This window comes from Bos taurus, chromosome 14 (assembly GCF_002263795.3).
Source record: "Bos taurus isolate L1 Dominette 01449 registration number 42190680 breed Hereford chromosome 14, ARS-UCD2.0, whole genome shotgun sequence".
Lineage (NCBI taxonomy): Eukaryota > Metazoa > Chordata > Mammalia > Artiodactyla > Bovidae > Bos > Bos taurus.
This window is the reverse complement of record NC_037341.1, coordinates 16,741,377-17,029,734: the sequence shown is the minus strand read 5'-3', so window position 1 is coordinate 17,029,734 and position 288,358 is coordinate 16,741,377. Positions and strand designations below refer to the sequence as shown.

The 288,358-nt window shown below is 47.3% G+C and overlaps 1 protein-coding gene and 1 non-coding gene across 5 annotated transcripts; one reads left to right on the top strand and one right to left on the bottom strand.

Annotated features, from left to right (window-relative positions):
- Nucleotides 1-54,430: 54,430 nt before the first annotated feature.
- Nucleotides 54,431-54,502, bottom strand: TRNAQ-UUG (transfer RNA glutamine (anticodon UUG)). The gene has a single exon. It is a non-coding gene; the product is annotated as a tRNA-Gln (tRNA).
- A 23,451-nt stretch (nt 54,503-77,953) lies between these two features.
- On the top strand, nt 77,954-257,584 carry ZHX2 (zinc fingers and homeoboxes 2). Of its 4 annotated transcripts, XM_010811955.4 has the most exons (5): nt 77,954-78,259; nt 160,898-160,966; nt 229,443-229,627; nt 237,157-239,901; nt 256,332-257,584. In XM_010811955.4, the coding sequence occupies exon 4, from the start codon at nt 237,381-237,383 to the stop codon at nt 239,895-239,897; it is 2,517 nt and encodes an 838-aa protein (XP_010810257.2). In that variant the 5' UTR covers nt 77,954-78,259; nt 160,898-160,966; nt 229,443-229,627; nt 237,157-237,380; the 3' UTR covers nt 239,898-239,901; nt 256,332-257,584. The 4 variants fall into 4 exon arrangements, with proteins under 4 accessions (XP_010810257.2, XP_005215419.2, XP_059749190.1 ...); XM_005215362.5 differs by lacking the exon at nt 229,443-229,627; XM_059893207.1 differs by lacking the exon at nt 229,443-229,627 and having other exon boundaries at nt 77,954-153,672.
- The last annotated feature ends 30,774 nt before the right edge of the window (nt 257,585-288,358 follow it).

Here is a 288,358-nt window from a genome sequence, read left to right as displayed (position 1 = left end):
GACACTGTCTGGCAGACACTGTTTCCTGTAGCTCCTAGTGGGAAAATTATGGAAAAATAAATATTTCACTGACCATCACATGTGGATGGACCTAGAGATTATCAAACTAAGCAAAGTGAGTCAGAGAAAGACAAATACCATATGATATCACTCATGTGCAGAATCTAAAATATGACACAGATGAACATATCAATGAAACAGAAACAGCCTCACAGACATAGAGAACAGACTTGTGGTTGCCAAAGCAAAGGGGGAGCTGACAGAGGGAAGCATAGGGAGTTTGGGATTACCAGATGCAAACCATTATATATAGGATGGACAACAAGTCCTACTGTATGTGCAGGGAATTATATTCAATATCCTGCAATAAGTCATGATGAAAAAGCATATATATATATATATATATATATATATATGTATATGTATATACATATATATATGTATAACTGAGTCTCTTTGTTGTACAGCAGAAGTTAACACAGCATCGTAAATCAACTTATATGTCAATAATTTTTTTTTAATTTACTGAGTTCCTACTCTGTTAGACATCAGTGATAAAAATAAGAATATGAGGTCATTCTTCCCCACAAATAACTTACAGAATAATAGAAGAGAAAAACACCATAGAAATGTGAACATAATATGTTGAATCATTTAGAATGCACTCACCTGCAAATCACAGAATAACCCCTAAAATGTGACTTGGGCAACAGATGGTTATTATTATCTCTCTCATATCAAAAAGTCTGAAAGATAAGTTCTCAGTTTGGTTCAGCAACTCAGGGATTTCAAGGATGTGCTTTACCCTCCCTGTGATTCTCTTTGACTTTCTCCTCGTAGTTGCAAGATGGCTACTGCTGCTCCCAACATCACTCCGCATAGAACTATTTACATTCAGTGGAAGAAATGAAAAAGAAAGGTGTTCTCCGAATCACTTCATTGTTGTCAGGGAGGTAAGTTTTCCCCAAGAATCCCTTAGTGGATTTCCCATCCACTCCTTTGAGTAGGATTGGATCACATCCCAGACCTTAGCTTCAAGGCAGGCTGGGAGAGTGTATCACATTTTTTCAGCCTTTGTAAGACGCAAATTCTACCAGCAAGTAAACAGGAGAAGCAATGACTCTGGGTAAGAAATCAACAAAATCTGGCGCACATATAGGATCCAGTGACAGAGAAGAATATGGTGAGCTGTGGAGGAAGTACAACTGTCTTGTCAAGAGGAGGATCCCTGGACCTGATGACACCTAAGATGAATACTGAAGAACAAGTCGGATTTAGCAGGATGAAGATGATGATAGAAGGGCGGGGTGGAATGAGGTTCTAGGTAAAGGAACAGCATAAGCAAAATGGGTTTTCATGGGTTCATGAAAAAAATGTCAGCACCAATTTAGTATTACAAGAGCATCTAATGGCAGGAAATGTGTCTTGGGAATTATCAGGGGCGTCAGTTTTCATTCCAATCCCAAAGAAAGGCAGTGCCAAAGAATGCTCAAACTACCACACAATTGCACTCATCTCACACGCTAGTAAAGTAATGCTCAAAATTCTCCAAGCCAGGCTTCAGCAATATGTGAACCGTGAACTTCCTGATGTTCAAGCTGGTTTTAGAAAAGGCAGAGGAACCAGAGATCAAATTGCCAACATCCACTGGATCATGCAAAAAGCAAGAGAGTTCCAGAAAAACATCTCTTTCTGCTTTATTGATTATGCCAAAGCCTTTGACTGTGTGGATCACAATAAACTGGAAAATTCTGCAAGAGATGGGAATACCAGACCACCTGATCTGCCTCTTGAGAAATCTGTATACAGGTCAGGAAGCAACAGTTAGAACTGGACATGGAACAACAGACTGGTTCCAAATAGGAAAAGGAGTATATCAAGGCTGTATATTGTCACCCGGTTTATTTAACTTCTATGCAGAGTACATCATGAGAAACACTGGACTGGAAGAAGCACAAGCTGGAATCAAGATTGCTGGGAGAAATATCAGTAACCTCAGATATGCAGATGACACCACCCTTATGGCAGAAAGTGAAGAGGAACTAAAAAGCCTCTTGATGAAAGTGAAAGTGGAGAGTGAAAATGTTGGCTTAAAGCTCAACATTCAGAAAACGAAGATCATGGCATCTGGTCCCATCACTTCATGGGAAATAGATGGGGAAACAGTGGAAACAGTGTCAGACTTTATTTTTCTGGGTTCCCAAATCACTGCAGATGGTGACTGCAGCCATGAAATTAAAAGACGCTTACTCCTTGGAAGGAAAGTTATGACCAACCTAGATAGCATATTCAAAAGCAGAGACATTACTTTGCCAACAAAGGTTCGTCTAGTCAAGGCTATGGTTTTTCCTGTAGTCATGTATGGATGTGAGAGTTGGACTGTGGAGAAGGCTGAGCGCCGAAGAATTGATGCTTTTGAACTGTGATGTTGGAGAAGACTCTTGAGAGTCCCTTGGACTGCAAGGAGATCCAACCAGTCCATTCTGAAGGAGATCAGCCCTGGGATTTCTTTGGAAGGAATGATGCTAAAGCTGAAACTCCAGTACTTTGGCCACCTCATAAGAAGAGCTGACTCATTGGAAAAGACTCTGATGCTAGGAGGGATTGGGGGCAAGAGGAGAAGGGGATGACAGAGGATGAGATGGCTGGATGGCATCACTGACTCGATAGACGTGGGTCTCAGTGAACTCCAGGAGTTGGTGATGGACAGGGAGGCCTGGCGTGCTGCAATTCATGGGGTCGCAAAGAGTTGGACAGGACTGAGCGACTGATCTGATCTGATCACAAATTCCTCCTGGAATATGTGCAGGAGCTTGAACTTTTAAACAAAGGCCAGACATTGCAAACTTGGAGCCTAGAGGCCAAACCCAAACTTCAGACTTGTGCTTGGCAGGCATAGGGTGTTTGCATTCTGAATACAATGGCTGGAGCAGGGCATCCCTTTCTATCATCTTCCACCTGGCCTGCTTCCCTTAGTTACATCTTCTGCCTGTTCCCTTAAGGCTTTTGAGTTTGCCTCCCCTGAGTAGGCTCCAGGGAACCATCAGAGGATCTTAAACAGGAGAATGGCCCCATCAGTAGTACATCTTATATTAATCTCTCTGGTGGCAGGGTGGGGAAGTTGTAGTATGAAGATCACACTGGAAATAGGAAGATGGTCAAAGGTATATTTTCCAAAAATCTTGGTTGCAAGGGTCAGAAACACCACTCAAACCTGCTTTTAAAAAAGGATATATATTCATCCATACAACTTTAGAATCCAGTATTAATTTAAGCTTCAAATATGGATAGATCCAGGAGCAATGTAATAACAACATGTTTCTCCACATCGCTGTCCCATGTTTTGACTATTCTCAGACTGGCTTTCTGCTCCTAGAGAAAACAGTTGTTAGAAGCTTGAAGCTGATATGAGTTTTAAAGCCAGTTGTCTCCAAGAAGGGACACACTGCAGTTCTTTATAATAAAATGTAATACTTTATAATAAAATATGAGTTCCCTGGTAAGTCAACTGGTAAAGAATCCACCTGCACTGCAGGAGACCCTGGCTCAATCCCTGGGTGGGGAAGATCCCCTGGAGGAGAGAATGGCAACCCACTTCAGTATTCTTGCTTGGAGAATCCCCAGGGACAGAGGAGCCTAGAGGGCTACAGTCCACGGGGTCACAAAGAGTAGGACACGACTGAGCAACTAAGCACAGCACATAATGAAACATAATACTTCAGCTGCATTTGAAAGCGCTGCTCATTCAGTGTTAAAAAGATGGCTGTGATTCTGTGTGATCCTGCTTCTCCGGCTAATTCTCCGGGGTGGGATCCCCGGGGGTGGGATCCTGTGCGGTTCCAAGAAGGGAGAATTTGCCTTCCCTGATAGTTCTAACAAAATTCCTAGAAAAGACTTTGATCATCCTGGTTGGATCATGTGATCATTTGAGAGCTAAAACACAGGGCCCAGGTATGGAAGAAACAGTGGCCAGAAGATGGAATCGCATAGGATCCCACCCCCGGGTGAACAAAGGAAGAGAAACCTTGCAAAGAAAGAGTAGCCGGAGAATTAGCCGGAGAAGCAGGATCACACAGAATCACAGCCATCTTTTTAACACTGAATGAGCAGCGCTTTCAAATGCAGCTGAAGTATTATATTTCATTATGTGCTGTGCTTAGCTGCTCAGTCGTATCCTACTCTTTGTGACCCTGTGGACTGTAGCCCTCTAGGCTCCTCTGTCCCTGGGGATTCTCCAAGCAAGAATACTGAAGTGGGTTGCCATTCCCTCCTCCAGGGGATCTTCCCCACCCAGGGATTGAGCCAGGGTCTCCTGCAGTGCAGGTGGATTCTTTACCAGTTGACTTACCAGGGAACTCATATTTTATTATAAAGTATTACATTTTATTATAAAGAACTGCAGTGTCTCCACTAGGTTGCTGAAAACATTGGACATGATAACAATACTTTGATGAGGTTGTGGGGCCTAGGTGGGGAGGATGGGAGAGTTAGCAATGGGTTTGAGGAGTACATAGACAAAGAGAAAACAAAACGACAGATGACTGAAGAAATTTGGCTGAAAAGAGAAATAGAAATAGAGAAGTTATAAACAAAGATACAGGATCAGAGTAAGACATTTTAGGCTATAAAGAACTTGAGTTAGCAGGTGGGATGGGGATCTGAAGATAAAGAAAAGGGAGTTACTTTTTAAAAAGAAAGATTGAATTAAATAACAATAATTAGAAGTGTCAATCAGGAGGTATGGCAGGTGAAAATTTCTGTTGTTCAGTTGCTCAGTCTTGTCTAACTCTTTGCAACCCCATGGACTGCAGCATGCCAGGCCTGTCCTTTACTTCTCCCAGAGTTTGCTCAAACACATGTGCATTGAGTTGATGATGCCATCTAACCATCTCATCCTCTTTACCCCCTTCTCCTCATGCCCTCCATCTTTCCCAGCATCAGAATCTTTTCCAATACATTGGCTCTTCACATCAGGTGGCCAAAGTATTAGAGCTTCAGCTTCCGCATCAGTCCTTCCAATGAATATTCAGGGCTGATTTCCTTTAGGATTGACTGGTTTGATCTCCTTGCAGTCCCAGGGACTCTCAACAATCTTCTCCAACAGCATCAAAATTTCTAAGGAGTGTCTAAATCCTTCATTTTTGATGTCTTTCGCTTTCATGATGACTGAAGAAATAGAAGTCCTGCCAGCATCAGCTATATTCATTCATGACTTGGCCAGGAAGCAGTGAAGCTGCTAGTGAGCCAGCAGTGATTAAACCTCTACCCTTGGGGGTATTAAATGCCTTTGATTCAGGAGTCCAGACTCTTCCACCTTCCTGGAGATTTGCACTACGCATTCCACTCCCAGCTCTTTCTGGGCCCACAGGCAGATGTACCTAGACACTGGGTACCATCTCTGACAGCTGGAAGTGTGGGTCCCTGAATTACTGTCAACTTCACAGTTTACACCCAGGCTTCCCAGGTGGCTCAGAGGTTAAAGCATCTGCCTGCAATGCGGGAGGCCTGGGTTCGATCCCTGGGTCAGGAAGATCCCCTGGAGAAGGAAATGGCAACCCACTCCAGTATTCTTGCCTGGTGAATCCCATGGACAGAGGAGCCTGGTGGGCTACAGTCCACGGGGTCGCAAAGAGTTGGACACGACTGAGCAACTTCACTTCACTTCACTTCACAGTTTACAGGCTGCTTACCCATTACCTGAGCAAAGAGAGAATACAATCATTTCTATCTCATCCCCTCATCATCCTTTTCTCTTCCTCATTAAAGAACCTAGAGGGTGGTTGGGCTTCCCTGGTGGCTCAGAGGGTAAAGCATCCACCTGCAATGCAGGAGACCTGGGTTCAATTCCTGGGTCAGGAAAATCCCCTGGAGAAGGAAATGGCAACCCACTCCAGTACTCATGACTGGAAAATCCCATGGACAGAGGAGCCTCGTAGGCTACAGTCCACTGGGTTGCAAAGAGTCGGACACAACCGAGTGACTTCACTTTCTGGGTGGTGGGGAAAAACAAAATTTCCCATACCCTCAGCTGCCAGTAGAATTCCCAAAATAAGATGAACTTCTCTAGATGATTCGCTTAAAAAACACTTCACACTTCTGCTGCACCCCTGAAAAACACACACACACACACAACTGAGAGGAGTTATTATTCTGGGCTACAGGTGGAGATCAGAGAGGCACATTCTCTCAGCAGAAGAATAGAGCAGGAAGACTTGAGTCTGTGGATTCTGGAATAAGACCACCTGGGTTCCAATTCTGGAGTTCCCACTTATCAGCTTTGACACTTTGAGCAAGTTACCCTGCCTGAGAAGCAGTTCAATAATAATAATGATGAGGGCTTCACTAGTGGTTCAGGGGTAAAGAATCCACCTGGCAATGCAGGAGACGTAGTTTTGATCCCCGGTCCAGGAGGATCCCACATGACCCGTAACAACTAAGCCCATGTGCCACAACTACTGAGCCTGTGCTCTGGAGCCCCAGAGCCGCAGCTACGAAAGCTCATGCACCCTAGAGCCTATGCTCCACAGCAAGAGGAGCCACCGCATGCTGCAACTGGAGAAAAGCCAGAGCATCAGTGAGGACCCAACACAGCCAAGAATAAACAAACAAACAATGATAACAGCAATGACGATGATAGCAGGTACATCAAAGAGCTGCATAACTGAGATATGCCCATTCATTAGTGACCACGTGGGCTGAGAACTGATACGAGGTGCATTCCACATGAAAGTTGGGTGTTGCAGCCAAAATGAAAAGAGAATAAACGCTGTAGGAGAAAACATTCAGCGTTCACTTGATGACCCTGTGAAATAGTGTTTACCTAATAGCTCACCCTTCTTCAGACCCCCTCGGCCTGGACATGGTGAGGCAGGCAGGATAAAATGTCTCTGTCCACTTCAGAAATTGAGGTTAGTACAATTCATTCTTAATTCTTCACATCTGGGGCCAATAGGCTTATGTCATTTGTTTAAAGAAAAACTATCTCCCTCTTAAGAACATAAGCTCAGTGCAGCCATTAGGTCAAAGTGTCAGCTAAAGATTGGGTTCCTGCAAAATGTCAAGTGAAGTGTCTTACCATTTATGACAGGACAGCTGTTGCCTCTTTTTCCAAGAAGGAATGAAAGGATCTTATTACCTTAAATGAGAATGACTAAAGCATGATTATTTTCCTTTCAATCTTTTTCTCCCCAGTGGAAATTTACATAAGATGGAGCTGTCTGTAATCCATTCTGTTCATGCCGGTTGCATGTCAGAAAAGCCTCCCCTCTTGCGGTCTCCGTGGCACCGGCCCTCAAGCTGATCCCGGGCAGCCTTTGCCTCATGGTGAGGATTTGACTTTTATCTGGCAAAAGCAATCAGTGTAGACAAGGGCTCTGTATGCCTCCAACGTGAGATTCTTTCTGGTTTGGAATTCCATGTGTGTTTTGGCTCTGAGCATTGGTTAAATTCATGTGATGAATTTACATCTGTTTGTTGCTTTATTTTGTGATGAAATGGCCCGAGAAGCCTCCTGGCATTTTGAATGCTGTCTTTCCCTCTGTACTGATGATGGTGCGTTTTCCAGGTTTCTAAGAAGGGGATGAGGGCTACAGATCACCTTCCCGGATCAGTGGAGACTTGACTTCAAGTTGTTCTCTCAGCAGTGGACCACTCTTTCTCGGCTCATCCTTTTGTGATATCCTGAAAAACACTGACCTGTGGTCACTGAATAGAGTTAAGCCCATGGTGGGGGTGAGCTGTTGTACAGCTGAGTGAGCAGAGCCAAAACAGGCATTAGACCCGTAATCTGCCCTCATGAGCGACAACCAATGGAGTGGCCCTGTTCAGCACTCTCAAGTAGAAGTCAGGCTTTTCTAAATGGGAATTTAAAACCTCCACTTGTTTTGTTCCGTGCAAGATCCTGTTTAGAGAATGAAAAGACAAGCTGCACACTAGGAGAAAATATTTGCAAGTCTCATATCTGACAAACGCCTTGTATCGAAACTACATAAAGGCTTCTCAAAACCCAGCAGGAGAAAAACAAACAAACAATCCTGTTAGAAATTGGCCAAAAGATACAAGCAGACATTTCACCAAAGTGGAGATACAAATGGCAAATGAGCAAAAGAAAAGTTGTTGAACAGCAGTCGCCATTAGGAAAATACAAATTAAAAGCACAATGATATATCCCTACGTCTAAAGGTCATGAATTCCATTTGTTTGCCACCGTTGTTTGAAATCACTCACACTTAATATTTGTAATTCTTTTGGCCTTTTGACATTTCATGGGTGCCCCTCTTATTTGCTGCTGCTGCTAAGTCGCTTCAGTCGTGTCCAACTCGGAGCAGCCCCATAGACAGCAGCCCACCAGGCTCTGCCATCCCTGGGATTCTCCAGGCAAGAACACTGGAGTGGGTTGCCATTTCCTTCTCCACCTCTTATTTGGGTCTATTGGAATTTGATAAACAAGTTTATGTATAGGCATCTTTTTCTATGCCCCTCAGGAATTCACAGGATTTGATCATTTCTCCAAAGCTTTGGTCTTTCATAACTGAGTCCATCTCTGTGTTCTTGCTCAAATGTAGGTCCCTCTTAATAATTTAGTTTGCCTCTTGCAATGTGTCCTCTGCATGTGGTTCCCTGAGTACACACAATCCTGCTGACCACCTAGGTTTTGTACAAGATAGACAAAAACAAACTTTTAGAATTTAGGACCAATAAAAGGCTCTTTTACTCAACAAGTTTTGGAGGTTTGCATTTTTCTTCTAGACTTCTTTATTGCCTTGTACCTTTTTACCAATTGAAATCTGCATAACATGAACATGAAGGGCAGCCGCTCTCGGAGGAACTAAGAAGCTGTGCCCAAGAATGTGAGACAATGGGGAGCAAGGTTTCCTGGCTGCCATAGCAGACTGAGATGCTGAACGTGGAAAGGTGAAGGTGGCAGACATTTACATAATGAAATCAACATATTTTATCTGCCAGCTGTTAGCTCTCTCTGCTTCTCCTTTCACAAACTCCTCAAAGTGTGGCGTCCGGGGTGACCCCTGGGTATGTCGACCCCAGGGACAACTCCGGAAGCGACTGAACAACTTCAGCTGTGTTTCTAATGGTCCTCTGAATAATAAGCAGGATTTTCTTGTTCTGCTAAGAAACCCACTGTTAGGTAGGAAGTTAGGCCTGAGCAATGAGGGGTGGCCTAGCCAAAAAGGATGCAAGTTGATCTCTAAACCCTATCTTGACACTCCCAAGAGAGCTCACAGATGTGCTACAAAAGTAACTGCGCTTTTCCAACACCTGCACAGGGGCCCTAGGCATACAGTGGATACAAACTAACACATGGGCTTCTCCAAGTAACCTTAGGCAGCTAAAAGCCCATTACGGGCTCATAAATATTCTACGTATATTTATGTAGATATTCTACATCTGATTATAACAGAGTGAATTAGGGGAATATACACATAACAGAGCCTGTTGTTCTATAACTTGCGGCTGTCAATCGGCCTTGAGCGTATGCCCATTTACATTCCCTTTCTTGATTGGTGGTTCATACAAGCCCTGTTACTGCTGCTGCTGCTGCTGCTAAGTCACTTCAGTCGTGTCCGAATCTGCGCGACCCCATAGACGGCAGCCCACCAGGCTCCCCCATCCCTGGGAGTCTCCAGGCAGGAACACTGGAGTGGGTTGCCATTTCCTTCTCCAGTGCATGAAAGTGAAAAGTGAAAGTGAAGTCGCTCAGTCGTGTCCAACTCTTCGCGACCCCATGGACTGCAGCCTACCAGGCTCCTCCGTCCATGGGATTTTCCAGGCAAGAGTACTGGAGTGGGGTGCCATCGCCTTCTCCTATACAAGCCCTAGGAGGGCACAACCATAGCAGGAGATGGAAGTATAAGAAGAGGGAAGCCAAGTGGGACGGCTATGATGACTCCTTTGGAGTTGTTCTTCTCCCATATCTTGGGCATGTCTGTCTAGGAAAGATCTGTCTGCTTGAGCTGAACAGAGCTGTAACTTGTTTGTTGTTTTAAACCTTCTAGTCTTTCATTCCAAATTTTTGAAGCAATGAGACAAGAACTGAGGAAGAGAAATAAACTGACCTGACAACGCTATGCAAGTATTTTCTTTTTTAGCAAGCCTTCTAGAGTGAATATTATATCCCTTTTCTTTGTTAAATTTATTTTTAATTGGAGGGTAATTGCTTTACAATATCATGTAGGTTTCTGCCATGTATCAAGATGAATCAGTCGTAGGTATACATATATCCTCTCCCTCCCACCTCCCCTTCCATCCCACCCCCTCACGCTGTCACAGAGAATGGGATGTGAGCTCCCTGCTGTCATACAGCAAATTTCCACTCTCTTATATCTCTTAAGGGGCTGCTTGCCATGATGATATCCTCCTGACAGGAAGGAACAGGAAGCTTGGATAGTGGGATCTCCATTAGCCCCAGCTTCTCCCCTCTGATGAGCTGTGATGAGGTCTGGTGGGCTAGTAGAAAGGACCCTTGATGTAAGGTCAAAGGATAGGATCCTGGACTTAGCTTTTCCGTTTAACAGTTCTGTGGCCTGGAATAAGCCTATTAGCCTCTCTGGACTTTAGTTGCAACCCATTTGAAATTAGTAACTTGGTCTCAGTGATCCAGTTCTAAAATGTGACTGTCTGCCTGTGTCTCTATTGACCTGGAACTCCCAGCTGCTGCGGCTGCTGCTATGATAGTCGCCCATCCTGATGACACTGGGGGAGGGGTGATGGCAGCAGGCACAGGAGGAGCAGTGCAGATGGGGATAATGCTTATGATAACGACAGAGGATCAGTGGTTGGTGACGATGCTAATGGTTGATAGCAATGGCAGGGTTTCGGGTAGCTGCGGTGGTGGTCATCGCATACTACAATTGTCTCTCTGCCTGTCTGCTGCAACCCTCATCACCACCATAAATTGAGACCTTACAACTACTTCTAGAATAAGAAATCTTAGAACTGGAACAAGCCTCAAGCTTGAAGGCAGGCAGAGTGTTGTCTTTACTCACAGATGAAGTTCAACATATCGGAATAATTTTCCCAAATCCATCCACCAGTAAGAGCAGGGAAGGGCCAGCTGCAAGGCTTTCCCCAGCTGACAGCTCTGTTCACAGCATCCTTATGTTTCATTCCCAGTTGCCCACACTGTAGACCCCACCACAGTGGTTCTCAGTCTTGGGCATTCATTACCAAAGCCTCAGCCCCATGCCTTATCACTTGAATCAGTCTCTGGGGATGGAGTCTCTTAGGGACTTCACTGTGCCTTCCCTGCCATTTTCATCTGTTGAAGTCCGAAGCCCCAGTATCTCAGAATGTGACTGTATTGGAGATAGGATGTTTAAAGAGGTGTGTGCGCTCAGTTCGGTGTGATTCTTGGCAACCCCATTGACTGTAGCCCTCCAGGCTCCTCTGTCCCTGGGACTTTCCAGGCAGGGATACTGAAGTGGGTTGGCATGTCCTTCTCCAGGAGATCTTCCCGACCCAGGGATCAAATCCACGTCTCTTGCATCTCCTGTATTGGCAGGCAGATTCTTTACCACCAGCACCTTCTGCGAAGCCACCCCCTCTGCCACCATCAATTTTTTTTTTTTTTTTTTAGAAAATGGGAAAAATCCCAAAGGGGAGGTGTAGTGAGGATAGTCACAGGAAGGGCCTGCTTCAGCCTCAGCAACACGCCCTTCTCTCAGGGGAGACAGGCCGACAACCCTGGGAGGAGGAAGCCTGACACGTGGCACGGAGCCTACACGGTGGGGTCGTCCCAGCCGCCACCAGGCACCTGCGTCTGGGAGCGCACAGGGCAGAAGACCCACACCTCCTCAACCCACCACCCTCGGGTTAGCCAGAGACTGGAGGCAGCGCAGCGGGTCGGGTCGGGTCAATCAGACCCACAGGCAAGAACCGGCACACAGGCCCAGGCAGGCAGCTCAAGCAGGGGCTGAGTTGGGCCTGAGGTGTCTGTCCAAACACCCAGAGCTTTATGTGGATCCTGAGGCCCAAAGTCCATGGCCACAGACACCGAAGGAGACGGTGTCAGGTTTCAAGAGGTAGTTTAATTAAATGAGTTCTTTCAGATGCACCTTAATCTGATCTGACTGGTGTTCTATTAAGAAGAAATTTAGTTTCAGTGGGGAGAACACGTGAAGGCACAAAGAGAAGATGGGCATCACAAACCAAGGAGAAAGGCATCATTAGGAATCAACCCTACTGACTCCTCGATCTTGAACATCTAGCCTTCAGAATCATGGGAAAATAAATTTCTATGGTTTAAGTCCCCCCCATTCAATGGTACTCTGTTCTGACAGCCCTAGCAAACCAATACAAGGTCTGTGCACTAGTTGTTCTTAACTCTCCCCAGCTTATTTTCATGCTCAGTTTCAAGAATGATCACCCTTTATTGTAAACCTACATTCCCCCAGTCCTCAACACTCTAGCCACACTCTGCCTGTCCAATCACAGATCCCACTTTCCTATAAAAGTCCCCAACTATAATCAGGACCTTCACTGCACCGTCTCTTAAGACTGTCTCACTACTTCTTTATTTTTTTAAATTAATTAATATATTTATTTTTGGCTGCTTTGGGTCTTCCTTGCTGCATGCAGGCTATCTCTCATCGCAGTGGCTTCTCTTGCCGCAGAGCATGGGCTCTAGGCGCTCAGGCTTCAGTAGTTCTGGCACATGGGCTTAGTTGCCCCATAGCATGAGAAACCCTCCCGGACCAGGGATCAAACCTACGTCCTCTGCACTGGCAGGCGGATTCCTACCCCTGGATCACAGGGGAAATCCTGCCATGCTAGCTCTTGCCATCATTCATTTGCTCCTGCAGGCTGTTTTCCAGCCCCAAAGTCTTCACCTCTCCCTTCCACTAAACCACAAGCAATTCAACCCTTTATCAAGCATTTACTACATAGGGTATTACGATGCCAAATCAAGTAGTATGTATTTAAAAAAGGGACTTTCAGGGCCCTTTGCTTCTGAGTAAGGTGGGGAGGGATGGGAGGGTATTTCAGTTTCCCATCCAAGTTCTCAAGTTACACCAACTAGGAACCTATCCAAACAACCTATTAAAAACTTGACTCAGGTTTTTGAAGAGCTGGAGCAGGAATTTCCATTGCTGGCTTTAAGAAGGGGCGTGGTTTTTTTCCTTCAGTCCCCTGTTTAGGGAATCATCCTGGCAATTTTTGAGCTGTATTCTCAGTTCCTATGAGAACTTTGTCTTCTTTATACTGGTTTGCCTTGTTAGTTTACCAACAATGCTAGTGAGAAGGGATATCCCTTAAGAGTTAAGCGCAGAAGTTCTGCACTTGGAAGAGTCAATTCAAATCCCAGCTCGTCCACTTCCTTGCTGTCTAAACTTGCGAATATGCAGAAGAGATTACTGGGCATTCTTTCAGTGAAGTGCTGGACCTCACTTTATATGACTGTGCAATTTGCATCTCTGTAGGACCACATGGACAGAGGACCCTGGAAGGCTGCAGCCCATGGGGTCACAGAGTCAGACAAGACTGAGCGACTTCACTTTCACTTTTCACTTTCATGCATTGGAGAAGGAAATGGCAACCCACTCCAGTGTTCTTGCCTGGAGAATCCCAGGCACGGGGGAGCCTGGTGGGCTGCCGTCTGTGGGGTCGCACAGAGTTGGACACGACTGAAGTGACTTAGCAGCAACAGCAGCAGGACCAGAGGTTAACTTGTAAATTTCAGTCCAGTGAAGATGCAAATAATTTAACTCTGGTAGAAGAGTTAGTTCCAAGGGTTAGGGTTTATGGCCCTGTTGGACATTAACCAGCTTTCTATCTAATTCAGTAATTTTCCATGTTAATTCCCTACTATTGCTGGAGCAATGATCACATCTTAGAGAGTAAGACAATGTAAGCTTAGCTTATAGTTCTAGAAGTCAGAAGTCCAAAATCAGTTTCACTGGGCTAAAGTTGGGTGTCAGCAGGTCTGGTTCCTTTGGGAGGTTCTAGAAGATCTGCTTCCTTTATTTTTACAGCTTCTAGGGTCACCTATATTCTGTAGCCTGTAGCCATTTCATCCATCTTCAAAGCACTCCAACATCTGCTTCCCTCTGCACCTCTCTCACTCTAAACGTTTCTGCCTCCCTCTCATAAAAATGCTTGTAATTACATTGGGCCTATCCAGATAATCCAGAATAATCTCTCCATCTCAAAATCCTTAACTTAATCACACCCTTAAAGTCCTACTCACTCATAAGGTCACATATTGACAAGTCCCAGGGATCCAGACATGGATGTATTTGGGGAGACTATTTATTACTCAGGCTACCACACTTTCCTTATATTTATTTGTTAAGTCACAAGTTCAGTTCAGTTCAGTTGCTCAGTCGTGTCCAACTGCTTGCGATCCCATGGACTGCAGCACGCCAGGCCTCCCTGTCTGTCACTAACTCCTGGAGTTTACTCAAACTCATGTCCATTGAGTCAGTGATGCCACCCAACTATCTCATCCTCTATCGTCCCCTTCTCCTCCTGCCTTCAATCTTTCCCAGCATCAGGATCTTTTCCAATAGGATCTTTCCCAAATGAGTCAGTTCTTTGCATCAGGTGGCCAAAATATTGGAGTTTCAGCTTCAGCATTAGTCCTTCCAATGAATATTCAGCACTGATTTACCTAAATACTCTAATGTTCTTTGAATACATATTAACATCTTACTCCTTCCCTCACTAATTAGTGAGTTAAATAAAATCTGTGATGGGGGATCATTTAATATTTGCCAGAAGAGTCATGATTTACAGTTTTGAAAAGTACACTCAACATAGCTTTGTGACCCTAAGCAAGTTGCTTAACCTCTCCAGGTCTCAGTTTATATGTCTGTAAACAAGGATGAAAATAATAATACTTAGCTTTGGGGGTTGCTGTTGTAGGGAACAAATGAGACAATGTGTGTAAAGCGATTGGTCCAGTGCCTTATGCATCTAACTTCCTTGTGCTCACTCAGTCCTGTCCAACTCTTCGTGACCCCATTGACTGTAGCCTGCCAGGCTCCTCTGTTCTTGGGATTTCCCAGGCAAGCATACTGGAGTGGGTTGTCACTTCCTTCTCCAGGGAATCTTCCCTACCCAGGGATCGAACCCACATCTCCTGCATTGGCAGGCGTATTCTTTACCACTGAGCCACCAGGTAAGCCCTGGTGCATCTTAAGTCCTCAGTAAATGTTAGCTGAGGATGAGGATGCTGATGATGTTGATGAGAAGTGGGACAAGCACTCTATCTTCAGTATCAACATCCCTAAAGTCACAGCGCTGTGCTCAGCACTAACTTCCTTTGCAGCCCTCCCTAGTTTTGTGACCAGAGCCATCAAACATCAGATGCCTTATTCAATTTGCAAAACAGCCCTCTCCTAGGTGAAAAAGGCAATGCAACCCAACCAGAGTACCTGGCTTGGCAACGAGGTGCTAGCTGGTTTCCAGTCTCTTCCTGACCCCCGGCCCCAAGCTGGGCCTCTTCATATCATGTATAAACCATACAGCAAGCCCCTGACTATGATTTTAAAAGTAATGGATAATGGCAATTATCATAGGAAGCACTCCACATTGTTTTCTAGACAGAAGCAGAGTGATGTAACAACAATAACCTAAGCAGAAAAGCAGGACTTGTCTTTGTATTGATTTCATGCCAAAACATGGCAAATTGCTTTAGACAATTAATAGCAAGCTTATTACAATAAAAAATAATATTCTTATGTGCTCAGTTGCTTCAGTCGTGTCCAACTCTTTGCAACTCTTGGACTGTAGCCCACCAGGCTCTTCTGTCCATGGGATTCTCCAGGCAAAAATACTGGAGTCGGTTGCCATGCCCTCCTCCAGGGGGTCTTCCTGACCCAGGGATCAAATCAGTGTCTCCTGACTCTCCTGCATTGTAGGCAGATCCTTTACTACTGAGCCACTGGGGAAGCCCCAATATTCTTAAACACACACACACAAATAAATTCTCCCCAGAACAATGGACAGTCATCAAGTAACAGCTTAACCAGCCAACATTTCCTCCCCCAGCATGTGCAGTGAGGGATGAAGCTCTCCGTCCAAATCTTGTAACCTGCAGCCACAGAGATGCTGACCACAGAGCTGCTTGAACTCAGGGTCATGTTTACACTGTAAATATGTAAATATGTCATGTAAATATTCATGCTCACTCTAATTTATTAAAAACAAAAAAAGAACAAGGCTTATGATGATTCAAGCAGCCTTCTACTCAAACTGTGGTCTGGATCAGCAGCAATCATCTATATGACCTACGGACTTGACAGAAATGCAGACTCTCAGGCCCCACCTCAGACCTGCTGAATCAGAAGCCCTATCTTAAGAAGATCCATAGGTAATTCAAATACACATTAAAGCCTGAGAAGCCCAGCCCTAAGAACTTCCAACTGAGAATGGTGGCTGGTAAGCATTCTGAATAGCTGTCCCTCTTTTAAGGAAAACATAACACCATCACTACAAACCGGTAGGAATGTCAAAGACAGCAAGTCACTGTACAGCTCTTTCTACAAACAGTCACCAGGACCCAGTTTACACAGGATGCTATTCTAGGTGCTGACATATAGCAATGAAAAAAGAGAGATGAAAAATCTCTGCCCTTGAGGATCCAATGAATAGTCTATAGCATGCTGGTCGTAGCGAGTACCGTGAAGAAAAATAAAAATGAATTAGGGAGGGGAAATCTTTTGCAACTTTAAATAGTATACTCAGCTGGTGGTAGTTGTGCAAAGACCCAAAGGAAATGAAGAGACAAGTTTTGTGAGTATTGACTGGAACAGAATGGTAGGTAAAGAGAAGAGCAGATACTGAGGAAGAGAAATTCACAATGTATGTGGTATGTGTATACACTGGTGAGAATGAGTCATTGATGGCTGCTTGAGGGAGAGGGGGAAATCGTGAGGTTGTCCTTGATAAGCAGAAGGGGATAAAAATCTAGCATACAAGAGAAGCCAGCCCAAAAGAGGGGCATGAACAGTTCAACCAATAATATTAAGGAAGACTGACTACAGGTGACCAGATATGGGCACACTGGTAGAAAAAGTGGTGGGAATTTTGGAAGTTTACTCTGTTGCTTAAGATTTCTCCTTGAAATAGGAATCAAGTTTATCCATTGAGAGGGAGGGGACGGAGAGTCTTAGAGGCATGAGGAGAGAGGATAAGCTCTTAAATAGCTGTCTAGAAAAGGGATGTTTGTTAAGCAACATTGATTCCATCCGTGTGACACATCACCATCCTTTCTTCTTCTCCAGCCATGTTCAGGGTCACATTCAGATTCAAGGAGAGAGCACAGTTGGATTAAACAAGGGTTGAGGTTTAGCCAGATGCCTACAATGAAGGAGAAAGCAGCAGATTTGTTGCAGCTGTATGCAAGAGTAATGATTATGAAAGATCAGGGAATTTAAGCTCAGTTAAAAGGACATGAGGATGCAACAAAATAAGAGACTTATTTTGAAAACATAATAGGATCTCTGGACAGCAAGTCCCAGTGAAATCAAACAAGCATTCAGGTCAGTTGCTCAGTCATATCCGACTCTTTGCAACCCCATGGACCAGAGCATGCCAGGCCTCCCTGTCCATCACCAACTCCCAGAGTTTACTCAAACTCATGTCCATTGAGGCAGTGATGCCATCCAACCATCTCATCTTCTGACATCCCCTTCTCCTCCTGCCTTCAATATTTCCCAGCATCAGGGTCTTTTCCAATGAGTCAGTTCTTAGCATCATGTGGCCAGAGTATTGGAGTTTCAGCTTCAGCATCAGTCCTTCCAAGGAATATTCAGGACTGATTTCTTTTAGGATTGACTGGTTTGATCTCCTTGCAGTCCAAGGGACTCTCAAGAGTCTTCTCCAACACCACAGTTTAAACAAGCATTAGGGTCAACAAATGGAAGAATTAAACTGGAAAGTTAGATGGCCACAGAGAATGGGATTCTTAAAATTTGAATTGTGAAGGGGGTGCAATTAGTGCTGATTCCATGGTCCAGGTTGTGTTATCCAGTATGTTACAGACTAACTATAGGTGACTATTTAAATTTTAAAGCTTAAAATCCAGTTCTTTAATCACACTAGCTACATTTCAAGTACCCAATGGCCACGTGTAGCTAGTGGCTTATTGTATAGGACACATAAAGAATATTTCCATCAACACAGACAGTTCTGTTGGTCAGTTCTAGGGTGTGTCATGGGCATTCATGGCTCAGGTAAGATGATAGGAAGATGACTGGAGGGCCCTGGACCATCTACACAGACAGTGAAATCATCAAGAACCAGGACAGGAGTATCTTTGGAGAGCACGACAATGAGCCAGAAGCTAAAATCTTTAAGGTTTTAGAGTGCGACCAGCACTCCAACTGCTCCAACTGCTATGAACGGTTGCTTTTATAGTGAGGAAACAGTCAAATTGTCTAGAAGGACCACAAGGGAACAATTAGGATAAACATGATACCTACTCTGAATATTCATTGGAAGGACTGATGCTGAAGCTCCAGTATTTTGGCCACCTGATATGAAGAGCCGACTTATTGGAAAAGACCCTGATGCTGGAAAAGATTGAGGGCAGGAGGAGAAGGAGGTAACAGAGGATGAGATGGTTGGATGGCATCACTGACTCAATGGACATGAGTTTTGAGCAAACTCTGGGAGACAGTGAAGAACAGGGAAGCCTGGCACACTATAGTTCATGGAGTCACAAAGAGACACGACTTATCAACTAAACAACAACAACCCCACATCTAGGCCAATGTGCCTGGAAGATTACAGGAAAGGGCTACAGGGAAAACCATGCCCTTGGGTGAGACCCAGTCTGTAGGAGGAAGAAAGTGAAGGGGTTATTCAAAGATTGTTGAGGATACAGGAGATTTTGTTGATCACTGATCATGGGCCCCAGAGCAATAGCAAAATAGTTTCAGGAGACAGGGAGCAGTACTCGATAAGTTCATGGAAGGGGAGATGCAGAGCTGGATGGGGATGAAGATCAGCAAGATGAGGGGTATCCTGGGAACCTCGGTTCTTTGTGGCAACTTGAGTAAACAGCAATAACACAGCAAGATTGATCGTGTTGGCCCCAAAGCAGTAGGTAGGAGAAACCGTGAGTGTTGAAGGAGAAACAGGGCTCTTGCCAGTGGCATAGAGAATTTTGAAATATCCCTTTCATTTCCTCCTGACGTCATATAAAGGCCATGAAAGGACCCAGATCTTAGTACCTCTTGACTGCGGGCAGTTAGGGAGGAGGCCTGGGAAGGGTGGCCTTCCCTGAAAACATGGAACACCCTTTTTGGCCATGCCCCAAGGCTTGTGGGATCTTAGTTCCCTAACCGGGGATCAAATCCAGGCCCCTGCAGTGAAAGCTTGGAGTCCTAACCATAGGGCCACCAGGAAATTTCTAACCCTCTTGACTCCTTAAACCTGCAACTAGAAATACCTGAGTGTTGGAACAGCCCTGGAAAAGGAGGTTGCCAGAAGCAGAAGCAAGCTTCAGGGATTCCGCAGTAGAAATCTATCTGAGTTCAAATACAAACTCTGTCACTTACTACCCAGCACCCTGGAGCAAGTCTTTTCACTTCTCTGAGTCTCCGCTCCCTGATATTCAGATTTTCCTGCTCATCTTCCATACTATGGCTTCAGTCTAGAAGTTTCCTCCCCCTTTTCCAAGCCAAGGGAATGGCTATGGTCTGCTACTTGAAGAAACACACCTTGACTAATGACCCTTGGACATTCACAATACTCTAAATATTGTAAAGGTCCTGAGAAGCCCTGTGGTTTTAAATAATTTGTCTAGTGACACAAAGCAAATCCATGGCTGCCTAGGCTAGAGGTGGGGATTGGATTGACTGCAAAGGGGCAAAAGGAAACAGACACATTCATGGGGTCATGGACATACTCTGCACCTTGATTGGGATTGTATGCAACACATACATATGGACGCACGGTTGTGGTTGCTCAGTCACCAAGTCGTGTCCTACTCTTTGCAACCCCATGGACTGCAGCACCCCAGGCTTCCCTATCCTTCACTATCTCCTGGAGTTTGCTCAGATTCATGTCCATTGAGTCAGTGATGCTATCTAACCATTTCATCCTCTGGTTGAAGGCATATGGATGTATACATATGTCAAAATGCATTGAGCAGTACACATAATGTATATTTTGTTATGTGTAAATTATACCTCATTAAATGTAATTATAATTGTTTTTTTATTTGACTTTGGAGAATTTTTTTCATTACTATGACTGCTATAAAAAAAAATTACCACAAATGTAGTGGCTGAAAAAAAACATAAATTTATTCTCTTACAGTTTTTGGAGGTCACAAGTCTGAAACAGGTCTCACTTGGCCAAAATCAAGCTGTATGTTTTTTGGAGGCTCCAGGGGAGAGTCTGCTTCCTTGACTTTTCCGGGGACCACCTGCATCTCTTGGCTCATGGCCCCTTCCTTCCTCTTCAGTGTGAACCATCACATCACTCCAACCTGCACTTCCATCCTCAAATCTCCTAACCTGACTCTGACACATTCATTTTCCTCTTTCACTCCTAGGACTCTTGGGATTGAGTGCATTGCATCCACTCAAATAACCCAGGATCAGGAATTCCCTGGTGGTCCAGTGATCAAGACTTTACACTCTCACTGCCAAGGGCCAGGGTTCAATCTCTGATCAGGGAACTGAGATTCCACAAGCCAAGTGACATGACCAAAAAAAAAAAAAAAAATCCAGGATCACCACCCCATCTCATGATTCTAGTTGAATCACATCTACAAAGTCCCTTTTGCCATATTAGGTAACAGGCACAGATTTCAGGGAGTAGGACATGGACATCTTGGGGGTGGGGCTGGGGTATCATTTTGTTTATCACACCAGTTTTAAAATATAGTAAGAAGAGTAAATAATAAGCCTGAAAACAAAGGCTGCACCAAATCAGGCTCAAGGATTTGGAGTTTCCCAGGTAAGCAACAGGCAGCACTTGCCTACCATTGAATTGGAGCACTCACATATTTTAAAATGTGACAGCTATCATAGAGTATTAAGTGAAAATTTTCCTCTGTACCCCAGCCATCTAGTTTCCCTCTGCAGAGCCAATAGTTGCTTACCACTTTCTTATGTATTATTCCAGAAATAATCCATACCCATACATATTACACAAATAGGAACAGAGTATAAAAAATTGTACTGGTAACTTGACATTTTTCCCCAAAGACTATAACTTGGACATCATAACCACAGCAGAAAAAAAAGAAGATTGGAATAACCCCCTTCCCTTGAGAATGGGCAGAGGCTGTGACTTACTTCTTAATCAACAGAACAGAGCAAGGTGGAGGGATGTCACCTCCATGGTTACATTAGGTTACTTAAGACTCCATCTCAGCAGACTGGAGTGAGAGGCCTTCCTTGCTGACTTGATGAGGTTTAACTGGCCATGAGGAAACTTATGAGACAAGGAAATGCAGATGGCCTCTAGGTGTCATGGGCAGTCTCTAGGACCCACAGGCAGAATCCAGCTGATAGCCAGGCAAAACACAGTCTTATCATGGTAAGAAAGTGAACTCTTCCAAAAAACTAAATCAGCTTGGAAGCAGTTTTTCCCCAGTCAAGCTTCCAGATGAGAACACAGCTTGGTGTACATCTTGACTGCAAACTTCTAGAACCCTGAGCAGGGGTACCAGCTAAGCCGTGCCTAGACTTCCAACACACAGAAAGTGCAGTGTCACCATGTATGCTGTCTCAAGTCTCTAAATTTGCAGTGACTTGTTACACGGCAATAAAAAGCTAATAAATCCCCAGGGTAGACTGTAAGGTCTGTGTGGGCAGGAACCACATCCGTAGTGTATCCCCCAGCATATCCCCAGCACCTCACACTGTGCTCAGCAGGTTAAATGAATGAATGTGCATCATCGCTGTGATGGTTACAACCACTCCATAAGGAGAATTAGTTTTATACAAGTTTTATTCAGACAAAGAGAACATAGGTGATACATCCAAGATTCACACAGAAAAGGATAGGACTTGAAATAGCATCCCTTAGGACCAAACTCCAAGCTCATTCATTAACATCACAGCTGTAAGAGCTGTACAGGCTTTTGAGCATGGCAAAGTCAGTGAGAGGCTTTGTAAAAATTGTCCCTAGCCTATACCTACTGCAGACATCACTAATCAATCCCAGTGTTCTTTCAGGCTGAGTCCATTGCAAACATTCTTCACTCAGCATTTTAGTAGGCACAAGCAATTGATCAAAACTATCTCAGGAGAGGATGACTATTCATCAATAGAGCTCTAAGCTTCTAGTTGGTATCTATACCTCAGTGCAACTAGATTTGGACTCCATTCCAAGAAATGTATGGTGAAAGAATATGAAAGAGACAAAAATCTAAGCATAGGGAGAAGTGATGCCCAGATTTTTTTTGGAAGAAAGCCAAGGAAAGAGATTGGAGATGGGGGTGGGGGAGACAATGTTTCTAGAACCTTCCCTTCAGAGGAATGCCTACAACATTTCAGGACACGCTAATGAAACACGCTACAGCTGGATTCTCTGCTAAATTCCCCAAGTTAGTTGTAGAGTCTTCCTTGTACAGAACTTGGATTCTGCAATTAGAATCTTATTTATTATTATTGCCATAGCATCCCATCTGATGACTGCACCAGGGGCACAATGGAATGAGCATTCACCGTAGCTGATATTTTTATTGTTTTGACAACTAAGGTATATGCTTGCCTACAGGGGCTGCAGTTTTGATATTTAAAAAATTAATCTCCAGAAAGGAAAGATAGCTTTTCAAACAAGGAGTACCTATGCTGCCAAAAATATGATGCAGCCTTAAAGTTACACAACAGATTGAAAAGTGAGGGAAACAGTCAATGAATTAGTAGTTTGGTTTTGACTTCTTTGTTTGTTAATAAATTGATAAAATTCACTTTGCTGTAGGCATTAAACAAACCAGGGTTACTGAAAATATTGTGCTGACAATACCACCTCTCACGCCCATGGCAGGCATTACTAATTAATCACATCATTCTTTTTCTCCTAGTCCCAGCTTTGTCTTGGAAGCCTTCCCAACATGGAGCTCCACATAGCCAATAGCAATCTATCATTTTGTGTCTCAAGGCAAAACTACTTGCTATCCAAGATTATAGGCACAGCCCCGGCTCACAAAGTTTCAATCAAAAAAGCAGTATAGTGACAATCCAAAGCAAGGACCTTGGACTCAGAGTGCCTAGACTTGAAGTCCACCTTAGCTATGCCCAGCCATGCCATGCCTCAGTTTCTCCACCTGTCAAATGGGTAAGTGTTCATTGCTTGCTCGGTCATGTTCAACTCTTTTTGACCCCATGGGTTGTAGCCTGCCAGGCTCCTCTGTCCATGAAATTCTCCAGGCAAGAATACTGGAGTGGGCTGCCATTTCCATCTGCAGGAGATCTTCCCAACCCAGGGATCGAACCCAAGTCCCCTACATTGTAGGCAGATTCTTTACTCTCTGAACCACCAGTGAAGTCCAAAATGGCTAAGACCAGCAGCAATTACCTCAAGGAGCTACAGTGATGATTAAATGAGTTAAGATATATACCGATCATGGAAGAGTGCCTGGCAAACATAAGTATTCTCTACTCTTTCTGATATTTTGATTATTTTTGTTCTCTGTGCAAAAGCTCTCTCCCCCTAGACTGCCAGGTAGATATCTTGTTTTATTCTTCTCTGTATTCGCAGCACTTAAAACACAAAAGGAAGTTGAGTCAGTATTTATTAAACTGTTGAATCAGACTCTTCCAACCAGACTGACAGACTCACTATTCTTCCTCCCAACGCCTCACCCATTTCTGCCTCCTGTCTCTTGTCCTTTTTCTCTTCATCTTCATCCTTCTTCTCCTATCCCCACCCAATCCCCCTCCACCAGTGTTCACCTGACTCCTACCCATCATCCGGAGCCTGCCCAGCTGCAATCTGTCCATTAATCTGTTCACCAAGCATTTCCAGCTTGCAGCCTGCTGGGTATCTATAATCTTGTTTTCCTGCCCTGCCCTCTGTGGTTGGATGGACGCAAGTGTCCATGCATGCTCAGTCATGTCTGACTCTTTGTGACCCCATGGACGGTAGCCCACCAAGCTCCTCTGTCCACGGGATTTCCCAGGCAAGAATACTGGAGTGAGTTATCATTTTCTGCTCCAGGGATCTTCCTGACCCAAGGATCAAACCCAGGATTCCTGCATCTCCTGCACTGCCAGGTGTGTGGCTGGGTGGGACCATATGAAAAGTCTGGCTCATGAGTGGAGAATTTGATTGCTGGCATGAGACCCTCCTGATCTCAGATCTCCTTTCTCCTGTCACTACAATCAGTGATGTTCCAACCTGTGACTCCTCCATCTGTCTGGTTTGGAGTGAAAACTGGGTGGAGCAGAGCCACAGGCTGACCCATGATGAACCAACAGCATGAATGAGAGTGAATCTTTCTGCTTTGAAACCCCTGAAACTTGTTGTTTCTGCACCATCACTTGCATCTTCCTGCAACCTTGCTCCAGGTAACCTGACCCAGAGTAAGTTTCTTCAAAAGGACTGGGGAAAAAACTGTCGCTCATTTTTATCCTAATAGAGTGTCTTGCACATAGTAAGTGCTCATTAAATGACTATTGAGGGCTTCCCTGGTGGTCCAGTGTTTAAGAATCCACCTGGCAATGCAAGAGACACCTGTTCAATCCCCGATCCGGCAAAGTCCCACATGCCATGGAGTAGCTGAGCCCGGGCACCACAACTACTGAGCTAGTGCTCTAGAGCCCACGTGCTGCAACTACAGAAGCCTAGAGCCTGTTCTCGGCAACAAGAGAAGCCACCACAATGAGAAGACCACGCTGCAACAAAGAGTGTTCCCCGCTCACCACAACTAGAGAAAGCCCGAGTGCAGCAATGAAGACCACTACAGCCAAAAATAAAATAAAGAAATCTTTTCAAAAAATGACTATTGAATAAATGAGCAGTCTTTAATCTCTAAGTCTCTATTTGCCCAGAATGTAAAGCAGGATAATAGATTTCTTGCTCTTCTTACTTTTCCACACCTTATGGGGCTAAAGTGGTTGTGAACCACAACACAGTGAACACATCTCAAGCATCATTATTAGATGATAAGCTTTTCATTTATTCAGAATCCATTCATTAACAAATACACAAACACACTTAAGTTCTGTTGCTGTTCTTAAGCTCAGGAATGAGAATAGTGGTCAACAGCTGTTGAATGGTCAACACAAGTCAGGCACTGTGCTGGGTGCTTGTCACACCATTGTCACTTATAACCCTCAAAGAGTCACAGGAGATGGGTACCATATGCCTATTTTACAGACAGCAAAACTGAGGTTCAAAAAGGTTAAGTAACTGGCCCAAGGTCAAATGGCTAGAAAGTGACAGAGTTGGAAGCTTAGTCAATCACCCCAAGTATCTGAACTTCTTGAGGAATAGAAACCCAAGTATTTGGAATCAAAATCATTAGCCACAGCTCTATTCCACTCCCAAGGAAGATGTGAATCAAACACTCCTTGAACTGGACAGGGAGAAGTACAGCAAGCTCAGGAGTCCTTAGTAGGACCACTGAAGGCTCAACAGAGAAGCTACATAAAGCAGGCTTCCCAGACACTCATCTTTCCTCAGTCACATGGGCTGAGCTGGTGCTGAGTGTTTTAAAATACACATCCATGGAAATGCATCCACTCCTAAGAGCAAGAGCTAAGAAAAATGGAAGCATTTATTTCTCACTGTAGAAAAACTCATGCCTTTAAAAGCACTTCAAACAATGTCAGTCTCATGAATGTCTGACCAGTGCAGTCACGCTGGGCCCAGTGCTCAGATGGTTTCCAACTTGGGATTTCAGGCTCTGTGGTCACCATGTTGAAATTATCAAACTTTCCCTTAGCCTTTGTGTTGTATAAGTGAAGCCGGAAGGGGCAATAGATCTTGCTTCAGAGAGCCTAGAGGCTTAACTCATACAGAGCCCCAGCTCCTGCCAGCTCCTTATATCCGGGGGAGGACCTTCAGCTGCCTGAATGCTCCAGACTACCTGCCCTGTCCCCTCCTGAGCGCGGGCATGGAGGTCTGGGTGGGAACTGCATGTAGGGCAGAGGCATGAGCCTGCGTGCTAAGTTGCTCAGTCGTGTCCGACTCTTTGCGACCCTATGAACAGTAGCCCACCAGGCTCCTCGTCCATGGGATTCTCCAGGCGAGAATACTGGAGTGGGTTTCCATGCTCTCCTCCAGGGAATCTTCATGACCCAGGGAAGCCACCTTCACCGCTGAACTACCAGCCCCATTGGAGCAGCTGGCTCAAATTGAAATCCTTCTCCTACATTTGTCCACTGTGGGATATTGGGCATATTATTTAACCTCTCTAAGCCTCCATTTCCTCATCTATAAACTGAAGGTAAAAGCAATACCTGCTTCATGGAATTGTCTAAGAATTAAATGAGAAAGCCCCTGTAGAGGGACTTCCCTGGTGGTCCAGTATTTGGGAGTCTGCCTGTCAATGCAGGGGACGTGGGTTCAATCCCTGGTCCGGGAAGATCCCACATGTCACAAAGCAACTAAGCCCATGTGCCACAACTACTGAAGCCCAAACACCTAGAGTCCATGCTCTGCAACAATAGAAGCCACCACAGTGAGAAGCCCTTGAACCGCAACTGGAGAGCAGCCCCCTTCTCCGCAACTAGAGAAAACCCTTGTGCAGCAGCAAAGACCCAGCACAACAAAAAAAAAAAAGAAAAAAACTGTAGGGTAGTTAGCACCATGCCTGGCACAGAGCAGCAGCTCAGAAAACAGCAGGTGTTACACTCTTACAAGCAGCTGGGAGACTGGTTTTGTGATCCCAGGTCACAGATGAGAAACTGAGGCTCAGGAAGACTAGGTCCTGCACCCTGGAGGTTCCTGAGCAGAACAGCCTAGACGCAAACCTACAGCTGCTGGATTCCAAAACCCAGGTGGCTGACCACTGCTGCCACTCTCAGAATAGGGCCTCTTTTGGTGGCTCGGGGTCCCACCCCAGTCCTGCTTCTGAGGTTTTTCAACCACGGCCCTGTGAACCAGGGATCTGAGAGGACCTCACAGCTCTCAAAGTCTTGGCAGTGATCAAGGTAGCCCTACCAGGTAGCGACCGTGACCAGCATTTTGTGCGAGCCCCAAGAGACCACTCATGTCTGTTTAACTTCCCTCCATGGAGCCCCACGCTGGGCCATGCCCAGACAGGAGCTTAACAAGCTCGTTTGATGAAAATCTATGAAGCTGATCAAGCTACTCTGTATCTACCTAATATTTGATGGTGACATGGAGCGATAGGAGGCGAGCAACACGAATAACACAGTAAACGTTCAAGGGAAACTAAAGGTAAAGGGGAGACAGCGGGAAAGGCAGACTGTGCGTCGACTAAATGTTTGAAACCAAGGCTTTGATGCTTTTGAAACAGAATCTGGGAAATTGCTGCACCCCCTGTAGCCTGTTGGAGGACATTTTTCCCCCTGCATTGTTGCAATGTTTGGGAGTCTCTAGTCTCTAATCTCCCAGGTTGGGAGCACAGCCCTGAGGTCTCGGGGAGGCAGGGTGTGTGTGAGTCAGCCCCGGTGCTGGCACGACCCTGGGCCTCGCGTGGAGTCCAGGCCGGCCTCTGACACATGGGGGAATGCAGAGACAGGAGTGGGTGTTTGCTGACAAGCAGCTTCATGAGAAAGCTTGCCTCGGCATTTCTCAGTGCTGAATCAGGGAGAAAAGTTGGGCAGAGTGCCTGTGGGATTCAACTGAGAGACAGAGAGAGAAAATAAAAAAACAGACCCTGAGGTGGGACAGCAAACAGCACGCGAGGCAGTGGTAGCAACAGCAGAATTCTCATCACCTGAAGGCCTACTGGGTGTTTCCCATGGCTCCCTGGCTGTCCTCCTCACAGCCCCAGGAGGCAAGGAAACCCCAGGGGTGAATGATGATTCTCTCTGGCTCGTGAAGAAACTGGGGTTAAGAAAGAACGAGAGCTACACAGCTAACTACTGGCTACAATGGAATTCAAGCTCATGACTGACGAAAGCCAAATCTCATCCACATCTAATCCATAGCCCTACCCCTTTTCTGGGAAATTATGCCTCACCCAGCCCTCCTTCTCCTCCAGAGATTAGGAAGAGCTAGACAGACAGGAAGTGGAGCAGATGTGGAGAATGCAGCCACCTCTCAGCCAGACTGGCTCCCAGATGCAGGAGCATGGGCAGGTCCTGCTCCACCCTGCTCAAGGCAACCCTCCACCTGCTCATCCAGGTGAAGGGAGAACAACCCAGACCCCCCTCCGATTCCTCCCCAGTCATGTCATTCGGAGCAGCAGTGTTCAATTAAAACACAACCCCAGGTACATCTTGTAATTATAACTCTCTAGTAACCACATTTCTAAAAGTAAAAAGAAAGAGCTGAAATTAATGATATGTTTTATTCAACCCATCTATCTAAAACAGTATTTTTTCTATGTTTTGGAGTTGGACCAAGAGTTTGTTCAGGTTTTTCTGTAAGATCCTGAATGAACTTTTGGGGCCATCTCCAGTATAACCAACATAAAACATTAGTGAGATAGCATATGTTCTTTTTCTTGTTCTAAGTCTTTGAAATCAGATGCACTTTATGCTCGCGCTACACCTCCATCTGGACAGCCTAGGCACATGTGGCAGGTGGTTACTGTACTGGATGGGGCAGGTCTGTGGGATACCAAATTATCCAAATGAATGTCAACTCACTCTACATGATGAAAAGGCTTTTTTTTTTCTTTATCATTGATTTTTTTTTTTTGGATGTACAGTCTATGAATCTTAACATAAGTATAGATTCATGCGATGACCACCATAATTAGAATACAGAGCTATTCTTCCATCACCCTCAAAGAACACCTTGGTGCTATCTCTCTCTGTCTCTTTTACTTTTTCTACTTTTTGGCCTTTCCACTTGGCATGTGGGATCTTAGTTCCTCAACCAGAGACAAAACCCACGCCCCCTGCAGTAGAAGTGTGGCGTCTTGGCCACTGGACCGCCAGGGAAATCCCTTGGTGCTGTCTCTTTACTGTTACCTCCACCCTCCCTTAATCTTTGCACAAATGCAATCATACTATATGTAACCTTTTGATACCGGCTTCTTCTACTCAGCATAATGCCTTTGAGGCTCATCCAAGTTTGTTGTGTGCATCAATATTTATTTCTGCCTCATGGCATCATTCCTATTTATTACTGAGTTTTATTGCATTGTACGAATGTACCACAGATTGTATATCCATTCAACTGCTGAAGGACCTTTGAGTTGTTTCTGGTTTGGGATGATAAGGATGAGAGCTGTTACATGTGTTCAGGTTTAGTGTGAACTCAAGTTTTCACTTCACTTCTCAGGACTGAGATTGTTGAGACATATGTCAAACTTCATAATAAACTATCAACACTTCTTCCAGAGAAGTTGAACCATTTTTTATTCCCACTAACAATGTGGAAGGGTTCCAGTTACTCTGTATCCTTATCAGTACTTAGTATTGCCAGTATTTTTATTTAGCCATTCTGATACATATGTAACCCACTCCAGTATTCTTGCCTGGAGAATCCCATGGACAGAAGAGCCTGGTGGGCTATAGTCTTTAAGGTCGCAAAGAGTCTTTGTAAGATATGTGATCTGCAACACAGTTTCTCCCAGTCTCTAGACTGTTATTCTATTTTCTTAATACTGTCTTTCACACAGTAAAAGTTTTTAATATTGATGATGTCCCATTTATTGATTTTTTTCTTTTATGAATGATGATTTTGTTATCATTAATAAGAACTCTTTTGCCTAACTCCAGGTCATGGAGATTTTCTCATATTAAGTCTTTGAACAATAAATCACATGTTTAATACCAAAGGGATTATAACTGTCTAGAGAAATTAATCTGTGCATTTTAGTTATGAAAATCCACATTGTCCTATGGATTCACTTATTCATTCACTACATAGACATTTAATGAGTGGAAAGTCATCACCAGTAAAACAAAGATGACTACAATTTGGTCCACAGTAGTAGTTGCCACTAATTGAGGGTCTAGATCAGTGGCCACATTAATATTAATATTTGATATTAATTAATGATCAACTATAATCAGTTATCGATAATCAATGGCCATATTAATTATCGATAACCTCCAATATAGGAGAGGAACTTGAAACTTAGAAAAGTTAAGCCATTTTCCAGCCACACAGGCAGGAAATAGTAGAGTTAGGGTTCAATAACTCCAGTGCCCTCAGGTATGGGAAGTTTCTTTCATTTCTAGCAATAGGAAACAGCTCAATCTACCTAAGTGGTTAAAAAAAAAAAATAGAGAAGTGGTCTACAGATATTTCACAGAACCAACCCAATGGCTGAACAGCCATATCTTGGAAGGAAAAAAGTCAAGGAACTTCAAAGATCTAGCTAGCAGGAAAAATAAGAAATATCCCCTTTGAATGAAGCATCTTCAATTATTTTCAGCCCTTGCTTATGCCCTTTCTAGGTTCAATTTCCTGGAGCAATCATCTGATTGACCATCTGTGGGTCATGTGACCATCTGTTGCCCGAAGAATGATGGAACCTTCATTGACAGCCCCACCAAGACTATATCCGATTAGGGGCAAGTATCTTTTCCTTGTTGAATGGAATATCAAGGTGCTATTACTAAAGGAAAATGGGAAGAATTGATCCTGGGACAGTAAAATATAAATAAATAAATAAATGCCAACTAATGCAATGACTTCCAAAATTTTTGACCGTGATCCATGTTAAAAAATGTATTAATAGTTCACCAACATGTAAATATATTCACGTATGACCAAAATGAAATTTTCATATAACAGTGTGTGCCCTTACAATGTGTAGTACAGTCTGATATGATACACTTATTTCCTTCCATTTTTGAAAAATGAATATCAGAATCTTTTTGGGGTCAGAACCTGCACACTGCACTTAGCATGGCTTCCTTCCTCTCCTTATCCATGAAGACTTCAGAAGGAAAGCATAAAGTGGTGAGCTCCATAATGTCCCTCCAGAGAACATCAACCCAACCATCTCACCAAACGGGTGTGTGAACAGAGATGTAAAACTCCTGTGAATAAGAAAAGGCTGATAAAAGATGCTAGTTTTCCCACAGAAGTAGACCTTGAAACAAAGATGGGAGCCCAAGTAGCTTATTTAAGGACAGGGAGGGAGAGAGAAAGTGAGACAGGGAAGGGAGGAAGGCCAGCAAAGGGTTCTTGATGAGTCATCTGGGGCTCGGTCAGACAGGACACCTGCTGATAAACAGCTGCAGAACATGCTTCAGGAACATCACACCAAAGGCCAGGGACACTGGGATGTTCATCCACCAACTGCATCCTTCCTTGGAGGCAGGTCCCCAAAGCCATTAATTTCCCAATACATCCACCTGCCACCAAGTGAGGACCAAGTGCCCATGGCTGGAGAACACCCTCAGGGAGAGAAATGCAGAAAGATTTGGACTATATGGGAATTTTCTGCAGATGACCTCCAGGTAGGTCAGGAGGATACAGTTTGAAGGTCTCCTGTTGTGTGTGACTGGGAGGGAGAAGGAGCAGCTCAGGAAACCATTTTCAGTCATGAACACCTGCCTTCCTTCCCAGGATCAGACACACGCTCATCTTCCATAGCACCTTGGAATCCCTATGACTATCAGTCCCCTGATTTCTAAATGTACCAAGTTCATTTCAGCCTGGATGCCTAGTTTCCCCCTTCAGCAGTGCTGAACGAAGACAGGAAATCCACCCAACCATCTCACCAGCCCTACCTGGCCCCTCTGATTCTCAGTCAACATCTCAGAGACAGTCTCATTTTTCAGCCAATGATCTCTGCCACAACATCTCAGGGAGCCTTTATCTACTGTCTCCCTCCTCTTAGTGCCCGAAGAGAATATATTTCCACTCCTGTTTGGGTGCCACTGAAAACAAATGTCCAGGACTCAGAGGAGCACTCCAGCACACAAACCCCGATTAATTCCCAGCTATTCATCAGACTAAAACACAGAAGAATGACCGACTGACTTTGGGAGTTGGGTCCCATGAGATGCGAATAGAATCGGCATTGAGTACAGAGTAGCAAACCCTTAATCAACAGTGATGGAGGGCAGTGGGTCTCACCCCAGGTTGCACACCATCATCTGAAGAGCTGTTAAAGTGTGCTGATTTCCCACGGGGAATGGGGTGGATCCTAGGCACCAGTATACATATTTTTAATTCTATAGATTCTAATGTGCAGGATGTAGAAGATGGAACAGGAGGGAAGAAAGACATTTCCTGGGGTTTTGTTTTGTTTAGGTAACCTTCGTGTCTCATTTAATTCTTTCCACCCTGCTATATGTTTCATATCACTGTACCCATCTCAAAGATAAGAAAACTGAGGCTGAGGGAAACAAAGTAACTCCCCCAAGCTCCCATTGTTATGAGCAAAAGCCCCAAGCTTACTATTCAAGACTGAATCCATTATTTTTTCTACTCCACCATATTTATCTCCCAAGGAAATTTTTAAGAAAATTGATGGTGAGAGGAAAGGGGCAGGAAAAAAAGTTGAAATCAAGGGTGTCACTGGAAAAATTAAGACTGGCCTAAGGAAGGCATGGTGGAAGGGGCTCTGGAGGCAGTGAGAAGCCCTGGATAGCCAAGGCTGTTCACAGTCCCAAGAAGAATGAGGCAACACCACCAAAGGGGGATGGGGTACCAGCTAACCTGCCTTGTCCCAATGTTCCCCAGGGCTAGCCCTGCTCTCAAGGTCTTGCATCCAAAGTTAGCTCAATGGACCATTTTCCCATCAGACCCTGAACTGTGACTGGGGACGTCATGGCCCGCCAGCTCCCGTTTGAGAGCCTCTCAGCATGATTGATCTTCTTCCTCTTCTCTGTGGCCTCCAGGCTGGCTATATTCAGCGGAGAGAATAAACTGACAACCCAGCAACCAGCCTTTCCTCATTTCTGCAACTGATTTCTCTATTCTCTGCGTCTGCTTGGCTCTCCAAGCCCAGCAGCCCATCTGGTGGAAGAGATGTCCTGCTGCTTGCAGCCTCCTCTGGGACTGCTCGAAGATAGGAGAGGCCTCAGCCGTTTCAACTCTGTGTGTTTGTGCCATGAAACTGAATTTTATTTAAGCATCACATTTGAGGAAGGAAAAGACGCTTCAGTCTTCGCTTTCTCAATAGTTTCTTTCAGCAACAATAAGATGCCTAATCCATTAAGGCAATCCTCAAAAGGAAAAATTCAAAACTAAAATCTTCCGAGCAGGTTGTGCTTCTAAAATCCAAGAGAACCTTTCAGTGAATATTGGAAAACTGTAGAGCTGAGAGGGACCCTATAGATCATCTCTTAGAAGGGGAAGCCAAGACCCAAGCTGGGGAGTGACTTGCGTGCTACCATGGCAACGGAGGTGCTTTGACCTCTTGTCCCCATGGGATGTTCTAGTGGGCAGGAGCTGTGAACTGGGGACAAGCAGAAAGGCAGCATGCTGAAGGTGATGATTCATGTTGAGAAAGGTGCAAATTTCACCATTCTGTGCATATATACACACATGACTGAAAAATGTGTACAGAAAGTAGGGTTGGCACCAAGGAAAATAGTGGATCTAAAGCCTGCTGGCTTAGCCCCAACTGTGAAGAAAACAAAGTGATCTTCGCTATTTACCAAGCCATCCTTCCCAAGTTGGCTAATCCCAGGGCCACCATACTGCCTAACTCCAGGGGCCCCACCTCACACAGTACCGTTCATCTGTATTTTAGAAAGGTGGAAGAGTAAGAGTACAAATATTAGCTATTATTTTTCTTTTTCTGCATTAATAGCAGGAACTGAGGCATTCATTGATAACTACAGGATTCATTAAAAACAAATAGTAACTGAAGAACCATCCCATCTTGAAATGTGACTTTCAAGATTCAAAAGAATGAATCTATAAAAGCAGGTTAATCACAAAGATCACTAAAAGAGAGGGAGGCCCTTCAGGAAGAGCTCCCTTAGGCACTCATGTAGGCATTATACTCAGTGCTTTATGTACGAAAAGTCTCACAACAGCTCCATGACATAGGCATTATTATTTATTATTTCACAGATGAGGAAACTGAGGCGTAGAGTCATCAAGTAACTGGCAAGTCACGTAGCTGGGAAGTGCAAAGGGATTCAAAGGCAGCAACTTTGCTTCCAGCACCATGTGCTTGACTGTTTACATCAGGGGTCCCCAGCTCCTGGGTCTTGGAGCTGTACCAGGAACCAGACTGTGTCGCGAGCAGCAGGAGGTGAGCAGCGTGCAGGCAAGCGATGCTTCATCTGTATTTACAGCCACTCCCATCACTCGCATTAGCAGCTGAGCTCCGCCTGCTCTCTGATCAGCAGCAGCATAATAAATGTAAAGGGCTTGAATCATCCGTCCCCTGGTCTGTGGATAAATTGTCTTCTATGAAACTGATCCCTGGTGCCAAAAATGTTGGGGACCGCTGATTTATACCACTCCTTTTGCAAGAGTCAATTAATCAAAGTTATCTGCTTGTTAGAGCAGTGGGAGCAGCTGGATCCTGTTCCATTTCCCTCAGATCACTGCAGTTGGCCAGCATGAAGTCTGCATTGGGGAGACCATGACCAGGTGATATTGCTCCCATGTTGTAGGGAGGTGATGGAGACCGCCACAGGAAATCTACAATGAATCATGTCATCAGGGAAGCATGGGTCTGGACAAGAGTCCCAGCAACTCCAAACATCACATGGGAGCTCATGGGGGAGGTTCTGGGCCTCTGGGAGCTCCTTCCCAACCCCCAGTCCCAACCCTCCTTTGGGGAGGTGGAGTAAAATGGGAAGGGAGAAAAAAATGCTTTAGCCCCTCCTCCATAGGCCAACAACAAACATTCAGAATAACTTTGAGACCCCCTCCAGACCTTCCAAACAACAGAGAGAGGAGAGATTTTTTTAATTCATCCCACTCTGCAATTTTGAGCAATTCACAACATGTCTCTGAGCCTTAGTTTTTTCATCTCTATAGACCCATCATATATGCATGTGTAAGAATTAAATTGAAGACATTCTCTGGCAGTTTCATGGTTAGGACTCCGAAATTTCACTGCCAAGGGTCCAGGTTCAATCCCTGGTCAGGGAACTAAGACCCCACAAGCCATGTTGCATGGTCAAAAAAAATGAAATTGAGATGAGTGGTGAAAAGGGCTTCATACGATGTTTGCCACCTGGGAGAAGACCAGTAAGTGAACCAATAATATGACAGTTTCCTTCTGCTCTTTTGGGGTTAAAAGAATGTGGTTAGGTTCCTAACTAATATCCATTCTTCTTCTTTACCAACAGAGTCCTGATTTCACTCAGGGCTTCAAAACACCCAGATTTAAAAAATCACCTTCCCAGATTCCTTTGCAGGTTTAGGTGGCCATACTTCAGTTCTAGCAAATATGATAGGATAAGACTATTTGGGGAGGCTTCTAAGACATCTGTCTCGTCCCTAAAAACAGGGGTAACAAACTCAGCTAACATTTCCCTTTGACCCTTGCCCTTTGTCTCTTCTTCCTTCTGAAGGTGTGGCAACCATCTTGCCACAATAGGGACAAAAGCCATGGGCTGATGACAGGAATAGAGACAGGGACAGGGTCCTAATAACATCCTCTGGTCAACACACCAACTCTGGACTTCCTGACTCTTGACTTATTGGGTTAGAAAATAAACCCCTATCAGGTTTTCCATTATTTGTAGCTGAACACTTTCCTAACTGATATTTACCAATCCCAGTTTGACATATTGAAATAAATATAGTATAGAGATGCTAGGCTGTTTGTCCAAGGTCAAATAGGGAATGATTGGGGGCAAAGTCAAGTCTTTTGAGTATCTGAGTCTTAAATTCCCAACCCAAATACCTTCCAAATCAATTCTATTCCCACAACAATTTTATTTATGTCAAGAATCAGAATGATCACTATTATGAAACATTTCTACGGTAGCCAATTGTGCCATGGATAAGAAGCTCCCTTCTGGAAATGTAAATAGCCAGTTTTTTAAGAAACTTGGACTTTGTTTAATCTGTGCAAGTTGGCTTTTCAGTCTTGGAACAAATCATACACGATGCTCAGACAAAATGCTAACCATCTCTAACACTCATGTTCACCCCTAAGGAAACGCTTGGAACACCACATTGTGAAATCAACCAAGTAGAACTGCCTGCCCTGGCATCTATGCTAGAGAAGATATTGAATTCACAAAAGTAATGCCTTCGAACTACTAATAAGTATTTTATAACCTGATCACTTAGGAAGTCAGGATTGAAAAGCACTATTATAGAAATATAATCTTTGCATGGCAAAATTGTTTGAGCTTAAAGTTATCATCTGCCTTGGATTGTTACAATTTAATGAAAGCAATTTGCTGGACTCAAAAAATGCAGTTAATAAGTAAAAGCAATTAGTAAATAAATTAATAAAGCCACATTCCAATGCTCTCGCCGAGAATTTATATCTGCAGGATGTGAGATTAATCAGAATCTCTGGAACTTTGGGATCCTTAGGAGAGAAAGGCCTACTGCTTTCCTTGGGAAGGGATGTGTCCTTGGAACTGTGAGGTTAGAGGTAGGTAATGTTGCTTAGAATTAATCCTGTCACCAAGCTGTAGACTCTGAGTGGAATGACTTCGCAGTGACGCCCCCAGCGGCCACGGCTACACTCACATCACTATTCCACTAGCCAGACCCAATGCGTCCAGTGTAAAAACACATGACCCAAATTGTGCCAGATTCTCTCTCATGGGAAGTCAGGATGTAAACAGAAAGACATAGTGTGGGTGGTCTTTAGAACTGAGTCATGTGGCTGGCAGCAAACTGGAAAGTGAGCCCACGAACTCCTGCCACTGAGGTCCCAGGGGCCTGTCTGTTCTTGCTCTTTCTAAGGTCACCTCATTCTGTGAATTATCCCAGGACTTTCCTAAGAAATACTTCAATTTAAACTTAAGCTAGGTAGGATCAGTTTCTGTTGCTTTAAAACAAAAGCCTCTTAGAGAATACGTTTGACACTACTGTACACCCATGGGTAGGGTCATAAAGTCAGAAAGACTCATTCCTTCCCACCTCTATGGAGAAATAAACAGTCCTAATCTTGGGCAAATAGAAGGTGACAAGGAATCTCTGACTCATTGGAAAAGACCCTAATGCTGGGAAAGATTGAAGGCAGGAGGAGAAGGGGACAACAGAGGATGAGATGGTTGGATGGCATCACCAACTTGATGGACATGACTTTGAGCAAGCTCTGGGTGTTGGTGATGGACAGGGAAGCCTGGTGTGCTGCAGTTTATGGGGTCCCAAAGAGTCGGACACAACTGAACAACTGGACTGAACTGAATTCTCCCTAGGCCTCTAAGGAAAATGGTTTCAGCATTTGGCCCTCACACCCTATACTAGGCCCATCTTTTCCAAGCTCTTTCTTCCACCTTTGTGGTGGCAGCCATGCAGCTAGTGGTTCAGGGTGTGGGCTTCCTAGCTGGACTAGAGTTGGAATCCTGAGCCTGCTGCTTCTGATTGTGTGACTCAGGGTATTGTTCATGGCTCAGTTTCCCCATCTAGAAAGAGGGGAGGTAAACAGAGTGCTAACCTGTGGAATTATTGTGAGGACTGAGTTAACCTAGATGTGCTCAGAATAGCATATCAGCCCTAACTGTTCCAACCACCTCCTCCTATATTGCAAACACATCAGCCTACTTTTCAAAAACTTTTTAGCTGTCTTAAGGGGGCTTTGCTCATTCTGTTCTTTCTGCCTGGGAAACCCACTTCACCTGGACACATTCCCCATATTCTCCCAGTGATATATGGATAAAATGACCCCTGTTCCCCACCCCCTCCCTATACCTACATTCACTCTTTGCTCTGGAATTTCACATGACTCCTCCCGTCAGGAGTCTATGCTCCTCATCCCTTGATTCTGGGCTACTCATGGATATGCTTTAGTCAATAAAATTCAGAAGTGATGTGGTACCAGTTCCAAGCTGGAGCTTCAAGAGACCTTGCGTGTTTTCTCTCTCTCTCTCTCTCTCTCTCTCTCAAACTCCTGCCCAGCCACAAGTTCAATCTAGCCTGCTGGCTGATGAAACACACATGGACCAGTCTGCACCATTATCCCAGCCCACAGCCAATCATGATCTCAAAGCAGAGCCCCCTAGCTGACCAGTATCTGACCACGGATGCACAGTGTTCTCCCTGGACTAGCTGCGACCAGAAGAACCACCCAGCAGATCCCAGCCCAAATTGCCAAGTCACTGCATTAAAAACTAAATAAGTGATTGTTGACTCAAGCCTCTGAATTTGGGGGTGATTTGCTACATTGGAAAAGCTAACTGGCACCTACCCACTCTAAGCCTCATATTCCTCAGTGGTACAATGAAAATAAGAATAATAAAATTTACCTCTTAAGTGTGAAGACTACGTGAGATAATGTGCATAAAATGCCTGTGTTACATGAAGAATTACATGACTGTTAACCACCAAAGACATGGTGATGATGATACTGGAGTTTTCCACTTTGCCTCTCATCTGGAAATGTGGGAGTAATGATATCCAATGAACAGGATTGTCATGAAGAATTGAGAAAATACGTCTAATGTGCTTAGCACCATCACAGACACAGAACATCAAAACTGGTTTATTATTGATGTGTTCCTATTAAATATTATCTCAGAGAATTGGCTCACAACCTACCACCACCATCTCCTGCCCTGCCCCTAGCCTTCAGTTTCCTCCCCCTGATGATTAGGCTTTGATTCCCAGCCCACAGCTTCACACTAGGGCATCCCCCAGTCTGCCAGGAGGCATCAAGGTCCAGCTTAGAAAGGAGGTCTTGTTTAATTCCTGGACCCCTCAAAGGTCAGTCCCCTGTGAACTTTAGCTATGATGGGACAGTATCTCCCTCCAGCCCTGCAGAAAGTGGGGGCTGTCCTGTGGGTCCTCTTCTGTTTTCTGATCGCACCACCCACCTTGTCTTAGGGCCCAGGATTTGGGAAGCCCGTAGTGGTACCATTGTGTGCAGGCCACACCCTCACTGTGATCACCCATCTGTCCTCCCCGGATCTTCCCTCCGGACCAGGGAGCAACCCCTCCCCCAACCCACTTGCAGAGACACTGGTAGCAACACTTCCCCAGCTCCGGGCAACCTCTCAACCTACGTGAGTGGTTTCATAATTCATGCCTGCCCATCAGCAGACAGATTTAGCCTCCTGCCTGCTGAGTCTGGAAATACTGAATATTAAAATATCTCAGATGCTCGCCCTTCTGACGCCCTCGCCTCTCAGATTCACAAGCAGTTGGTTGCACAAACCATCTCTGGGACACACATCAGTTTCTTAGTTAAGTGGACTTTGAGCACTTTCATGGAAATGGGAAGGTGTATTTGAGGTGACGGATTAGGTGCATGACTTTGGAGAAGCCCTAGTTCTCTGGCTTTGGAAGCCAGTGTATTTTTTGCTGCTCCGCGTCGCTGCAGAACCTCTGCCAGCCCTTTTTGTAGCACCATTTGCAATCGAGGGAAGCAGGAATTCTCTTTGAAGGGGATTACTAAGCTAAGTAAAGCAAAAGATCTGAAGAAACTTTCTCCACCCACCTAGGATAGCCAGTCTCCCAGGAATTAAACTGACCAATATTTGAAGATGGAGGAAGCAGAGAGAATCTTTCCTACTTGGTTAAAAAAAAAAAAGTGTGTGTGTGTGGCTCGTGCCCCCATCTCAAAGGTCTAGCTGACTTCCCTCATGCACATCAAAGACTACCAAGCATTTCCCGCCTTTGATGTTGAAATTTTAAAACCTCTACTGAAAGACTTTCTAGGTTAGTGCACACACCTTTTGCTAATACCCAGCAGTGACCAATTGTAAAAGTGGGTTCAGGATTTCAGGGAAGGAGGATGAGAATTCCCCACAGATTCAAAATAGAGGAAGGGGTCTCTCCTCTGTCCTGGTAGATTTCATTCTTTCCTCCACTAGGAATCCTGTGAGCCCCTGACGCTGGCTTCCAGCACTGAGCAGAATTTGGAAGGAGTTAGAGCTGCTTCTCGGGGTGTGTGATCTAATTAAGGAGGCAAGGCCTCCCTGGGGGAAATGAAAGCTCATGTCCAGGCAACACAGAAAGCCTGTGTGGTAACTTAGCATCAGAACCAGAGTGATGGAGTGAGTCTCTACAGAGAGAATATGAAGTTCCTCTACAACACATTCAGGAAAAAGGGAGCTCAGGCCAGAGTGTGTTGTATAAGAAAGAGACAGGCAAGGCAGACCTGGATTCAAGCCCTGGCTGTGTCATTCACTGTCAATGTCCCACATTGACAGTGTGGGACCTTTCCCTCTTAGGCCTCAGTTTCTGCATCTGTGAAATGGGAATACAATGCCCACAGAAGAGGCTTGTCCTGAGGCTTCATCAGACTTCTCTTTAGGATCCTTCCAAGCAATGCTTCATTAGGAACTATACCTGGGAACTTTACCTAAAAACAAGAGATTTAGGCTTAAAGGTGATGGAATTACAGTTGAAGGGTAAGTTGTTCGTTGGATTTTTAGTAAATAGCTAAACTAAGCATGATGACTGGGCTTCCCAGGTGGCTCAGTAGTAAAGAATCTGCTTGCCAATGCAGGAGACAAAGGAGATGTGGGTTTGATCCCTGGGTCAGGAAAATCCCCTGGAGGAGGAAATGGCAACCCAGTCCAATATTCTTGCCTGGGAAATCCCATAGACAGAACAGCCTGGTGGGCCACAGTACATGGGGTCTCAAAGACACACAACTGAGCGCGCACACACACACACACACAAACATGATGACTAATGACAAACAGGGAGCTTTGCTCACACATCTCCTTCACTGAGGGGGTTCATAATATTCTCTTTTCAGAGTTTCCCAGCCAGGAACCCAGAAGTATTCACCATATTAGCTTCCCATTGCTGCTATAACAGATCACCACAAACTTAGTTGCTTAAGACAAAACTTTATTGTCTTCCAGTCCTAGAAGTCGGAAGTCCAAACTGAGTCTCCCTGTGCTAACAGTCAAAGTGTTAGCAGGGCTGAATTCTCTCTAGAGGCTTTGAGGAGAAGCGCTGTTTGGCCTTTTCAAGTTTCTAGAGGCCACCAGTATTCCTTGGCTGGCAGTCCCTCCTCCATCTTCAAAACCAGCCACTTTGGGAGAAGTCTTTCTCATGCTGCATCGCTAGTCTGCTCTTACCTGCTTCCCTCTTCCACTTATAAGGACTTGTGATTACACTTGGCCCATTGGGATAATGCAGCAAAATCACCCAATCTCAAGGTCAACTGATTACCAAGCTTAGTTCCGTGCTCCTTAATTTCCCTTTCCTACAGGAGCTAATGTATTTGCAGATTCTGGGACTGGGATATTTGGGGGCCATTTACCCCAGCTATGTCTCCAGAGATGGGGAGGAAACTGGGTGAATGGAGAGGAATCGGTCTCCTTCCTGTCTGCAGTAGTGGCGGAGCAGCCCTATGGGGACTGGAAAGGCACTGACGTGGGGGTGGAAGGTATGAGGTCTGCCCTGACCTGACTGTTCACTGCCGAAAACTTTGGGCAATTCACCCTTTCCAGGGCATCAGCTTCCTCATCTGTAAAATGGGAATGATTACCCTGCCTTTCATCCCTGTATCACCGTTAAGAAGGTTAGATATGATTCCCAGCTGAGGGCCTCCTATGAACTGGGCCCCACGGAGGACCGTGAGGTATAGAGGTCATTTTTAATGACCACAATCTCACTATACAAGAAAATCATTCCATGCTTCCTCGCAGTTTTTTTAAGGATGCTTGGATAATATTTACAGAGTTAAAGACACAAAATAGATATAACTTTAGTTTCAATATTTTCCCTTATCATCGTTAGCATTTCCAAAGTTGGTACATTTCCAAGGTTGGTATATTTTCTCTGAGATAGTCTTCCAAATAGAGGCACCCTTTTATTATTCGTTTAAGTCACTTCCAGTTTTTTTGTTTTTTAAGTAACATTAAAATGAGTGATGTCACACACTCTTTTTCCCCTTCATTTTGAATTACTTCTAAGAATGAATTCCCAGAAATGGGTTTGACGGAGTAAAGGATGTAAGGGCCTCTTTCAGTGCTTGAGACATATTCCCAAAATGCTTTCCAAAAGTGCTGTACCAGCGTCACCTCCACTAGCCATTCATGAGTGTGAAAAAAAGTAGAAGTATTGGTCTCTCAGCAGTGTCCGACTCTTTGGGACACCCTGGACTGTAGCCCGCCAAGCTCCTGTGTCCACAGAATTCTCCAGGCAAGAATACTGGAGTGAGTAGCCATTCCCTTCTCCAGGGGATCTTCCCAACCCAGGAATCAAACCCAGTTCTCCAACACTGCAGGCAAATTCCTTACCATCTGAGCCACCAGGGAAGGTTGGTTCATGAGTGTATCAACTTCCTTAGTTTCATTTTTACTAATTTAATTGTATCAGATAAAACTCTGACATTGGTTTAATTCATTTCATTGATAGTACAGAAAGCTACACATGCTCCCATATGTACCTGCTAAGTATTAAGATATATCTTATATGCCCCAACTTTTTATGTCTTTGCCAATTTCCCTCCCCTAAAGCAGAACTAATCACCTCTTTGTTGGTCTCCTCTTAGTACCTAGTTCCTGTCTCTGTTCTTGGATACGGACACACCACGGAGCTGCAGTTATTGGCTCACATATGACTCCCAGAGGGAAAGGACTAATATCTTCCTTCTCAAATTACCCTGTCAGTAGCCACTAGTTACATGCGGCCGCTGAGCACTTTAAATGTGGCTATGGCACAGATGCAGACTATTATATGTAGAAGGTTTACAACAAGTCCTATTGCATAACACAGGGAACTATATTCAATATCCTGCGATCAACCATATTGGAACAGATTATGGGAAGGGTATATATATGTATAACTGAATCACTTTGCTGTACAACAGAAACCTACACGACACTGTAAATCAGTTATACTTCAAAAAACAAAAAGAACATGGCTAGTACAAATCAAAATGTGCTGAAAGCATAAAATACAGACTGACTTTCAAAGATTTGAGAAAAGAAAAAAAGAATGTAAACTATCTCATCAATTACTTTTATATTTATTATATTCGGAAATGATAATATTTTGCTATGTTGGACTGAACAAAATAATTATTAAAATTAATTTCACCTGTTTATTTTTACTTTTAGGGGAGCTACTAGAAAATTTTAAACATATACTTAAAATTTTTAAAACAAAAATGTTTTAATGTATTTTTAAATATATTTTAAAATTTTATGTTTCTATCAGACAAAGCTGCCTAGGGACCAATGTTTTTAGAGAAGTAATTCATTAAATGTTTGAGAATGGATTTACAGGTTTTAAAGTTCTTCTTTACCAATTGAATTGTGACTCAGTTAAAGATTATTATCATCATTATTATCCCTCTGCCATATTTATACCTGTCTTTAACATCAGTGAGACCAGTTGAAAATTGCCATTAAAGGCAACCATGACTCGAGAAAGACAGAGAGTATGGTTAGTCCAGCTGATACTCACTGAGCATCTGCTGTTGCCAAGCACTTTCTAGAAACTTAGGATCACCAGCAAACAAAGTAGACGTGGGTCCTACCTTGAGAAGCTAATGGGGTAGAAACAGACAGTTAATGACCTTGTATATTAGGAGGTGAGAAGTACAGTGGCAAAACGCAGAAGAAAGTGCAGGTGAGGGAAGAGCAGGTGCCACAGTGAATAAGTGGTCGTGGTAGGTTTCACTGAGAAGATGACAGGTAAGCAGACTTGAAGAGTAGGGCACAGTATTCCAGGGCTTCCCAGGTGGCGATAGTGGTAAAGAACCCGCCTGCCCATGCAGGAGACTTAGGAGATGAGGGTCGATCCCTGGGTCGGGAAGATCCTTTGGAGGAGGGCATGGCAACAGACTCTAGTATTCTTGCCTGAAGAGTCCCATGAACAGAGGAGCCTGGTGGACTACATACAGTCCATGAGGTCTCAAAGAGTCAGACACAGCTGAAGAGACTTAACATGCACACATGCACAGTATTCCAATTGTCTCCCTGGGGGAAGAACATTAGACAACAGAAGCAGCTACTGCACAGGACCGAAGGTGGGGCCATATGATTGCAAGGGGCTCATCTCTTAGCCTCAGTTTCCCCTCTTGGAGGTCTCCTCTCTCTAGTCTTGACAGCTCAAATATGCACAGCTCCACCACCTATATCCCTAAGCACTGCCCCTCTCTCCACCCCCTCCTTCCCCAAGCAGAGGCTTTGGCGGTTTCTCTGATTGTCTGAATTCTAGAAAAGGCTTTTACCTAGAGCACTTGGGGGAGGACCGAAAGGAGCCAGAGAAGATATTTATAGATCAGGACAGTCCGTAGGCTGCTCTGCAAACCCGGCTCATCTATAAGAAGAACTGCCAGTTGCTGAAATGATGATCCCAGGGGAGGTGCCCAGTTGATTTGCCAGTCAGCCCAGGTCCATCTCCACTGAGCGAGTGAGAGAAACGGCAGGATGGAGGCAAATCAAGTTGCACTCATTTCCTAATTGGCTTCCCTGCCACCTCTCCCATTACTGTCTCTTTTCCACTCTGCCACATGAGTCTGGGTGCGTCATTTCTGTTCTTAAAAGTGTTCCATCTGGGAATTCCCTGGCAGTCTAGTGATTAAGACTCCAAGCTTCCAATGCAGGCAATACGGGTTTGCTCTCCGGTTGCAGAACTAAGATCCCACATGTTGTTCAGCATGGCCAAAAAATTAATTACAAAAAGAGTGCTCCATCCAACAGCTCCAAGCCCAGAGTTCTTCGCAGGAAATGGAGTCCATCACAGCCTGGTCCCAGCTGAATGCTTCAGTCTCCATCCTTTTTCCTATTTAGACTCTACTCAACACATCACCAGAGAAGGCAATGGCACCCCACTCCAGTACTCTTGCCTGGAAAATCCCATGGACGGAGGAGCCTGGTAGGCTGCAGTCCAAGGGGGCTCGAAGAGTCGGACATGACTGAGCGACTTCCCTTTCACTTTTCACTTTCATGCCTTGGAGAAGGAAATGGCACCCCACTCCAGTGTTCTTGCCTGGAGAATCCCAGGGATAGGGGAGCCTCGTGGGCTGCCATCTATGGGTTCACACAGAGTCGGACAAAACTGAAGTGATGCAGCAGCAGCTATGGCATTCTGTCCCAGCAGATTAGGACACTGCGGAAGAACGGCTCCTGCCTCTGATGCATTTCCATGTGACTTAGTTTGGGTTTCCTAAACTTGGTTAGTGGTGTGGTTCAGTCGCTAAGTCATGAGCAGCTCTTTTTTTCAACCCAGTGGACTGTAGCCTGTCAGGTTCCTCTGTCCATGGGATTTCCCAGGCAAGGATACTGGACTGGATTGCCATTTCCTTCGCCAGGAGATCTTCCTGATCTTTCTGAACCAGGGGATTGAACTGGCATCTCTTGCATTGGCAGGCGGGTTCCTTACCACTGAGCCACCAGGGAAGCCCAAACTTGGTGTTGGTTTCCTCAGAATCACACTCTGAGATAAGGACTTGGATGCAAGGAGTTTCTTTGGGACCTGGTCCCAGGAAGACAAGTGAGGGAAGCGAGACCAACAAAGGGTATGTTCACACGAAGGGTATCTTTGTGGTGTGAAGCTCGCTGCCCACTGGGGAGCCCCCCAGTAAAGGGCTTCATCTCCCAACTAGACAAGGACATGCTGAAGACCCAGTACTGCCCAGTCATGGAGTTTCAGAGAAAATGACCGCTGCCAAAGGGAACTACCACAACTCAATGGCAAATAGCTGTCCCCCAAACCTCAAAATCCTACAAGCTCTGAATTAGCAATTTCGCTTCCAAGAATGTATCCTAGGTGAATAATCACAGATGTGAACAAAAGCACGGCTAAAAGAATTCTCATTCCCAAATTGTTTATAAGAGTGAAAAATTGGACACCATCTAAATGTCCAATAACAGGAAAGTGAATAATTGAATGATGGCTCATTCCTACACTGGAATACCCAGCAGCCACTGAAAGTGATTTTCTATGAGAGTTTTTAATGCCACAGAAAAGTGACCATGATATTGTTTGGTCATTTTTTAAAAGTAGATACATAGATACAGAAACTAATATATATGGTATGACCTAACAAGGGCTTGTCACATTAAGGAAGCACATGTGCACACACACACACATACACACACACACACACAGAGACCTGGAGAGAGATGATTAAAAATGATGACAGTTTAGTACTGATGAACCTGTTTTCAGAGTACCTATTGGTCTATGTCTATTAGATTAAGAGAAGAGACTTAGGACATGGCTGAGGGTGAGGGGAGGAAGGAGAGGGTGGGATGTATGAAGAGGGTAACATGGAAACATACATTACCATATGTAAAATAGATAGCCAATGGGAATTTGCTGTATGACTCGGGGAGCTTAAACCAGGGTTCAGAAACAACCTAGAGACATGGGATGGGGAGGGAGGTGGGAGGGATGTTCAAGTGGGAGGGGACATGGGTAAACCTATGGCTGATTCATGTTGATATTTGATGGAAACCAATAGAATACTCTAAAGCAATTATCCTTCAATTAAAAATAAGTAAATTTTTTTAAAAAAGAAAAGAATGCTGATAGTGGTAATAGCTGAGCGGTTGAATTATATTTTAATTTTCTTTTTTATCGGTATTTTAAAAATATTCTACAGTGTTCATGTTTTCAAGGGTGGCTCTGACAGCACCAGGCTGCCAAAGCAGAGAGTCTGCAAGAAGTGGGGGCATCACTTAACTGCCTGTCCAAATGGGCGTGTGTTTTTCTCTGATCTGAGAGTTCCCGCTGTCAGTCCCCTCTGGGAGATCGGCTTACCTCTAACCTCTAAGTAGCCCATCTGGGCCATGTGCATCTCTAAAATCACATGGGTTTTCCCAGTGAGAAGATACAGCCCCCAACCAGAGAAGGAAATTAAATGCTTTTCTCAGTAAATTTCTCCATCTCCAAATTCGAATCATTCTAATAGGGCTACCTGCTGATTTATGTTGCTTGAAAAAAGATTAAAAGGAGTTGATTCTATGAAGTTATCAGTAGATTTTAATGGGGGGAGGGGAATGCAATGTTTATACTGCTTTTTAATCTCTGATCTTTACGTCCTTTTTGATACTGTTTCTTGCTCTCTGACCATCCTTTGAGGTAGTATTCAGGCAGGATTTAGGTAAGGAAAGGAGAAGACTATAGAAAATCTTTACATTAACTCAAGAAATATTTTCTGATTTTTAGGAGGGGCGGGGTAAGGGGCGGCCCCCCCGCCCTTCTCTGGTTTTTCTTGCTCACAATAGGGTTAGAGGGACTTTCATCTTTTTTATCACTTCTGGTGTCTTTGGCTACTCCCTCCTTTAATAGTTTCAGCCCAAGAAAGGGAGACAACTCCTGTCACTGATCAGAGCCTGCAGTGATCCTCAGATCACGTTTATTGTCGGGTGGACCTACGACGCCCCTTCACATCCTAGACTTGAGAACACAAGACTCTTCCCAATTACTCCATCACAGAGCAGAGCCTGCTGGACCTGGCTCCCTTCCTGTGATTCTGTGCCCACTGCTGGGTGTGTGATGCAAGCCGGCCAGCCTGGCCCAAAGGGCTAGTTGGGGAAGTGGACTTAGAGAAGGCTCTGTGGTTTCCAGCCAGTCTAGATTTGAGGAAACAAGGAGAAGGAAACTCCATATTTTCTCCTGGCCTGAGGCCCCGGGCCCCTTTCCAGCTTCTATGAAAGAAGGTCTTCTTGTTGGGGGAGGGTGGTTTATGATGCTTTGGTGGTGGTGTTCAGTCTCTAGGTCATATCTGACTCTTGGCGACCCCATGGACTGTAGCCCACCAGGTCCACGTCTTCTGCATTGCAGGCTGATTCTTTACTATCTGAGCCACCAGGGAAGCCCCCAATGTAGTAGAAAAAGTTAAAAAAAAAAAAAGTGGAAGTCAACCAGAAGGTTAATATACTGCATCCTGATACAATGTTCTCTGTCCTGCCTCAGTGAGTGTGCAGCCTGGAAGGGTCTCAGGTAATGAAAGTACTGGAGTTTTCAAGTGGAGAAATACAAAAAGGTTGAGAAAGGTTTCAAAGTCTTCTTTATAGCTTCCACTAAGTCCTGCTTCTCTGATGGAATTTCATGTACTCACATTTCAGTCGAAGTGCGTGCTGTTTAGTCGTTTCAGTCGTGTCCCCGTGGACTGTAGCCTGGCAGGCTCCTCCGTCCGTGGGATTTCCCAGGCAAGAATACTGGAGCGGGTTGCCATTTCCTTCTCCAGAAAATCTTCCCAACCCAGGGATTGAACCTGGGTCTCCTGCATTGCAGGTGGCTTCTTTACTGTCTGAGCAACCAGGGAAGCCCTTCAGTTCAGGTAGCCCTTGATAACCAGGTAATCAATCAGTTTTTTAAAATGTGCTAGATGATTAAGGTGGAGAAAATGGGACTTAATCTAGTCTTGAAGAATGAGTAGCATTTGGGTGGGTAGGTGCTATCATCTGAAATGTTTGTGTCTTCCTAAAATTCATATGTTGTCCTCTTAACCCCTAAAGGGGATAGTATTAATAGGTGGGGCCTTTCTGAGATGTTTAAACCAGGAGGGGAGCCCTTGTGAATGGGATTAATGCCCTTATAAAACAGGCTTTGGAGGGATCTCTAGCCCAGCACGTGAGGACACAAGAGGTCTACAACCCAGAAGAGGGCCCTCACCTAGTCATGCTGGCACCCTTCCGTTGGACTTTCAGGCTCCAGAACTCTGAGAAATGAATTTCTATTGCTTATAAGCTACCCAGTCTGTGATATTCTGATATAGCAGCCTGAAGAAATAAGACAGTGAGGAAGAGATGAGCATGGCAATCCCAGGAGAGGATTCCTGCATGCTTCTACTAAATACGGTCTAGGATTACCACCCTTTCTCAGGTGAGCCCCCTTGCTTTCAAGCAACAAAAATAAACTCAGCCTAGCTCAGTGAAAAGGGGAAGATTTGCAGAAGAAACAATGAATGGGCTATCTCATGAGTCATCCCCTCAGTTTCAACCTCTTGCAAAGACTAACTGGCTTTCTCTGACTCTCAGTTCTCAGAAACAGATCCAATTGGACCAATTCAACTCACATGGTCACTCCAGCCAATCAACTCTTGCTGAGAGTCTGGATCCCATGGGATAAACATGGCTGCTTTGAGCAACTACCAAAAACGAAGGCCAGTACAAGCTGGACCTCACTAATTCCACAGTTCTTTCATATGCTTGAGGTTCCAGCTGTCCTGGAGTTAAAGATTCAGCTGAAATCTGTGACTGAGTAGAAATCTTAATTCAATGTGGAAAATACAGCTGCCAGACTTAGCAAATGAAAGTACAAGATGCCCAATCAAATTTGAATACTTAACAAAAAAATTTATCCCATGTGATATTTGGGACCTACTTATACTAAAAAAAAAAAAAAAAAAAAAGCTTCATTGTCTGAAGTTCAAGTGTAACTGAACTATAACTGCCAAACCGAGTGGAAAGCTGGTCCTTTTGTGGGACTCTGAATTCTTGACATTTCCAAAATAATAATCACATCTCTGGGAATTTAAGCACCCACGGCAGATGTAAGGGTTTTGAATATGCCACATCGAGGACACTGTGAGTAAAGCCAGCATCCTGAGAGCAAGAGGTAGACCTGCATAATTATCAGTGAGTTAAATTGCTTTGTTGCAGAGAGGCAGCTTATTAAACATGCATTTCAATTTTGGAGTGATTGGCTGAAGGACTTGATTATCAACAGATGGGAAATCCCTCGCTGCAGCCGTGACCTTTACCTGTCATGTTGGCACATAGGACCACATCAAAATGACACTGGGACAACTTGATCCCAGTCTCCAGAGCCTCTGGACAGGGCACCCTGGGCTTCCCCAGGGCTGGGGTGGGAAGGTGGAGGGCCACGACGTTTACCTAGATGGGTACATGGCCTCCTTGGCTTAAATGGGTCTTTTTATGACTTCACTCTTCCCTCTCTATGAAAACAGTACTGTTCTTAGTTGTTAAACAAACTTGGGTCCCTGTCCTGCTGCTACCTCTTACAAGCTTTATGAGCCAGAGCAAATCATACAACTACGCTGAGCCTCAGTTTCTTCATCTATTAATTGGGAATAATAAATTACCCACTTGCAAGGTTACTGGGAGGAATCAATGACCTCCTGCCTGTTTAAGTGTCAGATTCCATGGACCCCAGCCCCTCAAACTTGTCCTAGTCTCCCTCTTTCCTATTATCCAGGTCCCCAAGGTCAGTCATTTTAGTGATATCCTCCCAGCTGCCTCAAAGTGTGGGCCTTGTTACTGTTCTGCTCTGTTTATTGGCAAGCTTATAGATTTATTGTCCCACTGTCTCTGTCTCTGGACCAACCAGCTTGCTGGCATCAAATGAGAAATCATGTTATTAAGTCAAATCACATTACCCAACCCCAGACGGCCTCTCCTTGTACTCAATAATCCTTCTACTCTTCTCCAGTAGATGCACAGCTCAGAGGCTTCATGACTACAACAGCATCCAAAGTATTGCTTATATTTTGCTTTTTAAATAATGTAATATAGTATATTGGGCTTCCCCAGAAGCCCACTGGTAAAGAACCTGCCTGCAATGAAGGAGATGTAGGCTTGATCCCTGGGGGAAGGGATGGCAACCCACTCCAGTATTCTTGCCTGGAGTATCCCACAGACAGAGGAGCCTGGCAGTCTATAGTCCATGGGGTCTCAAAGAGTTAGACATGACTGAGCAGCTAAGCACAGCATAGTTTGTCATTATCATTATCATTATTGGTGAGGGAGCAGAGCATAAGTACGGATAGGAAATTTATGTCTTCTGAACTTCCTTCCTTACTCAGAATCCTACCTTAAAGTCAGCTACTTCATAGGACTTCCTTGGTGGTCTGGTGACTAAGACTCCACATTTCCAACACAGGAGGCCTGAGTTCAACCCCTCGTCAGGGAACTAGATTCCATGTGCCTCAACTAAGCGTTCACACACCACAACTAAAGATCCTACATATCGAAACTAAGACCTGGCACAGCCAAATAAATATATTTTTAATATAGGTATTTTACCTCTTTTTTCAAAACAACTTTTATTTTTGGCTGGGTCTTCATTTCTTTGCATGGGCTTTCCCTTGTTGCAGAGAGTGGGAATCACTCTTCGCTGCAGTGCTGCTGCTGCTAAATCACTTCAGTCGTGTCCGACTCTGTGCGACCCCATAAACGGCAGCCCACCAGGCTCCCCCATCCCTGGGATTCTCCAGGCAAGAACACTGGAGTGGGTTGCCATTTCCTTCTCCAATGCATGAAAGTAAAAAGTGAAAGTGAAGTTGCTCAGTCGTGTCTGACCCTCAGCGACCCCATGGACTATAGCCTTCCAGGCTCCTCCGTTTATGGGATTTTCCAGGCAACAGTACTGGAGTGGGGTGCCATTGCCTTCTCCATCGCTGCAATGCAGGGGCTTGTCATTGTGGTGGCTTCTCCTGCTGCAGAGCACAGACTCTAGGTGCTCGGGCTTCAATAGCTGCAGCACATTCTCTCTAGAGCACAGGCACAGTAGTTGTAATGCAAGGGTTCAGTTACTCTTAGCATGTGGGATCGTCCCAGACCACAGATCGAACCTGTGACCCCTGCATTGGCAGGCAGACTCTCCATCCACTGCACCATCAGGGAAGTCTAATAATTTATTTTAGTTAAATAAATAAAGTCAGCTACTTCTTAAGGTCACCAGTTGTGCCCAGGGAACTCTGCCTGCCTATTGGCTGCATGCGTGTGCATGCTCAGTCGCTTCAGTCCTGTCTGACTCTCTGCGACCCTATGGACTGTAGCCTGCCAGGCTCCTCTGCCCATGGGATTTCCCAGGCAAGAATACTGGAGTGGGTTGCTGTGCCCTCCTTCATGGTATCTTCAGGACCCAGGGATCAAACCTGTATCTCCTGCACTGGCAGGTGGATTCTTTACCCTGCCATATTGTCTAAAAATCCCCATTTGTCTATGTCATATTTGGAGTTGAACCCCATGTCTCTCCCCTATTGCAATATCCCATACCAGTAGTCATAAACGTCTCCCTTATCATTTCAACAAGTGTTGGAATAATTATTTAACAGTTAATAACACCTGGAGCATTTCTTTTAATTCTGAGGAAGCCTAGGCTCCACCTAAGACCAAGAAGTCAGAACCATAGGCGTGGTTCTGATGTGTACCAGGATTGAGAACCACTGGCCCAGAAGGTCTACACAAATCTCCTGTGAGGTGGACTGACTCTTAGACTGGAGGGTCCCTTGAATTCTGGCTGGGTTGACCTTCAGCTCTGTCTCAGAGCAGCCCTGTCCCCTTTGTCCAGTCCCACCAGACACTGTGTCACTCCTCTGTACATCTGCTAACGCTACCTTCCCTTCCTGAAATGTCCACTCTATGCCCCCTGCCCACCAGGGAAAGATTACTCACACTGAAGAGCCCACATCAAGCATCACCTCCCCTAGGGAGCCGCTCCCAATTCTTCTTTCCAGGGATATAATGATCCCTTCCTCCTTCTGTCCCCACAGACTTGTCAACGAGGTATCACCACGTGGCCTTCAATAGCACACCTGGTGTTACTGCATTCAAGATCATACCGCTCGCTACTCAACAGGCTAGAAATCATAAAACAAGTTGTTGGGGCAAGGAATGATGATTTGGAAAGCCAACTAACAGAGAAGATGGTGGGTTCGTGCCCCAGAGAACCATCTTGCCTGAGGTAGAATTCAGGCTCCTTTAATATTGCAAGGGGTGGCTGCTGCTTCTGCTGCCGCTGCTGTTGCTGCTAAGTTGCTTCAGTCATGTCCGACTCTGTGCGACCCCATAGACGGCAGCCCACCAGGCTCCTGTGTCCCTGGGATTCTCCAGGCAAGAACACTGGAGTGGGTTGCCATTTCCTTCTCCAATGCATGAAAGTGAAAAGTGAAAGTGAAGTCGCTCAGTTGTGTCCGACTCTTAGCGACCCCATGGACTGCAGCCCACCAGGCTCCTCCGTCCATGGGATTTTCCAGGCAAGAGTGCTGGAGTGGGGTGCCATTGCCTTCTCCACAAGGGGAGGCAGTAAAGTCAAACCTGGTTGTCATCAGCCCCCAGAGGGCATGTGTTCATTTCTTCCTCCCTGCAGTCATGCACAGGTGGGCCTGGTCAGGATGCATTGAGCCAAGCAAAGGTATTTTAGCTCAGTGTTTATTCCCTGGGAAGCAAGTTTCCCAGAGATGGGCCATCATGTACAATTTAAGCTTATAGGCAACATCCCTTTAGCGATTAGCTTAGAATACAAAGGGTCTTCCCTGTCACATCGGGACTTCTTTTGCCCTATCCACAGGCCTGACAATGCACAAAGCAAGCCACAGCATGGCTGATGTCACTAAAACATCAGTGTGAAATGCGGCTCCTCACCAGCCACCCTGGCTAAGGGTGTACAGAGTAGGACTTGATATTCATGTTAACAGACACTAGGTTTTCAGAAATTACCCATCTGAAGTTAATACTGACACCTGAAAAGATAAAAACAAAAACTTTCCATCTGGCAAAATGAAACTTATTATATCTGCCAGAAAACTGTAAACTTGGATAAACCTCAGTATTGAACACATAAATTTGTTGATTTCAAATATTAGGAATCCTACAACACAGAGCATTGAACCTAGTATCAGGAAATCTGGACTATAAATGAATTCAGCCACCTTCTAAGTGTGTAACTTTATGTAAGATACTTAATTCTCATAAGCCTCACATTTCTTATCTATAAAGTAGGGATTGTAATATTACTTCATCTACTTTCTCCAACAGGTTGCTTTAATCATTAAATAAAATAAAACCTGGAAAAGCATGTTTCTGTTCATTGCGAAGCTCCATACAAACATGAGGGAGAATTTGCAATTCTTACTAATTGCTTGTGCTTTGCTTTTTTCCTTAATCAGTATCAACACTTTCACATTCATATGAAACAGATCGAGATGTCCATTCAGGAATAAATAAGAAGGAAGGTTTATTTTAGAAAGACTGTGGGATGTTGTTAGAGAGATTGTGTCTTTTCTCTTAGGAAATAATATGCAAATAACTTTATCTTGCTGACATTTTTCTGCACAAACTGGAATAGAAACTATCTTGGACCTGAACAATACACTTATGTCTAAATTGTAAATAATAACTAAGGGGAAAGAATAGCTAAGGAGAGTAAAGAAAAGGACAACACGTGATGAAAACCGCAATCTCAAAGGTGTTGCAGATCCAAAGCAGGCCATGTGTATGTAAACAGATGTATATTGATATTTATCAATGTGCTTGATTCTCCTCTTTCTTCCTTATCCATCTTCTCTCCCTGTATGAGCCAAATCTTTCCTTTCCTTCTGGATCAACAAGGTTTGGAGATGTGAACACACTTGCAGTGTGTGTGTGTTTTGTCTTTTGGTCATGCTACGCAGCTTATAGGATCCTCGTTCCCCAACCAGGGATTGAACCCAGGCCCTTGCAGTCAAAGAGCAGAGTCCTAACCACTGGACCACCAGGGAATTTCCTGTGTGTATGGATATGAGTGTTTGTGTGCATATGTGTGTTAAGTCGCTTCAGTACTGTCTGACTCTTTGAGATCCTATGGACTGTAGCCCGCCAGCCTCCTCTGTCCATGGGATTCTCCAGGCAAGAATACTGGAGTGGATTGCCATGTCCTTCTCCAGGGGATCTTCCCAACCCAGGGACTGAACCTGCATCTCTTACATCTCCTACATAGGCAAGCAGGTTCTTTACTGTTAGTGCCACCTGTGTGAGTGTTTTTTCCCTCTAGTCTTTTTTTTTTTAAGTTTGGTTAATTTACACTGTTTTAGGTGTACGGCAAAGTGATTCAGTTATACCTATATATGTACATATGAGGCAGACAAGGTATTGTTCAAAATGGCGTCTAGCATGCCACCAGTAAAATGCTGGTCATCTGGACCTCGGGTATTTCAGTTAAACATAGACTGCTTCATGTCCAATTCTCTTACCACTTGGGTCAACTCGGCATAGGTATACCAATTACTCACAGCATCGGGGAGCTCTCCCACATTCACCCATGTGGTGTGGATGGGAGTGTTAATCCATTCCATCAGGCTGTATGTTTGGTGAGGTGCGCCCCTTGCATGAGTCGCCTAGCCTTCTGCAACGTTTGTCTCAACGAGGGGTGAGTGGTTATAAAGGCTAACCATTCTATCTCGTTTCCAGAACAAATGATACTGTCCATCCCTGCGTCCCAGAGTCACGAAAGCCATGTTGCCAAGGGCTCCCCTTGCTTTTGCCGCAACTTCTTACCCAAGGCAACCCACTCTGCCTGAGTATTTGATCAATACGTTGTGAACTCAGTCACTTTGGAGGTCCTTTAAGGATGCTCCTCCTCCCAGAGGCCATGGGCTGCTCACGCTTCACTTTCTGCTGCACAGCTGGGGCCTCACTGACAAGCGGAGACCTGCGGCCTCACAATGTCCACTGTCATCATCCCTCATTACCTCAGTCCAAGGTGCTGGGCTCCTCGAGGCCACGCATCTCTTGCTCCAGCACGCATGCGCACTACTCCAGCCCTTCCTCTGGTCTCTGCAATTCAGGCACTTGCACAGCATCATGGAAGGCACTGTCCATATTCACCTTCAAGGCGGTTAAGAAAATCCACCCCAAAGTGCCAGAGGCAGTCCACACCTCTTTGTCCGCAAACAGGAACTCACCGCCTATCACGCCTCTTCAGTAATATCCAGTGACCTGCCCACTGCCTCCCAGCCTTCCTTCCGCTGGGTACCACATACAAAGTGGTGGCCACCGGCTTGCTCCTTCCATCAGAGCCTCAGGCTCCCCTACCTGCTGGGCATCCTGCCGGGTATCCTGCCAACTACACCAATTGTCTCACTGTTTGCAAATTCGCTGAACCCAGGGTAGGCAAGACACAAGTGGGGAAGCTGGAAGAAAACTCGAAGGGGTGTAGGAACTGCAGATATGTGTTTTCTCTCTGGGATGGCACAGCAGCAAAAGGGGTTTCTCAGGTGGGGCTCATATAGGTCTACAGAACAAAAGTGGCTGGTGGCCAAGCAAGTACATCATGACCTGCATGTGCCGTGCTGTTTGTGCTCTCAGCTGTTACATAACCATGCAAAATCATTGTTTACAGGATACGGGGCGAGAGGGCGCGGGGGTTGGGGGGGGAGAGGGGGAGAGGGCAAGAGAGTGAGAGGGCGTGGGGCAAGAGAGCCTGACTGATGCCATCTTGGCTATGTGCTATTTCCCCGCACACATATAAGTGATATATGGTATTTGTCTTCCCCCCTTTTGTTTTTTGTGGTTGGTTGCTAGCCTGGGGTGGTGGTATTTAATCTTATCTTTGACAAGGCATGTGGTATTAAAGTCTGAGATACTTGGGTATCACAAGCTGCTACACAGCTCTCTGGTTAGGCTACAAGGGACATAGACTAGTTCTGGATGACAAGTTCTAGAAGCAGCAGAGCTAGCCAGGGAGATAAATATTTTCTTCAAAGTATTCTTGACGTAGAAGAAATTTTACAGATCATCTAGTCCAACCCTGTGCACTTTCTCATTCTACAGATAAGGAAATCAAGAATGATCAGAGAGGGGAAAGTGACTTTCTTAAAATCACAGAGCTTTTACACGTCTTTCCTAAGCATCTTCCCTGTGCAAGGCATTATCCTGAGACAGGATAATGGGGCCCTTTGCTGCAGTGCGGCAATCCTTGCATCTGGACACACCTCTCCTCGAGTTACAAAATACAAAGAAAATTTATGGAACTAAAAATAACTGCGTGGATGTGCAGTTGGAGCAAATTCTGGACCAAAAGTCATGTCTGACTCGGAAACCCATGGACTGTAACCTGCCGGCTTCCTCTGTCCATGGAATTTTCCAGGCCAGAATACTGGAGTAGGTAGCCCTTCCCATCTCCAGGGGATCTTCCCAACCCAAGGATTGAACCCAAGTCTCCTGCAGCTCCTGCATCGGCAGGCAGATTCTTTACTACTGTGCGACCTGGAAAGCCTGAAAGTTACAAAGACAAAACAAAAACAAAAACCCAGCCGCCATTCTGGAGAGCTACAAGCAAAAAAACTCAAGTGTTGGAAGCAAAACCAGAATACTAGGAGATAAAAAAATAACAATAATAAGGCAAGAAGGGAAATTGAGAAGGAACAGGCTGGGAAAGGACAGCAGAAAGCAGTAGGTTGAAGGTAATAGAGGGAACATTGTCTTTAGGAAAAAACAAACAAACACGAAGCACCTGCTGGGGGCTCGCATCAATTTAAAATGCAAAAAGCAAATCAAAGAGTAAGTCTTTTCTGATCATGCTAAGAAGTTAAAGCAACTTGGTAGGATTTTTCAACATAGTTATGGTTCACTAACCTTCTCAGATATATAAACTATCCATTAGATCCATACTTGAGTTAAGGCAGAAAAGACCAGATAACGGGGAAAAATACAAAGAAAAACAACTTTGAACTACATTTCAAAATGTGCAGGGGCTGGAAGAAGAGCCACTCTGTATGGAGATCCTAAGCCCTGCCGCAGGGGGCCAGGTCAGCCTGGAGAGTAAGAACCTGAGAGATCAACACACATGATGTCATCAGCATGAGTGATTGATTATTAAAGGCCCGGGGTGGGGGTAAGATGACCCAGCGAGAGTGCACGGGGTGAGAGGAGAACCTGGGCCAGGATCTGGGAACCTCTGACCTCTCCAGGGCAGGCAGTAGACAGGAAGAGTCATGGTGACTTAGGTGATTTCTAGGGGAGCGGATGGCAGAGTGCGGTGGCTTGAGGTAGATGCAAAACAACAAGAAAGCAAACCAAAAAATATCTTTAAAGCCACCCTCCTGGCAGCTCTACAGGGGGCAGAAGCTAGTCCGTCCGGCAGTGGGCATGACTGCAGAATACTTAGATGCTGCCACACACACTGGAGAGCCAGACACTCCCACGGGCCAAAAGCTCACAGGCGGTTCTTGGAGGGTGATTTACCATCATACAGCTTAAAAGCTTCAGGAAGCGCTTCACTCCCTGTGTGTGTGCATACTAAGTCGCTTCAGTTGTGTCCAACTCTTAGCGACACTATGGACGCACCAGGCTCCTCTGGACCTATGGACTGACCAGGACCCATGGGATTCTCCAGGCAAGAATACTGGAGTGGGTTGCCATGACATCCTCCAAGGGATCTTCCTGACCCAGGGATGGAACCTGCAACTCCTGCATTGCAGGCAGATTCTTTACTGTGGAGCCACCAGGGAAACCCGTTTCACTCCCTACACACCCCCAACCATGCACACACACACAGGAATAATACATTTTAAATTTTATTTATTGGCTGCACTGGGTCTTCATTGCTACATGTGGGCTTTCTCTAGTTGTGGCAAGTGAGGGCTACTTTTCGTTGTGATGTGTGGGCTTCTCACTGCAGTGGCTTCTCTTGTGGCAGAGCACGGGCTCTAGGCAAGCAGGTTTCAGTAGTTGCAGCACATGGGCTCAGTAGTGGTGTCCCATGAGCTTAGCTGCTCCTCAGCGTGTGAGATCTTCCCCAACCAGGAATCGAACCTGTGTCCCCTGCACTGGCAGGTGGATGCTTAACCACTGGACCACCAGGAAAGCCCAGAAATAATTCATTTAATTAGGGGACTAAACATCCCGGCATACATCTGCTGACCTGGCATAATAATTGATGGCATCCCCTTTCATTCTCCAAGGTATATCAGTTTGGAAAATGGATTCCATGTGATTGCAGAGGTCAGGGATGGTTGGGACAGGGGTGGGGGTTATTACAAAGGGGAAGCGAGGGAGAGACCACTGTGTTGATGGAACAGTCTTACATCTTGATTGTGGTGGTGCATACACAAATCTACTTGTGATAAACAATGAATAGCAATACACACACACTGTACGCTGACACACGTCAATTTCCTGGTCGCTGTAGGTAAGTAAGATGTAATCACTGAAATTGAGTGAAGGGGACAAGGTCCTCTCAGTATTATCACTACAACTTCCTGTGAGTCTATAATTATTTCAAGATTAAAGGGCTGGGGTTGTTTATGTGCTCTGGAAGCATCCCCTGAGCACTGGAGCAGGGACTTTGGAGAATGGACGTTCATGCATCCAGCATTTGATTGGATCTGTGCAGTTGCTGATAGGAACATAAGCAGCTGCTGCAGATAGGAGTTGGAGAAGGCTCTGTTCTTTAAAGTTTGGAATTATGAGACAGGGAGATCAAGAATTCTCGATCATTCTTTCATTAGCTCTGGTACAAGAAAATAACCGTTTCAGCATGAATCAGCAGAGATCAATGTATCTTGTGGAAGTGGATCAGTGGATGGCCCAGAATAGCTTGGAGACAGCAAAGAGGGTAAAGAAGCAGAAAAAGGACAATGGATTTTACTTTGGCATCCCCTGGATATGAGCTTTGTCAGGGTTCAGGAACTTCACAGGTGGCTCAGTGGTAAAGAACTCACCTGCCAGTACAGGAGAGAGAAGAGAAATGGGTTCAATCCCTGGTTGGGAAGGTCCCCTGGAGGAGGGCATGGCTCCTGTTCTTGCCTGGAGAATTCCCATGGACAGAGGAGCCTGGTGGGCCACAGTCCATGGGGTTGCAAAGAGTCAGACACGACTGAAGCAACTTAGCACATGCACAATGTTCAGGAAAGCAGAGAATTAATAGTTAACCTCAGATACATAACACAGTTTGGTCAACGGCTTTCAGTTTATTCCTATCACAATTTTTGTCCTTCTCAACCACTCAGCTGATTTTCTTGCTTGTGTCACAACTTTAAAGGATCCCATGAGATATTTTTAAAAAACCATTTCCATTTCTTGAATTATTTGCATTTACACCATTCGCATGTCATTTCACTCTGATCTTCACACAGACCTACAAAGTGGATATTATTATCCCCACTTTGCAGAGGAGAAAACTGAGACTCAGAGAGGTTAAGTACCTTGCCCAGTGTCGCACAGTTTTATCTGTGTGACAGATAGGGATAGGGCCAGGATTCAAGCCCAAGTCATTCAGACTCTGAACCTGCCTCAGCTCCCCCAGTGCTACAATGCCTCTCCCGGGGTGAATTAGGCAGGGCTAGTGAGAGTTACAGGGTCACCTAGGTAAAGCCAACTACCACCAGTCACAATGTCATTGCTTTGGTGGATGGACCGGAAGTTCTGCCTTGGAGTAAAGCATCAGAGTTGGCCCTGTGCCCCATCCACCCCTAGTACCAGGTGGAGCGAAGGATGCCTCAGGTTTGCCCATCCCTCCCTTTTTCCTCAGAGGTCTGGGTGAGAAAGAGGAGAACCCTCCCTCCTCGCCGGAGCACCCTCAGGCTCTGTGCAGACATCCACGGACTACAGACACTCAGGGCCACACATTAAACTGAGACCCTGGCAGAATGGCCAGATGTCCCCAGCCACTCTGCATACAGAGTAGATCCCAGAAACCCGACCACAGTGTCTCTCTCATCACATCATCCTTTAGGTAAGTGGCATCTGCCTCGCATTAGAGAAGAAAGAATTTTCCTGGCCTGCAAACATCTCCAGCAAGAGCTCCACTGGGAAAAGCCTGCAAATTTCACTCTCACAGCGAAATCTGAGGATTCCAGGCCAAGTCGTTAGATCGGATATTCTGAAGCCAAGAAGGGGAGAGCAGCAGCTGAGACGTGGCTGACATCTTGACGGTTAAACTCCACAAACAGCGCCAAGGAGTTTGTCTTCTGCTCACGTGACTCAGATGGGCGAATTGAAACATCTCGGGGTCAGCCCAGGAGACTGGCGTGGTGACCGTACACAGCTCGGAAGTTTCTCTGCCTTTATCCTCAGACGTGGTTACTGAGGAAAGGGACTGAGAACAATTAGTGGTCAATAAAATATGCTTAGAAACTAGTGGCTACAATTTCTTCAAGTGTATTTGCAGGCCCTGGGGTAAGGACTTGAGTTGCATTTATCTCACTGCAGCCTCAAGAGAGCCACACAGATCCGTGTGATTATCATCCCCATTTTACAGGTGGGGAAACTGAGGCCCAGGGGCATCCAACAGTTTGTCTCAGGTTCTACTGATGGGTCAGCACAGAGAGGATTTGAACCCAGAGCTTGTGCTTTTCATTGTCCTTATTTTATCTCCCACATGGATGGTAGTTGGGTTGGAGGGAGGAGAGAAGCAGAACTAGACCCCAGGGCTGCCCAACTCTAAAGCTTGTGCCTACTCAAAATGTTCCATATATGTAGTCGTTTGGGTGTGGCCCACACACTTGTCCACGCACAAGAGCCAGGCAATGAGCAAATATAACCACCTTAGAAGCCTTCACTTGGAGAGGATTTTTTTTTATTGAAGTATAATTGATTTAAAATGCTGTGTTAATTTCTGCTGTACAGCTAAGTAATTTAATTATACATATATATATATTTTTTATATTATTTTCCATTATGGGTTTATCATAGATACTGAATATAGTCCTGATTTAGCACATACACATGCATGTCAGATGTTGGACTTTATTGCTTATCCAACCTGTATATAATAGTTTGCATCTGCTAATCGCCAACTCCCAATCCTTCCCTCCCCCAGCCTTGGCAGCCACAAGGCTGTTCTTAGAGGGTGTTCCCATTGGCTATACCTAGTCCCAAGTACGCAGGAAGGCCCTCCATGCTCACCACATTGCAAATGCCACTCACCTAACCATTAACCAAACTGGCTCTGGCTAAGCTGGGAAACAGACAAAGGTTATCCTGTGGAGTGGTTGCATCAGCTTCTCAACCCCAGCCCTGGCACCAGGTGGCCTTAAGCTGACCCATAGTCTGCTAGGACCACAATTGCTGTGCCCCTTTCCAAACCCATTGCTTTACCCTTCCGTTTCCAGTCCCTTAGGGTTTTGTGACCCCAAAGTTAACAGTAATAATAGCTTCCATGTATCATGTACTTAGGGCATCCCAGGTGGTAAAATGGTAAAGAATCCGCTGCTAACACAGGAGATACGAGTTCTCCTGGGTCAAGAGGATCCCCTGGAGAAGGAAATGGCAAGCCACTCCAGTATTCTTGCCTGGAGGATTCCGCGGACAGAGGAGCCTGGTGGGCTACAATCCATGGGGTCGCAAAGAATAGGACACAACTGAGTGACCGAGCACACACAGGTGCATGTGCACACACACACACACACACACACACACAAGCACACACATGGTATACTTACTGTGATCCATAGATTGGTTTGTTTAATCCCCTCAAACACTCTGAGAGTTGGGCACAATTATTAGCCAAATTTTCCAGGTGACGATCCCGAGACTCAGAAAGGTCAGAGTACCTTTTCCTGGGTCACATGTGTGAGTGGGAGGATTAAGCAGCCAGAATGGAGGGTAAATGTTGGAGGAAGAATACACTGGGCTGATTCTCATGTCCTCCTGCAAAGGGAGTTCTTCACCATTAGGTCGCCTCGGGACACTGACCCAGCAGCACCATGGGCCAATCATGGTCATAGTCATGGTCAATGTGAACCTTAGAAATGACGTATCATGCTTTCTAAACAGACAGACTTTAAAATTTTATTTATTCATTTTTATATGAAGGATTTATTTAAATGATAATTCCCTGATTATGTGCGAAAGTTATCCATATTCACCCCAATCGCTGACCAGACAATGATTTCTGACATTCAGAAAGATCAATATCAGACCCTGGAAATTCACAGTGGTCAAAGAGATTAACAGGGCTTTTATCCTTTCCATGACAGTAAAGATTATGAATGTATTTTTTTTTAAGTTTGATCAAGAATTGAAAATGAAATATCTAATCTTAAAAATTAAAAAGTAATCAAAAAATAGCATATTACCCAAATATTTCCATCATCTGAGGCATTTCTGTACATTTCGACTAAAGCACTGAAAAGACAGACTTTTTAAAAACTGCAGCATACCTTTTATCCCAGGAGTTCCACTTCTAGAATTTCATCCTTCAGATATACTTGTACATGTGGGAATGGACATATTTACAAAGTTACTCAGTATTTGTAACGGCAAAAACTTGGAAGTAACCCAAATGTCTATCACTGTGGAATGGTTAAATAAATTGTAGACTATAAAAAAATAGTTGCTCAGTCATGTCCAACTCTTTGCCACTCCATGGACTGTAGCCCACCAGGCTCCTCTATCCATGGAATTCTCCAGGCAATAATAGTGACGTGGGTAACCATTCCCTTTTCCAGGGGATCTTCCCAACCCAGGGATTGAACCCAGGTCTCCTGCATTGCAGGTGGATTCTTCACAATCTGGGCCACCAGGGAAGCCCACTTGGAAGCAACCCAAATGTCTATCATTGAGGAATGGTTAAATAAATTGTGGAATACGCAGATGGTAAAATACTCACCAAGCATAAAAAAGTATTTAAAGTGAGCTGTGTCTGCAGGGATACGGAAGAGATATGTAGGCATGTATAGGATATAAATCTCCGCAGCATACTGCTAAGTGAAAAAAAGTAAGACCAGCTTGTATGTTATGCCTCCACTTATGTCAGAGGGAGGAGAGGAGAATAAATACAGGTGTTTTCTCAGATATGCATGGATGACCTCTAGCAGGAGCTAGAGGAAATGGAGAGGAAATTCGTTGATTTCAATCAACCTAGATGCTAGGGAGACAGAAGTGCAACATGGAATTTTTGCTCTATCTCATTATATTTATCATCTGAATGTGGGCAGCTATACCGAAATAAATCTATCTATATAAATATTCACACATATATGAATAATCATAAGGGAACGTTCACAGTTCATTAAAAAAAAAGTCCCTGGACACAGCAGCAGAGACCTTGAATTTGATCATTGTTTCTGCCACCTTGGAAAAGCTACTGGATGTTTCTGAATCCAGGTTTCCTCCATTATAAGGGGGATGGTGAAGAGAGAGTACTAACTCTCTTCCCAGGGGTGTTGACAAGACTAAGAGCAAAATGTATTTGATTCTTACTTCTCCAGATATTTGCAGAACACTTTCTCTGGGCTAGGCCCTGGAGTCTGGGCTCAGAACTACGTATAAGGGACTTTGCTGGCTGTCCAGTGGTTAAGACTTCACGCTTTCACTACAGGCAGTGGAGGTTCAATCCCCAGTCAGGGAACTAAGATCCCACAAGCTGTGCAGTCAAAAAATAAAATAAACAAATAAAAACCAGCACCTCAAAACTAACGCTTTCTTTAAAATGTAAATCATTTAAAAAAATAACGGTAATGACCATGGGAATTCATGTGACATTGTTAAAAATTGGAAGCTATATAGCAAAGTGTTCTAAAAGAAAAGTGAAAGCCAATCAGTTGTGTATAACTCTTTGTGACTCCATGGAGTGTAGCCCATCAGAACTGTAGCCTGCCAGGCTCCTCTGTCCATGGGATTCTCCAGGCAAGAAAACTAGAGTGGGTTGCCATGCCCTCCTCCAGGAGATCTTTCCAATCCAGAGTTCAAACCTATACTTCATAGGATATGCCAGTATCCTATACTGGCAGGCAGATTCTTTGCCACCTGAGCCACCTTAGGTGGTACTTCTTGCCTGGCAAACTCAATGGACGGAGGAGCCTAGTGGGCTGCAGTCCATGGGGTCGCTAAGAGTTGGACACAACTGAGCGACTTCACTTTCACTTTTCACTTTCATGCATTGGAGAAGGAAATGGCAACCCGCTCCAGTGTTCTTGCCTGGAGAATCCCAGGCACGGGGGAGTCTGGTGGGCTGCTGTCTATGGGGTCGCACAGAGTTGGACACACCTGAAGCAACTTAGCAGCAGTAGTAGCAGTGGTAAAGAATCTGCCTGCCAATGCAGAAGACATAAGAGATGAGGGTTCAAGCCCTGGGTTGGGAAGATTCCCTGGGGGAGGGCATGGCAACCCACTCCAGTATTCTTACTTGGATAATTCCATGGACAGAGGAGCCTGGCGGGCTACAGTCCATAGCATCACAAAAAGTTGGACATTACTGAAGCAACTGAGCACGGACACATGAGCCACTTAAAAAGAAAAAAAAACATGTAAGCAAGGTGTGTCCAGGAGCTGTGCTTTCCCATCATGCACTGTGGGATTACTGGCTGGTGGGAAGATGGGCATGAAATCAATAGAGAGCTATGCAGCCAGCTGCCTGTTGTCAGAAATACTGCAGCAAGACGGAGTGGCTCTGGGAGAGAGACTATCACAGGGCTCATATGAGGCCTTTCCAAGACAGTCACACAAGCTCAGACCCACAGGCACTTGCCTGGCCAGGCGAGGAGGGAGGAGCATTGCAGGTGAGAATCCTGAACCAGAAATAAACTTGGAGAGTTCAAGGAAGCGGAAGACAAGCAAAATGGCTAGGGAGCAGAGACCTTGTGGGGAGGGGAGAGCTGGAAGCATCAGGGGATCGAAAGATCTGGTGCCTCCAGGGATGGTGGGAAGGACCCCGTGGGGTAGCTTCCAGGGGCAGTGAGAAGACACGGGTGGTTCATCTCAAGGCAAAGGCGGTGGGTGCAGCGTTGCAGATGAGAGAGCAGGCTCAGACCACCCACTTCAAATCCGGGCGCTCCCACTTCCTGGTGGGGTGCCCTGAGGCAGCCCTCTGCTTCTCAGTAAGGAGGCAAACAGTGCCTCTGGGTCAGCGTGTGAGGTTTAGGTGCATCCCAGGAGGAAGTCTTAGCTCAGTGCCTGCTGCCTCTCACCTCTCAGCAGATGGCTTCGCAGCAGCAGCAGCCATCATAAGAGTTGTGGTGCATTTCTGGAAAACCATTCTAGAGCCTGGCTGGGCCAGTGATGGTCCCTGGACCCAACCTCAGCCTGACTCCTACTTTGTGCTGTCCACAAGCAATGAGTAGTTTTAACATTTTTAAGTTAGTTTGAAAACAAAAACAAAAGAATAGTAGTAATAATTCATGACACATGAAAATCTTATGAAATTTACATTTTAGCACCAATAAATAAAGTTTTATTGAGACATGGTCAACCCCATTCATTTACAGATCTCCTATAGATGTTGCCATGCTCCAACAGCATCATTCAACAGCTGAAACGGAAACCGAAGTGCTGCAAAGATATTTACTCTGGCCTTTGAGAGAAAACTTTTGCCAATCCTTGCTCTAGAGATTGGATTACAGAGGCTCAAAAATACAAGGAGGAAGACTGATTAGAAGGCTTTTACTGAGAGTGAGCAAAGGAGAACAGTGAAAGGAAGAGAAGGAAAGAGCTGGGAAGGGGGTTCTGGAGTGGTGCTTTGAAAACTAGGAAGGGCTTACAAACATTGGGCTTTGCCAATCTTTCCTACATTGGTCATGGTCATGACTACTTCTGTCTGTAAGACTTAAGAGGTTTTTGTGGGTTTGACATCAGTTCCAACATTCTATCATTCTGAGATGTTTTATGGTAACAGCAGAGGATGATTTCAGAGTCCAGGTGACTGACAAGCTGGTAGCATCACAGATGTATAATGCTAGCATACTCTGAGCAAGCCCAGTGCTGGGGTGTATAAATAGAAGTCAGAGATCATCAGGAAATATTCCTGGGGCTGAGGTCATCCTCCTGCTACAACATCATGGCAGGACTAGGTGAGATCTAGGTCCACATCTATTGTTCAATCACTCAGTCGTGTCTGACTCTGCAATTCCATGGACTACAGCATGCCAGGGTTCCCTGTCCTTCACTATCTCCCAGTTTGCTCAAACTCATGTCCATTGAGTCAGTGATGTCATCCAACCATCTCATCTTCTGTCGTCCCCTTCTCCTCCTGCCCCCAATCTTTCTGAGCATCAGCGTCTTTTCCAATAAGTCGGTACTTTACACCAGGTGGCCAAATTATTAGAGCTTCAGCATCAGTCCTTCCAATGAATATTCAGGGTTACCCAACAGCAAACTAGAGTCAGGAGAACATGATGGATTGGAGAGGGGACCAAAAAGTCAGCTGGAGAATAACACCTGTGAAAAAGTTAAAGCAATTGGATAATTATGGATTATCCAATAATGGTGGGTGACAGGTATGAGGCATCTACTATGTCCCAGATGTTGTTGTCAGCTGTTTACAAGAATCATTTCATTTCATCCTCACAATCAACATTACATGGTAGCTACCACAATTAGCTCCATTGTTCAGATGGAGGCAAAGAGAGAAAACCCAAGACAGTACAACTTGTCCATGAAGGAGTCAGAATTCCATTCCAGGAGATCTGGTTTGGAGCTCCCGGACTTAACCACTATGCTTCACTATCCTCTGTTCCAGCCCTGGTGGTGGGGGGGTGGGGAGGGATGGGGAGGTGAAGACTGAGGGTTATTTAGGAACTACATTTAGAGTCCTTTTGTTATTTCCCCTCACAACTCCCACAGAGTATAATATCTACAAGACAGCATTTATTATCTTATGATCGATTTATTGCTTTCTTGAAGTCATATGTGACCATTTAATCCTTGCTCATCAGCCTGCAATGCCATCCTCAAAATGCACACACGCACACGTCTCATCAAGGATGGATTAGGATTTCCAATGGGCTTTTTTCAAACTGCAGGTAACTCTCAAATCACCCAGAGCACCCCTGGGGGCATAGACAGAAGGCCACCGCTAGATACACAGCTCAGGCCCTCTCCAGCTCTCCCTGACATATCACCAGGTCAACTCTTCCACTTAAAACCCAACCAAGTGGTAGGGGCATGCCTATCTGCATAAGAAACAGAAGCTAGACCAACGACAACCTTAATTATCACTGCCGATTATTAAGTGCAATGTGCCTTCAATTTAATCCTCTCAACCATCTGTGGGTTGGAGAAGCTGGGTGGGGATCATTATCCCTGTTATTCACAAAGGAAACAGAGGGTCAAAGAGTTCAAGTACTTGCCACAAACCCTCAGGGAGAGGATGTCTGAGTCTGTATCCATGCTCAAAACCTCCTGATTTTGAATCCTGCCTCCAACTGCAAGGCCATGACGACTCAACAAAGGAATGAATGAGCAAGGTATAAGGAGCAGCTCTGTTCAGTGGATGGTTATTGACCACACACGACATGCCCAGTATTGTATTAAGCCTTGGAGATGCAATAAGACAGAAATAGTCCCTGCCTAATAGAATATAGAGTCCAATGAAGACAGAATTTATTCATTCAACCAATATTCACGGAGTGTCATCATGTCAGAGCCAGACACAATTCTAAGTGTTTAAAGATGTGGCAATGAACAGAAAAGGCAGGGATACTGACCTCATATTCGGGCATTTCAAAACACTGTGATGGAGCATTTTAGACAGGCAGTGGAAAAACTGGAAGGGGAAACAAGTCTGGGGCGTGCCTTCCCAGCCCTGCAGGGAGCCATCCAGTGTTGGTGAGAAGTCTGGGCTCCCGAAAGGGTGGTCACCCACCTAGGCACTTCCCAGAGTCATATGCCAGGGGAAGGTCTGGGAGAGACTGGCTGGTTTCCAGCCCTGGGTAGCTAAAAAATCCCAGTTGTGCTGAATGCCCTGGAGTTCTCCAATTATTAATATTTTTAAGAGGTGTCATGAAGTTCTCCTCCCAAGTGCTCCAGAAGAGATGAATTTTAATCCACTTTTATGTAAAGAGTGACTATGTTGGCAAACAATATTCTGTCATGGGCTGGGGGTGAGTAGCATGAAAGGCAGTGCCATGATGTTTAATGCCTGGTCCAAAATGTTTGAGAATAAAAGAGATATTTTTAATTAAGCATCTTAGAAGTGGATGCAGTGAGAGGGGACATGGTTGGAAATTTTCAAGTGAAACAAAGCAGGTTTCCCCTCTACCACCATACTCCACAGAGTTCATGACAACTGTGCTTGGAGGTTTTGCATAACTGGACCCCTGCAAGGAGGACATGTTTTATCAGAATCTGGATTAGGGTAGAGGTGGCAGGTTGAAATGACAAGCTCCAGCCACCATCTCCTTCAAGTTGGGATTGGGACCTCAGAGGACTCTGAGACTAAATGCTGGTCCTGGCTGTGCCAAGCTAGCTTGACCTTTCTCCTGCCACGTTGCCCAAAGGGGCACACGTTCCACGGCAATGTGAAATTTCCTCTTTAAAGTGAGTCAATTTGGAGGAAAGTATTCCATATACAAGGAAGCAGGTGGTCCTACACGACAAACTCAAGCTGGTGCTGGATAAATGGTTGAAGTTTGAAAACTTTGATTGGACCCATCGCCACCTTTCCTGAATCTGAGATGGAGAAACTGAGGCTCCGAAAGTTTAAATGAATTGCCCAAGGACACACAGCAGGATGCTTCTATTCACCCCTTCTCCAGTGTGCTGTTCACATCTGTCACACAGGAAGCTTCAAACTTTCAAGAAAGAAATGGGATTCAAATGTGGAAGATAAGCTCAGAAACCCTGTGTCAGTGGAGGTGGGGCAGGGGGGGCACAGATGGAAATGTTTCCTTTATTTCTCTAAAAGGGAAATGGATCAAGATCCTTTAAAGATACAGGGTACATCTAAGGCAAATCTTCCAGTCAAGATGTCCCCACAACACCTAATTCCCTTCATAAGAGGAGCTGAGCAACCTCTATAAAGCAGTAACAGTAGATTCACCTAGAGACCCCAAGTACACATGGTAATCCTACAAAAATGGCTTTAAAATTCCATCACTTAGGAATTCTGCTTCTGGAAAGATGGAATAGACACAATTTTCCCTATTCCTCCTGCAAAGGACAACTAAAATCCCTGGACATTACAGGCAAAACCATTTCCAAACCTACAGACTCTGAAAGGTCAAGAGAAGAAAGCAGACCAATTAGGAATCTCAGGATCTGAGGAATGACATGGTCATGAGTTCCCTGGGTTTTCTATTGCTTCGTACACCCCACAGTTGAAGCTGACAAAACCAGCAACCTGCAGGGACAAAGAAGTGCTGGGAAAAAAAATCCCAGTGAAATTCAACCAAAGCCTGCTTTGTCTAGTCAAAGGACCAGGAAAGAAGCAGAGTAGCAAGACAAATTTTTAAGACAAAAGTATCTCTACCCTAGTCAAACAACACAGAAAAAACTGTGGCCCAGCCTTAATGGTGCCTGCAAAGGCCAAGTGAGCAGCCCAGACTTCCATTGGATGAAGGATGGAAGACTATCAAATAAATAATGCTCCAAACATCCCAAATTTCATAAAACAACGTAGAACCACAGATTTAAGAAGCTGTGGGTCCTCAGTTGCTCAGTCATGTCCAACTCTTTGTGACTCCATGTACTATAGCCTGCCAGGCTCCTCTGTCCATGGAAATTTCTAGACAAAACTACTGGAGTGGGTTGCCAAACCCCAAACAGGGTAATTGTGTATGTACCAAACAAAGGAATGGGAAAAACTAATAGAATGGAAAGGGGAACTAGACAAGTTCACAGTCACCCTTGGAAATTTAAACAGCCTTTTCTCAACTTATAAAACAACTAGACAAAAATTAGCAAGGGTATAAAACTCAACAACATCATCAACCAACAAGATCTAATAAACATTTATAGAACACTCCACACAATAACAGAGGAATACAATTCTTTTCAAGTGTCCATGGAACACATACCAGGATAGACTATATCCTGGGTCTTCCAAGCTCAGCGGTTATTGGCAGAATTCAGTTCCTTAATGGTTTCAGGACTGAGGTCCTTGTTGTCTTGACTGTCAGCCCGGGACTGCTCTCAACTCTAGAGGTAGCTTTCAGGTCCCCGCCATGTGACTTCTCCACCTCAGCAGCAGAGAATCATCCTTTCTCACGTTGTGAATATCTCTGAATTCTTCTTCAACCAACTCTGCTTTTACAGAGCTCATAGGATTATACAAAGCCTATCCAGAAATCATCATAATTTCCAGATTATAAGGCCAACTGATTTGATATTTTAATTAGGTTTCTAAATTCTTTCACAGCAGTTATCTTAGTTAGTGCTCAGTTGAATAAGCAGGGCTGGGAATCTTGAGTATCTTAGAATACTACTTAGAGTATCTTAGAATACCACTACCCCACTTGCTATGTTAGGCAAGAAATGAGGACACAGAGATGGCTGGTAAAATACCCATCCTCAAGGGGTTACAGTCAAGTGAATGTAGGAAAGAAGTGACTGGAACACAGGCCAATAATTGCTAATTCAAAGAAAATGCAGTAAATATCCTGTTTACTTCAGAGGAGGCAAGACTAACTCTCTTGGGAAGAATGCAGGCAAGCTTCCCAAAGGGAATGACATTTGATCTGAGTCTTGAAACACAGAGGAGAAGGGAAGGCATTCCAAGAAGAGGGTGCATGACTTAGAAAGACGGGAAAGACCACAGCAAATTTAGGGAGTGACAAGCAATCCAGTGCTGAATCTCAGAGGACAGCATTAGAAGACATGGTTTTAAATGATGCATGGATGTAGCATTAAATGGTCCTGATTCAGAAAGAAAGTTATTTTGTTGCAGTTCTCTTTCCATCCTTTTAATTAGCTCAAGAAAAAGTTACTGGTTTGTTGTTAACACCTTTCTACACCTTTATCCTCTGGCTCTAACTTCTGCAAATGAAAGTGTCTAGCTAGCTTAAGAGCACTCTTTCTTTCTGTGGATTATTTTTGTTGCTACCTTTCATTTGTTACAATCAGTGTTGGATTTCCTTTTCCGGTTGTAAGAAAAAGCTTATTATTATCATCATTATTAAATAAATACATACCTTTAAGTTTTGAATATAAAATGTCAAATAATTTTACAGGTAGTACATACGCCTCTGGGGCAAAAATTGTGAAGATGGTTTGTAAGTGAGCTAATTTAGGACACAAAGGTGTAATGAGAAGCAATCAAGATTAGCAGTCAGGATTTATAGTCAAACTTGAGTTCAAGTCCAACTCTTCTATGATTCTTAGTCTCCTACTCAGACAGTTGTGAAGACTAAGTGAAACCAAGTGAAGGGGCATCTTCAAGGTGGCTTCATGCAGCAGCCTCTCGAGTCCCGACCACAGTGCATGGCTCTGAAGAACGGAGATACAGGCAACGCCAAACAGGAACTAAACTCCAGCACCTACTGAGTATCTGTGCTAAGAGTATTCAACTGCTTAGGATCTGGGATGTGTGTGTGTTTTGTGTGTGTGTGTATGTGTGTGTGCATGTGCTGGGGAAGGGGGGGTTATTCTTAGGCTGAATTCAGCTGTTTTGTGAAAAACAACTAATATCACAACCCTTTTGTGAAAAGGTTGTCACTCAGAGGAGTGGCCAGCGCAGGCGTCATGGACCAGTCCCTCCAATCCCTTGTCTGGCTTTCTCTGTGATCTCAGAATGCTACATCCTGCAGAGATCAGTGGGAAGTGCAGCTGGAATATTCAGACACACATGCAAACGAAAACACACATGCAAACGAAAACAAGCGGAAAACACCTCCCATTTCAATTATCTATTGCTATGTAATAGACTAACATTGGCGGTATTAAACAACTATTATTTTATTATCATCTCCCTTGATTCTGTGGGTTGATTGAGTTACGCTGGGTGGATCTTCTGCCCCATGTGATGTCAACTGGGGCTACAGTCAAGTGGGAGGTCAATTAGTCTGGAATGCCCAAGATGGTTCACTCATATGGCTAACGTCTGACTGGGAATCAGCCAGAAATCAGCTGGGGCCGTTGTCCCTGGCATCTTGGTTTTCTGCAACGTGGCCTCCCCTTGAAGCTTGGGCTTCTCACAACATGGCAGCAGGATTCTAAGAGGAAGGAAGCAGAAAATGCCAGACGCATAAGGCCTGGGCTCATATGTCTCAGAATATCACTTTCATAGCATCAAAGCAATCACAGGACTAGTCCAGATTCAAGGGGAGGGGAGATAAACTCTATCTGTTAATGGCGAAGTGTCTTTCATAAAAGGAGGGAAAGGATTGACTGCAGCCATCTTGGAAGAGCATGGACCATACCCCCTGAAATTTTCATTTACTGCAAGGGGTTTTTACTCTAGAATTATGTGTATATTTCAACCCAGTAATGAGTTATCAAGGAATTTATCGTAAGTCATCTTGAATGATTCAAAAGATTTGATGCAAGGTTTTCTATTGCTAATGTTTCTCACGTTGAGGATTCAAATGAGGACTGACCACCCATGCTGTGTCTCACCAGACACAAAGCCTATGGGCCACAGAAACACAAGCTTTGATCCTGGTAACCCATGTGCTTAGCTAAGGTCATTCTAGGTAAACAGAAGATGCGGATACTCTTGAAAAGCACTGGCTCCCTATAAATGGATAAGCCTTGACAAGAAGTGCATTTATTCTTCCTTCATTCATTCAGCATTCATTTGTGGGGCACCTGTGATATGCCATGTTGGTTTAAACATAAGGATACAGCAGCAATGAACTAAACAAAGTACCTGGACGTAGGAAGCTTACATTCTAGTGGGGATACAACCAAATAAATGCATAAGTAGATATAATAATTCTCCAGGGTTCTATAAGAAAAGAGAGACAATATCTGATAGGAGCCACGTTTAGACCCCTTTTGGTATGATAAAAAGTGACGAAGATGGGGCATAGAAATAGCATTACTTTTGCAGTTACAAGCCCTGGATTTAAATTGTGGTTCAGAATTTAGTTTGTGAACTTGAACTAATGATGTGGTCTTTATGACCCTCAGTAACCCCCTCCATAAAATGGGAACAATAATGCCAGTTCTGCTTTCCTTATAGAGATGATGCTAGGATCAAACCAGACTGTAAAAATCAAAGAAAAAATAAGCTCTGAGTTTTCCCCATTTGGTAAACTTTTAGCTCTCCACTCCAAGCAGGATCAAGTCACTGCCAAGCCAAGCTCCTGCTGTAAACTTGAAAACATCAAATCCCAGCTCCAATGCTACCAATGCCATGGGGTGATCTCAGGGCACGAGACATTTTATATCAAGCCATGGGGTGGGGAGATACAGACATGCAAGGAGACAGCCTCTGTCTAGCATGCCTCCTTTCTTCCTTTCACTCGCAGGTATTCAGTAAAGCAATCTGAATGTTCTAAAAGGTCACACTCTGTCTCGCTTTGTTGTAAGTGGTGTCAGTAGTGGCCATTCCATGCTACAGTTGCTAAATTGATATTTAACTGTTTTCATTTCTCTTAAGAGTTTCATAATGGAAAGAGTAAATAAATGTAACATATGGAAAGATACATATCAAAATTATAACCAGTGCCCAGTTGGACTGCTGATGTTTTTTTTTCTTGTTTCTCTGTTTTCTTTTTTCATTCATTTAGAAAAATGCTCATCTAGCAGTGAATGCAGGGATTAGATAGCTGGAAGGGGTAACCCCACAACCCCCATCTCAATTCCAAATCTTTGCCCACCCCCCACCACATCTCTTTTGAGTTTGCAAGCCAGTGTGGATTTGCTGTCATTAGATTTAGGGTCCCATAAGGGTAATGCTGCTTTTTATTTCTTCTCCTCCTGCCATTTCTAAATTTTTAAGACTTCTTAACCTGGCCTAGTTCTTATCAAATCATGAACAGAAGCTGTTTCCTCCCTACTTGGCCTCTATAAATCACAGTGACAGACTCCTGTCTCTCCTTGGTTTTGAAGCCACCAGACAAAGATTTGAATCCAGATTCTTCTGCTTACTGGCTGAGTGACTTTGAAGAAGCTTCTTAAGTTCTCTGAACTGCAGTTTTGTCATCTGTAAAATGGGAGAGAGAATACCCACAGGGAAGGTTGGTTGTAAGGATTTAACAAGATGATGTGTAAGAAGGGCTGATACATAATAGAGGCTTGAAAGATAATTGCTAATAAAAGCAGTCCTGGGAAGCACTGGAGGCTGTTCTAGGCTGAGGGTGGAGCTTAGGTCGTTAATAAAAGGCAGAATTATACAATCATTAAGAACTCTGGCTCTAGCCTCTGAAAAATCTAGTGTAAATCCTTGCTCCCTCCATTTGCCTTGGACACGTTACTACATTTCTAAGAGCCTTGGCTTCCTCACCTGTAAAATGCACATAATAATAACTTACCTTAACAGTGGTTCTCAAAATCTTATCCAGGCATCCTGGAGGCCCCCAAGACCCTTCCAGGGGGTCCTCAAGGTCAAATCTGTTTTGGTTATAGGGGTACAATATTACTTACTATTTTCACTCTGATTGTTTCTAAAGTATACAGTTGTTTCCCAGAGGCTACATGACATACAGTGTCATTGCTCTGATGGCCCTGTGTTTGTAAATTCCTGTGCTTTAATTTTTTCAATTTCTAATATGGTAAATGTCAAGATGTATAAAACTCAGGTTAACAAAAGCTATTTGGGGTCCTCAATAATACTAAAAGTCTAAAGGAACCCAAGATAAAATCACTGCCTAAGGGTTGTTGTAACAATTAATTACCGTACCCCTGAAACTAATACAATATTGTAAGTCAACTATACTTCAGTTAAAAAAAAGATTCAGAAGCAACTGGTATATGTATACAAAGCACTCAGTAAACATTATCCCTATAATTATTGGTTCCAAAGCTCCTGAATCATAGCAGATAAGGGTCTGCCTATTCCACCTACACATAAAGCAAACTGAAATCAAATTCCAGCACTGAAGGCAAAAGTCACCCTTGTTTCATCCCCTCCTGTTTATTTATATAGTAAAGGTTGAGTCCATGCTAAACTTTGAACAATTTAAAGACACTGAGGCACATAAGAGGCCCACACAGTGCCCAGGAGATCCAAGTGCCCTGAAGATATGGAAACTCAGTGGACAGTCCAGAGGGCTTACCCTGCTTGGCTCAGCCATGACCCTGGCATCCTATTACTTACTGGCCCAGTCAGAAGAAGGAGGTAATGGTGGGGAGGTGGGGTGGGCGGGGGCAGAGGGAACCTGGCTTATAGAAACCCCTCCTAAGCGGTTGACCAGCAAAAGGGAGGTGCAGCCTCAAACAGGAATAGCTTCCTTAAGGTTTCAGTAATTTCCATGGAAACAAGTTGAGAGCTGTCATTTTCAAGGGAAGGTGGGGAAATGGTGAGATGACCTGGAAGAGTCAAGAGTAAGCAATATAAAAATATTAAGAGTTGGGGACATCTTTTTCTTTCACTCTTCAGACACACCCTTGAGGGAAGAAAAAAAAAAAAAAAAACAGCATCCCTAAATTCTGGTTTTGATGGCAACTAACAGATTAGGATTTTAGAGAGTAGGTATCAAATGAGTTTGAGAAAGATGCGACATGACCTGGATCATAGTCATTCAGCAAATTCTTCACAATATTTTAAAAGTCTGCCTCCCCGGCAGCTCAAGCCTCAGGTGCCAGAGGGTCTCGCGAAGAGACCCCCCACTCCCAGGCCAGAATCTAATTTTATGCTGTTAACAAGCAAATCCTACATCAGCAATAACGGAACAAACAGGTGCAAGCCAGTAAGAAAGTTTTGCATACGAGCTATTTTTATTGCAAAAATTCCTGGGGACCCAAAGAAGGAGATTCTGTTGAAGAAACGAGTCTCTGGGGAGATCCTAGGAAAACCTTTTGGCTTCTTTCTTCTCCTCAGCCTCGGAAACGAAAATGCCGAAAGGTCACTCAGTGCCTTGGCCACGCGGTCAGCCCCAGTCCCGGTCCTCGCCTGCAGCCACTCCGTCGCACCCGGCCACCTGTTGCTGCCCTCGCGCCCGGAGCCGAGTCGCAAGCCGCCGCTAGAGTTCGTTCTAATTCCCTGGAGCAAAGGCTGGCCGGGAAACCCCGACGCTCCGAGCCTGCTAATCTTCAGGGCAGGCGGGGACTCCGCAGGGCCTCCCAGCCTCAGGCTCCCTTTGTCTCCTCGCGGCGCTCAGAGCATCAAAAGTCAACCCCAGACAGCATCCTCTGGACCCCTCTTGGCTCGTGCGCGCTCGCGCTCAGCTCACACCTGGGAGATGCTGACGCGTCGAGACGCCCACGGAGAGGAAAAGGGTCCATCCAGGCAGGACCCGGAGGCGCAGACAGGTTGCTCTCCGTGAGATTCCAGAGCGTCTCCTGAATCCCAAATCCCTTAGAGCTCCCTAGCTGAGCACTGTTGCAGCAGCGCCGCGCCCCAAACGCAAGTTCGCGGTTGCGGAGGCCGTAGGTGGACAGCAGCTACGTCCAGACTCGCCTTTGCTCTAAGGAGCCCAAGGGGAGATCCAGGGGGAGGCAACACTTAGGGATGCCCTCCCGCCAGGAACGCCGGAGTCGCAATTTCGAAAGTGACCCGCCTCGCTTCCGAGGGACTTGCCTGTGAGCGCCGCAGGGGTGTGCATTTCTGGAAGTCTGAGAATCCCAGCGAACGCTGGCCCGGCAAGAGTTTTTAAGTCAGGTCCCGGGGCGTCTGTTTGTTTATTGACGCTTAGGGGAAAAGTCTGAGGATGTTTAACCAACCTCAGACCTGGCGCAAGCGAAAATCTCAGACTCTCTTGGGCAAAAGTCCTCTAATTTCTAGTCGTTATATAAGTAGGGGCTCTTTCTTACCCTGCCTACCCTAAGCGCTCTCGTTCCTATTCCAGGAGTTAAATGTGTCTCGCTTAAAAAAAAAAAAATTTTTTTTTTTTTAAGTTGTCATTATTTCCTTGAGTCCAAAGGCGGGAGAACGCGCAGGCCGCGCCCCGGGGCGCGCGGCGGCCCCACCCTTGCGCTGCGGGAGGGACGCGGGGTCCCGGGTGCCGCTGGCTTGCGCTGGAGCAGCCGCGCCCCGCAGTCCCTCCGTCCGCCACTCCACGTGGTCGGGATCAACAGTTTGCTGAGCTCATCAATGACACCTTGAACTTTTAATAAAGAAAATGGGTATTGCGCCGGGAGGGTTCGGCCGCAGCCGCCTCGCCGGGTCCTGCTTAATATTCAATGATCTCGCTCGCGCCTCCCCCTCCTCCCCTAGCAGAAATTCCACCGAGTCCGTTACTGGGCTCACACTTTTAACTTAATTTACGGGGCCCCCACCCCAACCTTGGCTAGTAACCAGCGCCTTGAGGGCTAGCTTCCCCCCCTCCCACCCCTCTAGCTCCCGCCTGAAAATTGACATTTCGCCGGCGTCTCCGGAGGGAGCTGAATTTCACTTTGTAACTTTCTGCGGAACCCGAGCCCGGGTGGCAGCTCGGGTGGTGGTATCGTATGCAAATACGCATGCTGACGTTACAGATCATGTGGGTTTTGGCGTAGATTCCCCACTGATCGAGACATTTTCCCCCCCTTTTTTTTCCCTTTTTTTTCCCCCCCTTTTAAAAAATTTTGGCCACTGTTCTCCGTACGGGGGCTTCTGGCTGGCTGGCTGGCTGGCAGGCTGGCTTGGCCCCCTCTTTCCCACGGAGCCCGAGCCGGGCGCCCGGTGGGGAGTGGGGAGTGGGTGGGGGGGGAGCCAGCAGAGTTCCATTTTGGAACGCCCCTGTGCCGCGTCTCCGCGTTCCCAGCCCGGGTCCCCGCGCTCCCAGCCCCCGGCGCAGGTAAGAAACTTCGCCCCGGCGCGGAGCACCCCCCCCCACCGCCCCGGCGCAGCCGGCCCCGAGCCCCGCACGCCGGGCACCGGCCACTCCAGCCCAACTTTCCCACCGCCGCCGCCGCCGCCGCCGCTCCCGAAAAATGTGTTGTTAATGGGACTTGGCCGGGTTTGTGATTGCAAAGGGGGGCGCGGGAGGGGGGTGGTAGGTAGTGTGCAGGCTTTCTTTTTTTTTTTTTTTTTTTGCGGGTGGGAGGAGATCAGAAGAGTCAGAGGTGGGGGAGATTTTTTTTTAAGAGTTCTGATTACAAGTTTGGATAAATGGGAGGCCGAGCGAGGAGGAGGAGGAAAAAAACATGTCTACGTTTCCCTATGTCGACATAAGCCACAAAAAAATATGGCGTCCGCTTTCGACAGGGCGTTACGTAGACCCGACTGTGTTTTTATTTATTTATTTCGGGGCCGGCTCCCTCCCTCCTTGGCCCGAGCGCGGCGCTTTGTGCGAGCGGGGCCGGTCCCGCGGGGACTCGGCCGGGACGTGGCCCCGGCTCCGCGGGGTTCGGCGGGCGGGGGGCTGCGTGTGTGTGCTCCCCGCCGTCCCCCACCCCCCCGCCCCGCGCTCCCCGCGTCTCCCCGCTCCCGGTGACGATTCGCCGTAACGTGGTGGCAGGAAGCATGACGCCGTGGGCTGAGGCTCGCCTCTCCGCTCCGCGCTCCTGGCGGCTGCCGGCGGCGCGGGCGGGCGGGCGGGCGACCGGCCGAGCTACCTGCCGCGCGGGCCGGGCCGGAGCGCGGCGCTGTCCCCACGCCCCGCTCAGGTGCCGGGGAAGCCGCGTGGGGAGGGGCGGCGGGGGACACCCCCCGGGGACCCCCTCTCCGCAGGGCCCGGCGGCCCGCCCCAGCCCACCGTCGCCACCCCCTCCGCGCACCGCCACCCTCCACCCCCCACCCCCCAGCCCGGAACCGCAGGGGGCGCGTTTCGTCTCTGCCCCCACGAGAGAGGTTCAGCTTTGTTGGTGTTACGGCTCCTTGGTGGGGTCCCCGGGACTTGGTCGACTCTTCGCCTTTACAAACTTGCCCCTTTCCCAGCCGCTGTGCAGGAGGCTGCGGAGGCGCAGATGAGCGGAAAGTTGGAAACCAGTGAGCATCACAGGACGGTCCCCTTGGGCTCGTCGCCGTGCGGAGCTCGGGAGGCGGCGGCGGAAGGGGAGAGGGGTGTGGGAGGCTGGGGAGAAAACTTGACGGGGAAGCTAAGTTGTGATTTGCTCAGGCTTCCACCTGATGGATTGGTTTCCAAGCCAGTGGGGTCTCTGCCTTCACAGTAATTTCCGCGATGGCCTTTTGTTTGTCTGGAAGGTGGGGGAGGAGGAAGGTGGGGAAACCAAGACTTTCCCTGGACCCCTCCCCTTGAAAGTGGCGCTGCTCAGACCCTGGAGTTCTGTCCAGCGCAATCCCCGACGGTCTCCCTCTGTTATCAGTGTTAATGTTGAATGTTAGCCGCTCAGTCGTGTCCGACTCTTTGCGACCCCGTGAACTATGGCCACCCCCACCCTCACCCCAAGTCTCTCTGTCCATGGGGATTCTCCAGGCAAGAATACTGGAGTGGGTTGCCTTTCCTTCCTCCAGGGGATCTTCCTGACCCAGGGATCGAACCTGGGTCTCCCGCATTGCGGGCAGATTCGTTACCGTTTTAGCCATCAGGGAAGCCACCTGGTGGTGTTAATGTTACTAATAGCAGCTCCCCAAGTCCGAGTCAGGCCGGTGAAGGGGAGCGGGGTGCAGGATTTGGGGGACAGGCATTGCCCCACTTCGTTCCTCTGATTGCTCAAACCTCGCACAATTATCCTCTTAAAACACACACATACATAGACTCATTCACTCACTCACATGCACATTCTCTCTCCTGTAATGTTGAGCAGAAGTGAATGCCTTGAAGTGTAGGGAGTGAAGTTCTGAGAGCTCTTCAAGATTTCCGTCAAAAGGTGATTTTCTGTTTATGAGGGCAGTGAGTTAAAGTAGTGGAGTCCCAGGACAGTAATGTCAAAAAGCATTTGGATGACAACCAAGTGGAATAAATATCTTGTAAAATGGCATGTTTAACAGTAAAAATAGATTAATGGAGCCCTCAAGTGCTTGAACGGGACTCACATGAAGGTTTAAGTTTAAAGGGAAAGTTAATATAAAGCTATAGACACATCTTCTTTTAAGGCCAAAGGGGGGAAATGTACAAGTAAGATTGAAATGTGTCCCTGACAGTGACTGGACACATGATCTGGGAATATCGTTGCTATTTAAACACTCTGCTCCATTGACTGTTCTCATGTGCATATTTGCCTTCTGGCCAGGTTTGGTGTCAGCGAAGGATCCACTTGGAAGTTAACAGCTCTTAAGGGGAAAATTCAGAGGCCAAGGTTTTGGGGTAAATGGAATATACTAATTCCCATTTAAAGGCAAAAATCAAGATGCCACAAATGTTTGTTGGCACACAAGTATTCTCCCAATGTAAATGCAGCGTGTCTTGACATGCCCAAAGGCAACCCCACCTCAAGTGTCCTGTCCCCATCAGGACCATGAGACTCAGTGGGGTGCTGTGCATTTGACAAAAAAGGATAATGACAGTGTTTGATAACAGTTGCTAACACTGTTTCAGTGTGCCAGGCATAATGCTGTATATTTTACATGCTTTACCATTTAATTCTCACTATAACCCTATGAGATAAATACGATTATTATCCCAAGTTTACAGTGGAAAAAACTGAAACTCCGAGAGGTGACAAAAACTTGCCCAGAAGCCACACAACAAGAGTTAGACTCCGCATTTGAAGCCAAGTCTTAACAGCACTCCAGTATAGCAGCTCCTCAGATATGGGAAGTTGTAGTTAGAATGAAAAGTAAAGGCAGAAAAGAGGGAACAGGGACCACTGCCCAGTCGTCCAAACTTGTAGGAATTTTCCTGGGTTTCATCTCCTACATGAAAGAAAGTAAAGTCGCTCAGTCATGAGCAACCCCATGGACTGTAGCCTACCAGGTTCTTCCATCCATGGGATTTTCCAGGCAAGAATACTGGAGTGGGTTGCCATTTCTGTCTCCAGGAGATCTTCCCGACCCAGGGATTGAACCTGGGTCTCCCACATTGTAGGCAGACGCTTTACCATCTGAGCCCCCAGGGAAGTCCTAATTCATCTCTTAATTAATTTATATTTAGCAACTCTGTGTTGATTTGTTTATTCCATAACTATAATATTCATCACACTAATAAAGGGCGATAGTCATTAAGCACTTTTATATGTCAGGGACCAAGTGCTTAAAATTAAACTATTTTGTCTTTGTGAAACCCAGTGGGGCAAGTACTGTCATTCTCTCCTTTATATAGATGAGGACCTAGGAGCACAGAGAGGTTCTCTAACTTGCTCAAGGCCAAACAGTAAGCAGAGTTCCAGACTCCAGAACATGTTCCGTCCACATGCCAGTGCGCTATTCTAGACATGTTGGAGATGCTGATGAAATGGAGCATCTCTCTAACCTTGATGCAAAGCCCTGCTCCAGGCACTAGGGAGATGTTAGAGGACTGAGACCCCTTACCACCTAGGAGTTTGAGCAGCCAGCAGGCCACATCAAGCAGAATTAAATAGGTGCTAGAATTGAGAAGAGTAACTACTGTGGAAGTAGCATGAAGGGCAATGGCACCCCATTCCAGTACTCTTGCCTGGAAAATCCCATGGACAGAGGAGCCTGGTAGGCTGCAGTCCATGGGGTCGCAAAGAGTCAGGCACGACTGAGCGACTTCACTTTCACTTTTCACTTTCATGCATTGGAGAAGGAAATGGCAACCTGCGCCAGTGTTCTTGCCTGGAGAATCCCAGGGACGGGGGAGCCTGGTGGGCTGCCGTCTATGGGGTCGCACAGAGTTGGACATGACTGAATCGACTTAGCAGCAGCAGCATGAAGGGCTCAGTTCTTGCACTGTGAGGGATCCCATAGAGGATTTCCTAGAGTGGGTAGCTGGGAAACTGCCCATGACTGAGGAGGAACCATGTCTGGAGGTGTGTCTGGTATCATTGCACACAGCTGTTAGCACCAGAAATTCTGCCCACCCATGACTTAACCAGATGGGGGCCTATTTGTGTTGGACAAGAAGAAAGTGGGTGGAATGGTGCCTCAGCTGTACCACTGGGGACCGAGGCTCTGTCTTTCTATTCTGCCACCCATAGAGTTTTACGCATTTGACCCTAGGTCTATCACCTCATGGTGGGAAGGGGGCTGCTGCATCTCCAGGCCTCACATCTGCCTTCCAGGAAAGGGGAAGTAGGATGACTGAGGCACACAGAACATTTACCTAGTGTGGCTTTACTGTTACGTTTGGAAAGGGACACCCCTCTCAGGGACTTCTGTCCTTAGCTTGACCAGAACTGTGCCACATGGTCACCAGAACCTACTGGAGAGGGTCAATCACATGTTTTTAGTTAGGCGCATCAATGCCATAAATACACTGGAATTCAGCTTGTAAGGCAGAAGGGGTGAATGGTGGAAGTGTTGTTGAGCTGGAAGATAAAGTGTGTGTGGCCTCCGATGAGAAAAGGGGTGTATTCTGGATGAAATTAAAACTGCGTCCTAGGGGCCATGTGTGTTCTGCTGAGGTGGAGAGGGAGACGCAGGGAAGATTGTGCAGAGAGATGATGCCAGACTTGGAGGCAGACGTGGAGGAGGTTGATTTAATTTGTAGGTACTAGGGAGCCATTGCAGGCTTCTGAGGAGGGACTGTCAGGTGTCTTAAGAAGGTAAGACTGACAGCAGTGTGCCTTATGGAAATAAATCAGCTTGGCTCTTATTTGAACTAGAATGAGTTCTGGAAAGTTTCAGACCAGGGGACCAGTTCTGCCTTAGGGCAAAAAGAAGACTACACACTAAGAAAGTGAGGGAGATTTTCTTTTAGGTTCTGCCAATAGGAATCCAAAATTAACCTGATGTTAGTCAGCTATTGTGTGCATATTCAGTCACTTCAGTCGTGTCCAACTCTTTGTGACCCCATAGAGTGTAGCCCACCAGGCTCCTCTATCCTTGGAATTTTCCAGGCAAGAACCATTTACTTCTCCAGGGGATCTTCCTGACCCAGGGGTCAAATCCCCATCTCCTGTGTCTCCTGCATCAGGCAGATTCTTTACCGCTGAGCCACCAGGGAAGCCTTTAGTCAGCTGTTACCAGGAAGCAGCTAGCTTTCCTTTTGCAGAAACTAATGAGTAGAACTGGACACAATGGAAAGGAGCACCAGTTGATTTCCCAAACACGACGCTTGCCTTTCTCCTGACCCTCAGATTCCCCGGGTCCTACCTGCAGCTCCAGCACTCATCAGCAGAATAATTTTGGTTGTGACCCTTCAGCTTTGCTTTTTTTTTCTTTCACATTTGTTTTAAATTGGAGGATAATTGCTTTACAGTGTCGTGTTGGTTTCTGCCATACAACGTGAATTAGTCATAACCAAAGGTTCGTCTAGTCAAGGCTATGGTTTTTCCTATGGTCATGTATGGATGTGAGAGTTGGACTGTGAAGAAGGCTGAGCACCGAAGAATTGATGCTTTTGAACTGTGGTGTTGGAGAAGACTCTTGAGAGTCCTTTGGACTGCAAGGAGATCCAACCAGTCCATTCTGAAGGAGATCAGCCCTGGGATTTCTTTGGAAGGAATGATGCTAAAGCTGAAACTCCAGTACTTTGGCCACCTCATGAGAAGAGCTGACTCATTGGAAAAGACTCTGATGCCGGGAGGGATTGGGGGCAAGAGGAGAAGGGGACGACAGAGGATGAGATGGCTGGATGGCATAACTGACTCGATGGACGTGAGTCTCAGTGAACTCCGGGAGTTGGTGACAGACAGGGAGGCCTGGCGTGCTGTGATTCATGGGGTCGCAAAGAGTCAGACACGACTGAGCGACTGATCTGATCTGATCTGATCTGATCTGATGTATATAAACAGAGGGGATGCTCCCAGAGGCCCTTCTGTCAGTTTCCCCACACTGGCTTCCCCCAGAAAGGCCACCATCCCTGATTCTCTTCTCAGTTAATCACTTTATGATTTGGGGCTGTTACATATAAACCTCAGTTTCCTCAGCTCTAAAATGGAGATTATTCCAGTAGCTGCTTTCTGGATTGTTGTGAAGCTGAAGAAATTTACAGAAGGGTTTAGCATAGTGCCTGACACGTGGATTCTGCTCAGTAAATGTTACCTGTTGTCACCATCCTCACCTGCCATCATCATCTTGCCACCACCTCTAGGATGTGACTTTCTTGTATCCTTGAGAGGGGCCAAGTAATTAACATGCATGAATTTGTGCCATAGATTTCAAGACCCCAACTGTCCCCAGTTCATTGCAATTCTCCTCCATCCCACCCTCTCCCCCCACCACGCACACACACACACACACACTCACATATGTGCTCATTTGTGGCAAATCTGAGCAACTTCAGACACGGTGAGCTCTCCTGAAATATCACAGTGGGACCCTGGTGCACCGTTCAGGTAATGTGCTGTGTCATGGTTAAATTCAGGCAGTGCCGTTCTGAAAAGATGCTCAGCTGCTCACATACCCCGGTGGTAGACAACAGAGTGGGCATTGTTCTGGGTATGACAGGGTAGTTTCTTTTGTAGTTGAAAAAGAGAAAGTCCTCTCGATTCCCCGCCCCCACCCTCCATCAAATAGGTTGTGATTTTAACAACATCCACCCCAATCTGTTTCCTGTTTCTGTGCTTGAAGTCATGCATTTAAGATGGGTTGATTGGCAGTGGGATGTGTATGTGTGTGTGTGTGTGTGTGTGTGTGTCTCCTACACACACACGTGTAGCAGACCCCCAAGAAGAAAAACTGTCTTGGCAACAGTCCATCATGTTCCACCCAAACTTTAAAAGGGAATCAAAAAAGACCAGAGTCAGAATCAAGTTTTCTTGCTGACACCTCTCTTTACCCGCCACCCCACCCCTGGTGAACAGTTTACCTGTTAAAAGCCACAGTTCACACACTTTCTTCCTCTTCCTGCCCTCCTCTTGTCCCCTAGCACTGAAACGCTTAGTGGGGATTAAATCTTATTACAGTGTTTCAGTGCAACAGTATTTACCATGTGAAACCTGTAGCGAATGAAATGCGTGTGCTGTTCATTCATGGGGGATCGATATGAAGGAATGTGGCCCAGGCATTCACTCGCTTTGGTATAAGAGGCTCAGAGTAGACTTTAGAGGTGCACAGGCTTGGTTTGGGATGGAGAAGTTCAAAGCACCTGCTGGGTTTACTTTCCTGGATTTAAAGCCACGCCTGGTTCACCTTTCAGGGGGAAATTAGCAAAACCCTGGGAACTGTTTGCTGTCAGGCTCCGGGCAGGGAGTGGATTCCTGTGTTCCTGGGGCCTCGAAGGGTGGCCAGGCTGATTTAGCTCTTTCTCTGGGAGGGAATGCTCCCTGTCGGGGGCCCAGAACAGACTCTGTGGGAGAGAAAAGTAGCCTGCTGTTGAGAAGGGTAGAGAGAAAAAATGAATGAGATTTCCTGGGATGGTTGGATGCCTGCACCTGCGGCTTCTGGACTCCAAACCAGCTGCAGAAAACCGAGGAAGGACCAGATTCTACACAGAGCAGGCTGCAGGCACACATGCAGGGGTAGTGCTAGCATGACGGTTTAAATCACTGTTGCAGAAAGGCAGGAGAACCAGTCCTCCGCGGGGCCGCCATTTGTATCCCTCAGAAGCATCTCCCCCCACCCCAGGCCCCTGACCCCAGCTGTGTCCACTCTGGCTGGTGAGATTGAATAGAATACAAAGTCCCCTGCCCTCCCCAGACACACCACAAACACAGTGCCCCCATCTTCAGAGCAGCAAGAGCATCCAAAAATTGGGTACCTACTGTGTGCCAGGCACCCTGCTGAACGTGCTCTCTTCACTGTGTCCTTCAGAGTGACTCTGAGGAGGGCATCCAGGGCCACGGTGGAGCCTCATCTTAAAGACCAAAGGAGACCAAAGCGCAGAGCAGTCAGGTGCTTGGTCTCAGAGAGGAGGTAGCCGAGATTCGCATTCACATCCGCCTGATGCTAAAGCCGATACTCTTATGCATCACCAGGTCTTTATATGTATATGTAACTATGTTTATGTATCTATTTTTGGCAGTGCTGGGTCTTCCTCGCTGCGGGTCTTTAGATTGGGTGAGCAGGGGCTACTCTCTAGTGCGGTACTCGGGCTTCTCGTTGCAGTGGCTTCTTTTGTTGTGGAGCAAGGGTTCTAGAGCACACGGACTTCAGTGGTTGCGGCTCCTGGACTCTAGAGCACAGGCTCAGTAGTTGTGACACTTGGACTTAGTTGCTCCGCAGCATGTAGGATCTTCCCGGATCAGGGATCGAACTTGTGTCTCCTGCATCAGTAGGCTGATTCTGTACCACTGAACCACCAGGAGAGTCCCTCACCAGGTCTTTCTGATGTCTTCTGGAGGCCTGGAACTATATGGAGGGAGAAGGGACAGTTTTAGAATGAGTTTCTGGACAGTCTGACAGCTTTTCTGCTAAAGGAATGTAGGGGTCAGTGTACGCAGGCGCGCACGCGCACGAGAGTGTGTGTGTGTGTGTGTGTGTGTGTGTGGTGTAAGATTAGTTAAAACAGAAGAGAATTCCAGATCTGTGCCTGTTATCCTTAGCCACCCAAACCCCACTCCCAAGACAATTCTAAGCGTCTGTCAGTGTCTACACCAGAACATTCTCCAGGGGGCATGCCACCCTCTCCTCCCTGGCTCTGGCAAGAGAAGGAATCCCAGTGGGCTGACAGCTGAGAGATGGAGACGGAGGAGAAGCTGGGTGCTACTTTCAGGATGCTAAACAGCCTTGCCAGCCAGTGGGGGCAGGAGGTAGGGGGAGCAGGCGTTGGGAGGGTGGAGAATGGCTGGGTTGCTGTTTTTATACAATAAAAGAGGATCATTGTAATTGGGAGCCCTTGAATCATAACACGTCTGCCCATGGTTCTTTCCAGCTGCAGAGCCATTTAGTTAAATAGCACACAGAAAACTCCTTTCAGCTGACATTACTTTCCTGCTGTTCTTAAACTACAAGACCGGGCTGAATCACTCAAACGAAAAAGCCATCTCAGGCTCCCTTAGCCCCTGTGGGTATGCAGAGCTCCCATGGAATCTTCCTGGCCTGTGCAGGAGGACATTGAGAAATTATTTTCCTGTGCAATGCACCCTTGTCTTTTGAGGAGCAGCATCTTTAAGGTATTTGCAACCCAGTCTGGTCAGAGCTGGATATTGCACATGGCCAAGTTGTTTAGGATGGGTGGTGGCCCAGAGAGGGTAGGGAAAGGCCTCACAATGACAGGGGCTAGAGGAGGCAGGGCGTGTGGACTGACAGCCAGAAGATGGAAAAAGAGACCGCCCCCACCTCCCAGCCCAGAAGCGAGGGGAAGGGATGCTGGTGGCTCCAGACAGGAGCAGAGAGGAGCACAGGCCCTCACCAAACCTCCCCTGATGGAGAGCACCGAGGCGGCATTATCCTATAGAACGGCCTGGAATTTAATTGATTCTAAGCATGCAGTGAATTTCTGCCAGAGCCACACAGTTCAGGAGAACTGGAAGACTTCAGGTCATTTCCAAGAGCAGAGAATCCTGGGTGCAGGGAGCCACAGAACAGAAAGGGTTTGGATCACTGGTGGGTTAATGGGAGACCCTCCAAAGATGGGGGGCTGCAGTCAACACTGTGAGATTGAACGTGGCCTGACTTCAGCACTTTTAGAAACGGGATTTATTGTAAAAAGTCTAATGTCCTCTGTTGTCCCCAGAGGGGGATATTGGGAGGATGAGAATAATAGCAGCATGGTGCGTGAGTAGGATCAAGGAGTGTTCTAGCAGGAAGGAAGTTTCGGGGTTGCCTGCTCCAACTTAGGGAAACTGAGGCCCAGAGAAATGAGGGAATTGACCCAAGGATGCCCAATCATATGGCAGCGCGTGACTTTTCCTCTTCTGCGCTGGCTAGTTTACTTCCTCTGTCCAATCAGCAGACACTCACTGAGCACCTGCCAGGGGAAGAAAACAGCATCCCTGCTCTCAGGAAGGTCATGGTCACTTGGCACTTAGCAGCAACTGCTTCCTGACATCAGAGGCACAGGGCCTGAGTGCTTTCTGTGGGCTAGCGCATGGCACTTCTGGGAGATGGGAGGACTCTGTTATCCCCATTTAATCGATAAAAAAGCACAGAGGGGGGAAGTCCTTTGTCCAAGGTTTCTGGAAGCCAGGCAGTCCTACACCACACCTAGTGCTCTTAAGGCTCGGGCTCGTGCACGTGTGTCCCCTCCTACCCTCTGTCCACCTGCGGCTCCAGCAAGAGGGCTGGGGCCCCACCCCACTGATTAGCGCCCTGGGGGCGGAGCCACCAGCCCTCGCTAAGGATAACACAGGGATGGGTGTGTGTTCAGAGCTCGATGAAGGGCCTTCTCCTGCATGGGGGTTGTTCCCGATGTATTGAATGTCAACTGTGCATAGGCTCTGTGCCCCTCACACCTCACGTCATAGCCCAGGTCATCTGTACGGCAGCCCTGCTGAGCAGATAGTGGGGAGGGCAGAGCCGGAACTCCAGCACACATCCGTACAACCCAAGACAAGAACAGTTGCAGCTACATCGGGCAGGCATGCTGCAGCCGGAAGATGCTGATTGGGAGTCCTGGGTGGGCAGGCCACTTAGGGACACAGCATCGCTGGTGATGGGCCAGTTTCTTTTTCTGTAAAACTAAAGGTCTCTAAAAATAAACGAACTTGGAGGCACTTTGGGCAACTTTCAGTTGAGAAACAGATACTTATTTAATTTAAGTATAATAAAAAGTCCCAAGTGCTGTGTGTTGGGCCCTGGGCATCTCTGTAGCATAGATGTTAGTACTAGTCACATTTTAAAAAGTAATTTGAGAATAGCATTGAAACATGTATATTATCATATGTGAAACATTTCCGGTCCAGGTTTTATGCATGAGACAAGGTGCTCAGGACTGGTGCACTGGGATGACCCTGAGGGGTGGGAGGAGGGGGGTTCAGAATGGGGGACAGATGTACACCCATGGCTGATTCATGTCAATGTATGGCAAAACCCACTACAATATTGTAAAGTAATTAGCCTCCAATTAAAATAAATAAATTTTAAAACATAAATAGCTTCACATCCACCCATTTAAAATATACATTCTACTGACTTTTAGTGTATCTACAGAGCTATGCATCCATCACTAGGGTCTAATCTTCGAACATTCCCATCATCCCAAACAGAGATCCTGTGCCCCTTGCCAGTCATTCTCCATCCTTGTCTCCCTCGCCAACTCTAGACAACCACTAATCTTTCTGCCTGTATAGCTTCGCCTTTACTGACGTTTCATATAGAAGGATTCATAAAGTACGTGGTCTTTCATATGCTTCTTTGACTTAGCATGTTTTTGCGGTTCCTCCATGTCACAGCATGCAACAGGACTGCATATTACTTCATGGCTAAATGATATTCCATTGCATCCGTATACCACCTGGGGCTGCCATAGCCAAATACCCCAGACTGGGTGGCTTAAAGGACAGACATTTATCTTGTCACAGATCTAGAGGCTGAAAGTCCAAGCTCAAGGTGTCAGCAGGTTTGGTGGCTCACAAGGCCTCTCTCATTGGCTTGCAGCCGCTGCCTTCTCTCCACATCCTTGCATAGCCTTTTCTCTGCGCATGTGCCTCCATAGTGTCTCTTTTGAGTGTTCAGTTTCCTCTTTTTGTGAGGATTGGACTAGAGTCCACCCTTACAGCTTCATGTTAACTTAATCACCTCTTTGAAGGCCTTGACTCACATTCTGGGAATAGGGCTTTAGCTAATGAATTTGGGCAGGACACAGTTCATATCATACCACAGTGGTGTCGTGGGCCGTTTTGTTTATTCGGTGACCTGCTGCTGGGCAGTTGGGTTGTGTCTCCGTCTGCCCATTATAATAACGTTGCTGTATCTGTGTGCAGTCTCTGTGTGGACATGCGTTTTCATTTCTCTTAGGTGGCTATCTGTGTGTGGAAGTGCTGGGTTTTGTGTTTAACGTTTTGAGACACTGCCACACCATTCTGGCTGTTTCCGTTTTACATTCCCACCAGCAGTGTATGGGGATTCTGATTTCTCCATATCTTCCCCCACCTCCTGGTATTACCAGAAGCTCCGTTTTACAGGTGAGGAAACTGAGGCACCGGGTGGGGAAGGTCAATCACAGGGCTAGAGAGGAAAGGAAACAGGCTTTGCACACACACACACCACACACACCAGTCTGACCAGTTCCCTACCCAGGCCTGGGACTGATTAGCAAATGAGTCCCTAGTGTGTGGCATCTTTGATGGCGCTTGCTCTCAGGGTCAGCAAGTGCAGGCTCAGCACCCAAGAGGGAGGGGGTGCCTCCTTAAACGTTGCATCCTGGTTTGCTACTTGCCTCACCTTTGTCCTGACCCAGCCGCCACCCTGCTCTTGTGTGTGGGGTTCTGTGCTCCATGTCAGGGTTGGGGAGGGATGAGGGTGGGGACACTAAAGACAAAGACACCATCCCTTCCTGGGAGGGGTCCTCAGTCTGGCTGGAGAATTTGTGCATTTGCATCTCCACACAGTGAGCCGACCTGGACCTGCGGAGGCAGAGTCCCTGCACACAGGGTTGCTGTGCAAGATCACAGGGGCTCGTACCTGTGAGAGACTTCCCTGGTGGCTCAGTGGTAAAGAACCCACCTGCCAATGCAGGAGATGCAAGTTCAGTCCCTGGGTCGGGAAGATCCCCCTAGAGGAGGGCACTGCAACCCACTGCAGTGTTCTTGCCTAGGAAAGCCCATGGACAGAGAAGTCAGACAGGCTACAGTCCATACGGTCACAAAGAGCTGGACCCAGCTGAGCGACTACATAACAACCACAAACGCCTGTGAGGGACTGAGCACAGCACCCAGCACCCAGGCAGCGCCTGGAAATGCTGACCAGCACCGTGGCGTTGGCACAGACGCACCTCACACCTGCGTCTGTGAGGCTGCCCGTGAGTCACTGTGGTTGAGGGAGGGCCTGATGCTTTGGGTCTGTGACTGGCAGCCTCATCCCCACCCCTCGGGAGAGCCGTCACCCAGCGACCAGAGAGTGACCTGAAATGAAGGAACCTGACCATCCACGCCCTCTGCGGACCTGCTCCGCCTATCCTGGGAGTGGTGGGTCCATCCACAGAGCCCAGCACTGGCTCTCTTTCACCTCTCGCGTTTCCTGGCTGGGCCGCAGGCACTCCCAAGTCTGGCTCTGTTACCACCAAAGCCAGAGTGCAATTCCTGTGCTCGCAGGTTGAGAAAGTACTTGATGGATAGTACCTGTGGGGATCAGGGTGAGGCAGGGAAGGGATGTTCTTTCAGGGTTGGGGAGGCATATGATTGATCCTAGTAGGATATTTGGGGACTCAATTTCAAGATATCTGGATATAGAAGATGTTTCAGTGATAGAAATGACGAGAGACTTCTTGCTCTGTTTGGTCAAAGGCCACATTGATTCTGCACATGGCTTAAATAGACTCACCTCTCTTAATAGTTTTTCTTGGAACATAATTGCTTTATAATGTTGTGTTAGTTTCTGGCGTACAACAACATGAATCAGCTGTACATATACATATATCCCATCCCTCTTGAGCCTCCCTCCCACCACACCCCCATCCCACCCCTCTTGGTCATCACAGCACCAAGCTGAGCTCCCTGCGCTCTACAGCAGCTTCCCGCTAGTTATCTGTTTTACACATGGTCGTGTAAATGTCAGTGCTGCGCTCCCAATCCGTCTGTCCCATGCTCCCTCTCCCCTCCTCTGTCCACATATCTGTTCTCTACATCCTGTATCTGTATTCCTGACCTGCAAATAGCTTCATGTGTACCTTTTTCCTAGATTCCATATATATGCATTAATATATGTATTTGTTTTTAATCTTTCTGAATTACTTCATTCTGTATGACAGACTCCACATCTCTACAAATGACCCAACTTCGTTCCTTTTTATGGCTGGGTAATATTCCATTGAAAATATGTACCGTATCTTCTTTATCCATTCATTTGTTGATGGACATCTAGGACTGATGTTGAAGCTGAAACTCCAATATTTTGGCCACCTGATGCAAAGAACTGACTCATTTGAAAAGACCCTGATGCTGGGAAAGATTGAAGGCGGGAGGAGAAGGGGACGACAGAGGATGAGATAGTTGGATGGCATCACTGACTCAATGGACATGAGTTTGAGTAAACTCTGGGCATTGGTGATGGACAGGGAGGCCTGGCGTGCTGTAGTTCATGGGGTCACAAAGAGTCAGACAGGACTGAGCGACTGAACTGACTGAACTGAGCTTGCTTCCTTGTCCTAACTATTGTAAATAGTGCTACAGTGAACACTGAGGTATGTGTGTCTTCCTGAATTATGGTTCTCTCAGGGTATATGCTCAGTAGTGGCATTTCTGACTCAGTGGTCCTGCCTTGGGGGACGGCGGCTTGCTGGCAGTTCAGACCTCCTGGCTAGCGCCCTCATAGCTCTGCACGTGCACCATGCCAGCCACACAGCTGCATGGAGCCTGGGTGGCCTGTGCTGTGGTGTCTCTGTGTGTCTCGCCAGTGGTCTCAGGTACGTTCTGGCACTGTGACAAGACCTCTGTCTTGCTGGACACAGGCATTTACACTTTGATCCCCACACCCCCACGCCCATCCCCTGCTACCTGAACACCTAGCTCTGGTTGAGTGGTGGCTCAGTAACCACTGCTCAGTTGATAAACAGAATCGAATAAAATATAATCTGTATGTGTGTTGAGATAGGAGTGGGGAGTCATACTGGGTCTGACTACCCAAAAATGAACAGAAATTTTTCTGGAGTTGGTTTTTCAGTAAGAGAGAAGGAGGAAGTCTTAAGGGAAGGAATACGTGTCATGGCCGATGTCACCATTCCCTCCCCGCCTCCACTCCAATGACATGTGGCTCTAAAACACCAAATCTGATCGTGTCCCACTGACCTCCGAAAACCTCCCAGGAGTCATAAACCCAAATGCTCTTAGGGGGTTTTCAGGCAACAGAAACAAGTAAAGGAGTCAGTTGTAGGACAGTAGGAAGTGATTGTGCATGCTAAGTCGCTTCAGTCCTGTCTGACTCTTTGTGACCCCATGGGCTATGGCCCGCCAGACTCCTCTGTCTATAGGATTCTCCAGGCAAGAATACTGGAGTGGGTTGCCATTTCCTTCTCCAAGGGATCGTCCCAATGCAGGGATTGAACCCATTTCTCTTGTGTCTCCTGTTAGCAGGGAGGTTCTGTACCAATAGCATCACCTGGGAAGTGGTAGGTAGTAGATCAAAGTAGAAAGCACATGTCCAGCTGAAAGGCACTCAAACACCCCAAATCAAAACCATTTGAGTGGACTTTCCTGTCCATGCCAAGGACTGCTGTTTAATAACTTCTGACCCATAGAACCAAGTCCAGATTCTTTGAGAGCTGACCTCTACCCACCAGACATATTTTGCCATAACCGCTTCCCACTCCACCATGTGCCCCACACTTCAGCCATTCAAGGCTGAGCCCTGAACCCCGCATGCTCCACCTTCTTTCCCTTTTCTTTCCTTTTCTACATGTAGGTCCTTCTCCCCAGCAAGACTAATCCCCCAGACTTACCCGTTCCCTGGTGGCTCAGACAGTAAAGAATCTGCCTGCAGTCAAACCTGCAGGAGACCTGGGTTTGATCCCTGGGTCAGAAAGATTGCTTGGAGAAGGGAATGGCAACTCACTCCACTATGCTTGCCTGGAGAACCCCATGGAAAGAAGAACCTGGCGGGCTACAGCTCATGGTGTCAGACACAACTGAGCGACTAACACTTTCACTCATTCCTGCCCTGGAAATAACTGCTTAGAAATCCTAGCATGTGGATTTTGACCTTTTTGCACCTCTGTCTCCCTGAAAAACCGTGGACCAACCTCCGCCCCAAAGGAGAGTTTCCTCTTTGTCTTCATGTTCCCAGCACCAACCCAGAGCTGGCCCCGTGAGCAGGTTCCAAATGACTGTCCCTCGAGTGACTGGTTGGTTCTACAAATGAGTGAATGATCATCGGGCCTGTTTGGGAGCCTGTGCTCTGGGTCAGAAGGAGGTAAAGTAGCAGTTGCTACCCGCTGCTGCCCCTAGTGGCTGGCGTTGCCAGTGCCTGGAAGGACAGTCACTGGACCATTTCGTCACAGGAAGCTGGCCAGACGGCTTCCGTCCCAGGCTGCCTTTGTCCCAGGTTTGGGGGCCTCTTGGCCAAATTCTGACGATCTGCGGGCCTCCCTGGCTCCGCCCAGCTGCCTCATCTGAACATCTGGCCTCTGTGCGCATCCTGGGTGCGCTTCTTTCCTCTGACGTGGTGGCAACCTTTGTTTCCTTCCAGGAAGACCGTGTCCACTGTCCTGTGTGGCACCCAGAGCAATACCGCAGGATCTTTCTACCACTTCCAATAGTAAACAAACTCTTTTTTTTTTTTTTTTTTGGCCAAGTCTGAACTTGAAACCAAACTCTAAAGGTGGTAGAAAGAAGGACACGCATTGATTGAATGCCTGCTGTATGCCAGCTATTGAGCCAAGCATGTTGTCTAACCTACCTTATTTAATTTCTTTCATTCCCCCAGCGACGCCACTTGGTAGAAATTTTTATACATTCGACATCTGAGGAAAGTGAGCCTTTATGAAATTAACTTGATTTAAAGCCAGACCTGAGTGATCTCAGAGCCCAGGTACTTGCCACCCTACAGAGCTGGTGTGTTAGTTAGAGGTTATGAAGACTCTGTGTTGAGTGCCTCAGTGAGTGGGATACGCAGACGTGGACCCTGCATTTCCTTCCAGAGTTTACTATTTTGATTATAAAAGGCTGCATGGCTAGAGTGAGTAACAGAGGCATCTTTTCTCTTTCCTTTAGAAGGCGCTTCCTGGCACTAACACAGATCCTCATTCTCAAGAAATGTCCTCATGCAGTATTTTAAAAAAAGAATTGTATTTATTTACTTATTTTTGGGTTGAGCTGGGCTTTTGTTGCTGCCCAGACTTTAGCTGCAGCAAGCAGGAGCCACTCTCCAGTTGCGGTGTACGGGCTTCTCATGTCGGTGGCTTCTCTTGGGGCTGAGCATGGGCTCTAGGGTGTGCAGGCTTCAGTAGTTGTGGTTCTTGGGCTCTGGACCACAGGCTCAGTAACTGGTGCACACGCTTAGTCGCTTCATGGCACGTGGGATCTTCCCAGACCAGGGATCAAACCCACGTCTCCTGCTTTGGCAGGCGGATTCTTTCTCACTGAGCCACCAGGGAAGCTCCCTTACACAGTTTTGTCACCAATTTATTTTCCTCTACGGAGGGAAGAAAAAAATATATTTGTCTCAAGAGAGATGGCCAGTTTACTAAATCTTACAGGATCATCTAACGGGTTAGGAAAAATAATTGTTGAGATTTAAATTATGTGTGTGTGTGTGTGTGTATAATAGAGAATAACTGGCCTGTGACAGACAGGCATGAATGCTCGAGAACAAGCACTGAGTAAGATGTGTTAGTAGTCAGGTTAGGCTAAGCTATGATGCAGTGACAAATAAACCCTGATATCCTACTGGTTTAACCAAACAAGGATTATTTCTTACTTTCATGAAATGCATCAAAGGGCAAGAGCTCTTCAAGGTAGCTGTGACTTAGGGATCCAGGCAAGCTGAATTTTTTTTGGCCCCATCATTTCAAATTGGCTTTCAGGCTCCTAGAGAGGAAAAGAAGACTAAAGAGTCGCATATACCCTCTTTAAACGTGTCAGTTCTGCTCACACGACCCTGCCTAACTGTAGGGAGTCTGGAAGAGCACAGGGGAACACATGGATGTTTGTCAAGTAGGATGAGTCTCTATCCAGCAAAGTCCTGGGCTCACTGGCGGTGTTGAGTCTCATGGAGTAAAGATTACCAGTAGCAAAGCCCCAAGCTGAACAGAACTTCCTGCCACTTAGTCGAATGCCACTTCTAGCTCTAAGAACAGTGTCCAATTGTCCTGCCCAATGGTATGTGAGGAAGTGGTCCTGATGATCCAAAAGACCACGAAACATAAATTTTTTTTTTGCAGCATATTTATTTTTCTTACATTTTGTGGAGTACTAATCCAACTTGGTTCTGCCTTAAGCATCCAGTCTGGCACAAAGGAAATTAAAATTTAATGAGGCCCTAATTACTGCCAAGCATGAATGCTACTGAGTACAGGAGTAACTCTAATGGCTGGTGTTTACCATGAGTGAGCATGCATTGTGCCAGGTGGATTCTCAGCACTGGTGGACGAATTTATATACTCCCCCACCTCCCCTCGGAGGACCTGACCATTCCTTTCCTCCCGAGAAAGGCCTGGTTATCTGCATGTAATAGATGAGGAAATTGAGCCTTGGAAGATGAAGGAACACAGCCAGGAAGGGATAGAGCTTGCTGAGCAGGATTGTTGTTGTTGTTGTTCAGTCCCTAAGTCGTGTCCGGCTCTTTGTGACCCCACGGACTGGATCACACCAGACTCCTCTGTCTTCCGCTATCTCCCAAAGTTTGCTCACGTTCACGTCCACTGAGTCAGTGATGCTGTCCAACCGGCTCATCTTCTGTTGCCCTCTTCTTTTTCGAGCAGGATAGCTGATAGCCAGCACTTGACTCGTGAGATTGGGAGTGTGTGGGGGATGCAGGAAAGGCCAGGGATTAAATATTAGTGTCATTTGGGAAAGTAGTTGAAAGCTTTTTGTGGATTCAGCTATGCATATACATTCCAGCATCACCGACTCAATGGACATGAGTTTGAGCAAGCTCCGGAAGTTGGTGATGGGCAGGGAAGCCTGGCGTGTTGCAGTCCATGGGATTGCAAAGAGTCGGACACGACTCAGTGACTGAACTGAACTGATACATTCCGGGGGAGGTGAAGGCAGTGTCAGAAGTGTTCTGGGTGTTGGACACTTTGGTTATTCATACAACATGTATTCCAGCTCCTACTATGTGACAGGCACCATGCAAAACACTAGGAATGCTACGGTGGTGAAAAAGATTCTACTTCAATCTAGATTTATTTTTCTATGAAACTTTCTAGATTTATTAAATGTATTTTTAAATTAATTTTTAAAATATTTTTATTTATTTGGCTACACCAGGCATTCTTTGTGGCATTAAGAATCTTTAGTTATGGCATATGGGATCTAGTCCCCCAACCAAGGATCGAACTCAGGACTCCTGCTTTGGGAACACGGAGTCTTACCCACTGAACCACCAAGGAAGTCCATAAAAGTCCTTGAAAAGTAACTTAAGAACCTTGATCCTAACATCCTGCCCAGGAATGGCCATGTGTTTGAATCTTAGCTCTGAAAACACTGAATGTAGCCCCTGGGGCTCTGCTCAGAAAATAAATACCCTCTTCAACAAGTGGATCCCATAGTCAACCAGCCAAGCATTTGTTGGTTATCACCTTTGCATAGTTCCTGTCTTGAACAGTCAGCCAACCAATATGAACCCGTAGCCTCCAAGATCATCTAGTCCAACCCTCTGAGGTCTTACAGGAGAGGAAACCCAGGGTTGTAAAAAGCTGAAGGCCCTTCAGCTACTTTAAAAGGTTTCAATGTCAAATCTGGCTCCAGAATGATGCAATGAAACCAAAAGCGCTCCTCTCTCCTCTACACTTACATTCGGGAATGTTAAGATAGAGTGTTTCACCTCTCTGAGCTCTTAACACCTTTGCCCATAAGCCTTTCCACCAGCCCAGAGCGCCCAGGGCAGGAGAGCTAACAAGCCCGTCTCCCCACCCAACTCCTAGGTTTAAGCGGGAGGAAGTGAAGACATTCTTCCCTCCGTTACAGAAGGTAAATAACACATGCAACATCAAGTTCCCAGCAATGGGAACTGGACTAGAACCCTGTGCATTTTGCTTGTGCTTCATTTTTTTCTTTCTTTTTTTCTTTTTCAGTACTAGAATTTCATGCCAAGTTCTCTGACCAAGTTACTCACTTCAGATTGGAGCAGGGGTGGGGCAGGTAGAAGAGATATAAATCCAGAGAAATCTATTAAATATCGTTTTGGTGAACTTCACATTTTGTAGCTGGTCTGATGTCCAATAAATCCTAGTGTGTCCTGGTTACCTCTGTGGGGTAGAGGGCTTGGTTGGAGTGAGGCTGGTTGTCCAAGGAGGGAGCCGGACGGTGCCCAGTCTTTCTACTGGGAGAAGCTCTCGTTCTCAGCGACCCTGCTGGATGCTGATGTGTGGTCAACTTTTTGTTTCTCACCTTCTGGTTGAGTCCCAACCACCTGCCTCCCACCAGCCCTCTGCCTTTGCTTTGCCTGAATAACGGCATTGGAATTTACTTTTGAGAAAAAGAAAATGCTTTTGGTTTTTGGTAGCTAGTCCAGTATAGCTGGAGTCTGTCTGTCTTGCAGTTCAGGTGACCTTGACGACAGAAGAGGCTGGTCACCACTGGGTGTCTTTCACCGTGCCCCTTTGCATCCTGCTCTCTTCCTCTGTCCTGGGTTCATATAGAACTAGTTGCCGGCGTCATGGTGGCCCCCTAACTTTTCTGCTCTGCTCGGTGCCCACAGAGGAAGCTAGCGTGGGGCCTGTAACCCTTGGCTTCTGCAAAAACAGTGGGAGGGTGGAGGGGGAGGTGGTGTCTGGATCCTGGATGGCACAGTGGAGCCCCCAAGCTGTCATGGCCACCCCTGTGCTCAGTAAATATTTGTGGAATTCCTGAGGCAGGCAGCACCAGTGGGCCCACCCTGACCCTTATCTGGGAGGTGAGCTGTTGGAGATTTGACATTCCGTCGTTTGTTCTGGCAGCTGATGAAACGTCTTTGCACCACATGCTCTCCGGCACCCAAAGTGCAGGTTAACGGTGAAAGGCTTACATTAATCGTGAGAATAGCTAGTGGTCACTTAGCTATTAGTTGTTTTTTTTTTTCCTGAAGGGGGCCAGGAGATGAAAATCCTATTAAACTCCAAGAGCTAAAGAACAAATAACTTGTTTTGTTTTGTTTTTCCCCCTTTCAAAACCGTGTGGGAGGCTTGCCTGAAAGACTTAGAAAAACAAAACAAAAACCTACGACTGGAAGTTGTATCGTGTGTAGATAGGTGCGCACACACACAAACAGAACTAAAACAGCACAGCTGGGGAGATGAATATTTTTGAGTCTTTTCTTTGCTGGTGCCTAGGTATTTGTAACCAACTTTAACAGCAGAAAATAGACATTACGGCTGATAGTCTGTTTTAGAAGTTCCACGTTGTAGACCTCCAACTCTGTAAATCAAGGCTTTCAAGGAATGAAAAGACTAGACATTGGTGGTTGAAAATAACAATGCGTAGAAAAATTCCTGCCCCTGGGTTTGCAGGGAGGGTTTACTTATTGCAAATTGCCTACTTCATTCTGGCTGTCTGTAATAAAACTCTCAGAGCAGCATGGGCAGGTTGTCATTTTTAGCAAAACAATTAATTAAACATATTCCAGCACATTTCCCCCATAATGCCCCCTTCTTGTGAAATGGAGTGTCGGAAGTTGGGTCTGACAGCTGTCCTCACGAGCAGGTTTTTTGACCCGGGGCTGCTGTCTGGGGACTCTGGGAACCGAGGGCGGTGTTTTCAGCTCAGAGGAGAACTCTACAGACTAAGGGAGCAGAGCTGTTCAGCTGCGTCCTCCGAACCCCAGAGGCACACTTGGAGGAAGGTGGCTGCCACTTCCCAGCCTTCTCTGCCTTCCCGTTTGGAAGAGTCGATGTGGAACTTTCCCACTCTTCTGGCACGAGTATGTGTCCTTAAAGAAATTCCATACACAGGTGAGGGTCGGGAGGCCTGGGGTCTCGAGCTGCCTGCTGACTCTGAAGGGGCCATCCGCTCCCTCTCTGGCCACAGGGTCCCTGCTCGTCAAGAGGACGTGGGCTCACAGCCTGGGGGTCACTGTTCCTCGCAGGGGTCTGGCGCTTGGGTTCCCTCTGCCCGCCCTGGGCTGGCAGGGCTTCTACAGGTCAGGCTGCCTGTCAGAGGCCCGCTGCCACCCTGGCTGCCTCAGCGGAGCCTGTTGACTCAGATCTTTCTGGAAGCCTTGAACGTTAAGAAACTGCCCAGGGAACTGGTGTGACGTTTCCTCGGGAAGCCCCCTCGTGTGTGGAGCGGGAAGGCTGCTGTGTGCAGCTCTGGAGGCGGTGGGCCTGGGACAGATTTACAGGGAAGAAGGAAGAAAAGGGGAAGAGAAGGGGCAGCTGGTGGGAGGGGGTGGGGGGGGAGCGGGGCTGGCATGCTCTCAGGGCCCAGTGCCTGCTCGAAAAGTTAATGGGCCGGCTCAGTGAGGGTGAAGGGGGAAAGTTGGCCTGCCGGCCGCCCTCCCAGCCCTCGGCCTCTGGAATGCTCTGTTTATTTACGGCTCCGTGGAAGCCTGATGCCTGTTTCTCTTGGGAAATCACTTCTTCCAGGGCTATGGGAGACTAGCAGGATGTCTCCAGAGAAATCTCTCCCCCAGCCCACCAGCTGGAGCATTTGGGGGACTGGGGGAAGGCCGAGGGAGATGCTTTCGGAGAGAGGAGGAAGGGAGCCCGCAGGTGGAGGTGGGGGGCTTCCAAGCGGTCCGGCTGAACGAAGACCCTCTGCTTCCCTCTTTCCGATTCTGAGCCTGGGAAGGGGGTGGGGACTCCGGGCTCTGGGGACTTAAAAGTGAAAGCAGCCAAGCAAAAGCCCCCACCGGATTTCCCTCACCCTTCCCCCGCCCAGCCCAGCAAACAACCCCCAAATGACACCCCGGAGCAGAGGTGTGAGAGCTCGCAGGGGGCGTGAGCTAGACTTGGCGGTTTAACCATCTGGCGTCTTTCTGCGCTAGGCTGTGACGGTGGCTCTGGGCGCAGCTCACACTCCGTGCTCCTCCTGGCCCACTCCGGGAACGGGCTGGACCTCAGTCCGCTGTCATCTGCACAGGGAGGTGCTCTCTGCTCCCCGTCATCCCCCCACAGCAGGATTTCTTCACCTCACTGCTGGTGACCCTTGGGGACAGGCCTCCTGTGCGTTACAGGGTGTTGGTACTAGGAGCGCCTTCCCTCCAGTTCCCTTCAAAAGCCTCTCCAGGTGTTGCCAGATGTCTCAAGGGAGCAAAACTGTCCCATCCTTTCTTCCCCTTCTATTGAGGACCACAGGCTAAATCACATCCTCTGTTTTATCTTCATCTCGGCCCTCTTCACTCTCTGAAAAAATGATCTTACTTTTAAAAAAAAAACAAAAAACTTTTTATTTTATATTGGAGTGTAGCTGATTAACAGTGTTGTGATGGTTTCAGTGAACAGCAAAGGGACTCAAGCCATACATACGCATGTATCCACAACCCACTTGGGTACTCTTGCTGAGAATTCCATGGACGAAGAGCCGGGTAGGAAATCCATGGAGCCGCAAAGAATCAACACGACTGAGCAACTAACTTTCACTTTCATTCTCCCCAACCCCCCCCTCCCATCCAGGCTGCCACATAACACTGAGCAGAGTTCCCTGTGCTATAGAGTAGGTCCTTGTTGGTTATCTATTTTATTAATAAATATAGCAGTGTGCACATGTCCATCCCAAACTCCCTATCTCTTCCCCCTTTCTTTCCCCACTGGCGGCCATAAGTTTGTCCTCTAAGTCTGTGAGCCTGTTTCTATTTACTTATTTCTGTTTATATTTATTTTCAGTTCAGTTCTATGTAAATAAGTTCATTTGTATCATGAAATGATCTTACTTTTCTTTTTTCCACTGGATCCCTCTGGTGCACAGCCCAGAAGCACATTATATTCACCTGAGAAACATATATTACCATATGTAAAATAGATAGCCAATAGGAATTTGCTGTACAACTCAGGGAACCCAAACTGGGGTTCAGTAACAACCTAGAGGGGTAGGATGGGAGGAGGCAGGTGGGAGGGATGTTCAAGTGGGAGGGGACATGGGTGGACCTATGGCTGATTCATGTTGATGTTTGGTAGAAACCAACACAATACTGTAAAGCAATTATCCTTCAAATAAAAGTAAATGTTCGACAAACGTTCATGAAGTGCTTGCTCTGTGCCAGGTGTGGTGCTAAATATACAGGAAATGCAAAGTTGAGCAAAACATGACCCCCATCTTTTAGGCACCTCCAGTCCCCTGGGAGGCACAAAAATGCAAAAACATAAGGTTGCCCTTATCATTGCTAGACTGGAGGTATGTGAACAGCAGTTAAAACTTAGAGTAAGCAGTTCCTTAAAAGACTCTAGAGAGGAACCTAGTTTCTCTCCATGAGGTGTCTTACTTACATTTCACACTTGCACATCATCACAACCTTGCATAGTAAGTGTGGCCCCCATTTCCCAGATGAACAAACCGAGGTACTGCATAACTGCTGATAGGGGCCACCTGCCTGCATGTGGCCCAGCCTGGACTCTAACCCAGGTGTGCCTCTCTCGAAAGCCCACATTCTTTCCAGCACATGACGCTGCATCCAGAGCTGAGGCTCGAACAAAGGATCCTGAATTCTCTTGCGCACACAGCCTGCAAGTAGGATCGATCCTGTCTGCCATTAACCACCGACTGACTCTGTTTCCTGCCCATGAAAGGCTACCCCTGAAGTCCCTTAATTCTGTACTCTTTCATTCTGTGAAACCAAGAATTGGACTGTCTTCGTCTGGGTTTCCCAGAAGCACCCCCGCCAAGACAAAAATCTAGATGTATGCTGTTTATCTGAGAAGTGAAGGAACCTGGAGCATTTTCAAGAAAGTTACCACTGAGGGCAACTGGGACTTCATCCCATGGGGACCTCTGGCCACCTGATGGCTGAGACCTGTGTGGTATTTACTCACCAGCTTCCATCAGCCACGGCTGTGGGGTACTCCCCAGGGAGCCAATTCTTCTGTGCTTCAGGCCGCCCATCAGGAAGCAAAGGGGACCTGGAACCAGAGACCCCAAGCAAGGAAACCCAGGTGTCAGCAGTTGGAAGGAAGGCTGCGGTGCAGTCGAGCGGGAAGGACAAGGGAACATGGGCGGGGTGTGGGCAACATCTGCTCAAAGGAACAGCTGTCCACTCTCATTCTCTTTTTTTAGTTCTCAGTCTCATTTATGGAGCACCTATGGAATGCAGGGGCTTCCCTGGTGGCTCAGACAGTAAACAATGCCTGCAATGCAAGAGACCCGGGTTTGATCCATGGGTTGGTAAGATCCCCTGGAGAAGGGCATGGCAACCCACTTCAGTATTCTTGCTGGAGAATCCCATGGACAGAGGAGTCTGGCGGGCCACAGTCTGTGGGGTTGCAAAGAGTCAGACACGACGGAGTGACTAAGCACACAAATGTTTACAAGAGTGCTATAAAAGAATAATAATATTGCATACAGAGCTTCAGGCTAAGTTTGACATAGAAAGACGTTCTGTTCTGATGGAGCTGGCCATCATGGGAGGATGACCAGAGCACTTCCTGTCCAAACATCAGCACCAAAATGTCTCAGGTCTCAGCTTCAGCTCGGGGGTCACACCTCCTCCTCGTCAGGACAAATACCCCTCTCTTTTCTTCACCTCCCCCTCGAGTTCTCTGCTTCAGGACTTTGGAACTGCTTGCAGCTCCTGATAAAGCTCCTCCTCTCTGACTGTCCTCCCTCTGAACCCTTATGCCTTCCAGTTCCTCTCCCTCTGGAATAACCCCCACCCCCGCCTCTTTATGAGTCAGGTTAATATCACCTCCTCTGGGAAGCCCTCTCTGACTAAGTCCAGTCCCAGGTGCCCTTGGCCCTTTGCCAGGGTCACTGTTCTTACTCCTGTCAAAGTAGTCATCGCTGCAAGACTCTCATTACCTTTCCTCTGTAAACCCTGGGGAAGTCAGGGATGCATGTGCCATTAACACTGGGCATTAAAGCCACGCCTGGGCATGAAAACTCATCCTGAAGTTGAAACTCAGCTTAACTGCTTCCTAACTGTAGGGCTTCGGAGAAGGCGATGGCACCCCACTCCAGTACTCTTGCCTGGAAAATCCCATGGACGGAGGAGCCTGGTGGGCTGCAGTCCAGGGGGTCGCTAAGAGTTGGACATGACTGAGCGACTTCCCTTTCACTTTTCACTTTCATGCATTGGAGAAGGAAATGGCAACCCACTCGAGTGTTCCTGCCTGGAGAATCCCAGGGGGAGCCTGGTAGGCTGCCGTCTATGGGGTCGCACAGAGTCAGACATGGCTGAAGTGACTTAGCAGCAGCAGCAACTGTGGGGCTTGGGTTGAACTTTAAGCTTCAGTTTTCCTATCCTTAAAAATGGGCACAATAATGCTTCTTTCATCAGTGGGTAGTGGGAGGCAGGGAGATGTTTATAAGCATTAGAGAAAATTCTTGAAAAACTGAAAAAACAAAAACACAGTATGTACAAGTGTCTGAGTTAGGGTCCCAGCAGGTAATGGGGAGGTAAGGGGAGCTAATGAATGTTTATTGACAGGCGGGTGGGCAGGCTTACGCAGGGCCAACAAGACACGGGGAAGCCCTGGGCTAGCAACAGCTGTGGGCCCTGCCTCCTCTACACCTGATGGGGCAGGAGGCCTCTGGAACTCAAGAGCAGGGTAGCTGGAGCAGAATGGCCATGTTAGTTCTTCCTCCAGATAATAAGGATTAGTAAGAACTAACATTTACTATGGCCAGCACTGTTCTAAACATGTTAATTCATTTAAGCCACATTCATGGGGTAAATGTTACTGTTTGACCCAGTTGGCAGATGGGAAAATTGAGGCATGAGTTCTTTTTTTATTTTCTGGATCCCACAGTGGGACGCCACTCACCTGGACACAGTGGTTAAGGACCGCACTGAGACAGTCCATGGGGTCACGGAGCAGGGTGAAGGGGGGAAAGCGGGCCTGCAGGGGAAAGGGAGGAGATCCAGCACCACGGGTGACTGGTGAGTGCAGGGCTAACTGCTAGTGCTGCCACTATAATTGTCGTCGTCGTCGCATCATCAAAGCGTGGGGCTGTGCCTGGCCCCTGGGCGGCTCAGATAGTTTCCACTGGAACAAATGAACCACCTTCCTGCTAACTACAAATAATGGCAATGTGGCCCTCAATAGCATATGTGTTGAGTAGTATAATTGAAAATATTATCCCTTCATGGGGCTTCCCAGGTGGCGCTAGCGGTAAAGAACCCGCCTGCCAATGCAGGAGATACGGGTTCGATCCCTGGGTTGGGAGATCCCCTGGAGGAGGGCATGGCCACCCACTCCAGTATTCTTGCCTGGAGAATCCCCATGGACAGAGGAACCTGGCGGGTCACAGTCCATAGAGTCGCAGAGAGTCAGACATGAACGAAGTGACCTAACACAACATCCCTTTACACTTCTGGTAATGTAGGAAATGGTTCATGCCTAAGAGTTTTAATACTGTTGACTCAGCGAATTCTTTTTGCCATTTATTCAGGATTTTCAGACTTTATGGGAAGGAAAGCAAAACACCACCATCAGTGTTATAGGCAGAAACAGAAAAGTAGGTTTTTCCATTCGAGGTGAAACGTTAGGCACTTGGAGGTGGCTTTTGGATTTAGGTTGAGAATTTAACACTCCTGCCTGCGGCCACCTGGAAACCACAGGTGATGCCCTGCCCAGCGGGCACCTCACCGTAAGGAGCAAGTTCATGGTGCTAATACACACGACGCAGGGTTTATAGGGTGTAGGAGGCCAGGCTGGCCACCCGAGGCTTAGGAACAACAGCTGACACTCGCCGTGTGCTCCCACAGGCCAGGTCTTCTCCTGAGATGTTAGCAGGGTTTTCTCATCCAATTCCCATGACTACCTTCTACAGTGGGTTCTGTTATTAGCCCCATTTTTCAAATGAGGAAACCGAAGACCAAGGAGACTAGACAGTTTGCCCAAAGTCATCCAGGTAGTAAGTGGAAGACGCCTAATTCAAGTCCAGAGTCTGATGTTGGGAACTTGGGAGACCTTTCAACTGCAGTGCTGATCACTTCTCTGTTAGAGAGTGGTGGAGAGGCCTTGGCTTCAGCCCTTATTTTACAAAGGAGGCTTAGAGAGGTACAGTGATTTACCCAAAGATACCCAGCCTTAGCAGGAAAGTTTAAATGCGTCTTCATGACTGCTTCTGACTCTGTGCCATCCTGCCCCCTTGGGCAGGTCACTTTTTTTTCTACTTACTCATCTGTAAAATGGGACTAATAATTACACTATTTTTAGTTTACTTATTTTTAATTGAAGGATATTTACAATATTGTGTTGGTTTCTGCCATATATCAACATGGATCAACCTTAGGTACACATATGTCCCTTCCTTCTTGAGCCTTCCTCCCACCTCCCACCCCATCTCACACTTCTAGGTCATCACAGAGGCCCAGTCTGAGTTCCCTGAGTAATAATTATACTTTGAAGAGATACGATCATTTCGGTCCTTACTCCTCTTAGATACAAGGACACCATACGATGTGTATTGACACCTTGAGTAAACTGCAAGACGCTCAGCAACAACAACAGTACTGATAAATAACAATAGTATGCCTGGAGCCCTGGTTCTGGTCAGTAGAGTTCAGAGCTCTCATCTGTTAACCCTCGTCATTCATAATCCATAATTCTCACTACACTCCTTCCCGGTTTACAGTTGAAGAATCAGCTACAGAGAAAGGAATAACTTGCCAGGTTACCAAAGCTAGTGAGCAAGTGCCACTACTAAGATTGGAACCTGACTAGTCTGGGTTGGTGCTTTTAACCAGTAGCTGTATTATCAACAGATATTGTCCATATTGTAACGCTTTCCACTGCAAATGCATGAAACCAGAGAAAGCCATTTCTTCATGAACCTCATGAGGGTTCTTTCTTGCAATGTCCCAGTGGAGATGGTGATAAATGCTGCACAGGCTATCTTTTAGGATAAGAGACAGGAAGATATGAGGTTCCTGGAGAGGAATATAAGGGTCCCAGAGACTCGCCCTGTGATGTCACGTTGGCCGTTGTATCATAACAGAAAGGGCAGAGATGTCTGAAGTGGCTGGAGGAGATCAGGCCCAGAGAGACTAGAAAGAAGAGCTGAAAACAGACCTCCCAGGAAGAAAGACAGCTCATGTGTGTAATCCCATGATGTCATTTAGTTGTGTCTTCCACATGTGATTTTGGACAACAGGTGACCTTAGGAGCCATCCTGGGCCCATATGACCTGAGCCACATCCTTTACTCGGCTCCAGATGTGTCAGCCACAGAGCCTCAAATTTTAAGAGCAGACCCTGGAGGGAGGCAGATGTGAGTCTGAGTCCTGGCTCCACCCCTTTCCAGCTGTGTGACCCGAGGCTACCCCACCCTGTCATCATCTGTGCAGAGAGGTAATAATTCTGTCTGCATCATCAGTCTTTTGGAAGGTTAAGAGAAACCCTGCACTCAGAGAAGTCACCACCAAAAGAACTGGAAAACAGATTTGCTTTTGCGGGGTGGCTAATTTGTATTATAAGCTGGTGGTTTTTATGATCAACCTCTGTAGTTATTTGATTTCTTGACCATAAGCAAGTATTTCTTTGCAAAAAAAAAAAAATATATATATATATATATATATTTTAAAGCACTTTAAGAGATCATGAAAGTCAGCACCACACGAAATGCTTGACAAATAGTAGGAGCTTAATAAGTGCAGGCTGTTGATGTCTGTGTGCTCTGACGGCTCTCTGTCAGTATTGCCCGGATGCTTCAGGAAGGCTTGCTGGGGGTTGCTGTTTCTGCACAGTGCCGCCAGTGCCCCAGAATTACAGTGGGAAAGGCGAACCTGCCAGCTTGAGACCTCTTCTTGCCAAATGGATCGTCTCGCTCCCTTAGCCTGTGCCATTGTCGCCTCCCTGCCACTGACCTGCTGGTGGGCAATGTCTTACTCCAGGTCTAACCTTCTACCTGGACTCAGCTAGTGTGATCTTAGCTGCTTTAAACCTCTTGGTTCCTGGGCTGTTTCCAAGGCTGTTTTGCCAGAGCTTAGAGAGGGCAGAGGGGCTTCCCAGGCGGCTTAGTGGTAAAGAAATCCGCCCGTTAAGCAGGAGATGTGTGTTCGATCCCTAGGCCGGGAAAATGCCCTGCAGAAGGAAATGATAACCCACTCCAGTATTCTTGCCTGGGAAATCTCATGGACAGAGGAGCCTGGCGGGCTACAGTCCATGAGTCGCAAAGAGTCAGACATGACTTAGCAACTAAACAGCAGCAGCAGAGAGGGCACAACGGTGCTCGCTGGGATCCAGCTTCCTGGACTCCCTGGATCAGGTGGAGGCTGATTAACTTCAGGTTTTTTCATGGCTTTTTAGCCAGTAGGTGTGTGTTGAGGGGAGCCACAATTAGGCATCTTTGGTTGTCATTAAGGTGTTTGAGAATGCCACTCGTGAGCTACTTGATAACATGCTGGAGAAATGTTGGACGGTTCCTTTGGAGAAGTTTACAGGTTAAATGACCACCCCAAAGGGTGCCAGTGGACCTGAATGAAATTGCCTGGACCAAGATTCCTGGTAGTGAGCCTGGGGTCTCTGACTCAACCCCATTCTATCCACATGTTTATCTATGGCTTAAATGAAGACCTAAATGCTTGCCTTAGAAGCCATTCAGTCTAGACTTTTGAATTCATGCTGCTGCTTACAAGCTTACAATAACACGTAAAGACCCTTCACTTCTGAAAACCTCAATTTCCCTGTCTGTAAAATGGGAGATAGTAACACCTGCCTTGTTGGCTTCTTTTGAGGACTAAACGGGTTCACATAGGTCCGAAGAGGGCTGGGCCCCAAGCCTGAGACCTTGCAAAGCATCTAGGCGGCTGTCACTATCATTTCTCTGTGGTCAGAGATAACACGAAGCTGGGAGTGAGAGCGATAGTTGAACACATTGGGTGACGGTACCCTAGAAGATCTCAAGGGACAGGGAGAAGGAGTCAAATCTAGCAACTTACAGAACAGCAGGGGAACAGGGGATGGAGCCCGGAGGCATCACAGAGTCTGGGTGGAAAACGGGTCCATGGACTGCAGATCCAGGAGTGACCAGCTGTGGAAGCAAGGCTGTAGAAGCATCTTTTCACAGCACTGATAGAGTGGTGTCCAGTCTATGAGCAGATAACAGCCCTTCTCCCCAGGTCACAAACCTCACTGTAGAATCGCGCTCAGCCCACAGTGTTGTATGTAAAGTGGGACGTCCACAAACTAATACATCGGAGACAGTCCAAAAGGGGAACCAGGAGGCTTAAGACTGACCTCTTTCTTGCCAAATGGATCCTCTTGCTTCCTTATCCTTTGCCATTTTCATGTTCCTGCCACTGGCTTGCTGGTGGGTAAGCAGTACCTTGGGGCTTCCCTGGTGGCTCAGTGATAAAGAATCTGCCTGCCAATGCAGGAGACACAGATTCGATCCCTGGGTCAGGAAGATCCCCTGGAGGAGGAAATGGCAAGTCACTCAGTATTTTTTCCAGAAAAAGCCCATGGACAGAGGAGCCTGGCAGGCTACAGTCCACAGAGTCACAAAAGAGTCAGACATGACTTAGTGACTAAACAACAACAGCCACAAGCAATGCCTTACTCCAGGTCTAACCTTGCGCCTGGACTCAGCTAGGGATGGTCTTTGCTCCCTTAAATCTCTTGATTCCTGGGCTGTTTCCATGGCTGCTTTGCCAGGGCTTAGAGAGGGCAGAACGGTGCTCACACTGACTTCACGTCAACACAGGGACTTTCAGAGCTTAATTTCAAGATGATTTTCAAATCCCTCCTAAAGAAAGAAGTCCCAAGCAGATCCCGTCTCCCATCCCTGCTTTGACTTGAAGCATGACTGTTTCTACTTAGAGTCATTTGAGAAGAGAAAGAAACCATCGCGATGGATTGAAAACAGGGCTCAGTGTATCTGGTGTGTTCATCATGCTGATGATGACTAACATGTATGCCTCACTCACAGTTTCCAACAGACTGTCACACATGGTCATTATGTCATTCTGCCTTGTGAAGTTTATAGGCTGTCACCGTTTTATAGATGAGAAGGCTGAGATGAACTGGGGAAGGTGAAATGATTTGCTTAGTCACAGTACTGATAAGGTTGGTGGAGAGAGACTTGGACCAAAATATGGAGACAGCGTTTGAGCTATGACTCAGTGCTGGCTAAACAACCACACTCAAAAACCATCGCCCTTAAGGCTATGGGAGTCCTTCATACAAGAGAGACTTGCATCCTGTCTTTCTTCCTGAAAACAAGCACAAAGAGCTGTAGCAAATTCCTAGGGGCATCACCTTAGACTCAAAAAAATATTAGAGAAACCAGTTTCTAGGCTTGCTGCTGCTGCTAAGTCACTTCAGTCATGTCCGACTCCGTGCAACCCCATAGACAGCAGCCCACTAGGCTTCCCCGTCCCTGGGATTCTCCAGGCAAGAACACTGAAGTGGGTTGCCATTTCCTTCTCCAATGCATGAAAGTAAAAAGTGAAAGTGAAGTCGCTCAGTCTTGAGTCCCTACTAAAAAGATCGTTTTCCTTCCCTGGGATCTGGGTGGCTGTTTTGGTTTTACTAACTTAGGTTTGTGAGAGATTGACACCATTGCCACATTTAGGAGTTTGTGTTGATGTAGCTGTTGTAGAAAAGCACGTATTGGTCCCCACCATCTATATGCCTGCGACTAATTTTTTTTCTCTCTCTCTTCAATTTCGTGCAACTTTTGCTTACAGCCTACTTGGCATAATTGACACATTGGCTCAGACCTCTAAGGCTGCCAACTTGGAGCCTTGGATCAGTGAAATCAGTTATGACAGACGTGATTATTTACAAGAAAATAGAAGTCACTATAATTAGACCTTTGAAAGAGTCCATTTGGGTAGAGAATGAGGAAGCCCAAGTGTAACCTGGCATGATGTGTCTGGATGTCAGCCCTGAGCAGGCCCTTCTCCATGCCGTGGAAGGAGGTGCTGGGGTGGCTGACACCCTCCACAGGCAAGGCCACTTATCAGTGCTCAGGGTACAGCTCTCAAGAGATGGAAAGGTGGCTGGTAGAATGACCATTAGACATGGCACCAGAAGGCTTCAATTCTCAGCTCACTCATTTGTCCTCAACATTGATTTCTTTTTCCGGTTGTAATATGGGGATGACAGAAGCCCCATCTCATCACAAGGTTGTGAAAATTAAAAGTGATAAAGTAAAACAAGTGTCCAGCATTGTGCCTGGCATGAGCCAGCAGGCAGAAAGCGCTGAGTGGTGGATGTTCTTACCCTTCTTGAGCAAAGCACTTAATCTCCTTGAGCCTTGCTTCTTTTCATTGGAGAATATAGATGAAACCATCTCATACAAAGGATGTGAGCACTGGAGGAAATGAGGTGTGTGAAAAGGGTTTCATAACCATTTGTGGCTATTTCATGTCTCCATCTTCCTATTATTATTTTTTAAATACCCATAATAGTTATCATTTATTGCATGCATCGGGAGCCAGGCTTTGTAGTAAGAAGGATCAGTTTCTTCATTAGGCACAAAAGGCATGGTGCCCAGGGCCCACAATACTTTTAGGGCCCCAGAAAATGTTTCATTTTAACTTCACTTAAAATTAGAAGAAAAAATGAACATAATGTATATAAAATTGAATACTAAAATAATAAATAATAATAAACATAACGGTTAATCCAGCCTGGGGTGTATTTGTCTTTATATCAATGTAACATTAAAACCTAATTTTTTATGGGTTTTGAGTTTTTTTAACATAGGAAGGGTCGACAGGCAGAGGCAAAAGTGCCTAGGGCTCGCAAAAGTCATAATGCACCCTGGGTTGTGGGAACTTTACAAATGTAGATCCAGTCATTCTTAGGAAGGTTTTTTTAATTCTCATTTTGCAGATGAGGAAATCTAAGCTTAAAGAGGTTAAGAAACTCATCCAAAGGTTACATGGTAAATGCAAGTCTGTATTAGTCAGATTCAACTAACAGCTGTAACAACCCCAAAATTTTAATGGTGTAACAACTTAGGAGTCCATTTCTGCTCATACCACAAGTCAGCATGTATGTCCAGCAGGCCGTGTTCCACACTGTGATTCAGGGACCCAAGCTCCTTCCCTCTTGTGGCTCTGTCTCCCTCTAGTCCTGGGAGCTCTCTCCATTCAGTGGGTGGGTGGAGAAAGGAGAGAGCCCCAAGTGGGAGGTTTTTAGGAGCCAGGTCTGCATCACTTCTACTCAAATTCCACTGGCCAGAAAACTGTCATATGACCACCTGTCACTGCAAGGAAGTCTGGGAAATGTAGTCTAGCTGCTGCCTAGTAAGAAAAGGAGAACGTGAACACCGGGGAGTGCTCTCAACCCCTGATGCAGGGACAGTCAGTCTTGAATGCCAGCCCAGGTCTTTTGTACACGGAGTCCATGCTCTTTCCACTCAGATGGTTCTTGTCACTTTTAACTTCCACAAAGCCCCTTTATGGGCCCTCTTCTTTTGCCAGACTTGCCTACGCACTGTTCCCTGCACCAGACCTTTGCCTGCTTGGTCCCAGTTGCTGTGGTAGCACTGGGAGGGAGTTCCTCCCTGCCCTGGATTCCCTTTTAGGTTACCTTAAGAAGGCTGCTCTCTGTATCTCCCAATCCCAGCTGCCTGGCTGCTTCTGGAAGCCAGTGATCACCTCCTCAGTGTAAGAAAGGGGGGCTCACAGAGGGTTTCAGAGGCAAGAGGAAAGAAGTTTGAGCTGTAGTCTTGGCTGCACCATGAGCTGTGGGCACAGCATCAGCAGGAAGGGGGTGGTGCCTGATGGTTGGGCAGCACCAAAGAACTGCAATCCTGGTGGTATGATCATTTACCAAAAGTGACGCGTGAAGTCTGCCCCGAACCCATCGATGTGTGTTGCCTTTGAACTTCCAAAGGACAAAGCTGCTGGGGCCAGCTGGAGGCTAGATGCCCTGTGGGCGCTGTAACCCTTGGGCAAGCCCAGCGACCCTGGCAGTGTTCTGGTAGAGCTGGTGTTGGTGGGCACCCAGCTCCTGTAAGACCAGGTCACAGTGATCTGTTAGGAGACCTCTGAGTTGGAATAAATCCCTTCTCCAGGAAGCCCTCAGTGATTCCCCACCTCTTCAGAACTCAAGGGCACTTACTGTCATTCATCTAAAGGCCCTGATTTGCTTTGTGACATCTCTCACAGTCACCCTTTATCTACTGTTAGCCTCGGAGACAAGGAACTGAAACCGTGTGTGGCCAGAACCAAGTGGTCAGGATGCTCTGAGCACTCTGTAGGCATCACAGACTCAACAGTATTTAGTCAGTTCTAACATTTCATCCAGATTCACATCCACAACTGGTTTGTTGTAAGAAGAAAAATGGTATCCAGGCACCATCCTTTCTTTTTATTTGATGGGAAAAGCACACTTTTTATTTATGTGATGGGAAAAGCACACTAAGGGAAAAAAAAAAAGATTTTGCCCGTCGTCATCTGAGATGTTCATGGTCATCCCCCTTGTCTCTGTAAGGTGAACACAGTCGCAGTGGATAACCTGTGTCCCTGTCCAAAACAATACAGCTTCAGGCAGACCTGGTCACGTGCCCTGGCTGCCATTCGCCGGCTGATTGACCCTGGATACATTCCCTCATTTCTCTCTGTTTCCTTATCTGTCAAATTCGGATCTGACTGTGGCTAGCTCATGGAGTGGCTGCAAGTTTAAAAGGAAAGCATATCAAGACAGTGCTTGGCACGCAGCTCTCCTCCCAGCCCCCCCTTAGACTCTCACGCAGGCGCAGAACCTTGCTTCAAAATGTTTCTTGCAAGAAGACTTGGCATCCAGGACGCGCCCTAGGAAGAATTTGTTTTTGTTTTAATGCCGAGGACGTTTGCATGAAAACAGGATCTTCGTTGCTTAGGAATTGATCAACTCCTGCTGCTGCTTTTCCCCTGCTGAAGTGCCAGTCCCATATTTGTCGCAGGCAAAAGAGGAACGGTAGGGATGGCTGGGACCTCCGCAGAGGCAGGATCGTGTGGCCCCTCGGGGTGGGTGACAGAGGCCACGGAGTCAAGAGATTCAGGAATCCATCCCAGGGTGAAAAGAGCTCAAAGGTAAAGGGTGTCTTGGCCAAAGGACTGCCACATGAGCAAAGATTTTCTGTGGGTCTCATTTGACTCTGGGAGGAGAGAAGAGGAGACAGGGTTTAGACAGTGGTCTCCACCTGCAAGGATAAAGTGCAACAGAGCAGATGGCAGGCAGGAGTGATAGGAACCACTGTGTACAGCGGAGAGGCTGGGAGTGAGGAGCTGGACAACCTCAGGGTGGACATGTGCTTAACCTCTCTGCTCCCCCGTTTCCTCACTGATGAAGCAACATGGAAGTTAAATGAGGTGTGTGTGTGTGCTAAGTCGCTTCAGTCGTATCTGACTCTTTGTGACCCTATGGACTGTAGCCCGCCAGGCTCCTCTGTCCGTGGCATTCTCCAGACAAGAATATTGAAGTGGGTTGCTGTCCCCTTCTCCAGGGGATCTTCCCGACGCAGGGATGGAACCCACGTCTCCTTTGTCTCCAGCATTGGCAAGCAGGTTCTTTACCACCAGCACCAGCTGGGAATGAGACTTAAATGAGATGCTGTGTGTTAAATGGCTGGTGGTGAGTAGCCCTCAGTAAAGCCAAACCGTTCATATTAACAATAACCATTCATCACAATACCAGATGCTCTCCATCCTAAGGAAGAGACAGCCAGATGACCACAGAAAGCTGCTCAGAGGAAGGACTTGAACTTGATTTGGTACAGCTGTGTCCCCTGAAGACCATTCTGGAGGAGGTTTGGAGATGCTTTCTAAGACATTGAAGTAAAATTGCCCACATGAACTTAGAGGAGGGTTCCCAGGACTCCTGCTCTGTGGGGCCATGCCCCACCCACTTGTGGCCCCAGCCTGGTCCCAGGAGCATCAGCACAGAAAGAAGCAAGATGAGAAGAGCCCGGAGTGACAGCTCAACCAGTCAGGCCCTTCTTGCTGCTGCCATGCTTGGCTTCCCGAAGGCAGTTGGGTGTTTGTGTCCAAATGCCCAGGAGAGGCCAGACGCCTTTCTCTTTCTGTATCCTTAATATATGCTAATCAAAGCTGAGAGCCTGCAGAAAATATCAGCTTGGCCAAGCCCTGCTCCCTTGCCTTGGCCTGCCCACCCTCCCTGGGCTTCCCCTCCCATCTGCCCATCCAAGGGTATCCATAAATCCAGCTTTCGGAGCCCTTGGGGGCTGGCAAGGCCGCCACGGACCTCAGTCACATCGCAGTGGAAACAATTGAAAACCACTTGGCAAAACTATGGGGTGATCTAATGTTTTATAGGGAGAATACATTTTTCCCTCCCCATTCTTATTCAAGCCTTGGGGGGAAAGCCGGCCGCCCTGCAAGCTCCATCAGGCTGGTACCCCAGGCTTCCTGACTCTTTCCTTGCCTGTCTCAGGTCACCCCGCCGTGGGGAGGCCAGGCTGCCCAGCTGGCTTTGGCCTCCTCGCAGGCCCTGGAGAAGCAGATCCGGCCTTACCTTCCTGGCTAGCCTGGCTGCCTGAGTCCCCTCAGAGGTGCGGCTGTGGCCACAGGGGCCTGTGGGGAGGCCCATATATGGAGCCTGGGGAATGTGGGCTCTGGCAGGTGGCCTGGAAAAAAATGGCCGTGTTCTGAGGGTGAACTCCGGCGGATTATAAATAGCACCGCCTCCCTTCCCCTTCCAACTTGCTGTCTGTCACCGCAGGGCTAAAGGTTTAAATTCAAGAGGACGGAGCAGGACCAGGTCGGGGGCGGGGAGTGGGGAGGAGAGGGAGATGCCGGATCGTGCAGGAGGTTCCGCTGCTGTCTTGGGGTTGATGAAGAGAAGCATCGCCAGCCAATCAGTGGGGCTGAGAGAGTGGGACGTTTTTTGTAGGAAGGGGAGCAGAATGACTCCTGATTTAATGCATTTTCATAAACCAGTAAGCACTGAGGGAAGACCAAGGGAAGGTCTAACTTCAGGAGGTGGTTTTAGAGAAGCTTTAGTGCCTCTAAAAGATTAATAATGAATATCAGCTGCCTCAAAAGTTCTGAAAGGTCAGCCATTCTGGCCCCCAAATCAACACCCACGGCCAGGTGCCCACAAAGGCCCAGCCTTTGAGCCTTCTCCCAGAGGGTTTCTCAGTGGGTTGTCGTGTGTCTCGGACGCCAAAGAAGCAGGGTCGCTCACTCTGCGGACCTCAGCACTTTTTGCTCACCACGAGGAGGGGGATGAATTTAGAAGGTGCTGGAAAATAAAGAAGTAAAGGAGTGTGGGGCCCTGGCTATAGCAAGCCACCCTGTCCTTCACACCTGGGAAGAGTGATGGGGGAGATGTTTCAGCGAATTCTGAAGGAGGAGGGGCGGCCTGGGTCTGCAGAGCCCTTGTCTCTGTCTTTGGCTCTGTGCTCCTAGCGGCCGGGTCTCCTGATTGACTGCCCCTCCTTCTGTGGTAGGCACTCCGTGGTTGGGACTACAGGAGCCCTGCTGGGCGCCGTGAGGGGACACATGTGCCTGGAATCATGTTAGGGGTGAGCACGCCTCCATTGGCGTTGGTGATTCCTCTGTGAGCCGGCAGGCTGGCCATGCTCACTCATATCCTTCCTTCCAGCACTTGTGGCTTTTGTATCGCTAGCAATGATTTGGAAATGGGTTAATTGATAGAGTCCTTCTCTCCTACCTTTGTTGTTATTGTTCAGTTGCTCAGTTGTGTCCGACTCTTTGTGACCCCATGGACTGCAGCACACCAGGCCTTCCCTGTCCTTCACTATCTCCCAGAGTTTGCTCAAACTCCTGTCCATTGAGTTGATGATGCCATCCAATCATCTCATCCTCTATCGCCCCCTTCTCCTTCTGCCCTCAGTCTTTCCCAGCATCAAGGTCTTTTCCAGTGAGTCAGCTCTTCGCATCAGGTGGCCAGAGTATTGGAGTATTGGAGCTTCAGCTTTACCATCAATCCTTCCAATGAAGAGTCAGGGTTGATTTCCTTTTGGATTGACTGGTTTGATCTCCTTGCTTTTATAATCCTCATTTCTTGTGCTCTATGGAGTGATGTTTGAAATTAAGCATGTGAAAACCACAAAATTAAGGAGGAGCAGGTGAACTTTTGTTATCTTTTGGATGCTTCTCAAAGGATCTCCGACCTCACAGAATACAAGCCCTGAGTAAGACGTCCTCTGGGTGTGGGTGGACATCGGAACTTGACTGGGCTGGATTTGGAGTGACCATCTAAGGGAGTGGTTTTGAAGCTGTGCTTCAGCAGCTCTGTTGGGGGAGCTGCCCCAGAGGCCAAAACAGAAAGAGCCTCCCAGACCCTCACTCCTATTTTAAGCCGAGCAGCTCCACTTTTACCTGTTTTAGGTTATCAGATTACATTTTTTTAAAAATGGACTTCATGCCTTAAAAAGTTTGGAAACCAGCATTGCAGCTCGCTCGATCATTTTAGTGCTGAGTAAGTGGAAGAGAGGGAAAGGGATTTTTTCAAGATCATGCCCCAAAGCCAAGACCTCTGCCTGGGTACATCCTGTGCTCATGGCTCTTGTTTTGAGAAGGGAAATCCCAGGGTCCTCGGACTGGGAAGGACCACAGAGAGCAACTTATCAACACCCTTTCTTCAGTAACTGAGGCCCCGGGAGGTGACGGGATTTGTTCAAGGCACAGTCATTGCCAGACCTGGGATTTGAAGCCATCACAGGTACTCATCAAAGAGGCAGGACGTGCTGTAAGAACCCCAAAGGGCGGCATCATCCAATCTAGACAGCTTCCCAGAGGAAGTTTACACTGAGCTGAGATGAAAAAGATGATGGGCGACTGGGTGACGAGGAGCGAGGAGGGCATCCACACAGAGGAACTAGACTCAGGCCTGGTCCTTTGCCCGTCTTACAGCTTCAGGGAAGCAGAGGCTGGGAAAAGACAGCAGCTCTCGTGGGTGGGCTGCTCCCATCTGTCTCTGTGTTGACCTGTCGCCGAGGGAACTCCACGGTGAGTGGCGTCTCCACCTGCCAGGTCAGGCCATGTGCTGCGGCCTCTCAGAGCAGCCCTCTGGCAGACCCGGAGCCCAGCTTATCAGGAACAGAGCCGGGGCAGGATGGCGGCTGCTGGGAGCTTCCTGCCTGCAGGACTTGAATGCATAATGCACCGCGTCTGATGTGAGCTCTGAGAAAGTCCAGATGCCTGCCTGCTCCAGACAGGAAAGGACATCACGGGGACGCTGCATTCGCTCTCAGGGCAACTCCCTGCAGCTCTTTTGCAGACAGACAGTGTTAATCTCTCCCTCTGGACAGGAACTTTCCATGAGGCTAGGATGTGCCCTGCTTGGACCTCGGATCTTATTTCTGGTCCTGGGGTGTAGAATGTATTCCTTTATCAGGACTGAAGGAGGACTTGGGTAAAGATCCCTGGAAATGGGCACATTGCTCGTCATCACCCAGACACACTGTAAAAACAAATACATGTTCTTTAGGACGCAACATCCTAGGAAAAGGATCACCATTCTCTGCTTTCTGGGACGTGTGAAAAACAGCACCTGCTCATGCCTTCAGAGGCCGTGTTGTCTAATCTTGGGCTCTCAATTAGTCTCTAGTCCAGCGGCACTAAAGGGGACCTAGGGCCACCCAGGAGAGAGTGCAAGAATTGCCAAACCCAGAAGTGCAGCGGAGACCCCCGAGTCACTCCCATTTTCTGATGCGCCTTCAGAGGGGGGACTTCTAGGTGACGTGTCCTCCTTTGTTTCCATGACGTGCCCACCTCAGTCCTGGGAGCCTGTGCGGGAGCCAGCGTCGCCCTCCAGCTTTCTCTGTGCCAGCATTTCTCAAAGCCCATCTGAGGAGCAGGAGTCGTGCAAGACGCCCTGTGACACACGGTTCCGTTCTCATGTTAGTTTGGGAAATGCTGCACATGGATTCCTCCTGCACGTGAGGACTCGGCTCACAGAGCATCACCTCCGAGGGGTCTTTCCAGACCTCCACCCCCTTACCTGCTCAGAGTCCTTTTCCATCCTGATTTTGCACTTGTCTGTTTACTTTTGTGCAGTCTGTCTTCGCCCGCACTAAGCAATGCTCTCCCCGTTCTTGCTTGCCTGTTTTTGTTCAGGCCTGCGTCCCTCGTGCCCAGAACACTGCCTGGTTCAATAAGAGAATGTGTCAAGTGCACACATGGACCAATTAATGTATTCAAACCCTCAGGGCTCCTTCATGTAGAATTCTGTTTAACTCTGGTTAGCTCAGTATTTTTTTTAATATTTATTTTTATTTATTTGGCTGCGCCGGCACGTGGGATCTTTGCATGGGATCGTTGTGGCATGCAAGATCTCTTTTAGCTGCAGCGTACAGGATCCTTTTCTTAGTTGCAGCATGTGAAATCCCACATGTGGAATCTGGTTCCCCGACCAGGAATTGAAACTGGGCCCTCTGTGTTAGGAGCATGGAGTCTTAGCCACTGGACCACCAGGAAAGTCCCAGCTCGGTATTTTTTCCTACTTCTTCCCCCTTTTCTTTAATTGCCCAGCTCATGTCATCACCTAGGACCAAGTCACACTGGGCCCTGCGAGGCCAGCCCTGCTGAGAGTAGCCAGCTTCCTGGTCCCACGCCATCTCATCCCCAGGCCTCACTCCCTTTGTGGTCTGATGACCAAGGGAAACTGGCTTGTCTACTAGTTCACTCACTCCTCTGCTCTGAGCCTGTGAGGACAGGGACCTTGCCTGTCCTGGTTCACCATGGAGTCCCCCATGCCTAGAGCCGTGCCTGGGAAGTGCTCGGGGTGATTTCCCACATGAATAGCCCCCTTTTCTGACGCACCCTCATCCACAGCCCATAGGACTTCAATTCCACCAAACACGCTCCAGGACCTGCTATTTCCTATCAACCCTCACAGCCAGTTGCTGGCCATCTGGTACGGTGGCGGCTCCCTTTATCCATCAAAACACCAAGTGACCATGGACACTGTCTGCCCAGGGCCCCTGTGTTTTGGAGGAAGAAACAGAGGTTCCAAGAGGGCAGGTGGTTCCAATTCAAGACTGGTCCCCCAAGTCTTACTGCGTTGTCCTCCTGCGTTAGTCTTCCAGGGCTGCTGTGACAAACTACCACAAACATGGGGGCTTAAAGAACATACACTCTTGTTATCTGACAGTTCTGGAGGTCAAAGGTCTGAAATCGGTCCAAGTCCTTGTCTTTTGCAGACTCTAAAGCTGCCTGTATTGCTTGGCTCATGGCCCGTTCCTCCATCTTCAAAGCCAGCAGTGGCCAGTTGAGTCTTTCTCAAGCTGAATTGCCCTGACCCTGACCCTCCTTCCTCTTTCACTTTTTAAAAAGAACTAATTATTTGGCTGCACTCAGTCTTAGTTGTGGCACTCAGGGTCCTCACTGGATCATGCGAATCTTTCGTTGCAGCATGTGGACTCTCTGACTGTGGTGCTCAGGCTTAGTTGATCTGCAGCATGTGGGATCTTAGTTCCCTCACCAGGGATCAAACCCACGTTTTAACCACTGGGCCAACCAGGGGATGGAAATGGAAGACAGGACCAGATCTTCACGAGGTGCCACTGTTCGAATGCGCTAGGATTCTGTGAGGCCAGGAGTGCTGGGGAGAGCGGAAGGCATCTGCGAGGAGGTCCGGGAAAGGTCTCCCTCTTTTACTTCTAAGGTCCTTTGTGATTATATTGGGCCCATTCAGATAAGCCAGGATAATCTCTCCATGGCAACTTCCTTAACTTAATCACATCTGCAAAGACGCTTTGCTGTGTCAGGTGACATATTCACAGGTACTGAGGATTAGGTCATAGCATCTCTCATAGTTTTTGTCACATCACTGTATAGCTGCTTCAGTGTCTGCCTGCCTGGCTAAGCCATGACTATCTCACAGGCAGGGCCTGGCCATTTCTGTGCCCAGCTTTGGCACATTCCTGACACTGAGAAAGCTCACAGGGAGTGTGGGTCTCCTTGGCTGAGACAGAAGTGGTCCTTATTCATTTTACTGCATTCTCCCCATCCCCATTTCCATTCAGTGATGAAGGCGCCACCTCCCTGCCCCCGCCAGGTTCTAGTGTTCAAGTTCTGCCATGGGATCAGTGCTCACCAAGATCGAGAGAGACCCAGGCAACATCCACATTTTTAGACTCTTCACATACTAAAATATGAAAAAAAAAATGCAAGCTGATTATAGACATTGTAGATCTGTAAAATAATTAAACTAGTAAATTAACTCTTTTGACATCTAAAATACAATGCAATAGAATTGTCTTGCAAGCTTACAGCAGGTTTATATCTAAAATACATTCATTCAGGGTATTCTTTGGGTGTGCATGCTTCAGTTGTGTCCGACTTTTTGCAACCCTATGGACTGTGGCCCGACAGGCTCCTCTGTTCATGACATTCTCCAGGCAAGAATATGCGCGAGAATACTGGAGTGGGTTCCTGTGCCTTCCTCCAGGGGCTCTTCCCGACCCAGGGATCGAACCAGTGTCTCTTACTTCTCCTGCATTGGCAGGTGAGTTCTTTATCACTAGTGCCCATTCTATGGGTGTTAGAAGCTCAAATTCAGATTGCCGCATACGTGTCTTAGAGGGACTGTGAAAAGTTGAAGTGTGTGCCCTTTCATGAATGAAAGGCCTGGCCCAAGAAACCTTCCTATTTATATCTCCAGGCCTCTGGCCTTTGCTTGGAATAAAGGGGGCAGGAAAGGCCTCTGGGGTGCTGTGTTTAATACTCGGAGTCAGACGTTGGGCAGGTCACATCCCTCATCCAAACTACTCATACTCAGCTGGCCCGGAGCCCATGACCTCTAAGTTCCCTTTTCACCAACATCTTGTCACCTGGAGGGACTTAGGACAGATTCTGGCACCTGGTTTGAGGTTCTGATGTAGCCGTGATGACAGTTCTGGTTCTGGCCTGAGCTACAAAGTGATTGGATCACTGAGCTGCCTTTCCCGGACCTCCTAGCAGATGCCTTCCGCTCTCCCCAGCACTCCTGACCTCACAGAATCCTAGAGCATTCGAACAGTGGCACCTCGTGAAGATCTGGTCCTGTCTCCCCATCTGCAGTCAGAGAGGGCAAACCGCCTTCCCCATGCACCCAAGTGGGGATTGAACCCCAGGTCTCCCTGCTCACCCCCTAGTATTTCAGCTACACCATATCAGCCTAGAAGAAGTAGGCTGGTTTCTTACTCTGCAGGGAGTGCAGGTTGAAAAGCACAGAAAACCCTGATTTTGAAGCAACTTTGATGGCTTTTTGAGAGAAAACAGAACCAAAGGGGGAAAAAAAATCATCACAAACAGTTTAAAATAATTTGTATGTTATACGCTTTTCTATGTCCTATTTTACAATAAAAACACAATTTAATAAGCCACAAAAACTAAATAAATGGGGTTCCAGGCCCTCAAGTCAGCCAGGAACCCTTAACTATTTTTCTGAGCTCTCCCAGGCCTGCTCTTATTCCACGCACGTTGCGAAGCCTCCTTAGCCCGCTGTCCACCATGGAGCCTGCACGCCTGCTTCTATGGTTTGGGCTGGTCCATCATTCATTCATTTGCTCCTCAAAGTAGTTGTGATGGTCCTCATTTATTCAGTGCATCATATACCCCCAGGTTGGGCTTCCCTGGTGGCTCTGCCGTAAGGAATCTGCCCACCAATGCAGAAGATTCAGGAGACACGGATTCGATCCTTGAGTCAGGAAGATCCCCTGGAGAAGGAAATGACAACCTACTGCAATATTCTTGCCTGGGAAATCCCATGGACAGAGGAGCTTGATGGGCTATACCCCATTGCGTCACAAAGAGTCAGACATGATTTAATGACTAAAAACAACCCCTAGGTTGCCCCTGATGGCACACAGTGTGACATAGTAAAAACAGCACAGACCCAGGTGTCCAACAGAGACCTGTAAGTCTCCTGTCTTAATCTCTCTGGGCTTCAGAGTCCTCATTTGCAAGTAAGGGGCGTGGCTTAAGTCAGGCTTGTAAACCCAAATGCATACAGAGGCCAGGCAGGCGAGCAGAATGCAGGAGGCTAGCCAGGGGTGAGTAATAACGAGTGGTGGTGACTGGCAAAGTAGAGCATCCATGCCCAGTCTAAAAGGGACACTTGCCGCTGAGATCCCACTGAGTGTTCCCATGCAAGGATATGGATTCAGTGAGGTGGGGGAGCCCCTTTTGAATTTTTCAAGAAGACCTGGAAATCTTGATTTTTATGAGATACTCCCAAAATATTTAAAGCATTGTTTAAAGTCAAAGAAAATATATCTAAGGGCCAAATCCAGTCCCAACCACCTGTTTGCAAGCTGTGGGCCGGAGCCTCGATAGACTGCATTCGACTTTCCCTGTCAGGGGAGATGCTGCCATGTCGGCCTCACTTCCTTTGGGTCTGGATGTGTGTTTTTCTCACTGCAGTCAAGGCTCTGTCCCTGGAAGACAGCAGAGGCTCAGTTAACACTGGCTATAAAGGGCTAGATCCCCATGTTATACTCCTGAGTGCCATCCCCACCCTCACTGTAGCCCGCCAGGCTCCTGTGTCCATGGGATTCTCCAGGCAAGAATACTGGAATGGGTTGCCATTTCCTCCTCCAGGGGATCTCCCCAACCCAGGGATCGAACCTGAGTCTCCCCTGTGTCTCCTGCATTGCTCCTCTTTATCCGCTGAGCCATCGGAGAAGCCCAAAACCAACACAGCACTGGATATACAGAGATAGGGCCCAGTAGAATGTACTCTTCGGAAAAGGCAATGGCACCCCACTCCAGTATTCTTGCCTGGAGAATTCCATGGACGGAGCCTGGAAGACTGAAGTCCATGGGGTCGTGAAGAGTCAGACACGACTGAGCGACTTCACTTTCACTTTTCACTTTCATGCATTGGAGAAGGAAATGGCAACCCACTCCAGTGTTCTTGCCTGGAGAATCCCAGGGATGCGGGAGCCTGGTGGGCTGCCGTCTCTGGGGTCGCACAGAGTCGGACACGACTGACATGGCTTAGCAGCAGCAGCAGCAGCAGTATGTACTCACTAAATAAGCAACAACAGCAACTTGTAATGATATTGTAGAATCAGCTATGAAAAAGAAGATACATAGAAGCCCATGGATTTTGGCAAAATAGGTGTAATGTTTGGTAAACAGGCTGATTCACCTAAAACCTCTAAGAATAGAGACGCTGGTCTGTGATTGATCCTCCTCCCTTTTAAAAGTGAGAGAAATGGAGTCTTGCTGGCTTCTGTCATTTTTCAAAGGCTGCAGCAGCCCCTCCGGGCCTCAATTAATTTATTCCTTCAAGCCATAAATTTCTCTCTCATCCCTTCTTTATTTCCTCCTTCATTGTCTCCTGCTCCCCAGGAGCCAGTAGACTTCTCAAGGACACGTCTTACTTACCAGGGGCAGGACTTGGGCTTTGGGCAGAAAAGCAGCCCATTATGCCCCAAATCTGTGGCTGTGAGAGTGATCACACCTTCTGCGGCTGAAGGGAGCACAAAGAAACACTTGAGCCCAGTGGCATCAGCCGCTTTTCTTCCCCGGAGGGAAAATGGGCCATTCTTCTAAATGTACTCCATTCCCACCAGCCCTCCGCTTAACCTCCAAGCAAGAGAGGCCCCAGTTTCTAGCAGGTTTCCCGGCTGGACACTCCAACAACATATTAGCATATTTTGCATTAAAAAAGGACTTGGAAAATGAATTAAATGATTGGCATGGTGTTTCTAAAGGTTTTTTCCAAACTACTAGTAATTGTGTGGTTTTAGAATTCACCATCCCTGGCTGAAATACCCAGGGCCTGGCAGCCAGCTTAATCAGGAGACATTGTACCAGGCGGGGGCATATTTTAGGGCTCGTGATACCCAGTGATTGCCTGAACAGTACCTGGAGACTTGCTAAAGAGAACCTTGTCCTAGTTTTTCAGCAGAGCTGGCAGTTCATTTTCCTTGCTTACAGAGAGAGCTGAGATTTACGCCCATTCAAAATCTCTTTTTATGAGAGGGGCTGGATCTGCCCTGCAACCATCTGCTGAGGCTCCAGGCAGTGTAGACAGTATCCAGATCTGACAGTGAGCTAAGTGAGGTGGAGCTGGGTGCTCGGTTGGTCACTTACGGCCCTTCTCTGAGCCAAGAGAGGTCAAGGTAGGGGAGCAGGGGTGGATTGGAAGGCTCAAGTGTGTTGGAAGCTTCCAGAACATGTTTGGAAAAGTGTTAGTCACTCAGTTGTGTCTGACTCTTTACAGCCCCATGGACTGTAGCCCACCAGGCCCTTCTGTCCATGGGGTTTCCCAGGCAAGAATACTGGAGTGGGTTGCCATTTCCTTCTCTGGGAGACTCTTCCTGACTCAGGAATTGAACCCAGACCTCCTGCTTTGCAGGCAGATTCTTTACCATCTGAGCCACCAGGGAAGCCCAGAACATGCTTGGGAAAATCCTATTTTGGTCTAGTTCAGTTCAATCGCTCAGTCATGTCCAACTCTTTGCAACCCCATGAACCACAGCACACCAGTCCTCCCTGTCCATCACCAACTCCTGGAGTTCACCCAAACTCGTCCATTGAGTCAGTGATGCCATCCAACCGTCTCATCCTCTGTTGTCCCCTTCTTCTCCCACCCTCAATCTTTCCCAGCATTGGGGTCTTTTCAAATGAGCCAGCTCTTCACATCAGGTGGCCAAAATATTGGAGTTTCAGCTTCAACATCAGTCCTTCCAATGAACACCCAGGACTGATCTCCTTTAGGATGGACTGGTTGGATCTCCTTGAAGTCCAAGGGACTCTCAAGAGTCTTCTCCAACACCACAGTCCAACCTCCTTTTTTGCAAGTGAAAGAGATGGAACCCAAAGAGACTATGACTTGCCCAGGGTCACCAGCCATTTTCACTAGAAAGAATTCAGATCTCCTGACTCTTCATCCAGATTTGTTATTTTTTTCAAGTCCAAAAAAGAAACCAAAAAGAAAAGATAACCAGGAGATCAGGGTGTGGGGTTGGAAAGGATTCCTAGGGGCAGATTAGGAAGGTTGAGATGGAGGAATTTAGGAATGGCAAGCTGTGGTAGAATCTCTGGCTTTTTAGAATAACAGAGGGTTGTTACTCTGTTATTTTAATTAATGATGATAATGATAAGGTAATAATTGGTAACATGTGCTTTCTTGGAGCCCTGTTTTGTCTCCTTTAATCCTCACACAGCTCTGGGAAGCAGGTAAGTACGGACATATCCCTGTTTTACAGATGAGAAAACTGAGGCCCAGGGTGATCCAGCTCTGATTTCAGAACCAGAATCTTTAGGGGGAAAAAAAAGAGACTCCATAAGTCAGTGATCAAGAAATGGTAGCAGCAGGCCCCTGGAACGTATTAGGAACAGAGACAAGATGAGGAAGAAAAGAGCTGGAACACAGGAGGGCGCTAGGGGCAGCCAGAAGGTTCCCATCCAGAGAGTAGAGTGAGGTGCAACCGGCAGGGAACTAAGGGACCTCAGAGAACCAGGCCCAGGTCTGTCTGTGGGGAGGGCGGCTCTGACCTCAGGGCAAAAACGCAGACCTGCGGCTCAGGAGGAAGGAAGCCAGAGAGAGAGAGAGAATACCTATACATATATTTTGTGTGTGTAGAAGGAAGATACATACACACACACACACACACACACACACACCCTCTCAGGAGTGGCTGTAAGGGAGAGAGAGATTACCTGGGGGGTGTGTGTGTGTGTGTGAAGGGAGAGGGAGATTACTTGGGGGTGTGTGTGTGTGTGTGTGTGTGTAGGAGGAGGAAGACACACACCCTCTCAGGAGGGTGTAAGGGACAGTGCATCCTTTAACCAGCTCAGCCAGGGTCATTTTGTGCAAAAAGAGAAGCCAAACAAAACCCGGGAGGACAGGCAAAGCCACGGCCGCTGCGTGTCCCCTGGTGTCCATCCGCGGAACCTCAGGAGAAACATCCCCGGCGACAAGCTGCTCTGCCTGGCTGTAGAGAGAACGTGCGGGTGTGTGGGAGGGAGACGAGCGTGAAGGCAGGCCCAGTGCACATGGGGCGAGGCGGACGCCGGCATGGCGGGGAGGGGGCTGCCCTGAGGGGCTGCGTGGTCTGTTTCATCTCAGATATTTCCGCCACCTCTTCCTGGGATTCATGGATGGTGTGTGTGAATGGGTCCCTGGATGACTAACTCCAGGTTATTCTCATTGGAAATATAAACCAAGTACTATGGGTTTGGGCTCTACCAGGGCCTTGTGGGTTGGCTTATATTCTACACGAAAGCACCCAGGAGACGGCAGATTGGTATCTGCCATCACTCATCCTACAAATTGAGGGTGTTGATCTTTTTTTAAACCATCGTTGAAACACTGCATTTCAGAAAAAAGTTAGAAAACATTGACTTAACTGTTCACCAGTGAATGAGTAGAGTATTACACAACTATTTCAATGTTGGGTGTGAGGACTGTGTAATAATAAGGGTAGATACTTGCATGGAACATTGGGTAAAGCAAGCAATATATAAAGTGTGTGGGTAGTAGAACATTTTTTAAAGAAGCTCAGTCGTGCCCTACTCTTTGCGACCCCACGGATAGTAGCCTGCACCAAGCTCCTCTGTCCATGGGATTTTCAAGGCAAGAGTACTGGAGTGGGTTGCCATTTCCTTCTCCAGGGAATCTTCCCAACCCAGGGATCGAACACAAGTCTCTCACATTGTACAGACGCTTTACCTTCTAAGCCACCAGGGAAATCCTTTAAAGAATCTGGATGTACCCAAAGTCAGAGAGGTTAAGTAACTCCCCCAGAGCCACACAACTGATAAGTGGCTGAGCCAGGATTCAACCCAGATTGGGGTGGCGGGGGGGCGGTGCATCCTCTCAATCACCACTATGCCACACTACCGAGAGCATCTTATGAAATTTTTAGCTCCAAATCTTCAAATACAAAATCATTTGTTTTGACTCTGCAAGATGTGCATGTAAGCAAGGCCTATGACCTTTGCTCTCATTAAAGAACTTTGAGAAGTTACAGCAGTGATTAGAGTGGTTAGAGTTACACTTTTCAAAATTTATTTAATGAGCTTCTATTCCCTTTAGAAGGATATGCACATAAATCCGTGCATACAAATTGGAAAATAAGAAAAAAAGGAACACGAGAGCCCTCCCATCTTCTTCCAGGATTCCAGGAGCAGAGCAAGTGTCTCTTCTTAGGCACTGTTGGAACGTAGTCCCTTCAGGCTTCTGTGATAAAATACCATAGACTGGGTATATGTATTTTGGGTTTATGGCTCATGAACAACAGAAGCTTATTTCCCACAGTTTTGGAGCCTTCAAGTGCAAGATCAAGGGGCTGTCCGATTCAGTATCTGGTGAGAGCCCACTTTCTAGTTCACAGACGGCTGTCTTCTCACGGTGGCCTCACATGGAGAAAGAGGCAAGGGAGCCCTTTGGGGTCTGTGTTGTAAAGGCACTAATCCTCTTCATAAGGGCCCCATCCTTGTGACCTAATCACCTCCCTAAGGCCCCACCTCCTAATACTATCACCTTGGGCATTAGGATTTAACATATAAATTTTGGTGGGGGACACAAGCATTCAGTATAGCAAGGACTGAACATAAAAGACTGGCTCCACCTTCACCTGCTAAGGAACTCAGGGATGAGACCAAATGTACAAGTGAAGTCACGTGACAACAATCGCAAAGCAACAGCATCAGCAGTTGAGATGTCTAAATATTAAGGGTGTCGAAAGGAGACTTCCCTGGTGGTCCAGTGGCTAAGACTCAGTGCTCCCAATGCAGGGGGCCCAGTGCAACCCCTAGTTGGGGAACTGGATCCCACTTGCCACAGCTAAGAGTTTGCATGCCGCAACTAAGACCCCACATGCCACAACGAAGACCAAGTGCAGCCAAATACATAAATAAAAATAAATACTTAAAAAAAAAAGTGCCGAAAGGATATAGAATGAATGACACCACAGACGGAATTCAGTCTGATGGGTTTATTCTTATAAAAAGTTACGTTTGGAGGGGCATTTTGAAGTATCGATGGAAGAAGGAATGGCACGGACTGATTACAAAGGGTATTGATGAGAAAGTGGGCTTGTCGTTCTAGATGGAGAATCTGAACTTGCCCTGTTGAGGTGGTTGAAGTGAAAGTGAAAGTCGCTCAGTCGTGTCCGACTCTTTTCAACCCCATGGACTATATAGAATTCTCCAGGCCAAAATACTGGAGTAGATAGCCTTTCCCTTCTGTAGCGGACCTTCCCAACCCAGGGATCAAACCCAGGTCTCCCACATTGCAGGCATATTCTTTACTAGCTGAGCCACCAGGATTGGGGGAAATTTACCTCCTACCGTGGGTTTTTTTTGGTCTGGCCTAATCATTGAAATGACACATGATGGATTAATGTGAGAAAAAAACCAGTTTTCTCCATAAACATGGGACTTCCATAGAAATGGGGCACCTTCTCTCAAATGACCAAAGCAGGCTGTTTGTACATCATTTTTTGACAAAGAAACAATTCTTCGTGAAGATAACACGAAACAAAGGGGCTTGTGCTTGGTGTAGTGGACTAACGGAGAAGTAACAGTTTGTTTCTATAACTTTCTTAGCCTTGAATTTCCTAACCCCATGAGAAGGATGCTCTCTATCCTTCTGGTATAGGAAGGGTCACTTCACGTGGGACGTTTATGTCTCACTTTCAAGGGGAGAGACAGAGTCAGAGTGGGTGTTTTTCAAATATTTATTTCGCTGTGCCGGGCCTTAGGTGTGGCACTCAGGATCTTCCATCTTCATTGCAGCAGGTGGGGTCTTTAGCTGCGCCTTGGGAACTCTTTAGTTGCAGCAAGTGGGATCTAGTTCGCTGATCAGGGATCAAACCCGGGCCCCATGCATGGGGACCATGGAGTCTTGACCACTGGACACCAGGAAAGTCCCCAGAGCCAGTTTTTTTAATATCGTTCTTTTTTTTTTTTTGCTACCAAGTGTTTCTCAAGTAACTTTAAATCAAGATAATCACTATGTCATTGAGACACACTGGGGGGCAGCCCGCCCTGCCTAAAGGGACTTTGTCCTGTGAAGCTTTGCTTATGACTGAACATCCAAAGGAAGCCCACCTGGGCAACCAGCACCAGACCGCTCCTTGATCTTGGTTATTGTATAAACTAGCCTGACTGCAAACCTGGCAGCATTCAGTCGTCCACGATCCTTTCCAAAACAAGAACTGGTTCAGTGAGGTCACCTATTGGTCACCCCATTTGCGTTTGGTGGTCAGTGCCGGTCAGGGTGGTGGTGGTGTTGCTGTTCAGTCTTTCAGTCGTGTCCGACTCTCTGCGACCTCATGGACTGCAGCACGCCAGGCTTCCCTGTCCTTCACTGTCTCCCAGAGTTTGCTCAAACTCATGTCCATTGAGTCGATGATGCCATACAACCATCTCCTCCTCTGTCGTCCCCTTCTCCTGGCCTCAATCTTTCCCAGCTTCAGGGTCAGAGTGTAATTCAGCTAAATTAATTTTGCAGATTCCTAGTGTTTTTACAGGTGGGAATGGAGGCCAGAGAATTTGAGATTTAAAAATGCATTTCAGACATACCGTCAAGTTAGAGCTTCGTTTTGGTCCGTTGGGGGTGGCCACCAAGTAAACAGCTTGATTTCCCTCCCCGCTGGAGGTACAAAACGCAGCATTCACGTTCGCCAACAGATAAATGTCTCCAATCCCTGGCAGTGCTTAATGGCTTTTAGTAGAGTTAAGGCTGGGAAAAAAGAAACGGACTTCCTCTCATTGGGTAAAATTAAAACCCCGAGGAGACGATTCCATTTCAGGCAGACCCTTTCCTTCTCTGATGACTCATCCACAGCCCAGCCAGCTCCCTTTCGGCTTATTCAGGTAAAAATGGAAGGCAGAGGCCACCCGACTGGGGCAGGCAGTGGGGGTGGGGCTGGGGCTGATGAGCTGGGTGTTGGCGGTTTGTCAGCTGAGATTTGCATTTCTAATAAGGGCCACGTCCTGGGGAGCTGCAGCCCAGTGACTGTGAGTCTCTCTCTTTAAAAAAAAATAATAATAATTATATATAGTTTTATTTTTATTTTTTAATTTTTACAGGGGTATAATTGATTTACAATGTTGTTTTTGTTTCAAGTGTACAGCAAAGTGATACACGTGTACATTTATCCACTCTCTTTTAGATTCTTTTCTCGTACAGGACATTACAGAGTATTGAGTAGAGTTCCCTGTGTTACACATTAGGTCCTTATTGTGGCTCTGAGTCTGTCTCAGAGTGCTGCGTTTTGCAGGGACCAGTGTAGGAGTCTTCATGGCTCAGACGGTGAAAGATCTGCCTGCACTGTGGGGGATCCGGGTTTGATCCCTGCGTCAGGAAGATCCCCTAGAGAAGGGAGGGAATGGCTACCCACTCCAGTATCCTTGCCTGGAGAATTCCATGGACGGAGGCTACTGTCCATGGGGTCTCAAAAGAGTCAGACACGACTAAGCAACTTGCACTTTCACTTTCTGAGACCCTATACTGAGACCCTGTAACAGGGTCTTCCTGGGGAAGACCTTCCTGGCCTGAGTCTTTAAAATTCTATTGTAGCAAGATGCAGGGCTCGCTGGGGAGGAGTCCTCACCAGGCTGTCCCTCACCTGCCCTTTGTCTATGTAAGAGAAACATGAAATGGTGCACTCCGAGACCTTTGAGATTTATTGTTTTTTTCCGAAAAGAAGTCCCCAGGCATGTCTATCCCAGCATTATTTATACAGTAAAAAAATTAGGAAAAGAAAAACAACATTCAACAAGAGGTGAATGATAAAAGAATTCAATGATTAAGTAAATTAATCATTAAATAAATAAGTAGTAGAAATCCCTAAGGCATACAATAAGTCTGTTAAGTAATGTGATTTTTCTATATGTTAAATGAAAAAAAAATGCAGGATACATACAGTACATAGTTTTTATTTTTTAAAAAACATACACACAGATGGAAATATAGCAAAATGTTAAGGTAGTTCATCTGGAATCAGAGATTATGTTTCCTCTTTTACTTCTTAATTTCCTACAGTACACCTTTTTTTCCCCTGGTCATAGAAGTTAAATGTCACAGCAGGAAACTATCATATACCCTCGTTTCTTTCTTTCTTGGTTTGTTTTCCTTCCTTTTTTATCTCCTCACATGAGAACATCAGCTATGCTGTCAGTGGAACCGCCTTGTTCTGCGCAACAAACATTGTATTGCTAACAGGAACCAGAAATCCACAGGGGTTAGGACAAAACCTACCCCTCACCCTCGTTCCCTCCTCCTCCGTGAGTCCATCTAAACCCTTCTTGAGCGTGTTTATAGTTTTAGCTGGTACAGCCTCTCAGGCCCACGGAGTTCCCTGTGTTTTCCACCCTCGGTGTGAAGTGGCAGAGGCCTGCCCAATCCGTATCCTCAGATGACCTCCTTCAGAGTCCAAGGGTCCTCCCCGGTTTTGCATTTCTAGGACTGAGCAAACAAAATGAGAGCGAAGACTACACATTCGCAATTAGCCGAGTACACGTCCAGACAACGTTGTTGAACTTGGTGCTGGAAGAGACCTCAGAAACTGTTTAGGCCAGTGTTTTCCTAAAAGTCCACATGATGGGAGTCAGTATTCCAGAAACCGGTGGAAGCTGTACACGACCCAGGATATGGTGGCACTGGCTGCCTAAAAATATCATTTGGGGGGGAAAGGGGGGGGTGTTTTCGTTTTGCTCTAGGCTGGAAGCGGATAACAATGGCTACTTTGTTTGGATCAGAAACTCCAGCATTTGCACAAATGCTTTACTGCTTTGTTAGTGGAGAAACTAATTAATGTATGAGAGACAAATCTTTTAAAATTCGGCGTGTGGGAAGGTGGACATGGATATGACCCATTATCTGGATTCCACCTAAGAGGTGGCGAAGGCAGGAATATCCAGCATGCCTGATGGATGAGAAAATGGACTGAGGGCAGCTGCCTCACCCCAGCTAAGTAGGCTGCTACATGGAGGCCAGTGGCTTAGAATCCAGGTGTCCACCTTGGAGACCTGGGCTGCCTCCAGGGCACCCACTCTGCCTGTTTAAACCAAGCCCCTGAGATGCGTTTCCTGTACTGAAAATAATTTAGCAGACTGAATTTTTGACTGCTCCAGCTGTGATCTTTTTTCTAGACTGAGTCCTGAGTCTGGAAAATTATTATTTTCATTGCCTTTCTACATCTTCTCCCATCTTTCCCAGCTGTGAATACAGACTTCCAGGTTTAGAAGATTCCAGTAGGAAAGCAGATGGGCTCTGGAATCTTGACAGCCTGGGTTCAAATCCTGCTTCCCCCACTCACCAGACTCTCATGCCAGGTGTAAACTTCTCTGAGCCTCACTTTTCCCAACTGCAAAATGGGAATAAAGATAGTATCTGCCCATAGGATCATTGTGAGGATTGAATTACATAATGAATGAAAGTGCTTGCCTGGTTCCTGGTGCCCAGAATGTACTCAGCAAAGATGAGTTGTCATCCTCAGCACCATCGTCATTATTATCCCTTTTCCATGGAAGAACCACAGCCAGGACCAGAGTCAGCTTTGAACCTGTTTTGCTTGGCTGGACTAGGGACAGTGTCCCCGCCTGCTGTGTTATTCGCTTTATCTTCTAAGGGAGAGCGATTCATTAGCTCCTAGTCACCTGGTACCCATTTTCAAGGTCCTGAGGACTGACGTAGTTTACTCAGTCAAGGTCGCACAGCTCCTAGGGGCAACAGGAGAAATCTCCCACGCAGCTCTCTAGAGCTCGTCACTCTGCAGAGCTCTGTCCCTTGTGGACACCTCCTCAGATCCTCCAGCCTAGGAAAGAAGGGAGAAACAGGTGAAACAAATGACCAGATTCTCAGGAATCCTCATTGGAATCGCCGAGTGTCTCCTGCATGCCTGCTGCTTGCTTAGTCGCTTTCCTTTATTCAGGAGATTTCAGTGGAGCTGATACTTCCTGTTTCACGTTCCTCCCCTCCTGACTATGCCGGATCCGCCAGCCCCACCTGAGTGTCTCAGATGCTGGGGTGGGTGATGGGGACACTCGGGGCGGGTAGCAGGGCCAGGAGTTGGCTGGTTTTAAGCCCTTGTTCCCGCTATGCTTACCCCAGAGGGGGGTGTTAAAGGAACTCTGTGAGGCAGGTGTACCCCTGAAAAGGCCCTTGTAGGTCTCTAAGGACCCTCTGGCCGGAAGCCTCCCTACCTGCATCAGCCACTTCCTGTACACACCTTTCAGATGGCAGACACTCTGAGACCACAAAGCTGAATGAGCTGCACTTCCTGCCTTCATGGCAGCTCACGGGGCGGGGAAATTGAGGCCTGGACTGTAAGCCGAATCAGTGGGGATCCTTGCACCTATAGGGTATTGGGGGATGGCATTCCTGAGCAAAGGCACTGAGATGTGACTTTGCACGCAGCGGGGAGCCCATCACTTGCTTGCTGTCTGGTTGCTTTGAGTGTATTTTTTCTGCCCTGGCTAGACGGTAAGTGCCTCTAGGCAGGAGATGTAATGAGCCCTGCTCCTTCTCTAGTCCTTGTGCTTGTGGGGGTGATGGACAGCTTGGAAAGCACCTTCACCTGAGTCACTTTATTTGACCTGCTCAGCAGCTTTGTGATGTCAGATTTTATCCCCATTTTACAGATGTGGAAACTGAGGCTTTGAGAGGCGATTTGGTGGCTCAACTACTCAGTGACTGAGCCTGGATTTTGCATTCAGGTCTGAGCTCTGACTTGACCTCCTCCCCAGATCTCACCCTCATGGCCAGCACTGGGGGAATGAGCATGGATTCAGTGCTTGGCAGAGAAGGTGAGATGCTGAGAGGGAGCCAATATGTAAGCATGAGCTTGAGGGGCTCAGTGGCAAAGACTTTGGCAGGGAGACCCCTGGCTTAAGTTCCTGTGACTACAAGTATGAGCTACCTGCACTTAGAATAGTGCCTTCTGTTTGGGGCTCAGTTTCCCTGGATGGAAAATGGAACGATAGTAGGAGATTCCATCTCATAAATCTATAGAAATATGATTGAGAACTTTGGTCTTCAGCATTTCTCATCTCTCAGCGGCCCCAGTCTACTAGGCCCGCACTCCCAGCCCCCTCTCAGGCACCCCCACCCCTGGGTCTCTTCCAGCCTCCGTGTGTCCCTCTCTCCAACCAACCCAGCCTCTAGCCCAGTGGGATCACCAGGGGAGCCTGTTAAAATGCTGACTCCCAGGCAGCATCCCAGAACCTGATGGCTCTGAGTCCCGGGGAGATGGGCTCAGGAACCTGTATTTCTCCTCTGAACACTCCCAGGAAATTCTGCTCATTAGCCAGTCTTGGCAATCATTGGGTGAACTCGGTAGTCCTCCAACTTTGGCAGACGTCAGTCCCTTGGGGTGGGGTGGGAGTGGGTTATGAAATGACTGAGCTGCACCCTCAGAATTTCTAATTCAGCAGTTCAGAGGTGGGGCCCACAGATGCGCTCTTCAAACAAATTCCCAGGTGATGCAGGGACCACACCTGGAGAACCACGGCCCTAGCTCACTCCCCAAGCAAAGCAGCAACGGCATCTTAACTTGTGGGCGATGGCTGGGTGGAGCAGTCCTGTCAGCACATGAACTTTTAACAGAGACCTTCAAAATTACTGAATAATTATAACAACAGCTACCGCTTACTCTGGCATGTGCTACATGCCAGGCCCTGGCCTAGATGTCTACGTTCAGTGTCTCATTATTATATTTGGGTTTACAGATCCAAAAACTGTGGATGTGATGAGGTGATCATCTAGTTTATTGTTGTTGATCAGTTGCACAGTCGTGGCCGACTCTTTGCGACCCCGTGGACTGCAGCACACCAGGCTTCCCTGTCTTTCACCATCTCCTGGAGTTTGCTCAAACCCATGTCCATTGAGTCAGGGATGCCATCCAACCATCTCATCCTCTGTCATCCCATTCTCCTCCTGCCCTCAACTTTCCCCAGCATCAGGGTCTTTTCTAGTGAGTCGGCTCTTAGCATCAGGTAGCCAAAGTATCTACAAGTGCCACCAGGACTTTCTAGGGGAAAGCTTGGGCTGTTCTTTACCCCACAAGGCCTCTCTTTGCCGTCTCTGGCAGGAGTATCAGGAGGATGTCCAACCAGGTTCACCATGCAGGCTGAGGGTGGGATTTTTGGTTGGAGGAGACTTTCATTAGTTCCCCACAAACTGTCCCCTGATGGTGGTGGCCCTTGGCTTACACCCTCGGGACAGCCTGCCTGCTGCTCATCTGCTGGTTTTGCCCACTTTGAAGGGGCCCCCATGTAGGCGGGGGTCCTTGCAGCTCTAGCAGCCGGAGCCCCTTGGGTGAGCCTGGTTGTTGATGTTTAGTCACTCAGTCATGTCTGACTCTTTGCGACCCATGAACTGTAGCCTGTCAGGCTCCTCTGTCCATGGGCTTTTCCAGGCCAGAATAGTGGAGTGGGTTGTCATTTTCTTCTCCAGGGGATCTTCCCTACCCAGGGATCGAACCCACATCTCCTGTGCTGCTACATTCCAGCCTGCTGGGGTTTTGTGTGGGGTCTAGCCTGGCTGATGTTCTGTTTGCCTGTAAGGCCTTGGGATCCCAAGGAACATTCAGCAGGTAGCAGTGGAGCTGTGCGTCTTAGCAGGGGAGCTTTTTTCCCTCTAGCATGTGAAAATTGGCCTGTTGTTTAATAAGAAGCTCACTGATTTGTGAAAACATGTAAAACACAGAGCAACTAGAAAATACAGGTGGCCAGGAGGGTTTTATCCATACTTAGCTCTTTACTCTTACTACTCATCAACATAGACAAACACACACACACACAGATCATCATGCTTGTGTATGTGTGTTGTTTTGGTTTGGGTTTTATTCCAGTTATATCTGGCAGGGATCTCAGGTTTTCTAAGGCAGCGCCTTTCCTTCAGCATGTCCTACTTCTTCTAACTGTTCTCTTCTCTCTGCAAAGAGAAGAAAGGAAGGAAAGAAGGAGAGAAGAAGGAGAGGGAGGGAGGGAGAGAGGAAAGGAAAGAAGGAAATGCCCTCAGACATGGATCCATTGGGGTGGCCAGGGACCTCCACACAGTGGCTTCAAAGTGTTAACGCTTTTTGTTTTAAGAGGATAGACATGCATCGTACCTGCCCAAACTCTGTCTGCGCCCTTGAAAGCCGCTTGCTGGAGCCCACCCATGTTGGAATTGGCCTTGAAAGTCAGTAGCTCTAGCCCAGGAACTGCCACTTAACCATGCCACCTTCCTCCAGCCCCCGTGGCCAGACTGATTTGCCCATCTCCTCCGGGAGGTGGTGAGAGCAGAAGAGACCATGGATCTAAAACCTTCCCTCCAGTCTGAGAGCTGGGTGGAATCCCAGGAATCCAGGTGTTTTCCTGAGAAACCTGAGGCCCAGAGAGAGGAGGTAAACTGCCAAGGCAGAAAAGCAGACCTGACTACAGTAGAGTTTTGTCCTGGGGGTCTTGTTGCTCTCTCCTTCTGAGTGAGTGGTTTGCAAATGATGAATAAAGTATCAAGTGAAAGGGAAGGAAAATTTCTCTGTGAATCTCTCTGGCCAGAGCACCTTTGCCAGCTGCTAAAACTGAACACTTCGAGACTAAATACTCAGTTTGTCTCTATTTCCATCTCTCTGTCTGTCTGTTTCTCTCACACACAGTCACATCCATGCACACGCATTTCTTGGTATAAATAGCAAAAAGGCAGTGACTGTTCTTTACAAGAAAAGAATTACACTCTTTTTCACTGATTATGGGGAAATGTGTTGACCATTGTCTAACTTTGCAAGACAGAATGTAAGACATGAAGGAGTGAAGCTTGACATTAAGAAGAATCTATTGCCCAAACTCCCTTGCATCCATGGAGCTTGGTGGCCTTGTATTTGCCTAACCTCCATTTTCCCATTAGCTGTATCCTCTTTTCACAGACAGACACATTCCTGGTTCTCCTGCCCCCAACACACATAGGGTAAAACAAAGAACATGGGCTATTAAAATAGAGGAGTGGAACTCTATTTCTCACTAGCAGTGTGACCTTGGGTAAGTTACTTAACCTCTCTGAGCTTTAGCTTCCTCATCTGGACAATTGTAACACCCCTTACTATTCCTTTAAGGATTGATAAAAGTAAAGCAGTAAAAGTGCTTAGGGTCTTCCTTGGTAGTCCAGTGATTAAAACTTCCCCTTCCAATGCAGGGGGTGCAGGTTTGATCCCTGATCAGGGAGTTAAGATCTCAGGTGCCTTGGGGTGAAAAAAAACAAAACAAAAGAAGAGAAGCAATGTTGTAACAAATTCAATAAAGACTTTAAAAATGGCCCACCCCCCCCAAAAAAAAAAGTTTTTCAAAAAGTGCTTAATCCAGCACAGACACAGTGTATGAGCTTAAGAAACGTTATCTGCTGCTATTCAAAGTTAGACATTGAAGATCATATTCTTGCATTGTTTTCATAAGAGAATAACCTGGTTTATCATTTAAATAAGATCTCTCTTTAGGCCTCTAGCAATCTGACTGCTCAGTAAAAATTCTAATTTTTCTGCCCAGGGCAGAACAAATATGGTCCCGGTTTTAAGCGCATCATAGCTGGGTTGTTATCTTTGGAATACTGAGACACCGGCATGGGAGTGTTCAGCACTGACTTGTGCATATAGATATCCTTATATCTGGAAAGGATATAAAATTGCAAACACTAAAAGATAGCAATGAACTGGAAATCATGAAAACAGGAGTCAAACACAAAAGCCCAATTATAATGGAATAGAGGTTATGTGGTATGCTTGCATGCGTGTTCAGTCGCTTCAGTCGTGTCTGACTCTTTGCAACCCCATGGACGGTGGCCCACCAGACTCTTCTGTCCATGGGATTCTCCAGGCAAGAATACTGGAGTGGGTTGCCATTTCCCTCTCCAGGGGATCTTACTGTGCTGCATTTTCTGGTTTACAGAGTAGTTTTAGCTGTTTCTCATCCCAGTGGTCTCACGACCAGCCTGGAAGGCAGGTATGATTCTGTTCATTCCAAAGAAAAGAGAGTCTTAGGTTGATGCAGCGGGAAAGACAGGCCGGAGCCACATCACACTGGGCCTTGCAAGACTTGGTAAAGAAATCTAAATTATTCCCAGTTCAGCAGGAAGCCTTCAAAGGCTTAAGCAGAAAAGTACTGCAATCTTATCTACAGTTTTAGAAGATCTCTTGGTAGAGAGGGGAAAGAGCCAAAGTGGAGCCAAGGAGGCCATGTAGAAGGTGGCTTTGGAAGTTCAGGCAAGAAATGACAGACTTCCCTGGTGGTCCAGTGGTGAAGAATCCACCTGCCAGGGCAGAGGACATGGATTCAACCCCTGCTCTGGGAAGATTCCACATGCTGCGGAGCAACTAAGCCCCTGAGCCACAACTACTGAATTTTGAGCACTCTGGAGCCTGTTCTCAGCAACAAGAGAAGCCACCGCAGTGAGAAGCCCTCGGCACCACAGCTAGAGAGTAGCCCCAATCCCACAACTAGAGAAAGGCTGCTTGCAGCAACAAAGACCCAGCACAGCCAAAAAAAAATTTTTTTAATTAAGTTGTTCCTTTCATCCTGGTGGCAGCAGGGGCTGTTTTTTAAAAAGGAAATTGTATAGTGCTTATGGCAATAAGCTTCCCTGGTGGCTCAACTGGTAAAGAATCCTCCTGCAATGCAGGAGACCCCAGTTCTATTCCTGGGTCGGAAGGATCCGCTGGAGAAGGGATATGCTACCCACTCCAGTATTCTTGGGCTTCCCTGGTGGGCTCAGCTGGTAAAGAATCTGCCTGCAATGCAGGAGACCTGGGTTGGATCCCTGGATTGGGAAGATCCCCTGAAGAAGGGAAAGGCTACCCACTCCAGTATTCCTGGAGAATTCCATGGACTGTATAGTCCATGGGGTCACTAAGAGTTGGACATGGCTGAGCGACTTTCACATGGAGATAAAGAGAAGAGGGTGGTTGGCGATGTGGTGGTCACAAGGTGGTCTTAGGTGGGTTGACTGTGGATGTTGATGGGGAGGGAGAACCAGGTGTGGCGCCAGCTTCCTGGCAGGTCAGTGGGTGGTTGATGGTGGGTTGATGGTGGTTAATGTCTGCAGAGGAACAGGTTTCTGTGGAGGTGAGGGGAGGCTTTACTTGGATTTATTTTTGGAAGGAGGGTATCTCCTTCCAATCACTGGGCCTTCTTATGGCAGAGAACAGGCTGTATTCTCCTGCTTCTGGGCACTGAATAAATGGTTTCTGTGAGCTGGGTGCACTCAGGTTCAGCCTAGGGCAGCCTGTCTCCAAAGAAGGCCACCGCTGGCCAGGCACTGCGTTCCTTCTGCCGCCAAGGAACCAGGGAGCCATTAATGACCCCTTCTGAGAACTCTGGGCCCCCGTACAAGAAACAAACAAAAAGCCCCGATGTCCTGCCTTCTCGCGTTTCAGGCTTTGGTAGCTTTATCTTTTGCCAGTCTCCACAGGATCTTTCCTCTGCTAATGTTGGAAAGCGATGCTTGTTTTGTTTTTTTTTTTAATGTTGTACTCAGGCCTTAAATAACCTTTACCATGAAGTAGATGAAGCCTAGTAAAATGGTATTAATAATAACATTGACAACAATGATGAGCTTTGGTAAAGTATCCTCTTTTATATACACTGTTTGAGTTTAGCCTGGAGACAATCAAGTGAGCTAAGTGGCAGGTTAAGCTCTGTTTGGGAGGCCAAGGAATATAGTGGCCACGGGCATTAAAAGTGTGATAACAATGGCATTGCCGAGACTTCCCTGGCTGTCCAGGGGTGAAGACTTCGCCTTGCAGTTCGGGGAGTGCAAGTTCAATCCCTGGCCAGGGAGCTAAGATCTCGCATGCCTTGCAGCCAGAAAACCAGAACATAGACAACAGAAGTGATCTTGTAACAAAATTCAATGAAAACTTTAAGAATGGTCGACATCAAAAATTACCTTTGGAAAAATGGCATCTCTGAATTAAAAGAATTGAGGTCCTTGGAAGGGGCTGGCCTGTAAACAGTAGCTGTCGTTGTGTACATGGTTAGTGTCTAGACAGAGGCGCAGTGAAACCGCACCACACACACAGCAGTGGAACCAACCCTGAGTTGTGTACTTCAACAAAAGTTCAAAGTGTCAGTCGCTCAATCATGTCCGACTCTTTGTGGACCCCATGGGCTGTAGCCCACCAAGAAAGTTATGTAGGATTTGTGGTATTTCTGGATGCCATTCTCATAAGGAAGCCATGTTCCAAGTCATGTTCAAGGGGATCCAGGCTGCTGCTGGGCCTGGACCCCCACGGAATTCCCCTCCCCCACCCCCCTCCTGGGGCTTCCCAGGTGACACTAGTGGTAAAGAACCCACCTGCCAATGCAGGAGACTAGGAGACAATGGATCCCTGGGTCAGGAAGATCCCCTGGAGGAGGACATGGCAGCCCACTCCATTATTCTTGCCTGGAGCATCCCATGGACAGAGGAGCCTGGGGGGCTACAGTCCATAGGGTCACACAGAGTCAGACACGACCGAAGTGACGTAGCATGCATGCATGCACCCCCCTCTTCAGCAGTTTCCACACCTCTCCCTTGCAAGTGTCCCTCCCAGGTGAGGCGGGTTGAACACACCACCCAGGACTGCTCTGGCCTGTCCCCGCCTCCCTGCCTCCCGACTGGGTGCCCCCTTCTGATGCGCCCCATTCTTTGAAGTAGGGTTCAGACCCCACCTCCACCTCCTCCTTCCCTGAGCCCCACCCTCATGGCACCCTTTTCCAATGGAGTTCTGCATTGAAGCCCTCCCGGGCCCACCTCACCCATCCCAGGTGTGAGTCTTGGCTCCCCCATCAGGTCAATGGGGACAGAAGCCGCACCTCGTACCTTGTGATTCTCCAGCTCCCATGTGCCAGGCCAGGGCCAGAGCGGGTGGCATGATGTTATGCAACTGTCTTGTAGAAAATAGTGAAATAACCATCCCCAGGACTCGCCTGTGCAGAGGGGTAGTGTGTTCATCCAAGTCATCCCGATGGGAAGTTTACTCCTTACTCCAGAGGCAGCACCCCAACCCAGAGCCTCTGAGACCCCCAAGAACATTCGGGAACATCCCTACACACCACACTGTTATCCTCGTCGTCAAATCTCTGCCCTTTGCAGGTGGCGCCAAGGCTCACATCTCTGGAATGTGGACTGCTACCCTTTAGAAATACAGTTGTGGGGGAGGGGTGGTCAGAATCGGGGGCAATTATACAGTCATGTGCCCACTTTTACCCTTCGCCGCCTGTCCTGCCTCTGAAGACAGCTCCAGAGGAGGTTTCCACACTTGTCCTGGGCACTGTGGAGATGGCTCTGCAGGCTCTGTGGTGGGGACCTTGTTGAGGCAGTGCTTCGCTTTGCGCGGGTCCGTTCTGGGAGCGTGTTTTCAGTTTGCCCTCAGAGAGGAACAAACCAGTAAGTGTGTGCGTGAGTGGGACCTGGTTACCTCGTAGCCCAGGTGTGCTTCTGAGGGTCAGCGTGTGGTGCTTGTGTAGTTTGTGTGTGTGTGCACCTTGGGGGAGAGAGCGGGGGTCTTCTGGGCCAGTCGGCGGGCCGGGGAGACAGTCCTGTTTTTGAAGCAGCCATAATGTTCCTCCCTCCCCAGCCCCCAAATTTGTTTCAGCCCAGTGGTTCCCTCCACTGACCTGGACGTAACGATTGTATTCTTCATAAATAGAACACCCCCCCCACCACCCCCGATTCCCAGCCCACCCCCGACATGAACCGCCCTCTGCTCATTAAGGGCTCTAAAAACACTTCTCTGTGGGAAGACGCCTGGGCCCCTTCACAGGCCCCAATTGTCACAAGTCCCTCTGTCCATCTCTGAAAATGCTGAAGCTTTGATGAGGCATAGGGGTGGGGGGAGGTGGGGAAGGATATCATCTTCCCTGGATCCCCAATATTTGGGTTCTATCCGGTAAAATGTTTTTCCGGGCATCGGAGGGAGAGAAAATGGACCTTTTCTGCTTCTGCTTCCAGGCTGATTTCAGCTGCGGGCAGAGGTTCAAGCACAGTGGGTGTGGCCTGCCCCAGCTCGCCTCCCTCTTCAGTCCCCGTGTCCCCAGTGGGAGGGGAGCCAAGAGGATTTCAGGGTCAGTATCACGGAAAGGAGGTGGTTTTGAAATTCAGATGGTACGCTGTTGCTAAGTGACTGTTGTGAACCTTGGTGGCACTGAAATCTAGGTACCGAGGCCACCACCCCACCAGGGTCTCTCTGGGGCCACTTGTTCCTGGACCCAGAGCAGCTGGAGACTGGAATCACCAGATTGGGCGGCATTCCCAGCAGAGCCCTGGATCCACGTGGTGGCGGCCGAGAGGCACTAGATGATCTGGACAAGGGCCTTTCTGGGTTTTTCAAAGTGGAGAGGTGGGGATCGAGGGCAGGGAAAGGTGTCCGGCCTCCCTGCTAGAAGCCCAAGGGAGCCTGGTCCTGCCATCCACCAGCTGTGTTCCTGGCATGGCCTTGTGGCTCTGACCTCCAGTTCCTCGTTGGAGACACAGGGTGAAGAGCACCCGCCTACTGAGTGAGCGGCTCTAAAGGCAAGCATCCCCAGCTCTGCGGCGCTCTTGCTGCGTGCCTTTGAGCAAGTGACTTCATCTCTGTGCCGGACTTTCCCTGCCGTTTTAGTTTCCTGTGACTGCTATGACAGAGGACCACAAACTGGGTGACTTAACAAAAATCGAACCTCTCATAGTTCTGGAGGCCAGAAGTCCAAAATCTAGAGTCAGCAGGGCCCTGCTCCCTCTGGAGGCTCTAGGAGAGAGTTCTTCCTTGCCTCTTCCAGCATCTAGAAGTTTTCATCTAGAAGTTTTTGGCGTAACTTGTGTCTGTATCACTCCCAGCTCCGCCTCTGCCTTCACCGTCACCTTTCATAGGTGGGTTCTTCTCCAGGTGTTCTTATGAGGCCCCTTGCTGATGAATTTAGGGCCATCTGGAGAAGCCAGAATGATCTCATCTTGAGAGCCTTTACTTAGTTGCACCCACGAAGACTCTTTTCAAGTAAGGTCACATTCACAGGTCCTGGGGACGAGGACATAGACATGTCACTGGGGGAGAGGGACACAGTTCAACCCACTACACTGGTTTATTAAATGAGGATGACAATGGAGATTACACACATTCATGCATCTCATGTTCTTTGCGCTATGCCCAGCACACAGCAAATCTTCAGCATTTGCTCAAGTCATAATCCTCACCAAGTCATCATTTCATAATCACCATCACCACCATCCTCACTACCATCCCTAACGTTTGTGAAGAGGCTTCCCAAACTGAGCACATCTAAAATTAACTCTTGACTCTCATTCTTCTACCTCTCAGAAAATAGATACCTCTGTTTAAAAATCCTGGTTTCCTCTTTCTCTCTCCCACTTCATTACATCTGATAAGTCCTGTCTATTCTGCCTTCAAAATATATACCCAGTGTGACCGCCGGCTCCCAGGATCACCACGTTGCACCCTTCCAGGGGGCACCCTTCCCATTTTGGTGGCTGTGAATGCCACCTCTGGGGTCATATTCAGCCCCGTGGTACTGCTCCCTGCCACCTCCATCCCCGTCTCCCTCTCAGTTCAAGCCCCGTCACCTCTCACGTGGGTCATTGCAGTTGCCGTTGGCTGTCCTCTCGGCCCCTCTCAGCTGCAGCCCTCCACTCACTTTATACACAAAACCCTGACTGTCTCCTCTCCTCAAAACTACAGACTTCTTAAAAACACAGGTCAGATTGTCAGTTGCTACTCTAAACCCTACGCTGGTTCCCGCATCTCAGAGCAAAAGCCAAAGTCCTTATGGTAATCCCAGCCACATCACCTTTCCCTCTGCCACCAGCCTTGAGCAACACACACGCACGCGCACGCATGCGCGGACACACATTTGTCCTTGCTCCTTCTCAGTCTGGAACACTCTTTCCCCCATTATCTACGTGGGAAAGATCTCCCTCGTATCGTTCAGGTTCTGCTTAGAAGACATGCTGTCATGGAGGCCTTGCCTGGCCACTTCAGGGTCATAGCTCGGCCAGAACCTCTCAAATCTCCACCATCTTCTGTTTTTTGGGTTTTTTTTCCCAAAGCACATCTGGCTACCTGGCACTGGCTGTTTATTTGTCTGTCGCATCGTCCACCCTCCCCCATCACATTCCTGGAAGGAGACACTGTGTTTTGATGACTGTTGAGTCCTCAGCCCCGAGTAGCTGTTAAGCTCGTGAGAAGCATGTTCTGGATGAGGGAGTGATGATGCGAGGGACTCTGGTTTTGTGTGTGTCTTCCAGCTCTCCCAGCAGCCACTGGTGTTGATGTGGTCCCCTCCTCATTTTGTCGGGCACAAGAATAAATAAATGTCCCTGGACTACTGAACTCAAGATTGGTAGCAAAAAGATCTGAACCAGCTAGTCTCCTGCCAGAACCCACTTTCCGAATCTCCATCTGTCAGGAGGCAGAAACAAAAGACCGTAGTGACAGACTTTGGAAATGGAAACGTGCGATGTGAGTGCACCAGGGCGACAGCAGCCAAGCGCAGCACATCTACGCAGATTGCTCCGAAATTATTTGGGTCTCCTTCCTGTTTAATTTTTAAAATTGTGAGAACTTTTTTTTACTGCCTCCCTAGGCAGTACAATATGAGGGGGAAAGAAACGTGTCCGAGAGGCCCTATTGCTCCATTGAATTTTTACTGTCAGCCTTCGGTGGCCCGGAATGTTCTGGAAATGGGGCACTCAGGCTGCATGAATGTGCCCTTTATTCCAAAAACAGGTCAGTCCATTTTCCACCTTGAGTAAACATGGTGTGTTGATAAGAATCAAATATTTCAGTGTGGGGCCATGCAAAGAGCATTCTCAACTCTACCACTGAGATAACCTGTGTCCTTAAACAGTTATAATAGTAACTCTTACTGCCTGAGTCTTACCAGGTGCTAGGGACATTCCAAGTGCTTTATACTTGTTAACTCATTAAGTTCCCCAAACCAATCTTGGGAGTAAGTACACTTATTAACCCCAGTCACCCTAGGTGGCACAGTGGGTAAAGAATCTGCCTGTAATGCAGGAGACACAAGGGATGCAGGTTCAGTCCCTGGGTTGGGAAGATCCCCTGGAGGAGGGCACGGCAACCCACTCCAGTGTTCTTGCCTGGGGAATCTCATTGACAGAGGAACCTGGCAGGCTACAGTCCGGTGGATCACAAAGAGCTGGACGTGACTGAGCATGCACGCAGTCTCCACAATACCCCTGTGACCCCCATTTTACAGATGAGGGGCCTGAGGCCACATGGCTCCAGGGCGACCTGTGCGTGTAGTCACACGGTGAGGAAGCAGTTAACCCAGCATCCGCCTGTCTTAACTCAGCTTGTCTGGTGACCCCTCCCAGTTAAAGCCTGCAGGGACTCCTGGTCATGACTCCTGGATAGAGGACAGTGCTCAAACTTCTTGGTGTCAGGGGCCCCTGAGCCCGAGGCACTCACCCCTCCAGCCCGTGTCCTAGCCCCTCCACCTTCACACTCAGGCACGCTCAACCGCACTGCTCAGGCCATGCCCTTGCCCTGCACCTAGCCTCTCCACTGCCTTCCTTGGAACGCACCCTCCTTCCCCTTCTGACTGGTGACTTCCTGTCCACCCTCCAGGGACCAGGCCAAAGCCACCTTCTCCCTGCAGCCTCTGGTGACCCGCCATCCCCCACGCCCTTTTCCCTGCCCAGTGTCACTCTGCCCCAGGGCACCCTGAACCATGCGTCTTTGCTGCTTGGCTCACCTGCTGTCACTGGCACCAAACCCAGGCCTCAGAGAGAGGGACAGTTACAGCAAGGAGCAGTGTGCATGTGCAAGGACCAGACTAAGAGCTTTCTGATTCCTTATGGTTTTTTAAAAATATGTGCCAGCCCAACAAAACAGCTCTGTGGCTGGTGTTCAAACCATGGGCCAGCAGTTTGAGTCTCCTGGGAGCTCCTCGGGGGTTCCTGTGCTTCCCTCCACTGTCGGTGCTTAAACGAAGTGGGGAGAAAGGAAGAGAGGAGAGGAGGAGGACTTACTTTCCTAGACCTGGCAATCTGGCTTCCATAAAACAAGCTGTGTTCATCTGCTCGAGCTGTTGTAACAAACTACCATAAAAATGGGTGGCTTAAACATCAGAAATTTATTTTCTTACAGTTTCTGGAGGCTGGAAGGCCAAGACTTAGGTTCCATTCCTTTCTGTTTCTGGTGATGACTCTCTTCCTCGCTTGTAGATGGCCACCTTCTAGCTGTGTCCTCACGTGGCCTCTCCTCGGTTTTTGTACTCGGAGAGAGCAAGCTCTCTGGTGTCTCTAAGAACACTAATTATATGGGATCAGGCCCCCATTGTTATGACCTCATTTAACCACCATTAGAAGTCCCATTTCCAAATACAGTCACACTGGGGGTAGGGCTCCAACATGGCTTCCCAAGTGGCGCGAGTAGTAAAGAAATGCCCTGCCCATGCAGGAGCCGTAAGAGACGTGGGTTCGATCCCTGGGTCAAGAAGATCCCCTGGACTAGGAAATGGCAGCCCACTCCAGTATTCTTGCCTGGAAAGTCCCATGGACAGAGGAGCCTGGTGGGCTACAGTCCATGGGGTCACAAAGAGTTGGATACGACCGAAGCAACTCAGCACGCATGCGTATAAATTCGGGGTATGGAGGACGCACATTCAGTCCGTATCACATGGCATGCAGGTCATTCAATCCGCAGGTCTTTCCTGTGTCCTCACTATGGGGATTCGGAAAACACCGAAGGCAAACAGCGGAGTCCAGTGGTCAAAATCACAGACTCTCCTATGAGGCAAATTCAAGTTTGATACCTAGCTCCACCACTTGCTGGCCGAGTGACCTCAGACAATCTACCCACCTTCTCTGAGCCTCGCACCCCTTATTATGAAAGGAGGACAGTGATACTGACCACACAGGGCTTGTGTGAGGGTGAAGTGAGATCCAGGCATGTCCACCGGCCCAGCATCGCTGGGGACCCCGCTGGAGGGACAGTTATTGAGCACATCCTCCGTGTACGGGGCTCCGAGCTGGGTGTGGGGTATCTGGTGGCGAGCAGGACAGAGCGATGCCTTCTTCTCCTTCTTCCTCAAAGAGCCAGATGATAAACAAGGAAATGTGTGATCAGGTAGCAAGCAAGTCAGTCGTTGGCGAATGGGACGTGGGCTGTAAAGAAATAAAACAGGCAGAGGGCAGGATGGGAGGAAAGCCCTCACTGGGGAGGTGAATTGGACAAGAAGCTGAGGCCAAAGACTCAGGGCAGAGTCTTCTGGGTGGGGAAGCGGCAGTCGTGAAGGCCTGAAGGTGGGCACACTGGGTGCCCACATGAACAGTTGGCATTCATTGTGACATGCGACCCCACCCTTGGAGGCCGCCACCCTGTGGGGACACAGGACCTCTGCCCAGCCCTCCAGCCCTGGAGCAGGGCGGAGCCGAACCAGCTGTCAGAGGGGAGCAGAGCCTTGACTGGAGTGCTGGGGGCAGCAGGACAGGGGAGGAGGAAGATTTGGCATTGCGGGCGGGGTCGGGGGGCAGCAAGCATCCCTGCAGGGAGAGGGGAGTTCGGTTGAAGAGCCTGGAATCTGAGGGACCCTCAGAGATTGCTCAGGCCTGAGCCCAGTCCGAGAGCAGTGTCAGTCCAGGAGCCCGAGGCGCCCCATGGATGAGCTCGGCATGAGCTGACGAGGGCAGCAGCCCCCATTGCCACGGCCGGGTGGGCAGGTTGCTCGTTCTGGAGACTGGGCGCCCCACTCAAGATGCAGGGCCCGGGCGGAAATCCAGCGCTGTGAGTCACAACCAGATGTACAGCCTGTCAGGGAGAACCGGGGCCGAGGGGAACTGGTCACGGTTTCCTGGAAGCGTCCTGAGTGTGGGGGAGGGGTCCGCTGAGGACAGGTGCCCGTGGGGGCAGGGCCGAGCCAGGAGACCCGCTGGGGGGCCGGCCCGGCTGCACTGTCAGCACTGGGGCCGAACTTTCCATGGCCACCGGGGGTGTCAGAGCCTGATGCCCATGGACCCAGCTGAGGCACATTTGGGGTCCTCCGTCTCCCCTCCCACAGCGTGTCTGGAGTTTCCCGGACTTCTGAGAGGTGGCATGCCCCTCAGGGTGTGGATGTGGGGAGAGCAGCCCAACTGGGACTTCTGCATTGTCGTCCCATAAACTTGGATCCAAATCCATGGACTTCCACAAGCCCAGCCCCTCTCTGGTCCTGGTTCCTCTCACCTCCATACGGATGGGATAAATTGGGAGCTCTCCGAGGTTCCACCCAGGCAATTCCTTTGTCTTCCTCCTTATAGATAGGAGTGGGGGCTTCCCAGGTAGCCCTAGTGGTAAAGAACCCACCTGCAATGCAGGAGACATAATGAAACACGAGGTCGATCCCTGGGTTGGGAGGATCCTCTGGAGGAGGGCCTGGCAACCCACTCCAGTATTCTTGCCTGGAGAATCCCACGAACAGAGGAGCCTGGCAGGTTACAGTCCATAGAGTTGCACAGTGTTGGACACGACTGAAGCAACTCAGCACATAGATGAGAGACACTGAGGCCACAGAGCGAGGAGCCTGCTCTGAGGAAGCGCATCTGGAGCTTGGCCAGATCTGCTCCCTTCCCCCACCCCACCCCGTGTTCCAATGTCCTGCAGCCCCTTCCCGATCTTCTCCTTCCTGGCCCCTCTTACCCTCCTTCCCCTCTACCCATGCTCCTCATCTGCAGACATGGAGGCTCAGCCATTCCTGGGGTGGGGGTGGGTCCCAAGTCTAAACCAAGAGAAGAACTCCCAGGGCCATGGCCATCTGTGTGTACTCACTGGGATAAGCAGGCAGGACCTCCTCCAGCCACCTCCTGTCTGAATCCTACATACACATCCTTCGATCCAGTTCAAATGGCGCCTCCACCAGGAAGCCTTCCGGATCTCCCCAGCCAGAGTTATCACCTTACCCAGCCGCCCCCAGGCACCCCACTTCATAATTCTGCAGGTGCCATTTTTACTTTTGTTGTTGTTTAGTTGCTAAGTCGTGTCCGACTCTGCGACCCCATGGACTGTAGCTGGCCAGGCTCCACTGTCTATAGGGTTTCCCAGGCAAGAATACTGGAGTGGGTTGCCATTTCCTCCTCTAGAGGAAACTTCCTGATCCAGGGATCAAACCCAAGTGTCCTGCGCTGGCAGGTGGACTCTACCACTGAGCCACCAAGGAAGCCCCCTTTTTTAACTTACTAGTGTTGTAATTGTTTGTGCAAACATCATAGCTCCTGTACACAATTACAGACTCACTGGACACAGTCACCAATCACCCCGTTTTGCCCATGCTCATCAGCAGCCCCCTCTTTGACATCTGATGTGGTGTTTGGATTCTAGTGTTGGGTAGATATGTGCGGAATAAATGGAGTTTTCTTCCTTCTGTGTAGCACAAAGATTCTTTCCTTCCAGAATGAATGACCGGATGTGTAAGAGCATGTGTTCTATAGCGGCAGTGGGTAGAATCAGCTCCACCGACACAGAGCAGGACCCTGGACAAGTTTCTAACACCCATGCCTCAGTGTCCCCACGTGTAAAGCGAGGATCGTCATAACCTCCCTACCTCGCAGGCTGACTGTGAAGGTTAGATGAGTCATGCTTGTCAAGTGCTTGATGTCATGCCCAGCAGAGACCTGATTCAGTAAGCGAAGTTGTTAGATTTTGGCAGTACGATATGTAAATTTTTCTTTGATTTTTTTTTCTTTTTTTAATATTACACCGTCTTGCAAAATTCGAGTTTGGCTTTAGGTAGTTGCCAGGTCCTTTCCAATCCTTGCATTCATTGAACCTGTGTCGGGCATTCAGTGCCATCTGCGGAGTCCCTGGATACGCTGGCTCGGAGCAGGGGGCAGGGAAGGGAGAGCGAGCCTTCACTGGCGTAACTGCTCGCCAGCTCGGGGCTAGCAGCCACATGAAGCGCTCTTACTCAGTTCATGTGACTCGACAAATTTGGAATGTGTTGGGGAGAGAGTTTTTCCAGCTATGAGTCAGTATATTTATGCTCTCTCACACACATTTAAAAATTTTAAAAAGAAAGAGACTTTAGCGAGAATTCATTTATGAGTGCAAAGTGGACATCTCTGGAAACTGTGTTTTGACCCTGAAGGCAAATAATACTTAAGATATTTAATAAAGGGTTCAAAACAAGAGTCAAGGGAAAGAGAACACAGCTAGCTGCCTTTTTCCTTCTGTATTTTCAGCTGCTGAAGTGCACATTGGAGGACCAATATAGCATGGGTTTATAAAGCACCTCCTGGATACCCCAATTTATACTCAGCATAGTGGGAAAATAGATATGTGAAAGAAGGGAGGCAGAACCAGCATTTACTAAGCACCTGTTATGTGCCAGGTAATTAGAGCTGGGGTGGGGGTACATGTCCCAAGTTCAAGAGACAGCGTGGGGAAAATGGAATAATTGTATTCAGACATGCTTGGGCTCAAACTACAACAGCCTACTTTTAGAATGTTACCTAAGGCCCATCTTAGCCCATTTTGTGGATGGCAAAACTAAGGCTCAGAGAAGAGAAAATAATTTGTCTATGGACACAAAGCTCTTAAGTAGTGGAAACCATATTCTAAACAGGGTTTGTTACCCTTCTGCCTTATGCCACACAAAATATGTGATACAGCAGGTTTCAGATATCACAGAAGAGACAACACAGGATTATGTTAGCTGGGAGAAGGGAAACAAACACAGCGACTTCTACAGTTGCACCAGCTGCTGCCTTGAAGCAGTTTCCAGAAAGCAGTATGAGGAGGAATCGCCCCCCAGAAAGAAAAATAAATAAATAAACTAGGTCTGTGAGTCTCCCTGGCTTCCCTGGTGGCTCAGAGGTTAAAGCATCTGCCTGCAATGTGGGAGACCTGGGTTCAATCCCTGGGTCGGGAAGATCCCCTGGAGAAGGAAATGGCAACCCACTCCAGTATTCTTGCCTGGAGAATCCCATGAACAGAGGAGCCTGGTGGGCTACAGTCCACGGGGTCGCAAAGAGTCAGACACGACTGAGTGAGCGACTTAAGGTTAAGGTGAGTCTCCCTATGGTGAAGAAATTTGGGTTAAATCAGTGTCCCCGAGGAAGGAGGGAAGCAGGCACACCCATTCTCGGTGATAACACTCACATATCCTAAGCAGGTACCACTTTCTCACAGATCAGTCCCTTTAACCACCTCCGGACATGACGGAGTGCACGCGCACACACACGCACGCATGCACACACGCATACACACACTTGACACGACTGAGCATGCGCACGTTATGGATGATAAAGAACCTGCACACACACACACACACACACACAGAGTTGACATGACTGAGCACTCGCACACACACACATTAGGGATGATGAAGAACCTGCACACACACACACATACACTTGACATGACTGAGCACGCACACATACACACGTTAAGGATGACGAAGAACCTGCTTTTCGTCCAGGCAGGTCCTTTCTGCACACACACACACACACACACACACATACAGTTGACACGACTGAGCATGTGCGTGCACACACACACACAGTTGACATGACTGAGCGTGTGCGCACACACACAGTTGACATGACTGAGCATGCACACACACACATTAGGGATGATGAAGAACCTGCACACACGCACTTGACATGACTGAGCACGCACACATATACACACTGGGGATGACGAAGAACCTGCTTTTCGTCCAGGCTGGTCCTCTCTGCACACACACACACACACACACACACACACAGAGTTGACACGACTGAGCGTGTGTGCACACACACAGTTGACATGACTGAGCATGCACACACACATTACAGATGACGAAGAACCTGCACACACACACACACACACACAGTTGACACGGCTGAGCACACACACACACACATTAGGGATGACAAAGAACCTGCACACACACACCACACGTTAGGGATGACAAAGAACCTGTGCGAGCACACACACACACATTAGGGATGATGAAGAACCTGCTTCTCGTCCAGGCTGGTCCTCTCTGCACACACACACACACAGTTGACACGACTGAGCATGCACACACAAAAGGGATGACGAAGAGCCTGTACACACACACACGTTAGGGATGACAAAGAACCTGCACGCACGCACACACATTAGGGATGGCGAAGAACCTGCTTTTCATCCAGGCTGGTCCTGTCTGCTGTTATTTACTTTAAAGAAAGAAACCAGCGCCCGCCCAGAGGGCTTGCGTTTCCAGCTCACTTACATCTCTTTTGCACGGGCTCATTTTCATAGACTCCCAGTCTCCAGGGAGCCGTGTCTTTCCCTCGGAAACATGAGCTGTAATCAAAGATGTATTCATCCGCACACATCTGCCGACAGCCACGCCGGAGCCATGGTTCGACGAGGCCTGACAGAAGGAGGCTCAGGCCAGGTGCCTGGGGAGAATTTTTCCCTACACAAATCAGATTGCCCTGTGGTAGCTCTTTGTAAAGATGGCAGAGTCCTAGGCGGTGCTTCTCATATTGCCAGAGGACCTGAGGGGGCCAGGGGGCTAACAGGATTCCACCACCCTTTCAGCAAGGACTGTTGCTGGCCACTGTGTGCTGAGAACTGCAGACCCTGGGAATCCAGCTCTTCTGGTGACTTCCCATCACTGACAGGTATAAAGATCCAGCTTCTTAAAGGCCAGCGAGTCCCTGGAGGAGCTGGCTCCTGTTCTTTCTCTGGCCTGCTCGGCCTTAGCCACTCTGGCCGGCTTCCATTGCTGGCTGTCCAGTGCACCTCCTCCTGCCTCGGCCCTGCACACATTCCCTCTAGCTTTCTGGATTCTTCCTTCCTCTCCTGGCCAGGTTTGCTGCCGCTTGCCTTTCAGATCCAGCTGCCCTCCCCCAGGCCCTCCATCTGCCTCCCTGGTGATCTTGCCACCACTGCATGTGCTTCCCCGTCACGTCTTTGGAGTCTCTTCTCCAGCCCAGCTGCAAGGGTGCATGCATGCATGCGAAGTCGCTTCAGTCATATCCGACTCTGCGACACCATGGACTATAGCCCACCAGGCTCCTTGGTCCGTGGGATTCTCCAAGCAAGAATACTGGAGTGGGTTGCCATTTTCTTCTCCAGGGGATCTTCCCGACCCAGGGATCAAACCCACGACTCTTAAGTCTCCTGCATTGCCAGGCAGATTCTTTACCACTAGCACCACCTGGGAAGTCCTGCAAGGGTTGGGCTCACTTTATCTCCCCAGTGCTGGCCTGAAGCCAGTGCCCCATAGAGAGCTGTTGGTCCAGTGGTTAAGAATCTGCCTCACAGTGCAGGGGACTTGGGTTCGATCCCTGGTTGGGGAACTGAGACCCCACAGGTCAGGAGGCAACTAAGCCCATGCTCTCTGGAGCCCACGTACCACAAAGATAGATCTCAGGTGCTGCAACTAAGATCTGGTGCAGCCAAGTAAATATTTTAAAAAAGATTGCTGAAGGAATGGAGAGACAGCTGCTAAGTCGCTTCAGTCATGTCCAACTCTGTGTGACCCCATAGACGGCAGCCCACCAGGCGCCCCCGTCCCTGAGATTCTCCAGGCAAGAACACTGGAGTGGGTTGCCATTTCCTTCTCCAATGCATGAAAGTGAAAAGTGAAAGTCGAGTTGCTCAGTCGTGTCCGACTCTTCGCGATCCCATGGACTGCAGCCTACCAGGCTCCTCTGTCCATGGGATTTTCCAGGCAAGAGTACTGGAGTGGGGTGCCATCGCCTGTTTCTTCTCTGAAGAGACAGCAGTGAGCAAATCAAACACTGCCCTGCCCAGTGCTGGGCACATCTTCTTGGAGTGTTGATTGTATTTGACAATTTTCAGGAGAAATATTTGGGAACAAACACAGACCAATTCTAGAGTAGCATTCAGTGTTCTTGTCAATGTTCGATGCTTCAAGTTGCACCTGCACACCCCGGGGAGGTTGTGAACTCAGCCTCCTCTATAGTCTCGAGTAGGGCCATCAGGTCTTCGTGGAAGAGTAGGTTGGTTTTGGTGGAAGAGATGGCCCAGTTTGCCAGCAGCTCCAGCCATGGAGTCAAAGTCTAAGGGGCAACCTAGGGAGTGGTGGGGAATAGAAAGACCGTTCAATCAGGCCTGAGTTCAAGCCTGTCACTGGATGTTTTCTCTCAGGGTGATACGTGTGATCACCCTAAGATTCAGACTTGTTGTCTGCAAAGTGGGTATTGAGTACTTGCTCCTCAGAGTTGCTGTGTTGAAGACAGAGAAGCCATGGAAGACCCACTCAGTGCGCCGCTCAGAGCAAGCACTCAGGAAGTGGTGACTTCTGTGCTCGTCCTTCACTGATCTCTCTTATGAATTAAAGGTGTTGTTGGTTTCTAAAGTGGAACATTTCCTGGTGCAAAGACAGGCAACTTAAGACCACACTGCCGGCCTGCAGAATCATGGCTGCACGGAAGTGGCCTGTAACTTGCCACCTTCTTTGAACTTGACCTTCCTGTCTTATGTGAGCACAGTAGCCCCAACCCAAACCTGCTGATCCCCAGTACTGTCCTCCATGGGTTCTTCATCCTCTCCTCAATATGAGGCCATCCCCCCAGGACATCATGACCTGTTTACTAGACCCGGAATTTCTTACTCATCTGCTAAATGTTTGCCGAGTGAAAAAATGGACTGGAATAAACTGAGAGAGAGGGAGTAACCCTGGGTGTTTTTCTTCTTCTCTGAATGGTTAAAGCACTGTTCCTCTTTTTCCCCTGCAGTTGTCCAGCCATCCAGTGGGTTTAAACTAGGCCAGGAGGGGATAGGAGGGACCTGTAGGGAAAATCCTATGGGCAGATTTTTCCTCGTTGGGATTTTGTGCCTTGTGATCATTTCCTGGGGAGAGGTGTGCTGAGCCAGAAAGACTGGAAATGTGTACACAGGGAGAGCTTGAAGGACAGTGAAAAGCCTTTTCCTTCATTTATGCTGCTGCTCACAACACGAGCGTCATTTCCACGTTCAGGAACTGCTGTGGGCACCACGGCACTGAATCCCCCGTGCAGCAAGGAGGCAGGTTCTGTTCAGAGCTCTACTTGGCTGGTGAGGAAAGTAAGGTCCCAGGGAGGGCAGAACTCGGCATCAGATCACAACACAAGTGTGTGAGAGAACCAAGACCAGACTCAGATGTGTCATTTCCGAGACCAGTGCCCTCGCCCCCACACTGGTTAGGAAGGATCAGGTGTCTAGTGGGTGATGCCCAAGTGCTGAGTTCAAGGGGAGGGACTTCATTCATGGTCCTGTGCCTCCACTGCAGGGGGGCACGGGTTTGATCCCTGGCCAGGGTACTAAGATCCTACATGCATGTCCAAAAAAAGTGGGAAAAAAAAACAAAAGGCTAAATGGGAAAATGGAACTGATTCATTGAGACTCCCCAGCTCCAAGAAGAATTCGCTGTTTGCAGCTCCAGCCAAGCCCCACTCCACACCTCTGTGCCCAGGAAGAAGCACCTAGTCAGTTGGGGATAATAATAAGTATCACCAATAATAATAGTAGCTAACAGACTGTTCTGTGTACATGCATACTATATCTAGCACTTACATGATTCTGAATGCTTTGTATGCATTACCTTCCTCGGTCCTGCAGGGTAATTCAGAGTTAATTTGGGGAAGTGGGAGGACAGAGCATTGACTAGACAGGGTGTAAGATAAGGTAGCCACATGGCTGCATGGAATCCAGTGGGTTCAAAAAGCTTGGGCATCGGGAGCCCGTAACACAGTGGGGCAAGGGGAAGGCAGAGTGATGAGCATTGGCCAGACCTCGCAGGGTCAGAGGCCCTGGGGTGAGAAGTGTGGTCTTTATCCTGAGACAAATGAGGGCATCCGTTAGCTGCTCCCACCTATACCACCTCTATATACATTGGTCTTCCTCACCTTCAGTCTATTATATATCTTTCTCCTTTTTTATACTGTGGCTTTCCTGAGGGTAAGGATTGGATCTTATTTATGTCTGTCTACTACCTAGCATAGAATCAGGATATGTGATTACTCAGTGTGTGGATACCTCAATAAATGATTGCTCATCAGATATTTAATATATTCAATGTTTAATAATGGTTTGTTGTTGTTGTTCAGTCGCTAAGTCGTGTCCAACTCTTTGTGACCCCATGGAGTGCAATGCGCCAGGCTACCCTGTCCTCCACTATCTCCCGGAATTTGCTCAGACTCATGTCCATTGAGCTGGTGATGCCGTCTAACCATTTCATCCTCTGCTGCTGCTGCTGCTGCTGCTAAGTCGCTTCAGTCATGTCCGACTCTGTGCAACCCCATAGACAGCAGCTCACCAGGCTTCGCCATCTCTGGGACTCTCCAGGCAAGAACACTGGAGTGGGTTGCCATTTCCTTCTCCAATGCATGAAAGTGAAAAGTGAAAGTGAAGTGGCTCAGTCGTGTCTGACTCCTAGCGACCCCATGGACTGCAGCCTACCAGGCTCCTCCGTCCATGGGATTTGCCAGCAAGAGTACTGGAGTGGGGTGCCATTGCCTTCTCTATCTCATTCTCTGCTGCCCCCTTTTCCTTTTGCCTTCAGTCTTTCCTAGTATCAGGGTCTTAACATGGTAATATTTAAAAACTATTGCAGTTCAAGGGGTCGCAAAGAGTCATTCACGACTGAGCAACTGAACTACAAAATACATACTACATGTTTGTTATACACAGATATTAGCACCTAAAATATAACTTCTATTATGCAGGCATTTCTGGTCTAAAATGTTATATGTGTGCCTATAAAACCCTGCATTCTGATAAATTCAAAAATCACAGCATTTGGGGGATAATTGGGCTGAAGCAGAGTATTCACAGTTCATATGACTCTGTAATGAAGCACAGTCCAAGTGACGATACCAGTTGAGTTCAAAGGGCGTAAGTTCTGAATTAGAATAAATACAATAACTATAGGGCCTGAGTGACTATAGGCCAATCAATATTGTTTTAAAAGACAGGGCCGGGGTGGGGGACTTGATGGAAGGGGCTAGCGAAGGGTTGAGGCTGCTTAGGTATAGAGGCAGAAGTGGGCAGATGTCTTCATCCCAAGTTCCTGGGGCAGAGCACTTTCAGGCCCTGCTGGAGTGTGGCAAGGATGGGTGGTCTCTTGAGCCCCCAGCCTTTGCACAAAGACCAGGGCAAACCGAGCCACACGAGCACCTCAGACAGAGCATGTGGCCACCGGAGCCCCAAGGAGGAGCTGGGAGGGCGGACCCCTGTGGCTTGCTCTGCTCAGCGGTGTGTGCCTTGCATCCAGCCACCCTCACTTGGTGGTGCAAAGTATTAACGTGCCAGGAACATTTGCCTATGAACCAGCGCGACGTCCAGGTTTTGTTGACGTCAGTCGCCTGTATGCCTTGTGTGCACTGAACCTCCTTGTGGAAGCACGTTCAGCAGAACAAACGTTACATAACGGAAGGATGCCTGCTGGCCAGTTTACATCAAGGAACCTACCAGTCACACACCCTCTGAGGGTTGTGGACTGTTTTCTTCTTGGTCCACAAGTCTGTTCAGTAAAGCCATTCTGTGAGCAGAGAGTAAGGCAAGATGGAGTTGGGGCACACTAACCCAAGTGAAAGTGTTAGTCACGTCCGACTCTTTGTGACCCCATGGACTGTAGCCCGCCAGGCTCCTCTGTCCACAGAATTCTCCAGGCAAGAATACTGGAGTGGTTGCCATTCCCATCTCCAGGGAATCTCCCCAACCCAGGATCAAACCCGGGTCCCCTACATTGCAGCCAAATTCTTTATCTGAGCCACCAGGGAAGCCCCCTAGGCACTAATGAAAGTGAAAGTCATTCTGTCGTGTCTGACTCTTTGCGACCCCATGGACTATATAGTCCATGGAATTCTCCAGGCCAGAATATTGCAGTGGGTAGCCTTTTCCTTCTCTAGGGGATCTTCCCAACTCAGGGATCGAACCCAGGTCTCCCGCACTGCAGGTGGATTCTTTACCAGCTGAGCCACAAGGGAAGCCCAAGAATAGTGGAGTGGGTAGCCTATCTTTTCTCCAGAAGATCTTCCCAACCCAGGAATTGAACCAAGGTCTCCTGCATTGCAGGCGAATTCTTTACCAACTGAGCTATCAGGGAAGCCCTAGGGTACCATAAACCCATGATGTGATCGCTTTCCCCATCAGAAGCAGCTGAGCTCACACCTCTGGACTTGGATTCAGAGGACCTCAACCCCATCCTGCCCAAAAGCTGTGTGACCTCAGGAAAATCACTTAACCTCTCTGTGCCTCAGTTTCCTCAACTGCAGAATAGCACCAGTGACATCCCCGAGTCCTTTGAAAGAGCAGATGAGCTCCTAGTGGATGGAAAGTTCTTTCTAAACTGTAAGGGGCTTTACAGAGTATTGTCCTTCCTGCCGGGCTACTCAGGTCAGCTTGCCTCCTGGGGTGCCTTCTCCTGCCGGATGCTCAGTTCTAAGGGCAGAGGGCAAATCCAGCTACACTGGGATCAGAGTAAATTAATCACTGGGATTCAATGCAGAAATTGGGATGACCTTTGGGAAATGTTGCTGGCCTCTGATGACAGTGAGGAGGAGGGGACCCTGGCCTCCCTCCCCACCCAATGCCTCCCTCACTGAGCGCTCACCCATCAGCCTCCTTCTCCAGGCCTGAAGTCATCTGCCGATCCCTGGCCCACTGCTCTGCCCCGGCCCCTCCCACCAAGCCAGGCCTGCCTGTCCCATCACCCTCTCATTTTGCTTCCCCGAATAGCACAGAGGAAAGGAACACTTGATTCCGGAATCACGTGAACTCAGGTTTGGATGAGCTTTACCACTCAGCATCATTAAAATCCTGATAGCCAAGTTGTGGTTACTTGAACCTGTCTCTTCCCCTGGCGAATGGGCTACGACTTCCTGACTTCCTTCCTTCCTTCCCTGATGAAGGGGATTAGAAATGCATGCTTTGCAGACTTTAATGTGCCTGGGAATCACCTGAGGAGCTTGTTAAAAAGCAGGCTCTGATGCTTAGGGTCCAACAAGCTCCCAGGTGATGCAGTTTCACCTCTGACATATGGATCCACGTTTGAAGTACCTGCCATAGCGATAGCACTTAGTGGTATGGCCATAAAGATTTTTTTTCCCCAAGGGGTGCCCCTTTGAGAACAGGGAGAGGTGAATAGAGAAACCTCTGCTCCCCTCAGAATTCCAAGGGCAACAAGAAAAAACAAGCTTGGCTGTAAAGGCGGGCAGGGCATGGAGAGTGAGGAGAAGCGTGGTCCCAGCCGCGGCTCATAGGCAGGCTCGCCACGCGCACGTGTGCGCTGCAGGTGGGCCTCGGCCGGCTGCAGAAACCTCTAGAGCTCAGGCCTCGACTTGCCACGCTGGGAATGAACGCTTCTTCGCTCTCCTGAGGAATTTTCAGAGCACACAGGGCTCAGCCCAGCAGGAGTCTCCCAGGGCGGAAATCCACATGGAGGGCTTTTGTTTCCAGGACTGCCGTATCTTTTGGACTTGAGGCCTGTCGGCAAAGCTTTCCTTCTCCACCCTCACCAACTGTGAACCTCTGTTGCTGCCAAGGAACCGACACCAGGGACTGAAGGCAACTTGGAGTGGGGGTTCAGGAGACGCGTCCCCAGCCCCACCCAGCACATCTTGCTTTTAGTTTCACTCTCCTAAAAGGCCTGCTTCTCAGAAAGCTGCTGACTCACCCAAGAGTGTGAGGGTCTTTTTTTTTTTTTCTTTTTCTCAGCATCACCACAAAGCCCCAAGATTCTTGAGGTCAGTTTAACGAGTGGCTGGGCCTTGACCATTTCCTTTCTCCTCCCCATCTCCATCCCAGGATCCCAGGGCCTCAGACCTTCTAGAAATGGGAGTTGATACCCCCATTCACCTTGTCCTGCTTTTAATATTGATTATTTCTTCTCTGTAGGTCTTGACGCCCTGACTGCTCTGGAGTCGAAGTAAAAAGATTCCCAGGATGTAAGCAACACGGGAACTGGTGAGTGACCGTGTGTTTGGCGAAGGTCGGGGCCTCCACTGGATTTCAGGAAGGGAAGGGGGATGGAAGGGAGGCGGGCAGGGGAAGCGGGGTCCGAAGCCCGTCCAGGGGGCAGCTGAACTTTTGCACCTCTGAAGTTGTTTTTGTCGAGATGCACCTGGAAACAGCGTGGTGCAGAGAACCCAACGGTGGGTCCCTTAATTGGCTGGGTCCCTGCCCACCCCTCCCCAGACGCAAACTGGAGCCCGCAGGTGGCTGTGCTGACCTCTGTCTGCTCAGATGCCAGCATCTCAGGCTCACCCTCCGGGGGGCATGGGCTGGGGATCATTCTCACGAACCTTGTAACCAGGGTTAGGGACGCATTCTTAGAACACAGAGGGAACTCTGCGGTTCACACCAGTTTGTAAACCATAGCCCCGAGGAGACATGAGTAAACGGAGGCGAGAAAGCCACCTTTGCTCCTTTGAACAGCTGTCACTGGCAAGAGGCAGGTGGGCAGCTAGTGACTCAGCCTAAGGAGAAATTCCTAATGAGGTCAGCAATGGTAAAAATCGACATCTGTTAGAAGTAGTGAGTTCCCTGTCGTTGGCAGAATCCAAGCACAGGTTGGAGAAGCAAGGATGGGAAATGTTGAAGTGGGGAGGGGTTCTGACAGGGCAGTGTTTTACAAATTGTTCCGTGAAAGAATCCTGGAGGGGCAGGAGGATGAGGGGAAGGTTTAGGGAGAATGAACGACGGGACTTTGTAAGCTCACACGTGCATTCCCTCAGCACTGTCTGTTTTATGGGGCAGACTCCTGCTTTAAGGGCTTTCCAGGTGGCGCTAGGGGTAAAGACCCCGCCAGCCAATTTAGGAGATGTAGGAGACACTGGTTTGATCCCTGGGTTGGGAAGATTCCCTGGAGGAGGGTACAGCAACCCACTCCACTATTCTTGCCTGGAGAAGCCTATGGACAGAGGAGCCTGCCAGGCTGCAGTCCATGGGGTCAAAAAGAGTCAGACACGACTGAAGTGATTTAGCACACACACACGTCCTGCTTTAAAACAGCCTGGAAGTTGCTGGATGAGATTGTCCATGGGCCAGGTGTACCTGAGCTCGCCACACATCACACGTGTGGCCCCAAACACCTGATCTGTGTGAAGGGTGGGCAACTCTCCAGGCATGATCGGAACTCTGATCAGAGGCTCTAGAGAGCTCGCTCCTGTCACAAGACCACCAAAGAAAAGAGTTGCCAGCGCATCATGCCATCGAGAGACTTGCCCAGGGTCCAGACCACACAGACCAGAAGGAAAGGCATGGTGGGATTGCTGTGCTGGGTTCCCCGAGTCCCCAGGCTGTGAGAGGACAGTGAGCATGGCTTCCCCAAGGGAACTGCGGTCCTCCAGCATCGCATTGTCCAGTGACCAAAACCTGGCCTGACGAGCATGAAAAGAATCGCACCCTAGACGCCACGGGTGGAGAAATTGCTCAGGAAAGACACCCATCGCAAAGAAGAGGGTCTGAAGGTCTGAGTAAGGAGCACAGGGGCCTCCTTTGTCGTTTGTCACCGGGTCCTCTTCCCCCGGGCCTGGGTCAGCTGCCGCAGTAAATGTGCACCGAGGGCAGGGCACTGTGGGAGGCCAGAGATGTGGTTCTTTTTCAAGAAACTGACAGCCTGGATGAGAATCAAGTTTGACAGTCCATGTGCAGAAGCTGTGTGTTAGCTGTGTTCTGAGTGCTGTGTACCGGGGGGGTGGGAGAGGAAGGGGAGGGGGCTAAACAGCAGCTTAAGCTGTAACTTGGTGCTTCCTTGCAAGTCTTGAGGCACAAGTTGGGCTTTGAGGACAGAGACTGTGTTCTTGATTCAAAGGACCTGAGATGTGCTCAGGAAGTGACTGTTGAATGATTATAGGGAAAGTGATAGAGAGTTCCGGAGGCTGTGTCCGTGGTTAAGATCAGACAGCTCAGGTTCAAATCCTGTTTCTTCCACTAGCCATGGGGCCTCATAGAAGAAGTTGCCAATCTGTCTGTGCCTCAGTCTTCCCATCTGCAAAATGGGCACCATGCAGTACCTACTATGTAAGAGGGCTGCTGGGAGGAGTCAATAAACTGATTCATGGAAAGCTGCTTGGTCCCCTGCCAGTATACTGTTAATGCCCAATAAGTATTAGCTCTTATTCTTGTTCTGGAAGTAGGATGTGATCCCGATTAAGGTTCAGTGTTGGGACAGGAAATAGCAGCAGAGGCGAGAGGACAGAGCACTGGGCCAGGAGTCAGAAGCCCTGGCTTAGTTGCAGGGAGGGGATGCGAGAAGCATCACTCCCCCCAGGCTCACTCCACAGCAGAAATGCAGCAAGAAGGCGGTCAAGGGCAGCTCCATCTTCCCTGCTCTCTCTGCGGTGGTCCTGGCACCAGTCCAAAGGCAGAGGCCACTAAGCTCTTTATTACCTGCTAGGGTGCCTCATGGAGAGTGGTTGGACTTCTCAGGACCTCTCCTTTTCCCAGTAAATGAGAAACCAACGTGAGCCACCTTCCCTTGCGGAAGTGAAAAGCTCAGGTACAAGAGAGAGTCTGCTGGTACCAATGGGAAATCATTTGAGACTTGCGCTTGGGTAGTGTCCTCTGGAGCCTCACTGTCAATGAGCGTTGATTTCCCAGCCGTTCTCCAGGGAGCCTTGGCTATCTCCTCAACTGGAAGATAGATTGTCCAAGCGATGCTTCACTATGCAGAAGGCATCATCCACCATCCCAGGATTTGTAGCATATTGCAAATAAAAATGGCACTTGCCTGAAAATTTGTTGGGGTCACCTTTCTTACATTGGTGGTGGACATGGAACTCTGGAATGGGTTTGCCTGGGGACCTACCTTTTTTCTCTCCTGCTTCATCACCCTGTGATCCTAGCTGGATAATAAGATGGTTGTTGTTCAGTGGCTAAGTCGTGTCTGACTCTTTGTGACCCCACGGACTGCAACATGCCAGGCTTCCCTGTCCTTCACTATCTCCCAGAGTTTGTTCCATGTCCACTGAGTCAGTGATGCCATCCATCTTATCCTTTGTGGCCCCCTTCTCCGCTTGCCCTCAGTCTTTCCCAGCCTCAGGGTCTTTTCCAATGAGTCAGCTCTTCGTCTCAGGTGGACAAAGTATTGGAGCTTCAGCATCAGTCCTTTCAGTAAATATTCAGGGTCGATTTCCTTTAGGATTGACTGGTTTGATCTCCTTGCTGTTCAAGGAACTGTCAAGAGTCTTCTCCAGCACCACAGTTCAAAAGCATCAATTCTTCAACACTCCACCTTCTTTATGGTCCAACTCTCATACCTGTACATGACTACTGGAAACAACCATAGCTTTGACTTTGATTATATGGACCTTTGTCAGCAAAGTGATCTCTCTGCTTTGGTAGTTTAAACCAAAATTGTTTACGGCATAAGCACAGCCCCTGTACCTGCAAGGTCCTAAAAACTGTCACTCATGTCCGTCTCCTTCTCCCTGTGCACCCCCTAACATCCACCAAGTGAGCCCAGCTTCAGTTCTACCTTTAGTGGGAAGGGAACAGGGATGAGGCAGGAGGCAGCTTCAAAGACAAACCATCAGAGAGAGGAGGTCCCAATTCCTGGTGCCATCAGCCACTGGCCTCTCTTAGCTTCTGTTCCACCTCTTTTCAGATGAGGTGACTGGGCTAGGTCAGGGGTGACAAGTAGATCTCATCTCCTGCCAATTCTGATCAATTGGTCATGGCTGCCAAGGGCACTGCATGGAGAAGGACTCTGAGGCATACCCAGGAAAGAGGGTGCTGCAATGGATTAGTGATGTCTGCTGGGGAGCAGTAAGGAGGACATAGCCCACGTGCCACCTTTTGGCATTTCAGAAAAAATGATTTCCGAGGCCCCTGACTGCTTCTGCACATCGTGGTTTTACATCAGGGGGACAAAGCACAGCAAAACCTCATTAATCTGGACCACTTTAGGGACAACCCAAGTGATTGAAAAAGTCGTCATCTGAGGGTGCCTATTGCCTGCAGGTGAGCTTTATTATCCTTCAGTTGCAGAGTCAGCTCAGCCCAGCTGACAGGTGCAGAGGCCAGGGTGGTGGTGGTCTGTGCTTGCAGGTCTGACCATATGGCCAAGCACACCTGACCTGTAACACTTCTAGGGCACTTACTCTGTGAGCTTTAGATCAATACCAATGAAACTCAATGAAGCAGGGCTCTTTTGAAGTAGAAAATCACTCCATGGGCAGTTTTGCTTCTGTTTCAAATTGCCAGGGGATCTGAATTAGAGAGGTGTCACTGCACTAGCTGGGAAAAGGCTATTTTTCCAAAATTATATGCAGAAGATGAGACCAACCGGTTCAGAACTACGTTTCCTCTGAGTTTCCTGATCTGTAAAATGGGGAATTAATATACCTCACAGGGCTCTGCAGGAGGGTAATTGAGAAAAAATGTGGAAGAGACCCAACCGAAGACCTTGCTCACAAACTATGGTCAAAAGATGCTATTTCTCTCTGCCCCCACCACCCTAAACTCTACCTCCATAATTACCTGAAAGCAGAGCTTTCTCCTTGTCATGCATTCGAGAAAAATGAGGTTACAGATTGTCTTAATAGTATCATAACTTCTCAAATGACTCCTGTTAGTTTTTCAGAGGCTCTTTTTTCACTGCTGATGATTCTCCCCTAGGAGCGGTCCATGTAAACTTTCAACTTGAGTTACTCTACTCTCAGTCTTGCAGGGAGTAGCTGATGCCCCAAGGGTCTGACAGGCATGCACAGAAATGCCTTGGTAACAAGTGTCTCTAGAAGGGACTGAAGGCCATTGTGACTAGACCGTGTCCTCCCCTCAGCTCAGCAAGCATCACCCCCCAAATTCACCCACTATGTGGAGAGAGTCCAGACAGCCAAGGGGGAGAAGAGCAAGTTGGAACCCACTGAATTTGAGTGGGAGTGCGTCTAACGGATGGGCTTTACTTGCTCAAAATGGGGAAGAAGTTGGAACTGGAACTCCTCTTTCAGCCTAGTTTCTGAGATTCTTCAAGAGAAAGATTCAGTTTATACTTTAAAAAAAAATCAAGACCAGTTAAATCCATATGAAGCGGGGGGAATTGGAACCCACACACAGCTGGAGGAGCAGTTCGCCTCTGATCACAGAAGCCATGGTCGGGGTGGGGAAGGCCTGGAATCCCAAGTGAGCCCGTTAGGACCCCCGGTGGTTAGCCCAGAGCCGAGTTCTAAGGGGGCAGCAGACAGGCGCACACCTGTTACTCTGGCCATGCTGAGCATCAGTCCCCAGTCTTCTCCAGCCTCTGGCCTGTTCTGGGCCGGATAACATCATGTTTCTCTTCGGTCCTCTCTCCGGGGCCTATCACAGAACAGCTTCTCTGTTGCCTGAAGAGCTGTCCCACCCCCAGAGAAGGCATAGCCAGGGGTCACCCTACTGTCCCACAGGCAGGGATGCAGGGAGTGGGGCCCGGCCTGCCCTCCCGTTCTTTCCACTGAGGCTCCACTCCCTGCTCTGGGGACCCTGTCCTCCATACCCTCCCTTCATCCTTGTCTGGCCTCAGACTCCTAGATACTCCTTTAGATGGAGCTGATGGTGCTGTGGACCAGGCAGGACCTTAGGGTTAAAGGTCGTAGCCTCACCTCTAGAGGCCTGGCCAGGCATATCACTTCAGACCCAGCAGGTGCTGCAGCATCCCCCTGAGGCCTGTGTCCCCTCTCTGGGCTCCCACAGAGGGTACTGGTGAGGCAGCACCGAAGAGTGCTTAAGACCACACACTCTGGTGCCAGATTGGCTTGGTTAGAATCCCAACTTGTACCTTTGCTAGCCTTGTGATCTTGACCAAGTTATTTAACTTCTCTGTGCCTCAGTTTCCTCATCTGTAAAATGGACCACCAGGTAGGGTAGCAATGATGACTACGGAATTTATGAAACATGTATAGAACAATGCCTGGCACTGAGTAAAAGTGTTAGTAAAACAAAACCAGTAGGTAACTACATGCAGAAGTCTGTTGTGTGATCGCCGACTGACACCAAGACGGTCAGCTTCCTACCCACAGAAATGAAGTCCCTCGTTCTGCCTGTGGGTTCAGGGAGGCTTTCACCTGGACCCTGAGGGAGGGGCCACCTGGGCAGTGGTGCCGAGGGGAGGGAGACATGTAGAGGGTGTCAAAGGCTGGCAGTGCTGGAGCTGGGAGAGCCTGGTGGGGGAGCACGTGGCAGCTGAGAGGGGCAAGCGCGGGATGTTCTCGAATGCCGCGCTGAGGTGTGGACTGTTGGCAGGAAGTAATAAGCAGGTCTTGGGAGTTTTAAATCAAGTGATGCCGCCTTGGGTTCAGAAACCTGAAGTGGTCACAGTGCGGAGGGTGGGCTGCTGCGAGTAAGAGATCAAAGACGAGGCAGGAGGCCAGAGGCAGCTGCAGAAAGATGTCCCCTAGAGACAGGACGTGGCCACCCAAACAGAGGCAGTCACAGCAGGGGCGAGTAAGGGTGTGTCTGCAGAGTACCAATTCAGAGAAAGCATCACTGGGACTTGAACATGGAAAGTGAGGCAGGAGGGGTCAAGAGCAAGCCCCAGACTCCCAGCTTGGAAATCTAAAAGAATGATCCTGTTAACCAGGGAGCAAACAGAGAAAAAGAAGTGGATGTGGCAGAAGGTGCTGGGAACATAGCACTGGGCACACCTGTGGGACGCTCAGGGTCTGGTTGAACAGGTGATCTCGGGAGTCCACATGGCTTGCATTCAAATCCTAAGGGGTCGTATAACTTTCCCGAGCCTCAGTTTCTTCATCTGTATAATGGGGATCATGCAATTATTAGCTGCCCAAGAGAGCTGCTTTGATCAGTACATGTAAAGTGTTAAGGACTATGCCTGGCACAGACAGATTGCTCAATAAATGTGCCCTGGAATTACATTAGTATTAGTATTGATAGTAATCCTAGGATTAGTGTTCATAGCATCATCCTAGTGGAAGCGTCCACCATGAGCCTGGAACCCAGAAGCAAGCTCGGGTCGGGATGGATTAATTTAATAAGAGTCATACGTATATAGGTCAGTGATTATCTTATCAGCCTGGCCAGTATGTTCTTGGGGGAGGAAAAGATGAACGTGACCTAGGTGCTTTTCTTTTAATGTTTATTTTTACTTGTCTGTTTGGCTGTGCAGGGTTTTAGTTGCAGCCATTGGGAACTATAGTTGTGGCATACAAACTTGGTTGCAGCATGTGGGATCTAGTTCCCCGACAAGGGATTGAATCCAGGCCCCCTGCATTGGGAGGAGCATGAAGTCTTAGCCACTGGATCACCAGGAAAGTCCCTGACCTAAGTGTTTTTCAAATATCACCTTCCCCAACTGCCGTTTAGCCCCCACCCCACCCTTGCTGCCCTGTGAAAAATCAACTTGGGCCAGTGTCGCCATTACCCAAAGACATATGCCACATCCCTCAGGCCTGTTGGAATGGAACAAGGATGGACAGGCAGCTGATGGAGGAGATGGAGAGGCCATGGGGGACTACACGCTCCTGGGGACAGCTCAGAGCCAGAGGACAGAACCCTGGAACGTGGTCAACATGTAAGAGGCAAAACCAGAAGAAACAGCTCAATCAGGGAACCAAGTCACAAGTGTCCCACATAACATCAACATGAAAGCCGCTCAACCCTAATGGACTAGATGTGAAGAAGACTCCACCGTAGGCAGTTGGTTCGCCTGCAGATCCAGATGCAAGTTCAAACCACACTCCCATTCAGTAGCAGGTTGAGGGGTCTTTGGGGGCTTCCCAGTGACACTAGTGGTAAAGAACCCACCTGCCAATGCAGGAGACTTAAGAGAGACAGGTTCGATCCCTGAGTTGGGAAGATCCCCTGGAGGAGGGCATGGCAACCAGCTCCAGTATTCTTGCCTAGAGAATCCCATGGACTGAGGAGCCTGGTGGGCTACAGTCCATGGGGGTCACAAAGAGTCAGACACGACTGAAGCGACTTAGCATGCACGCATGAGGGGTCTTTACTCCCTCCATTATAGCAGTAGACTCAACATCTCTGAGCTAAACAGGAGTGGTGAGGAGAGAAGTGAGAAATGGCAGCCCACCCTCCCTGTACCGTCCACCTAAATCTTCACCCTAGGTGCCCAGCCCTAAACTCCACCCCAGGTTCTCCGGAGCCCAAAGTGTCAGCCAAGAAGGGGGTGACACCTGAAACTGGTAGGAAACGGTACTGAAGTGGATATTGGATTCTATTAGTCAGACTTTTAGTTACAAAATAGAGATCTAATTCGTATTGACGTAAGTGCAAAACAGAAAAGCAGCCCGTATAATTGAAAAGTCTGAGCTGGTCTGGCTTTGAGCCCAGCTGGAGCTAAACAGTGTCGGCGGTGTGCGGTTTTTTGCTCCATCTCCTCCCCCGGCTTTCTTCTATGTGAGCATGTTTCCCCCACCGACCCAGCCCCTTCTCTCAGCAGCCCCCACAGAAAGAGGGCCTTGCGTCTGTCATCGTCATTCTAGCAAATACTCCAGCCTTGAGAAGGTCAGGCCACATGTCCGTCCCTAAGCTGAAGGGGGCTGGCTGAGCCCCAGTAGAGGGACCGTGCCAAGGAGGCCCTGCCTCCCCCAGCCTGTGTGGGATGCCATCCTCGCTTCTGGTGGCCCTCCCAACTTTGGAGGCCTCTCGTGTGTGGGAAAATGGTTCATTTCCTCTCCCTATTGCTGCTGCCACACACCCCTTAGTGGCTTCAATCACACACATTTATTATTTTACAGTTTAGGAGGTCAGAAGTGTGAAACGCATCTCAGTGAGCTAAAATCAAAGTGTCAACAGATTGCATTACTATCCGGAGTCCAGGGAAAACCTGTTTCTTTGCATTTCCAGCTTCTAGGAGCTTCCTGAATTCCTTAGCTTGCAGCCCCTTCCGCCTGCAGGCCAGGAGTGGGCAGTCTTCTCATGGCATGTCTCTCTGGCACTAGCTCTTCTTATTCTCCATCCCATCTCTGACTTAACTCTTGTGATTACCTCGTGCCTGCACAGATAACTCAGCATCATCTGTTCTGAGGTCAGCTGATTCTCAGTCTTAATTCCATCCGCTACCTTAAGTCCTCTTTGCCATTTAAGGTAACATATTCAGGGTTCCAGGGTTCAGGGCAAAGGCATCTTTGGGGGCTATTATTCTGCCTGCCTCAGTGATTGTTACCATCATCAGTTCTAACCTTGATCCAACACTTAGTTAAGAAGTCCCTTATTGTAGTAGTTTAGTCGCTAAGCCATGTCTGATTCTCTTGCAACCCATGGACTGTAGCCCACCAGGCTCCTCTGTCCATGGGATTTCCCAGGTAGAAATACTGGCATGGGTTGCCATTTTTTTCTCCAGGGATCTTCCCAACCCAGGGATGGACCCAGGGATCTGCATTGGCAGGCAGTTTTTTTTTTTACCTCTGAGCCACCTGGGAAGCCCAAGAAGTCCATTACATGCCTTTAATTCATTTCATCCTCATAAATCCCCAGAGAGGGGTTATAGCAGGTCTCTCCATCTTACCATTGAGGAAACTGAGGCACTGAAACGTTATTCATTTCCAAGGTCATGGATACAGTAACCACAGAGTTGAGGCTGGACTTGGACCCCAAAGTCCAGCTCTTCACCAGGAAGTTAACTCATGGAGGATGTTGGGATTCTTAGAATAATGGAAAATAGAGATACTTTCCTACAGTAGTCAAGGTAGATGAGGTGGTGGGGAGGTTGTCTGGTGCCAGATCCCCTGGGTTTATGTCCCAGTTCTGTCCCTGACTAGTGATATGACCTTGACCAGCTCTCTCCGCTTCCCTCTGCCTTCCTGTCCTGGACAATGAAATGAGCATTGCAAGACTACAGTGAACGGGTGGCTGGTTTTATTTTTGTTTTTTAAACTAAGACAAATTCCTGGACCCTAGTTTTCCTTTTCTACACGTAGTTTCCACCTACTTTTAGTGGGGGGAGAAAATCCCATATCTACATCTCCCTGTACTTTTCTTTTTTCCTCTACTTCCCCATAAGGCAGCATGGCAGGGACGAGCCAACCATGACTCTCTCTGAGCAGCCTGTGAGCTAAGAATGGCTTTATATTTTTAAAGAATTGTTTAAAAAAAAAAAATGTGACGGAGACTGCATGTGACCTACCAGGCCTAAAATATTTACTCTCTGTCCCTTTCCAGGAAAAGTTTGCTGACCTCAGAAATCACAAGGGTTGGAGAGCCACGCAGCCCTGGTCTGCACTGGCTGCTCGGGGCCCCTTAGACCTTTAGACCGTGAGCCCTTCAGTCGGGGAGGAGGTCCTCTCGTAACCACTGTGGCAGCAGTAGTGCTGGTAGTAACAGCAGAGGTGGCGGTGGCCAGGATTTATTGAGCATTTACTGTGGGCGAGCGCTGTGGTAAGAGCCTCGTGGCCTGAAATCAGACCCTCTACAGTGCTCTGAGGGACACACTCTGTGAACGCCTGTGATGTGTGGGGAAATCAGAAGCTGCTTGGAGGACCAGGTCACCGGCTTGTGATAACACAGGAGAGGAACAGGGATTTGAACCCAGGCAGTCTGGGTCTGCACTCTGCCCTGCCTCCCTGTTGCCACCATCACCTCTTCTTTCAGGCAGAATCAACTTTGACCATGCCTTTGACCACGCCACCATTTACTCACCTCACCTCTTTCTCCCAGTTCCCCCGCAAAATTCCTTTCCCCTGCAAAATAGAAACTGTGAGGAATGGCTCAGACTCAAACATGTAAAATTTCATTGCCAGCATCCATCTCTCCATCGTCCACCTGTCCATCACCCATGCATCCGTCTATCCATGCGTCAAGCACACACGGCACCAGGGACTCAGGAGTGCCCACATCTTTGACAGTGCCAGTGGGGCAAACCTCAAGGCCCCAGGTCCCCCAAATTCACTGTCACAGGGAAGCGCCCAGAGGAGCTCATTAAATAGCACCAAGCACTTGACTCGCATGCTACAATTCGGGGCAGCGCCAGGCTATCCCAGCACCCTCCGCCCACCCCACATGGTTACCATGACGACATTATTTTAACAAACAGCTCCTTAATATTTAATGAAAATTATGCTCCTGACAGGCAAGCAGAGCAACCACACTGCAGAGCGCTTAGAGGGCTCTGCGAGGACATTTTTGCACAAAGCCTTCAGTTTCCCCTGATGCCCATGTACCGTCCATTGCCAGAAAATGCAAGTGTTCTGGGGGCTGGGAGCCAACGCAATGCCAGGCCTCCATTGCACGCAGCAATTGAGAGTTGTCACTTCTTTAATGCAGAATGTCACAGTGGCTACGCGCGGACGGGGGATCGTAATAGCATTATTAAACGCTCCTTTGTACACTGATCTACTAATTTCACCACCACTCGCCTGAGGCTGCTGCAGCCTCCTCTGCTTCCTGTGTCTTGAATCTCGAGCTGGGTTGTGGGACCATGTGCAGGGAGCCCAGAGCCTGTGAGCACCAGGGTGAGAAAGAGCTGTTTCCTTTTCAAGGCACCATCTGGTCCCAGCTGGTTGATTCAGTAACAGCCAGGTGCAGGAATGGGAGCACCCAGCCCTCTGGCCTCCAAAGGGCTAATGCCAAGACAGCAAAGACCAGAACATTCTGTGGCAGCCTCCAGCACTCTGATGGCCCAGCTATGGGCTGAGCCTGGGGTGGTGGAGAGCACAAATTAATTTACACATTGGAGATCCCCATTGGGAAAGATGGGTGATTAACCAAGTGGGGAGAGTGTTAGCATGGTGATCTGTTAGCTGTGTGTCCTTGGGTAAATTTCTTAACTTCTCTGTTCTTCAGTTTTCTCATCCATAAGTTGGAGATAATAACACTACCTATGGGACAACCCAACTGTGGTTGTGAGGTTTAAAAAAAAATGAAATAAATGTATAAAAAGCACTAAAATCATTCTTAAAATACTCAAAACAGTGGGCACATGGTAAGTATTAAAAAGCTGCTAGCTGGGATTTCAGGTTCCCATGGTACCCTGCATACGATTATAATAATAGCTGACGTCTGTGAAGGGCTTACTGTCCCTCAGGCACTAAGCAGTCATGGAGGGACACGATGTCATTTAATCTTCACGGGCGATCCTGTGAGGCAGATACTCTCATGATTATCATCCTCACCTTGCAGAAGAGGAAATGAGCCCAGAGGTGTTGGGGAACTAGTCGAGAGGCTACAGTAAGAGGGGATTTGAATCCAGTCTGTCTGCATCTGCCTCCTGACCAAACGCAAAGCGCGCCAGCACGAGGAGCACACAGGTGGTGCTGGGACCACAGGCGCCTCCCTGGAGGGCTCTGGGGACAGCTGTCTGGGGCAAGTGGCCGTGGATGCCTTGAAAGCTCATGGGTCTTCGTGGACAGAGGACGGGAGTTGAAGGTGGAGGAATGGTTCTAAGCAAGAGGACCCTGAAGAGCTTGGACAGGCTGCTCTGAGGAAAACCACAGCCTGGTTGCCTATTCAAAAAGGCAGACTCTTGGCATTGAGAGGGAGCTTATCTTAAACAGATAGTGACCTGCATAATTTGAATATATTTGATTTTTATTTAAGAGGAATGGAAGAGAAAGCATGAGACATGAGAGGGAAGGCAGTCTTTGGAGTTCTCCATTTCCTCATGTAGGGCTTGATTGGAGAAGGCAGTGGCACCCCACTCCAGTACTCTTGCCTGGAAAATCCCATGGATGGAGGAGCCTGGTAGGCTGCAGTCCATGGGGTTGCTAAGAGTCGGACATGACTGAGCGACTTCACTTTCACTTTTCACTTTCATGCATTGGAGAAGGAAATGGCAACCCACTCCAGTGTTCTTGCCTGGAGAATCCCAGGGACAGGGGAGCCTGGTGGGCTTCCGTCTATGGGGTTGCACAGAGTCGGACACAACTGAAGCGACTTAGCAGCAGCAGCAGCAGGGTTTGATTAGGGTCATGTGTCTGTGGGGTTTCCCTGTGGCTCAGCGGTTAAGAAGCTGCTTGTTCAATTCCTGCATCAAGACCCCCTGGAGGAAGGAAATGGCAACCCACTCCAGTATTCTTGCCTAGGAAATCGCACAGACAGAGGAGCCCGGAGGGCTGTAGTCCATGGGGTTGTAAAAAGAGTCGGACACAACTTAACAACTGAGCACCCTCACAAGTGTCTGTAGCAAGGGTGTATGTATATGGAAAATGAAAATATTTTGTGCTTGTACCTCCAAAAGCAAAGATTTTTCTTAAATGATGTTTTAGGCTGTGTAGCAGATTACAATCAAAGACATAGTGTACTACTACACTTTTTAATATATATGTGTGTGCGTATATCAGCTATTTATTGTCACAGTAGTGTTTTGTAACAAACCACTACCAAACTCACTGGGGAACAACAGGAAGTCATTGTTTAGCTTTAGTAATTGTTCAGCTGTAGGGTTCAGCCTGTCTGTGTTGGTTTTGCTTATGAACCTGAGGTCAGCTAAGGGTCAGTTAAGTGGCTCTGCTGGTCTCAGGTGGGCTCACCGTTACCTGTGGGATGGCAGGAGGGTGGCTGCTCCAAGATGACATCGGCTGGGATGACAGGGGTGAGCTGACCACACGCCACACATCGTCCCTCTCCAGCCGTCTTGCCCAGGCATGTTCTCGTAGTAAGCAAGTGAGAGTGCAAGCAGAGAGCTGCCAGTGCTTTCCCAAGCCGTGGCTTGCGTCCCATCTGCTAACAAACATCCCATGAGCCAAAGCAAGTAACATGGCCAGAGTGGCAGTAGGGAGGCTCTATGAGGTTCAGCGCCAAAGAGGACAGACATTAGGAGGGGCAGAGAATCAGGACCCTTATCACAATCAGGAACACTTTTCCCCAATATGTAAAATAGATAGCCAGTGGGAAGTTGCTGTATAATTCGGGAAGCTCAACCCTGTGCTCTGTGACAGCCTCAAGGGGTGGGAGGGAGGTTCAAGAGGTCGGGGACATGTGTATACTTAGGGCTGATTCATGTTGTCGTATGACAGAAACCAACACGACATTGTAAAGCAATTATCCTCCAATTAAAAAAAATTTTTTTAGGGAAAAAAAAATGTTTCCCAAAATCCACCCAATGAACCATCAAGCCATCAGGGAGAAGAAGTCCTCAGCGACAGATTGGAATAGTCATATAACTTCTTCTGGCCCTGGAGCCACAGGATGAACTTGACCTCAAAGTAGGGCTTCAGTGCACAGCATTGAAGTCAGCATCTGAGTCTTCAGCATCACACCTGATCCCTGCAGGATTCAAGGTGTCTACAGTGATGAGCAGACCCTCTGGTCAAGGAATGGGGACTGGTGTGCTCCCTCCGTAGCACTCGGTTTGGGTGCCTTCTTGTCCTGAGCAGCTTTCTCCCAGAGCCCTGAGAACTTGGTGTTAGCTGTATGTTCCCAGAAGAACTTTGTACTCCAGGTGTGCCCTGAAGGCCATCTGCTTAGAAACGTAGGCCAAATGAAAGCAGGCCTTGTCTGAATATTTTTTCTTAATTCCAAATCATTTTTGGTTTGCAGTAGCCCTGGGCTCCCCTTGTGGCTCAGCTGGTAAAGAATCCGCCTGCAATGTGGGAGACCTGGGTTCGATCCCTGGGTTGGGAAGATCCCCTGGCGAAGGGAAAGGCTACCCACTCCAGTATTCTGCCTGGAGAATTCCACGGACTGTATAGTCCATGCGGTCGCAAAGAGTCAGACATGACAGAGCGACTTTCACTTTCAATACGTTGAATTTATTTTGCACTTGATACTTCTCATAACGTGAAGGACTAGAATGGTTCCCATTTCACAGGTCAAGAAACTGAGGTCCAGGGACCCTAAGTGACTTCTTCAGAGTGGCAAAGCCAGGTGTGCAACCAGCCCTCTCTCTCTCCACCCCCAGAGATCTCCAAGTTAGCCCCAGGGACTGGGTTCACATCTTGATTCTGCCTCTTGCAGACATGTGATCTTGGGTATGTCACTTACCCGCTCTGAGCCCTCTGGTGAGAATTCTATCTCCCTGATAGGGTTTTTATTTTTAATTTTTAAAAAGTTTTATTTATTTGGGTATTTATTTTTGGCTGTGCTAGGTCATCACTGATGCTTGGGCTTTTGTCTAGTTCCAGCAAGAGGGAGCTGCTCTCTAGTTGCCGTGCACAGGCCTCTCAGTACGGTGGCTTCCCTTGCTGCAGAGCATGGACTACAGGCGCACAGCTTCAGTAGATGTGGCACGTGAGCTCAGTGGTTGCAACTCCAGGGCTCTAGAGCACAGGCTTAATAGTTGTGGTGTGTGGGCTTAGCTGCTCCGAAGCATGTGGGATCTTCCCGGATCAGAATCAGAACCCGAGTCTCCTGCATGGAATGCAGAAGGATTCTTTCCCACTGAGCCACCAGGGAAGCCCCGTGATAGGGTTTTTATGATAAGTAAATGAGTTTAAAATTAACTGAGAGTCTTGAGTGCTGCCCTCCAGTCGGAAATGTTCCTCATGCTCTCATGTAATCCTCAAAACCACCCTGAGAAGTACTACTGGTATTATCCCATCTTTACAGATAAGCAGCTGAGGCTCATTGACTCCCAGTGACCAGCCGGAGGTCACACCATGGTGGAGCTGAGACCTGGAGGAAGGCTGTGTGCCTCAGAAACCAAGGCCCCTCTGCTTCCTGTGAAGAAGTTCAGAAAGGATGCACTCATTTTCCTTTGGGAACCTTGAGATTGAGCGGCATGTAGGGGAAAGCCCTGCTGCCACCCTAAAAATCATCTAAAACTGCTGCTTCCCCAAGCATCTAGCCCCTTCAGCCAACAGGAACGTTATTTTAGAGCTGGGGTCCCCAGCTTCTGGGCCACGGACCTGTACCTCCTGTCAGATCAGTGGTGACATTAGATCAGGAACAACGTACAAAATAAACAGGGTTTCCCTGGTGACTCGGTGGTAAAAAACCCTCCTGCAACGCAGGAGACACAGGTTCAGTCCCTGGACTGGGACGTCCCCTGGAGGAGGTAACGGACAACCCACTGCAGTATTCTTGCCTGGAGAATCCCATGGACAGAGAAGCCTGGTGGGTTACGGTCTGTGGGGTCGCAGAGTCGGGCACGACTCAGCGACTAAGCACACTTGCACGCACAATAAGTGTAACGTGCTTTAATCATCCCAAAGCCATTCCCACCCACTCAGTTCGTGGAAAAATTGTCTTCCATGAAACCAGTCCCTGGTGCCAAAAAGGATGTTGACCACTGCTTTAGAGAATCCCTGAGCTCATGCCCCTAGGACCAACAGGAAAAAAAAACCCTACTCCAGCTAAAGGTCGAGTTCATTGAACCCAATGACTCAGAAGGCAGTAACATCATCCAGCACTTAAGAAACACTGAATGAATCACGTGCCCAAATTCCTCTGGTTCAGATGTAATATTGCTGCCAGTTTCATTTGCCAGGCCTATGAGTGTTACTAAAAGGATCCACACTGAGCACTTAGGCCCCTCCACCCGTACCCGACACCTCTCCCATCTATAAAGCTTTCTGAGCACCTTGACAGCAGAGTCTTTCAACTCGTGAAGGGTAGTTAGAGCACGGATGAGTGCCTGTGTTCCACACATAAGAAAACAAAGGCTGCAGCCGTTAAATTTTGGCAAAAGAGATCAAGGCCGACACTGACTAAAGCTGTTTCTCTGTGTTCAATCAAAATCATGGGTCCAGATTTCTGTTCCACCATTTACTGTCTGTGTTGGCGTTAGTGGTAAAGAACCCAGCTGCCATTGTAGGAGACGTAAGAGACGAGGGTTCAATCCCTGGATCAGGAAGATCCCCTGGAGAAGGCAATGGCAACCCACTTTAATATTCTTGCCTGGAGAGTTCCATGGACAGAGGAGCCTCACAGGCTACTAGTCCATGGGATCACAAAGAGTCAGACGCGATGGAAGTGATTTTAGCACAACCTTGGGGAAGTTACTTTCCTTTTCTGTGCCTCTGTTTGCACCTCTGTAAAATGGGGATATAGTGATTACCTTTTAGATAATAGTGATTACCTTGTTCTGAGAATTAAGTAGTTAATCCATATCGTGCACTTAGAACCACAGTACCTGAAGCACACAGGAAGCCTGTGATAAATACTGCATCTTGCTATTACTATGTGCATGTTGAGTAATCATTATTGGAAATGAAGTGAAGCTTAGTAAATGTAGTTTGGAGACAAAATCCTTAGGGGGCATGGGAGTGGAATCACAAAAGACGGCTGGTGTGATGAGCACATTCCGGAGTCCACTGGGATAGGTAACTTGCCCACAGTCATCCTGCTAGAGAGAGGCCACATGGGAAGTAGGAGCTAGTTTCCCTCACCCCAAAATCAGGATCCTTTCTGCTTGTCCACAGTTCCTGAGAAGGGGCTTCTGCCCCATCCCTAAGTCCCTTCCTACCACTCTGTTACTTACCATGAGAAAAATGTCTGTATTCACATATCTAATGGAAACCTCCCTGAGCTCCTTAAACCTTCCAGCCAGCGGATTCAATGGTGCTGAGAACCTATGTTTACAGTGACCATGCAGAAAGGAGATAGTCTGTATGGAAGAATACTTAATTAAGCACTGCTGCTGCTAAGTCGCTTCAGTCGTGTCCGACTCTGTGCAACCCCATAGATGGCAGCCCACCAGGCTCTCCTGTCCCTGGGATTCTCCAGGCAAGAACACTGGAGTGGGTTGCCGTTTCCTTCTCCAATGCATGAAAGTGAAAAGTGAAAGTAAAGTTGCTCAGTCGTGTCCGACTCTTAGCGACCCCAGGGACTTCAGCCCACCAGGCTCCTCCATCCATGGGATTTTCCAGGCAAGAGTACTGGAGTGGGGTGCCATTGCCCTCTCTGTAATTAAGCACTATTGAGCACTAGGTTTAATGAAATCAATCTCCCTCTCTGCTCCCATGCCCCCTTCAAACTAGAAGCCTGTTGAAACCCTTAACTGGAAGTTCTGATTTGAGCCATTTCTAATCAGACTCAAAATTGCTAGCTTGTTGTCTTAATCTGCTCCCGAGATATCAGGCTTCCGTGTGTGATTCATCTTTCCTTTCCTTGGACACTTTTCAGACACAGACAATCATTGCACTACGGCTTATCCTGTTGTGGTTATTGTTCCCTGAAAGGAGTGAGTGGAAACAGTAACTTTCCTTGCATATTTCTTCAAGCACCCACACAGCCCTCTTTTTAATTCCAAAGCCAAGGGATGAGCTTTGTGCCTTTTTTTTTTTTTTGCAACCACTGCGAACAAGGTCCTTTGTTCCACCCTCAAGAATCTTCATTAAAAAAAAAGAATCTTCATTAATTTTTTTAAACTTTCTTTCTTCCCTTTTCTGAAGGGTGGTGACCTGCCCCAAGTTGTGAAATAATGACAGTATGCAAAACTGGACCTTGGGTCCCCTAGCATTTCTCCCTTCCCTCCCAAGTCCTGGGGTGCCTGCCTCTTCCTGAAGCCCACTTCTGCCACCCTGGTCCAGCCCTTGGGACTGGCCAGGCGGGGCCTGAGTGAAACTGCAGCGCTGTTGTGTTGGGGTGTGATGGCCATGCTGAACGAAGCCTGGCCCTCGTGGGAGGAGTGGTAGTGGGAACACTGAGAAAACTCAAGGAACCAGAAGCAAGCAGCGGAAACCCTGGGTGCAGGTGGCCATTCAAATTCAGCACATAACGGGGGGTTGGGGGGTACCTACATTGGGCCCAACACCTGTGCTTTTTTTTCTTTTTCTCTTCTCTTTTTTTGATCAAAGCATAGTTGATTTACAATATTGTGTTAGTTTCAGGTGTGTGCAGGGTTTTCTGCATGACCGTGCGCTTTTCTGGTCCTTACATGGCCGACCTGTGATTCTTCCTATTTCCACTTAAAGACACCCCTTCAATTATAGAGGCAAGGATGGTAGACAGAGGGGTAACAATACTGCAGAAAAACAAAAAAACACAGAACCACTGGAGCTGGGGGTGATATGATCTGGGTGAGATTTTTCAGTATTTCCCTCAAGTGAAGTGACAGTCGTATCCAACTCTTTGTGACCCCATGGACTGCAGCCCACCAGGCTCCTCTGTCTATGGGATTCTCCAGGCAAGAATACTGGAGTGGGTTGCCATTTCCTGAAGCAGCATAGAATTGTTGGAAAACAGACACCAGAACAGGAGAGCAGGCAGACGGGCGATGGCAGCTTGAACCAGGATGGAAAGCAGTGGGAAGCGGTCAGATTTCAGGGTATATTTTGGAGAAAGAGACAATGGGTGCTGCTGATGAATAGGCTGGGGTGAGGGGAAGGGTGTGTTCTCGCCTGCCTGGACTCCACTGCTGAGACCTCGCTGGCTCACGAAGATGTCACCGGATTGCAGTCAGGAGACAGGCCTGAGCTGTGAGCAGTATGGTACTTGGCAAGTCAGGGACAGCGTCACATCACCGAGATGTTGAATTTGTCATTTCCAGAGGAACCACCCAGAGGCCTGTCTGCACAGTGACAGCATGTGGCTATGATTCACGCAAACACACCCAATAAGAATGAAATACAGAGGCCATCAGGAGGCCGAGGCATCTTTGTCCTGCTCAGTAAAGGAAGGGCCCCTCTTAGGAGGTGCAGTGTCTCATTGGAGGCTTGGAGTGGCATTGAAAGTCTTCATCGTAGCAGCCCTGACAATAACAACATATTTTAAACAGTGCTTTTCAGCAGTGGGAGGAGGCAGGGCAGCTTTGTCCCCCCAGAGGACGTAGGCAAGGTCTGCAGACATGGTCAGTTGTCACAGCTGGAGGGGGTGCTCCTGTCGTCTACTGGGTGAAGGATTTCAGCATGCTGCTGAACACCCTACAACACACAGGATGTCCCCCTCAACAGAGTTAGCTGACCTAAGTGTCAACTGTGCCAAAGCTCAGAAATCCTGATTTTTTTTCTCAGTTGGAATAACATGATTTCTTTTATTTCTTGTATTTTATTGAAGTGCAGTTGATTTACAGTGTTGTGTTAATTTCAGGTGTACAGCAAAGGGATTCAGATTTTATGTATTTTTTCTTTTACAGATCCTTTCCCTTATAGATTATAATAACATATTGAGTACATATCCCTGTGCTATAAAGTAGGTACTTACTGGTTATATATCTTATATATAGTAGCATGTATACGTTAAGCCCCAATTCCTAATTTATCCCTCCCCCCTTCCCCTTTGATAACCATAAGTTCATTTTCTATGTTTGTGGGTCTTCTACTAGTTTACTAGTAGAAGTTAATTTGTATCATTTTCTTTGAGATTCTACGTATAAGCGATAGCATATGACATTTGTCTTTCTCTGATTTACATAGTATGATAATCTCTAGGTCCATCCATGTTGTTCCAAATGGCATTATTTCATTCTTCTTCGTGGTTGTGTAGTATTCCATTGCGGGTCTGTGTGTCTGTGTGTGTCTGAGTGACATCTTCTTTATCCGTTCACCTGTTGATGGACATTGAGTTTGCTCCCATGTCTTGGCTGCGGTGAATAGTGAACAGTTAATAGTACTGCAGTGAACACTGAGGTGCCTGTATCTTTTGATGAGATGCAATGAACACTGAGGTGCATGAATTATGGGAGAAACCCTAATTTTAAATATAGATATCCAACACTGGGGGGAAATGGTTAACCCTATTCAGGCCTGTTGTAAAATCCTGTGGTTCAGAGCATCGGCTTTGTGGCCTGGTGGGCTCTGCTGGTGTCTACACCTGATACAGGAGTTTCTTGCTCTATATACTTGGAAGGCATCGATGAAGAGTTAAGTACGCATACATTTATAGCAGCATGTCTGAAAGGCTGCCAGTTTCAGGGAAATATTTCTTTTAATTAAAATACACAAAAATGCCTTTAAAAGTTAAGCAACATGTGCCAAAAATTGGAAGCCACTGAAATGGTGTTCTGTAGGTACCTATCCACACAGTGGGGTGTTACTCAGTCACCCAAGGAAATGAGCTCTCAGGCCGAGAAAACACGTGGAGGAACCTTAAATGCATCTTAGTAAGTAAAAGAAGACAACCCAGCGTGCTTCCATATTGAATGAGGCCAGCTCTAGCACGTTCCGGTAAAGGCACGACTACAGGACAGCAGGAAGGTCAGGGGTTGCCAGGGAGTGGCGGGGAGGGAGCACAGGGGGTTTGTATGGTGGTGCCACTCCTCCGTATGAGGCTGTGATGGTGGACATGTGTCATCATAGATTTGTCAAAACCCATTAAATGAACAATACACAGCGTGAACCCTACTGTAAACTGGGGACTTCGGTTAATGATCAGTTTTGTTGGATCAATATCGGTTCATCAGTTGTGACAAACAAACCATATTAGTGCAGGATATTAATAGTAGGAGAAACTAGAGGAAGAGAGGTGAGGAGGGATGTGGAAACTCTACTTTCTGCACATTTTTTTCTATAAAACTAAAACTGCCCTAAATATTACATACTTAGTCACTCAGTTGCATCCAGCTCTTTGTAGCTCCACAGCCTATAGTCCGTCAGGCTCCTCTGTCCGTGGCATTTTCCTGGCAAAAACTATTGGAACGGTTTGCCATTTTCTCCTCTAAGGGATCTTCCCAACCCAGGGACTGAACTGGTGTCACCTGCATTGAGGGCAGATTCTTTACCCCTGAGCCACTGGGGGACCCCTGCCCTGAATATTAGTCTCTGAATTTTTAAGTTAATTTGAGCAATATGATATATAACAGAATTAACAAAATTACTCATTCTAATAGCTAACACTTACTGAGTGCTTCCAAAGCAGCAAACACATCATAAAATTTTGTTGCTGTCATTATTGTGGGCGTGGCTCTAACAGAAGACCTGGGAAGGAACGGTAGCTCTCAAACAGCACTCACTCAGGTCCTAGAAGGTACAGTGTTGAGCCTTAGAGATTTGGTCCCCACCACAGCCCTAGGAAGAAGGTCCTAGCGTCATCTTCATTTTATAAGACAAGGAAATGGCCACTCAGAGAGGCTCAGTCGTGTGAGCTGTGTCACAGGGCACTGGAGGCGGGGTGCGACTCAGATCTAATTAACGGCTGGGCCCGTGAGCCTGACGTTGTGCTCTGCCATTGTGCACGCATGTGTGTGTGTCGTGTGTTGTGTGTGTGAGAGAGAAATGGAAGAGAAATGGGGGTGATTGGTGAGTGTAACTGGATAGAAGGAAAGAGGACGGAAGAAATGCATCAGTAAATGAAAATATCCCTTCCCCTCTAGTAACAACCATTCTGTTTCTCCGTGTTTGTTTTCATTTGGTCTGGAAGGGTAGCAGGGTAAAGGGATCAGTTGTAGGGTGATGAATGGAAACTAAAATTTTAGTAGTGAGCACCCTGTAGTATATGCAGAAATGGAAACATGATAATGTTGTACACATGAAACCTATATGATGTTATAAACCAGTGTTATCTTCGTTTTAAAAAAAGAAAACACACAAATGAAAGAGAGGGGGGAAGAAAGAAGGTGTCAGAAGAAGACAGAAGAAAAGGGCAAGGAGCCACATTTTTTGGAGCTGCCTGGAGCTGGTGGCCTGGGCTCAGGAAGGTTTTTCCCAGCGTCCCCTGTCCACAGCCCCCGCCCTGTGTCTGGGTCTCTTCCTGTGGGCGTTGCCACCCTCTACCCCTCTTGCCCACCAGAGTTCATCACGGGGTAGTGTGCAGCAGTGACCCAGGCCAACCAGTGTTTCCCTCGGGCCCTGGCCAGCCTGAGAGCTGAAGCCAGCCTCCGTCCTGGGTGGTCCTGGATTGCTTCTCTCGCCCAAAGTTGCATGGCGGGTTCCCAGGCAGCTGCAGAAGTCCCCCCCTCCACCCCCGCTTCTCCAGAGGCGGTCTCCGTTCAAAGGGGAATATGAGGACCTGGCAGCAGCCATCACACTCTTAAATGAGCATGAGCAACCCAGGATCCCAAAGAGCCGCCTCCAGCCCCGCAGATAGCATCAATGCCTGCTGCTTTCAGAGACCAGAAACAGCCACTTGCCTCTTTCAGAAGGTGCGAGAGTGAATTGTCCTGAGGACTCCCTCAAGCTGCCCCACCTTGCATCTTCCCATCCTTTATACGGTGATGTCATGCATGGGAGGCAAAGTGGCATTCCTCTCTCTCAAGCCACTTTCTCGGTTCTGCCTCATCTCCTTTTTTTTTTTAATCCATCTTAGTTATCTTGACCCTAGTCCTCCACTCACTCACAGAGAAACCCACATGAGGGCCTGGATGTCGTCCTGGTCATTTCTGGTCCTCTCTGTGTCTGGAACCGTGCCTAACACAGAGAGTGTCCTCAAGAAGTGCTTGAATGGCACTGCTCTGAATGAGTTAATGGCACTACTTTGAGTCTCAACCAAGGGCAGAAAATCCAGAGAGGCATTTTTTTCATCCATTCCAGAAGATTTCATATTCTTGTTGTTCAGTCGCTCAGTCATGTCCAACTCTTGGCAACCCCATGGACTGCAGCACTCCAGGCTTCCCCATCCTTCATTATTTCCCAGAGCTTGCTCAAACTCATGTCCGTTGAGTTAATGATGCCATCCAACCATCTCATCCTCTGTTGTCCCCTTCTCCTGCCCTCAATCTCTCCCAACATCAGAGTCTTTTCCAATGAGTCCGCTCTTCGCATCAGGTGGCCAAAGTACTGGAGCTTCAGCATCTGTCCTTCATTCTCATATTGTCTTTCAACACCCCCACATTGATTTCTCTCATCCCTCTCCCCAGGGCCATCACCAAGAGCTGCATTAAATGACAGTTCATGTTGACACGTGTCTCCCTGTTGCCCTCCCCTGTCTCGTTAAAGGGAACACACAGGTGGGGGCAGACTGAAGAGCCAAAGTAATCGCATCACAGGGGAGGTGTGAGCCCTGGCGAGGACATTTGCAATTATATTAGGTGGGGAAAGGCGCTTTCAGAGGAAGGGACACCTGGGGGTGAGGCTTCTGCAGGGGAGCTGGCTTCTCTTCAGAGGCGCTGCAGGAGATGGTTGCTGAGCTGTGCAGGAAGAGGGTGTGGCCGCCGGGATTACTTCCAGCATAATTGGCTTTGCATGGCTCATGTATCAGCAATCAATTTCTGTATTTCCTTTTACAGTTGGAATTCATAAACAAATCTGTGTATTCTCACCCTGTAGCATTTTTTTTCCTGCTTCTTTCTGCTGTTTTGCTGTTCATCTCACTAGCACCTAGACTCCTTATGTCTCCTGTATGGACCAGATATTTCATACCTGGTGGCTCAAATGGTAAAGAATCTGCCTACAGTCGGGAGACCTGGGTTCAATCCCTGGGTCGGGAAGATCTCCTGGAGAAGGGCATGACAACCCACTCCAGTATTCTTGCCTAAAAAATCCCATGGACAGAGGAGCCTGGCAGGCTACAGTCCATGGGGTCACAAAGAGTCAGACCTGACTGAATAACTAACACACACACACACATAACATGTTCAGGATGCTAGATGTTGAGCAACAAGGGAGTAAGGTGGGTGCCCTTTAGGTGCCCACAATCTAGCAGCCAGGCAGTTTTGAGATTGTGTGAAAAATGCTCCAACCAGTGTATGTGGCACCCCAGTACTCTTGCCTGGAAAATCCCATGGACAGAGGAGCCTGGTAGGCTGCAGTCCACGGGGTCGCTGAGGGTCATATGCGACTGAGCGACTTCACTTTCACTTTTCACTTTCATGCGTTGGAGAAGGAAATGGCAACCCACTCCAGTGTTCTTGCCTGGAGAATCCCAGGGACGGCGGGGCGGCGGGGGGGGGGGGGTGGGGGGGTGGGGTGGGTCTGGTGGGCTGCCTTCTATGGGGTCGCACAGAGTCAGACACAACTGAAGTGACTTAGCAGTAGTAGCAGTGTATACATAGAGGAGAGTCTTCTGCAGTGTGACCATCAGGACCATCTTTAAAAATCTCCCATCAGATCCCAGGAAGATCCTCAGTCCTCCCACCTGCCAAGTCAGACCCTCCCCCAAAGAATAAGCTTTATTAAGAGTTTCAATCAGCTCACTCTTAATTTTTCTCTCTCCTGCAATCAGTGAGTCATCAGGCTGTAATTCATTAGGATTACTCTTATCGTCAGTAAGAGCACAGCTGGGCACTCAGTGTCTTGGCCAGAGCTCTCTGCAGACAGGAGGGGCCAATGGTGAATGCAGGGGTGGGGGGCCCACCCTACCAGGTCCTGGGATGCCCCCTCGAAGGAGGAGGACTCAGGAGGGAGGCAGAAACACTCACCAGTCTGGATCCGAAGCCCAATTCCCACAGCTCTTGTATAGCTCTTTTCTATGGCCCTTTTATTGAAGGTAGAATTTTTATTAAAATGGATGAGCTCTTCTCTAAGAATTCTTTCACTCTCTGCCCTCTTCTCTGGTTTCCCTTTGCATCAAATGGGCATAGCCAGACCTATTTCATGGGATTCTGGGGAGGATAAATCAAGATAATGAATATGAACGCCTGTGACACAATGATGGAGGTGATTAGCATGTTTTGAGCACTTGTTCTCCATTTTATGCACTATGCATTCAGAGTCTCGTTTAATTCCTACAGAAACACTGTGGGGCTTTTTTGGTTCATTTATCTATCCATGCTTTTAAAAAAGCATTTATTGGGCATCTACTATGGCCAAATATTAGGCAACTGGGGATCTAGACATGAATAGGCAAAGTCGCTGCATGCATGCATGCTAAGTCACTTCAGTCGTGTCTGACTCTTTGTGACACCATGGACTGCAGCCCGCCAGGCTCCTCTGTCCATGGGATTCTCCAGGCAAGAATACTGGAGTGGGTTGCCATGTCCTCCTCCAGGGGATCTTCCTGACCCAGGGACTGAACCCAAGTCTCTTTCTATTTCCTGAATTGGCAGGTGGCCTCTTTACCACTAGCGCCACCTGTTACACCATTTTATAGACCAGGACACCAAGACTCAGAGACAGTTAGTCACTTGGGCAGGGTCGCAGCACCACTTGGCTGGCTCTGAAGCCAGTCCCTGCTCTGCTGTGAGGGACTATCTCCCAGGTCTGAGCACAGTGCTAGGAAAGGAGAGAATTTTGTTTATGTCTGAAGCTTCCTTCCACCCTCCCCCGGCTTTGTGTAGATTTGATTACAGGACATCAAGGAGAGGACTGCCTTGGGATTAGGAGTTAATGGGTGTGACCTCAGGGAAGTTGTTTAACCCCTCTGAGTCTGTTTCCATGGCAGTGAGTTGGAGAGGAAATTAACAAGGTTGGATGGCCTTTCAAATAGTCAGCATATGGGAACATGCTTTAAAACCTGATGTCCTGGGACTTCCCTGGTGACTCAGTGGTTAAAAATCCACCTGCCAATTCCGGGGAAAGGGTTCGATCCCTGGTCCAGGAAGATCCCACAAGGCAGCTAAGCCCATGCACCCTAGAGCCTATGCTCCACAATAAGAGAGTAGCCCCTGCTTCCCGCAACTAGATAAAGCCCACACGTGTTAATGAAGACCCAGTGCAGCCAAAAATAAATGAATAGATTTTAAAATACACTGGTTATATCACCTTCAGCAAGTTACTGACCTCACTGTGCCTCAGTTTTGTCATCTATGAAATGAGAATAATACAGTACATATTGAGAGGGTTGTTCACTAGAATTAAGTAATCTTGTTCCAGTGGTAACCATTGTGACTCCCTGCTGTCCAGCACCATAGCTTTATTCTTTCCTTCAAAAGTGCAGCAAAACCCTGATATTCTGAGATGGTCCTAATGATTACCTTTCTTACTCTGAAAATCAAGTCTGTTGTTTCTGGAAAACGTCATGTCCCACTATTCAGTGTGGGATTTATATCCTTCAGACTGGGAGGTTTTTATTTTGTCTTTTTTTTTTTTTTTTTTTATGTGACATTTAGAAATTTAACGGAGCAATTTCATTTCCATTGACTGAAGTAGATTGTTGAAAGAACAAGAAAGCTAAAGAGCAGGTTCTCATTCCAGGACACAGCCTCATACATGAAGTGATTTTTGTGTTTTCCTGACAAAGAACTAAGATTTTGTTTTTCCTTCAGGCTAATCAGTGGTGAAACCCCCTGTCTCAAACCCAAGTCAATTCTGTTTAACCAGAACAACTGGGAGTATGGAGCAGGAGATGACCAGTCTAGATGCGGGGACAAGCCCCATTGCTGCGCAGAGGACAGGCTGGGTGCTCTTGCCAGGTGTGGTGGTCAAGTTTGCAAGGCCACGTTTGGGCTTTTTTGAGATCTCAGGTTGCTCAACCTGGAAGCCTAAACTCATGAAATGTCGTGGCTGCCCATCCTCTTCAAGTGAACAGTACATTTCAGGACCTTCATTCCAAGGGATGGCAGCGATGGGTGCCCACTGACTTGTCTGCACTGTGATAACAAGCCACTGTGTACTCAGCAGCTCCATGCATGTGACAAGCCCTTCCCAGGCACTTCCTGTTATCATCCCCAGTTGTTATCAGAAATGCATTTTACAGATGAGGAAACTGAAGCTCAGAGAGGGGGCATGGCTCACCCAAGGCCACACAGCTATGAAGTTAGCAAGCCAGGTCCTTTTTATTCCAAAGCTCTTTTCATTCTGGTAAACAATCAAGAAAACTTAAAAATGGGACATGAGGAAACAGTAGAAAAAGCCTGAGGAACAGGTGACGATGGTGGTGGTAGTGGTTAACCATCAGTAGAAAAATGCTACTGTCCATCGTGGTAATAGTGATGTTACTAACTATTCATTTGTAGAAAAGGATCTAAAAATGGATGAAAAGATACTTAGTCAATTCTTTTGAAAAGAGTGGAGTTTGTAGGCTTGAATTCCCAATGTCAAAGGCAGAACTGAGCCTGATCAACCTGCTTCTGGATTTTTTTCCTCCCTGCCTTCTTGCATCACAGGCTGCACACTGTAGGCCATTTTTTGCTTCTAGTCTAAATAGGACTAAATGAACCCAATCTGTCCTGCCCACAGAAAAATGAGAGCAGCTGACTCTTATTTAGCGCTCTGTGTGCCAAGCCCTGTTCTCTGCACTTTCTGATCTTAACTCCCTTAAAGCTGCACAAGGATCTTGTGGGACAGACCCCCGTATCGTGATCTTTTTTCAGAGATGAGAAAATCGAGGTACAGGGGAGCCATGTCACTCATGGAGATGACTCCCTGGAGAGTGGCCAGGATGCGCGCCCAGGCAAGCTGGTCCCGAGACTACTCTACCCGCCCCGGCCCAGTAGGACCTGTTCCCAGCCTCGTTCTTCCAGTTGAGCAGTGGTTTTGCACAGACTTGTCCAGTACTCCATGGATCAGGTCGCAATTTTACAGAAGTCCTGGGTGTCCAGGGTTAGGGGGTTCCATCCACAGAACAGCCTGTACCTGTACCAGCTCAGCACACCTGTACCAAATCCCTATTGGGTCCAAAGTACCAAACCCTATGACTGCAGGTTCTCAGCTACACCCTCATGGAATTCCAGATTCCCAGAGGGCTGGAGGGCTGGAGGGCTGGGAGCATCTTGGATATTTCTATCTTCCCTGCCCTGAGCTACAGTCTTCCTGTATCTCCTACATGGACCCTCTCATCTGCCTCTTAACCCTCTCCCACAGCACTGAGAGCTCTTCTCCCTAACATACTTTTTTTTTTAATTGCAGTATAGTTGCAATCCACGCCAGTATTCTTGCCTGGGAAATCCTATGGACAGAGGAGCCTAGCAGGTTACAGTCCGTGGGATCGCGAGAACCAGACACAATTTAGCGAGTAAACCACCAGCCACCACCGTAGTTGCTTCTAGGCTTCCCAGGTGGCAGAGTAGTAAAGAATCCACCTCCCGATGCAAGAGACACAGGAAACGCAGGTTCCATCCCTGGATCGGGAAGATCTCATGGAGTAGAAAATGGTACCCCACTCCAATAGTCTTGCCTGGAAAATTCCATGCATAAAAGAGCCTGGCAGGCTATAGTCCATGGAGTCACAAAGAGCTGGACACGACTGAGCGACTAAGCATACATTACACCCATGGTTGCTTTGCAGTGCTGTGTTGGTTTCTGAAATAGAACAAAGTGAATCAGCTATAAGTATACACACATCTCCCCTCTCTTGGACCTCCCTCCCCAGACTCCTGACATACATTTGCACTGCTTTTCTTCCCCACTCCTGCTCAATGGGAGTAAGAATTTTCCCTCAACACATGGAACCTAGTTGTTAACTATTTGTTCATATCCTGCCTTGTCTTTCTTATTGGAGCCAAACAGGCATGGTTTCCAACAGCACAAAGAGAGGAGCTGCTTAAATAACAAGGCTTATGAGGCTGGAGCAAGAGGGTGTCCATTTATGGCCTCATTCAGAACCACTCCTGTCTGAGTCCCTGAAGAGAAATGCTCTCACATGTTTTCTTTTTCTCTGTCTGCATCCGTCTTACCTGAGTCTAGAATGTGATGTCTTTCCCTCTTCTTAACCCAGTTCCACAGTCACACCTCCCATGCCACTTCCCCATCTCCTGACTTACATGGAAAATCAATGTATTTCAAGTAGGAAATAACGAAGGCAAAGAGCTTTCACCTGAGGTGGAAATTATGCTGCCAGCTTGATGCAAATTGGAGGGAAAGACAAAAATAAAGTGGTGTTAGGTAGTACAGGCGCACTCATAATTCCATGCAGTAATTGCTGCATTTGTAGCAAGGTGGGCTGGGCGCAGAGCCCAGATAAAACTAACGTTGTATCAAGTTTAGGCTTTTCAGGAAAAGATGTTGGTGAAAAACAGTGGATATTTGTTCAGATTTTTTGCAGAGACATGAATTGTTTTGTAGCCTTCAGTGTATCAGGCTTTTCCCTCTGTCCCCCACCCGCTAAAAAGCAGGGGGCACTCTGGGAACGGAAAGATGATCGTGGAGACCAGTTTACGGTTGGAGCATAACTTCTGCTCATCACACATGTGGGTTCCAATTTCTGAGGCTCAAATGTATTGGTCCTTCATTTTGTCCCTGTGCTGGGTTTAAGTTGGTTGTTTTCAAAGGCTCATAGATGGGAGCTGGCAGCTGTGGGTGAGGCCACAATGTCACCATCAGGGGCATATGCCATTGCCCACTCTGTTCCTCCGCCTCCAGGAAGCATCAGGGGTTGTCATCCATGCCTGAAAAGGAGGTTCCAAATGAAGAGCCATGCATGTCTGCCTTACAGAGTTTGCAGGCGCTGTTATCAGCATTCTCCTGGCAGACAGTAATTGCTCTGCCATAAGGCACTGCCTCTTACATGTACCGCATGCTGATTTTAAGTGACCTGGATGGATATTGATCATTTTCGTGGTTAGGTATATATTCTCAAGAGTAATAGGGAAAAAGATAACCTGTGTTATGTTGTAACCTGTTGTGATACGTATTACTGCTTAGAATGATGCTAGACTTTGCAAAACAATTTCTTTTATTAAGAAAAGAGAATGGGTGGGATTTGTCCACGGCATAACTCAGGACAGTGTGGTGCAGATGACTGAAGTTAAAGGAACCACACTCGAATGTGAGCATTTTTAGTTAACTTTTTAAAAACCACCATGCATATGGTCTTGTCTGCCACACTCCTCCCCCACCCCCCAATTTATCTCCCCTATTTCTGGAAGAATGAAAGAAAAATGTCAGTGTGCACACGAATGACTTTGGGGTATCCTAAAACCATAGATCCCTCATATTCTCACCAAGAGAGCCTAATACAGTGGGTTTGAGGGAGGCCCTGGAATCTGCATTTTAATAAGCTTCCCTGGTGGCTTCATAGTAGGAGGTCCTTAGGACCTTACTTCTCAAAGCACTGCCTCAGAATACGTGCCCAAACAAAGCTTTGGCATAGAAGGCGCCCTTCTATTTTTTCCCCAGTGATTGATGCCTGCTCTCTGGGAATAAAGTCTCATAAAACCTAATTTAATTGTTGAGTAGTGCTTCCTCTTTAGAACCTCTTGTACATGCAGGGTGGGGGGCCGCTTGTCTCACTGGGATTTGTCAACCTCAGCACTATTGACATTTGGAGCTGGCTAACTCTTGGTCACGATGGATCATCCTCACACATTGTAGGGTGAAGCAGTGCCCTCCCTGGCCTCTACCCTCTAGATACCAGTAGTGCCCTCCAACCCACGCTGTTGTGACAGCCAAAAACATCTTCAGATGTTGTCAGACATCCTCCGGGGGGACAGACTCATCCACGGGGAGAACCACTGGGTTATGTTGGTCCCTTCATCCCACTTTGATAAGCCTTTCAAGTCACCACTGGACTCAGAAAACGGTGCTAAAAATGCATTTGCCAGCCTCCTGTTTCGAGGATCCAAGTTACTTGAAAACGCAGGTCCCCAGATGGAAAAAGTCTGCTCCAGTAGAAATTATTCATAGCTCTATACCCCCTTGAATTTGTATTCTGTGCATGAAACAAAATGAGAAGCCTGCAGCCTGGCATCAACCTACTTTAGATCAGCTGCAAATTCAAGGGACTTCATGAACTCAGAATATAGCTGGGACAGGGCAGGTGGCCAGTGGACTGCCCTCCCAAGGGAATCCAAATGATCCAACATGTGTTTCAGCCTTACTGTGTGCCTGCACTATGGTAGCTGGTAAGGATACAAACATGAATGAGATGGAGCTCTGTCCCTAGAGAGGCTTAGGTCTATTAGGAGACAAGCATGACATAATGGTCCTTTGCCACGTGGCCTAGCCTCAGATCCAACTCTGCTCATACTAGCTGTGTGACTGTGGGCAAATTACATGGTCTCCCTGTGCCTCTGTTTCCTCAGAGGTAGAAAGGGGACCTACCTCAGGCGGTTGTTAGAAATGGTACGTACATCACGCAGTTGTTTGGAGGGTTCATACATCTAAGGCTTTCCAAACAATGCCTGGCATGTAGAAAAGGCTGTTAGAAAGCCCAGTGGTGGGCTTCTCTGGTAGTTCAGTGGTAAAGAATCTGCCTGCCAATGCAGAGGACATGGGTTTGATCCCTGGTCTGGAAAGATCCCACACGCTGTGGGGCATCTACTGAGCCCATGAACCTAGAGCCTATGCTCTGCAACGAAAGAAGCCAGCGAACCTCAACTAGAGAGTAGCCCCTGCTACTCTGGTTGTGGTGACAACTAGAGAAAGCCACATGCAGCAATAAAGACCCAGCACAGCCAAAAATTTTTTTAATTTAATTTTTAAAAGTTCAAAAATAAAATTATGTGTGTTAGTCACTCAGTTGTGTCTGACTTGTTATGATCCCATGGACTGTAATCTGCCAGCCTCCTCTGTCCATGGGATTTCCCAAGCAAGAATACTGGAGTGGGTTGCCATTTCCTTCTCCAGGGGATCCCCCTGACCCAGGGATCGAACCCAGGTCTCCTGCATTGCAGGGAGATTCTTTACCATCTGAGCCACTAGGGAAGCCCTATCTATCTAAACCCAAATTCAATCTTGAATTAGGTAACTATCACCAGTGGATGGACCATGAACGTAACCAGTTTTCACCATGGCTGAGAGTCTGAGACGTAGTTAGCTCCAGCTCTTTGAAATGAGTGGTAGCAATAGGAATTAAATACAGACTTTTCTGTAGCTCAAACGGTAAAGAATCTGCCTGCGATGCAGGAGACCAGGGTTCGATCCCTGGGTTGGGAAGTTCCTCTGGAGAAGGGACTGGCAATCCACTCCAGTATTCTTGCCTGGAGAATTCCATGGACAGAGAAGCCTGGTGGGCTACAGTCCATGGGGTGGCAAAGAGTCAGACTCGCCTGAATGACTGACACACAAGAGGAATTGAATAGAAGCCATTGGTTAAGTAAAGCTAGATAAGGAAGCTAAGAATTCAGCGAATGTTTACTGAGAGCGTACAGCTCAGGGATCTGTTACATTTACAACTGTGTTCAGTGCAGAATTCATGAGTAACTGAAGACAACCCAAGAGTCTAGCCATAGGGGAGTGGCGTATGCTACCTTCAGACAAGGAAATCTGGCCAGGAGGATAAGGATTACTCTTAACGTGTGGATGGGGAATGGTAACTGTGATACATGGTGACGTGAATAACGCAAGTTGCTAAATAATGCATCTGGTGCAATCCCTTTTGTGAAAAATAATCTCTGTGTGTGGGTGTGTTTGTGCTTGGGAAAAGGATAGACATCAAACCGTTAAAAGCAGTTAGCTCTGTAGGGGGGAGTGGAAATAGAGAAGCAAAAGTGGAGGATCATTTTCCCCTGAACACTCCTGTTATCATTTAGATTTTCAGAAAAATCAGATGTTGCTGGTGAAATTAAAAAATTCTAAAAAAAATTTTTTTTTTAATTTAGCTGCATTGGATCTTAGTTGAGGCATGCAGAATCTTCATTGCAGCGCACGGGCTCCAAAGTATTCAGGCTTAGTTACCCCACCACATGTGGGATCTTAGTTCCCCTGCTGCTGCTGCTAAGTCGCTTCAGTCGTGTCCGACTCTGTGCGACCCCATAGACGGCAGCCCACCAGGCTCCTCTGTCCCTGGGATTCTCCAGGCAAGAACACTGGAGTGGGTTGCCATTTCCTTCTCCAATGCATGAAAGTGAAAAGTGAAAGTGAAGTCACTCAGTCCTGTCTGACTCTTAGCGACCCCATGGACTGCAGCCCACCAGGATCCTCCATCCAAGGGATTTCCCAGGCAAGAGTACTGGAGTGGGGTGCCATTGCCTTCTCCACTTAGTTCCCCTACCAGGGATCAAATGCATGTCCTCTGCAATGGACAGCAGATTCTTAACCACTGGGCCTCCAAGGAAGTCCCAAAGAACTGAAGATGGTTTTAACTAAAAAGGACAGAGCATGAAGGCTGCTCCCATCCTAGGGCTCTATCATCAACTTGCTTAAACCCTTCTTGGCCTCAATTTCCTCAAAATAGGAAACCTCCCAGGAGTGTTGGAAAAATGACAGACGTGCATTGAAACTGCCTGGCCTCTTCGTACGGATGCCCAGAGCTTGCACGTCAGGTCAGAGTATGTTTCCCCATAATGACACCGACCTCATAAGGGTGCTGTGAGAAGTAAATGAAATCAAAGCTGCATAAACATCTGGATCTTAAGTACTCAAAAGACATAGCTGAGTTAGTGCCTTATACCAAGCCTCCCCAGCGTAGAGCCCAGTGAAAGGTATCACCAAAGTATGGCATGGTTTTTTAATTCCAAACCAAACTAATTCAGGGACTTCCCTGATGGTCCAGTGGTTAAGACTTTGCCTTTCAATACAGGGGGTATAGGTTCTATCCCTGGTCAGGAAGCTGAGGATGGCCAAAAAAACCAAAACATAAAACAGAAGCAATATTATAACAAATTCAATAAAGACTTTTAAAATGGTCCTCATTTTTTTTTTAATCTAAAAAAAAACCACCAAACTAATTCTAATGCCTGTTGCTGCATTTCTCAAACAGACTCATTCTCCAGATAGTTTAGGGTCTCCCTGGCTAACAGCATGATGGGAGGACAGATGGCAAAAGGCGCAAGATCTCCCTCCATACTCGCCCTGTGACCATATAACTCCTTTCACAGATGGCGCGGGTTCTCCGTGGGTGAAATTGGATGGCAGTCCTTCCCCCCTTGATCCTTCAGGGCTGTTGTGAACACAAATGAGACAGGAGTGTTGTGTAAACTTTAAAGCCCTGTCCACATGGACAACTCTCATTATCATCATCATCCTTTTTATTTGACCTTAAACTGTAAGAAGGGTCTGTCTCACACCTAACTAGCACTCAAGTATCAGAGACTTCAGCTCCAAAATTAATTTTTCGGAGTACTTAAAAACCACTTGTCACTGGTGGGGGTGGGGGGCGGTGAACTGGGAGATTGGGACTGACACACGTGCACTGCCATGTGCAAAACAGATAGCTAGGGGGAAGGTCTGTACAGCATAAGGAGCTCAGCTCAGTGCTCCGCGGTGGTCTAGATGGGTGGGATAGCGGGTGGGAGGGAGGTCCTAGAGGGAGGGGAGGTATGTATATATATATGGCTGATTCCTGTCTTTGTAAAGCAGAAACTAACGCAACATTGTAAAGCAACTATACCCCAATTAAACACAGAAATCGCTTGCCAGTGATGGCTGCAGCTAGGGTAATAACTGCAAAGTGGGAAAGCAGAGAGAGAACTCACACCTTCCACAAAAGAAGGCCGTTCTTGGCATCGCTTTCAGACAATGATGTTTGGCTCCTGGTCTGAGCTGCTTTAATGGAAGCCCGCTCCAGTGTCCTTGCCTGGAGAATCCCATGGACAAAGGAACCTGGAAGACTACACAGTCCATGGGGTCGCAGAGAGTCAGACATGACCGAGCAACTAACACGATATTGGTCCTCTGTGCTCTGAGCACACTTCCCAGGCCGACCTGCGCTCCGCTGGCAGATGGAGACATGCTTTGCCCAGGGGCCAGTGGATTCACCATGTTTTCAATCTTCCTTGGTGATTTCCTCCTTCTACAGATGTCACTTAGTTCTAACTTGTTCTGTAATTGAAAACGTCTTATACCTTGTTCCAGAAATCTGTGGCACTGAGCCAGTGGCGGTTAGGACTTACCTGCACAGCAAGCTTAAAGAAAGTTTATCTAATTGGGGCTTGGTAGCCAAAAGGAGTTCGAAAAGTTAAAAACTTTGTGATTGTTCATTGCCCTTTAGGTTTATGTATAGACTTTGCATCCCTGGGGGTGTCTAAAAATAGACTAAATACTCATCCTTCTTATTCAGTAACCCTCTCCTAGACCTCTCCTCCCTCTTGCTTCCACTCACATCGCCTCCCACGTTCGCACCGACCTCCTCGGTGACCCATCAACCCCAGCTTTCGGCCCTACTGTCACTCTCTTCGGCAGGGCCTTGCATCTCATGCCTAGCCTCTTTCTGAAGCCTCCGGTTTTACCCTCCTCCAACCATCTTCCATCCCACAGCCAGGGTGACCTTGGAAAGCACAGGGGTTTCTTGTGCTTGCCAGTCTAAAGCCCTCCTGCCTTCATTGGCCATCAGGTGAGTCGATGTTGCCCAAGGCCCGCGTCCCCAGGATAAGCCCCTCCCACCGCCCCTCCCCGCAACCCTGCTTCCCAGTGGCTCACCTCCTGACTCCCAGAAGTGCGTGCTGTCAAACTGGTCTGCTCCCATTTCCCTTAAACATACCACGCCTCCAAACTGCCTGTCTGCCCAGTGTTCTCCTTCCCTCTCTCGTTCACCTGGTAAACTTCTGCTTGCACCTTAAAACCCAGCTCAGAAATCCTCTCCTCAGAGAAGTAACTCAAAGTGAGAAAAATCAGAGCCAAGCCAAAGACTGGAGGGACCAGCAATCAGCATTACCGTTTGCTTTCTTAAATCCAGGGCACTGCCCTTGCATGTTTCCTTGTTTGGTCAGGCCTCACCCGACTCTAACGGTAAATCCTATCCTTATCCTGGTTTTGCAGATGAAGACACAGAAGGTGAGAGCCGAGTGACTGGCCCACGGTCACACAGCCAGCTCGCTGTGGAACTGGGATCTAAATGTCAGTCTGTTGGAGGAAAGCTTGCAGTTCGGTCAGCTATCTGGGACAGTGTTTTTCGAACTGTCAGTCACAATTCACCAAGTAGGTGTGAAATCAGTCTAGTAGGCAGGGCTAGCTACATAATTCGTGGGGTCCAGGGGGAAACGAAAATGCAGGGCTCTTTGTTCAAAGAGGAGCAAGCATTTTCCTTTCTTCTGGAGTCTCTCCACTTGTCTTGGCTTCCATGGCCACAGCCTTGACCCTCACGCAGCTGACTGTTTTGAAAATACCGTGCCTTTTCCGCGTGTGCTGCTCTCGGGCAGTGTGGCCTTGGAGCTGGCGTCAGCCCTGACCAGCAGTGACAGATAGTCTGGGAGAGGCTGTCAGCAGCCCCTCCTGACAGAAGCAGCAAATTCTGTCTGCTGTGTCCACCAGCCTCCTGCTGGCTGGGGCACTTGCAGGAGCAGCCTCTTACAAGCTGACTCCCAGCCGCCTGCAGGCTGCTGTGTGTGACAGCATGGCCACTGGGCTCTAAGAATGGATGTATGATAAGAGCTGGGTGAGTGGCTACAAAACAGCATTCCCAGTAGCGGGGGACCCAGCCTGTGTAGCCTAGTCAATGGTCGCAAATCCAGGGACCACCCTTTAATCAGCCCAGCTGTGTGCCCCAGACCCAACAGCCTCCAGTGCCTGTCTCCTAATCAGCAACCCTTTGCAAGAGGTGTCTTATCTCCACTTTGCAGATGCAGAAACTGAGGCTGAAAGAACCTAAGGGGTTTGCCCAAGGCTCTGTATTCATTCACTAGCAAATATAAAGCTATCTACTATGTGCCAGATCCTCAGAAGACAGGAAGGCAAAAGAAAGGGGTCCTCGCTTTCATCAGCCTTAGTCTAGTGGGAGCCAGGAAGAGGTGTAAAGATCCCAGCTTTATTGAGAGACCACTCACATACCATGTAATTCACTGGGTGCAGTGCACCAGCCAGCAGGTTTTGTTCTATTCCAGAGTTGCGCACCCCCAGCACAATTTTAGACCATTTCCATCACCCCAGAAAGAAACCAGGTACCCCTGTGCAGTCACGTCCCAATGCCCTCCCTTCCCCCGGGCCTCCCTCCCCCTAAGCTCTTGGCAACTAATCTGCTTTCTGTTGCTATAGATTTGCCTGTTCTGGACATTTCTTACAAATGGAGTCATACAGTTATGTGGTCTTTTGTGACTGGTTTATTTCACTTAGCATCATGTTTTGTAGCATATGCCAGCCCTTCATGCTTTTTTTTCTGCCAAGTAGGACCCCATTGTATGGATAAAGACCATATCTTGCTTGTTACACGTCAGTTGATGGACATACACATCAGTTCCTGTTTTTGATGATTAGGATAGCGCTGCTATGAACCTTCACGTACAGATGTTTGCACGGCAGAAACCCAGATTAGAACTCAGTTCTGCCCATCTCCGGAGCCTAGCCACTATTCCTCAGTAGCCTCTGTGCCCCCCAGAGATCATGCTTTCACAAGCCTGTCTGCCTCAGAGCTAGGCAGGTTTTGAGGGAAAAAAATCATCCACAGCCTTAGCTGAGCCTAAAAGACTTGTTGGCAGGGGTGAGACTCCCAGGAGTCGGGCAGGTGAGGAAGTTCTTCAACAGTCGTGTGGCTCTCATCCTGCCCTCCATGATGGGAACCAGCAGAGAGCAAGGTGTTGGGCAGTGCTGTGTCCTGCGCGACCTGCTCTCAGAGGACTGACAAGACAGGACTAACTGAGGAGTCTGGGCGGCATCTGCAGTGGAGCCTGAATGTGGTGCCCTTCTGGCTTGGTCTCGCTCACAGACCACAGAGCATGTGCTTTAAGTCACTCATGGCTCTTTCCTGAGCCAACTACCTCTTAATGACAAAAGAAAGATTGTGACACAATCAGTTATTGACAGGAAGGATAGTGCATAGAGTCCAGCGAGTTCCAAGTCCACAGGTGAGTCCATCCTATTAACTATGACCTTAATGAGTTCAGTGGGCTCCTGGGGCAAGCCTTTCCTGAACTCCACCCCCACAGAACCTACCCATTCTTTGCTCTATACTCCTTTCTGTTCTCTTCATCCACAGAACATAATCTGTTGTCACATCCCTGCCTGTCTTCTAACCTGTCTCCTCCTTGAATACAGGAAGGAAAGATTGCTTATTGTCAGAGTCAAAGCACCTAGCACAGTCCTTAACACCTTGGAGGTGCTCAGGGAAGGCTGGGGAAGGAAGAAGGCAAGCCGTCAAACAGCTCTGGGGAGTGCCTGCTCTCACCTGCTGTCTGTTCCTGGCAGCCAGCTCTCTGCCAGGCTGCCTGGGCCAACATGGCAGCATGTACTGAGCCAGAGAGACAGAAGGACACTAAAGGCACTGTCTTCCCACCAGCCAGGTCACCGTAACCACAAACAGTAAAACAGAGAGAGAAGGGGGCTGAGCGGACAGCAGCCGGAGCAGATGGCATCTGTCTACGACTGACAGGCACAGGGGCCCCACAGGTTATTTCTCAGCCACGCCTGCGGCCCCAGTTCAGCCCTGGCCTAGTTTCAAGCTCATTATATGCCACTGCCGAGCGAAATGCCCACCTTGTCCCTGGTTCCTGGGACCTGCCCTTTCAGGCCCATCATGTGGCATTTTACTGCTTCTAAGATACGCCACTTATCAAAACCCCAACTAATTAAAACTTGCAACCGATTTCTTACAATCCTCTGCTTCCTAGTAAACCTTACAGGTTAATTCAGATGCTTCCTTCAGCTGCTAGAGAAGTGGTTTTCTCCCTATTGCTTTGTTATCTAAGCTTTTTCATCTTTTCTTAGATTTTTCTGATATTCAGTCTACAATTCAGTTGTTCCCAGAGAAACTTCTCTGTCGTTATGGGGAGGCACATCTCTCTTTATGATGGTTCCTGTGGCAAATATTTTAATGTTTTTCCCAAAGGGGAGCATCTTGCTTTCTTCCCTGCCTTCCCGAAACCTAACTCTAGGCTGAGTCTGCTGTAGCCGGTTCTTTGCAGCCATGACTGTGCACCTACTGAGCACCCTTCCCCCACTTCCTGCTGAGTCACCAGGATTCTGCCTCTTCACCTTTCTTGAACCAGCTGTTAGCATCCCTGACCCCTTGGGGCTGGAGCTGAATCCTGAGAGCTCATCCCATTCAGTGCCCATGCCTTACAGGTGATGCAGCGACACCTGTTAGGAACGATACCAGGAAGAGCATTCAGGTCTTCCAGTTCCCTTTCAGGGGCCCTCTCCATGCAGACGCCTTGCCAGAGGTACAGCGGGTAACCAAGAGGCCACATCTTACGAGCACAGCTGAGTCACGCTATCAGGGTGTGTGACTCTGAACTCAGCCTTCTCCCCACTTCACTCTACCTCCTGTGGCCCCTGAGGCCTCTCCCACCATCATGGTAATTCACAGCTGGAAAGGACAACGTGTTCTCTTCAAGCCTGTGGATCTCCCCAAGTCCTCCTCTTAGATCGTTTATGGAAAATAGAAGATGACTTTGTCAGAAATTTGTCAGAGGTCCTGTACTGATCATTTGGGGAATTTGCTTGGAAAATCACCCATCTCTTTCCGCTCTTGCTTTCCTGGCTTTCTGCTGTTGGAAAACATTCCCTCTCCTGGTTATGGGTGGTTAAGAGGAGCCTGGGCAAACCTCGGGTTCTAGCAGGGTTGCAGAATTTCTTGGGTTTGCAAATAAAAGCAGCAAAGCCTCCGTTTGTGTCCCATCAAATCAGGCTCATTCTTTTCTCATTTCTGGCAGAGTGTCATTTTGTGATGCCTTGGGAAATGGTTCGCTGGTGGTAGTGGATTATTTTCCCCATTGTACTTTGTGGCCTGAAGGCCAAGGAAAGTGATAAACACCGTGTCGCGCAAGGAATGGAGGTGATGGGTTTTTAAGTCTCAGCTCCCCTAAATGTGGATTTCCAGCTTGGGGCTTCGATGATTTACCTGCCTCCCCTCTTCATTCTCCTGCAGCCCTCGGGATACACGACCGACCGACCAGCAACCTCTGGTCCCGGGGCTATTGCTCTCCTGAGCCCCGGCACGCTGATGGGGAAGGACAGTCAGGCCTCTTGCCTTGGTGGGTTTCAAACCGCCTGCCTTGAAGTGCAAATGGCAGGTGCCGATTCTTCTGTGCCTTTCCGAGCCTCCGCCTGGCTCTTTTATGAGATTACAGGCACTTTCATCTCAGGTTTGGCCCCGTTTCCCGTCCTTCTCAGCGAGGCTCCAAAGACGGGCAACGAGGCGAGAACAAGGAGAGGAGGCCCATTCGTGGCCGCAGCCCTGCTGGGCAGGGCCACCTGGCCTGCGCATCCTCCAGCCGCATCCCTTTGAACCTCGGAGGCTGAGAAGGGAGCACCGGGGACCAGGTTAAGAGGGGTCCTTTCCCCCTTGGCGCCTGGAGGAAGTTGCATTGCATCCTGGGAAGGCTCTAATCATCCCATTGCTTTGTGCTGTTCACTTCAATCCAGGGAAGCAGGGCTCCGGTGCTTTTCTTCTCTTTTAAACCCAGAGGTACTTTTTTGAGGCTCAGGGCTGAGAATACAACCTGTGTCTTACGCTTGTGCTTTATGTGCATGCCTGCACACACACCCTTCTTCTTTGCTCTATTTGCTTATCATCTTGCTCGTCAGGTTTCTTGTCCTTTAAAAGTCCAACCCAGGTTTCCTTCCCGTTTTGCTCCCAGTAAAGGGAGGGGGAGCTTCTACCTTCTCCTCAATCCTGATGCCTTCCTTCCATCCATTTGTCCTCTTTTTGAATCATTTCTTGGGGAGCTTTCCCTGGGGGCTAGCGTCTGTCCTTAGAAACAGGAAATGCAACAAATACCAAGGCGGAGTCCTTGCTTTTCGACTTCACGCTGCTGATCTGCCTTCCCCACTCCCAGCCCCTTCCAGCTTCCCCTCCCAGCACTCCTCTCCAGACCCCAATCCACCAAATCCGCACCATTCCCCGGCCCAGCCTTCCCTTTGTGCCTTGGTGCGTTGGCTCAAGCATTCCCTGGTTCAGCATGCCCTTCCCTCTCCAGGTCCCCATCCTCACCTTCACCTGGCTCCACCCTGGTCTCTGTGCAACCTTCCAGCACCTCTGCCCCCACCCCAGGCAGCTGGCACCTCCCTCCTCTGTGGGCTCGGAGGCAGTCTAACCGTGACCTGTGTTCCTCAGGGCTCCCAGCATTGGGCTCACATTTGGGTCCCCATGCATGAGGCTTTGTCCCCACCCACTGTGGTGGGACTCCAGCACCCAAGCATCTCCAGGCCCCTAACCAGGAGGAGGAGGGGATGACAGAGGATGAGATGGTAGGATGGCATCACTGACTCAATGGACATGAGTTTGAGTAAACTATGGGAGTTGGCGATGGACAGGGAGGCCTGGCGTGCTGCAGTCCGTGGGGTCGCACAGAGTCGGACACGACTGAGCAACTGAACTGAACTATTCCTGGGACCCTCAGCAGACGTGATAGTCTCTAAGAAACTACTGTGACCCCACCTCCTATTTCTGCTGGAGTTGAGCCTCCTCTTCTTGCCCCTCTGAGGCCCCACAGCATCTGACAGAACACCCAAACACCAACGTCCCACCCCCACCGTGAGCTCCGCTATGACGAGGAGAATCCACGCCCACCCTACGTGTCACATTCTCTCACGGGGCCCTAGCAGTGCTGCTTCACGCAGAGATTTTTCTCGCCCAAACTCTCAGTTTTTGCTTGTCCCCTCCTCTCAGAATTAGGCATGGATCCTTGCGACCTGGGCCAGAGGATGATCTGATGGAGATCAGACACCAGGCTGCAGTCACATTGCATTTCCTTGTGATGACTCAGGCGATGTTCCTGAATCAGCGTATGTGCCTTCCCTAAGGAAACATTAGCTCCCAAACAGCTCTGGGTTCTTAGAATTCAAACCATTATTAGCGAGTCTGTCCTGTGTCTGAATCCTAAAACAAACAATACGGGCCCAGGAGGCACAGCCACCACCCTTATACTCTCCTTGCCCAGAGCAGACATCAGTAATCAATTACAGTTCAGTTTCTGCCCAGAGAGACCGTTAGGATTCTCCCATTAGCATTCTAAAAATCCTGCAGACTGAACCTCTACTCTGAAGGCTTCCTGGATCCCCTCAATGGAAATAATTTCACCCTTTTATTTTTTTAACCTTTCATAACCCTCAGGATTTCACTGCTCATATCTGGGCCCATCCAGGTTATACTAATAAAACTAATGACTAACATCGACTAACTCTTTTTTAAAAAATTGATGTAGAGTTGATATACAATATTATATAAGTTTCAGGAGTACAACACAGTGATTCACGACTTTTCAATACTGGGCTGTATGCCTTGTTTGTGCGGTACATCCTTGTAGCTTATTTATTTTATACATGGTTGTTTGCACTTCTTAATCGCCTACTTCTGTCTTGTTCCCCACCCTCCCCACACACACACACACACACTGGTGGCCACTAGTTTGCTCTCTGTATCTGTGAGTCTGCTTTCTTTTTGTTATATTGACTAGTTTGATGTATTTTTTAGATTCCTTATATAAATGATATTTGTCTGATTTCTTTAAGTATAATACCTTCCACGTCTATCCATGTCATTGCAAATGGCAAAATTCCATTCTCTTTTTAATACATGTATCTCACGTCTTTATCCACTCATCTGTTGATGGACACTTAAGTTGCTTCCATATCTTAGCTATTGTAAATAGTGCTGCTATGAACATTGGGGAGCATGTATCTCTTCGAATTAGTGTTTTTGGGTTTTTTATATACCCAGGAGCAGAATTGCTAGGTCATATAATAGTTCTATGTTTTTTTAAGTTTGAAGTATAGTTGCTGTACAATATTATGTAAGTTACAGGTGTATAATGATTCACAATTTTAAAGGTTATACTCCATTTATAGTTATTATAAAATATTGGCTATGTTCCCCATGTTGTACAAAATGTCACTGTAGCTTATGTGTACCTCTTAATCCCTGGCCTATTTTTAATTTTTTTGAGATGCCTCCATACCATTTTCCATGGTGGCTGCACCAACTTACATTCTTATCAACACTGTGTTAGAATTCCCTTTTATCCACATCCTCACCAACATCTGTTATTTAAGTGTTCTTTTTGATGATAGCTACTCTGATAGGTGTGAGTGGTATCTCATTGTGGCTTTAATTTGCATTTCTCTGGTGATTACCGATGCTGAGCATCTTTTCATGTGTGCCTGTTGGCCATCTGTGTGTCTTCCTTGGAAAAAAATGTCTATTCAGGCTGCCTGACCATTTTTCACTCGGGTTGTTTGCTTTTTAGGTGTTGAGTTGCATGAGCTGTGTATATATTTTGAATATTAACCCCTTATTGCCATGTCATTTGCCAATTTTCTCTCCTATTAAGTAGGCTATCTTTTCTTTTTATTGATGATTTCCTTTGCTGTGCAATAGCTTTTACGTTTAATTAGGTCCCATTTGTTTATTTTTGCTTTTCTTTCTTTTGTTTTAGGAGACATCAAAAAAAAATTGCTATGAGTTATGTCAAAGAGTGTTCCACTGTATTTTCTTCTAGGAGTTATGGTTATCAATTTTACATTTAAGTCTTACATCTATTTTGGGTTTATTTTTGTATGTGGTGTTAGGAAATATTTTAAATCTCATTCTTTTACTTGCAGCCATCCAATTTTCCCAGCATCACTTATTGAAGAGATTGTCTTTTCTCCATTGTATATTCTTTCCTCTTTTGTTATGGATTAATTGACCATGAGTGCCAGGGTTTATTTCTGGGCTGTCTGTTCTGTTCCACTGATCTGTGTGTCTGTTTTTGTGCTGGTATTATACTGCTTTGATTCTTGTAGCTTTGTAGTATTCTTTTGAGCTCTTGCCTTGAGTCAGGCTCTGTTCTAAGTGACTCTTCTTAAACTCATTTAAGCCTCACAATCATATGAAGTAAATGCCATTGTTGTTGTTGTTCAGTCGCTCAGTTGTGTCCGACTCTTTGTGACCCCCTGGACTGCAGCACACCAGGCTTCCCTGTCCTTCACCATCTCCCAGAGCTTGTTCAAACTCATCTCCATTGAGTCAGTGATGCCATCCAACCATCTCATCCTCTGTTGTCCCCTTCTCCTCTTGCCTTCAATCTTTCCCAACATCAGAGTCTTTTCTAAAGTATTGGAGCTTCAGCATCAGTCCTTCCAATGAATATTCAGGATTGATTTCCTTTAGGATTAACTGGTTTGATCTCCTTGAAGTCCAAGGGACCCTCAAGAGTCTTCTCCAACACCACCGTTCAAAAGCATTGATTCTTCAGCACTCAGCCTTCTTTATGGTCCAGCTCTAACATCCATACATGACTACTTGGAAAACCATAGCTTTGACTTGACAGACCTTTGTCTGCAAAGTAATGTCTCTGCTTTTTAATATGCTGTTGTTTGTCATAGCTTTTCTTTTTTGTCAAAGCTATGTTTGTCATAGCTTTTCTTCCAGGGAGCAAGGAGTCACTATCATCCCCATTTTACAGATGAGGCAACGAGACCCAGGAAGGTCCTCAAGGCAGGAACTGTATCCTACCCACCCTTGTCACTTCAGTGGTTCAGCCAACATTTTTATTAGGCACCCATGCACACCAGGCCCTGCAACAGACCTTGAGGACAATATTAGAATCTTGTGTGATGCTTGGGTGTACCCCTTAAGAAATCATTTACTTTGAGCACAATTTTCATGGAAATAGGAGGATGGGAGCTAAATTCAAGGGGAGTAGAATTGAAGAGTGAAGGAGTAAGTTCATTCAAGGCATTTAAAATGAATGAACCAGAGAGGAAAGAACAAAGCTGGAGTCTGACTAATGTCTTTTATCCCCTGACAGCCCGCCCTGTTCTTGTGGAAGCAGATTTTTCCCTCTCCAACACCCCCAAGCTCAGGCATCGGAATTTGTGAAAGAGCTGTAGCCACCAGGGGTGTGGGTGGGTGCCGGTGGGGAGGGCCCACCTCCACACCCCCTCAGCCTCACTCTTCGGGCACCTCTTCTGCCCCGTGCAGGATGACAGAGCCACGGTAGGCCTCTCTCTCTTGTACTCTTGGCTGGGGGGCCATCACCACCAGGCCCCTCCAGGACTGGCTGTCGGCCGGTCCAGATCCCCCAAACCTCTCCTTCCCCACCAAATTCAGCGATGCTGTTTTTCTTCCTTAGAAACAAGCACTTCAGTCCTGGCATCCGCGTCCATCAGCGCCTTCTCTGCCCCATCTTTTCCTTGCCTCCCATCTCAACTTCCCTTGTTACATCCAGATCCCTTGCCACCTGGTCCTCAGCAGATACCACCATTTGTTCAGTCCTCTATGTCTTGGCCCAGGCCAGAGCTCAACCCACCTTTTCTGGCAAGGGGCAGATAATATTTTAGACTGTGCGGATCAGAGGGTTTCTGTTGCAGCTACTCAAATCCTCCTTGGAAGGGTAAAAGCAAACATGGGCCTAGCTGTCTGTGTCCCAATAAAGTTTTATTTATAAAAGCAAGAGATAAGCATAGTCAAACCTGGACCAAATTTCTCCAAATGTCTGGAACATCCTTCAGCCTCGTTGCGTAACATCCATTCATTCCTATTTTTCAGGGTTCAGCTGTAGTCGCACCTGGCCAGGAAAAAACCCCTCCCCACCACCACTGCCCTATATACTAATCTCCCCTTCACCAAGTCCTTTTCCTTACCATCTGTTACACCTTTGCATGTGTTACCTCATCTGCTTAGATGGTTAGCTGCTTGAGGTGTACATCTTAAACATCCTAAAGGTGCCATTAGATATAGCAATGTGCTGAATTCATAATCAGTACAGAGTATTGATCTACCATTTAAGAGATTTTCTTAGTTGCAGTGGATGAGCTAGGGCGTGGTTTGCTTTTTTTTCTTCTGGTACAGCACGTGGAGGACAGCATGCCATTTATTCATTCCACATGTATTTATTAAGTACTCACTACATACGAAGTACTCCTTTATTTAAAAAAAAAAAAGTCATGTGCTAACTTCAGGCTCTTACTAGCATGAATATGTAATGACATCATGTTTTGAAAACCACCAGATTGAGAAATCAAAGACATTCTTAAAGATGAGAGGATGGCAGTGATTACTAGTCGAGCTTCATCTTTCAATTTATAAAGTACGTCTACAGCCATTTTCTCATTTGATCATAGCGACAACCCTCCGAGGGGAATGGTGTTATCCCATTTTACAGATGAGAAGGATGGGCTCAGAGGTTTATGGCCCCACTTGTTTGAAGTCACACAGCTTCTAAGAAATGGAGCTTGACTCCAAAACTGTTTCAGCCATGTTTTCTCTCATAAAACAAAATAAAACCACTCCTCTGATTCTAAAGATCACAATCTAGGTTGTCATAGAAATTGTTGAAAAAATATAAAAAAACAAAACATAAAAACTCATGAATATGCCCTCAGCTTAGACAACCCATGTTAATATCATCTGCATGTTTTTACATGTTTGTGTGTGTTGACACAAAATTGGAATTCTTTTGTATATAGTGATGTACAGTCGTGTCCTAATCTTCATGACCCCCTGGACTGTAGCCCACCAGGCTCTTGTGTCCGTAGGATTTCCCAGTCCAGAATACTGGAAGCAGGTTGCCAGTTCCTTCTCCAGGGGAGCTTCTCAACCCAGGGATCGAACCCACATCTCTTGCATCTCCTGCATTACCAGGCAGATTCTTTACCACTGCACCACCTGGGAAGCCCATATACTGAAATGCAGCTGCAATTCTGGGGGACATTTCTTAAAATTAAGGTACAATTTGCATACAGTGATACACTTTTTGATGGACAGTTCTGTGGGTTTTGATAAACCCACTTTGATAAAGTCAAGATATAGAACAATCCTATCACCCCCAAAATTCCTTTGTGCCCCTTTTAGTGCACCCCCTACCCCAGCCCCTGAAAACCACTAATTTTTCGCTAATTTTGCCTTTTGCAGAGGTCACTTAAATGACATCAAACAATACATCGTAGCTTCATTTTTTCCTTAACATTTTATGAGTATGTTCCCACATCATTATATATTCTCCAAAAGTATTATTTTTTTAATGACTCCCAGGCACTCACTCGCCTACGTGCTCTTCCACTCAGTACTGCAGCCCCTTGGAGAATAGAAATGAGAGGTAGAAGGTCATGTTGGAAAGAACAAGGGCAGAATGGACCTGCTTAAGCCCTGTCATCCTTGATAGGGGGTGCCAGCTTTTCTGCCTTCAGGCCAAGGTGGCTGAGCTCCATGCAGGCACACCAAACAATACCACATCCATGATACATGATAGTAATGTGTATCTGGTTCTGTGCCTTTTGAGCCTTACCTAGTCGTGGCAGCTTCAGATTCTTGGCTTCAGATCCAGAGCTTCCTCAAGGAAATGGATATAAGAGTGTTCCCCGCACTGGTCCATTGTGAGGATGAAAGGACATGGTGTGCGTTAAAGTGGGGACCACGGTGCCCTTGAGCATGGACTGGTTTTCCCATTCCTTCCCCAAATGTCTGGATCTACCTTCCTTTAAAAAGGAGAGATGAGGGCTTCCCTGGTGGCTCAGTGGTAAAGAATCTGCCTGCCAATGCCAGAGACACAGGTTGGATCCCTGATCTGGGAAGATTCCACATGCCAAGAAGAAACTGATCCCATGCGCCACAACTATTGAGCCTGTGCTCTAGAACCTGGGAGTCGAAACTACTGAAGCCCACACACCCTAGGGCCAGTGCTCTGCAGCAAGAGAAGCCACCACAATGGGATGCCCACGCACGCAACTAGAGAATAGCCCCCGCTCTCCACAACTAGAGAAAAGCCTGCACAGCAAAAAAGACCCAGCACAGTCAAAAAGTAAAATTATTTTTTTTAAAAATGGAGGGACGAGTTGATGTTATGACTTCAGGTTGTTACCTAGTTGAAGCTACCTCCCTCCCGTCATCAGAAGGATCAAGAACACATTGAAAGGAAATCAACCCTGAATATTCATTGGAAGGACTGATGTTAAAGCTAGTTACAATACTTTGGCCACCTGATGAAAAGAGCCAACTCATTGGAAAAGACCCTGAGGCTGGGAAAAATTGAGGGCAGGAGGAGAAGAGGGCAACAGAGGATGAGATGGTTGAATGGCATCACTGATGTAATGGACATGAACTTGGGCAAGCTCCGGGAGATGGTGAGGGACAGGAGGCCTGGCGTGCTGGCATGTGGCAGTCCGTGGGGTCACAAAGAGTTGGACATGACTTGGTGACTGAACAACAACAAGCACTTTGGAAAGAATGGTACGACTGTCAGAATCATTTTCCTCTGAGAACAAATACACAGGGGACTTCAGACGGGCCCTGAACACGCAGGAGGCACCCCTCAATGCAGGATGGGGCAGGAGCTGGGATGACACTTGTAGCTCTTAGGACTAAAATGGCTCAAGGCCTTTTCTGTCTTCATTTGGGGTGTTGGAGTTCTAGCCATTTCTTCCCCACCCCAGCCTGGCATTTTCTTCTCCCTCCTCCTGGGGGACAACTTAGACTTCTCCCAGCAAAGCAAAGTCAGTATCCTAGAGTGTTGCTATGGAAAGAATGGCAACATCCCTTGCGAGTTTATGAAGAAAAAAAGAAAGAAAGAAAAGGAAAAAAAGAAAAAAAATAGGACAAGCAGGATTTTTTTTTTAAGTGTTACAAAACTGGGAGAAAAACTGTTCCACCACTAAATATATCCACTTACCAAACCAGCAGATGTTAGGGTTTATACAGCTTCAGACTCTCAGTCCCCCAGAAGACTCCTGGCAGAGCATTTTCATGGCCATGGCTCCCACAGAGGCCTGGGAGGCTGCTCGAGATTTCTGGGTTGGTGGCTGGAATCTTCTGTGTTGGCCAAACAGAGGATGTGGCAGTCATTTCCAGGGGTACCTCTCAAAAACCTGAACTCTGTTTTATTTGTTATAAAGACCTTCCTCCAGTTCCTCTTACCCCCTGCCGTTTCCTGTGTCAGGTCGCCCAAGGTTGGACTCCCTTGGGTTCTTTCCAAATCTCGAACCCCAGCCCTGCCTTGGACTAGCTCTGGTCCTGGAGCATGTTCTTCTGAGTTCGTCATGAGCATCTGAGCTGCAGTTCCCATGTTGGTAAAACACCTACTTTCAAACTGTTTTGAAGTTTTACAATCATACATGAGGCTCCTAGCACGGTGGCCGCACAGAGCCGTTACCCGTGGTGTGTGTAATGGAAAGAGATTCTCCTGCCTTCTAGTCACGTTGTCTGTCTGACTCGGGGGCTGTTGGGGGCTGCAGAGGGGGCAGGTGAACTCGTGTCTCTCATCCTGCTGATGGAGCCAGCTGGGTGATCCAGGAGGTGTGGGTCCCCACCCCGCCAACCTCAAGCCTTCCTTGGTGTCTTGTGGTCATTCTTAAAATTATTTCCTGGCCTCAAAGTCCAGATGCAGAGCACCTTCTCACACCCTTGGCTGATACCTTGGGCCTGCCTCTGATCTGGTTAACTATTGCTGCCTTAAAAGTGAAAGTGTTAGTCGCTCTGTCTTGTCCGACTCTTTGCGACCCCATAGACCATAACCCACAATGCTCTTCTGTCCATGGGATTCTCCAGGCCAGAGTACTGGGGTGGGTGGCCCTTCCCTTCTCCGGGGAATCTTCCCAACCCCGGGATTGAACCCAGGTCTCCTGCATTGCAGGCCGATTCTTTACGGTCTTAGCCACCAGGGAAACCTTAAACATGCACCAAAACGTAGGAGTTTCCATCAGAAATCTATTGTCTCTCACAATTCTGAGTGAGAAGTTCAGAGTGTAGCAGTTACGGCTCATCTCTGTTCCGTGCTATCTGGGGCTTTGGTTCAGAGGACTTGAAATGATGGGGCTGGAACAGTGGGGGGTGACAGAGCATCTCTCTCTCCTCAGGTAGCTTGAGTTTCCTCACAGCATGGCGGCCTCAGGGCAGTCAGACTTCTCATATGGTGGCCCAGAGCTCCCAGGGGGAGGAAGCAGAAACTGCATGTCCTCTTGAAGGTCCCGGCCCAGAGCTGTCATAGTGTCACTTCTACCACATTTTATTGGGCAGAGCAGTCACAGAGCAGCCCCAGTTCAAGGGAACAGGAACGGGACACGAGCCCCACCTCTCAGTGTCAATGAATGTGTGGCCATCTTTAATCTGCCACAGTGCAGGCGTGCGTGTTGACGCTTTAGTCGTTTCTGACGCTTTGCGACCCCATGGACTGTAGCTCGCCAGGCTCCTCTGTCCAGGGGATTCTCTGGGCAAGAATACTCAAGTGGGCTTCCAGGGGATCTTCCAGACCCAGAGATCGAACTTGCGTCTCTTATGTCTCCTGCATGGGCAGGTGGATTCTTTACCACTAGCACCACCTGGGAAGCTGTGATCTGCCACAGTATCTACCACAAAATCACTGCCTGCCTGCCCTCGAAGGAGAGTCTCAGAAGCTGGTGGTGGCACCTGAGAGCAGAACCAGAGGCAGGACCCACACCCCAGTCACAGGTGAAGTTGGAGCTCAGAGAGCACGCCTTTCAGGGCAGCTGGCTGCTCAGAGAGTTATGTGCAGATTAGTCCTGCTTTGGGTAGGGTACTAGTTTCCTAGGGCTGCCTTCACCAAAGCACCGCCGATGCGGTGGCTGAAAACAGTAGAAACTTTCTGTCTCACGGTTCTGGAAAACTGAAGTCATGCTTCCCCTGAAGGCACTAGGGAAAGATCTGTTCCAGACCTATCTCCTAGCTTCTGGTACTAAGTTGCTTCAGTCGTGTCCAGCTCTTTGTGATCCTATGGACTGTAGCCCACCAGGCTCATTTGTCCATGGGATTCTCCAGGCAAGAATACTGAAGTGGGTGGCCATGCCCTCCTCCAGGGGATCTTCTCAACCCAGGGATCCAACCCATGGTTCCTGCCATGTCTCCTGCATTACAGGTGGGTTCTTTCTGTGCTGCTGAACCACCTGGGAGGTGGCAGGGATGTAAAGAGCCTGCTGGGGGCGGAGGTTTCAGGGAGAAGCGTGTGTGAGTTTTGATTAGAGCCTTGGGGACCCTGAAAGCTCATCAGACAAGTTAGAATGGGATTCATGAGCATGGGAACCCAGACTGGTTGTTACTGACCTAAGGGGCAGAGTAAAATCAGAGATCGGGGGAGCTTTGCCTGGCAGAAGGCACAGGCAGGCTGGAATAAGGGAGACCGTGGAAGCAAAGACCGTCATTCCATTTCAGCAGTCTAGATGAGGTGTGATGACGGCTTGGACCAGTGTGTAAATATCTTTGGTGTTACACACAAATGATAGAGCTTGGAATCGAATTGAAGGAGAGAGACAGACTCATGAACTAGGGTAACACGCCTCGGGCGCACACAGGACAAATGACACCGGAGGTCGTAGCCAAGATGATTTTGTGTCATCAGCATGAGTGACAGAGAGTCTGGTGGCCCTGCAGGCACGGGAGAAAAAGGAGGAAGCCAGATGATCACCTCGGCTTGCGACAAGTTGGGTTCGCAAACTAGATGTGTGCTAAGTTGCTTTAGTGTCCGGCTGTGTGACCTCAAGGACTGTAGCCCACCAGGCTTCTGTGTCCATGGGATTCTCCAGGCAAGAATGCTGGAGCGGGTTGCCGTGCCCTTCTCCAGGGGATTTTCCCGACCCAGGGATCAAACCCGCATCTCTTACGTATCCTGCGTTGGCAGGCGGGTTCCTTACCACTAGGGCCACCTGGGAAGCAAACAAGACTCCCTATTATTATTGTTACTGTTTTTGCTATTTCTGTTTTTATTCTCTAATTAACTAGATAGAATACATTGGATACTTTCTATACACCAAGCTGTATTCTGCTTTTCTTTGATTGATCTTATTATTTGATTCTCACAACAACTGTCTGAGGGATAATTTCAGTTATTATCCCCATGATACAAATGAGAAAACTGAGATATCCTTTTCTCTCTGAAATGCTCTGTCCCTCGAACAAGATGTTATTTTAACATTTTTCATTTTAATACCACTCATGACACTGAGCCTTCAATTTTTTTAAATTTCTTCCCCTGTGAGCGTGCTGATATTTCATCAACCAATGCTCAGTGACCATTCTGACCCATTTAATCAGCTGAGAAATAACCCCATTTCTCATTTGTATATAGGGTTTTGCTTCTTGATATTCGTCAGCATGTTTTTAATATTTTGACCAAGCTCCCACACCCAGGGTCATAGCATGTTGGAGCCTCATGACTGTCAGCTGGAAACTCCTCTGGAAAAGGACAAAAAGAAATCTCAAAAACAGGCCCATCATATGTGAAAAAAAAAAATCCACAAAGTATATTGTTTCAGATTTATAGAGTACAGCAGTTGCCATAAAGATCTAACTACATAGGAAGCTATGGATGCCACATAGTTGGTTATAATTAATTAATGTTGTATCCCACCAAAAAAAAAAGGCGGGGGGGCAGCAAGAGAAAGATCGGGCTTGGGTTCAAATTTCAATTCGGGAGACTGGCTCAGCGCTGTACCACCTGTTGGCACAACAGGAAGGGAACAGCAGAGAGCTGGTGTAAGGAAGGTTCTGAGACAATCACCAAAGGAAATCTCAGCCTCAGGGGCCTCGTGGGGAAATAGAGGCTATAGTATTTCCGGCTCCGCCTCCTCAGGATTAACAGCTCCTGAGCAATGACACAGGTAAAGTGTTCCGAGAACCATAATGCATGTTCCAATTCTGAAGGATGTTGATTCCCAGCACCATCGTTACTGTTGTTATCATTGATGCAGAGAGGAGGGACTGGGCTGTTGGCAAAAGGGGACACACACAGATTGGTAATTTTCTACCAAAGAGCAGCAGCTTGCAAAATTGCTTAGAAAATATAAAAGGGGAATTCTGGAAGAGTAGGGAACCTTATAGGTTCTTTCTCAAGCTTAAATTGTTTAGAAAAATCATACTTTTCTAGAGCCCTTCCACCCAGGACTGACTGGTAAGAATTCTGCCTCCATGGTGAAAGTGAAAGTCGCTCAGTCATGTCTGACTCTTTGTGACCCCATGGACTATACAGTCCATGGAATTCTCCAGGACAGAATACTGGAGTGGGTAGCTGTTCCCTTCTCCAGGGGATCTTCCCAACCCAGGAATCGAACCAAAATCTCTTGCATTGCAGGCGGATTCTTTACCAGTTGAGCTACCAGGGAAGCCCATGGTAGTGATCCCAAAAGAGACTCTGCCTTCCAACTTTCCCTCTGCATCCCAGACATGTTGGGGGTGGGGAAACTCTGGACACGGCCAGCCTTATGTGCTGGGAGAAGGAGAGGGAGCGGGCAGGCGGCCCCCCCTGCTCATTCCCCACCCCCAGCCCTGCCCAGTCCTTGGGCTATTCAGCCAAGACATCACATCGGCAAAGCCAACCAGAATCCTCACCCTTTCAACCCAAAGCTGATCCTCACCTCACCTGAGAGGTGTCCCAGGTCCAGGTGGGGCAGCCCTCGCCCGTGGCTGCCAGAGGCCACTTGTCCAAAGCCTCCCCAGTCCATGTACCCTCCCAGGAGCATGGGTACCTCTCTAAGCCCCAGTTTCCCCATTTGTAGAATGAGTGGGGCTGGACAAGCTCGGATTCAGGTTTGCAGATCTTTCTGGAGGATGAGTTGAAGAGGTAGGGCTCCATCAGCAGATGAATGGATAAGAAAGCTATGGTACATATACACAATGGAGTATTACTCAGCCATTAAAAATAATACATTTGAATCAGTTATAATGAGGTGGATGAAACTGGAGCCTATTATACAGAGTGAAGTGAGCCAGAAAGAAAAACACCAATACAGTATACTAACGCATATATATGGAATTTAGAAAGATGGTAACAATAACCCTGTATACGAGACAGCAAAAGAGACACTGATGTATAGAACAGTCTTATGGAGTCTGTGGGAGAGGGAGAGGGTGGGATGATTTGGGAGAATGACATTGAAACATGTATAATATCATGTATGAAACGAGTCGCCAGTCCGGTTCGATGCACGATACTGGATGCTTGGGGCTGGTGTACTGGGACGACCCAGAGGGATGGTATGGGGAGGGAGGAGGGAGGAGGGTTCAGGTTGGGGAGCACATGTATACCTGTGGCGGATTCATTTCAATATTTGGCAAAACCAATACAATATTGTAAAGTTTAAAAATAAAATAAAATTAAAAATTAAAAAAAAAAAAAGAGGGTAGGGCATGAATGGGACTAGCTAGACGGCCAGGGAGGAGGTGATCACAGGGGCCCAGACAAGAGGTGATGGTGACTGGGGTCAGGGTGGTAGCTATGGAAGATAACGGAGGAAGGGGGATCAGGAACCTGATAGGCAAACAGGCCATGCTGGTGTGAATCTGTGCAGGCTCACGTGTGTTTTTCTAAAGGCTGAAGCAGAGAGCATCATCCTAACTAGGACAATTTTATGGAAACTGAAGGCAGCAGATCCTGGCCTTGTGGATCAGAGCCCCACAGGCTGTGGTCACCAACTTATTACTCATTCCCAAGGCAGCAGCCAGCTTCTCATTCCCAAGGCCTCCCATTGGAACGGGGGCCTCTAGCTTCTGCCTGGAAACAGGGAGCAGCTCACCAAAGGGGAGGTCAGGAGTGACAGGAAAGTCACAGGCTGCAAACCTAGCTCAGCTGGCCCACTGCAGGGGTGTCCCATGGATGCTGTAACCAATAACAAAACAGCACTAAGGGTCAGAAGCCAGCAATCAGATCCACAGGGCTAAAGTGAAGGTGTTGGCAGGGCCGATTTCTTCTACAGTTGTTCTTGTTCAGTCGCTAAGTCGTGTCTGACTCTTCAGTAAATCTTTTGCTAATTCTCCCTGGTGGCTCAGTGGTAAAGAATCTGCCTGCAGTGCAAGAGCCCCGGGTTCAATCCCTGGGTAGGGAAGATCCCTTGGATAAGGGAATGACAACCCAGTCCAACATTCTTGCCTGGAGAATCCCATGGACAGAGGAGTCTGGTGGACTACAGTTCATGGGGTCACAAAGCGTCAGATATGACTGAATGCCTAATGCTTTTGCTAAGTCATATCCAACTCTGCTTCTGCAGGCTCCTTGCCTTTTTCAGCATCTAGTGGCTGCCTGCATTCCTTGGCTTGTGGTGCCTTCTTCAAAGTGTATCACTCCAGTCTCCATCCCCACATCGTCCCCTCCTCATCTGTAGTCAGATCTCCCTCTGCCTCCCTCTGTAAGAACACTTGTGATTTTATTTAGGGTGCACTTGGATGATCCAGGATAATCTCTCCCACTGTCCTTAATCACTTCATCAAAGTCCCTTTTGCCACAGAAGGTCACATTCCCAGGTTCTAGGGCTTAGGACCTGGATGTCTTTGAGCACCACCATATTCAGCCTGTGATACCCTGGTTCCTGGGCAAAGAGATGCAGAAATACAGCCCCTGGATGTGGCTTTAATTTGTGTGATTTTGTCTGGGATCTAACTGGCTTGGATGAATGGCTTTGTGAAGGACATTCTATCAGAGAATATGAGTAAACCTTCAGCCTTTATTCCAGGCTTTGAGATGAAGGGAAGTCTCTTCGAGGTAGAGATGAAAGAGGTTCAAGAGAAAGCTCTGGGTTTGGGGATGCAAAGGATGGGCTGGAGGGAGGGGGTCGGGGACAGAATGGAGAAAGGGATCTGACAGACAGAATCTAAGCGCCTGCTGAAAAGCCTTGTCTCGCCCTGATCCGTGTCTGGGGAATGGAAAAATCTCACTTCTCTCCCAGCTTCGAGAAGATGAAGCGTGCTCAAATCACCCACAGGAGCGAAACGAAAAGGTTACACCGGGAATTGTCGATACAATAAATCCCTGTGGTCTCACAGCCTCTCTAAACGTTTTGATGGCAGAATGTGATGGATCATGAATCAGAGTAGGCCCATCTTAAACACCTGATACCGCCTTATTTATGTATGTATGTGACACATAAAACCAGACTTGATTCCTTTTTCTTTCTGTCTCCAGGATATTTTTTTTCTTCTTTCAGAAATGCATCAGTCTTCCCCCAGCCTTGGTTTTCTGTGTCCGTGGGTGTGTGTGCCTGTATGTGGAGGTGGCTGTTAGGATTCTTTCTACCCAGAAAAAGGATAATCTGTCTTGAAGATGATGATAGCACCAGGAATTAACTGCAAAACTAATGAAGCCACTTTGTTTCAAAATATGTCTTAATCTTGTTGCCTTCTTTGTTTTGTTTTTAACAAGATTATTGCTCCAAGAAAGAGTGAGTAAAGATGGTACAATGTGAGCGATTTGCCATATGAAACCCAGGCAGACACAGAGATTATTTCCCAGTTGTCCTGGCTTGGATCTACAGTCATAAGCTACTTCAAGCCCCTCCATGGGGTCAAATTAGACTTGCTTTGTCATATGCTTTCTTCAACACTAATGTCTGCTTTATAATTCATTACAGTCGTAAGTGTTGTATGGAACCTCATTTTCCACCCAAGTCTGGTCTAATTCCAAAGCTAGTGGACTTACCCACTCTGCTTAAACTGGCGTCTTTAGGACCAGCTCAGCTCAAAACGCCTTGATCCTATTGTGGCCTTGAGGACAGACAGCCATCCAGCAGAACCCATCACCCCAGCACAACCACCTCTGGGAGAAACCACCGACCTGCCCCGTCAGAAAGGCTGTACGATTCAGGGTCCTCTCGCCAAACTCACATCCTGTCCCTTCCCAAAGCTTGTGGTTGGCCTTGCCTTGTGGGCAGGCGCAGGTTACTTCAAAGAGCCTCTCAACTCCAGTGCCGTGCGACACTTCTTGATTGTTTTTTCTCCTTTAGCTTCTCTTGCTAGAAGCAAAGAATGGCATTTGGGTGCAAAGTCTTTATTTGTAAGCCATTAAGACAGTGCTTCATTTTAACTTCAAAAAACTGTAATGCTGTAGTTTTGTTTTTTAATCCAGTCTATAAAAGGTACTCCTTAGGATATTATATTGTGTCTCTTAATATTATATTAATATAATAATTATATTATAATGTTTATATTATAATAATATTATATTAATATAATATTAAGTGTCTCTTAATATTTGATCGAGACTCACGGATGGCTTTTTCTTCCCCCTACTTGGAGATGTTTGGAGCTCTCGTCTCATTTTCATCTACCCCTGAATGGTCCCAGGTAGGGAAAAGTAAAACATTTTTCCATTTACAAAACCACCGAAGAGTTTTGTTTTCATGTTGGCAAGTAAAAAGTTGGACTTTTCAATAAAACTTTTAAAGTCCTTTCCAAAAGAAGTATTTTGAGGGAGAATATTATTTTTAAATTAGAATAGTTTGAAAATTACTTTGCAGTGAACATCAAATGCTGTGGTTAGTGGGTGAGCCTCTGCCTCTGTTTTCACTGGTATTTGTTATTGTGTTGAGGTTATTCTTGCTTGGTATGAAGATCTCAGCTTACGTGTCCTCTCCCCAAAGAGGCTTTCCCTGAATATCTCATTGAAAGTAGGTCTTGGGAATTCCCTGGTGGTGCAGGGTTAGGCCTCTACACCCTCACTGCCAAAGGCCAGGGCTCAATCCCTGATCAGGGAACTAAAATCCCACAAGCTTCATGGACCAAACAGCCAAAAAAAGGAAAAAAACAAAGAATGAAAGTAGGTCTTAAATCACCATCACATCATTTCTAAGAGCTTTTTGCACAGTACTTGGGCTTAGTCACTCAGTTGTGTTTGACTCTTTGTGACCCCATGGACAGTCTCCTATATCCGTGGAGATTCTCCAGGCAAGAATGCTGGAGTGGGTTGCCATGCCCTCCTCCAGGGGATCTTCCCAATCCAGGCAACTTACCACTATCTATAAGTTCTTTGTTTTCTATTTATTTTTTGATTTTCCCTCCCTAGATCATGGGCACCTTGAAAGCAAGAATCTTATGTCTTATTTCCTGAGTATCAAAGCAGTGTCTGGCATGGAGCAGGCACTTAAGGAGGAATGAATGAATGAATGCTTGAGCTGTGTTTTCTTTTCTGAGGTCCCATGTTTCTGCTTCCAAAAAATCAGTCTTCTGCTGTATTTCCCTTTTAAAATACCAGGACTACTGTAGGAAGGAATGGGGCATTGAGGTAGGATTGGGTGGCAGAAAGCACCTCTCACAACCAGCTCTGAATACTCCCAGGGAGGTTTGAAGGTGAGGACTGACATGGTCAGATTCAGGTTTAGAAAGATGACATTCAATCATGGCATCAATTGTGATGTAGGCAGCGGCAAGAAATCTGTTTCTAAAAATAAACATCGAAGTTCAGGATGTGATGATTCGCAAGGATTCAAGGTTAGCACTATACGACATCACTCACACTAACATCCCGAGGTTCTTTCTTAAGGGAAGCGAATGGTGTGACAAGAATGAGAGCACGTTGCAAACGGTCGTGCCACCCAGCATGGCAACCATGGCAGGGAAAGGCTAAGGATTGCTGTTTTTTTTTTTTTTAATCTTTATTGAATTTGTTACAATATTGCTTCTGTTTTATGTTTTGGCTTTTTGGCCACAAGGCATGTGGGGTCTTAGCTCCCTGACCAGGGATCAAACCACACCCCCTGTGTTGGAAGGCGAAGTCTTAACCACTGGACTGCCAGGGAAGTCCCAGGATTGCTGTCTTAGAAAGAAACAGTGGGGACTTACCCTGGTGGTCCAGTGGTTAAGAATCTGCCTTGCAGTGCAGGGGACATGGGTTTGATCCCTGATCAGAGAACTAAGATCCTGCCCACTGCAGGGCAACTAAACCCACACACCTCAACTACTGAGCCCACACGCCGTAATGAAAGATCCCACATAACACAACTAAGATCCAACACAGCCAAATAAATATTAAAAGAAAGAAAGAAAGAAAGAAATGGTGGCAGTTAGGAGGTAGGCCTGAAACTGCATCTGTTGGGACCTTTTCAGTTATAGGTGCCAGATAAAGTCCCATCAGAGTGGTGTCAGCAAGCTTCCTTGTGGGAAGGTCTCTGCGTGAGTCAGATCCAGGCGTGCCAGCATGCAGAGGGATACAGTCATGACTCTGCATCTCAACTCAGCTGGTTCTGACCAGCTCCACTTGGGTCATGAGCTCACCCCTTAATCACTCACTCTCGCTGAAGAACGTGATGCAGTGAGTGGTCAGGACCAAGTCACATGCCCACCACTGGAGGATCCACAGGGGCCAAGAGTGGGTGGGGGTCTTTCTCTAGAAAGAATTGGACTGCCATGGCCAGCGGAGTAAGGAAGGCATGCCAGACAGGCAGGCGATGCATGGCACAACCAGGAGATGCCAAGGTCAGGCCATGATGTAGGGAATCATTGCAGCTGCAGGGAGAAGCCAGGAGGACTCTGCCTGGAGCACAGGAATGAAGGATGAAGGATGGGAAGCCATTGCCGTTAAGGAGGCAGAGTCAGGAGGGCCTGGTGCATAATCACCTGTGGGGTGGGAGGGGGAGTGGAGGCGCAAGAGGAATCTAGGTTTCTAACTCGAATGACTGAGATCATGATGCTTTTATTTGGAATGAGGAGTGTTACAAAAAGATCAGATTTGGGAGACAGGTGAGGAGCTTGGCGCTAGATGAGCTCAATCCTGAAGCACCGGTGAGACTCCAGGTGATGATCAGAGATGCATAGAATCCACACTTGGAAGAGGTTCTAAGACCATCCAGTCCAGCCTCTGCCAAATTTCCCCTTCAGATCTACCTTCCAAATGGAGATAACTGAGTAGTCTGTTTCCAACCGAGAGGGACTGGGTCATCCACTTTTTAAAATTCATGTATTATTTTTCTTGGTTTTCATGAATCATCTTAGCTTGTTTGAAAAAATCAAGTTTCAGTGGACAGTGGCCACTCTGGCCTTTGGTTACAAGTCTGGGTTTTCATCCTCACTGTCAGCCAGCGTTGGGGAAGGGAGGTCGGGGGCTCTGCAGCGAGGAGTGGGGCTAGAAAGGCTGGTTTCCCAGATGTCTGTCTGCAAGGGTGAGTGTGGAGCTCCAGGATGAATGAGGTCACACCAAAGAGGATGGAGAGGAGAGGGATGAGGAGGAGCCCAGGGCATGGAGGTGACCGTGGAGAATGGAAGAAGCAGCAAAGCAGGAGCTGCTGGGAGGAGATCCAAGGGCGCCACCCGGGAGAGCCAAAGGGAGGCAATTTGAGGAAGGCGGTTTGCCCCACAGAGTCAGTGACGCGGGGTATATTTGGTGTTTTAAAAGAAAAGCATTGACAGAGCAAGGAGGACAGAATGTGCAGAGGTGAGGGATGAACAGGGCAGTAACAGGAGGGACAAGCTGCAGTCATCTCAAACTGCCTTTGAGACATTTTTGATAGTTGCGTGATATTAACAACAGGTACCTTCCCTGAGTCACAAGCTCAGAGTTCATCATATTGGGGACAAAGAGGCAAACCCTGTCCACAGATTTTGTTGTTGTTATTCACTCACTCAGTCATGTCTGACTTTCTCTGACCCCATGGACTGCAGCACACCAGGATTCCCTGTCCTTCACTATCTCCTGGAGTTTGCTCAAACTCACGTCCATTGAGTTGGTGATGCTGTCAAGCCATCTCATCCTGTATCGCCCCCTTCTCCTCCGACTGCTCACTCTCACTGGGTACCCTCGGCACCCTTTGACATGGGTACCATTTTCATCCCCAGATTAGATAGAAAGGCTGAGGCTTCAGAGGACGGGTGTGACTTGTCCAGACTCATACACCAATGAGTGGTAGTCCCAGACCCAGAAAGCCAGTCTCTTGCACTGGGGAGTCTCTCTGCCCCAGGAAGCAAGAGTGATCATAATACTGGGTAGATGATGGTGGAATTGAGCACCTTTGGGAACTTTGATGTTGCTTATTACATTTGTCTTGCTTTGTCTACTTTTTTAGGGAAATGGCAAGCTGAGGTGATCATAACCCAAAGGGAAGGAATCCAGTGAAGGGAGATAAGAGTGGAGGGAGCCAATGAGTGCTAGGCTGGGGTCCCTGGGGAGCAGAGGGCAGGCCTGGAGGTCAGCTGGAGGTGTTACCTTATAACAGGGAGACCCGCTACCCACTCCAAGGTAGAGAGAAGAGAGATGAGTGTGGAGATGGGGAAGAAAGTGATCATGATCTCGGCAAAATAGAAAGCAGAATCTTCTCACACACGCAAAGTTGGGAGAATTAAAAACACTGGCACAGTTGCCATAGAAATTTCTATGAAATGAACAAAAGATGAGTAAAAAGATGTCGGAACAGCATGACTCAGGTGAGATGAGCTGGTGTAAACGCACAACCCCTGGCATGGGGGTTGGCAGCTGGTAGGGGCTGTGGGGGAAAGAATGCTCTGAGGGGCGGAACGCACCTGTGAACCTCACTCTGCCAAGTCCCTCATCACTGATGGAAGTGGTTAAAGCTAGCTCACTGGTTAAAGGCACCCTTCTAGGTAACCAGATGGAGTCAGCGTTAAAGGGTCTCTTTCAGTCCAATCTGCAGTGGAGGTGGAAGTTCACCCATTTCACAGTCGCAGAACTTAGGCTGGCCAAGGGAATGAGTGTGCTGCAGCTGGCACTCTCCAGGCCGCCTGTGGGTTTGGGGACTTGGGCGGTGGGCATCCTGGCTGTGGCCAAAGCAGGGCAGACTCCTGTGAGTAAGAGGAAGAACCAGGATTCAAATCAGAAGCCTGGTTCCAGCCTGTGGCCCCTTTCCCTCACCAGGTGGGCACTCATGGTGAGGACCGAGAGGGAGCAAGGCAGCTGGAGGCCACATCCTCACCTAGTGAAGAGCCAAGGGCATCTGAGCTTAGAAATTCATCACTTTGAGTAAAAGTAAAGTCTGGGCCCCAGGCTCACATGGGCTGATATGAATCTGCCTTCTCTGGCTTCTTTGTCTCTGAGGACTCACTCCCCCACCTCAAGTCCCCACTCCTGCCACTGCTAGCAGGACAGCAGCCTCCTCTCAGCATCACCCAAACACACAGTGATGCTCACACCACAATCTGTCTATGACCTTACCGCCCTAAACACAGTGGATCTCATCTAATGTCACCATGTCATTTCACGAACTTCATTTCATCCACTGAAATATTTTGGCTGCAGCAGACCATGCAAGCCCTTCTTCCACCTAGTAAGAGAGTGTCTCAGTGTAGCGAGTTGAGAAAGACATTACAATTCAATTAAAAGTCTTACTCCTTTGAACACCCGCTGTGGAGAAGATCCACTCGAAACTTGTGAGAAACTTCATTTATAGACCCAGTGTCAGGAAATGGAGTAGCTAACCATCAGCAGCTGTGTGTTACTGGGACCCAGCAGTGAGTGCAGAGCCAAGGGTGATCTGGGCTCCACCCTCCTCAACCAGCAAGCTAACCTCTCTGAGCCTCAGTTTCCTCATCTGTGAAATGGAGAGCATTACCATCTATTGATGTTGTGGGAATAACAAAGATTTTACATGTAAATGGCATCTTATTACTATGTTATCCACCTATCCTTAACCAGATCAGCAAACCCTTCTTTAAAAAAAAAAAATGAGAAACTGAACAATAAAAGTTAAGCACAAACACAGATAATGGGAAGTAGCTTCTGAAAACTCACCTCGCCAGCCACGACTCTGCTATTACACACGCTGTTGTTTCTAAGGATGTCTTACACTCCATTATCCAGTGCCCAGCATCTTTTTCTCTTCCAGCATCGTTACTTTCTACAATTCTTCCCCTATTTCTGCATCGTCCTCTGAACTGTCATTTCCCAGGGGAGCTTGCTAATTCACTCTAGTCCAGCACAGAACACAGCAAGGAGCATCTCCCATCTTCACAGTGCAGGGTTGGCTCGGGCCCAACCACTTCTGAATCAGGAGAGGCCACTGATGGCTTCTTGCTGAGGCCGTCAAACCTGGATGATTGCTAGAAATGCAGATTCTTGGGCCTGCTCCTGGATGCTTGAGTTCAATAAGTCTGGACTGGGGCTCTGGACAAAGCACCCCAGATGGCATCTGATGGTTTGGGAGCCACCCCATAGGCCCACCCCCAAAATTCAAGTTTAGATTTAAAGATAAGCAGGGAAGAAATCAATAAAGGTCAGGAATTAACTCAGAGTCACCAGTGACATTTCAAAAGCCTCTCCCATTTAACAGATGAGACAAATGGAGGCAAGGATGGAGACAGATGAGGAGAGAGCTGGGAGTTTAGAGCAAAACCCAGGATCTGGGCATCCCACTCCTTTCTCCACCCACACCGCACCCCAGCTCCCCCACCCCCACCGCAATCACCACCACAATATACCTTCCCATCAGAATTCCCTCTCCTGGGGTGCAGTGCGGTAAGGAGAATGTTGTGACTTTAAGACATAAAGGAACAATCACATACACAAACACAAAAGATTTACCCTTGGTGAACTGCAGTGGTACCTACTAACAGCTCTGTCAGAAGACCCAGCAAAGCTAAAAGCATCCGTCTGGGCTTTGATGTCCTGACAAGATGCTTCCTTTGAAAGCTCAGAGACAGTCCTGTAATTTCCTCTGACAGCCCTGGTGAAAGCTCTGAAATAAGAAGCGGCGTCCTGCCAGAGCCTGAAGGTGTGATTCCTTGAGAGCAGCATGTGTGTCCTCCCTGAAAGGCCCAGGCTCCTCCACTCGCCTCGGGCTGGAGACCCTGGCCCCAGGGGACCTCTGTGGCCTGACTCTTCACCTGCCCCAGCGTCTCCCTAGGGAGCTCAAGGCCTGGACATTTCCCTCATCTGACAGCTAGGCTGCATGCCAGCCACCTTGCAAAGAGTTCCCAGGGACTAATCTGACAGTATGACCCATTTTTCCTCCCCTGAGGGCCCCAGGTCACTCGTAGGGAAAGGTCAGGAAATGCTAGTGCCCCGTGTCTGGAGATGAGCAGGGCGATGGGGAGGAGGGAGACCAACTGGGTGGCAGTGGGCAGGTGCTCACTTGGAGAGGCTGACAAAGCCTTCCTCGAGGTGTTCAACACGCAGTGTCATCCTTACCTGGGAGCTTGTTGGCAACGCAGAGTGTCAGTCCCACCCAGACTTCCTGAATCTGTATTTTAACAAGATCACCAGGTAATTTGTCTGCACGTAAAGAGCTGTATCCCAGCTCTGCTGCTCTCGGCTGTGTGATTACGGCCACGCTCCTTAACTTCTCTGAGCTTCAGTGTCTACACAGGGTTCCGGAGAAATGAAACAGAGCACTCAGCTCATTATTAAGCCTTCAGTGAATGTTCACCATCACTGTTATCGAGAGAATGGTTAAGGGAGAATCCATTTTGCCATATTTAAACCCAAATCATACAGCCACTCCTCAGTGGAGAAGGAAGTCCAAACTAAGTGGGAGAAAGTCCAGATAGAAATAAGGAGCCCTCAACATCTACTTAAGGAACAAGCTTAAAGGCTGGAGGAAGGGGTGCCTCTTAGTAGCCTTGACTCTGACTATTGAATTTGGGGCTAGTAAAGATGATGCCTGATGCTTAGCTTGGGGGTTCTTACCTCATTAATGTGCCATTTTTCCCTGCCATCCCCACCCCTCAAAGTTATCTCCCAGCCCCTGCTGCTCCCATGATCCTCCCTAAAAGGCCTCACTACTCCTTCACCTGGTGGCTCAGACGGTAAAGCGTCTGTCTACAATGCAGGAGACCGTGGTTCGATCCTTGGGTCGGGAAGATCCCCTAGAGAAGGAAATGGCAATCCACTCCAGTACTATTGCCTGGAAAATCCCATGGACAGAGAAGCCTGGTAGGCTACAGTCCATGGGGTCGCAAAGAGTCGGACACAACTGAGTGACTTCACTTTCACTTTCACTCCTTCACCAGCAGGATGAAACCCTGCCTCTTCAGCATGGCGTTCAGTGGCAGCATGATTCACAGTCTGGCCCAGGCTGATTTATCAGGTGCCTCGGGCCTGCCATCACACCTGCCCTTTAGCTTCAGTCCTTTTCATTCCTCTGGCGTTTCCTTCTTCTCACTGCATCCTCTGCCTGGGAGTACTCTGTTCCTCTGATCAGAATCATTCCCCTTCTCTGTACCCGACAGGATCCAACTCTGCCTTTGGAGCCCTACCTCAGACTCCCAAGGCAACAGAAATAAAAGCAAAACTAAACAAATGGGACCTAATCAAGCTTGTAAATTTTTGCACAGCAAAAGAAACTGTAAAATGAAAAGATACCTGCAGAATGAGAGAAAACATTTCCAAATGATGCCACCGACAAGGGCTTAATTTCTAAAATATACAAACAACTCATACAACTAAATATCAAGAAAACAAAACTAATCAAAAAATGGGAAGAAAACCTATATAGACATTTCTTCAAAAAAGACATACAGATGGGCAGCAGGCACATGAAAAGATGCTCAACATCATTAATTAGAAATGCAAATCAAAACTACAGTGAGATATCACTTCACACCAGTCAGAATAACCATCATTAATACAGTTACCGTATAATCCAGCAATCCCACTACTGGGCGTATAGCTGAAGAAAACTATACTTTGAAAAGATATATGCACCCCGGTGTTCATAGCAGCACTATTTGTAATACCAAGACATGGAAACAGTGTAAATGTCCACCAACAGATGAATAAAGATGTGGTGCCTATATACAACGGATTTCTACCCAGCCATACAAAATAAGAAATAATGCCACTTGCAGCAACATGGACGGACCTAGAGATTGTCATACTAAGTGATGTAAGTCACAAGAGAAAGACACACAGTGTATGATACCACTTACATGTGAAATCTAAAATACGGCACAAATGAACCTATCTACGAGACAAAAACATAATCAAGGACATAGAGAACAGGCTGGCTTGTGCCAAGGGGGAGGGGGTTAAGGGAGGAGTGAATTAGTATGGGCTTGAAAGTGAAAGTGAAGTCGCTCAGTCGTGTCTGACTCTTTGCGACCCCATGGACTGTAGCGTCCCTCCATGGGATTCTCCAGGCAAGAGTACTGGAGTGGGTTGCCGTTTTCCTTCTTCAGGGGATCTTCCCGACCCAGGGATCGAACCCGCGTCTCCCGCATTCCAGGCAGACGCTTTAACCTCTGAGCCACCAGGGAAGCCCAGTATGGGATTAGCAGATGCAGATTATTATATAGAATGGATAAACAACAAGGTCTTGCTGTATCGCACAAGGATACACAATATAGCCCAGAATTATAGTCAACATTCTGTGACAAACCGTAATGGAAAAGAACGCCAAAAAGAATGTACATATATAAAGTAACATTGTAAATCAGCTATACTTCAACAAAGTAAAATTTAAAAATCACACCTCCCCACCCCCACCGTCTTCGCTGCCTGACTTTCCTCCATCATGCTTTTCAGTGTCAGCTTCTGCTCGCTCATTTCATGAACGTGAGCACCTCAAGAGCAGAGACTCCTCTCTGCTCGCTCCTGCATCCTTGGCACCCACAAGTGTCTGACGTAGGCTCTTGGGCAGGATGCGATGACTGCATACATAAATCATTGTGTGCCATCGAGGGGTGTTCAGACGGCCCTGCCCTGCTCAGTTGTGAAGAGCTGAATTATTCCCCACCCCCAGATTCATATGTTGGAATCCAAACCCTCAGAATGTGGCTATATTTGGAGATAGGTTTTTTAAAGGGGTGTGTGTGTTCAGTCGTGTCTGATTCTTTGCAACCCCATGGACTGTAGCCAGCAGGCTCACTTAAGTCACCTTAAATGAAGTCCTCAGTGGGGGCCATAGTCCAATCTGACTGGTGTCTTCATAAGAAGAGGAGATTAGGAGATAGACGCACATGGAAGGGAGGCCACAGGAGGGCACAGAGAGAAGAGGGCCATCTGCAACCAAGGGGAGAGGCTTCAGAAGACAGTAACCCTGCAGAAACCTTGGTCCTGGACGTCCAGCCTCCAGAATCAAGAGAAATACATTTCTGTGGTTTAAGCCACAGAAATCTGTGTAATTTGTCATGGCAGCCTGAGCTGACTATTGCACCAGCTGTGAACTCCTTGAGGACAAGAACCCATGGTTTCTTCATATCCACATAGGTTCTAGTATCCACAAGGTTCTACTCCAAACCCATACTCAGTAAACAGGGCTCTAATCAAACTGCACTCCCCTTGCAACAGAAAGATGATGATGGAAGAAGCACTGAGTGGTGAAGGGAGAGCCCTGCATAGACAGCCAGAAGTGAGTTGTTCATAATCGTCTACACAGGCTGGCCATCTTCCTTACATGTTATCTATTTCAAGGTGGTGTCGTCTCTTACTTGCTGTTGGGTTTCTTTGTGGGGTGTGATAAATGCCACGGTGGATAAAAGGAAAATCCAGTCAATGGCAAAAACAGACAAAGGAGGCAGGAGTCTGTACTCAGTGTTAGGGCTCCCTTTCCATGTAACAGGTATGTGTGATGCTCTTAGCAGTCGTGTGAGGGGTGGGATTCAAGACAGAAAGAGGCACGATGGAGAAGAGTCACAGAGGAAGGCCACTCCTCACCTCTCCTCTCCTTCTGGGCTCCAGGATCTTAAAGATGTTTTAATCTGCTTGGGTCACCCCTCCAAAGGTAGCGATTGCCCTGCCAACCCCGGGACCACTCGGTTGTGCTTTGGAGTGTTTGCAGGTTAGTACACAACATGCCTGTGCCCAGTTCGGATCTGCTGGGAAGCCGGTCAAGAGCAAGGCCAGTGGCATGGAGCCAGTCTGTTGTCATACTCACCACCCACCGTGGAAGGGACTGTGTTGGAGTTTTAATGTGCATTTTAAATACACATGCTAAGCAGAAATTTTGGTTCATTTGACTTGTTAATTTTTCTCTTATGATGCTCACACCAAAGACTGTAGTTCTGACACTTCTGGTTAACAAATGTGTGAGCCACCTCCCACCTCCGCCAAGTAATTCTCTGTGACATCAGTTGGTGTCCTATAATTTAACTCAGTTCTGACACTGTCTACCTAGAGATAATGCCAGGTTCTACAGGGTAAGGACTCAGTCCTCCAGGACTTCCCTACCCAACTTCAGATGCCACTCGGAAGTCCAAGTTGTCCCCTGTGCTTCTGATGACTCTGTCAACTGGAAGCTTCCATGACCTCCTTCTTTAATTAATTTTAATGAATTAATTTGCTAGAGCAGTTCAGGAAAACAGTTTACTTACTAGATTACTGGTTTGTTATAAAAAATATACATAACTCAGGAACAGCCAGATGGAAGAGATACACAGAGCAGGGTATGTGGGAAGGGGTGCAAACTTCCATGTTCCCTCCAGCATCACCCTCTGGCACCTCCATACATTCATCAACCCAGAAAACTCCCAGGATTCTGTACTTTGGGGATTCTTATAAAGGCTTCATCAAGTAAGCATGACCAATCGCTAACTCAATTTCCAGGCTCTCTCCGGAGAATGAGGGTTGGACCGAAAGTTCTACGCTTCTGATCATGGCTTTGTGTTTTGGGTGACCAGCCCCCATCCAGCAGTCCGTCAAGAGTCACCTCATTAGAACAAAAGACATTCCTATGGCCCAGGAAATTCCAAGGAATTTGGGAACTCTGAGCAGGAAGCACACACTTACAAGTATATATTTTTTATTGTCTCACATTTTGTCTACTCAAGTTTCAAAGATGTCATCTTATGTTTTCTCTGGAAGCTTCGTGGTTCCAGCACTATATTTAGATCTCTGATCTACTGTTAACTCATTTTTTGCATACACGGAGAGGTAGGAGTTGAATTCTTTTCTTTTTCATATGGATATTCAGTTATGCTCTCACCATTAAAAAGAAGACTTTCTCCTATGAAATTGACTTGTTCAAAAATTAACTGACCATAAATGTGGATTTTTTTTTTTGGGATGTCCTATTCTGCTCTAGTCACCTAATAGTTTATTCTTGTATCCAAACCATACTCAATTGATTATTGTTGCTTAATAGAAAGTCTTGAAATTAGTTTATAGCCCCCAACTTTGTTCTTTTTCAGTACTATTTTGGTTCTTCTAGGTACCTTGAATTGTCATATAAGTTTTACAATCAACTCATCAGTTTCTTCAAAACTCCTCTTAGAATTTAGGATTGTGAGCTATAGATCAATTTACAGAGAGTGGATATCTTAATAACATCAAATTGTCCAATCCATGAACACTGCATACCTTTACATTTATTTAGATCTTTAATTTCCCTCCCTGGTGGCTCAGCTGGTAAAGAAGCTGCCTGCAACACAGGAGACCTAGGTTCAATCCCGAGGTTGGGAAGATCCCCTGGAGAAGAGAACAGCTACCCACTCCAGTATTCTGGCCTGGAGAATTCCATGAAGTGTATAGTCCATGGGGTTGCAAAGAGTCAGACATGACTGAGCGACTTTCACTTTTAATTTCTCTCAGCAGTCTTCTTTTTTAACATTTAAAAAATTACTTTATTTTAATTGGAGAATAATTACAATATTGTGATGGTTTTTGCCATACATCAGCATGAATCGGCTACAGGTATACATGTGTTCCCCACCTTCCTGAACAACCCCCACCTTCCTCCACACACTACATTTTAAGGATCCTTGAAAGACAGCTTGAGAGATTTGCTCTTTGCTCTTTTTTTTTTAATTAATTAATTTATTTTAATTGGAGACTAATTACTTTACAATATTGTAATAGTTTTTGCCATACATTGACATGAATCAGCCATGGGTGTACATGTTTTCCCCATCCTGAACCCCCATCCCATCCCTCAGGGTCATCCCAGTGCACCAGCACTGAGCACCCTGTCTCATGCATCGAACCTGGACTGGCAATCTATTTCACATATGATAATATACATGTTTCAATGCTATTCTCTCAAATCATCCCACCTATGATACATATCTCTAACCAGGGACTCACGTACAGAATCTATAAGGAATCCTACTAATCAATAACAAAAAGACAACTTTAAAAATGGGCCAAAGACTTGAAAAGACATTGCACAAAAGAAGACAGATGAATAGTCATTGACATGAAAAATGCTTAATATCAATATTCATTAGGAAATGCAAATTAAAACCACAATGAAATACATTTCATACCCACTAGAGTGTATTTTTTTTTAATGACAGCAAAAGGGCCCTAGGAATCTTTTTTGAAGAGAGGGAAATATTCTAAAATGAGAGTGGTGATGGCTACACAACTTTACAAATTTACCCACAAAAATCATTGAAACATACCATCACAATAGGTGGATTTTAGGATATGTAAATTATTCCTCATTAAGCTCATACATTACTGATGAAAGTGTTAGCCATATATTACAATTTAAAGGCACAAGCTGGGCTTTGCTGGCAGTCCAGTGGTTGAGATTCTGCCTTCCAATGCAGGGAGCACAGGTTCAATCCCTGCTCAAGAAACTAAGGTCCCACATGCTGCGAGGTACAGCCAAAAATTTTAAAAAACAAAGACACAAGCATGTAGAGAAATTGTAAACAAATGCTGGAGAAAGATAAACATAAAATTCAGGATAGTTTTCACCCCTAGGAAGGAAGGGAGGGGGATAGGAAGTGATAAGGGCAAAGAGGGAACTTCAAAGGTATTTGTAATCTTTTTTCCCTATATTGGGTGATGATACACAGTGTTCATTGTATCAACAGTTTTTATAGCTTACATATAGTCTATAGATTGTTATTTTGTTTCTGTCCTGTAGTTAATAACTGCAACTTCAAATGAATAAAATAAAGCATAAAAGAAAGTAAAGGCAGACCTGATAAGAACACCTGATACACACTATCCAGTGGGGAGTAAGACACAACCCAACCTGAGACTTCATCACAGCACAGAAGGCAGAGTTGGAAGACAGTCTGCAGAGATGAAAGCCAGTGGGCATTCACAGACTCATAAGGCAAACCGATGGAGAATGGGGGACCAGATAGTGAGGAAGAGGATAACAGGTTGGCTGAAAGTCATAACTTCTCCACTTTGGGTTCACAAGGGGTCGGGGGAACACAGCACCCCATCTGTCCTTAAAAAATAAATACGCGTGCATGCCTGCATGCATTCATTCTTTTTTGCTAACTTAGGCCAGTGTACACCTGAAGCTGAAAACCTGGCCAGAAATATGCAGCCCTCGTGCTGGCGAGTGGCCGGCCTCATGGCACTAGTCCTGACCTCTCACTGGTGGCTCACAGACTTTCAGAAAGACAGACGCCAACTCTTTACTGCTCTGCAGACACTCTCCCCCTTGTGCCCGGATTACTCTTCCAAGGGCAGTGGTTCTTGCAGCTCCACGGGGAGGACCCTGGGAGAGGAACGCTTCAAAGACTCACTGTTTAATGAGCCCTCCCCACCCTTCTCTTTCCTTTCTTCATCTTTCCTTCTTTTTAATCTGCTGTGGTTTGGATCCCCGGTTGCCAAATACATTTTAGAAGATATCGTCTATTCTGAACCACAGTTTTTAGAACATCAAAAAGCTTTTAGGATATTTCACCACTATTTGGCTCATTTCTTGGCCTCACTTGTCAACAGATTTAAATAATTGTAGATACGAGGAGTTTCTGTGAAAAAAAGTCTCTTCTCTCCCCTGAACCTATTTCTGCCTCATTTCTTTGTTTTGCAGCAGAAAAGTCTCCTTTTGCTCCCTCTCTTTTAAAATTCATAATTCAAAGACCCAAGCCTCTTGGCTAGTGGGTGCAAATTTGGCCACATTCTGCTGTATCAGTGATACCTCCTGCAGAACTGGGTACCTCCTTTCCCATACAGAGTTCCTCCATCACATAAACTCTGGTGTACACTCAACACCCCTTCACACATGCATAGACACATGAGCATGCACACAAACACAAGCAACATGCAGGCACCTACATGCAAGTGCAGGCATGCTCGTGTGCACACATACTCATTACTGAGCATCCATGAGAGATTTTCCCATAGTTCATGCATCTGCATCAGTAGCAGTTGCCACAGGTAGCCATCTTGCAGTTACTTTATCATTCAACCAAGCTTTATGTAAAGCATACTGCAGACCAAATACAGGTCTAGGCTCCAAGGAAACCACAGTGATGAGTTCCTGCCTTTGTGGAGCCTATTTTCTAGAATAGCACCGCTCAGTAGAAGCTCCCTCAATAAGGGCAATGTCCTGCATTGCTTAATACAATAGCCACCAGCCAGGTGTGGTTACTGAGCACTTGACATGTGGCTGGTGCAAATGAAAACTGGAGTTTAAATTGTATTTAATTTTAATTAATATGAATTTAAAGAGCCACATGTGGCCAGTAGCTGCTATATTAGGAGAAAATGGATAGATACTCTCTCCTCCTTCTTCCTCTTTACTTATATAAGTAAATTTTGAATATTAAAAAGTACTATCTTAAAATCTCCTGCATGACTCTCATCAAAAAGAACACAAATAACAAATGTTGGCAAGGATGTGAAGAAAAGGGAACCCTCATACACTGTTGGTGGGAATGTTAATTGATACAGCCACTGTTGAAAATAGTATGGATGTTTCTCAAAAACTAAAAATAGAACTGCCATTTGACCCAGCAATTCCACTCCTGAGTATATTTCTTTAAAAAAGCAAAACACTAATTTGAAAAGATACATGCACCCCAATGTTCATAGCAGCATTATTTCCAGTAGCCAAGATATAGAAGCAACAGATGAATGGATAAAGAAGATATGCTACACACACACACACACACACACACACAATGTAATATTACTCACCCATAAAAAGAATGAAATTTTGCCATTTGCAGCACCATGGATAGACTTGGAGGGTATTATGCTAAAGTGAAATAAGTCAGAGACAGAAAGAAAAACACTGTATAGTATCAATTATATGTGGAATCTAAAATATACAACAAATCAGTGAGAATACCAAAAAAGAAGTAGACTCACAGAGAACAAATTAGTAGTTACCAGTGGGAGAGGGAAGGGGGAGAGGCAAGACAGGAGTAAAGAGATTAGGAGGTACAAACTATTAAGCATAAAATAAGCTACAAGGATATATTGTACAATGTGGAGAATATAGCTATAACAACTATAAACAGAGCATAACCTTTAATAATTGTGAATCACTGTATTGTACACCTGTAATTTATATAATATTATACAGCAACTATACTTCAATTAAAAAGAACTTTGCAGATTAAAAAAAACATTTAAGCCCTTTTCAGTACCAAAATGAATTTCAAACCATAAATAAAGCCCATCAAGAAGCGGAAAAGAATTCCTCTGCTGCTCCAGAGAGGAAAGAAGCAGGAGGCCCGTGGGAGGTTTCCAGACGGGAGATGGACGTGGCTTACGCAAGGCAGGGAGAGGTGGAAGTGGTCTGATACTGGTTTATTTTGAAGACAGTCAACAGGATTGCTGGTGGATTAATTTGAGGGTGGGATGAAGAGCATTTTGGCCCAAGTGTGCCATGATAGAGCCGTTGGTGGAGATGAAGAACTTGAGAAAGAGGGGAAAATCAAGAACCTGATGTTCAGGGACGTCCCTGGTGGCCAAGTGGCTAAGACTCAGCACTCCCAATGTAGAGAAGCCTGGGTTCGATCCCTGGTCAGGGAACTAGATCCCACATGCCTCAACTAAAGGTCAGCATGCCACAACTAAGTCTTGGCACAGCCACATAATTAAATGAACTTTCAAATAAGAGTCTCATGTTCAGCTGAACATGTCACTTTGGGTGTAGTCAGCAAAACGACACACTTCTCCCTGCTCTGCTGTGTCCATGTCCCATCCTCAGCAGTGCCTTGAAGGACCCGTACCTACTGCTGAGGAAATTGCCCAGCAGGAAAATGCCTTAGAGTGGCCAGGGTTCTGGGTTCACCGGGGGCAGGGGGGATGCCCCACTCCCAGGTCCCGCTCAGGTTTGTCACCTGACCCCCTAAGCAGATAAGTGGGCCCCCACGCCCCACATGGTTACTCTTGAAAGTAATCCTGTTAATTCTACCTTGAGACCTCTCTTCAGTGGGACTCGAGCCCAGGCCAGCGAGAGGGACAGAAGGGGATATGCCATCTGCATCTCTTCTCCCTGGATGTCGGCTATCCCTGTTTCAGAACCCGTCTCCCCACTCCGGTAGACACATGATGAAAGGCTCTCCTCTGCAGAAGTCCATGCATTCAGACACTCAGCATGGTCCAGCCCATCACTTCCCCTGTTGGGGTTCTATTAACATACCCCACCTCCTTATAAGCAAATTGTTCTTCTTTAGTCAGTAAGTCATGTCCGACTCTTTTCCACCCCATGGACTGTAGCCCGCCAGGCTCCTCTGTCCATGGGATTCTCCAGGCAAGAATACTGGAGTGGGTTGCCATTTCCTTCTCCAGGGGATCTTCCCGACCCAGGGACCAAATCCTCATCTCCTGCATTGGCAGGTGGATTCTTTACCACTAAGCCACCTGGGAAGCCCCAAATTGTTCCTGAACTCCTAAATTAATATTTGTTTAATTAAATTCCATCAACATTCTAACAAAATTTTATTTTGCAGATGATTCTGATTTATGAGAACTGATTTACGTTAATAGGTGATCAGAAAAAACCTAGAATTGTTTGACAAAAGAAGAATGATAAAGAGGAACTCTACCCAATACTAAAACATTCTCTAATCTATGGGGAAAAAAATTTAAGTGAAGCATAAGTGGAAGGTTCAATAGCTAGATAAGAGATATAGAGCAGATATAATTGAGAAATACCCTATAAAAATTTAATGTATGACCAGGGTGGTTTCACAAATTAGTGAGAATACAAAAACACTATACATGCTACTAAGATCATTGATAACTTTCTAGAAAAATGGTTAGAATTGTATCTCACAGCTTACCCCAAGATCAGTTCAAGTCCGGGTGACTTAAATATAAAAAAATAAAGCCAAAACACTCTAAGAAAACATAGAATAATAGGTCTCAGCTATCAAAGCAAGGAACCACTTTCTAAAATCACTGTGAAAAAGATGGATAAATTTGCCAGCTAAAAATTAAAAATTCTCTACCTGTAAAACATGAAAAATAACCATAAGCAAAACTAAAAGGTAAACGACAGACTGGGAAAATTTGCAACAAACACAGAGAAGTACTAATATTTTTAATATGGAGGTAACACTTGTAAATTAATAATAAAACCACTGGGCATCACAATACAAAAATGGCATAAATCCACAATTCACAAAATACAAATGGCAAGTGAATCTTTGAAAACTGTTCATCCTTATTAGCAATCAACAGGAGCACCAAAGCATATTAAAACAGTTTTCCCATATCTAATCGGCAGGGCTTTTAATGGTAATATTTCATGTAATCTCAGTGGTGATTCAGGCACTCATTCACTGCTGGGGAAAAGGCCAAATGGAGCAAAACCTTGGCCATAAGAGTCAAGAGAATTTAAAATGTCGACAGCCTTGGACCCAGTGCTTTTATTTCTAAGCATTCATCCAAAGCTCGTTATCAGAAGTAAGGACTAAGGATGTTGACCGCAGTTTTGTCAAGAAGAGTCAAAAATTAGGAATAAAAGTCCAAAGGCAAATCCATCATGTGTGGTGTATCCCTAAAATGTAATATCATGCTTTAATCATTCTCTTGCTCAATGTTTGTAAAAATGGGAAATGTTCAAGGGAAATGAAGGAACTGTGATATCTGGGATGATGTTTTTCTGTATTATACTTTGATGCATTTTCTGTAGTGATACTCCTTTTATGATAAGAAACAAAAACATTCATGTCCATTTTCTAATGCCCATATACATGCCACTCGCCAGCCCCAGATAAACATCTTGTTTCTGATGCCGCATCCGTAAGAGTGACTTGCGAACCCAGCCAGCACTTCGCCGACAGGGTGCCCCCCGCCGCCCTAGCCTTCGTGAGATCACAGCACCTTTGCTGCTTGCCTGTATCGGTTGGTCTCTAAACATGAACGAGTGCCCTGCGTCTTCATCTGTTTGTTCTGGGCTTGTTCCCACTGTCCTTCCCAGAGAACGGAAGAGAAGAAGAAAGTGATCCTTCATGTTTATGAGCGCCTGCTCTCACGCCATCTGTGCTTACCTGGGTGTCTGCTTTGGGTGCCAGTTGGGGTGGGTCACAGGAGCAACTTGGAAAGTGTTGCTGGTTTCTTTTGTCTTTTTGAGGAAACTGACGCTGTCTTTGTTTTTGTCCCATAGGTATGATGCTGCCTCTTGCGTTCTGCCGTTGGAACAGTTAGTTTTCTGTGCTGAAATCATTTTGGGAAACTCAAGCACTAGACTTCAGCGTTCAAGGGAAGCCAAAGCCATTGGAGGGGGCAATAAAGCCAAAAACTTTTTATCTGAGTAGTTCCAAAAATTTCACTGCCCCTTCCCCACCCACCCCCATCCCCCAAATAAGCCATTGCACACAGACAGGCAGCATGGCAAGCAAACGAAAATCCACCACCCCGTGCATGGTTCGGACATCACAAGTGGTAGAACAAGATGTGCCCGAGGAAGCAGACAGGGCCAAAGAGAAAGGAATTGGCGTGCCACAGCCTGAAACGGCCAAGGATACTTGGGCAGCGGAACCTGAACACTCTTCCAAAGAAAATGAAGTGATAGAGGTGAAATCTACAGGGGAAAACCAATCCAAAAAGCTCCAAGGTGGTTACGAATGCAAATACTGCCCCTACTCCACGCAGAACCTGAACGAGTTCACGGAGCACGTTGACATGCAACACCCCAATGTGATCCTCAACCCCCTCTACGTGTGTGCCGAATGTAACTTCACAACCAAAAAGTACGACTCCTTGTCTGACCACAACTCCAAGTTCCATCCCGGGGAGACCAACTTCAAGCTGAAGCTCATCAAGCGCAATAATCAGACAGTCTTGGAGCAGTCCATCGACGCCACCAACCACATCGTGTCCATCACCACCAGCGGCCCCGGAAGCGGGGATGGTGACGCCGGGATCTCAGTGAGTAAAACCCCCATCATGAAGCCAGGGAAACCAAAAGCCGATGCCAAGAAGGTGCCCAAGAAGCCGGAGGAGGCCACCCCCGAGAACCATGTGGAAGGGACCGCCCGCCTGGTGACAGATGCCGCTGAGATCCTCTCGAGACTCGGGGGCGTGGAGCTCCTTCAGGACTCGCTAGGACACGTCATGCCTTCTGTCCAGCTCCCACCAAATATCAACCTTGTCCCCAAGGTCCCCGTCCCGCTGAACACTACCAAATACAACTCTGCCCTGGATACCAACGCCACCATGATCAACTCCTTCAACAAGTTCCCCTACCCAACCCAAGCAGAGCTGTCCTGGCTGACGGCGGCTTCCAAACACCCGGAAGAGCACATCAGAATCTGGTTTGCCACCCAGCGCTTAAAGCACGGCATCAGCTGGTCCCCGGAGGAGGTGGAGGAGGCCCGGAAGAAGATGTTCAACGGCACCATCCAGTCCGTCCCCCCGACGATCACCGTGCTGCCTGCCCAGTTGGCCCCCACGAAGATGTCACAGCCCATCCTCCAGACGGCTCTCCCATGCCAGATCCTCGGCCAGACCAGCCTGGTGCTGACTCAGGTGACCAGCGGGCCAGCGACCGTCTCCTGCTCCCCCATCACACTTGCTGTGGCTGGAGTGACCAACCATGGCCAGAAGAGACCTCTAGTAACTCCCCAGGCTGCCCCCGAGCCCAAGCGCCCCCACGTCGCTCAAGTGCCAGAGCCCCCACCCAAGGTGGCCAACCCCTCGCTGACCCCAGCCAGCGACCGCAAAAAGACCAAGGAACAGATAGCGCACCTAAAGGCAAGCTTCCTGCAGAGCCAGTTCCCCGACGACGCTGAGGTCTACCGGCTCATCGAGGTGACCGGCCTCGCCAGGAGCGAGATCAAGAAGTGGTTCAGTGACCACCGGTACCGGTGTCAACGGGGCATCGTCCACATCACCAGCGAATCCCTCGCCAAAGACCAGCTGGCTCTCGCTGCCTCCCGCCACGGCCGCACATACCACGCATACCCAGACTTCGCCCCACAGAAGTTCAAAGAGAAAACCCAAGGTCAGGTGAAGATCCTGGAAGACAGCTTTCTGAAAAGCTCTTTCCCAACCCAAGCAGAACTGGACAGGCTGCGGGTGGAGACGAAGCTGAGCCGGAGAGAGATCGACTCCTGGTTCTCAGAGAGGCGCAAGCTTCGGGACAGCATGGAGCAGGCCGTCCTGGATTCCATGGGGTCCGGCAAGAAAGGGCCAGACGCGGCGGCCCCCAACGGTGCTCTGTCCAGACTTGACCAGCTCTCCAGTGCCCAGCTGGCCAGCTCTCTGCCCAGCCCCTCACCAGCGATTACAAAAAGTCAAGAACAGGTTCATCTCCTGAGAAGCACGTTTGCCCGAACCCAGTGGCCGACCCCGCAGGAGTATGACCAGCTGGCGGCCAAGACCGGCCTGGTGCGAACTGAAATCGTGCGCTGGTTCAAGGAGAACAGATGCTTGCTCAAAACTGGAACCTTGAAGTGGCTAGAGCAGTACCAGCCACAGCACGTGGTGGACGATCACGGCTATGACACCCCGTCGAGGAAAGTGGTCAAGACCGTCATCACCGAGAACCCGAAGAATGGGAGTGAGGGGGGTCATCAGTACTACAAGGACCCCAAAAAGCTCTGTGACGAGGACCTGGAGAAGCCGGGACCCAGAGGGAAGGCAGGTGGCGAGCAGGTGAAAGACAATTTGCCGGCAAAGCCCTCGGAGGCCACGTCGGACAGGTCGGAGGGCAACAGCCGGGACGGCCAGGCCAGCGACGAGAACGAGGAGTCGGGTGTCGTGGATTGGGTGGAGGTGACGGTTGGAGAGGAGGACGCTGCCTCCGACAGGTCAGACAGCTGGAGTCAGACGGCAGCGGAAGGCGCAGGGGAGCTGGCTGACTCGGACTCGGACAGCGGCCCGGCGGAGGCCAGCCAGGCCTAGACAGGTAATGCCACCTGTTCCCCGGGGAGCCGCGGAGGGGTGCTGGGCTTCCTTCTGTCTATTGACTGTGTCGATACAGTTATCAGGTACAGAGCTGTTGACACAGATGATGTGTTCGCCTCTCAAGCTCTTTTAAAACAAAGGAAGAAAAACAGGGGTTGGCAGATTTTACATCCTTATTTGCAAGGTGGTGCCCAAGTGGCACAGTGGTAAAGAACCTGCCTGATAACACAGGAGACATGAGATGTGGGTTTGATCTCTAGGTCAGGAAGATCCCCTCGAGGAGGGCATGGCAACTCACTCCAGTATTCTGGCCTGGAGAATCCCATGGACAGAGGAGACTGGCAGGCTGCAGTCCATAGGGTCATACAGAGTCAGACACGACTGAAGTGACTTAGCACACACACAGACACGCTGGTTGTCGGAAACATCACTGCCTGTGGCCTTTGGGCATCTGTCCATTCTAAAGTCTGGTAACAAGGTGACGCGACACAAGGCCTGTTTTGTGTTCGCTGCTATAAGAAACAAACATAAATGATATGTCTTTTCTTTTCCCTTTTGGATTTTTTTTAAGAGCTAAGTGTCCAAGTTTGCTGAATAAAAACTTGGGATTGTTTCCTCTAACCTGGAAGGTTTTGAAAGCCCCTGGTGTTTGTGTTGCGGTGGCTAAAGGCAGGTGCCCCTGTGTGTGTCTGATTAAGTAACCCTGCTTGTTGCTGCGCTGATGGGGTCCCCAGAACCCCTTCCAATCTGGACGAGACTGGTATAAATTAGGTCTGTGGAGCCACAGAAGCCTGGGTAGGGAGGTTACCATGGTTACTAATGGCCATGTCATCCACATAATGGGACGTGCCACCGAGCCCTTGGTGTGTGTGCTTCACCGAGGTCTGTGCAAATCAGAACCTGAGTTAAGTTTAGAAAAGGGGCGGGGGGTGGGGGGGAGGATAAGGAGGGAAAGTTCTACCTTGGCCAAAGCCAGTGTATGCCAAGGGCAGCTTAGGACCAGCATGGAGATGCAGGATTTACAGTCTGCCTGGGCTGACTTCTCCAGAGGTCACTCAAAAGGCAACAGACACTCCCCGCCCCCACCATGTCATCTTTAAACATAATGAAAGGTAGAACCTCCAGAATGATGGATAAGGTCCCCAAGAGAGCCTTGGAGAGTACCATACCTCTTTATTTATGAACTCAGACAACTTTGGCCAGCCATGTCACTCAGTTCATTTATCCAGTCATAAAACGAGGCACCTGGCAAGTAAAGTCCTCTGGAAACCTTATTTTAGCCGGTCCCATCAGCTCTTAGAAGAGCAATTTAACGAGAAGCCAAGCACAGAATGCCATCGTGTCTTTCTCCTTCAACTTTTCAGGAGGAAGTGGTAATATGTTGGGGGTGAGGAAATGGCGCTGGTGATAGGAAGGGGTTAAAGGGCATCATCCATGGTGCCACCTCCCCATCTCCCTCTGGCCATTTTCTTGCTTCTCATAAGACCCTGCTGGGACTTCCCTGGTGGTCCAGTGGTTTCAGACTCCCACGCTCCCAGTGCAGGGGGCCCAGGTTCCATCCCTGATCAAGGAACTAGATCCCACATGCCACAACTAAGAGCCTGCATGGCGCAACTAAGACCCATCGCAGCCAAATTAAAACATAATAATAAAATAACAAATTAAAAAAAAAAAAAAGATCCTACCAGTCCAGCTCATATCTCCCATATTGAAATGAAAGAGCAATTTTTTTTGTCCAATCAGATTCTGTGTGAACGCTTCTAGTTTGCCCTAGATTCCTAATGGTGCATAAACATGTCTACACGATGCCTTTTTCCTCCTACCACATAGTAGACAGCTGGGTTCAATTCAACTTCACAGATACACTCTGAGCACCTGCGGTGTGCAGAAAACCGCTGTAGGCGCTAGAGAGAACAGGGTGACGAAGACAGAGTTCTCATTGCCCTGGAGCTTACTCAACCAACAACAGAGGAAATTACTCTTTCCTTTATTCGCCAGGGTGTTCTGTTGTGTGACGGAGACGAGCACAGCCGTGGGGGAGCACAAGGAGGGGCACCCAGGCTAGGGGTCAGGGCAGGCTTCCTGGAGGAAGGGACAGCTGACTCAGCTGATAGGAAGGAATTAGCCAAGTGCACAGACAAGAAGGGCTTCCCAGGTGGCGCAGTTGGCAAAGAATCTGCCTGCCAATGCCAGAGACGAAAGACACGCGGGTTTGATCCCTCAGTCAGGAATATCCCCTGCAGGAGGAAATGGCAACCCACTCCAGTATTCTTGCCAGGGAAATCCCACAGAGGAGGCTGGTGGGCTACAGTCCATGGGGCCGCAAAGAGTCGGACATGACTGAGCGACAGAGCAGCAGCAGGAACTAGCCATCTCCCTGAAAAGGACAGGAACACACAGGAACATCTTTTTATTTATGGCGAACACCACAAGAGTATGCTAGAAAATATCCCTAAACGAGATGCTAAGATCTACTCAACACCGGAAGACACCTGATATCCCTAATGGGCCTCCTGATATTTTTCAGACACCACTGTTTTAAGAAAGGGGCCTCAATCTGGCTGCTGGCGGTGCCTGAAAGTTCTCCCGACAAGGCACCCCTTCGAGGAAGCTTTCCACCTCAAAGGGGGGAAAAAAAACCTCTCCAAAATTACTTCACAGCTTTTATGAACCAAACACAGAGGTCTCTTGAAATTCATAAATATTCAGTGATGTCTTTATTTAAACACATATTTATCTAGGAACCTGCAGTTGAGTGCAATTGCCACACATATAATCCTAGAAATAATGCATGGTTTTGATTTCATTAAAAAAAAATAAAAACTTGGGTAAGCAGCTGAGAGCTGATTCTAGGACGGGATTTCCTCTGTGGGAGTGAGCATCCCCCACCACCACCACCCCGCCCCCAGCCAGTTCCTCAGGCTGAAGCTTGGCAAGGCTCAGGATAGTGTCTGACTGTCCAGGCTCACCTGGCCCTGAGATTAGACGCAAAGATAAGGAATCCTTCCCAAGCCGTGAATGGGGTCACCTTGATTCAGTCTCTGGATCCATCCATTATCAAGCCATTCATTGAGAGACCTGTTCCCATAAGAAGCCAAAAAAGAAACTCCTTTCCTAAAAATGAGTCAAAATACTTGAGCCAAAGATTGTCAGATGTATGCCTTGATGTTCGGCCAGACAAAGTAGCCCAGCTCTACTTCCATGAAGAATTTCTGTTTATTTGTATATGCCATGTGCTCAGCACTCTTGCCAGCACATCTATTAAGTCATTTAAACTTCATGACAACCCTCTGAGAGAGGTATGGCTCTTTCCTCATTTTCTGCCACGCTATATCGCTTCAGTTGTGTCCAACTCTTTGTGACCCTATGGACTGTAGCCCACCAGGCTCCTCTGTCCATGGGATTCTCCAGGCAAGAATACTGGAGTGGGTTACCATTTGCTTCTCCAGGGGATTTTCCCGACCCAGGGATCGAACCCACGTCTCCGTATCCCCTGCATTGGCAGCTTCTTTACCACTAGCGCCACCTGGGAAGCCCAAGTGTCACTCAGCTGTGTCCGACTCTTGGCAACCCCACGGGCTGTAGCCCGCCAGGTTCCTCTATCCATGGAATTCTCCAGGCATGAATACTGGAGTGGGTAGCCATTCTCTTCTCCAAGGATCTTCCCAACCCAGGGATCAAACCCTGGTCTCCCGCATTGCAGGCAGATTCTTTATTGTCTGAGCCACCAGGGAAGCCCATTTTACGGGAGGCCAAGCTAAGGCTCAGAAATGCTCGCCCTGGTTTCCTCAGCTAGTGACTGGTGGAGCCTGGAGACCCCCTGCTCACACTTCAGTGCACCACCTCGCCAAAGTGCACAACCATCACCGCCCGGGCTAGACCAACAGGTGTGGTCATGTCTTCATTCTATACGGAACTGAACACTAGTACACAACTATTCACTCACTACTTTGCTGCCTCCTGATTTCTGCCAATTTCCATCTCCTGAGAATTAGGGATGGCTTTGGGGAAGAGGTAAATTCTGTGAAAATGTCAGAAAAAAAATTATTTTCCATAGTTCAACTTGCTTAAAATATTCAAGGCTGCCAAGACTTGGAGCCTAGCTACAATTTAGGATCCAGGATATGTATGCCCCCATAATCTGTTCAGATTAGCCATCTAAATACAGATGTGTGAACGGATGGATGGAGAAGTGAAAATTTGTAATTAACTATTTCCCTGTCTCTCCTCTACCAGATCCTTGAAGACAGGCACCATTCCCAATTAATCCCTGAATCCCCCCCAGTGCCTGATTCAGAACAGATGTTCTACAGTGGTTTATTGAACCAACCTGAGAATTACTACAGAGAGTTGGCCTCCAGTTATCAGGATCTGGTATTTCAGTCCTCTGCTTCTCCTCATTCTTTTTCCCATCACTCACTAGTCCCATCAGATGACAGCCATCAGGGGAGAGGAACTGGGGACAGTTTGCTTTCCGTGTGTGAGCAGCTTGAGGGAAAGGTCTGTTGGAGAATCAGTCACTAGCTATTTACTGGGTGATGCTTTTCATGGACTGTACATTAGCCTCACTGCCCTGGTACCTCATGGAGAGTTAACTGCTATCACTTCCTTTTATCTAATTCCAGAGCTTCTCACACTAGGAATTTCCCCTGCACTTTAGGCAGCTTGTAGCAACTTAAGAACATAATGAAATCAAAGCCCCTCATTTTTCAGAGGAAGGATGCTGGCCCCAAGGAGGAGAAATAACTAGCCCAGAGACGTTCACAGTAAGTGCCTTGGCTCATTCATCCACCAGTGTTTGTGGAAAGCCCGCAGTGCCAGGCTCCAGAAGGCTGTGGCACTCAGCGTGTCCCTGCCCTCATGGAGCCCATGTGCTGTGTGCTACGTCATTTCAGTCGTGTCCAACTCTTTGCAACCCTATGGACTGTAGCCTGCCAGGCTCCTCTGTCCATGGCATTTTCCAGGCAAGAATACTGGAATGGGTTCCATGCCCTCTTCCAGAGAATCTTCCTGACCCAGGGATCGAACCCACATCTCTTACATCTTCTGCATTAGCAGGCAGATTCTTTACCACTAGTGAGTGCCACCTGGGAAGCCCCAAAGCCCATAGTCTTTGACCAAATAATCTTCCATCAAACAAAAAGGAAACGCTGCCAGGTGACAAGATTTTTTGAAGGAAAGGTGCATGGAACTGTGAGACTATAGAGCAATTAGACCTGATTTAAGGGATTAGGCAAGGTTTCTCTGAACAAGAAGTGGATGAATTGAAATCCAAAAGGTTAAGTAGGAGTTGGCTGGGCAAAGAGGAGAAGCTGTCCAAGCAGAAGAGACAACAGACTCAAAGACAACATACTCCCTGAAACAGGAGGGAACTTGGTGCGTCAGGGAACCTGAAAGGTGGCTACTGTGGCTATGACTTGCCTGAGTTCACACTTCGAAGAAGCGCAGGAGTAAAAAAACGGAATGCTAGGTGGGGTCACATATCATCAAATTATCCCTTGAAACTCCTCTCACTCACCAATAAAGACTATATGTGATTCTGTGCGTATGACCCAGTAGACAAAGTTTGAGACCCTCTGTAATACTTAAGGAAGGAGCGAAAGGAAAGTCATTGGGCTTTCCTGGTGGCTCAGTGGTAAAGAATCCACCTGCCAATGCAGGGGAGACAGGTTCAATCCCTGGTCTGGAAAGATCCCACATGCCGCAGAGGAAGTAAGCACCATGCACCAAAACTATTGAGCCTGTACTCTAAAGCCCAAGAGCCGCAACTACTGAAGCCGGCGGCCCTAAAGCCCATGCTTTGCAGCAAGAGAAGCCCACGTGCAGCAATGAAGACCCAGTGCAACCATAAATAAATAAATCTCTTTTTAAAAAAAGAAAAAAAAAAAGGAAAGTCATCTTGCAGATGTCTAGATGTTGTTGAGAACTTTCTTCCCTGGTTGTAAATGGAAGATGGGTGGTAGAAAATTCTAGAACACCCACATGCCCATACATTTGATTCCTTTTTATGATTAAAGTCTCTACAGCCTTAATACTCACTGTATTAGTCAACTAGGGCTGCCAAAACAGCAGAGCATTGACTGAGCATCTTAAAGTACAGAAATCTATTTTCTCACAGTTTTGGAGGCTAAAAGTTCAAGATCAAGGTGCCAGCAAGGCTAGTTCCTGACACGACCACTCTCCTTGGCTTGCAGACGGCCACCTTCTTTGTCCTCATGTGCCTTTCCTTTGTGCATCTACCCTCTTGCTGCCTCTTCCTCTCTTATAAGGATACCCATCCTGTTGGATTGGAGCTCCACCCTTACGACTTCCTTTAACCTTCATTACCTGCCAACATAGGAGACGTAAGAGACAGGGGTTCAATCCCTGGGAAGATCCCCTGGAGGAGGAAATGGCAACCCACTCCAGTATTCTTGCCTGAAGAATCCCATGGACAGAGGAGCCTGGCAGGCCATAGTCCAGAGGGTCACAAAGAGTTGGACACAACTGAAGTGACTTAGCACAGCATGTACACACCTCCTTAAAGGCCCTGAATCTCCAGATACAGTCACCCTAGGGATTAGAGTTCAGCATAGAACTTGGGGTAGGACACAGTTCAGTCCACAGCACTTACCAGTAGACTTGTCTGTTGTTATCAGGACCAAGTGAGATAATATAAGTGAAAGCCCCAGTATAGGGGCGTGGCCTTGGCATCAGCATCTGCTCAATGAACACAACTCAGAAATTGCACAGTCTTCTGCATGTGGAGAACTTGGCCGTCTTGTGTTTCCAAATTGACTGTTTCAGTTGGGGTCCCACTAGTACAAGCCCATGCTTTGGGGTGTTCATGGCACCTGCATCTCAAGGTGGGGATAGGGGGCAGAAGCAACAAGGGGTGACATTTGCTGAGCACTTACTATGCCAGGCACTGCTCAAGCACTTTATGTGTGTTAACTCAACAACTCTCCATAGACATTATTTTCATTGTCTGATGAGAATGAGTCACAGACAAGTAACTGGCCCAAGGTCACTGAGCTAGAAAACAGTGGAGCTGGAATTCAAACCCACACTTGTAACTGTGTCGAGAGTCTGCCTGCTGAGTTTAAAATAGGATTCCAAGGAATTTCCCTGGTGGTCCAGTGTTAAGATTTCACTGTCCAATGCTGGGGACTCAGGTTCAATCCCTGATCAGGGAACTAAGATCCCACCTGGTGCAGGGCAGCTAAGCTCACATGCCACAATGAGAGGAGCCCCCTTGTGCTTCAACAAAAAGACCCAGTGCACCCACACACAAAAAATAATGCATAAATAAAATATAATTCCATTTGCTCAGATTCTTTGAGTTCCACAAGATAATATCCACTGATGGAAAAGGAGCAGGAAGACCCAGTGGACCCTGGTTCCTTCTGCCTTTGAACATCTCCAAAAGCAGGGAGCTCTACCTGGTGTACAAGTCTGTGCAACAGGAGGTCCCCAAACCGCTTCAGAGAAAGAGCCTTAGCCAGACGTCCAGAGTTGACCAAGGCCGAATGTGGGTTTCAGTTTGGGATAGTGCAAAATTTCCTGTATCCACTGGGAAATGACTTATTCTGTTTCTTTGTCATCCATCCCCCCCTCCCAGTAAAAGAAAGTTGGATTCAGAAATGTTATTGAGCTAACAAATCACAGCCACACTGCTTGTGTTTCTGTCTCAGGGACTGCAGCGTTCTCTCTCAAGTCCACGGGGCCCAGGGGGCATCCCTACAGGGAAAATTAAGGAGAAATAGAAAGCTGGCACATGGGAAAAGAATTCTAATTGTTTCATGCTTCCCAAAAGGCAGAGTAATAAGGAAACACATTTTGCTAAAGAATTAGATAGTGCTTTTTAACATTCCAAGGTGTCCCCAAGATAGAAAGGGACAGCCGTGGGAGGCAGTGGGTCCCCCCATCCTGGGCAGTGTTCAGGGAGAAGTGCGACATCCACTCAGTGGAAATGTTTGAAGAGTGGCCACAAGGGGCCCAGTGACCTTGCAGTTTCCCCCACAGCTGCGATCTGACGCCCTGGGACTAAGTGACTCATCGGACCATTGGTTCTCTGCACGGGTGAGTGTCCCTGACCAAGTGATAAGATTCCAGGCAGTAGCCCAGGGACTTAGCAAGAGGCCACATAAGTAAAGATCACTGTTGTTGTTCAGTCACTAAGTGGTGTCCAACTCTTTGCAGCCCCATGGACTGCAGCACACCAGGCTTCCCTGTCCTCCCAGAGTTTGTTCAAACTCACGTCTATTAAGTTGGTGATACCATCCAACCATCTCATCCTCTGCCGCCCCCTTCTCCTCCTGCCCACTCTTTAAAAAATCAACAATAAATGAAATGTGAACTTTGTCACCGATCTTGTCTAAGCAGCCACCTCTAACAGTACCGTGCTCTCTTCCTGTGTTTCCTTCATTAACGAACATTTGAGTATCCTCTGTGAGCCAGATGCTGTGGTGGGAGAGATGGGGGTGGGGCAGGAGGTAGCAGTGAACACTGTGGACATACGACTCATCAGGCAATTTGAAGACATCGTGATGACAGCTGCACTGGGCAAGCCCCAGCAAGGGAACATTTAACAAGGCGAACTGAGCGTGTCTGGGAGCAGGGCCTTCTGGGGAAGCGGCCTGCCGCGGGAACAGTGGCACTGCCCAAGGGACAAGGCCCCAGGGCTGGGCTGTGTGCCCTCTGTGTCCGGTATCTTCCAAGCCTTACTCGAGAGTGCTGCCAGCTCCCACAGCCCAGCTCCTGCCCACCATGACACACCCTGGGAGAGGTCAAACGAGAACTGAAGCCCAGCGGTTCCAAGAGCCAGGCCCAGAGCCACCCACAGACATCTGGGAACATTGCAAAAACCAAAAAACAGTGACGTTGTCTCCCCTTCTCCGGGTCACCCTTTGGCCTTGCAATCTGGTTTTTGTGGCTTTTTTAATGGTCTTGTTCAGCATTTATTTTTCTTTATTAATACATAGTTGGAGGATTATACACGTTCATACCCATAAGATAGGGAAAAACACATTGTCATAAAAGAAATGAAATATGATTCAAAGAAATAGAACATCCCATGCTCTTGGATTGGAAGAATATTGTTAAAATGACCACACTACTCAAAGCAATCTACATATTTAATGTGATCCCTGTCAAAATACTCATGACATTTTTCACAGAACTAGAACAAATAATCCTAAAAGTTATACAGAACCACAAATGACTCAGAATGGCCAAAGCAACCCTCAGTTCAGTTCAGTCGCTCAGTCATATCCGACTCTTTGTAACCCCATGGACTGCAGAATGCAAGGCTTCCCTGTCCATCACCAACTCCCAGAGCCTGCTCAAACTCATGTCCATCAAATCAGTGATGCCATCCAACCATCTCATCTGTCATCCCCTTCTCCTCCTGCCTTCAGTCTTGTCCAGCATCAGTGTCTTTTCCAATGAGTCAGTTCTTTGCATCAGGTGGCCAAAGTATTGGAGTTTCAACTTCAGCATCAGTTCAGTTCAGTTACTCAGTCATGTCTGACTCTTGGTGACCCCGTGAATCGCAGCACGCCAGGCCTCCCTGTCCATCACCAACTCCCGGAGTTCACTCAGACTCACGTCCATCCAGTCAGTGATGCCATCCAGCCATCTCATCCTCTGTCGTCTCCTTCTCCTCCTGCCCCCAATCCCTCCCAGCATCAGAGTCTTTTCCAATGAGTCAACTTTTCGCATGAGGTGGCCAAAGTACTGGAGTTTCAGCTTTAGCATCATTACTTCCAAAGAAATCCCAGGGCTGATCTCCTTCAGAGTGGACTGGTTGGATCTCCTTACAGTCCAAGGGACTCTCAAGAGTCTTCTCCAACACCACAGTTCAAAAGCATCAATTCTTCCGCGCTCAGCTTTCTTCACAGTCCAACTCTCACATTCATACATGACCACAGGAAAAACCATAGCCTTGACTAGATGGACCTTTGTTGGCAAAGTAATGTCTCTGCTTTTGAATATGCTATCTAGGTTGGTCATAACTTTCCTTCCAAGGAGTAAGCATCTTTTAATTTCATGGCTGCAGTCACCATCTGCAGTGATTTTGGAGCCTCAAAAAATAAAGTCTGACACTATTTCCACTGTTTCCCCATCTATTTCCCATGAAGTGATGGGACTGGATGCCATGATCTTCGTTTTCTGAATGTTGAGCTTTAAGCCAACTTTTTCACTCTCCTCTTTCACTTTCATCAAGAGGCTTTTGAGTTCCTCTTCACTTTCTGCCATAAGGGTGGTGTCATCTGCATATCTGAGGTTACTGATATTTCTCCCAGCAATCTTGATTCCAGCTTGTGCTTCTTCCAGCCCAGCATTTCTCATAATGTACTCTGCATATAAGTTAAATAAGCAGGGTGACAATATACAGCCTTGACGTACTCCTTGTCCTATTTGGAACCAGTCTGTTGTTCCATTTCCAGTTCTAACTGTTTCTTCCTGACCTGCATACAGATTTCTCAAGAGGCAGGTCAGGTGGTCTGGTATTCCCATCTCTTTCAGAATTTTCCACAGTTTATTGTGATCCACACAGTCAAAGGCTTTGGCATAGTCAATAAAGCAGAAAGAGATGTTTTTCTGGAATTCTCTTGCTTTTTCCATGATCCAGCAGATGTTGGCAATTTGATCTCTGGTTCCTCTGCCTTTTCTAAAACCAGCTTGAACATCAGGAAGTTCACGGTTCCCATATTGCTAAAGCCTGGCTTGGAGAATTTTGAGCATTACTTTACTAGCGTGTGAGATGAGTGCAATTGTTCGGTAGTTTAAGCATTCATAGGGGGACAAAAAAACAAAGCTGAAGGCATAACCCTCCCAGACTTCAGACTATACTATTGATACAAAGCTAAATAATCAGAACAGCATGGTATTGACACAGAAACAGACACACAGATCAATGGCACAGAATAGCCCAGAGATAAACTCACATACCTATACTCAATTCATCTTTGACAAAGGAGGCAAAACTAGGCAATGGAGAAAAGACAGTTTGTTCGGCAAGTAGTATTGCAAAAGCTGGACAACTGCATGTAAATCAGTGAAGTTAGAACACACTCTCATACCAAACACAAAAATATACTCAAATGGTTTAGAAATCTAAATGTAAGATATGACACTATAAAACTCATAAAAGGGAGTATGGGCAAAATATTCTCAGACATAAATTGTAGCAATATTTTCTTAGTTTCCCAAGGCAAAAGACATAAAAGCAAAAATAAATAAATGGAACCTAATCAAACCTAAAAGCTCTTGCACAGCAATGGAGACTATCAACAAAACAAAAAGGGAACCCCCTGAATGAGAAAAAATATTTTGCTGATTGTGCAATCAACAAGGGGTTAATATCCAAAATATACAAGCAGCTCATACAACTCAATATCAAGAAAACAACCCCATTGAAAAATGGGCAGAAGACCTAAATAGACATTCCTCTAAAAAAGTCATAGAAATGGCCAACAGGCACATGGAAAGATGCTCAATATGCCAATTATATTAGAGAAATGCAAATCAAAACCACAATGAGGTAACATACCTGTCAGAATGGCTATCATGAAGAAGTCTACAAATAATAAATACTAGAGAGGATGTGGAGAAAAGACAACCCTCCAACACTGTTGGAGCACAGGAATGTAAATTGGTATGTAAATACGATGGAAAACAAGATATTCCTTAAAAATCTAAAAATAGAACTACCATATGATCCAGCAGTCCTGCTCTGGAAAAGATGAAAATGCTAAAAGATACATGCACCCCCGACATTCGCAGAAGCACTGTTTGCAGTAGCTGAGACATGTATACAACCCACGTGCCCAGCGACAGACAGCTGGCTTAAGAAAATGTGGCGTGTATATGTGTGTATATAACTCAGCCATAAAACAGAATGAAATATTGCCATTTGCAACAACAGGGATGAACCTAAAGATTATTAGTAAAGTCAGAGAAAGATAAATATTACATGATATCACTTATATGTTAAATCTAAAAAATAACACAAATTAATCTATATAAAAAACAGAAACAGATCACAGACACAGAAAATAAGCTCATAATTACCAAAGGGAAAAGAAGAGGGATGGATAAATTAGGAGTATGGTATTAACAGATACACATTGCTATATATAAAATAGATAAGTGAAGATATACTGTATAGCACAGGAAGCTCTAATCAATATCTTATAATAATCTATAATGGAAAATAATCTGAAAAATAGTATATATATATATATAGGATCACTTTGCTGTATACCTGAAACTAACAGAATACTGTAAATTTACTTCCATTCTTTTTAAAAAATGCCAGATGGAGAACCACATTAATATTGAGGTTTATCTAAAAGGCAAATTTTTACCAACATGACACTGTAAAGCAATTTTCCTCCAATTAAAAAATAAAAAAACAAAAGGCAACTTTCTACCAGTCACTTAGAGACAGGGTTCAGTTTTCTGTAGGAGAGACAAGATGTGTATAGCCTCACACACACAGGTGAGTTCACGTACCCCTAAGGCCATAGGTCTGCACCTGGCTTTCCTCAAGGGAAAATGAAGCAGGACAATATTTCTGGAGCCCCTGTATGTTTTGCACACCTCATCTGCAACCCTCCCAGCAGCTGCTTGGTTGTGGATTGTGGAAATGAGGCTCTGGGAGGCTAAGCAGCTGATCTCAGCACACAGCTCAGAAATGGCTGGCCCTGGACCCGGTTTTCTCTGACTCCACGATTCTTTCCACTCTGCTCCACCGTGGGCACCCGCAGTCCTGTGCGGAGCTGGCGTTCCTCAGCCTGGTGGGGAATACAAACAATCACTCTTTTCCCACCTTGGGCCTTGTTTTCTGGAGTCTTTATTTATTTATTTATTCTTATCTTGACTGTGCTTGGGTCTTCCTTGTGGCATGTGGGCTTAGTTGCCTCACCAGGGATCGAACATGAGTCTCCTGCATCAGAAAGCAGAGTCTTAACCACTGGACCACCAGGGAGGTCCCTCCTGGAGTCTTGAGAGCTGTTCAGATGGACATTCAGCCAGAAGCAGCCTCCTTTCCAAAGGCGATAAAAGACCCCGTTTGCTGGGGGAAAGCTGTTGTTTGCGGAGCACAGCAAGGAGCTGACTGTGGCCTACATACCCGTCCTGGGTGTGTGTTTGCATGGTAACAGCAACAAGGCATGTGGTCCTCTCTGGGTGCCCGGGGCTGCCCAGCCCCCATCTTTTTTTTTTAATTGAAGGATAATCGCTTTACAGAGTTTTGTTGTTTGCTGCCAAACATCAGCATGAGTCAGCCACAGGTATACATATCAGCCCGTGTCTTTGAAGCAGACCTGCACTTTCCTGTCACCTTGTGGCTCCGTGCAGGCAGCATCTGTGCACAAGGCAAGGAGACCAGACCCAGCTCAGGTGTTGGGAGAGGCAGTTAAAGTTGGATTGGCCCCAGGGGAATCCAGCCTCCACCACTTACCACTTGCCTGATGTCATTTGCTCACTAAACCCCATCTCTTCACCGCAGAGCAGGCCTACCTCTGAGGTTACCAGGTTACCATAAGGAGTAAATGAAATGACCCCTGTTGGCACTTAGTATCAGGCCTGGCTCATAATAAGCATGAGATACATTTAAGCTACTCTCACTGTTGTCGCAACCATGATTGTTATTACTTTTGACTCTGCTGCTGAGCAGTTATGTGACCTGGGGAAATCACTTTTCCTCCCCAGGCTTCCTTTTTTTTCCCTTGTGAAAGGAGTAATGTTGGCAGCATCACCTGCCAACATCATAAGGATCCCTGTGGCTTTTACAATTTTATGTCTTTTCCTGGATCCCTTTTGGGTGGTAACAGATCCCAAGGACACCCCTGGAATCTGATTTCATTCACAGACAGTTTCTTTTACAAGTTTTTTTTTTTTTAATTGAAGGATAATTGCTTTACAATATTGCATTGGTTTCTGCCATACATCAACATGAAGCAGTCATAGGTATACATATGTTCCCTCACTCCCGAACCTCCTTCCCACCTCCCCCCGCTTCAGGCTATTACAGAGCCCTGGTTTGAGTTCCTTGAGTCATACAACAAATTCCCATTGGCTATCAATTTTATATGTGGGTAGTATACCGGCTCCTTCCTCCCCTCTGCCTTCCCGTGTTACAAGTTGATTTCTTAACTGCAGTATTCAGCCTTACTATCAGGAGTACTGATGAAATGTGGGTACCTTTGACATCCAGGCGTTGGGAATGACACAGTATAGATGATCTGCTGATGCCTTTGGCTGAGAAGTCTGGTCTTCTTGCTCTTGGTTCCCTGCACACACACACACACACACACACACACACACACACACAGGCTTCTCAGGGCCTTCTCAACCAAAGAAATGACCACGCAATAACAAGCTGTGACACGGCCTTACCAGGGACGAGGCAACGAAAAAGCCAGTGGCTTCAGGAATCTGCAGACCTGATCCCCTTCCAGCCTTTCATGGAATACTGACTGCACACTTCACAGCCCCCAGCCCACCCTTGGATTCCCTGGCTCCCCGGAGCCCACAGTGGAGATGGAGTTCTGTCTTGGTTTGCCAAGGCTGCCATCCAGTACCACAGACTGGGTGGCTTAAACAATAGGAATTGATTCTCCCACAGTCTGCAGACTAGAAGGCTGGTGTTGGCAGAGTTGCCTCCTTCTAAGGGCTGTGAGGGAGCGTGTGTTCCTTGCCTGTCTCCTAGCTTCTGGCGGGTTGCTGGCAGTCCTTGGTATTCCTTGGCTTCTAGATATATCACCCCAGTTTCTGCCTTCATCTTTCCGTGATGTTCTCCTTGTGTGTCTCTTTATGCACAAAATTCCCCTTTTTATTAGGACAGCAATCCTGTGGGATTAGGCCCCTCCCTGTAGACCTCATTTTAATGGTTATCACCTCCATAAAGGAATCTCCATATAGTTACATTCTTTTTATATGTATATATTTGTTTCTTTATTTGGCTGCATCAGATCTGCACAACTACATCAATTGTGGTGTGCGGGCTCCAGTGTGTGCAGGTTCAGTACTTCCGGCACATGGGCTTAGTTGCCCCACAGCTAAGGGGCAATTGTGGAATCTTAGTTCCCTGATCAGGGATCGAACCCTCATCTCCTGCATTGGAAAGCGGATTCTTAACCACTGGACCACCAGGGAAGTCCCCAAATAGGGTTACATTTTGAGGTATTAAGGGTTAGAAAGTCAACATATCTTTAGGGGTAAAGAAGAGACAGTTCTACCCATGAGAAGGTCCTTGGACTATTTTCATTACTTCAAAGTCTGTAAGAATTAAACACTTCTCCATGCTGACTCTTAATAAACACTATTAAGAGAACAGGCTCTGGAAATTGCCTGAGCTGGAATTTGGGTTCTTCCGCTTTCTAGCTGGGTGATCTTAGGCAAGTTTTTCAGCTTCTCTGTGCTCAGTTTCCTTACCTGTAAAATGGGAATAGTAATTATATCTACACCTCTTAGGGTTGATAGAAACATTAAAAAAATACATTTTTTTCTCTTTTTATTTTTTAACTGGAGTACAATTGCTTTACTGTACAATTAAGTGAATCAGCTTTGTACAATAGAAACTAACACAGCATTGTAAAGCAATATTCCAATTTAAAAAATTATAAAATTTTAAACATAAAAATAAAGAGATAAAAAGACACTTTAAATTTCTCATCTTATGTATTACCATTATATATACTATCATATTTGGAAAGGGCTTCATCTAACAAATACAACACAAGGATATATAATACACATGCCAGACACTATTTTAAGTGCTGTTTTATATATCAGCTTCTCATCACAACTACTTTACCAGGTGGATGCTATTACCATCCCTGTTTTACAGGAGCAAAACTAAGCCCTAGAGAGACTGTGACATGTGTATGGCCCCGTGGCAAGTATATAGAGAAGTGTTAGTCACTCAGTCGTGTCCAACTCTTTGTGACCCCGTGGACTAGGGCCCTCTGGCTGGGCTCCTCTGTCCTTGGAATTCTCCAGGCAAGAATACTGGCATGGGTTGTCATTTCCTTCTCCATACAGAAAAGTCAGGACCAAAATCCAGACTTGTCTGATTCTGGTGTCTTTGAGGAAGCATGGTGACTGGCTGCCTATCCAGGAACAAGAAAAGGGTCTTGTCATGATGAAATGAATCACCTCCTTCACTTGCCCAGAGAGTCATCCTGTTTTCAAAGGCCTTATTCTGAAGGCGCTTACCATAATGTCAGACCATGCTCAGGACACACACTCATTTCTTTAAAACAGGCCCCACATGTGAAGGGCATCTGTCGTCCTCTGACCCCAAGATGACTTGGGAAGTGTCTCCCCACGACAGCCAGGAAGAGGCCACCTCCCCACCTCACTCTGATGCCTTGCATGCAGGGAATGATGGTCATCTCCCTGACATCTTGCCTCTCTGGTCTTGTGTCGTCCTTCTAGGGAAGTCCATCAGAACTGCCGTGCTGATGCAGGGAATAATCTGTCTTCAAAGAAAGAAGAGAACTTCTCTCCCCGGCTGAGGGCCGCCCTGGCCTGAGACTCCAAGTGGAACGACTTCGCTGCGTGTGCCTGCCGCTGCCTCTGCGCACACGCACCTCCCCGAGGCCCGGTGGGAACTGCTCCTAGTGCCAAAGTCCTACTACTGCGTTTTCCACGGGTCCCTGTAAATAGCTGGCTCCTGCGCCCAGGCCCCCACCTCTTGCTATACTGGAACCAATTTGTACAACATGGGAATTTTGTTACCTTTTTAACCGAGGGCAACTTCCTTTTCCAGCTCTACCATTGTAAGGTCTTTTTTCCAGGAGGGAGGGCTGATCACATGTGCTTTTCTTTTTTTTTCCTTTTTTATTTTTATTAATTTGGGGGAGGGGGGGTGTTAGCATTAGTGCCATTATATCTACTGGATTTTAGGTAGGGCGAGTTCGTTTTTAAAGATAGTTTGCAATTTGCGAGATTTCTTCCGGGGAAAAGGGCTGGGATTCAGGCCTCTGTCTGAGCTTGGAGAGGGGTTTACACATGACAGATCTTCCAAATCAAATCCATTTCTATAGTTCTTCCCCAGCTGCCTTTGGGGGTCCCTGTTTAGCCAGGCACAAGGCTTTCTGAACTGCCCCAGGCCAGTCTGGTTTTTTCTGATGGCCTGGCCTCTGAGGTCAGACCTTGGGCCAGGAGAGCTGGGTGGCAGGTGGCTACCCTCTGAGCCCCTTTTTAGAAACCAGCAGAAAGGGCTCACAAGTGCATTAGCATTATCATTAATTTTGTAAAAGTAAAACAAAAAGAGATTGTGCTATCTAGATGGTACAAAGATGAACAGCTTTGGTTTTCATTTCTGTTCCTAACTGCCTTTTCTCAGTGTGGTATTGGACAAGATTTCAGCTTGAAGCTTCACCACGAATTGATTTTTTGTTTGTTTTGTTTGTGTGTTTGTTTTGGGCCAATTTTAGATTCATGAGTGCACTTTTTTTTTCCTCAGTTAGTCCTAACTTCTAAAGAAGAAAAACCAAGAGACACATCCGGTGTAAATGTTGCAATATAAATTGTGTTTGCAGTCCCTTCCCCCCATCCCACTGCCCCCTATTTGAGTACACTGCACAAATAAAATGTTAGGGAGTTTAAAAAAAAACAATTTTTCTAACTTGTTGCTCATTTGTTGTAACTCAATAAAGCAAAGTCTAAACATTTTTATAACCTTTTCCTCTGTTCCTGGTTCTTCATTGCTGTCTGGCTCCCAGGGCACAGCACAAGGGTTCCAGCTCACCCACCCCACCCCCGATTCAAATCCATTATGGCCACATTCCTCATCTTTCGTCCTGCCTCAAGTGAGGTCATCGCAGGGTTTTTGGCGTAGAGGGGACTATAAAAACCAGGGGTCAGTGTCAATGTGGGAATCGTCATCGCATCTCTGTGACACAGAGAAGTGATAGGCCTACACTTCTCCCGGGTTTTCATAAATAGAGTCACAAAATACTGCAGAGGGGACTTTCCTGGTGGTCCAATGGCTGAGACTCTGTGCTCCCAATGCAAGGGACCCGGGTTTGATCCCTGGTCAGGGAACTAGATCCCACACGCCACAACGAAGATCCAGGGCAGACAAATAAACATTTTGTTCAAAATTAAATTAAACATTTAAAAATGCTGCAGAGCACGGGTGTGGGAATGAGGCCTGTAGGCCACTGCTGCCTCTTGGGTGACCTCAGGTAAGTCACTTCCCTCCTGGGCTGCTGGGGACCAAGATAACTGCCGTTTCTCTCAGAAGGTCAACTTTTGTGTCTCTGCCCAGGTGAGGTTTAAGGAGCGCCTCACTGTTCAAGGTGACCCTCATGTAGGCCAGTGCCTTTCAAGCTCAAACAGGCTGCAGAATCACCTGGAAGTCTGGTTAGAGTTTCTGATTGAGTAGGTCTGGGTGGACCAGAGAACACCCATTGCTCCTGGGTGAGGCTGATGCTGCAGCTCTTGGGCCTCATGTTAGGGATATGTGGTCTGGATAAGCGTTCCCTAACCTTTTTGGCGCCAGGGACTAGCTTCCTGGAAGACAATTTTTCCACAGACTGGGGGCTGGGGGAGGGGTGGTTTTGAGATGATTCAAGTGCATTACATTTATTATGCACTTTATTTCTATTATTATTACATCGGCTCCATCTCAAATCATCAGGCATTAGATCCTGGAGGCTGGGGACCCTAGATGTTTCATCTTCACAGGGACTTAAAGACTTTGGGCCAGTTTATCTACCCCTCCTCTAAACTCTACTATCTTCTGCCAAAAAAAAAACAAAAATAAAAATTCATTCTGTACTTTCCTTATTCCAAAAAAAAAAAATTGAAAAGTGGCTGTAATTGGCTCATCTCCTGGTCCTGCCCTGCTGTTCCTGTCTGTGCTCTGAGCAGTGGACCATCCACAGCCTCATCTCCTCATGCTGTCCTGTCCTTCCAGCCCATTAATGAACATCAGCCCAAGCGCCCCCCTCCGGCTTCTCCCTTGGCAGTCAGCTGCCTTCCCATCCCACTATTCACCACCCTTGCCATTCAGCTTGGCACTCTCAAGCAATTTAATTCTCCCAGCAAGGCAGCTCACCAGGCTCCCCCGTCCCTGGGATTCTCCAGGCAAGAACACTGGAGTGGGTTGCCATTTCCTTCTCCAATGCATGAAAGTGAAAAGTGAAAGTGAAGTCTCTCAGTCGTGTCCGACTCTTAGCGTGTCCGACTCCTACCAGGCTCCTCCATCCATGGGATTTTCTGGGCAACAGTACTGGAGTGGGGTGCTATTGCCTTCTCCCAAGGCAGCATGAGATGCTATCAAATGCCTGAAGAAACCAAAGGGAAAAGCCTGCCAGAACTTTTGTCTTTTTGTATTTAATTTCTGCACCAAAGAGAAAGCCTTGCTAATTGATTGCAATGAAAATACACAGGGCAGACGGTTGTGCTCTTTGAAGCACTCAGCAAAATATGTCAGGCTATGTGTTCCCCCCTGGGAATGACTAAAGGGTGGCAGAAACTAGGAGAAAGGTGGTTAAGGGGAATAGATGGACAGGTGGGGTGAAAGCCATGGAGGGGCGTGAACACCCGCTGTCTTGTCTGCCCCATACCTCTTCGCACATCTATTCCTTCAGGTTTACTTGTCCCCCCTTCTGTTCATCTAATTCTGAGGGGCTGTCCATCACAGTGACCCACTCCCTTCCCACAGGCAAGCCTGGCACTTTAGCCATCAAGCCGGGTGCAGTGTGATGCACAAGCGCTCAGATGCTGGGAGAAAGCTCTCTTTTCCCATTGAGATGGCAAGTGTGATATTAGCCCGGAGCCACCAGCTAATTCCCTGCCCGAGAGAGAAAACCCAGCCTGCAGATAGTGAGAATGAGGCTGAAAAAATCAAGAGGCAGAGGAGGAATGAAAGAAGAAAGAGATGATGGTGATGGTGGTGCTGATGACAGCGGCGACATCATTTGGGTCCCTGGGCCCCACCATTCCTAGCCAGCTCCCTATCTTAACAGTTTCATAAAAACCAACACATTTCTCTTTTTGACCCAAGTTCAAAACCTTTTGATGAGTTGGGTTTCTGTTCCTAGAAAGTCAGCGTTTTGATGATTTGATAAGATTATGAGATTTATAATAAGGAAAAGACAATGAATATAAATAGCCCCATGAGGCTGGTGGTTACCATGCTGGATGCCCATCTCTTAGTCTCTGCTACTCAGGTGTGTGCCCTGCAGCAGCATCACCAGGGTGCTTGTGAGAAATGCAGAACCCAGCCACTACCCCAGACCTGTTGAATCATAATCTGCAATTTGATATCATGCCCAGTTGACTCATCTGCTCATTCAAGTTTAAGAAACACTGCTCTGAAGGCTTTGAAGGGCTCCTCCCCAGCCTCCTCCACAACCGGGGCGTGGTGTGGGATCTGATACATCACGGAGCCTGTTCTCAGAGTGTGGACGCCCCAGGCCTTGGGGAGCCCGAAGGCAGACGCAGTAACAGGATGGCGATCCCGTGGAACCCCAGCTGCGGGTACCCTTGTCCTTCCAGACCACCTGGTACACAGTCACTTCTGACCAACAGCCTGCAGAAATGACAGCTCTCACTGGCCAGCCACGATACAATCTGGAGAGAACCAGGAGAGACATCAGTTCCCTCCTACCAATTCCTGAGAGCTCCCATCTGGAGCACCTTGCAGCTGGATGTACTTACAAACCACAGTAGAGGGCCCATCATTACCTCTGGGAGCTTGATTAATAAAAATGAATTTAAAAAGATATCCAGGAGCATCCCATGACATGTTGCAAGTCCAGAAGGTAGGAGGCACATTGCCCTGGACTTTGAGAAGGGGGAAGACAAAGGTTTCCATCCATAACTCTCACACCCTCCCGCAGAACAAGCCCCTAAAGCATTACAGACTGCCTCAGGCTGGATCCTTGAGAAAAAGAGACAGGGCACAAACCGGGGGATTTAAAGGAAGTGCATTAAAATGATGTTTACAAAGGTGTGGGCAGGGCTTGGAGAAGACAAAAAGGGAGGATGTAAGGAGCTTGGTCTGAAGGGGTAAGTGGGTGGGGGCAGTTACTGGAACCTACAAAGGATAGATGGACAGAAAGGGGTTTCTGAAAGGAGATGTGGCCTTCAGGAAACCATGGTGACCCAACAGGAGGAGAAATACCCTGACATCATTCTCCTCCCACCCTCTGTTCTCCAGTCACCGCCTGCTGCTGCTGCTGCTGCTAAGTCGCTTCAGTCGTGTCTGACTCTGTGCGACCCCATAGACGGAAGCCCACAAGGCTCCCCTGTCCCTGGGATTCTCCAGGCAAGAACACTGCAGTGGGTTGCCATTTCCTTCTCCAATGCATGAAAGTGAAAAGTGAAAGGGAAGTCGCTCAGTCGTGTCCGACTCTTAGCAATCCCATGGACTACAGCCTACCAGGCTCCTCCATCCATGGGATTTTCCAGGCAAGAGTATTGGAGTGGGGTGCCATTGCCTTCTCCACCTCTCAGTGGCCAAATCAACCCAGAAGTCAAAGGGTAAGGGGATCTGTTGGTTCAGTCCATTGGAATCTGCCTCCCAGCACACAGAACAGGTGGGTTAAATGAGGAGGGGGAAACAGATGGTCCAACACACAGATCAATCTAGGGGCTGGATCAGAAAAAACAATACACACCAAGAATGCTATATGGCCCACTCCACATTCACAGCAGACATTAAAAATCAATTGAAGTCCCTTTGCCTGGCAGACTTGGACAGCTTTCACAATACTGAACACAGCCTCACCTTGAATCTATTAACCTATGACATAGGTGGTGGGTGCCACTGGTTGCCTAGCTAGTATCCATCCCCTCATTCATCCTTGCTAATATCGTCCCAAGATATTGCTCAGGAACTGACATACCCCAATCCCAGGTGAGAAAGTCAATTTCTCTTGCAGCCAGGAGTGGCCAATAAGATGCACGTGCTGGGGCCAGTCTCCTTCCTCCCTGTTCTTACCTTGTGTGCATTGCTGATCTTGACACTAAGTCCTTGATAGCGTCTTTGAGTCTCTGAATTAGTGCCACAGCTGAAAATTTTCAAGCAGCTTGATATGTGAGAAAAATAAATACCTGTTTGTTTAACCCACCACTCATTGGATTTGACTGACACTTGCATTAAAGTGCACTCGTAAGTGACACAAAACCTACATGCCATCCTTAGGCTGGATGGATATGAGTCCTCCCATTCATGCATGAGTTCATTTCTCCCTGTGCCACTTGCCAGGTGAGAGAGAAGTTAGGTATAATCTCTCTCCTCAAGGAAACGTGATCTATGTTTTGAAGGATGAGTAGGGGTTGGCCTAATGCATAAATCAGAGAATAGTACAAGAAGCAGAAGTGAAAAAGGTATACAGTGTCAGGATGTTAAGTAGTAGAAATTCAACAAGGAGTCTGTTAATGTGTAACAAAACAAGAAACCATCAGTTTTGAACAACCCACTTTTACAAACAACCGAATCACCCTAATTCAAACATAGTCATAAAGGAAACTAAAGTGGTTATCCACTTGGAAAGACCCTGAGTAACTGCCAAAGAATATGCTATTTGCTTGCTGATGGGAAATCAAAACCATAGTTTGGGATTTACCAAGATGAGTAACATATTACATAAAAGATGTGTAAAGCGAAACAAAATAGCTTCCACATCTTTTCCTTCAGACTTGCTTCCCATTGCTGAATCTGGGTCACAGCTTCGGGCTCAGGTCCATCTCTCCAAATGATCTCCCAACTCCTCACCCAGTCTCTCTTCCTTGGGGCTCTCTGGTCTGCTTGCTGAATAGTGAGCACTCCCTGAGTCCACGCAATTTCCCCTCTTAGAATGCACCCCTTCCCCATTTCTTCCAGTCCCAGTTGAAGTTCCACCTACCAAACACAGGTACATTTTGGGTGACAGAGAGGCTGGACTTAAGGGAGACACACGTATCCCAGGTGGTTCTCCGGAAGCCCTGCTGCTCTGAACTCCTGTATCACGAGATGTTATGAAGTTCTATCCAGGTACCGTTTGGTTGTTCAATCTTCTTTTAGTGTGATGCTCCTCCTGACCAGGAAATGTGCTGAACATCCATCCAGCATTCTTTTCGTCCTCTCTTTCAGCAACATTCACACCCCTTCCCCGCAGGATAGTCTTCTATACACCTGCTTTTCCCCTGTAAGCCCAGGACCAGACCCTTCTTTCCATGGGTAGTCATGTGACTCAAGCCTAGCCAATCATAGCATGATCTCTGACCTCAGTGAGTAGCCCAAGGGATACACACGTGACACACGCTGGGTTAATGAGAGTCCTCCCTGAGGTTTAAAGAAATTGAAGCAAAGAGAGCTGGGAGAGAGCAAGAAAGAGGTAGAAAGAGACAGAGGCAAGGAGAGAGACAAATGACATAATTTACGTATTTGGATCCAGTCAACCTTAGAGTTAGGTCCACCCCATCTTTCCCAGTTATGTGAGCCAATAAATCCCCTTGTGCTTCGAAATTAGTTCAAGTTGCTTTACTGTCATTTAGAAATGAAAGAGTCATGACTAAAACCTACACTCTTACCCCACTGCTCAGCACATGTCTGCAGAACTGATAACAAAGATGCAGGGCAGATTGGATTACAGTTTGAAAATATACTCGCTGTGATTCCACTTATGTGACACGTTCAAAATAAGCAAGTCTATGGAGACAGAAAGTGGGGGTTGATGGAGCAGAGAGAGGATTGGGGGTGAGGGCTAGGAGATGTGAGATTTCTTTGTGGAGTAATGAAAACGTTACAAGATTGATATTGTGACGGTTGCACAACTCCAAATATATTAAAAGCTATTGAACTGTATGCATCAAATGGGTGAATTTTATAGTGTCTCAATTTTACATAAAATATATTTATAAATTTTCATATATGTTTATATTTTATAGTTATATATGATTATGTATTTTTAATACATATATTTTATAGTTATATATGATGTATTTAATACATATGTTTTATAGTTATATTATATATGATTACGTATTTTTAATACATAGCTTTATATGTAAATATATATAGAGAGAAAGAGTGTGATGGTAGAAACTGAATAAAGTTAACTCTTGAATTATAAGGAGGGCTGATTTAAGGAACATTTAAATTACTACAAAATTACCTGTATCTTTTTCCCCCAAAACCTGCTCCTATATTTCCTGTCTTGGTGAACAGTTAATGGCAGCAGCTTCAATCACCCAAGCCAGGAGTCGGGGGCAGTTTTTGCATCCGCTTGCGCGCACGCGTGTGTGTGTGTGTGTGTGTGTGTGTGTGTGGTGAAAGTCGCTTAGTTGTGTCCGACTCTGCGACTCCGTAGCCTATACAGGGAGAAGGCAATGGCACCCCACTCCAGTACTCTTGCCTGGAAAATCCCATGGACGGAGGAGCCTGGTAGGCTGCAGTCCATGGGGTGGCGAAGAGTCGGACACGACTGAGTAACTTCACTTTCACTTTTCACTTTAATGCATTGGAGAAGGAAATGGCAACCCACTCCAGTGCTCTTGCCTGGAGAATCCCAGGGACAGAGGAGCCTAGTGGGCTGCTGTCTATGGGGTTGCACAGAGTCAGACACGACTGAAGCGACTTAGCAGCAGCAGCAGCAGCTTATACAGTCCATGGAATTCTCTAGGCCAGAATATTGGAGTGGGTAGCCTTTCTCTTGGGTTTTAACCAAACACAAGTTTCTCTCACTTCTAGCTCCCAAATCTCTCTCTGAAAAACCCCTCCACTGCCCCCAAATCCACAGTCATCATGCAGACCCTCCCCTCGTTTCCCTGCACAGCCTCCTCACCTACCTCCCGACCCCATCTCTCCCCACAGCCCCATCTGTGTTCAAGGTGGCAACCAGGCTCATCTTCTCCACAGCAGAAGTCCCATCATGCCTCTCATCCCTCAGGGGCTCCCAAGCTCCTCTTGGCTCCAGCCCTGCTCTTCCTGGTACCCTGCCTGTACCTCCCAACCTCCAATCCCCTATATCCCCCATCCTACCTCTCCCTTCATCCCCACTCTCTCTCTCTCTCTCACACACACACACACGTGTGTGTGCACATTATTCAAGCCCATCCTCAACTACTCTGCATCCCCCACTCTGTCCAGGTTCTCTCCTGCCTGACCCAGAGGAATAATATCACGTCCTCCAAGAATCCTGTCCTGACCCCTTCCAGGCAAGTCAGGGGCTTCAATCCTCAGTGCTCCTAAAACCCCTTCCATATACCTCTATTATAATTCTAGACACACAGTATTATAATTGTCTCTGTGCCTGTCATATAACCTATGATCTCCTTGCAGATAAAATCTACAACTTTTTTAAGGTTTTTTATTCCTTCCAGTAATATTGCGATATAATTGACATCCGGCACTGCACACATTTAAGGTGTACAGCATAACAATGTGACTTGGGTCTTCTTTATCTTTATTGCTAACACAGGTTCAGGATGAGGCAAGCATGCAAAATTAGGTTGTGTATTGTATAAATAAGGGCTTCCCTGAGAGCTAAGTTGGTAAAGAATCTGCCTGCAATGCAGGAGACCCCAGTTTGATTCCTGGGTTGGGAAGATCCCCTGAAGAAGGGAAAGGCTACTCACTCCAGTATTCTGGCCTGGAGAATTCCATGGACTATACAGTCCATGGGGTTGCTGAGAGTCAGACACAACTGAGTGACTTTCACTTTCATTGTAAAAAGAAATCTGCACTAGCGATATCAAAAGTTTAATTAGACTAGGGACAGTAGTAAGATATTTGAAAAAAATCATTTGTGGGAAAATACCCATGATGGATAAAATAGATTACTGTTTACAGACTTCTTCCCTTTACCCAACCTGCCCAAGAGACTCCTAACTGACAGCCTGATTCTTCCTCCCTCATCTCCCGAGAGATTAAGTCCTAGATGTTTCTGGTGTAGAGTCTAGAGTCAGCATGGAAAGAGAGTAGCAAAGGGGTTGAAGCAGAAGGATGTAAGGAAAACAGGCCAAATCAATCCATGTAATAAAGAATGAAGAGAGAAAAAAAGAGGAAGTTCAGTAAGTGGAAGCCATTGCAGCTGGTGGAGAAGGAAAAAATTCTTCAAAGTTCTGGTAAGGGAACAGCTTCAGAGTACAAGATAGATATAGATATATATATAATTGAGCAAGAGTCCAGAGAACTTTAAGACGTGCTACCAGGCTTCCCTGGTGGTCCAGTGGTTAAAAAACCATCTGCCAGTGCAAGGGACACAGGTTCAAACCCTGGTCCAGCAAGATCCCACATGGTGTGGGGCGACTAGGTCCATACACCACAATCACTGAAGCCCACTCTCTCCAGAGCCTATGCTGTGCAACAGGAGAAGCCGCCACAATTAGAAGCCTGTACACCACAACTAAAAAGTAGTTCCCACTCTCCACAACTAGAGAAAGCCCACACACAGCAACGAAGACCCAGCCCAGTCAATAAGTAATTTTTTTTTAATAACTTACTATGAAAAAAATTTAAAGAAAAAGACATACTGCCATGGGATATACACAGAAGCCTGCTGAATGTCCTTTCAGAAAGATGAGAAAAATATTAAATTCCCTTTTCATGGTTTGGTTTATTTGGATTATGCTTCTGTAACTAATCCTAGGACTGGACCATGTGGCTCACAGCTTCAATAGGGTTACATGAGAAGTTGTTTGAGTAAATGCGAAATGAAACTGGAAAACCAACTGAAAGCGTGTCCTGCTATTAATAGGATAAGTCTCATTACCCATTTCTATGGAACCATGCTCATCTTCACATCTGTTCATGACTGTTCTCTGTCTGGCAGGAATCCTCATGAGACCAACAGACAGAAAAACAGTTAAGCAGCAGAGGACAAGTAACTTTCCACGATCATGGGGCGTATCCATGGCAAGTGTACTATGTGGCTTTGGTTGTGTCCAACTCTCCGCAACCCCATGGACTGTATAGCCCGCCAGGCCCCTCTGTCCATGGAATTCTCTAGGCGAGAATACTGGAGTGGGTTGCCATGCCCTCCTCAGGGGATAGTCCCAAACCAGGAATCAAATCTGAGTTTCTAATGTCTCTTGCGTTGGCAGGGAGGTTCTTTATCACTACCACCACCTGGAAAGCCCCATCCATGCCAAGGCTATCCCAGAATAAAGGGGCACCAAATTCTGGCCCCTGTTTTACTACTAATGGCTTTCTCAACCCTGGGGAAGTCATTTCCCCTATTTAAGCCTCAGTTTCCTCATTTGGAAAATGACGCGGTTTAAATCAGACAACCACCAACTATTCATTCCAACTCTGAGATGGTGTGATCATATGATCCTAGGAATCTGGGCCAACATTCTCTTAAAAGTCTCCAGACTCCAGCTCACTTGGCCAGCAGTGAGCTAAAGAAAGCTTTAGGGCGATAGGTCTAAAGCTTTTGAACGAGGATTGTCAGCACCGCCCATGGGAACTTTGAAGGTGCTTGTGTGCCCATAAACGGTGTTTAATTAAAGAGCAGCGAACAGCAACACAGTGAACAGCCTACTAAAAAGTAGGCTGTACAAGAATATTTCCCCCAACCCAGGGCATATCACTCTGCATCTCTCCTCAACCAAACTACACACACAATGGTATTTGTTAGAAAAATAGAGAACATTTGTTTGGGGTCATTTGACCAGTAGCCCTGGAAAGACAGCTGCCCTTGCTCTCTGCCTGGACACTGTCTGCTAGGCACTGTCTCCAGCCCACAGAGGTGAATAAACCTCCCAGGCTCCATCAGAGAAATCAGGCTGGGAACTGGGCTGGTCTTAGCAGGATGAAGCTGTCTATCAGAATGGCTAGGACTCCAAGGAGGAAAGATTTCCATGGCACAGGGAAACAATGAAACTCTGAAATGGAGAAACTGCATCATTTTCCACATCAGAGTAAAGTTCAGACTTCAGAACGATTTCATCAAAGTCGGATTCAGGAGTCTGCCCAAAGCCACAGGAACGAGTGAGTGTTGGAGCTAGGATTTGAACCCAAAAAAAGAAAGAAAGTGAAGTCGCTCAGTCATGTCTAACTCTCTGTGACGCCATGGACTACAACCTACCAGGTTCCTCTGTCCATGGGATTTTCCAGGCAAGAATATGGGGTGGGTTGCCATTTCCTTCTCCAGGGGATCTTCGGGACCCAGGGACTGAACCCAGGTTTCCTGCATTGCAGGCAGATGCTTTACCGTCTGAGCCACCAGGGAAACCAGGATTTGAACCCATGTTTCTCTGAAAGGAAAGCTCATGCCTTTTTTTTTTTTTTTGACTGCCCTGGGTCTTCCTTTCTGTTCGCAGGCTTTCTCTCCAGTGGTTTCTCTTGTTGCTGAGCACAGATTCTAGAGCATGCAGGCCTCAGGAGTTGTAGATCCCAGGCTCTAGGGCACAGGCTCAGTTGTTGTGGCACATGGGCTTCATTGCTCTGCAGCATGTGGGATCCTCTGGGACCAGGGATCGAACCCATGTCCCTTGCGTTGGCAAGTGGATTCTTAACTACTGGACTACCAGGGAATTCCAAGCCCATGCTTCTAACCACAAAGCTTCAGCCCCTCAAGTGTTCATTAAGGCTGGAGACCCACTACAACCCTGGAAGCAGCACACGAGCACAAGCACTCAAAACAGGCTGGTATATGGGATACACGCCCCAAGGGTCATAGCCCCTGAGGACTTTCCATCCTACCCCAGGCCACCGGTGTAGACCATCCCCCATCCTGGGAGCCTGGCTTTCATGTTTGTGGTCATAGAAGGCTGGCTGGAATGGGAGGTGTGGATTGGGTGGAGTCTTTCAAGGAGCTTTGAAGAGAAAAGCAGACTGAGTAACTGGGTATCAAATGATTTTCATGATCATCTCCTGTGCACTCCTAAGAATGAAGGACCAAGAGACTAAGGGAATTTGACATCCACGTCATGACCTGTAAAAAACTTTTATTTAGTTGTTTCTCCCAGCTGCCTCTTTGAACCAATTTTTCTTTCTTTTTCTTCCTCCATCATCTGATGGAAGTTGAAGATGCGTGGAATACCTAGCATCTGTTTCTGGCAGAGCTCTCTCACCCTGATTGATAATTACCTATTCCTGTGACTGTTCCTCCTTCATTGGGCCCTGAAATCCCCGAGGCAAGGATCTTATCTTATTCATCTGTGTACCCCCAGATGAATCACCCAGCATAATGCTCTCCATCAATAATGTGGGAGAAAGGAAGGAGGGAAGCACCGAAGGGAGGAACTTCCCTCCCTTCGTAGAAGGAGATTAAGAAAGCCAAGATCCAGGACAAAAATTTCAGGCTTTTCTTATATAACAACCAAATGTGGTCTTGACAGGATCCTGGTTTGACCAGAGGAACTCTAAGATAGACATTGAGAGGCAAATGGGAAAAGTTGAATGTGGATGGATGTTAGATGATACTAGGAAATTATCATTCATTACTATTATATTAATGGTCTGGGGATTATGTAAGAAAATGTCATCTTTCAAAGATGTATAATGAAGAGGTGAAATATCATGTGTGCGTGCATACGAAGTCACTCCAGTTGTGTCTCTGCAACCCTATGAACTGTAGCCCACCAGGCTCTTCTATCCATGAGATTCTCTAGGCGAGAATACTGGAGTGGTTTGCCATTTCCTCCTCCAGGGCATCTTCCCCACCCAGGGATCAAGCGCGCATCTCTTGTTTCCTTCATTGGCAAGTGGGTTCTTTACCTCTAGCACCACTCATGAGATATATATAATTTACTTTTAAATATTTAAAATATTTCAGAAAACAAAGGATGGCAAACTCATGGTTAACACGAGGTAATGAATATTTATTATACTCTTCATTTTTCTGTACATTCAAAATGTTTCATCACACAAAATTCCAATAAAGCATAACCATAATGCCCTTACCAAATTCAGGAAAGTATCATTACTACAATTCTACTATCTCATATACAATCCATAAGTATCATTACTACAATCCTATCTCGTATACAATCCATAAGTATCATTACCTCAATCCTACTATCTCGTATACAATCCATAAGTATCATTACTACAATCCTACTATCTCATATACAATCCATAAGTATCATTACTACAATCCTATCTCATATACAATCCATAAGTATCATTACTACAATCCTACTATCTCGTATACAATCCATAAGTATCATTACTACAATCCTATCTCGTATACAATCCATAAGTATCATTACTACAATCCTACTATCTCATATACAATCCATAAGTATCATTACTACAATCCTACTATCTCGTATACAATCCATAAGTATCATTACTACAATCCTACTATCTCGTATACAATCCATTCTAATTTTGCCTGTTGTCTAGTATTTCCCTTTACACCAACTTTTGTTTCCAGGATCCAACCCTGAATTACATTTTGCAGTTACTTGTCATGCCTCTTTCCTCTCTATTTGGAACCGTTCCCCAGCCTTTGGCTTCCACATTTAAAGACATTGACATCCTTAACGAGTAAGGTCACTGTCTCGCTGCACGTGTCTGAAGGTGTCCTCATGATTTGGTTCTCAAATGCTACAGGACTCTGGCAGGAATATGACATAAGTCGGCATGGCCTTCTCAGTGCCACACGTCGGAATGTACCGGATGTCCATTTATCCTCTCATTGGTGATGTTGACATCGATCATTTGGTGAAGGTGGTGTCCGCCAGGTTTCTCCACTGTAAAGCTATCATTTTTCCCTTTGTAAATAATCTGTAATCTGTGGCAGATATCTTGAGACTGTGTAAATAGCCTGTTCTCTAATGTTTCTCCCAATGATTTTGGCCTCTGCTATTGATTCTCAATGAACTTGAAAATCAAGTTGAATCACATCTGCTTAAATCAATGAATACTTTGATGGCTGCAAAACCGTGATTTTTGTAGCTCTGTCTTTCCTCCTGCTTCCCTGGCAGTTCAGATGGTAAAGCGTATCTTTCCTTCTGTGTGTTTAGTTGGCATTCTACTGGGAAGAGCTTTCTCTTTTCCTCCTAGCATAATGGACTCAAAAATGTTGTTTTTTTTTTAATATAAGCATTTCCATGAGATATTAGAAAGGTGTGTTCTACAGTTTAGCTTTTTTCTTTTTTGGCCATGCCTTGTGGATCTTACTTCCCTGACCAGGGATCAAACCCCCACCCCTGCAGTTGAAGCCTGGAGTCTTAACCACTGGGCCACTAGGGAAGTCCCTACATTTTAGAGTTTTTAGGTGTCGGTGCCAATTTCTTCTGCCTCTAACATTATGTGTAGCCTCAGCAGGGCCCAGACGAAAGCATATATGTGAAAGAAACTAAACCAATTTTACCCTTTCCTCCAGCATCCCATCTTGGTTCATTCACTCATTCACTTACTGTACAAACACATACGTGCTATATTTAAAATAGATAACCAACGAGGACCTACTATATAGCACAAGGAACTCTACTCAACATTCTGTAATAACCTAAATGGGAAAAGAATTGAAAAAGAATAGATACATGTATATGTATCATTGAATCACTTTGCCACACGCCTGGAACTAACACAACATTGTTAGTCGACTATACCCTAATATAAAATAAAAAAATTTAAAAATACAACACATACTAAGGGCTGAGCTCTGGAGCCCCCAAATTGAATCCACATCTTCACTAGTGAGGAAGGCAGGAGGCTAGATGACTAACTTCATCCCAGTGCAATGGGCTGTCACAGCAGTGAGCAAAGTGGCTCACCAAAGGTCACGGGAAGAAGGGATGGGAAGATGAATGGGACCCGTGGTGAAGGAAGGATGGGACACACACCCCGCCCGCCCGTGGGGAAATGGGCCTTGCCCGAGTGTTTGGATCAGTGAGGAGTCAAAGGGCCTAAAGTCTGCAGGTTGTAGTTTTGCCTGGTTGGATGCGGCGAGAGAACAAAACAGATCAAGATTATTTTTTATAAAAATTGCGTCCCACCACATGCACGCTTTTATAACCCCTTTCCTTTCACAACTTGCTCTGGACATTGTTTCCATGTCAACACATGCAGACCGGTTTCAGTGGATTTTCAAATGAGTCATTTTCAGTGTCAGACCATGATTTATTTAACCAATGCCTTGCTGATGGGCAGGCAGGGCGTTTCCAAGTTTTTTGCTACTGCAATCTTTGTTCATCCTTGGTCTCCTGTGTCTCTGATTGTTTCCTTAGGATAAACTGGGGAGAGGCTTTTGGCTTCCAAGATCAAAGACAAACCTGAAGGATTCAAAGCTGGAGCCAGAGAGGGCGGCATTAGACTGCCCACTGTTTTCCTATCCCTGCCTCTTCCCCGCGGCAGGAGAATGCTCTTCCCTAGGATCATGCCCCCTGCCTGCCTGGGCTGACTGCAGACGAGCAGGAAAGCAGGGTTTCGACTAACAGCTCTCACCAACTATTGCCAACACAGATGAATTAAGACACCAGGTGGGCACATTGATATTTTCTAGACGTAAAAATTAGAGCCTAGATAGATGAATGTCCTGTCCCAAGATACCAGAAAGGAAAACTATGAAGGATGGAAAGGTTGAGAAGTCTCTCTGCCTGGAAACAGGGGAAGAGATGAGGATACGCACGACCAGCAGTTGGAAGAGGAGGAACACTGACGTCGGAGCTGGGCCATACAAATCCTGTCTTTGGAGGCAAGTCACTGAACTTCTCTGAGCCTTGGCTTTCTTGGGTGTAAAATGGGAAGATAATGGCTGCATCGGGAGGTCTGTGAGGACCGATTAGATAACAAACGTGAAGCCCTGATGCAGTGCTGGAGGGTCAGAAGCCCAAGAGGAAACGTTACCCACCACAGGTGGCTCGGTTGAAGAGAGCATGCTGAAGGGACTGCTTAGATGAGTGTGGTCGGGGCTAAAGGAACAAGCAAGGTGCCCAGATCTGGCCAGGCCTGTGGGGCTGAAGGAACCTCGGGGGAAGAGTGTTACCAGAAGCCAGTGACTGTTAGTGCCATGTAGGAAGGACCACTAGCTGGAGTCCTGGTTGTAGCTACTGCTGGTGACACAACACCAAAGAGAGAGGAAAAGAGAAATGAAGGAATGCCAGACTCCCTCCCCGCCAGCCCCCAGCCCTCCAATCTCCTGCCATTGCCTCCCAGGGCCAAGCCCAACCAGAAGCCAGTGACAAAGGGCTCTGGGTGGTACAGCCCTGGAGGAGGTCCAGCCTGTGGAAGGCAAACACTCAAATGGACTCCAGGGGATTCTGGCCAAGGAATCCAGGTAAACAAGCCATTGATTCAGAGTCACCAAGATTCAAGGTGGCAGAATTCATCTAACCCAGGCCTCCCTGTTTCAGAGATGGGGAAAAACAGTCCAATATGAGTCATCCGCCTAAGGTCATCTTCCAGTTAGTTACATACCCAAGACCAGAACTGAAATACTATACTCCAGAACCAACTTTTTATTTTCCAACCCACTCCAGCATTCTTGCCTAGAGAATCCCATGGACAGAGGAGCCTGGCAGGCTACAGTCCCTGTGGTCGCAAAGAGTTGAACACAACTGAGACAATTTGGCATGGCATGCATAAACATTTTATTGCAGCCATGTAGCAAGGCAATGGCACCCAACTCCAGTACTCTTGCCTGGAAAATCCCATGGACGGAGGAGCCTGGTAGGCGGCAGTCCATGGGGTCGCACAGGGTCAGACACGACCGAGCGACTTCACTTTCACTTTTCACTTCCATGCATTGGAGAAGGAAATGGCAACCCACTCCACTGTTCTTGCCTGGAGAATCCCAGGGATGGGGGAGCCTGGTGGGCTGCTGTCTATGGGGTCGCACAGAGTCAGACACGACTGAAGTGACTTAGTAGCAGCAGCAGCAAAGTCGTCTTTGTAGAGCCATCAGTTCACTTACTCCTAAAGCCTCTGAGCCATAAAAGGTCCACTGTCCCTTGTAAAGTATGAGAAACCAGAGTAACCTCCTCTTTCGTGGGCTCAAGCAAGTAAGAATTACAAACAGTCAGTCTTTAGTTCTCAAGTAATTATCAAGGACAAATCTTCCTTCAAATTCAAATCAGTCCAAATTCAAACTGAAGCTTGGTTGGGGAGAAATGAAGTTGAGTATCCTTTGAGGCTTCTCTGGTGGCTCAGACTATAAAGACTCTGCCTGCAGAGTCTAGTGGGGGAGGCATAATGGTCAACAACAATTACAGCTGGACACCAGCAGAGAGAACTGGAAAGCAGAGAAGCATCAATTCAAAGCAGAAGTGTGGTACCCTGGTGCCCATCGCAGCACTATCCATAACAGCCAAGACATGGAGACAGCCTACATGTCCATCAACAGATGAATGGACAAAGAAGATGTGGGGTGTGTGTGTGTGTCTGTGTATGCTATTATGTATATATAATGGAATACTACTCAACCATAAAAAAGAATGAAATAATGCCATTTGCAGCAATGTGGATACAACTAGCTAAGTGAAGTAAGTCAGAAAGACAAATACCATATATCACCTATATGTGGAAACCCAAATATGACACAAATCAACTAACCCATGGAACTGAAACAAAATCAGGGACACAGAGAATAAACTGGTGGTTGTCAAGGGGGATGGGGGTGGGAGAGGGTAGGAGTTAGAGGGTGGGATTAGCAGATGTAAGCCTTTAGATATAGAATGAATAAACAAAAGTCCTATTGTATAGCACAGGGAACTATATTTAATATTCCGTGATAAATCATAATGGAAAGGAATATAAAAAAGAATGCACACATATGTATAAGTGAGTCATTTTGCTGTACAGCAGTAATTAACACGGGGCTTCCCAAGTGGCACTAGAAGTAAAGAACCCACATTTCAATGCAGAAGACACGAGTTCAATCCCTGGGTCGGGAAGATCCCCTGAAGGAGGGTATGTCTACCCATTCCAGTATTCTTGCCTGGAGAATGCCATGGACAGAGGAGGGGCAGGCTACAGTCCATGGGGTCACACGTGACTAAAGCAACTTAGCACAGGACAGTAATTAATACAACCTTGTAAATCAACTACACTTCAATAAAAAGTAAATTTTAAGAAGTGGGGAGGCATGGTTGGCTTCCTGGAGGAGGTGCCACCCACTCCGGGTTCAGAGATAAAGAAGAATAAACCACAAGCGTAGCAGGTGGGAGGAGGCAGGGTTTAACAGAAACACTGGTAACAAGTGTTTTTCTCTCTTCTCACCTTCTCTCCTACTTAATTTCCATCTGCCTCCCTTTGCACAGCTGAAGGGGTTTCTCTGATGGGAAAACAACCTTGGTTGTTCCATAGAAACAAAGAATCCACCTGCCAGTGGGGTTCAGTTTCTGATCTGGGATGATCCCAGACGCCGCGGAGCAACGGAGCCTGGGAACCACAACTACCGAAGCCCACGTGCCCTAGAGCCTGTGCTCCGCAACAGAGAAGCCACTGCAGAGAGAAGCAGCCCACACACTGCAACCAGAGAAAAGCCCTGGCAGCCAAAATAAGGAAATAAAATTACTTTTAAAAAAATAAAAAGAAACACCAGGGTGAGCCCGTCCGGTCTCCACATGCGAATCACCTGTCTGGAGGGCACGTGGGAACCACGGTGCTCATTCCTGCCTGACTTGACGAGTGAGGAGAGAGAGAGGACCTCGGATTTGTATAAAGAGCAGGGACAAGAGGTGAATAGAGGGTGGAGCGGGTCCTGGGAGGGGCCATTTCCATTCCTGGAACTTTTCTCCTGCCGAGAACCAAGGCTAGAGTCCACGGGGCCCGAGGCAGCTGGGGTTAACACTGGACAAGGGACAGAGAGCATTCACCCTGGTCCCTGTATGCCTCGGATTTCAGAACAGGTGACGCGCCCATTCTTGGCACTTGGAGCTGATAAATCAGCCTGGTGCTGGGCCCAGGCCAGTTGGGTTTCTCCTGGAGCAGTAAATACAAACCCCTGACTTAGCAGGATGTGACTGGCCTCCCTGCTCCAGCCTGTCACCCCCACAGTCCTCACCCTTTGCCTGCACAGTCCTCCATGTCTCTTGTCTTTAGACCCTAGCAACACTGCCCCATCTACCTGAGACCCTCTCCCCAGCCCTGCTTCCTTTATCTGGTTAACCCTGCTCCTTTCTCAGGTCTCAGCTGAGCCACCCCTCCTTCTAGAAGTTTCCTGTGATTCCACCCCCAAGTCCAGGGGAGCTGCCTCTGCTTCGAGCTCCCATGTGTCCTCCACACACCCCTTCAATGCATCTCTCATGGTGACTTGTGATCTCGCTGGGTTGTGGCATCTCCCGTTAGGACTACTTCAGGGCAGAGACCGAAACTTTTCCACCTTAGCGTCCCCAGCACAGCACCAGGCCTACACATGTGCCAAGCCACATGGACATGTGGAGAGAACATTCACCCTCTTGTGGGAGCCACCGCCTCCCATCAGGAGGACCAGAAAATCCAGATCACTCCTCAGCTGAAGGGTCCTTCTCCAGGGCCTGAGAGTGCTCCCTCCATATGAAAAGACACTCCCTTCTTTCTGCTTGCAAAGGGCTTCACGTGCACTTTTCTACCCAGCTTCCCCACGATCCCCAGGGGCAGGTATCAGTCTATTGATTTTACTGATGGTGAGCCGGAGACTCAGCGACTCTGGGAACTGAGAGGCAGGTGGGAGGTGGTGACGAGAGGACCGGCCCCAGGTCCATCTGATTCCGGCTCAGCACTGCTCCCCAGCTCCTCTGCTTTCCCATCCATGCATCCTTGGCTCTGGCATCACTGGGTGGAGCCCACTAGCCTGAGATCCAGGTGAGCAGTCACCGCTCAGGCCCCTCCAGTGACATGGTATCCACTCCATGACTCCACCGGAGAAGGCAATGGCACCCCACTCCAGTACTCTTGCCTGGAAAATCCCATGGATAGAGGAGCCTGGAAGGCTGCAGTCCATGGGGTCGATAAGGGTGGGACACAACTGAGCGACTTCACTTTCACTTTTCATTTTCATGCATTGGAGAAGGAAATGGCAACCCACTCCAGTGTTCTTGCCTGGAGGATCCCAGGGACGAGGGAGCCTGGTGGGCTGCCGTCTATGGGGTCACACAGAGTCGGACACGACTGAAGCGACTTAGCAGCAGCAGCAGCCACGACTCCACAGGGGACCCCTGGGATAGTGGGAAAGCCTTGATTCTCCCCCGAGTTCCATGGCTCTTCAAGTGCCCGTGGGTACAGGCCCATGTCCACCAGGAACACGGGGCTGGGGTGACTCCCAAGAATCCATAACCAGTGTTGGGAAGGCTGAAGACACTCCCCAAGGAGAGCTGTCTTACCTGCTGCCAGAGGATAAACAGCTTCTACGTGCTGACTTCCCACAGGTGACTTTCACTGCAATAATTAACTGAAGCCCAACTGGCAAGGGAGTCTGAATAACACAGTTCCTCAGCCATAGTAGTGCAGGAAAAAGTATGAAAGGGCACGTATCAAGTTGAATGTGTGTGTGTGCTCAGTCACTCAGTAGTGTCTGACTCTTTGCAACCCTACCGACTGTAGCCCGCCAGGCTCCTCTGTCCATGGGATTCTCCAGGAAAGAATACTACAGTGGGTTGCCATTTCCTTCTCCAGGGAATCTTCCCAACCCAAGGAATGAACTCAAACCTCCTGCATCTTCTGCATTGCAAGGCAGATTCTTTACCCCTGAGCCACCTGGGAAATCCAGCAAGTTGAACACCAATAGACAAAACCTGTACCTTTCTAGGGTCATTAGAGAATAAGGTGATGTCCCCAAAACGCCCTCACTTGGGCCACGAGCACGGTGGACATTTACTTGCCTTGTGGCCATCCTGTGCCTGTTGGCAGTCTTCCTCCATTTGTGGAATTCCTGCTTTCCACCTCAGCACAGAAGTTTCTATCGCCTTTTGCCAGCCTCTCTCGCACCTGGAAACAAGCACCAGCTCCACAAAGCAAGTATAGCCAGGGGGGCAGCGAAGTCTCCACCTTCGGACCCTCAGTTTCCTCATCCGTAACAGCATCAACCTCGTTGGGCTGTTGTGAGGGTCAAACTGATGACTGATCTGAAGGCTGGGAAGTGATTTCCATGGACAGCGTCTGCACCCAGTGCTCCCCAAACATTCGCTCACCGAGATCTCACACCAACCTGATGAGGTGGGCCTCATATTTCAAGGTTCAAGGAGATATAATAACTGGCTTGAGATTCTAGGGCTGGAAAAGGGCAGTGTCAGTGGTGCCAAGGTTGGCTGGACCCCCTAGTCCATGCTAAATATACAGAAGACAGGGGGTTTGGGTTCTGCCTCTAATTGAGAAGGGGGTGGATCTTTGGCTTCTTCTGAGCCCCAGCATCCTCATTTGCAGCACGAAGATAGTACTGCCCTCAGTTCAGTTCAGTCACTCAGTTGTGTCTGACTCTGCGACCCCATGGACTGCAGCATGCCAGGCTTCCCTGTCTATCACCAACTCCCAGAGCTTGCTCAAACTCATGTCCATCAAATCGGTGATGCCATCCAACCATCTCATCCTCTGTCATCCCCTTCTCCTCCTGGTTTCAATTTTTCCCAGCATCAGGATCTTTTCCAATGAGTCAGTTCTTCGCATCAGGTGGCCAGAGTACTGAAGTTTCAACTTCAGCATCAGTCCTTCCAATGAGTATTCAGGACTGATTTCCTTTAGGATTAACTGGTTTGATCTCCTTGCAGTCCAAGGGACTCTCAAGAGTCTTCTCTAAAACCACAGTTCAAAAGCACCAATTCTTTGGCACTCAGCTTTCTTTATAGTCCAACTCTCACATCAATACTACCCTCAGAGTGTAATGATTGTGGGGATGACCTGAGTTCATGGTTGGGAAGGAAAGAAATAACATTCCTGAGCAGAGCTAAATTATTTACATATACTACCTGACTTAACAGGGCTTTCCAGGTGGCTTAAGTGGTAAAGAATCTGCTCACTAATGCAGGAGACACAGGAGACGCAGGTTTGATCCCTGGGTCAGGAAGATCCCTTGGAGTAGGAAATGGCAAAGCACTCCAGTATTCTTGCCTGGAAAATTCCATGGACAGAGGAGACTGGGGGGTCCATGAGGTCGCAGAGAGTCAGACACAACTGAACACACACACACACCCTGACTTAACAGACTTCCAAGGTGGGAGCCAGATTATTTCCTTCTAGTTTGGGCTTCTGGGTGCGTCAGGACCGTGTGACTCAGAAGTCCTGAGGGTAACCAGTCCCCAGCTGCCCTCACCACCATTCCTGGAAGCTCCAGCTCCTACCCAGAGAGAGGCACCCAGTCAGAACTGAACCTGCAGGGCGGACTGTCTCGTCTCCTGCTGCCAAGGCCAGGCCCACAACTCCTCTGATGGCCTTTGTTCCTTAGGACCCAAAGCCAGGCCTGCACTCTTGATACACACACACACACACACACACACACTCAGAGCCCTGAACTTGGAACTCCCCTCCGAAACCCCACTGCTATCAAGAAAGCCATTGTCAAATGCACACACTTAAAATGCTTAAAGGCTGAGTTTTTCTTCTTCAAGGGCCCATTCCTAATCACAAGAGGCCACTTAGTCTGAGTGGGGCCTGGTGATGCTGATTAATGATTGCGTGTTTCTCAAGAGTGAGGGCCATTCAGCTGCCTCCCGCCTCAGCGCCTGCCTGACACCTTTCCCAGCCAGGGTCGCTCTTAGGTTCCAGAGGCCTTTGCTCAACACCCACTTCAGCAGGTCCTACACCCCCCTGCCCCTCGCCTCACCCTGCTGCCCCTCTTCCCTAAGGGGTTGGGGTGGGGGAGGATCTGGGGAGTTCATTTCCTCACTTCAGGCCCCCTCCATGGCCCTCCCTGCCACCACACCCCATGTGCATGTGAATATTCATACAACCCCACGCTCCTCCAGACAGTTCATCTTAATGATTTTTAAGGGTTTTCTTTCATTCTCTTTCTCTGTGTGACAGATACAAAAATTATTAATGAGTGAGTGTTGCCAGCTCCCCACGCATACCCCCTCCATCTCTAAAGGAAATTTTATCTCTGCATATTCACCCTCCTCCCCGCCACCACACCCCATCCCTCCCACCACCTCCTCCACTTCCTTCCAGCCAGGCTTATTCCTACATTTGGGGAACAGAGAATCAGAGAATGAGCTGGGAGGCACCAAAGAGAAGCAAGAAAGTGAAAACAGGGGCGAGTGGAGAAAAGTTGAGATTCAAGGATTCTGGTTTGGGAAGCAGTTTTCTTGGAGGTGGGGAGTTAGGGGTACAGCCTCAGGTATGAGGGTCAAAATGGAACAAAATGGATGAGGATTTTAAGGACTCCGGAGAAAGAAAGACAACCAAACGTTGGTGCCTTTGTACCCCATTCCCGCGGGGGGGCGGGGTACCATCTCTTTGAGAAACTGGTGGTTTTCTTCTAGAGCAGAACTCGAACATCTCTGTGATCCGGGGATTCTCAGTTCCAGGAAGGAGGTACAGGAGTCCCTGCCCAGCAGATAACGTGTCCCTATGTTCAACCAAAACATGTGCGCTAAAATGTTCACAGCAGCACGGCTCACTTTATCCTAAAATGACCCACGCACCCATCAACAGTAGCATGAGTAAATAAATCAGGATGTGTTTACACCGATACAGCAACAAGAAGGAAAGTGGAACAATTTTGCACAACAATGTGAATGACTCCCACAAGTCATTTAGTGGTAAATGAAAGAGGCCAGACACAAAAGAATTCATGATTCCATTTATAGAATATTCAAAACCAGGCAAGCCCCAAAAGTTATCTACGTAGTTACAAGTCAGGATAGTGGCTCACTTAGGTGTTGATGACCGTTAGGGGGTTCTAGAGGGCTTCTAAAGGGCTGACCTAGTGCTAGTTAGACAGGGATGTTCAGTTTGTAAAAACTCATCAAACCCTATACTTGAGATGTGTGAGATTTTCTAAATGAACCCAACTTGATAAAAACTTTTGGAAAAGCAGCAGCCCTGCAGTGGGTCTGTTCTCTGGACTCCTCAAAGATTGGGATCACTGTGAAGCTGCTTTGGTGGCTGGATCATGTTTCTGTAAATGTGATACTGTGCTGAGGCTTTGTATTCTCTCAATGTCTTTGATGGTCCTTCTACACCACCAGGGAGATTGATCATCCTGAGTTCCCCTCGGGATTAGTTGGGATCACGTGACTGAGATGGTTGGATGGCATCACCAGCTCAATGGACATGAGTTTGAGTAAAATCCTGGAGTTAGTGATGGATAGGGAGGCCTGGCATGCTGTAGTCCATGGGGCTGCAAAAGGTCGGACATAACTGAGCAACTGAACTGAACTGACAGTACTAGCCAACAGAACATGGGCAGAAATGACAAATCCTACTTTCAGCCTGGCCCCTAAAATCTCCTGCACAATCCGACACTTGCTCTGTGCCTCAGTCTGCTCACCACCAGCCAAGAATTCAGTGGAGGACTTTGAGGTCCCAGGAGGTCGTAGAGCTACTAATATTTCCCACCATGGCACACGAGTAAGTTTAAAATCCTTGCGCTAGAGAGAAGGAGGCTGAGTCCCTGAATAACTGCATGGAGCAGAGCCCCTTCCTCATTTCCGCCATCCTACCTGCCTACCCACAGTGGGCTGTGATGTGAATGAGAAATATTCCTGTCATGATGGAGATGTGATGGAGACTTGGGGATTGCTTGTTATAGCTGTTGGCCTGACCTGTTCTGACTAATATACAACATGTCTTCCCAGAAAATGCCATTTGGGTTCTGGGTTTCCAAATGGAATCTTCTCTTGTCAATGGAATAAAAGTGAACATTCTCAAGGAGAAATACTTATTCCTTCCTCTAGCATTTCCCTAGTGAAAGTCACTTAGTTGTATCCAACTCTTTGTGACCCCATGGACTGTGCAGTCCTTGGAGTTCTCCAGGCAGAATACTAGAGTGGGCAGCCTTTCCCTTCTTCAGGGGATCTTCCCAACCCAGGGATCAAACCTAGGTCTCCCACACTGCAGGTGGATTCTTTACTAGCTGAGCCACAGGGAAGCCCAAGAATACTGAAGTGGATAGCCTATCCCTTCTCCATTTTCCTGGCACAGGAATTGAACCGGGGTCTCCTGCGTTGCAGGCAGATTCTTTACCAGCTGAGCTACCAGAGGAGAAGGGATCTCCCAGGAAGAAAAAGAAACTGGGACTTCCCTTGTAGTCCAATGGTTGAGAGTCTGTCTTCCAATGCAGGGGACTTGGGTTCGATCCCTGGTTGGGAAACTAGGATTTCACATGCCATGGAGTAACTGAGTGTGTGAGCCGTAACTACTGAGCCTGTGCGCCACAACTAGAGAGTCTGTGTGCCGAATCAAAAGAGATCCTGCATAATGCAGTGAAGGTCCCGTATGCTGCAACCAAATAAATCAACATTTTTTTTTTTAAGTAAGCAAGAAACTAATTTTTCTCCCCACTGGAAGACCTGTGTGATTTGTGAGCAGATGAAGAAACTGACCTCAGCCCTTGTGAAGCCAGTGAAGCCTTGGAAGGCCATCCTCTCTGCTCTTCCCTGTGATCAGCGGTAGGCTGTCCTGTCCCTGTGGTGGCTGTGCCAGGAACAAGGGACTCCCAAATTCTGGGGATCCAATTTAGGACACCCACATGACGCCACTGCCACTTCCGCATCTTCCAAGCCAGCTTTTCTCAGTAATGAAGCTGACATTTTTACCTGTGTCTGATAACTGTGCTTCTCTCTCTGTGTCATTCCATACTGAGAAGGAAATGGGGAGAGTGATTTACTGGTCCCTAAAAAGCCAACAAAGACTAGGAAAGGAGCTGTTCTCTGTAGCCGTGGTCCAGAAATGAGACCAACTTAGAAAAATCATTTTTAAGAACAGAAGTCAGGGAAATTTCAAGGGATTTATTATTTTTTTAAAAATAGGTAAAAAGGGACTGAAATAGGAGGTGGACTTGAGCCAGCACGAGCTGTGACCCTTCTCTTCCCTCCCAATTTAGATTAGCTTTACTTTTGTCTTTTACATATTAAGATTGGGGATTTCATTAAAGCAGAGTTCCATGTCTAAAAATCATTGGAAAAATCTCTGATTTAGATAATTTTTTCAGGACCTCCCAGCCTAAAGGGTCTTTGAGCTTATATAAAAAATCCAGAGACTTTCCAGGTAGTCCGGGGACTAAGACTCCAAGTTCCTCGGGTAGCGGGCCCATATTCAATCCCTGGACAGGAAGCTAGATCCCATGTGCTGTAACTAGGACCCAGCACAGTCAAATAAATAAATTTTTAAAAAGAAATCCAAATTGCGTTTTTGTTTTGCCAATGATTATTGCCTATGACAAAAGTAGACAGACACTGGGATGCAGAGAGAAACCTCATGGCCGCTTCTAAATTGTTAAAGCTCTCTCAGGAAGCAAAGAGATGCATCCAGGTGACCTTAGCTGGTGGGACACTGGTGGTCAACCTGTCTTGGAGAGATTCTGACAGTGTTCCAGGTGTGAAAGGCAGAAAGAGGCACACTGCATTTAAGGAATTAAGAGAAGATGGCTGCCAGTTTGGGCTTCCCTGGTGGCTCAGTGGTAAAGAAGACACCTGCCAGTGCAGGAGATATAGGTGACTCGGGTTTGATCCCGGCTCAGGAAGATCCCCTGGAGAAGGAAATGGCAACCCACTCCAGTATTCTTGCCTGGGAACTCTCATGGACAGAGGAGCCTGGCGGGCTACAGTCCACGGAGTCGCCAAGAGTTGGACATGACTGAGCGACTGAGCAGCAGCAGCAGCAGTTGACACTTCACTGCAGCACTTCATAGGGAGGCATTCATTTCCTGGGGCTGCTAAGTCACCATAAACCTGACAGCGGAAAACAATAGAAATTCATTTTCTCAGAGTTCAGGAGGCCAGAAGCCCAATATCAAGGTGTCACAAGGTGTCATACTTACTCCGAAAGCTCTAAAGATTCTGTTCCTTGTCCCTTCCAGCTTCTGATAGCTGGGCAGTCCTTGGTTTGTGGCCACATTACTCCCATTTCTGCCTCTGTCTTCACATCACCTCCTCCTCTGTGCGTCTGAGTCTTCTAGCATCTGTTAAACATTTCCTGTTTGTCTCTTATAGGACACTTGTCATGGGGATTCAGGATTCATCTAGATGATCTAGGATGATCATCTCATCTCAAGATCCTTAATTACATCTGCAAAGACCCTTTTCCCAAACAAGGTCACATTCCTAGGGTCTGGGAATTAGTCCATGAATGTATCTTTTCAGGGTCACCATTCTGTGCATTACTGCTGCTGCTGCTAAGTCGCTTCAGTCATGTCCGACTCTGTGCAACCCCATAGACGGCAGCCCACCAGGGTCCCCCGTCCCTGGGATTCTCCAGGCAAGAACACTGGAGTGGGTTGCCATTTCCTTCTCCAATGCATGAAAGTGAAGTCGCTCAGTCATGTCCGACTCCCAGCGACCCCATGGACTGCAGCCCACCAGGCCCCTCTGTCCATGGGATTTTCCAGGCAAGAGTACTGGAGTGGGGTGCCATTGCCTTCTCTGATTCTGTGCATTACCAGGGTGCATACCAGAATTTGAGGAGCTTGTACATAATGAAATGATGTAAAATTTTTAGCAGCAGAATTCCTCTGCTTCACTGACCAAGAGTCTCACTTTGTGTCTGTTGAATAACTTGGATAAACCTTTCTGAGATGAGTAGGTCTGATTAACTGTGTGGCTTTTATTTTGCTGAGTCAAGAGTTCTGGAGCTAGAGCTAAATTGACCAAGACATTAGAGAGGACTGGAAAAGCCATATGAGAAAAGCATGAAGAGAAAGGCAGGAGGCCAATTGATAGCTAAAGAGAATCTAGGTTATCAAATGGATTCATTGCTTCAGCAAATATTTATCTCAAGAAGTCTATGCATGCCAAGCTTGGTACTAGGTACTGGAGAAGCAGTGATGAACAGATACAGTCCCTGCTCTCCAGAATGTGGGGACTCACTTTCCTTTGATGTTCAATACCTCTCTCCTCCAAGTGAAGGCCTCTCAGTCGTGTCCAACTCTTTGTGACCCCACTGACTATATAATCCATGGAATTCTCCAGGCCAGAATACTGGAGTGGGTAGCCTTTCCCTTCTCCAGGGGATCTTCCCAACCCAGGGATCGAACCCAGATCTCCCACAATGCAGGCGGATTCTTTACCAGCTGAGCCATAAGGAAAGCCCAAGAATACTGGAGTGGGTAGCCTATCCCTTCTCCAGCAGATCTTCCTGACCCAGGAATCGAACGGGGGTCTTCTGCATTGCAGACGGATTCTTTACCAAATGAGCTATCAGGGAAGCCCCTCTCCCCAAAAATCTTCTGCAAAATCTACACTGCATACGATCTGTAGACGGAGGGAAGAGATGGGAGGAGGTATTGTCTTGTTCCTGGTTGGAATGAGGCAAATCCAGAGGCTCCTCCAGGAGGTCATGTGATTTACATGCATCATTGGGCCAGCCAGGGCTTTTCAGGCATCCATGTCCCCCTTCTCAAGAAGCAAGTGAGCTTTGATTCGCTTTTGGAAAATTACCTCTACCCTGTTAACAGGGAATGTTTTTATTTTTGTTTTTGCCATGCCTCCAAGGCATGTGGGATCTTAATTCCCTGACTAGGGATCGAACCCATGCCCCCTGCAGTGGAAGGGTAGAATCTTAACCACTGGACTGCCAGGGAAGGCCCTAACAGGGAGTCTTAATTGATTTGTCGATCAAATGTCTTTCCCTAATTTCCTAGCAATGGGAGAGGCACAAGGTCCAAGCAAGATCAATAAGACCCAGGAATTCAATCATAAAGGGAGAGATGCAAGTACAGAATAAAAGGTGGAGTTGATTTCACTCAACAGAGGTACCAAGATCTGTTCCTGTTCCTTGGACCCCTGACACCCTCTCCATATCATGTTTCTCAGCAGACCCTTAGGATGTCTGAAATAATCTATAATCTTCCAATAAATCCCCTTTGGCTTAAATTAACCAGTCCTTGGACTTCCCTGTTGATCCAGTGGTTAAGAATCTGCCTGCCAGTGCAGGGGACATGTGTTCGATCCCTGGTCCAGGAAGATTCCACATGCTGCATAGCAACTAAGCCCGTGAGCCCTAACTACTGAGCCTGTGAGCCCTAGAGCCCGTGCTCCACAAGAGAAGCCACTGAATGAGAAGTCCGAGCACTGCAACTCGAGATAGACCCCGCTCACTGCAACTGGAGAAAGCCCTCACACAGCAATGCAGACCAAGCACAGTCAAAATAATTTTTAAAATAAATAAAATAAATTAACCAATCCTTTTGGGGTACCTAAAATCAAAGGACTCTGATGAGAAGAATCATGAGAAGCCCCCATCCCTCCTCTCCAGCAAGAGTACACCCACAGGGAATGAGGGCCCGGCTACAGGACAGATGCATCTTCCATCCTAAACACCAGGCTCACGACTTCTGCATCAGGACAGTTTCGATCAAAATCCAAAGTCTCTCTTAAGCTAACAGTGACTGCCCTTCACTAACAAGGACACTCCCCATATCAGTGCCAGCCCTCAGGAAGAGGCCAACACACTGACAGAGCAGAGAGAGGGATCGAGTTCTTCTGGGTCAGGTTGAGGCTTCAAATGACACACGGGACTGAGTAAACATTTCCTGAGTGTTCCTGAAACCTTGCACCTCAATTCAACTCTGCCCTCCTTGGTCGGGGGGGTCTCTCTGGCCCGGATGCCAGAGCAAGGGTTTCTCCTTCTTGTTAAATGCATACGCACAGGCCACAGGGGAAGCCCTCATGGGAGAGAAAATGAAATTTACACCTTCCATTAATCTTCCCAAATGTTCTTGCCTGCTGTCAGTCTATACTGAGACTCCTTTTGCCCAAATCAGCCCAAGTATACACACTCATTAACATAACAGACAATTACATGACTGCAAACAGAAACTATTAGCTGCCTCTTTAAAAAAGTATCTCAGTTTTGAATCCATTCTTCCCAGTATCTCCAACCTCTTCTAACATCCCCTTTCAGACAATCGCCCCTCCTCAAAAAAAACCCATTAAGGCTCTAGGAGATCAGACCATTTGCTTTCTCACTAAGTAGGCCAAATTCCTGCCCAACCTCTTACCTGGTTCAAATTTCAGTTCAGGTGCACCAGACACAGAAGCCACTGTTCTATGGACTGGGAACACAGCCTTGAATGAGGTGCAGTCACTATCCCCATGATGCTAAAAGACCACAGGAGCGAGACAGTAAGCAAGTGATTATGAGACGGGTCTGATTAGAGATCAGGGTACCAGTGGCCACATGGGGAAACATTCTCCCTGACCTACAAGCCTAGACAGGCCTCTCCTTGATGAAATAATGTGGAAGCTAGGGGACCTGAGGATGGTGCCAGGGTGGGCAGCAGGAGTCAAGAGAATTGCTTCTTCTCCACTGGGACTTTCTGGAAAGCTGGCCCCTGTTCAGAAAGTGTTCTAAAAGTTTGTTTTCAAGTTCATGGGTTTAGAGCTCATTTCTTCTTCTGCAGAAATACACTTACAAATAATGGCTAGGTTTCCAAGCTGGTCCACTATCACCCAATTATCTGCAATGTGCTGCACCATATATAGCATTTTAACCAGGCAACCTGTTTCTATGGAAAACTTACATTGAGTCCTGATGGAAACGGTGCTCACAAGGCCTCCTCTTCCTCGCTGAATCCCAGCAGTTCCCTTAAGGAAGTCTCCCCAGCCCAGCCCCTAATCCCACGGCTTTGGTTCAGGCCAACCTCATACCTACTCATGACCTTGGATCTGCACCACAGCAACCAACTCAAAACTCAGTCATCTGACCTTCAGTTGCTCCTCTCACCAGCTCTTTCTCCCACTCCTGGTGCTTCAGACAGTTATTTTAAAGGAACAAATGTGAAAATCTTTCAGTGGTTCTCACTGCCCATTTGTTTTTCTCAGCCTGGAATTTTCCATCCATTTTTCAAGACCTAACCCCTCCATCCAATACAATTTCTTTTACTTATTTCTATTCTAGCATCTTATCAAGTCATATTATAATTTGTATTCACCTATTCAACAAATACATAAGTATGTACAACAGGCCAGGCTGTCTGCCTCGGGGCAAAGAAAAAGCTGTGAAGACAGAGATCAGTTCCTGTTTGCATCTGCCCAGTCACTACTCAATAGACACAAAAATATTTTTATTATTCAGTCACTCAGTTGTGTCCGACTCCCTGTGACCCCATAGACTGTAGCACTCCCGTCTTCCCTGTCCTTCACCATCTCCCAGAGTTCGCTCAAACTCAAGTCTACTGCGAAGAAGGCACTGGCACTCCACTCCAGTACTCTTGCCTGGAAACTCCCATGGACGGAGGAGCCTGGTAGGCTGCAGTCCATGGGGTCGCTTAGAGTCAGGCATGACTGAGTGACTTCTCTTTCACTTTTCACTTTCATGCATTGGAGAAGGAAATGGCAACCCACTCCAGTGTTCTTGCCTGGAGAATCCCAGGGACGGAGGAGCCTGATGGGCTCCGTCTATAGGGTCGCACAGAGTCGGACATGACTGAAGTGAATTAGCAGCAGCAGCAGCAGCATGTCTACTGAGTTGGTGATGCCATCCAACCATCTCA

Bases quoted from the DNA above. Each gene is read 5' to 3' on its own strand.
- ZHX2 (XM_005215362.5), top strand. From the start codon at position 237,381: ATGGCAAGCAAACGAAAATCCACCACCCCGTGCATGGTTCGGACATCA.